The sequence below is a fragment of the Triplophysa rosa genome, linkage group LG9 (genome assembly GCF_024868665.1).
Source record: "Triplophysa rosa linkage group LG9, Trosa_1v2, whole genome shotgun sequence".
Taxonomy (NCBI): Eukaryota; Metazoa; Chordata; class Actinopteri; order Cypriniformes; family Nemacheilidae; genus Triplophysa; species Triplophysa rosa.
In genome coordinates, this window is record NC_079898.1 from 5770854 (window position 1) to 5979279 (window position 208426).

Below are 208426 nucleotides of genomic sequence, written 5' to 3' on the forward strand. Positions count from 1 at the left end.
TCACATTTGGACACATTTGGAAATATAATGCATTGTATTTGTCGTTGACTGCAGTTGCAGGCAGAAATGTAACAGTGAGCAGGACTGAGAACAAAATCTGTCTCACGTCTGAGGAAAAAATGCTTACTGATCCTTTCTCTGTCACTCTTACACACACACTCAAAGAGAGATTATGTGGAGAAACTGAATTAAATAGCTCTCTCCTGTCTGATGGATTACTTTCTGTGTGAACGGAAGCAAATAACCCATATAATATAGTGACAGACACAGCAGGCCAAAATCTCCCTGGCCCTTTATCACACCTGCCAGAATTCAATTGTGATCCTAAAGTGGAACTGAAATAAAATTCAAATGTAACACAATTCAAATGTAAATAAAAAGAAGTATATTTTAAATGTCAAAGTACATTAGTTTTTCATTCGTAGGGTACAGACAGTAGCTGTCTATCTGAGGGCTCTATACTGTACACTTTTTACTGTGTTCTTTAAAGGTGCAGTGAACTAGGACCACAATTTTAACCCGAGCTTTTGTTATATAAGAGGGAATCGTTCAAGCGAACATCCTGTAAGTGTCAGACCTGAAAACGCCCTTGTTACTGAAATAACATCTGTTATTGACATGAGGCTCAGCGAACGGCAGGTCCTGGAATGCACCTATCTATAGGTTGAACACCACCTCCACAGAAGAATATCAACGCCTACTTCTCGAGCCCCGCCCACTGGTTCGCACGTGACAGAACTGAACACAAAGCTGCACGGAACCAGATAGAGCGAGTGTAAGCATCATGCCGTTAAAGATCGCAAAATATTGTGCAGTGCCTGGTTATGGAAGAACACATCTCTTCTTATATGGCTGCTGCTGCTGTTTGTTTAGTATAATGCTGTAATAATATCACATGCATTTGCAGTTATTGAGGTGAGTGCTGAAAATGAAGAAGAATGTGCTAGCTTTGCAGTTGGTTAAACACACTACATTATTGTACAAGCAGATATTATATTTCCATTCACTCAGCGTTTCTTACCTTACGGTGTAGAGTAACCTCAGAACTGAGGATAATTTACAGAGCATCCGTATCCGCATAAACCTGGAGTCTATTACTGTATGACATTCTGTTTCTAACCCCCGCAGACACATCACCACAGCACTTACACACATTAAAGACAGTAATGTACTATCTGTGTAGATCTGTTAAACCAGAAACTGGAATATAAGTATGAAAACATAACTCTTCAGTAGGATTGCATACATGACAAAACACCTGAGATAAAAAAAACATGAGAGAAACAGGTGTGTTGGGATCAAAAAGAAAACATTTATGTGACCTGTGTTGTGAGTGGTTGATGTGACTGTAGAAATATAGTACTGCGCAAAAGTTTTAAAGGGATAGTTCACCCCAAAATGGCAATTCTGTCATCATTTACTCACCCTCTTGTTATTTCAAACCTGTTATGTTCTGCAGAACATAAAAGATGATATTTTTAAGAATGGTAACAGAAAAACATTGGTCCCAATTGACTGGCATTAGTTTTGTGTCTATACAATAGAAGGGAATGGGGACCAATGGTTTCGGTTACCTACATTTTTCAAAATATCGTCTTATAGAAGTTCTACATAATAACACATTTGATTCACTCAATAACATAATAATTAACAGCTTTAGAATAGAAGAAGAATGAGCTTTATTGGCCAAGTATGTTTCCACATATGAGGAATTTGTTATAGTGACAGAAGCTCCACAGTGCAACAGAAAGACAGCATGTCATGGCTCTGCTTCATTTAGTCATGTTTTTCTTGGTCCTGTAGCAGAGCCATGACAAAGCCTTTGGTTATGTGTGGAGAGAAACATATTATTGTCCGTTTGACAATAATATACGTTCTCTCCAGTGTCTCGTCATTGGCCCCGCTCCTCTCGTTTCCTTGTTATCTTTCCCTGAGTGTTTTATTAACCACACCTGCCCTGTGTCATTATCCCTCGTTTGTCTATACCCTTTAAATAGTCCTCATGTTTCATTGTCTTGTGTTCGTGGATTGCGTTTTGTTCTGTGTACTGTGTTTGTGAACCCTGAACCTTGTTTCATGCGTTTTGTCTACCTGTTCCCCGAGTTCTTGCCCTGTTCGTAAGTTTGGTTTATTATTTAGCCTTAGTTTCTGTTTTGCCCCATAGTGGGAAGTTTTTCTTTGTCTTTTTTGAAAAGCTTTTTGGTTATTGTGTTTGTCCCCCATCGAGTGTTTTTTGTTTTCATTATTAAAGTCTTTTGTTAACCCCTTCACTGCCTGCCTGCATTTGGGTTCTTTCCTGCCACAGTCCATACCGTACCGTGACACAGCAACAGGACAGAACAGAGATGATAAAAAAATAATAATATACAATAATATAGAAATAGGCAATGTACAAAACAGCAAAAACACAATATACAATATAGACAATTATTTATGTACAGGTCTGATATGTGCAAATTTGGTGAATAAATAATGTAAAATAGAGTTGTGTGTTCCGCGTTTAATGTCAAGTGTTCATAAGATGGAATGGCTGCAGGTACCCGTCAGCGTCTGAAGATGTCCCTGCTCAGCCTTTCTATCACAGTGAGATTATCCCATGAGGCCGGGTCACTCCTTTCTATTTATAGAGCCAGTCAACTCTTCATGTCCCTGATGACTCTCATTTAGCCAATAATAATAAATATTCTCAGAGATCTACTTGGAAAGCGCTTCTTAAAACGGTTATTTTACTCTTTAGATGTGGTGAAACTTCTCTGATATTTAATATTTAATGATGTAATTCCACGTGGGCTGCACAGAAAAAGAACGTTATGGCATTTACATGTTTAGTTTAAATTGTTTGTGTCAGTGTTCCCATCAAGCTGTATTTTTTTTACATTTATTACAGCATGTTGCTACCGAACATTCATGCATATAAATGTATTAACTGAGAAATTAAATGCAGATGTGACTTTTAAGACATAATAGGGTGAAGTCAATACACAAGTAGATAAAAAATAAATGTTACTTACAGAATACAAATAATAAACTGTGTACAAGTGTAATTTCTCATTCGCTCTCAACATAAAACCCCATGTGGCTTTTAAGAGCTTCAGTCAGAGCACTTATCTGACATCAACTGCTGAAAACCTCCAGGCATCACAGTGGTACACACTAGATTACTGCCACAATAAAATAAAACATTAATGAAGAAAAACGAGTCGAACTGATTCAGTTCACAGAGTGTGTTATTTTAGTGACAGACTAGTCAATTTAAGATCACAGTAGCTATAGGCATATGTATCTGACTGTATATAAGTTATATACACAACTATTCAAAACGTTGTTTTTTTTCAAATTAACTTATCGATCAGTCTGACGTCAGCCCACACCAGAAAGGTGTTTTCTATGGCTTTAATGTTTTTCATGACTTTTTCCCAGCTGGTGTATTATAATAATGATGCTATCTAACATTTGAGAGCAATGATAAAAGGAATATTTTCAGTTTATATCATGGAGCTTTAGAAAGGGTAGAAATGTATAAATAGACACCTAGAAAAAAACCCGAACGCTGCCCTGTCTTCCATTGGTCGCGCAAACAGATAGTCCCGCCCCACAACTCACGCCATTGGTCGTGCCGAACAGCGCCTCAGAGTCACAGTATTTACACTTCCAGGCAAAATCAAATGGACCTAAGACTGGCTTGCTAATCATTCTCTATGCATTTCAAATTGGCATACGACGAAGTAGATTAGAACGAGACGAAATGCCACACTCTACCTTTAAGAAGCTCGTTGATTTGGGAGGGACTGCGTGAAGGTGGTGCTGAGGACAGCTCCCGTCACCTCCGCCGCGCCACAACCGAAGTGAGCCCGGGGTGCGCGCACGGCGACAGCGGGACAGCGACCCGAACCTCAGTGTTTGTTTGGCCATGGCCTCACCCCCCTCATAACTGAGCATTATGGATTAGTGCAGGGAAGGCGACTGTAAATCCCTGCTATTGTGCGCTGGTCTGGATTTAAACGCTGGACAGAGATAAATTGCCAGCGGAGGATAGCAGCCGCTCCGGGACAATGGACACGAACATGCGCAAATTTACGGTGAGAAGATGGTTTTCCATGTACCTGCGCAGGAAGTCGCGGTCCAAAAGCTCGAGTTTATGCAAACTGGAGGTGGGTATCACTTTGTCCGTTACTTTGTGTGTTTAGTAAAGCGAAGTGTGTGAGTGATAGGCTATATCTCGAAACACAGGTGTGTTGCGCGGTAAAAAAAAAAATGCTGCAATCTGCCCGTTACGCATTGGTTGCGGTGTAAAGTTGTGCTGGATGGAGACTACAGTTTTAGTGCCAAACCTGGTCAAATACTGCTGCTGTTTTATTTATAAAGCTTTTCGAAGTGCATTAATGTATGTATTCTAGTCATATACTGCAACAAGTATACATATACATAGAGTGGCATAGGATTTCAATAAAAAGTCCTAGTATAAACAAAGTACAGTACTAGAGAGTTAATACAATTTCTATTGTCTATCTGTTAACAGTGGTTAATGCACAATGAATTAACATGAGCAATTGTATTGGCACTTACTAACATTAACTAAGAATAAATGCTGAGAAATGATATTGCTCATTGTGAGTTTATGTTATGCATGTATGCAACAACTACAATCCTTATTGAAAAGTGTTACCAAAATGTCAGTAGTTGTGATGGATATGGTCTCCATGTACTATATAAAAACACACTATTAAGTAAAGATAAAAAGTAAGAGACACCAGACGCAATAAACATTATGTCCTACTGGTTAGGCTTCATCTGTAGACCTTTCATCATTCAGTCCTGTTGTTTTTGCTGAATCCTCAATTGACTGCAGGCAAAGATAATGCCACCTGACATCCCTGTCTCCCGGTATTAACAGTTAAGGCCTCAAAAGACTCCTGTCAGACGAGTTTCTGTGAAGCACCTGTGTCCTTCTGTCTTGATGTCCGGTGGATGATTAAATATAATTTTCCAAATCTCTGAAATCACCCTTTATTTTAATTCAGTACTTTATTGAATTAGCCTGTGGTGTAAAAGACACTTAAACAGGTACAGTTATTTTATATGGTCTTTATCAATAAAAGCATGACACAATACAAGACACTGTGGCTTGACATTTCATGTCAACTGCCCATGAATTTCTTCATCTGCTGCTGTTGATGTTATTCATATAGTATAGGACAGTTATTATTTTGTGATGCAGTTGGTGATCTTTTATAGCTTTGGAAAGTAAAAGTAAACTGAATGAATGAAAGAAAGAAGCCTTAAAGTTCACCCAAAAATAAAAATTCTGTCATCATTTACTCACCCTCTTGTCATTTCAAACCTGTATGACTTTCTTTCTTCCGCAGAACAGAAAAGAAGATATTTGAAAGAATATTGATAACTGGTCCTTATTCACTTGCGTTGGTTTTTGTACTGTCCATACAATAGAAGTGAATGGGGGGCCAGTGTTGATCGGTTACCAACTTTCTTCAAAATATCTTCTTTTGTGTTCTGCGGAAGAAAGAAAGCCATAAAGGTTTGAAATGACAAGAGGGTGAGTAAATGATGACAGAATTTTCATTTTAGGGTGAAATATCACTTTAAATGTAGTCGGCTGTTTTTTGCGTCATACATCGTAAAATAATGATGCTTCTATCACAGATGGAAATCTAGGCTACATTGTTGATTGGCAAACAGTAAACAGGACTGTATTCTACAAACCCATGACGTTTTTTTCTCTCTTTATCCAATAGGCAGTAAACAATTAACTCTAAGATATCAAAAACCTTTTATTAAATATCTGACTACTCCTGCAAGATGCACAGGTTGTAAAATCCCCTGGGTTTAAAAGATATTTTCCATAGCCTTAATAAATGTGAGTCTTAATACTCATCTTGAAATGTCAGCAATTCTGAGTGGTTGATGAGAATAATCCGACTTTGACACTAGGAGTTAAAGCTCTCTATCTCATTGTTTTCAGGAGGTTCTGCTAACCTTTACAGCAGATCTGCCGCTGCGGTCACCCTGGGAAGCTCAGTTTATAACACAGTTTCCCGCTTTTGACTGGCAAACAGTTATGTCTTTATTTCACTTTTTGTTGGTCAAGTGAGATTGACAGGTTGAATCAGATTTGACTGTAGCAGGTACGTGAATGTAGCTGAATGACTACCCTTTTAACAACAGATCTTTTATTTGTTACCTAGGTATGATCAATTCATTCTTTTATCATGGAAGTATCTTAACATTCCTGTGCAGTTGGCAACAAACAAACATGACAACATGTGTAAAATATACAAATGCTTTATAAGCATCTACTAAATATTTGCAATTAAATGTTTGCAAAATAAATAAAACAGCTATGTTTGAATCATCATCAATTAAAAGCTACTGTTTGGCATATACAGTATGTGACGTACTAGCAGGGATTAGGGGACGTGGTTCTGTCAGAACTATTTAATATGGTACAATAATTCTAAAGTTTGAAATATTATTATATTTCTATGAATTCATAGTTTAGCCCTTTCTTGCATTAATTTATGACCACCTCAGGATGTCTTTGTTGCTCTTAAGTAGTGTTGTTTTTGGCGGCCTGTTTAATTTTAGTTTTAGTCTAGTCTTTGTGTCAAGCTGTCATTTTAGTTTTTATTAGTTTTAGTCACGTTCATACTCTAGTCAAGTTTCAGTCGACTAAAAGTCTGAGCATTTTAGTCTTATTTTAGTCAGAATTATCCATGACTACTTTCGTCTAGTTTTAGTCGACGAAAACTGATGACATTTTATTCTAGTTTTAGTCAATGAAAATTGTATTTTAGTCTCTTTTTAGTAATGCAATTCTATGTAACCCAGTCATAAGTACTATAGTACTATAAGTACTTAGTAGTATAGACGAAACCAAAATTTTATTTTAGCCAAACCCATTTCAAACAAGGTTATCTTATTATATTATTGTTACCTTATAGACTCAAGAATACATCCATTCCAGACACGGAAGACGCTCTGATTTGAATTTACGGCCATCGGTAGGGGTGGGAATGTCTAGGCACGTCACGATGCGATTCGATTACGATTCAGAGGGCTGCGGTGCGATGATAAAACAATTCTCGATGCATCTTTTTCCTATACAAATTTTCTTTTTCTTGCTGTGTGACTATTAAAATCAAAGTATTTGTCATAACCCAGACCGATTTTACTTCCAATATCCTTTATTATTAAAACAAATGGAAGTGATTTGGCAAGTCAACTGGAAGGTTACATTTGCCAGCATTGCAAAGAACCAACAGGAATAGAGTGACTGCCCTCAATGCCCTGTAGTAGCATACAGAATGCAGTAAATGAATGCAGACTTTTTTGCACATAGCACTGGAGCTAGAGAGGTTTAAAGTTATTATAGTTCACTACAGTATTTTTGTCTGAGTGTTCAATTTAACTGGACTTTTATTTTGACGGGTCTTTGGTTAGACTCTTGAGTTTTTGTGTTTGCCGATAGCTTCACTCAAACAGTAAAACGCTCATAAAATAAACTCTCAGAGCAACTCAGGAGATGAATTTCATGTGTTCACATCCTCATACAGTGCAGACACAGACAAATCCTCGACCATCACTCGTGTTGTATGTTAAACTGTGCACATAATTCACTCAGACACGCAGAACAGCCAGATGACATTTAAATAACAGGATTCCGCTCCGCATCTAGGTTAAAGCATCAGACGAAATAACGTTATAACATTTCGTCTCGTCTCGTTTTGGTCAACGAAAATGAAGAGACATTTTAGCATAGTTTTTATTTTGTAAACCACATTTAGTCTCGTTTTTATTCGTCAACAATATTGCATTATGCATTTAATTATAGTCATCGTCACATGACCAGCATTTACGTTGCGTCTCGTCTCGTTTTCGTCACGTGATAAAGGTTCGTTGACGACCATATTTCATCATAATTTTCGTTGACGAAAGCAACACTACTCTTAAGCAATGTAAGACAAGATTTGCTCTATTTTTTAGATATTTCAACCTGACCTAAACTTGCAGGCAAAGAATTCTTGTGTATTATTTACATAAGATACGTTTTGTGCCACGAGACACCTGAGGGGATGCCGAGCATCTGAACTGATGTGTACAGTAATATTTCACCGAATGTATTTATTATACTACACAGGTATATTACAATTGTTTGCTGTTGTTGTATGTTTATTATATTGCTTGAATTGAAATACTTAATGCTGTATGTACTGTATAGCATGTACTATTTAAAGCAACAGTGGATGTTATGTAAGTATAAAATGGTGGTTCTCTCTGCTGAATTTGAAATAACATCACCAAGTCTTTATCTCTGCACTTTTAATTTTCTTTTAATCATTTTAATTCTACTGTATTACATGTGGGTTTGCATCCATTTGATGCATGTTAAGATCATTAGCAATTCGTTATATGACTAATGTAGTCGACGAGTGACTATTATGACTAATCTAGCCAGAGTCAAACTCATATCTAAGTTTATGACCAGTCATTTAATTCCATTATAAGATCTAACAGATCAGTATCTATATGTTAAGCAATGCTGGCCGCCAGGATGTCCGTTTTTCATATACTAAATATTAGTATATTTATGTCAGTGCAACAAAATATTTCTTTAGTAAATCTATTAAAAATGTGCTGGGCGTGAGATTTTTATATTTGCTCTTGCTGACACATCACATTACTTGCTTACTTGCATTAATATATTAAGATGAGGCCAATGCATGCATCAAACACACCAACAAAATGCTGAAATGGACACAAGGTTCCATGTACATGTACGTATGTTTTATAAAATAATCAGTCTTCCCTCTGATTGGGTAAGGCTTCAGCCAGTCCATCAGATTTTATATCACAAGCACATTTTCATTATGATGCTGAGATCAGTGATCTGTATAACTGCTGAAATGTATATTTTATCAATATTGCAATAGTAATATTTTTAATAATATTTTAGAAGGCGGTTCTAAAGCTCTTACCATGATGCTGGAGAAAACAGAATTTTAGTGAAGCACTTCATAGTTTAAATTAATTTAAAAAAGAGAAGATTATCCCTCACCACCATAAATACAAATACTGGAACTATCTGAAGGCTCCATGAATCACGTGACACGCAAAATTTTTGAACTTCCGTTGTCGCGACTCTCAACGGCTCTGGTGCAAACTACCAACGTAGCTTTTAAGACAAACACATGTTTTTCAAATGCATACCTTTTATTAAACAGCAGTAAAGAGAAGGGTAAGGGAAATCTAATAAATGATGGTGTGTTTGCATAATAGTGACGCGGCACAGCTTTCGTTCATTTGAAAGAAATGTTTTGATGAGGTTAAAAAAATGAAAGGTTTAAATTAAAAGTTAAAAGCCTGTTTAATCTGTTGACAATTCGAAAGTTATTTCTTTCTTTAAAAAGTGACACATTCAGATTCCTCACATTTTGAATAACCATGCAATGACGTTTTCATAACGTAAGATATAAGATACTGTATACTAGGGATGTCAAACGATTCATCGTGATTAATCCCATCCAGAATAAATGTTTGTGTTTACATATTATATGTCTGTGTAATGTGTATATCAATTTCGTATTTATAAAACAAAAACATACACACATGTATATTTAGGAAATATTTAAAATGTATTTATTTATTATTTACCAATAATTAAAATTATATATAAAGTTTATACATTTTTATATTTTTCTTAAATATGTGCATGTATGTGTTTATAAATAAAAAAATAATATGTACAGTACATAGACATATATTATGTAAACACAAACTTTTATTTTTGATGCGATTAATCGTTCGACAGACCTAATTTAAACAATACACTAAAGCTTCTTTTCTCATAACATAGTGTTTATTTTATTATACTGTATTAAGTATAATAAGTATAATATCTCTATATTTGAAAGTGAATTTGCACTAAGGAAGTGTTTATATACTTTCTTCATAATATCCTATACAAGTCATTATAATAAAAATGCGGAAGGGCATTTATGTGACTGTTTTGCTTATCTTGAATTTCTTGTGTGTTCAGGTCACCAGGGGCTGTTATGATTGCTAATGAACTTTATGTACTGATGTTGAACAATAATATACTAAGTGTTCTTATGATCACTTATGAGATGGACACGTAGGATTATGTAAGACAGCAGCACATTTATTTCTTCTTGTGTGTGGCGTGACATAAACCGGTTTAGGAGGAGGTGAGCTGTGTCAGCCCCAGCGCTGTGTGCATCATTCCGCTGTGCTCAGCATTTGAGATCACAGGCACATTTCCGCAGCATGGCAACAAGTGCAGTCCAGACCATCCCCTCTGCAGGCTTCCACCCTCAGTGTCTGGCAGAGGCTGAGAGAGAGAGAGAGAGAGAGAGAGAGCGAGAGAGAGAGAGAGTACTTGGATATGTCATAAATCGGAAGAAACAAATCAAACACACATTACACCCTGAATGTATACAAAAACCCATTGCTAAGCTCCACCCCTAGGTTACCGGAATTTGCTAATTATTACACATTTCGTTTTTTGTATTTTTCAGTTGCTTGGTGAGAAAGTCCCTATATCTAGTGAAGAAAATGTAGTGTGGTCAGTGCTGGTTTATTTGGGGGACTCTAGTTTGGGACATTGTTTGTATTTGTCCATTAATGCTAAATTTACAATACTTAGTATTAAATGCTAAACTTAAATTCAACAAATGAAATTTCCTAAATCACAAATAATAAGCTCTCCCTATTCTTCATAAACATTTACTCAGTAGCTTTTAATCGAAGTCACTGAGTGCAGCTGTGACACGTCAGAGGAGAACTGGCCCTCCCGGCTGAGACGTGGTGTTTTTTTTCTCCATTTATTTACCATTGGCGTTTGGGTTCCTCGCCACGGGGCAGTGTTGGCTTGCTCACTGGGAGACTGCTTTTATTAGATATTATTTATTAGAATGATCTTGCTTGCTCTAGAAACACCATGTGCTGTGTTTATACCTTTTCTGTGTTTTTCTGTTTTTCTTATTTTCTCCTGTAAAGCTGCTTTGGAACAATGCACATTGTGAAAAGCGCTATATAAATAAAATTGAATTGAATTATTTTCTAACTACAGGTGCAGAAAATGCTGCTCCATTTATGTATGAAATGCGCATAGCGTTTGGAGGCTATTCATGATTATGAGTTTGAACTCCGCCCCTCTTGAAATTCACTCCCTGGACCCTGTATCCCCCCACGTTCTCCTCTTTTCCAACCCTGAGTGTAGTACACACAATTATAATCATACAGTTAAACCCTTCTGCTGGATCTGTTTACTACTGTTACTCACAATCCCAGCTGGCATCATATCTCAGAATATGCTTAAAAACAGCTTTATGGCAAAAGCATTTGTTTATTTTCCTCTGAGTGATGCATGTGCCATCTGTTGTCTTTGCAGGATGACAGCATCTTAAAGGAGTTTGATATCAGCCATCATGTGAAAGAAGGTTTTGAGAAAGCAGATCCGTCACAGTTTGAGCTGCTGAAGGTGCTGGGTCAGGGCTCTTATGGAAAGGTGAGCGTCAGATACTTCTCTCTTTATTCTTATATTATGCAGAATCATGCAAAGCCAGGAAGAGATGTCAGCTGTAATTTTGGTAATGTAAATGTAGTAAAATGGTTGGGTAATGGGTGTATTGATTTAAAAGGAAAAACGTTCTAATTTTGTGTTCTGTTTTTAACCTGTGTTGAATCCAGTGTGATTATTTTGGGATGGGGAAGGTTTTGAAATTAAGAATTGTTGGAGGTTTTATGTTACGTAATTTTAAATTATTATCATGTATCCCAAAAATGAACAGCATAGTTTTATAATATAACATCTAAGACAACTTTTAAGAAAAATCTAAGATGATATGTATCATTTGTAGAGACAGGAATCCCATAATGCATTGCACATGCTAAGGAAAAATGATGGTGGATGAGATGTGAAAGACTGGCGACTATATAGTCTGAATGTATATAATACTAAAATGTATTGATCGTTTTTTTACCAAAATCACAGTTTTACCCAATGTGTACTAAAGTGTTTTGAAACTAATGTCAGACTCACTGACCCATGTGTCATTCAAATATGTATGACAAAAACAGATGTTAGGATCAAACATTGTTTTGCACACAACAATGTGGACGATGACTTATTGTGTTGAGCTTCAATAAAAATATATATTGATACCGTACTTTTAAGCAGCCACCTGTAACTTGCAGATTTAGCCATCTTTGTTTGAAGCACAAAGTTGTGGCTTACTTTATTTACACAATGTTGCGTAGTAGGACAGAGTTCAAATAACACTTTCTTTGAAGACTCTATCCAGTCCAAATCAAACGACTTTAAAACTGACGGCCAGAAAATTGAAGAACTCAGACAATTGTCTTGAATGGTAATAAACCACGTGCATTCATGGAGCTCTGTTGTGAAACACCAGCGATGCCTTATTGACCTTTCTTGCCTAAATGCAAGATGGTTTTGACCTTCCTTGTTCCTTCCTTGATTTCACAGGTGTTCTTGGTGAGGAAAATCAAAGGTTCAGACACAGGACAACTCTATGCCATGAAGGTGTTAAAAAAAGCAACACTAAAAGGTAAAACTGATGCCACAGCTCTCAAATTATGAACACTCTGTGATCTGAATGATTTGTGTCTTGCATTCGGCCATCTTTCTCTGAAATCCAAACGCTGCAGTAATGGTTTCAGCGCAGCACGTGCTATCCAACCTGTGAGTCATAACTGATCTGCTGAGGAGGGGGGCTGAAGTGTTCTCTGGTTGATTTTCAAGAAGCATCTGAATCATTGAATTGTTTAATTTAGGGAAAGGTCCCGCTCAGACGCCCAGGCAGTTTTACAGAGTGACTGATTTTCATCAGGATGCTCTTCAAATCCACGGCGACAGAGAAAATGATTTAATGTAACAAACAAACAAAGCTCATAGACATGTAGCGGGATGACTTTCCTCATTACACATTGATTTTTGTGATTCATCGCTTTGTTTTTACACAAAACAGAGCAGGATTATAGTTATTAAAGCATATTGATTCATAATGTTCAGTTTTGAGTGGTAATCTGTTACAACCTGTACAACCCACATAACTTGTTCTCTCGGTGTAACCATGGTTACAGAGTCTTCTCCCAAAGTCTTTGCTCTCGCTGGTTAATGTTGTGCAAGTTCTTCGTGTACTTGTGAATGAAAGTAACACATCACTGTCAGGCAAAGTGTGATCTGCATTGCTCCCCCCATAAGAAAGAACTCTTATTATCTAATGTATTTCTCCTATAGACATTAATGAGATTAAATGAAGAGCAAATGGAAAGACTCATATGCGTCTCAAATATTTCTACTGAGAAAAAGAGGACTTACTACTAAAAAAACTAACAATATAATAAAGGATCTTTGTACTATGTTTTGCAGTATAAATGCTTTTGACAATCATCATACTTTGTTGATAAAAGCATCTTTGGTTAATGTAGTGTATCTGTGTTTCCATTTTTTGTCTCATTGTAAGTGCGGGACAGAGTGAGATCCAAGATGGAGAGAGACATTCTCGCTGAAGTGAATCATCCTTTCATTGTCAAACTCCACTATGGTGAGTGGTATTATAGCAAAAACACACACACCAAATTATTACTGAACGCTTCATCTTGCATGGCACAACTCCCAAGACTAAAGTGTGTGTTGTACAAAAGCTACATTTAACGATTAACATTATACAAATTCATACAAAATAGCTACATCAAGGTATCAGTGGTTTACTTACAATTGTCACAGAAAATTAAAGAAACACCTTGTAGTTTTTCGACCTTAAAATAAAGTCTCTAAAAGTATTTCAGTGGTAGAACAACTTTAACTGGACGAATTCTACTGCCGCTGCTACCTGAGCAGCCTCATAGCAGCTACAACCACACTCTGTAAGATTGTGTCTACACTGGACACAACCAGCGCGACACGACAAAAGACATTAGAAACGCATTAGAACCCATTATAATTTTACATTTTGTCCACACTCGATGCGGCACGGCACGACAATTCCATTAGAACAAGCTGTGTGTCGTGTCACGTCCTGTGTAGACATTGTGTAAGTTCTGTGTTCGGGTCGGTACACACAGCCCCGCCCATCCCCTGCCTGCGGAAGAGTTTCCAAACAACGTTTCTGCATTCGTTCCAATCATTTCTGTTCCATCAGCTTAGTCAACAAATTCACGTGTATTGCGCTGACCACGGGAAAGCTTATACAGCGACAGTTTTTACGACACTAGTAACAGACAATTGCACTTATCAACCACATGGGGGAGCCTTGAGCAAATGTTCCATATTGTTACTTTAAATTGTTCCCAATACTAAAATGTATATGTTAAACGCATCCACTTTGGGTTAAGAGATCAGCCAACATAAAGCGTACATTTAACCAAGCAGGTGACAAGATTGGTGAAGTTTGCTTTTGGCAATAGAAAACACAGTTTAAATGTGACCTTTGTTTTTTCCCTGCAGCCTTTCAGACAGAAGGGAAGCTGTACCTTATATTGGACTTTCTCAGAGGGGGAGATCTTTTCACACGTCTCTCCAAAGAGGTCAGTTTCTACTCAAACAGCTCCATTCAACGAAACAATTTTACCAGAGGAAAAGTGTTGTTTAGGTGTGAATGGGTTTCTGGCTTAGTTCAGCCAAAAAGAAAATTCTGTTTATGTCATTCCAAACCCATATGATGTTAGGCAACATTTTCAAACAATAAGAGCTCCACTTAGGATGAGAAGTTTTTGTTTGAGAAATATAACTTTTTGAACTTTTATACCTCTGTCTGAAACTCATGTGGCTTCAGAAGATTGTAGTGAAGTGTACCAGTCTTGTTGACTATTTTCTACACATTGACAATAGCTCTGCCTACATTTCTGCATAACCTGAAATATGTTGCTTCTTTTGGTTGCGACGTCTACTAGAGGCGTCCCGTTGTTCTCCGTCCTGATGCGGGTTCATTCAAGGTTACAAATCGGACGATACTGAACATTATTGAAGTATATTCTGCAATTCAGGCTCATGTGACGTGGCAGATAAAACATCTGGGGCCTCATGTATCAAACTCTCTGTAGATTCCATACTAAAAGTGTACGTACGCACAAAAGCTAGGTTTTGCGTACACATAACAGTTTTCAGATTTATGAAACCATGAGTACACCAAAACCTGCTCAAAAATCTCTTTATAAATCCCAGTCAGAGAAAGATTGTATGTACGTGCATCTCCACCCCTTCCCCTCCTCAAAATCATCACATATGGAGTCCACAACGCCTAGTTTTACTATGCATAACCTCTTATGCATATCATTTATATTCCCATCCACGTGACAACATGTTTAACACCGTCAAAGGTACAAGACATTAAGAAAAATTATAATAGGAATTATAAAGGACATTTGTGGCATACATATATCCCCACTCCCCACCCATCCCCACTCATCTCCTCCAGGCCATCTCTCCATCGGTTGTTCCCGCTCTGACCCACATTATCAACTCGTCTCTCACCACTGGTACATTTCCCACAGTCTTCAAAGAGGCCCGTATAACCCCGCTACTGAAGAAACCCACTCTTAATCCTGCACTGTTAGAGAACTACAGACCGGTATCACTCCTCCCCTTCATTGCTAAAACTCTTGAACGGATGGTATGTAACCAGCTCTCATCCTTTCTCACCCAGAACAACCTCCTGGACAGCAACCAGTCTGGTTTCAAGAGCGGTCATTCCACTGAGACTGCGCTGTTCTCAGTCATTGAAGCCCTGAGACTGGCAAGAGCCGCCTCTAACTCATCTGTACTTATCCTACTGGATCTGTCTGCTGCCTTTGACACTGTTAACCACCACATACTCCTGTTGACCCTCAAGGCTATGGTTGTCTCTGGAGTGGTGCTACAATGGTTCAGGTCTTACCTCACAGGTAAGACATTTAGAGTATCCTGGAGAGGAGAGGTCTCTGAGTCCCAACATCTCGACACAGGGGTGCCTCAGGGCTCAGTGCTTGGTCCGTTGCTATTTTCTGTATACATGACATCCCTAGGCTCTGTCATTCGGAAACATGGCTTTTCCTATCACTGCTATGCGGATGATACACAACTCCACCTGTCATTTCAGCCTGACGATCCGACTGTTTCTGCACGGATTTCAGCATGCCTAGCCAACATCTCGCTCTGGATGAACGACCATAACCTGCAGCTGAACCTTGCTAAAACAGAACTGCTTGTAATCCCGGCTGACACAAAGAGTCATCACAACTTCTCCATTCAAAAGGGCTCATCAACCATTACATCTTCCAGAATGGCAAGAAACCTGGGAGTGGTGATCGACGATCATCTTAACTTCACTGGTCATGTTGCCAGCACCACCTGGTCCTGTAGATTCATCCTCTACAATATCAGGAAAATTAGACCTTTCCTATCCCAGCATGCTACGCAAGTCCTAGTCCAGGCTCTTGTTCTGTCCAGACTGGACTACTGCAATGCGCTACTGACTGGACTTCCAGCTTGCACAACCAAACCTCTACAAATGATCCAGAATGCGGCGGCAAGAGTGGTCTTCAATGAACCGAAGAGAGTGCACGTCACTCCTCTCTTCACTAAGTTACATTGGCTCCCTATAGTCGCCCGAATCAAATTCAAGACTCTGCTCCTGGCCTACAAGACCACCACTGATTTGGCACCCCCTTACCTTCACTCGCTAATGCAGACGTATATACCTGCCAGATCCCTACGCTCTGCAAACGAATGACGTCTTGTGGTGCCATCCCAAAAAGGTAAAAGATCTCTCTCACGTACCTTCTTGGGATCGGTTCCACATTTATGGAATGATCTGCCCGCTGCTACAAGATCAGCAGATTCTGTAGCCTTCTTTAAAAACCGTCTGAAAACACATCTCTTCCGTCAACACCTGACTGATCAGCTCTGACTTCTATCTCTTTCCTACTCTTTCAAAAAAAAAAAACCTTCACTCTGTGTACTGTGATAGGCTATATGAGACCAATTTTCTTTTTGCACTTATGCTTTTTGTTGTCCTTATGTTGTTCCAAATGCTTCCATTGTTTCCCTCATCTGTAAGTCGCTTTGGATAAAAGCGTCTGCTAAATGACGAAATGTAAATGTAGATATATTACATTGCTAAAAAGCATCCAGTACCATTGTTATGTTTTAGAATAAATATATCAAAATATTCATAAAAGCAAAACTACTAGCAAAAATATTTTTGAGTAGCCTCTAAGAAGAATGTTCATCTCATTCGTTTCCACTGACCAAATAGTATCTCAATAAAAAAACGAATCAAATTGAATTTATGCAGTTTTGCTGATAAGGTGAACATCTTTTAGCTATTTTTAGTGGAAACAGATTTATTTATTGCGGTGTAAATACAATTGTCTGACTCGATCGGCGTGTCACTGATTTGGGAATTTGAAAAGGAAACGTGCAACTCTTACCATTTTCTTTAAGTTGTAGCCTATCCTTCAAATACAGTGGTATTTTTCATAATGTTTTAAATAATAATGTCTTTGCAGATGTGGTTGTACAGTAAGCTATTATCATTGGACCTATTCAAACCGGACAATGGACCGTTCCGACCACTGAATCCATGCAGCACTGTCCACCATAATATCGAAGCAGTGCGCATCATTTATCATTGTTCTCACTAAAAATACTTTCTCATTACATGAGAAGATTAATTATTGTACACCTATAGCTGTCATTAAAATATAGCATGTGACAGGAAAAGTGAGCAATAGCATCCACTAAAATATGTTATTTCAATTCATCAAATTTTTGTTTAACTTCTGCTTGATGCTTGATATCATTTCAGCACACAGATAGCATGGCTCTATAGGGAACCTAAATCTGCTTATTAGCCATGCAGTCATCATCATTGGCCAGAAAATCATCGTGGTCATGAGAGTTCATAAACTATATAAAAATATCAACTATTTTTTGACTCTAAATAAGACTGAATAGAGTTTAAAGTCCTATTCCTGGTTAAATGAACTTGATTTTAACTGGTGAATTTATATTGGTTTACTGGTTGTTACCGTACATCAGTCAGTTAGTTACCTTGTCAAATTTTTGTCTGAGCTCACTATCAGATGCAGTTACTGAATGGTGGATTGTAAGCAGTTTACACTCTAATAATTGCTCATCATTCCACCTGCAAAACAGAGCCACAGGCACACGTGGAACTATAATGGATATAATGGATGGTGTAACTGGTCCCTCTCAACACTCACTTTAATTCTCTTTAATGGAGTCTTTGGTTTTCAGGATCACATTACTTTCATATCTGCCAGGGTCAATAAAAGCCCCCTCACAAGATGTGTGTGAGATCCGAGCTGTGAATTGCACTTTTCGCAGCAGTAGAAAATGATCAGTGTCATTGTTAGGAAATAAAATACTGTCTGAATGTTAGTATGCATTAAGGAGAAATATCTTGTTTTACATTGTGTTGGTCATTGAGCAGCACAGTTTGTGTCTGGCTGTTGTGTGGCGCTTTGTAATAGATGCTTCTCTATGTTGTGGATATTTTAGGCTAAGGTTGTTCTTCACTTTAGCTGACAGCAATGTTTTACAAATCACACGAGGCTTAGGTCACATTTCGCTTCAATTTTATTGACTATTAAAGGTACAGTGTGTAATTTTATTGAGAGTCTATTGACAGAAATGCAATATAATATACATTACTGTCTTCAGAGGTGAATAAAGACCTTACTTAACAAAGCGTTATGTTTTCATTACCTTAGAATGAGCTATTTATATCTACATACTGCAGATCCCCTTGCACAGAATTCTCCATGTTGTCTCTACAGTAGCCTTAAACGGACAAACTGCTCTACACTGTAAAAACTTAATTTTACAGAATTTTACTGTTATTTTTTTACAGATTTTTCATGTATTTTTTAAATATGGTCAAAACCATCAAATTAAAGAAAAAGACTGTAAATTTACAAGAAAAACAGGAAAAATCTGTAATTATACAGGAATTTTTTATTATTTTTACGGTATGTTTCTGGTGCCCCAGATGCTGGTAAAATTTCTGTTTTTTTTTACAGATTTCTTTTGCAATTCGCAACCACTTCAAATCTCCACGTTGCTCCTTTAAAGAAAGAGTTCAGACAAAAAATGACATTTCTATCCTCATTTACTTACTATCATGATATTCTAAACACGTATGACTTTGTCTTTGTGTAAAACAAATAGACATCATTTGAATGCAATGCAATGGCAATATCTGTTGCGACCTGCAGGGCCTACAGCTAAATAAAACAGTATGTCAGCAAAACAAAAAACAGCCTGAAATTTGAGAAATTGTACTTCAATTTTATTTGAATTAGCCTAATTTTAAGGCGATATAAACTTACTTCACTATTTTTAAAGGTATGGCATTCTTTTTTAGAAGATTAGATTATTTTTGTAGTATGGAAGAGAGCATTTTGGGGCAAATGCCTAATTATCATGAAAGTAATATTGCTGTGTTATAAATTCATCATAGGCTCTGTTTTCTTTAAGCAAAATATTGTTTAATATGTTTAATTGTTTTCCTTTGATTTGGGGATAAAAATTACTTTGGGTTATATAGAGTATATATATTCTTTCCCGGAATAATTTATTACTGTAGTCAAAACAAACTAGAGGACTTGGTTCTTTTGACATTAAATGGTAGTTAGTCTTACTTAAGTTTGACAATCGAAATAACAAGCTCCTCTGGTGTTGAAGAGTTCTCCAGCAGATACAGTAAGTGAGAGATTTATACAGTATCTATAATGAGCACACAGCCTGATAATATTCCACCAAGAATAACTTTGTTGCCGTGGTGATCAGATGGGAGATGGCTAAGTTTTTTGTAAAGCATAATATTGGCCATTTAAGATGTGATATACTTTACTGTACTGTACTGTACTGATCTGCACTGTGCTCTGCATTTTTCCACTCAGTATAAAGTTTTATGACTTTTATCTACAAGTTCAGTGTTTCAAACCATGAAATGTTGATGGGCGACAGTGAAAATGAATTCTTCGCATTCTTGTGACAAAATAGTTTATAATGCTTATTTTACAAAATGAAGTTTGTGTCTTAGCAATTTACCTTAGCAATCGAATAGCTATACCCTGGTAACCACCCAACATCCGAGCATCTGCCTAGCAACCATATAGCAGTGCTCTTAAAATGACCTAAAACGCCTACCCAGCCAAACAGCAACACCTGGCAGCCGTGTAAAACTCTCTGCTATCTGTACAGCAACACCCCTGTATAGCAACAGCACACCTTAGCAACCACATAGCAACACGCTTGCAACACTTTAGTATAGTGGCTGCAGGTTTTACATTGATGGTCCAACGCCTCACATCAGTAGATCAGTCAGTCGCTACCAATCATTTTGCTTTTAGTTTAGCTCATGTTCACACACAGAATTCCTATGGGGCTCACGTTGAGTTGTTTGTGTAATTTTGTCGCCTATGATTCAGAAACTCAAGGGAGCTCTGCTTTCAGCCCAGTAAGAAGGAGATGAGATATTTGGCCGCTCCCACACTTATCTCAAGCAGACTTTTCCTTCAGACATTGATTAATGTGAATCATTGACCACGCTCATTCGCTCAGCTAAATAACCCATTTTCTCCAGCCGTCCAGACTTTTATTGCTCCTGTTACGTGTAGACGTGTATATATATTTTTATTGTAGCTGGTTTGCAGACAGCCACAACCTGCTTTAAGTCCACATGGAGCTGCAGACAGAGAGAGGGCTTGTCTTCCTAAGCTTGGTTGTTGCTTATTACTCTGTTGTAGAGTTTGTGCTGTAGAGCCTGTTAAATTTGGCCATTCTAAGGGCTGGTTGTAGCCTGTTGTGAACTGGATACCTTATGTATTACAAATGACTTCTTTACCCAGGAAAGCCCTAGGGAGGTGGTTGCCCGCTTGTTTCTTTTTGTAAACCTGTTTTCTCCTGTTTATCTGTAGTCAAGGAGTGTATATATTTGTATTTTATTTGGGTTGTTTCCTTTGCTAGCTTAGCGGACTAACTAGTTAGGTGGGTACTCTATTTTGTTTATTATTTTGGGCCTATATATTTTTTGTTTATTATTCCCCCTCCTGAAGTCCTGTTTGCTTCCTCATTATTGTTTGAATGCTCTCTTATTGCTACTTATTATGAAGATGGCTGAGCAAACTGAAAAATAAACCTTATTTTTAAGAAGTCATAGGTTGGGTCTGTAAACTGAACTTTCTCTTGTATTGTTATTCTAATCTTTTTTATTTATTTAATACTGTTACTCCATCTCTTAGACTGCCATTAACACTCCGAACATAACGCTCCCTTCAGTCTTCATCAGTAACATTGCTCTGTCTTTACTCTGCTTGTGTGAAGATGGATTGCCTTCTTAATTGCTGGTGGACCTGTGCGTCCCATTGTGCATCATACAAGCCACTTTGCATTAGGATAACAAGATTATGTAAATCTAAAGATAAATTGTTGAATTCACTTTTCCTCCCATGGCTCTTTCAATTATTAAATAACTGCTGGACGATTAATTTTTAGCAAGTGCAAATTACAAAATTAATGTCCCGCATCAAGAGTTGACTGGAATACACCCAGAGCAAAGTGATTTTCATGATGTTTAGTTTCAGTAAGGATTCTTGGATGTCTGCCTTCTACAGCTGTGGAAGAACACTACTAAAATATGTTTGCGAAGTTGCTCATCTAGTGGTGTTAGAAGCAAGGACATTCTCATTCTTGCGTGAATTTTACCAGCCAAATTTGGTATAGACTTTGGACTAACTTCCGGTTTGTGTTTGGCTAGTGTCTAATAATATATCAATTTATATTTTATTTAATTTATGTTGATATTAATTTGTATTATTTTACTGTATAATAATTGTATAAACAATTTGTTGAATTTTGTTGTATGTTCATTTTATTAAAGAGTAAATATTTTGTGGTTTTTAAGGTCCTACTTTGGTTTATGGAGTGTTCAACAACAAGTTTACGTACATACACGGTGTAAAAACACTTTCATTTTCTAATATATAGGCAGTTATGACTGACTCTCAAATGATTCGTTCATCTGTCTAATCCCCTCCTTTCTGTCAGCATACTCTGATTTGATTGGTCAGATGGTATAGTCTGCTGTGATTGGTCTACCGCGTGCAGTGTCGCAAATGGAACGTAGGTGGGCATTACACGGAGAGAAGCAAATCTGACCCGGAACTGAAATTAGAACGACAGATGCAAAGCCTTTTTAAAAGGAAAGCCTGCAACCATTAGGCAAAAAAAGCATAACTGCTAATGCTAACCCCCTGGCTTCAACGGCACGCAGGAAAGGAGACCGGATGCTAGTTTATGAATGGATGTCAACGGGTTTTGTTAGCTGTTACGGGTTCTCCAATTGGAAGTATTACAGACCTTATAAGGACATTGTAATAGTTTCTCTTTAAATAAACAATTTGTTGAATGGGTCCTGCAGTTTGGTCGCATTTAAACAAACCGTATGGTACACTGACGTCTAGCATTTGAGCTTGGTATCGCAGTCTAAATTCTAAATATTAGAGAGATAGTTTAGCCAAGTAACGTTTCTTCTCGGTTTCTTTTGATTGTTATCATAAATAATCATACTGGCACTCTATTGTTTGTGAATGAGTACTGGAAGTTAAGTTGGGGTCACAAAAGTGCGCATGCGCTGTAACGTTTGTTTATGTTGTTAAAATGAAACCGTCTATACATTTCTGCATGCGCGATTAGATGTTTTTGATACATTGTCCAGGAAGATAATGAACTAAAAATTGCATATTTTTGTATTTATATGCACATTTAAACTTCTCACAATTTCTGCCTAATTCTAATGTTGATGAATTTGGAGTATTTTAAATGAGCGCCTGTGGTCCGAGCTAAGTTATTACCATATTACACACACAAACCAGCTCCATGTAAAGGTTTTCAACAACACAGAATTTTTCCAGAGAATTAGAATTTGTATAGAAAGTGTGTCACTGAATAAAAAGAGCAAAAATAAAGAATTTCACTGATAATTAGTACATACAGTACATTTGATCAGTTCTTTTGTCCATGTTTATAAGGCCATCAAAACAGTAGACTTCATAATTATTGCATATGTGTGTGGCTTAAGTTGTTCAATAATGTAAAATTTTACTATGAAAGTTCTGTAGGTGAATCATGATTTGCAATTTTCACACATAAATTTGTGACCTAACATATACATGACAGTAATATGTACATGAGAGCATCTCAAAACCAATAGATTGACTAAAAGCTGCAAAAAAAAGATGTTATCACAATTGCCAACTATTCATAATTCCCGTATCCTGTTATTATAATCCAATCCTTCTGAAAAGCATATGAGACAAAGCTGCAGAAGTTTTACCAAGAGATCTAGACTCTTGATTTAATGGTGATTCTCTGTGCAGAACTGTGCTCGAAACATAAATGAATTACCGCTGGGGCTGAAATCTCTCATCTGGCCCGGCAGCTGTTGCTCTTCTGGCTTGTTACACCAATCTGCTCCTCTCAATATGGCACTGCCTGTCCTCTGATGCTCACCACACAGTCTAAATAAATCTGCCAGTGCTTCAAATTAACTGTGAAGAGAGCAGTTTTTGCACTTCCGTACACTGTCCGTAAAAAAACGGTAAAAAGTCTGGCAGCTCTTTCCACACGTTTTCCGTAACATTACAGGAAAAACCTGTTTCACAAAATTACATGAAATCAACTGTAAAAATACAGAGCCAATTTTACAGTCAAAGTTGGTTAAATTACAGTATGGCACTGTTGATAATTGCTCATTAAACTGTTATTGTTAAACTGTTATTTTATGAAGCTTCCCTGTCAATCTACACTGTAATTTACTTAAAAAAAACATTTTAAATGTATAATAAATAAGAAACTACTAATAAAAACCAAATGTCTTTACATTTTACCAGTTATAATACAGATATATATATATTATTAAAATACACCAAAAGTAGCTACATTTAAAACCTACAATACTGTAAATCAAAAGTAATTAGCATTTTGAATCCATAATGAAACTCTCAGGTCACAGGCCTACAATAATTTCCTGTTAAATTCTTAATATGTAAAATAAAAACACAATATTAAAAACAGTAGTATTGACCTGTAAAATACCCTAAATGCATAATGACCTTCAACTGCATTTAATGACAAAGCAGTTGCAATTTTACATATTTTTTACAGAGAAAATCTGTAAATTATTACGTAATTACATTTTTGGAACTGTAAAATACTATAAATTGCTTTAAAAAACATAATATTTCTGTAATATTAAATTATTGTTAATTTTCTTGTAATTTTAATAGTAGTATTTTTTATAACAGAAAAAATCCGTAAAATAACAGGCATTAACTGTTTAATGGAAAAAAGGGAAAATTCTGTAAAAAAATACAGATTTACAATAATACAGATGTAAAATAATACACATACCTGTAAAATTACATTTTTTTCTAACATTGTATTTTGCGTCGGCCATCCCCTCATTTTATTGAATATCTGTCAGCGGTCAGGTCCTGCATTATAAGAATGTATTTGGCTCTTTACAAATACACTTTATGTCATGGCTCTGCTTCCTTAGTCATGTTGTTCTTGGTCCTGTAGCAGAGCCATGACAAAGTCTTTGGTTATGTGTGGAGAGAAACTTATTATTGTCCTTTTGACAATAATATACGTTCTCTCCAGTGTCTTGTCATTGGCCCCGTTCCTCTCGTTTCCTTGTTATCTTTCCCTAAGTGTTTGATTACCCACACCTGCCCTGTGTCTTTATCCCTCGTTTGTGTTTCCCTATATATACCCTCTTGTTTCTTTGTCCTGTGCTCTTGTATTACGTTGTGTATGCGTTGTGTTCGTGCTCATGTTCCTGTGTTACCCTGGTTCCTGTTCTGTGCCTTGTCCTTGTTCTGTGCCTTGTCCTTGTTCTGTGCCTTGTCCTTGTTCTGTGCCTTGTCCTTTATTCGTGAGTTGTGTTTTAGTCTTAGTCACCCTGCTGTGTTGTTTTTTGTAAGACGTTGTGTCGTGCCTTGTTTTGGTTAGTTTGTTTTTGCCCCCCCGTGGGAAGTGTTTTGTTTCAGTTTTTTATCTGTTTCGTTTTCCCCATTGTGGGTGTTTTTGTTTTGTGTTTTTTGTAAAATAAATATTCTGTTAACCCCTTTACTGCCTGCCTGCGTTTGGGTTCTTCTGCCAATCCGTGACACTTTATGATAAGGAGGTAAATAAACCCTTAAAGTAGTAGTTCAACCCCCCATAAATAAATCATTTATTTCATTTATTTATTTGGAGAAATATCTCATTGGTTTTATGTTCATACAATGGAAGACAATGTGGTCCAATGTTGTTTGGTTACCAAATATCTTCTTTTGAGCAGGTTTGGAATTACATTTTTAGGTGAACTCTCCTTTTAAGAATGCTATTATAAAGGACATTAAGTAAATATCTGAGAATATCCTTCAAGCAATACGGCATGATACTTTCATTTCACATCATTCTTTAGGGGTGGTGAAGATTTGGGTTGGGTAAGATATACCTTGAAAAAATTTCACCAATTTCAGCTGACTTAGTCAATTGAACTCAAATTATATTGAACTGACTTAAAAAATTGAGTTGTAAAATATAACTAGATTTTTTTTAAGCCAAAACTGCAAAAAAAACTTAATTTTATTTTTTTACACTCTTTCGTATAAGTCTTTTTTTACAGATTTCCAGTAAAAAAAATTTGGTCAAAAAACGTAAAATTACAGAAAAATACCGCACATTTGCGAGAAAATGGGGAAATCATGTAATTTTACAGGTAAAATGTTATTTTATGGTTTATTTCTGGTGACCAAGCTGCCCGAAAATTTCATTTTTTTACAGGATTTTTTAAGTGTAATTTAAGTTCAAGTGACTAATAAAGGTCATTTGATTTAACTTAAAAATTTAAGGAAGCTTTTTAACTTAAGTTTGATTTCTTTACAGTATAGAGAGGTTAGGTAGACTTTGTCTTTATAGCAGTCATGCAATGGGTAACTTTGGAGATTAACAACAATTACGATGGACAGCATTTGAACGTACAGCCTTGCAAAATGATGACTTCATACACCATTGTTTTGTTATTAAATTAGTATTTTTTATAGTCATGTGATAACCACCACCCTTTACTATGTTTGGTTAAGTAAACTTGTCACAGTAACAATTGTATGTTTCTGACTCTAGGTGATGTTCACTGAGGAGGATGTGAAGTTCTATTTGGCTGAGCTGGCCTTGGCTTTGGATCATCTTCATAGTCTTGGCATCATCTACCGTGATCTCAAACCTGAGAAGTAAGTCTAAACTAAGTCATGCTGAATCTACACTCAGAGTCATTTCCAACCATGTGCTCTTATTTACACTCTAGCCTACATAGACGCCCTAGATAGTTACCTTATGTCACCTTCTGCCTGCACAGCCTCAACAGTGACCTTGTGTTGATAACCTCTGCAGGACGTTGATTGGACGTTCTGTTCAGGAGAGGAGCTTAAATCCTGCGTTTTCAAGCGCCAATACAGTATAATCCACATCTGGATTAGAGTTGAAAGAAACTCTCATGTAATTGCAGTTATAATTCAGAGGTTCAGACTGGGTGATGCAACACCGCCAGAGCTCTTTCTGTTTTCTTGCAGTTAAGACAACATCTGTTTCGTGTCCCTCTGCTGGTTTCAAAGTGCTTGTCAAAAGCTTTTTTCCTTCATGTTAGACTGAAATGTGTACAGGCCTCAATAATGACACCAGGTATATGGCTCAGGGCCAGTGTGAGAGGTCTTGAGGATTGTTCCTTCTTTTTTTAAACACGTCACATAAAAATGTTATCTAGCTGCCTAACCTAGATGAGATTTCAAGAGTCATGTTTTTACCCTGTGCCATCACTTTCCAGCAAACGTGTATAGTGAGTTTGGTTATTTTATGTCTTCAGCTATTTTAAATTAGTCTAGTAGTGTATGCTTGTTAATGTGATATTGATAATATATATATATTTATATTAGTGCTGTCAAATCAATTAATCACGATTAATCGATTCCAAAACTTTGTGTTTGTATAATACAGTATGTGTGTGTCGTGTATATTCATCATTTATATGTCTATATGTAAATACACACATGCATATATTTAAGAAACATGAGAATTAGTAATAAATATGTTATTTTATGTATATTTATACATAATGTAAATTATATTTAAATAGAAATGTATATATTTATATCAAATATTAGACATTAAAGGTGCAGTTTGTAACAATTTTGCAGTAAAATATTCAAAAACCACTAGGCCAGTGTTATATATTTTGTTCAGCTGAGTACTTACAATATCTCAAATATTTCCAACTACTTGTAAATCGTGAGAAAATCGCCATTCTAAACAGTGACACGGGACTGTGCAGTCGCCTGTCAATGGCGTCATATCCGCGTTCCCTTTGTTACCGCCTTTTCTGACGTAGAAACCGCATGACAACAGTGTTGTGGACAAATGCGGAAGTAATGTCTAGCAATCCACTAGCTTGTTTCGAGCAGTCACTTATTTATGGACCACAATTATATGCAACATTTATAAAACTTCATTACTTCACCTCATCCGCTAACATGAGTTCTCGTTCCCGTCTGATTGATGGCCTTCAGCGGTGGAGTTGAAGACAACAGAGCCCATCATTCCACGCTCCTTCACAGCGTCATCAAGCTACGCCATTGTTGTTGTTTTGATCGTGCGCCCTCTAGCTGCGGTTTTTACAAACTGCACCTTTAAATATTCTATATAATTGTGCTGCATATAAAAAAATACAGAATATTGTGAAAATTGGAATTAATGTGCCGAAGACGGCACCAATATGCGTCAATATTACGTCTCACGAGTTGCACAAAAAATTGTCAAAATGGTGACAGAAAGTAACATGTGTAAAGAGACACAGAAATGAGATTTATTTAGTGGTCACTAGGTTCAATTACATGACATCATTTAAATTATAGTGGAACAAAAGCATAAATATTGAGATATATATTGAGTTTCACCAAAAATTGGAAAGATTTTAAATCTTGAAATGTATCACATTTTAGGCCTATATGATGGTATATCATCCATATGCAGAGCATGTAAAAATCATGTTAACCCAGAACTCATGAGATGGCCAAGAGTGGGAAAAATTCCTTGTTGTTGAGCCCTGATGTATGACTACTTCCCTTAATAAAATCCTTCCCGTACTCTCACTTATCGTAATGCTTCTTATATCTGTTCAAACAATAGACCAAAGGCAGACTCATCCATTTACTGAATAAGCTCTTCATAGAGATTCATTGCTGGGAATAATGAAAAGGGCACTGACTGCCTCATTCTGTCATTTTAGATGGCGCACATGGATGTGCTCCATATCTCATACACACTCTCTGTTCTGAGATCTGCCAGACGTGATTGATGACATAGTCAAAGGCAACTCGAAGCACAATACACCATGTACATTCATTAAGAAACAATATTATCAATCTTGTCAGCCCTGTTCACTTATGAAAGCATTGAAGAAGGTATAGCAGTGAAATGACCAAAGGCTTATATAGTACTTCTTTTGAATCTTATTAGTAAGCTCAGAGAGTCAAAGAAGCTTTATTATCATTTCAGTCATATGCAGCTTGCACACAGTGGAACCGTTCCTTTGGGTGCTGCAGATAACACAAGACATACAGTGCATTTTACTATTTTAATAAGCATGTGCTAATGTCCTAAATGTCCGATTTTATATTTACCAATGAAAGTTCCTTCTTATTTGAATATTTTCTCTAGATGCACCAAAAAGATGATTTACAACAAATGAATTGTAATTCTGGAACACTTCGAACTCGTCTTTTTTAGGAACATGTTCTGCATATTCTATGTTTGTACATTATTTTGTATTAGTTGTTTTTGTACATGACATAATTTAGTCTTGCCCACACAGCTGTGCTCATTTTTACCACAGTTTGAGAAGTAGGGCCAAATCTATGCAGACTAAAACATTGTTCTTTGTGGAGCTCTAGCTGTATGTACTTCATTATGCATTGTTATAGGAATTAAATGTAATTACTTGTTTTTCATTTTCTCAGCATTCTCCTTGATGAGGAAGGCCATATAAAAGTCACAGGTGAGCAGAATTTAGTTGATTTCGCCATAGACGATTCAATTCGATTCAGTTTTATTTCAATAGCGTTTTTCAAGTCCTGCATTATTGCAAAACACCTTTACAGAGAATACATTTACAAACACAAAAACACTATAGACGGTTTACACAAATCGTTGAAACTATATAGAAATTTGAAATATATATATAATACATGACAAAAATGTGCAATTTGATATTTAGTAGTCTATGGACCAGATTTACTAACAGTTTGCAGCAACGCAAACGCCTACTGTCGGAATTTACTAAAAACATGCAGTGAAAATTAGCGTTGAAAAGGCGTGAAAAAAGCTGTTTTTGCGACTGACCTTATTGCATATGCATTTGTAGGAGTTTCCTCTTCAGACGCAAACTTTATGGGAGGAAAGTATTTAAATGAATCGCGCATCGTGATTTACCAAGGTTTGCGCTCATTGTGGTATTTGTGGCTTTATTTAAATCGCTAACTTGGTAGATTACGTTGGTCATTATGGGAATGAGATATGCGCCTGTGTCTTTTTTTATGTGCGCCTTGCTAGTAAAATTTCCACTCCCATCTGCGCTTTTTTGAAGTTGCGCTCTCGTTTAGCCCTGTTTAGTAAATCTGGCCCTATGTGTCTGCAGTTGCCATTGGTCGATATGTTGATGTGTGTTGAATCTCTCAGATTTTGGCCTGAGCAAAGAGGCGATAGACAACGACAAGCGAGCGTACTCATTCTGCGGGACCATCGAGTACATGGCCCCAGAGGTGGTCAATAGAAGAGGTCACACTCAAAGCGCTGACTGGTGGTCTTTTGGAGTCCTAATGGTAAGTGCCCTTGCAGACTGGTGAAGATCACAGTCGGTTACGTGAGCGCTGCAGTGTTTCAGCATTATAAGCACATACAGGGGCTCGCCTCAGGTCGCAGGATAATGTGGTTGTAGCTCTATGGGATTCTCGAAATCCGTTTTCATGCAAAATGATGGAGCACATTTCAATCGCATTAGGCTGGGTGGTGTTTTTAATGTCGATGAATAACCGACCTTGCTATGCCGTCCTGCATATAGCTCATATAACTCTGCATAAGTGCAACAGAACACTATGAATATCCACACCTTGTTGACACTAAATGCAAGTGTATTATGTCGCATGGCTGCATTCTGGAATATATGCATTATTTAATTTAGTTCCTATATTACATGGCAAACCTAAACCTGTTAAGTTAAGGTTAATGATCCGTTAATGATTTAAATAACCTTACATACATCATCAGGACACTGTTAATGATCACACTGTCACAGTAGTGTTGTCATTTTGTTCCCTCATGCTTTATCATTCAAACATCAGGCAGTGAAATGCATTTATAAAGTAGAAACACCCCACATCGTTTTAGTTTCAATTACATGCAAGTTGCTAACATCATTACATACGGTAAACACTTACGTAGGTCTTAAAATGATTTATTGACTTGACGTTTCCTCACAAGCTGGAGGAAAACAGTGTGTATCTTCTTGTTGCCAAAGATTTTTCTATTCATTCTACAAGATCAGCGTTTTTATTATGGCTGTGAGCGGTGTCTGGTAATTACTTCTAGATGAGGGTACGTCCTTTGAGAATTCCCATTTCCTCAGAAGCGATATTCTCAATGCTATTGTTGGAGCAAATAACTTTTGAAGAGGTGCTCGCTTATTAGTATGAAGTACTCAGCTCGGAACTACATCTAACTTGAAAGTGTTTGTGATTGATGTGGAACAGTGAAAATAAAAGGACTGCAGTCTTCTTCAGGGTGCCTATGAAACGGTTGTATGTGTTTCTATGACAGAAAAGAAAAAAACATCTGAAATCCTGAAATTTTTTCGTTTGAATAAACGAAAATCATTTGTTGAGAAATGACATAATGTACACGTTTGTGTACAAGATTCTCCTGATTTCACTCCCCCCCCACACACTTTTACATGATTAATAACTGTAAACTGATGATATATTATTATATCGAATTTGCGGGAAATGTCATTTTGATGTCATTTCACTTCACGTAAAATAAGTACTTAAACTTTTTATTTTATGTTTCAACAGAGATGGCAGTATAAAACAAAAGTTAGGCTATAGTTTGATCCTTTTAGAAATATTTCAATGGTTAGTCTTAGAGATGCACCGATACTAAATTTCTCCACCGATACGACAGTCGATTATTCAGAGTGATATCTGCCGATACCGATTATGAAGATTAAATCAATCATTTCTGAATTCATTCATTGTATGGCTATCAATATTTCACATCAAACTGGTGATGTTCTTAACATTTTCTATGTACAGAACACAAATTCATTGCATCTTCCTGTCCTATTTTGATTGACAGGATATATCGGCCCTGATCATCGCTTGTTTTTAAACTATTGGCCGATACGTTTATTGCCCTATTTATCGGTGCATCTCTAGTTATTTTGGTTAGTTTCAAATGGTTACTTTGAAAATGAACACAGAACAAATTTAACATTGATTGCAAAAAAACAGATTACAGACTGTAATACATGAATAGTTACAATAGCGTAAGATATACAGTATAGGATTCAACGGGAATAGATCAGTGTGTGTTAGATCCAGTTTCATGCATTTTCATGAATTTTCAAAATCCACAGCACATTTTAACAGGATCGTAATTAAGAATCCACAGCATTACCCACCTTTCAGATGAATTCACTTCCTGGAAAAGTGTTTCATAACAGTGAGCACATGCAGATTTGGCGTTTCAGCGTGTGTTGTTATTGTCAAGAGGTGCTGAATATACCTCTCATTTTATCCCCCCAAATAAACCTGGTAGACCAAAGCCTGATGATTCTATTTCTGTCCCCAGTTTGAGATGCTTACTGGATCCCTACCATTTCAAGGCAAAGATCGCAAAGAGACCATGGCACTTATTCTCAAGTAAGTATTACTTGCTTTTCTTATATTTGTGTATTTTCTGACAGGCTTGTTTTTTCTCCCAGAATGAACGCTTTTTTAATTCTGAATTTGTCCTCCTAAATGGGACTGTCAAGATGATTTGTGATGTTTTTTGGCTTTGCATTCCGGACTCATTTAGTTAAACAACAGATGTAATGATTTCTTTTGTCTTTCACAGGGCAAAACTTGGCATGCCTCAGTTCTTAAGCCCAGAAGTCCAGAGTTTGTTGCGGGCTCTCTTTAAAAGAAACCCTTCCAATAGATTGGGTAGGTTATGGTACAGTTTAACATGAAACGCTGCTTTTACCCGGAATGAAAAAATGAAAAAATTCTGTCATCATTTATTCAATCTCATGCCATTCAAAACCTGCATCATCTTCTGCAGAACACAAAAAAGAGATGTCAAACGAGGTTGATAACCAAACAACATTGACCCCCATTGACTTTCATTGTGTAGAGACATTTCTCAAAAGATCTTCTTTTGTGTTCCACTGAAGAAATATGCATATACAGGTTTTGAATGACATGAATGATGAGAGACTTTTGGCTTAAAGCTGATGTACCAGTTTAGCCATGCTGGTTTTAAGGTCTCTCAGACATCTAAGACCAGCAAATCACTTCCTGGTATCTTTTTTAAACAAGGAAAGAATGACCTATTTGAAATGCTTAACAAAAGAAATGTTGTTGTCATGTCAGTGATATCTCTTTTAGTGTAACAATGTCTAAAGCAATTCTGCATTGTTCTTCTGACAGCAGTGGTTGGTTATGAATCTCATTTGAGTCAAAGTAGATGATTTCCTGGGCGCAGTCAGGCTTCCAGACGCCGCTACTGAGTGTTTGTCAAAGCTGAGATTGAATTTAGATGGATGAATCATTTTATCCATAATGTATAAGGCACAGATGAATGCCTCCGAGACCTTGTGTTGACTGTGGCTTAATATCCCTCTGTCCCAGATTAACCGTATACATCCACAGCCAGATCCTAACAGATTCACTCATGAGTGCTGTCATGTTTCATGCATGATGTTGTGGTCGGGCAATGGAGCGTAACAGCAGGGTTAAAGTCCTGTTCGTTTCTCAATCCAACGCTTTTAAGTGATTATAAAAGCTCTTGTAGAAAGCGTGTGGACGTGCTTTCAACTTTGTATTAAAACATATTGTGTTTCTGAAAAACTGAATTCCATGTGAAGAGCTTAGTTACCCATAACTCTTGGGATAGAGCAAATTATGTGTGTTTCCCAAAAGCATAGTTAGCCAACTAAATTCCGTCGTTCCAGCATAGTTCAACGATTCAAGTGTTTTCTCGAAACAATTGTTCCAACGATCAATCGCAAGTAGCATCGTAAAGTTGTGTGGTTGGAACTACAGGTCTAGAGCTGTACAGATCTTTATTATGACATGCATCATGCCTTTGAGCAAACTAAGCAAGCAATATGCAGTGCATTCTATATCCACCATTCGAAATATATACACATTTAATTTTACATATTTTAGTTTGCTAAGAAAATAAAAGCGCTGTTTTTTGAAAAGTGCGCATGGCCTTCTTGCTCTAGGACCCTGGGGAATCCCTGGGTGGAGTGCCGTAGGAGGAAACTTATGAATGAATGAAATATTGTGAAATAAAACAACAGATAACAAAAATAGTATAACAAAAGTCACCGTTAAATGCAGTGTATGTTATTTACAGCAAGAATTTGACATTAATTTGATCTGAATGTATTTATTAGTAGACGTCATTACTCCACCACCTGTGTGGCGTCATCAACTAGATTGCTGAACGATTGATCTCTGACAGAGTTACAACGGTTTCGGGAAACAGTCGTAACTACATCGTTAATTTCCACAACGATGCATCGTACTATGGTGGTTAACCAGCTAGTTATGTCGTTGTTCGGGAAACGCAGAGTAGCCACTTTTACAGACAAAGACATCTGAGCAACCTAGCGCCATGAAGTTGAAATATTTTGAGCAGCGTAAGTTATGTCTTTGCCAGTGCTTCAGTGAAAAAATATGTTAAGTATACAGTCTTTTATCTCCATTTTAAACGTTTTCATTTTGTGGCACATCTTGGAGCTAGCTGGTTTTCGTTCATGGTTTAGTTATCAATATGACTTTTGTATGGAAATAAAAAAATACTTACAGGACCAAGATTTCTCAATACTAAGAAGAACGCAAAGAACGTACTTTTGTTCTCGCGGAGACCGGTCTTAAAATATGTCCAACACATTATTTCACTGGATGTTTGTCTTCATGTCGTTGTGTAGGTGCAGGACCTGATGGAGTGGAAGAAATCAAACGACATAATTTCTTTGCAACAATAGACTGGAATGTAAGTTACATTTCTTCTCAATGCTGATGCTAAGGTATGAATATTTTACTTGGCAACAAGACATTTTAAATGACAAAACACATTATTTAATGAATTCAGAGTTGGTTTACAGGAGAACTAAATAATTTTTCCACTTCAAAAATGTTTTTCAATCAATGGATTAAAGGGGTCATGACATGAAAGATCAAATTTCCCTTGATCTTTTGACATGTGCTGTAAGAGGTATTGGTGTCATTTATAACATTCAAGCAAGTTTCATATCTTAAAACACCCTCCAAAAATGAACGCATTTATTTGATCACTCTCCGGAGAAACCCAAAGGAGTGATGGCTGGATAAGTGATGTCACTAAAGAGATTCATTTTCATATGATCTGCCTACTGCAAGATAACAACACCTACTACTTTGACATCATTGCATCGTTGGCTCCTCCAACTGGCGTTCAGTCTGAGGAGCAAGTGGATCAGAAGCAGGACTTGTTTACATTAACCAAAATCTTGTAATACCCGTAAGATTGCGATGTCACACAAACATTGTGCTTTGCTTGGCTGTAGAAAACAATGCTGCGTCCCAATTCGCATACTACCCATCCTAAATAGTATTCGGAAATATAATTAGTATGTCCCAAATCGTAGTATGTTGAAAAGAGTATTCCAAAGATTCCCGAATTGTCTACTTCTTCTGGTAGAAATTCGAAGTGCAGAATGTTGCACACTCTGACGGCTAATATTCAAATCAAATCAAATCCCTTTATTGTCACTCAGCCATATACACAAGTGCAACAGTAGGTGAAAAACTTGGGTGCAGTTCCGACCAACATGGCAGTATGACAGATATGAGACAGAATTGTAGATTACAAGTAACAAAGAATTACAATACTTTACAATAGACGTTTTCCCGTACACATTTACACAGTAAACATTTCTGTACAAGTGTTTAACCATAGTATAACGAATGACACATAATTTGCATATAACTACACAGCAGCAAATGTACACACAATGTGCGTAATGTACAGTGATTGGTACGTATTGTAGTATTACAGTAAGACAGTGTATAAATTACCCACAACTCACCGCGAGTAGGCGGAGTTTAGTGACACTCCCCTGCATTAATTAAGTTAAATAACTGATGCGTCACTAAATTAATAAATATCACTATAGAGTAAACATTACAAATGAAACAATGGATGAATAAATACTTAAATCGAAAGAAGAGCTGTATTTTGATGTGTGTGACAGTTAATGGCAACAATGTTGTCTAGGCAACAACGGCCACTTCCATTTTTTGCTGTTAGTATGTCCCTGTCATGATTCTGCTGCCTTTTGTCATGTTTCTGTTGGTCTAGTGGCGGGATCATGGCAGAACCCCATGTTTCATGTGGAGGGAGAGTTTTGGCCCTGTTGGCCTTCCATACACTCTCTCTCCGGTCCTGTCTCTGTTCCCGCCCTTTCGTTGCCTCATTATTGCTTGTAATGATTTAATGCCCCACACCTGTTCCGTCTTGATTTGTCCCCTTATTTAATGCCCCTGTGTTCTCTGTCTTGTGTTGGATTATTGTCGTTTGTGTGGTGTGCCTTGCCTTGCCTTGCCTTGCCTTGCCTTGCCTTATGTCCTTGTCACCCGCTGTGTCTTGCAATTGTATGTAAGTCTAGTCCAGTTTATTGTAGTCATGTCTTATGTTAAATATAGTGTAGTCTAGTCTGTGTAGTGAGTTCTCGTGTGCCCCATCTGTTTTGTCGTTTTGCCACCTCGTGGGTTTTTTGGTTTCTTTTTCTGTCTTTGTGTTATTAAACGTCATGTTAACCCCTTACCCGCTGTCTGCGCCTGGATGCTCTGTTCCTTGTCATTGTGTCTCACCCTGCTTCGTGACAGTCCCAGTGTGTGCATATTGTTTTTACATCTTTTCCATTACAAAAACAGTACATACTTTAAGTGGATAGTATAAGTAGGTGAATTGGGACGCAGCACAAGTGTCTTTGCACAGGCTTCTAAAGGACCCCCCATGTCAGAGAGAAATGGATTGATCATGAATAACTTAAAGGGATACTTCACCCAAAAATAAAAATTCTGTCATCATTTACTCATATTCAAGTTGTTCCAAATCTGTATAAATTTCTTTGTTTTGATGAACAAGATATTTGGAAGAATGCTTGTAACCAAACAGTTCTTGGACCCCATTGAAAAATTCATTTATAATTTTTTGTTCTGTTCACACTAAAGAAGATATTTTGAAGAATGTAGTAAAGCAAAGTTCTGGGGCACTCTTGACTACCGTTGTCATTTTTCCTACTATGGGAGTCAATGGGGTCCAAGAACTGTTTGGTTTCAAATATTCATCCAAATATCTTTCTCTGTGTTCAACCAAACAAAGAAATGTATACAGATTTGGAACAACTAGAGAGTGAGTAATTCATGACAGAATTTTCATTTTTGGGTGAACCATCCCTTTAATTTTGGGGCAACAAAATGTTTTATATTATAATTACATTTCACAAAATGAAATAAAATAAAGTAAAGTCATGACCCCTTTAAATAATACTTATGATGGAGATTTTATGTACTGTACACTCAGTTGTAATGAAGACTGTAGACAGGCAGTGGTTGTTTTGTTATGTTGAGGTCACACTGTTGTAGTTTTCCAAAGAACTTCAACTTGCACACTGGATGACCTTCAGTAAAATGATATAGATTACATTAGTGCTCCAGATCTGGTGTTGGTTATTTAGCAGGACAAAAGAGAGACATGAACAAATAGGTTTGGCTTAAGATATTAGCATACAGCTTACAACCAATATAGATGGACAAAAACCACAGATTTTTTTGGCATGCATAGTATATACCAAAGAGAAGCCTGCACAAGAATGATAAACACACAGTTAAGTTACACATCTATTATGCATCGTTTGATCCTAATTTTGTTGCATCAGATCAAATGTTTCCTGTTTTTGTCAGTGTTTTTTCTGACCAAAACAAAAGTGATTGCATTGCTCCAGCATGTTTGAATCCCTTCTTTTCATTTCTTTTCAAGTGTTAAAAGGTGTAAATTGTTCTGTCTTATTGGTTAACAGAAGCTGTACAGACGAGAAATCAAGCCTCCATTTAAACCAGCAGTGGGCCGACCAGAGGACACCTTCCATTTTGATCGGGAGTTCACATCTCGCACACCAACAGGTGCCTGGCGTTGCTTTTCAGCCGACTTTCAGGTTGCACACGTAACACTCATACGGTATTTTATTTGACGTCTGGCCGGAATAATCATTGTCACTTTTGAATTGATTGGTTTCATGCGTCACACACAATGAGACTCGATGCGAGAGTGGCTATAGCTGCTCTTACATAACAGTGTGTGTCCAGCAAACACATCGAGAGTGAAAAAACAAATTACAGTGGGCTGTTATTGCCCAACCTATTTACCAGAAGCTCTCAGGCGCAGCCACACAGTGGGCAAAGTCAATTCATCCCGCCATCGATTCTTAGTTCCATTCATAGAGAGCTGCCTTTCTAAATAGACTTGTGTCTCTGTGTCTACAGACTCGCCCGGCGTTCCTCCCAGCGCAAACGCTCACCAGCTCTTCCGTGGCTTCAGCTTTGTGGCCTCTAACCTGGATCAGGAACAGCCTCTGACCGAGACCAAACCAAATTCGGTTAATCCTATTGTACAGGTGAGGAGGACTCTCCAGTGTTCGTTCGTCCATAACACATCCGAAATACTCTCTTCTTATGACTCATGAATGAACTTTCACTCTGTCCTTGTTAGATCCCCATTTTCACAACGAAATCAGTCCCATTATAATAAACAGAAGTTTCTAAATTGAGAAAAACCTTAGCGACCCGTTCCTCCACAACACCCTAGCAACCACAGCAAAACCTGGCAACCACCAACAAAATCTAATATATTTTATGATGCATGCTTGTTTTGTTTTTAATATGAATAATGTAACATTAGTTTAAAAAGATACTCATATATTCTATATTAAGTGGAAATTATTCACACAAAGTATAGCGAACTATTGCAGTCAACCTACCCCAAACTGTTTTCTGGATACTTCACCCAAAAATGAAAGTTCTGTCATCATTTACTCACCTTCGAGTTGTTCCAAATCTGTGTAAATTTCTTTGTTCTGATGAACACAGAGAAAGATATTTGGAAGAATGCTTATAACCAGACAGATTTTGCCCCTCATTGACTCCCATAGTAGGAAAAATACTTTATAATTTTTTTTGTGCTGTTGAACACATTTTTAAGAATTCTGGGCCACTTTTGACTACCATTGTATTTTTTCCTACTATGGGAGTCAATGGGGTCCAAGAACTGTCTGGTTATAAGCATTCTTCCAAATATCTTTGTCTGTGTTCATCAGAACAAAGAAATGTATACAGATTTGGAACAACTTGAAGGTGAGTAAATGATGACAGAATTTTCATTTATGAGTGAAGTATCCCTTTAACCTCAGGCCGGCTGTGCACACACTGTCGATTCAGGCCTGTTCCTCAGGGAATCGCTGCTGAGTCACACGAATAAACACAAAGAAGAAAAAAGGTCTAATTCTGCCAGAGGTTTGGTACCTGAAGAAAGGTTTTATTGGGCTCTGCTGGCAGCAAACAGAATGAGACGTGTTGATCGACGAGCACGCTGGTTCCTGTGTAACTGACTCAAGCAGATATCTGCTCTGCAGCGCTGTTGTTTAGATCATTTTAATCTGATGTGACGTCTACACAGCATACGATATTAATTTACAATGATGGCTCTCATGAACATGCATGAGTGCAGCTATTTGTGGAAGGATCGCTGAACCTGTGCTGTGAAATGCTTTCGGTTTTGGGAGATATTTCAGTCACCTGAGGATGCTGACTGATTTTGGCATTCGTGCCAGGTGTCTGTTTTATATTAGCATTTGTCTCCATGCACTGATGCAGACCACTGAGAACACTGCAAAAATAGGTAACCAAAAAAATGTGGTAACATCTTAATTACCTGCTTTCGCATTTAAGATCATCAAGTAAAAACAATTCTGTTCAGAAAGCACAGGGCAAATCAATTTGATTTTTCGGTATTTCTGTCTCATTTTCTTAGTGAAAACATAAAGGCATCCTTATATCTAAAAAGTTAGATTTACCTAAGCTAAATTATGTGACATTTATGTGACACTAGTCCAGAGGTACTTGCGTTTTCTTTTAAAAATGTTTTATCATTTTTAAATCTTACATAAATCTTGCAACATTTTTGACATATTTATTCAGTGTGCAATTCGAGATATTCACAATTCGAGAATTTTTCAAAAGAAACATATTGGCTTGGAAATTGGCTTTTCTTAGCTACCTAACACAATAAAAACATGATAACATAATAAAAAAACATGAGTCATCTGTTTTTTTCCAAATAAACTCTCTATAAAAAGACAACGACAAGAATAGAAATAACACTGTTTACAAGTGTTAACATAAATGACAGTTTAAAACCCCCACGTAACATTAAAAAATCCACAAATAATTACATTGTAGATAGATGTCATATGGAATAAGTCATAGTAAAATCTTAAAGATATTTGTTTGACATTTCAATTCAGTTATAACTGTTCTGTTGATTGTATTTTGTTCAAACGTTTGTGTGGTCTTAAAAAACTGAAACAGGAAGTTCTTCTGCACCAGCTTTGAACTAGCTTTGTTCCGTACATCTTCCGAAGTGGTCTATTGGGAAATTCTGAGGTTTTATTTGATTCATGTTAAAAACAATACACATCTTCTTGATAAAAGACTAAAAAAACATGATACAAAATATATTTGTAACATGCTAAAAGACAAAAACACGATCTATGTGCAGATATTAAAAGTATTTGATGAGTCCAAACATGATCAATGGCACCAAACACCAAATACTTCTAAACAATAACTGACAAACTAACACAGAAAACACTGGGGTTTATATGCACAAACTAATTGGGTGAAAACAAAAACACATGGGCACCTTTAGGGCAAGATACAGTAAAGAACTACAAAGATCATAGACATGACTACAACAGGAAGTGACATCATAGCAATGCAAGACACAAACCATTCACACACTATTTTAATCATTTTTCTTATGTATTTTCTTAAGTATTACGATTTTTTACATTGGCAAGGATTTTGTATACTGCTAAAGAATAAGGCTGTGCACATTTTACAGTAAAACAAAACTTAAAATGTTTTGTGACATAATGCAGTTGCTCATGCTTTTTTTAACAATGTAAAATTGTCCAAATACTTTTTGGGGCGACTGTAAATGACCAACCGAGTAAATCTGCATGTGTATTCATGTTGTTGTCTTATTTTCAGCAGCTTCATGGCAACAACATTCATTTCACTGATGGTTATGAGTTAAAGGAAGACATCGGTATAGGAGCGTATTCAGTCTGCAAGCGTTGTGTCCACAGAATCACCAGTGTGGAGTACGCTGTTAAAGTGAGTAATCTCAAATAACACTGGTTTCAATCAATCTTTTTTTGTTTGTTTGTTTAACAAAGTGTTATTTAATGAACATCACAGGCAGTGTGTGTTTTATAAGATGAATTGCTGAAGAAGACGACATCACTCAGTGTTAATGTTTGCTGTTTCAGACGCTTCTGTGACTGACTCGCTTCATTTCAGATTATCGACAGAGCTAAAAAGGACCCGTCTGAAGAGATTGAGATTCTGCTGCGATACGGCCAGCACCCAAACATCATTACTCTAAAAGATGTGAGTCACAGCCTGAGAAAAACTTAACAAAGAGCTACATTTAGTTCAGCGAAGCCGCCAAAAACAGCCCTTAAACAAGAATCTAATCTGCACCCATCTTTGATTTATGGATTTGTAAACCATAAGCTTCAGATATGTCCAGATCTACGTACTGTGTTGTTTTAGCATAAAGATGAAAGTATTTCTTAGCTTTCTGATGAATATTTATTACCACGGAATGAATAAATGCATTCTCATTTGTATGTTGCTTTGGATAAACGCATTGGCCAAATAAATAAATAAATGTAAATTATTCAGCAAATAGATTCTTTGACATTTTCGGAGGCCGTTTGTATTCTAAGCAGCGGTCTCGCCATCTTAACCTGCATTATCAGCGATCCAGTGTCACGACTTCTCTCTGTTCTCCTGATGTCTGTGAGTCACGGATACGTGAGTGACCTGCTGTTTGCTGCAGGTGTATGATGACGGGAAGTTTGTGTATCTGGTGATGGAGCTGATGAGAGGAGGAGAGCTGCTGGACCGGATCCTGAGACAGAAGTGCTTCTCAGAACGAGAGGCTTCCGCTGTGCTCTGTACCATCACCAAAACTGTGGAGTATCTGCATTCACAGGGGGTCAGTGTGCACACCAGCTCACACTTGAAATGTTATGAAATGATTTGCTTTAAAACTTTGACACCGAAAACATGCATTTACAATTGAATGTGCACAATTGAATCTACACGAGGGTACATAAACGTTGACAGAAATTGTAAATGGTTATTTGATATTGTCTTGTAATGTAATAAGATCATGGTCATTACACAGCGGATGTTATTGTCTGTGTACTAAGAATAACAATGCAATCATGAAGATTTATTAAAGCAGTCATCATTGTCTTAGCCCCAACCTGAGCCACTACAAATCCTCATTAGGCTTTGATAATAGAGGTACGATTATAATCTCACTCTGTTTGCTTTTGTCCAGGTCGTGCATCGTGACCTAAAGCCCAGTAACATCTTGTATGTCGATGAGACGGGCGACCCAGAATCAATCAGAATCTGTGATTTTGGTTTTGCCAAACAGTTACGGGCAGAAAACGGGCTTCTCATGACGCCCTGCTACACTGCTAACTTTGTGGCACCAGAGGTACCTTATGAGCCATTTGTATTATAATAATCTAAAAACAAATGACATTTTTGTCATTGTAATATAACATGTAGGTCAACAATGTTCTAGAAGAAGGTTCATTGATTCACTGTTTAAAATGCATTGTAGTGTTGTTCATCTCGAAAGGATGATGTTCAAACCTGCATACAGGCCACAACAATAAGGCACAACAATGCGATCTATAAACAGACTGCAAAGCCTCTAGTGGATTATTGCTTTTGTTAAATAGTGGCAACAGCAATACATTAAAAAACATCAACGTACAATAATTAGTTACATCTATTTATGTAATTGTAATACGTTTTTATATGGCGTGATCATTTGCTGTAAACCCTTCACAGTTACCAAGCATCGGCAGCTTGGTGTTTTAATATAGAATGTGTGATAAGTATTTATATTCTCACGTTTACGATAGATCTGTGATTCATGCAGGTCTTGAAGAAACAGGGTTATGACGCTGCCTGTGACATCTGGAGTCTAGGAATCTTACTGTACACCATGCTGGCAGGGTGAGATGATGTGTTTTAACTGGATATATGTTTATATCACACATGAGGATTAATATATCACGACATACACTAACACATGTTTCTCATGATCTAAAAAAACTTTGAAATATAAAATCTTTAAAGTTATGCTTAAGGTCAATTATTTTGGAAGAGATATAAATTGTGTGCACATGTGAATTTCTTTACACACACACACACACACACACACACACACACACACACACACACACACACACACGCACACACAAAAGTTAACAAAATAAAGAAAAGTCAGCCATAAATGTTTTTTGGAGACCATGTCATTTTTTCACTTTTACTTCATTTCATGGTTTTGATACTGCGCTCTTTTAAAATGTAGAAAATAGCAGTAATAATAAACAATGAACTTTTATCTGATAGTTTAGAGTTAATATCCCACTTTCAATAGCAGTGAAAAGCAAGGTTATTATATTTTAGTAAAGCTAAAACTGAAATAAAAATAAATGTAACTTATACAGACATAGAAAACGAACAAATAAAAATGACGAAAGCAAATGACACGATTGCTAAAGTTAAATAAAAAAACAAACAAACAGAAAAGCTAATGTAAAATAATTACAAAATTACAATAAATCTGAAATAAATGAAATAATTGGACCCCAATAAATGAAATAATTGGGGTGAAAAGAAAATTAGCCATACAATAAAAATTTTTGCCATTAACAGAAACATCATAATTTATTGCTCACATAATAAAATGAAAACATGCCCATTATGGATGGTGGATCTAATCCAAGAGTCACATGTGCACACTCTGAAATGTTTTATTATGTTAAACGTCTCAATGTGATACATGATATTTCACCTACAGTAAACTATTACGAGAGTTTTCAATCTAGTGAAAATCAAAGTGGATTTGTTCCACGTGGGCCTATTGGTTCAGTATTTAAACCCTTAATTGTCCTCGTTTTCTACAGAATTATGTGTGGCCTATCTGGCATGAATAGAAACAAAGCAAAACACTATTTAGATCATCTTCCATTGCCCTGATAACTACTAATGTCTAGAGCGGAGCGGAGAGGATTACTGAAAAGGTGTACGACAGCTGGGTCAAGTCCCCTAGAGTAATTGTACAGATGAGAAAAGCTATTGCTCTTCATTTAATGTTCCTGGATATGGATTGAGCTTTAAACCTCTCTTAAATCAGGACATTTGAAAAAAAATCTGTCTCTCTCTTCCAAATACGTGTACTCTAAAAATAACTTGTGAAAATGGAGATGTTACAAATAAAGGCACTCTCTTACTTTCTGTTCTCAGTTGAAAGGGCACATTGACAGATTCTTTCACACATTCAGCACTCGTTCTGTCCCACAGATTCACGCCCTTCGCCAACGGCCCTGACGACACACCGGAGGAGATCTTGGCACGCATTGGCAGTGGGAAATTTGCCTTGTCAGGAGGCAACTGGGACACAGTGTCGGATGCAGCCAAAGTCAGTTTTCTTCTGTCTCTCGGGTGTAATAATGGCTGGGTGGTATAGCTAAAATAATCTTGATGTTATTCACCCTTTTGTCACACTGTGATTGCTCTGAAATTGCTTGAAAGCCTTTTTAGTCAGAGGACCATAACTTTGATTTAAAGAAAGTACTGTGTTATATTCAAATCGTTTAAATACAAAAATCAAACTTCCAAACCGTTCCAAGTAACATTAAAGGGAATTATGTTAACTGCACCTATATAACAGTGTCAGTGAACAGCAATATTCACCTAAATATATTCTTTTGATCAAATATTTAGATAAACAGTACGGTGCCTGCTACGGTGAAATTGACTTCAGCGAACATTTTTGATTCATGATAGTGAATCATTACAGTTTCAAATCAATTTATTGAAATGGAGAATTTAAAGGGTTTAAAACTAGTCCCAGACTAACTGAAATGTTAGAGGCGAAAACAATTTATACTGACATATCTTAAAATATATCAGTGCAATTGTTTTGTCTCAAGATGCACACCAGTAATGTTTTTTGTAAGGTATGTTTTTTAAAACAACATAAATTTATCCTAATTTAACTAAGGCCTGGTCCTGGTTTAAACTAATCCCTGTCCGGTAAACCGCCCCTAAATGAGCTTAATCCAAAACACATTAAAGGGACAGTTCACCCAAAAATGAAAATTCTGTCATCATTTACTCACCCTCAGGTTGTTCCAAACCTGTCTAGCTTTCTTTGTTCTGCTGAACACAAAGGAAGATATTTGGAAGAATGTTAGTAACCAAACAGCTGTCACCCCCCATTTACTGCCATAGTAGGGAAAATAAACACTGTGGGAGTCAATAGGTGGTGAGATCTGTCTGGTTACAGAGATTTACAGACACATGCTGGGTTCACACCAAATGCGAACAATCGCGTTCCACGCTCTTTATTACTCGCTGGAATATTTTCAACCTTCGCGGAAGACGAGATTGACGCACCGCCCGATTCGCGTCATTTGCACCGCCTGCCGCTAGTTGGCGTCTATACGCGTCTTTGCATTGACTTTGTATGTAATTTACTCACGTAAAACGCTTAATTCGCGTTTGGTGTGAACCCAGTGTGAGGGGAAGTAAATGATGACAGAATTTTCATTTTTGGGTGAACTATCCCTTTAAAATGTGTTTAGTTTAGTATCACCAGCAAAAACATTGTTGATATATTGTGATTGTTCATTACAGTAGGCCTATATCGTCCAGTCGTAGTTGCATTATAACACAGATTCATAATAGAAACTTATATGATGCATGTTTAAATCCATCTAAATCTGTTTCATAAGACATTTAGAAACAAGAATGTAATATATTTTTTTGGGCATGTTTAAACAGGATATTGTCACTAAAATGCTCCATGTGGACCCTCACCAGCGGCTGACAGCTCCTCTGGTTCTCAGACATCCGTGGGTTGTGAATGGAGATCAGTTATCTCAGAGTCAGCTGATCAGACAGGACGCTCAGCTGGTGAAGGTATACTGTCATTTATTATTTTTGCCATTTGTTGTCATAAATAAAAGATGAGAGGGCATGTGTCAAATGCGATTTCAAGGACTTAGCTCTGTATACTGTGGTAGGCTATATGAGACCAGTTTTTTATTGCACTTATGCTTTTTGTTGTCCTTATGTTGTTCCAATTGCTTCCACTGTTTCCCTCGTCTGTAAGTCGCTTTGGATAAAAGCGTCTGCTAAATGACTAAATGTAAATGTAAAGGCGTTTTCTCAGATTCTGCATTTACTAACAAAGTCTAACATCACCACCTAATGTCTACCTGTAACATTGCACCTTCCATGGTTGATTTAAAGTGATAAGTTCTGTCATTATTTACTCACCCTCACGCTCTTGTCATTTCAAACCTTTATGACTTTTTGTCTTCTGCAGAACACCAAAGACGATATTTTGAAGAATGTTGTTAACTGGCACCCATTCACTTGCATTGGTTTTGTGTTCACACAATAGAGGGTGAATGGGGGCTGACGCTGTTTGCTTACCAACTTTCTTCAAAATATCTACATGTATTTTGCGAAAGAAAGAAAGTCATACATGTTTAAAATGAAAAGAGGGTGAGTAAATGATGACATCATTTTCATTTGGGTGAACTATGCCCTTTAAAGACAGTGAAGTAAAAATATGGTTCATGACTGAAAATCAATATGGAAGTGTGCTGCTAAAAGTTTACAAATTTACATTAAAGTCTTTCTCTTATGGGGAAATAAATCATAAGTTACTGAAGACTCAAGAGTATCCTTTTTATGCAATAAAATGCTGTCTAGAATAATAATGCCCCCACACCCATTTAAAAATCACCTGCCTCTGACTATCAATACCAAGTAGCAAATGTTCAGCTCACATGATCAAGCAAATACTTCTCACTTTTCTCTCTTCAAATAATTCATTGTATATTGATGCTTTATAATGCACATTGCTTTGACTGATTATATTTTGAAACAACATATGATATCTTCCCTAGGGGGCGATGGCTGCCACATACTCTGCTTTGAATCGATCACCACAGGCCCCAAAACTGGAGCCAGTCCTCTCCTCCGGTCTGGCTCAGAGAAGAGGCATGAAGAGACTTACCTCCACTCGTCTATAGCACCGAGTCCAGACACAGGAGCGGCTGTACCTTTCAGACATTTGAGTCAAAGTGTCCAGGACACCAGAGAACCAGCAGAGCATCTGGAGTGTCAGACCGATCGGCAAAGGATCTGCAGTGTCTGGGCTGATGTCAGGAGATCCAGGTGCACAGCTGTCATGGCTTGTGGCTGTTTCTTGTATTCTAATAAAGTGGTTTTCATTATTAACAGTGGATCAGAGGTAATTGACCCTTCGCAAGCAGTTTGATTGACAGGCGATCTGACCAATCATAACGCTGATATTATGTGCCCCCCCCAGTGACTGACCGCCATTTTGTCCGACAAACAAACCAGTCCGACAAACCTGCCTTAGTAGAGCTTTGGTGATTAATAGGAAAAAATGCTTTTTAATTATTGTAATAGTAAACAGGGAGATATATAGGCTAAACAGCTTTAATGGACGTTCACACTATAACGATAAACGATGACTAATTTATAACTTTTAAAAATCATTCTAAATGAAGGAGTATAGCCGAGTTCACATCACAACTATACGAAGTACGAGACACAATATTGTTGGAATCATTAATTTACGAATTACAGACGGAAGCTTTCGGGAAGTGGTGTTTTAAGGGGAATATAATACTCATTGATATATTACTTTCATATTACTTGTATGAGCAAGCTGGCAAGATATGCTTTACGTGCCTGTGATGTGATGAGCACACCTTCAGCCTTCAGAGAGCCGCATTTGCAGTGACATTTTAAAGGAAAGACGTTTTCAGCAATGAAGTCATAAAGCAACAGCTGTACTGTGTTTGTTGTATTTAACACAAATAAAGATTAAGACACTGATGGACTGTTATTCTTTTCTGTACTGAACTAATAACCCATTGACATCCATTAAAAAAACTAGCATCCGGTCTCCTTTCCTGCGTTCCGCTGAAGCCAGGGCGTTAGCATTAGCTGTTACGCTTTTTTGCCTAATGGTTGCAGGCTTTCCTTTTTAAAAGGGCTTTGGTATAATTATTGTTACAGTTATCTCAAATCCTGAATGTATCCCTCGAATGCATATTGCAGACCTTTCTGTCTGAAATCAGCGTATCATTTTTCCTGAAATTCTATTTCCCCAGGGAGTGCACACATTTACACTAGGAGAGCATGGCATACTGTATACCGAAAGCTTGTCTGACAGCAACAGGAACGAAGGGGGGCGGGGTTTTGCGAAGGGTCAGTTTGAGCCATGTAGACGTTGGGGTTGCACTGACTGGATTACTAGTCGATTAGTTGATAATTCAATAAATATACAAGATGTACTTTGACTATTCGACTTGTAAAAAGGAATACTTGTGAAAACCTTAAACGTCAGCAGCTCAAATCTTTTTTAGATGTTCATGGTGACAGCTCTGCGCCTTTATGCCGGCATCATTAGCATTTTTTGAACATGCATGCCATTTTTCTCTGTGCTAATAAAAGCACAAATAACATCTAGAGCCTTTCTATTGCTTTTTCTTTATTGGTACTGTTTGATTTTTCTTTGGCCATGTAATGGGTACAGGTGATTATTTGAGGAATATTTTTTTGTTTTTTACAAAAACAGGTGTTTCAGGTGTAAAGTTAGTTTTTTATTTCCTGTATTTGGACTGAACTGCTTGATTTATTAATTTATTTTTTATTTCTTTGTTGATATGCCTGTTTATCTGCGTTTCTATTTATTCATATACAGTACGTATTTGTTTATATTAAATATATCTGTTATGTTTATTTAACTAATTGTTGTTTTGAAGTGACCTTTATCCATAAATACAAAAGCTAAAGAAGTGCCACACCTTTGCACTAGACTTGATAAATAAGATGAAGACTTATAAAAACAAATATGTGCATGTATTTTTACTTTCCTGGACATAGAAATAATTTGTACAGTACATAGAATTTAAAAGTTTAGCGAGCATACACATTGGCTGTTTGTGTATAGTCCCTAGATCTGGAAAACACAACTTAATTTAGGAAACTTGAATAATTCTCCTCACATAATAGGCAACTGACCATGAAACATAATAATGGATATTTAGATTAATTATATTTGCATGCCATAGACATTTATAGCAGTCTCTAAAAAAGAGTTTCATGAATGCAGGACAAATGAAAAGAATCTTTATTTTGATAAAGTGGCGCTCAGAAACAGTCCGTTATTTTTGTATGAATATGAATATGAAACCCTGATGACTTTCAGCCAACCAATGTGTTGCTGGTGTGGCTTTTTTGTGGAAATGAATTGAGTTTTTGCTGCTGATTTTTACAGAAATCATACATGTTTTAGAGGAACATGTTTATGTCATAACAATTCATCATGTGTAAAGTTTTGGCAGTCATACCCAACTGCAGTGTTAATGGGATCAATCCTTCGTTTTTGCTATATGTTGGCTTGCATACCAAATGTTTGTAAATAAACAGTACTGGTTAAAAAACGATTTTCATTTGATGTGATTAAATGTGATTAAATCAATATTTTGGGGTAGTTTGAGGGGTTTATTCCACTTACATACATTGTTTTGTAATTTAGATATTATTAATAAAATGTATTATTAATAAAATTATTATTATTTTTGTTGTCATTTATAAAATACATTAAGTTATGAGTGCAGTTAAACTAATGTACTACTAGAATAAGAACAATGACGTGTCAAGTCTCGTGCAAATCACGTGACTTACGGAACTGGCACTTTAAAAACGGCGCCAGCGTTTTGATTTGCGCATGCGCCTCGTGCCTGCATTACACTGGTATGAAGATAAGTTCCGCCTTCTGAGTCAGGATTGGTTAGCAATTCTCTATGCTGTCTTCTATTGGGCAGTTGAAAAGTCGTTTATACAGTCGGTCCAACCGTAGCAGTCAGAGATAAGCTTCAGGGCGTGGCTTGTCGAAATACGGGCGTCAATATAACGCGTTAAGTTGTCAAGCTTCAACTTCGAGGAAGTGTCCGAGAATTTCTGACTTTAATCAACTTTTTACTTGACGTGCGACAATGGACAAATTGCGACGTGTGTTAAGCGGTCGGGAGGAGAATGAGGAAGTGGGTCTTACAGCACAGGTGACGTTATAAATACGAAGTTTGTTTCATTTGCAGTCTTTCCTCCTACAGTAACGCAACGTCAGGCCACATTGAGTTGATGTAGCTCCTGTCATTCACAGTGCTGATATTCTCTTTACTTCCTTTTTAACACTTAAAAACTGCTGTGTCTGTATCATTCTTGCATGTATAATATGGTGTTTGGAGCACCGCAGTAATTTTTTTCAATACCATCACGTTTGAAACTCATAGTTATAATATTGTACAATAATATGTATCCTGCTCATACCAAATGATTACCTTCATTGTATTTTGAGGGTGTTATAAACAATACTATGGTATTAACGTTACCAACCCGGAAAGTGTCCAAAACACATTGTTATTATGATGGCAGCATGTCCAAATAACAGTTCTAATTCATAGAAAGATAAATGGGATATTATTAAGAAATGATAGAGTTATGTTGAATTGTGTTTACAGTGTTTCTTATTGTTGTTATGTGATAATGACATTTGTTAACTGATGATTTTCCATGCTTCCTGAGGGAAAGGATTATGTGAGGTAAGGTCATGACCTGCGGATTTTGTTCCCTTCCTGCAAGTCTGAAATGTATTTTGTACTCTCTCTGTTGCTCTGTCCCTTTAAACGTGTTTAAAGGGGTCATATCATGAAAAAATGGTCTTTGGAGATAAAAGAGTTTATTGTATTTTGAAAACATACTGGAACTTTTTAACGCTCTTTCTGGTCTATAGAGTGTAATTCAGTCTCAAAGTGGAAAAACAACTCGTCTAAAACCTTCACAACTTTGTGACATCAGACAGTTGAATAAATTAATGAAGGGCCGCCTACATTTACACATCAGCGACACCTATTGAATGATCAAAAAAGACTCATCCGGTTTCTGTGAGTTCATGGAGAGCCAGTAGGCCAGACACTATTATTTTAAACACCCGAAGAACTATTGATGAAGTCGGATAAACCGTGTGCTGTTCCTGTTGTGTGTTGCACGTGACCCTCAGCAAAATCATCAGTATCCAAGCATAAAAAATGTATAAAATAATCTGATCAATTCTTCTGATGTTAACAGTTTGAGCAGAACATTTCAATGGGGGTAGTAACTGTAGGATTGTGTTCACAATTTGATGCAGGCTTTGCAAGGAACGCTGTAAAACAAAATCGATTTTTGACTGTGTTTGGCATTTAGATTAAAGTCAACACAAAACCAATGGCTTATATTCGTTAACTGAGGTCCGAGATTGTGTGGAAAATATTTATGGTGACAAGGATCTGTTCTAACATGAGTAGACCCCAGGGAGAGAGCGAAATGATAAAAATGCATGATCTGACCCCTTTAGTCAGATGTCTGTTAGTACCACTTGTAGAGTAATTTTATTCTTGTCGTGTTCTTTCTGTGAATCTGCGCATTTACACATTAAATGGTGTTTTTTTTTTTCTCATGTGCACTTTTCGTGTTCACATAAACTCTCGGTCATTGTTCATGAGGCATTATGAATCACGTGACATCCTGTGATTCTTCTCTGTAGATTCTGGATGGCACGTCGCTCAGTTTCAGCACACGGGTGAAGTGGTTTGTCATTTGTTTTGCAGCAGGGATCCTGTCCTCAATACTTGTGAGTTTCGTTTGTCTCTATCTTGCCTTTTAACAGGAACATTACTGTACATAGTATCACAGTTTTACCTTAACTCTGCCAGCTCTTAATATGATTTTGGCAAAGTTATGCTATTCACATGGTATTCCAAAAACTTTTCCAAATATCATTTAAAGAGGTATACATCAGATATCATACAATATGTTTTTAAAGGACACTTGCTAATGGCAAACTCTTTCTAATTTGTTTGGGAAAATTTCCAAAGTTTTTGCTAAATTTCCAGGCCTCATCACTGCTCCACAAAATGAAGGTGACTGCCACAATCGGTTCTTACATTGGCAGGGCGTCATTTGACTATTGTCACTATGAACTGCAGCTGTATTGAAAAGAGCATACATTAGCGCATTGAAACCACACAGGGACAGTACATTCAAAATAAACCAAAAAATTAGATGCATGATTAGGAATATTGTTGATGTTTTTGCATTCTAAAAAGAAATATAAAGTGGATTTCCACAGGTTGATAGTGTATAAAGTGTTATATCTTCACCTCCTCCCCCTTCTGCCAACTGCTTTCAGTTGGCTTGTACGTCATGATAACACTTTACTGATAACACAGCCATTTACTTTGCAGACTTTTCAAACCAAACATTTCACAAATGGATGTTTGATAGGTTTGACATGATGAACAATGGTTACTCAAACCTGTCAGTTCAAACCTGTATGACTTTCTCTCTTCCGCAGAACACAAGAGAAGATACTTTGAAGAATGTTGTTAACTGGCCCCTTTTCACTTGCATTGGTTTTGTGTCCATACAATATAAGTGAATGGGGGCCAGTGCTGTTCGGTTATCAACTTTCTTCCAAATATCTTCTTTTGTGTTCTGCAGAAAAAAGAAAGCCATAAAGGTTTGAAATAACAAGAGGGTGAGTAAATGATGACAGAATTTTCATTTTTGGGTGAACTGCCACTTTAAGGCCGCTATAGTTCTCAAAGCTGTAGCTTTTAAACACCACCAGGTGGCAGAAGTGTTTTACATGTTGATGTAAAAGAAGTAAAATGTATGAGTTTTGTGTGGTTTTGGGTTTTAAATTTCAAACGTTTAGCTTTACAGAAAGGTTTGAATATTAAGTGATGCTTTATGTCCTCTGAAACAGGGAACTGCACTTCTCTTTTTGCCTAAAGCTGGCATTAAGTTGTTTGCTGTATTCTACACCCTAGGAAACATAGCTGCACTTTCAAGGTAAGTTTAATTACAGCTGGGAACATCTCTTAAATGTTGATTCAGTGTACATAATTATATTTACTGTTTACTCTGCATATATGCAGGGATGTACTGGGGTTTTTTCTGGGTGTATTCAATGACAATCATGTTTTTTTTTACTCATTTGAGGTACAAGTCCTATGATTTTTTTTGCAGATATGTTACAGATTATAAGAGAATGTCAGTTTTGTTAACCAAGTTATTATTGTTAAAGAAAATTGATCAGTTCAGCTCTGATACAGGCCATGATTACATAAGAAGCCACACGGATTTTGTTAAGGAACACGTTAGGGGAATAAGAATATAACCTTATTCAGTGTTCAACTCGGACTGGTCTGCTTTTGAAAATGTTCACTTGGCTTCAATTGAAAGGCATTGTCTTCACGTTGGGATTAGAGGATTGTTCTTGTCCTCTTACGGTGTTGTTGGGTTGCCATGGGGCAGGATGTTCTGTTCCCGAAGACTCAAACAAGTTTGTGTAGTTCTCTGAAATCAAGGCAGAGGAGTTTTAGTTCATACAAAATTTTAAGTGGATGATTGTTTAATCACTCCCTTTTTTATTTACGTTTATATTTTAGCGACGATTTAAAACTTGCATTACTTACATGAAACATATAACACATTAAAGAAACTGGGTCTTCTTGCGTAATCTATGGCCTTGTTACTGGTTCATAATGGACGATAGCCAAACTAGTTCATCAATGTCATGTGAATCCTGATGTTCATCCCTCACCTATAGGATGTCGTCCTGTGGTGCTGGAGTGGCTTTAAATCAACTATTTAAAATATTAAACATATTAAATCGTGCAGCAGCTGTTTTGAAAAACAGTTATTCCTTAGACTTGTTTCTATTGATCATCAGAAATCAAAAGTATAAAGTATTTGCACATCCAGTTAGTATTTGTTGTGCTGAATATAATTTCTGCTGATTTTAAGAAAGAAAATTATTGTGTTTGACAATGATGATTTGCCTAAAAATTGTATTTTATTTGTGCCGTTTGCTAAGGACACCATCACCATTACTGTTGCTTGTACTTTGAGTTATGGGTTTGTTCAAATCATTCTAAATTGAATTAGAGACTTGAATTTAAATGCCTCGAATCCTGTGGCTTTTTCAGGAAAGATACACTGTTATTTCAAGCTGCCAGACATACAATCGCAGCCCTATTAAACAGGAAGAAATAGACTTAAATTAAAGAAAAGACTCAAGCCATATATAGCCGCGGAAAAAATTAACAGACCATTCCAAATGTTCATTTAATCAGCATTTCTAGATGTATTGTGGCCATTCATTCCAATCCAGTGTCTGTTGAATTTCAACAAAATCAAACCTCAGGAGTGACAAAGTTATCACATAAAAATGTGTAAAAATGTACAATTGAAGAGTTTGGTTGCAAAATGAGATAACTCTGTTTTAAAAAATGTTCAAAAATCTTGTTTTTTTTTGTTGTGCATTCCAATTAATATCAATCAAACTGCAGTTGGTTTGTTTTGGTTATCTCGTTTTGGAACCAAACTCTTCAAATATTACTGTTGTATTGCTTAAAAGTTTTCAGTACAATAAATTGAAAAGCATATACTGTTTTCTTTGCAGTATTTGAGGTCTGAAAAAATACAGAGTATTTTTACAATATCATTATTAAATAAAATACAATATTTTTATTTGAAATTTGGGAGTAATATTGTTAGTGGTTCGCAGAATGAAACAAAAACGATAATTTACCTATAAATAGTAAATTGTAAATTTCAGTCTCTGAAATGAATTTCTGTCTCTTAATTTTTTTCTGCGGCTGTACACATACATTATAATATTATATTCATATTATTTTCTTTAATTTTAGGGTGAAATGTAAGATGGACTTTTCTGTATAATTTAATCACAGTGCACCTGAAATTCCAGAAAACATAACAACGGTGTATCTCAGTGGTCTCACGGTCAGCTATTCCACATCATGACGCAGGTACCAGTAAGAGGCCCGGTTAGTAACTAGGGCAGTGAGGTGGAAAAATTGCCCGGAAGAATTTTCCTTGCATTCTCCCAGACTGCACCTCTGCATATCAGAGGCCTGATTCTCACTTTGAAGCCCTTGCGCTCGTGAGAAATCATTAAACTGAGCCATTTGGTTTGATTAGTAACCAAAATCTGTCCTTAATCACAGAGGCTTCCAGACAGATATTAGGAGTTTAAGTCTTCAAAGTTATGTGTGGAGAAGTGTGCTGTCTTAGTTACCTGATTAAAATACACACAACATCAGCTTTAAAAAAACCTACTGGCAGGATATATTAGCATGATGCATCAGGAAACCTTCTCTTAAAGGCCATGACCCAGACTGAAAGAAGGACACAGTTCATGAGGTTTATTGACGGGTATGTGCATCAAATTAGAGACTAGATCTCAACTCTACCAGAAAAACCTTTTTAAATTGTGTGGGTAAATCTTTTGAAAACATCTCATGGTCACATTGTATCTTGCATAAAGAAAATTAACATGATTATATAAGTTGTTGAAGGCGTCAATTTTCTAAAGCTGTACATCAGCTTTGGTCCCTACTTTATATACATTTTATGCATTACAGCAATGAGCATTTGGCTTGGTTGCCATGAAAATAATGTTGTAATGTAACATGATTTGGTGAATTGGTTGGGGAGATGGGTGTTATGTTACTCACACAAATGTGTTAACTAGGTTTGGAGAAATTTACTCTTTTGTGTCAGACTTAATCTGGTTATTACATTTTTTTTCTTTCTTTTAGCATTAAATAATCATATTTTGTTAAAGGGATAGTTCATCCAAAAATGAAAATTCTTTCATTATTTACTCACGCTCATGTAATTTCATACCTGTATAAATTACTTTGTTCAGATGAACACAAAGAAAGATATTTGGAAGAATGTAAGTAATTTTCAGTTCTGGGACATCATTGACTACCATAGTAGGAAGAATTAAATGGTCGTCAAAGGTTCCCGAGAACTCTTTGTTTTCCTAAATTCTTCAAAATATCTCATTATGTGTTCAACAGAACAATAAAACAATATTTTTTTCCTACTATGGTAGTGGATGATGTCCCAGAACTGAAAATTGCTAACAAAGAAATTTATACAGGTGTGAAAGAACCTGAGGGTGAGTAAATGATGATAGATTTTTCATTTTTGGATGAACTATCCCTTTAATAGAAAACGTGAACAAATACTGTTTTCTTCTTTTAAACGTTACATTTTGTTAGTGAATGTCAGAATATGGCCATCCTGTACATCTGAGGGTGACATCATCGCCGGCTGACGCATTAGTGTTTATGTGATCTGGTTAAGGTTGCTTTGGTAATGCAGGGCTTTTGGGTTGATCTCTGTGGGACCTGAGCACCGTTCATCTAATATCAATGAGTCTGCAGTCAGTCTGCGTCATTGTGTCTCTAATTCATCTTATTTTGCTGATGTCTCGCATCATAAATGAATAAAAAAATCCTATATTGATTTAGGAATTATGCTAATCGGGCCTTTGATGTCATCCTGCCTCTCAAATTGAAATCAATGTTTTTTTGTAAGGAGATCAAAGTTTACTCTTATTGAAAACTACTACATCTGGGTTTTAAATAGATAGTCATGGCATTTTTGCAATGATTTTACAGGCAATATAAAAATTAAGCAACATGGTAAATTTCTTTTTTATTTGTCCTCTCTTAATCGGTCATTTCAGTTTCCTAAATACTCTCAGGCATTTTTCCGCGGCCATTGACACTTTTACTTTCCATCTCTGATTTAAATTTCAGCAGTAAAAACAAGGTTAGCATTGGTAAATTTATTTCTGTGAATCACTTAAAAATGAAGTTGAAGTTCTTGTGTGTCAATTTTCATGTATTAATTAGTAAGAAATGTGTGTAAGGGAAATATTAAATAATCGAAATAATTTAATAAGATTCAAAAATCTCAAATACAAAATTATTGGAACATATTAGATAAATAAATATATATATATATATATTAGTAAAATATATAATTCAGTATAATTATTTGGTAACACTTTACAATAAGGTGCTATTAGTTAACATTAGTAAATGCATTAGCTAACAATGAACAATTTAGTTTTTCAGCATTTATTAATCCTTGTTAATGTTAGTTCATGTCAGTACAGTTATTCGTGTTAGTGCATGGTGCAATAACTAATGTTAACTGTGACAGTTTGATTTTAATAATGTATTTGTTAATGCTGAAATTAATATTATTTAATATGAATAAATGCTGTAGAAGTATTGTTCATTGTTAGTTCATGTTAGCTAATGCATTAACTCATTGTTAACAAATAGCACCTTATTGTAAAGGGTTATCAATTATTTTTGCTCTATCGAGTAATATTGTGAATAATAGATACTGTAGTTGTGCGGCTTGTGATTTCACCTTGTTCTTTGTTGCTCTACAGCACGTGTTTCCTGATGGGACCTCTTAAACAGCTGAAGCGTATGTTTGAACCCACCAGACTCATAGCCACCATTGTGATGCTGGTAAGAGAAAGCGTCACATGAGGGCCACTGAAAACAAAACGTTTTTGTATATTATATTATATTATATTATATTATATGTTATGTATGTACACTACCAGTCAAAAGTTTAGGATCATGATCTTAAAAATATTTTAACCTTAAGGTGTGTGTTTCAATGTTTGAAATCACTTTTGTAGACAAAAATATAATTGTGCCAACATATTAATTTATTTAATTAGAAAACCTAATTTTTTTTAAAAAATATTTTTTTGTGAATATCACTTTTGAAATGGATTACTTGGACCAAATAATTAATAAAAAGCCATCATAGATGGAAATTCCTTCAGTACTGTATAAAAAGCTTCCCAGGTTGAGACCTCAAGAAGCTGGATGATCAAATGCAAAGTGTTCGATTCTAGTCAAAGGGTGGCTACTTTAAAGATGCTAAAATATAACATAAGACCTCATTTATTTTGGATGCTTTTAGTCACAACATAATCCCCACAGCTACATTTGTGTTATTTCATGGTTTTGATGGGTTTAATATTGTTCTAAAGAAGGGTTAAAATATGATCTATCATTCGATCGATGTATCAGTGTAATGCAAAAAAATGATTCAGTATTACATTAAATAATAACTTTCTGTGTATGTAATAACTGTTGTTTTGTGTGTTGTTTTCCCTCAGCTGTGTCTTGTGTTGACGTTATGTGCGGCCTTTTGGGTAAGATTCCTAAACCAACGGTTTGATGCTGATGTTTCTGTTGACAATTTGTTGTACGTTATTTTAATTTCATTTTACTTTGTGTCCCTCCAGTGGCAGAAAAAGGGGCTGGCAATCATCTTCTGCATTATGCAGTTTTTGGCCATGACATGGTAGGTGACAGACACACCTGTTAAACATAATATTGAAGCAAACCTTTTAACTATGAGTAACAGTTCTGAATATGCCGGTGGCATTTAAAAACTCCTGTTCTGCTTGCAAATACTATGTAATTATTATTAGAAATTATCCCACCCATATTAAGTACATGTATTTACCAGTATTTATTTAGTCGGGTAAGTACAAATGCAAAAGTACACATGCAAAATAAAGTGCGATGCTTAGCTAACCTTCCTCACGATTGAAGATCCAGCTCTAATGACGTGGTCATTCACGACTGGTGTACATTACAACTCTTATGCAACAACTATTATCACTGCTCATCAGCACAATGACAAACACAAACAAAACCAGTCCTAAACGCTGGATTATATAGATTACAGTGTTGGTTTGCGCCCATGCCGTCTACTATTCGCCAGAAGAACTCACGCCACTGTCTGAGACAAACGTGTCTTCTTAAACAGAATAATGTAAAGCAACATACTGTACATATGTAGTGATATTTAGGGGTTGATAGACATCAACCGAAAATGATTGACAAGGGTGTCAGTAGATTCAATGCTATTCAATGCAGATTTCTATTAAATGCAGATCCCCTCAGCAAACTGGCTGATCAGTTGGCATGGCTGTTATCAGCTTTGTGTACATTTTACAGGAAATCAAACAAATTGCTAATTGCCTTTGCATATTAAATTGGCATAGTAAATTGGCATAATAAACGGGGAAAATATGACACCTTTAACCTTTGAGTCATCCGACTAGCATCTAAATGTCGAAGCACAAGTCATAAAGCCGTAAACATGCTCGTGTAAGGGTAATATTTCATTATACCACTAGTGTTAGGATGAATGTGTGTGTCTGGAAGTTTATGTGTTATGTTAGTTTTGAAGCAGGTGGCCGAGTCCTTTTGGGCCAAAAATAAACCCATCAACCTGAGCAATATGACTAGAGGAGGTATGAGTATTGTGGGTGAAGTGATAAAATATTGAGTCTAAATTTAAAGCTTTCTGTCAAAATTAGCTTTTTAGGATTTTTAAAGCAACAACGAGCCGTTTTTCGACCTTAAAATAACCTCTCTAAAATTAGGACAACTCTTAACTGGGCGAATTTTAGTGCCGCTTCTACCTAAGCAGCCCTCTATTGGCTGAAATCACACTTGTAACTTTGGTTTATGGGTAGGATCCCAAGCCCCGCCCATCACCTGCTTTACGGCATATGTCACGTTTTACTCATAGCCTGGGTGAAGTTAGCCAACTTCTAACAATAAGACGAGACCATCTAGTTCAAGTCTCCAAACCATCACCATGGCAGAGCCTGCAAAAAAACCAAAGAGGGTTTTGTCGGAGGAAGCGAAGAAAAGAAAGAGAGAGAGTGATCGGACAGTAGCCCTATCACGTATCAGTATCGCACGGGCTAACACTCGGTGGCGCGAGCTGAAAGAGGCAACGGGTTGCAAAACTGATGGAGACCTAGCGGTCCTGCTACTGGATTTGTAAGTGTTATATGTACATTTTTCTTACACTCCTGTACTTTTGAGCTCATTTGTTATAAGGATGTGTTCAGGTTGTTCATTGGCGCACCACCGGTTCACATTTTATAACCGTAAGGTAGCTGAGAGATAATATTTTGTTTCCCCGGTGTCGATAGCTAGCATGTTGTTTCTCGTCACGAATTTGTGTAATGCACGTAAACGAAGACTACCAAACCACAATAAACATTTTGTGGTAAAAATGTGCAGATTCCGTAGTTCAGACCAGTTATGCACGTACGCCGGTTAACAAATTCACATGTTTTGAGCTGACAACGGGGAAACTTTGCGACAGTATTTAGGACACACGGATCAGACAATTGCGCTTATCAACCACATGGGGTAACCATACACCAAAACGGCTCGTTGTTGCTTTAAAGTACAGTCTAAAAAAAAGACAATGGGCAGTTTTCCCGTGTCACTAAAGCAGCTAAACAGAAGTGGGCAGTAAAACTAATCTGATCCTCTAAGCGTGTCTTGACCCCTTCACTTGGCTGTGAGCAGAGCACAGGTGTGCACAGCCAGGTGGGCTGAACTCACGGCTCCCCTCTTCTGAAACTGCTTCACCAGACAAAAGAGCAATGTTATGTGTTTGCCGAGTGACTTTTATTAGCTGTGTTTTATTAGTTTATTTGCATTCCACCCATACTGCTTCTTTCTCAGTTACACTAAGAAAAGTTTGTAATAACATTGTTAGCATTATGAAAGTTTATACAGCAGTAAGGACAGATAATTGGACAGGCAGGGAAGTCCCCACAAAGAAAGTATTAGCAGTCAGTTTTTGTTCCCCATGAGGAAAACTGCTTATAAATTAAAATTGGTTTGTGTGATGGTTAGGGTTAGTTTGTAGAGTATAAAATCTGTAGAACATATAAAAACAAACCTGTTTGTGTATGAGGCTCCTTAGAGCGCTGCTAGCTGCCCAGTTTTACTCACTGGGTCAGATTTTATTGGCCATGTAATTGCTGTCAGTTTACTGTCAGGGCGTTCTCTTCCTCCACACACACTGTGTGTCACCACCAGCAGTCTTCTTCTTACCGCCTGATATATCACTCCAGCAAATACATGAAGCATGTATGATGAGAATACTGGGAAATCATCAAAGACCAGTCAAACCCATCAGAGATGACACACATTTCTGGGATGCGTTAGCAGTTCTTTTTGAAGTCATTTGTTTGTATAGCAAATCCCTTCTGTATGTTTTCTTTTAAATCTATCGAAGGTTTTATGTGTTTAAATTGTATGTATATAGTTGTTCTTTTATTGGTTTGTTAAATCAGAGTATGGTAAAGATTTGAATTCTAATAACCGTGAAGGCACATGTCTCTCATTATATTCCCACATGTTGATGAATTTCATTTTAATGAGCTTGCAGTAAAAACACATTTAGTATTACATAAAGCGCATCATTTCATTACTTTAAAAGCAAGCTGTAACTGCCGTCTTTGACGCACTTACGGATTTACTGTGCATTTATTACAACTTCATTTCCTTTCAGGCTTTTGTGTTTTTGAATTTCCTGTAAGCGTTTATTTGGACATTACGTATTAATACAGTGTCTCTGTGTTCTTAGGTATAGCATCTCCTACATTCCATTTGCACGGTAAGAACAAACCTCATCTCGCCTCCATGTGTTTTTTCTTATTTTAAAGGGGTCGTATGGCGCGAATACGTGTTTTTCTGTGTCTTTGGTGTGTTATAAGTTGCCCATGCATGTATTAAGCACGTAAAATTGCAAAAATTAAAGAATGTTTTTTTCGGAACAAAAGATGCATTCTATCTAAAAGCGAATGCTCATCCAGACCTGCCTGAAACTCCTTGTGTAACCACACCCCTACAAATCTATGTCAGTTCTTGGTATGATTTGACTAAGACCGCCCAAATGTATACACAAGTGAGGTGGGCGTACCTGTCAGTACAATTGCTTGGGAACCTGATGTTCCAAATATGGTAAGAGGCGTTACATTTCCATCACGCACTTGCAGTATTCGACCAATCACTACGCACTGGTTAACTGGCCAATCATAGCACACCTCGCTTTTCAGAGCCATGAGCTTTGTAAAAAATCTGCACGTTTCAGAGAGGCGGAGCAAAGAGGAGATACAAACATGCACGGTGTGTGGAAAATACAGCGTTTTTGAACCTTAAATCATGTATACACATTGCATTCCATCTAAAACAAACAATAATATTCGTTTTAGCCGTGTCATATGACCCCTTTAAAAATGCAGTTATGCTTATGATGGCAATTTGTAATGAAACCGTTTAAAATATGATTTAAAATATTCTCCGACGAGCTAACTTCCAACAAATAATACACAACACAACAATACCACTGCTTCGCGGGGCTTATTGCTTTTATAAAACGGTTATTCCATATGCGTAGCAAGGTTTCATAAATAAAGAATATAAAATGATATCTAGGCTATGTAATGCGGTCAGCCGTTATAAATCGGGGTATTTTATAACGGCTTAGAACTCGTATCAGCCAATCAGAGTCAAGGACCAGAACTGACCATTTTATAAAGTTGTTTTATTTAGTTTAGTCTGGCTAGTATGAACAGAATCTATCTACAAATGTAAAACAAACTGTTTGATGAGTCAGCCCAACCGGTTTAGCTCGACTGCCTATTTATATCCCAAACAATCCCAATGCGTCTGAAGTTTGTCTCCAAATGGCAGCGTGTCACCCTCTATCTTGCAGTTGTTGTTGTTTTGGGTGGGATTGGGTTTGTGTATGCAGGGGGAGCTGAATTCCCTGAATGAAAACATGATTTTATTTACTCATGGCCTAACGGCTGTTGGCCTTCACCATATGGCAGTAATCCCCTACTGGAGCGCTCCGCTCTCACAGTGTCAGGCCTGCTTGTTTTCCTGTCGCCTGCCCGGCTTGAGCACCATAAGGTCATTTATCTAATACCTTAACAAAGACATTTAAAGTCATATCTGCTGTGTTTGGGCAGGAATCTCGTCCAAATCTGTTTCTTTGTGTGGAGACTGGGATTGGTGATGGTATTAAATCGTATTACATGATGTGCGATTGAAATATTTTAGCCATTTACTCATTCTTTTGTTGTTCCAATTCTTTGTTTTTATTTTATCTCACGGAGAGGGTTTAAATAATAAGAAGGATTATCCCTAACAATAATAAAAATGTGATTTATGTTCATTATTTTACATTAAATGATACTGTATGTAGGCCTAGGTGCCAAGGACATAGTGACAATGATAAAAGCACTGCGAATACTTTCAGAGTAGTTTCTTAGATTATAGATTATAATCTGTCCTCTGATAGACTGATTTATATTATCCTCATAGAAAAATTCTATTGTGATCATCAATATGAAATCGGTCAAAAAACTATAATCTCAGTTTCATAGCAGGGGGTGGCACTTGAGCTAATTCTGAACGTTGAGCATCACTGGATGTTTGAAGAAAGGGTCCATAAAGCCGGCACCCTCCTCCTTTTCAGGCAAAGGTGCTTGTACATGTTTCTGATAGCATCTGACAGCCGGGAAACCCCATCCCCCATCCAGACGCTCTCTCTCTCCTCAATGATCCTCTTGAAAGAGGAAGACATTTCCTCCTGAATGATTGCCTCTGTTTTCCACCTGCTGCTTTTGTTTGTTCTGTAGACCGAACCCTTGACCCATCTCTCCATTTACCTGTGGATGGTTCATCTTTCCATGAATCCCATTGTGTCATTGTTGATTGTTTTGCCAGAAATACCCACACCCAATCTCAGTAATGCTGTTGTTGAGTATCTTTAAATCCTGCGTTGGGGAATTATTTCACTGTGTTTTTACTGGATTAGCATGAGCAGCCATCACGTCATGAGCTGTTTATCACACACGGCTGTGTTTTGAACATTTAGATGTTTTCTTCATGAGCCGGGTATACTTCTACCATCTAATATTGTCAGGATTTTAATGTGCTTTTTATTTGCCAATGAAGTTTGATAAATGCTGTGCCACTTGACTATAGTTTGCAGTCATCCATTGTTATGTGACTCATAAGTGTCAGAGTGTAAAGACGCTTAAAAATTCAAGATATTTTAATAGTTTCATTGATCCGTATTTTTATTATCAGTTCTTCGCTCAAAAATATTTACTTGCGGTTTAGTGATGATGATGATGATTCCTCTGACTGGAAAAAAGAATAAACACCAAAAACGATGAATTTTAGAGCAAATATATGATATATTAGAAATCATTTGAAGGTAGATCATTTTTTGTCATAACACCCAGCCTCCAGTCTTGTAATTTCTGATGTGTCAAGCAACATAACGTATTTGTTTTAATGGGAATAATGTGCTAATAATAATCTCATTATGTTTGTGCATTTGTATAATGTGTTTTTAGTTTGCCATTTACATTCTGGCTTATTCAGCTTTTTTGCATGAAATCTTGTGTGAAGCCAGGGCATCCGTTGCGCCCATATTTCATCAGAAAGCAGGAGCTGACCATCATTTATTGATGTGCTGTATGTGCAGTGCTCTTAAGGCTTAACTAGTCGGCTGATCGCGTCTGGCGTGTGGCCGCATTTAATGCATAAGGGACGCGTAACGTCTGCAGACATTCGTCAATCTCCCTTTTTTTGTCTCATACTTTTCTACTCTTCCTTTTAACCTTGACTGTTTCACGCCTCCTCCACTTCCTGTGAATTTTGAGCATGACAAAGTCTGCATAGCAACACATTTAGAGAGGGTGACAGAAGCAGAGGAGAGAGGAAAGGGGCGGGGACTGAGGCGGGAGGCACCGTGACCTTGTTCCGCTGTTGCCTTGGAGACCGTGATGGTTACCTCATCGCTTCGATCCATAATAGGGCTGGGCGATATAGCATAAATGACATCCTGATGTTTTTTTGTCTCTGAATGATTTTTTAGCGTGCGTGTCAATGTTTTTGTTTTTGCTGTGGTGATGTTTAATGTAGTGAAATACCGTAAAAATAGAAATTATTAAGACACACTTTCTCACGCTGTTTACTTAATACACGTAAAAAATATTTATATAACAACACATAGTGATGAACTGCAACATGTACAGAATACCTTTACTAGTACATTTTATTACATGAAAAATGCCTCGCAGCAAATTCCTTGAACGTTTTGAATGATTTTTATGAATTGATTTTATGATCAATTCATAAAAATGTATTAATTTTATAAACTATTGAAGCATCCATTTGTTAATGGTCAAATACAAAACAAAACAAAAAGCTTCGTTTGGATTCCGACACTATCATTTGATAATCATAATCACAGTGACATATAAAAAAACTGCATTTCACTTCTACAATCGACCTATTTAATAGCAAAACCGTATAATCAATGAAAACATTGCTATTTGTACAAGTTATTTGTGATATTTGTGAGAAAAAAGTATTTAAAGAGGAAATATAAATTATTGCATAAAAAATAAAGCAATGGAAAAAAAACGTAAAAAGTACATTTACGTATTTGTTTACCAATGAATTTGGGCATTTAAAAATATTTCGTGTTAAATATGAAACTTTGACTTAAAGTGATACTTCACCCAAAAATTCTGTCATCATTTACTCACCTTCGAGTTGTTCCAAATCTGTATAAATGTCTTGTTCTGATGAACACAGAGAAAGATATTTGGAAGAATGCTTATAACCAGTCAGATTTAGCCTCCATTGACTCCCATAGTAGGAAAAAATACTTTATAATTTTTATTTGTTCTGTTTAACACAGAAGACGACATTTTGAAGAATGTAGGTCAGCAAACAGTTCTGGGGCAACTTTTGCCTTCTGTTGTCATTTTTCCTACTATGGTAGTCAATGGGGGAGCAAAATCTGTTTTTGTGCATTCTTCCAAATAACTTTCTCTGTGTTCATCAGAACAAAGAAATGTTTACAGATTTGGAACAACTCGAAGGTAAATGATGACAGAATTTTCCTTTTTGGGTGAAGTTTGGATATTTTGTAAATATTTGATATCTCTCATTTCTAGTCTTTGCCAGAGGAAGGTAAATTACTCTGATAGTGTTTTCACTTCAAAACGAAATAAAATATGCAAAAGCTCCGCCCTGCCACAAAACAGACAAAATCAAAACAAGTCCTGTTATTATCTTAAGTTCAACATTATAAACAGCGTTTACAACATGCTTTCGTTTTATTTAGGATTAAATGTGTATATTATTATTATTCTATACCATCTGTTTCTTTGGAATTTAATATCAGCCATAAATTCTGAAACAACCCCCCCCCTCCCCACTTACTGTATGTCTTTTGTTTAATGTTCACAGAGATGCTGTTATCAAGTGCTTCACCTCCTGCTTGAGCTAAACTATCCAGTATTCCAGTGTATGTCCTGCTTCGAAAGAGTAAATATGTAAAATACTTCATAATTAGCATTATTTTCATCTCAGAATCTGCCGCACCGTTCTTGGTGACCTTAAAACATTTCCTTTTTTTTCTTAACATAATCATTTTAAATAAATGTGTGAATAGTCAGAGTGCATATTTAAAATGTGATATTTCATTTGGAATACGCCTTAAAATTGTTTTACTTCCTGAGGCTTTTGTATTATTTTTATTTTGTTTGTGTGTGTGTGTGTGTGTGTGTGCGTGCGTGCGTGCGTGCGTGCGTGCGTGCGTGCGTGCGTGCGCGCGTTTGTGCGTGCGTGGAGGCTTTCTTTTATGATTTACCTCATCTCAAGCCTGTATGATTCTCTTTTTCTGTTGAACTCAAAAGGATAACATTTAAATAATTTTTGTTTTCTGTACAATGAATGTTATATGGGTTTGGAAAAACAAAGGCAAATAAAGTTTAACATTTTGGGTGAACTTTTCTTTTAAATAATTCTTAATAGATGACATACTGCCATGTAAACTAAATGGAAAAAAGTGTTAATATTAAGTGTGAGGTTTATGAATGAAATCATTTATTATTGATGACTTTGTACAGAAAAAAAATTTTATACCAAAAAAAATGTCATATGAAGAAATGTCACACACCAAATAAATGCAGTACTCATTCTCAGTGTTGTGTGAATTTATTTGCCTGCTTCAAATGGTGTTAATGTGTCATGCTCATCTGGCTGATACGTTCTGAATAATGATGTGTTGGTTGTCTTAGCCCAGGGCAACAGTGACAGCTGTCTCTCGCCACGCTGAATCTCCGGTGATGACATGATGCTATTCCATGTATCTGACTCTGGCTTTCGCTTGTATGCCTAATTTAAGAAACAATGCATTCTTTTTATAAACCCTTATGATCATCTCCCACATGAACAGGTACAGGTTTGTTCTTCACCTCCGAGCATCACGTGATTTTAACGTGACCTAATAACCTAGTGCGGCTGTACTTCCATAGATGCGGTTTCCATGACAACTGTGGGAGTGCTCTGTTTTCTTGATTATCCCTCCTCCACCGCACACTCCTGTTGTGCACAACGCTGATCACATGACCGTAATTACCCTGATGTGATAGTGGCCCCTGAGAGGATATAATGCTTTCCATTTTGAAATAGATTTGACACTTTACTTGGAAAATACAACATAACATGCTTGAGTCGGTAGCTGTGCTTGATGGTGATTAATAGTGACTGGATCAATGATGTTCTCTGTAAATAACATTCGGTTCTAATAGTGATTGTTTTGAAAATGAAATATTATAAGAAATTTTACAGGAGTCGCTCATTATGAATATCCTGTCACTATTAACATAGTATTTTGTGTTTTGTTACAGCTTGTGCAAGAACCAGTGGTACATCCATGACATCATTTCTGGTGTGACATGTAAACGCATTTATTTTAGCCTCAGTAAAGAGAAAGATTATCTATGAATTATTTAATGTCTGCCTTTTTATCACAAAGACATCATGTGGCTTTGGAAGATGAATATTGTGCATGGGCTGTATAGGTTTTTTTATTTATGAAAAAGAAATTCATCTTAAAATTCTCATTGTGCACCACAGAAGAAAAAAATATTTGGGTTTGAAACAACATGAGGGTAAATAATGATTCTGTAATTTATTCTTTTTCTACATTTGTAATGTTTTATAATGTTTCACATGCTTTAAAAAACAATTTTCATGGTAAGACTAGTCAAACATAAGTGAAGACAGACAGATAAACAGGAGTTTTATATTGATTTGAAACAATGTCTATAATTAAATTCAATCGACAATCTATTGTTTGTGAAAATAAGCGTCTGTGTGTGTTGTAGAATAAGCCTATTGATTATCTTTCTTCATCACACTGAGCCGGAAACACTTGACTGTGGCTGGGTGCCGCAGCAGCTGTCACTGTGAAATTACAAACAGTTGGAAAGAAGGATGACAAATCAATAACAATGAGTGCGGCTTTCTTTAACTTTGTCTGTGCTTTGCCAAGGTCACCAAGGAGAAAATATTGACCATCAGCCAAATAGGTAATGAATTATGAAGCTCAATAGCTGCATTCCAGTACACTGTTGTTTCAAGAGAAGAAGGGCTTACATCTTTTTTAAATGCTGCAAACAAATCAATTAAATTATTTAGATCATTGAGACATTTGAAAGTATATCATATCAAGCCAAATGCTATTTTAAACACAAAAAGTATTTGTAAGGTTTTACATTATAAACAATAGATGTTGTTTTTAAAAACTAATTCAAAACGTGAAAAAACTAAACTACTACAAAAGTGGCAAATTTAAATTAAGATTTGTGTTTGAATAATGATATATTTGATTGTCTAATGCAATGTTGTACGTTTTAAGTGTGGTTGTGCAGTGTGCTCTCAGCTGACTGGGAATGTGTGAGCACTGAGCATGGCTTTGTTGTTTTTACCTTTACGATGTAGCCACGCCCCTTGCGTCTAAAACTATATCACGCTTGCGATCGCCCCGCCCCTTATCAGTCTAGCCGTGAGATGCGGAGCGCGATGGATTACTGCGTCTGATACCCAGAGACCTGCCGTCGAATGAACGTTATTCAACGTTTGAATAACCTTCAAAAATGCCTTTTCCGCCGATAAACCTGCACTCGCGGATAGCATCGCCAAGAAAGGAGCTATTCAGGAAAAAGAAGAGCAGAGATAACGTCGCGCCTCCTCAATCCACGGTAAATCCAAGGACGGAAGACAACGAGGAGTCGGAGAAGAATAAACTGGCGTCGCCGTGGCCATTGGGACATGTAAAACAGCACGGACGACACAAGCCGACCCGAGTCCCTGCCGATCCCGAGACGGACAGCAAACATCCATGGCTGAGCGTCCCCAAACCCTTGGCTACCTCATGCGAAAGCGTCCCGCGGTCCAGCTCCGGAGAATCCAGCCATAAATATTCCTCCAGGACGTCTTTCCCAAAAGAAGAAGGCGAGCAAGAGATCCACTTCTCACTCAGCCTAACACCCGAAGCCATCCTGGTCATCCAGAAGCGCAACCTGGAGAAGCAGATGATGGCCAAGCAGCAGAAGTGCTGCGCATCCGCGGACCTCAGACACCGGCGGGTTTTTCCATCCAAGAGAGCGCAGAGCAGCTCCAACAACAAGAGCACCGGACCTGTTGCCAAGCTCGAAGGGGCCAATGATATCAGCACCATTGTGAAGATCTCCCTCCTCAACGATCAGTATAAATACGATGATGTGGAGTACGAGGAGGAGGACGGAGACGTGGACGAGACTGTCATGAGGAAATGTAAAGAGTGGCTGAAAGGTGTGGAAAGCGCCGCTGCTTTTGGGAAAGTTGATAAACTGTCATCGTTGCCTCACCTTAAAAGTTGATCACTTTTTCGCTGTGAAGATTTCAGTCGACGCGTCGGTGTATCCGACGCAAAGTCACCTTTAGAAATAATGACCTCGAACAACGAACGCTTTCGGTATCGAGACGCGTTTTACCGTTTATCAGATGCGTTTAACGGACACATCGACTTTTAAAATAGGCTACCTTCTTAAAAATAATGGTCCCCTGTAGCGGAAAAAGATTGTAAACAGACTATTTAAAGGTAAGAAAGAAATGGATCTTTTAAGGACTTTTGACTGAAAGGTTCGTTGGGGAACCAGCATATTTTGAAGAGTATATAGCACAGACTGAACGCAGGCGTGCACCCTTAATTTTGACTGGATTGTATTCTGCATTGAAGAGTATTGCTGATCACTCTGTAAAGTTTTGCAGTTGACCTTTACACATGGACAGCAATTGTAGTGTTTTGGACTTTGCTATTGTTTTCTTTCTGAATGACATGGGCTGGATGGCAAAGATGTTCGTTTTCAACTGTGGATGGAGAACTGAGAACCAGTGAATGCATGAAGGCCGCATCACTCCTTTGTGCCAGAAAACAATTGCTGTTTTACGAGCCTCTCTGAGAGCCTTTTACTCTTCACATCTAAACTTGATGAAAGTATGTGTGTATTATGGGACTGGAAACCCAGCCGTGTACAGTATTTATTTTAAAACGTGGAGGTGTGTTTATATGCCGTGTGTTGTTTCAAGTCATTTTTAAGAGTTATGATAATAAAATTGAAAATGACTGATCATTCTTTCTTCATCTTTATTTGAACCGAAGACCATGTGAATGATGGGCTAACAACATCAAGTTTTACAATTATCATACGCAAAAAATGTTAAAACAAATATAATACATTTGAAACATTTCCACAGAGTCCTGTTGTCTGTGCCTGCCTGTCGCGCGAGGAGATCTTTTGTCATTCTAACGCGAGTCGCTTATGTAAGTTAAGATAAGATAACAACAGCACAACAGAGCTAGAGACAGCGGTGAAATGAATGGGCTGAGTCACATCAAAAGGACTGAAAGCGGTCGGTTTGTGCTATGGTAACAGACCCTTAAACACAGAGGACAGATCTGTGGTGGTAAAGCTCGTTCCCACAGTGCCAGTGCTATTATACGACTGTGTGAACGTGCCTTTAGCGCCACACAAGCGCACATGTCGCGAGAAAATATGTCTGTGGGAATGTCACATTTTTATTGTCTTTAGATTTAAAAAGCGCATTCGAGTTACGCGTAAAAAATTAGAATCTTTTATTTAATGCCTCATAGATCCGACTATTGCTGTATATCTGGTAAGTCTTTTTTACGTTTAATTCTTGCGGGATGAAATGTGGTCAAGTTTGAAGTTTGAAAAAATACGCTTATTCGCGTGTTGTAACCAAAACATGAATTTGGGTAGCTGATAATGATCCAAATTTGTATGATTCAAACTCCAATAAAACAGTTGAGTGAACTGAAATAAGACGATTTAAAACCAATAGGCTACTATTGAAGAATGCCACTAGTAGTTACAGCGCATGAAATGTTGCTACCTTAAAAACATTGCTGTTGAATTAAAGAAATGTTTAAAGTTATAAGTCACACATTCACATCTGATAGCTCACGTGTATGATAATGGCACTGAAGACTGATGCTCATTCGGTCAGCTCATTTCAACCCATCATGGACTGTTACCTGTCAGCACAGTGTCCTGAAAAGGTAGGCTATGTGTGAACCTGTTAAATCATAACCAAACTGCAACCATTATCATGAGTATAATAACAAAAATACACATCGTTGCCACTTTAAACAAGCCTACAAGTTCTAGCCTTACATTTTCTCTTCACTTGTACCATCAGTGAATTTTTTGTCATGTGAAAACACTCAAATAAAACAAAGAGTATATTATGATAGAATTGTTTTCAGACCCATCTGCACACATTTCTGGATTTGTGGATTGATGCCTGGGTTCAGATGGACTCTTTTAATCGTCTTACATCATCTCTGAACCTTATTAAATCCCATTGTTTTGTGTTCTCATCCGCTGTATTGCCGTATTGGTCCCTATGGTTACAACCAGCAACACAGTCCTCTGGTTAAATTTACAAGTCCTTTTCATGAACAAAAAAAGGTTTCGTTCTTTCCACGATTCGTTTGCACTTTCATTAGCACATTTTGTTTGACTCTTTGTGCCCAGACTGCAATGTCCCTGTGTTTTTATTCTGTCAGTCACCGATTGTTGAGGGGGTCTATAAGAAGTTAATGTGGGAACATTTTTGACAGGAGTCTATTTTGACTATACACTCTTAAAAATAAAGGTGCTTAAAAGGTTCTTCACAGCGATGCCAAAGAAGAACCATTATTGGTTCCACAAAGAACCATTCAGTCATAGGTAAAGAACCATCTCTATCTTACTTTTTTATAATCTTGAAGAACTTTTTGTCACCACAAAGAACCTTTTGTGAAACAGAAAGGTTCTTCAGATGTTAAAGGTTCTTTATGGAGCCATTTAGGCAAAAAAGGTACATCTATGGCATCGTGAAGCACTTTTATTTTTAAGAGTGAAGTCTGGTATTAGAGGGCCAGCACAGAGGTGAATATTTTCACTTTAGGACACCTACACTCTTAAGAATAAAGGTGCTAAAAAGTTTCTTCACAGCCATGCCTTAGAACAGTGGTCACCAACCCTGCTCCTGGAGATCGACCGTCCTGAAGATTTCACCTTTAACCCCAATCAAACACACCCGAATTATCTAATCAAGGTGTTCAGGTTTGGTTGATAATTACAGACAGGTGTGCTGAAGCAGGGCTGGAGCTGCAGTCTGCAGGACGGTCGATCTCCAGGAGCAGGGTTGGTGACCACTGCCTTAGAAGAACCATTTTTAGTTCCACGAATGAACCATTCAGTCAAAAGGTGCTTTAAAGAACCATCTCTTTCTCACTTTTTTATAAAGAACAAAAGAAACCTTTTGCGAAACTTGTTATCAGATGTTAATGTTTCTTCCTGAAACCAAAAGGTTCTTCTGTGACATCGAAGAGCCTTTAAGCACATTTTCTTAAGAGAATGCAGTATTGTGCCACTTTACACAGGAAGAATGTCAGAAAGCACAGTTAGCTTCAAATTTCACCTATTTTGCATAATGCCGACAATGGAAAATGACTCATGACGGGCAGTATGTGTAATACCATCTGTTAAACATTATTCCGTATCCACGGGTAACACCGACTGAATATGGTCTGAGACCTTCTAAACTATGCAACCCATTCAATACATGTGAATAGTTTTGCACCTGTCAACTGTTTGAGAGCATTCCTGAGTCAGCGGTGCACGAGAAGAGTTGTGTAAGAATAAGTGCCCGTCATGATAAGAGGCCATTGTCACATAAGTGACAGGAAGGAATTATCTGTTCTGACCAGTCTTGTATTGAGGTGCTGGGGTATAACAGAAGCGGAGCTGAGACTGACATCAAAACAGTTTTATTATTTCTCTTTATACTTTATAATCAACTTTATAGATTGTGTAAGAAAAATAAAATTCCAAGGTGTTTCAGCTGTAAATTCTGATTGTTTGGGCCTTGTTTGAAACTGTTGCAAAATGCCATTAAATGCACACCGCTACACATTTTATATTTATACACCAAGTTGCTAAATTGCATTCAAAGCCATAACAGTTGTGAAGTCAAGTCAACTTTATTTATATAGCGCTTTTTACAATTTTCATTGTTACAAAGCAGCTGTACTTGAAACTAATTGACTATAAGCAAAACATCACAGAATACAGACACGCACACAGGTTCATACACTACCACATGCATAAACACAACTCCACACACACAGAACCCAATACACACATGCACCGACACACGCGCGCACACACACACGCACGCACGCACGCACGCACGCACGCACGCACACACACACACACACACACACGCACACACACACACACACACACACACACGCACACACAGCATGGTTATCTCAGAGAAGCACATATTTAAGATAAAAGAGAGAAACACAGGTCAAATATTATACGGACTATAAATTCCTATATGTAATAATAAATAAATGAAGCAGAATGTTGCATTTTAAAGTTATATTAATAAACACGAAAACTTTAAATTCTAAAGCTGATGTCAGCAAGCCCCCCCCCCCCGGTCAGGCAAACAATGCAACACAGTATGCAAACGGTGGTGAGGAACCCAAAACTCCAATGGAGAAAGAAAAAACCCAGGCCTAACCAGGGGAACAATAGGCAATGCAAAATTATTTATTACAATTACTGTGTTGAAGATGTTTTTGATCAATTTTATCATGGTTCATTAACGACAGAAAATACTTTGTTGCCATGCAAGGCTATAGGTCTGCCACTGTTTCACTCACTCAAGGTGTCCCACAGGGATCTGTTCTCGGTCCATTACTTTTCATATACAGCCCTTAGGTGACATAATTTGTAAATATGGTCTACATTTTCATCTCTATGCTGATGATTTCCAGATTTATTTAACCACTGCCTCTGAAAAAACAATTTTGCCTGCTACACTTACGGCTCGTATCGCGCTGAAATCAAACGCTAAATTTCCTTAAACTAAACAGTAGCAAAACTGAAATAATGCTGACTGGATCTGCTGCATCACATACAAAAGAGGATTTATAGTTTGACATTGATGGCGCTCTTCTTAAACCTTCAACCTCTGTTCGAAATCTAGGTGTCCAGATTGACTTTGGTTAAAAGTTCTTTTTATCATCTGCGCAATATTGCACGTCTTCGCTCTTCTCTTAATCTGGCTGATACAGAAACCCTAGTGCATGCTTTAATTACATCACGGCTAGATTATTGCAATGCTCTGTTTATCGGTCTGCCAGGGAAACGTATTAAAAGGTTGCAGTATGTCCAGAACTCTGCTGCTGGTGTACCTACCTCGACCAGGCGCAGTGCTCACATTACTCCACTTCTACACAGTGTTCACTGGCTACCTGTTTCCTCACGCATTCAGTTTAAGATTCTCCTGCTGACTTTTAAGGCTTTGAACGGTCTTGCACCTGGCTATATCAAAGACCTGATTCAGCCATACCAACTCGGTCTCTTAGATCATCTGATTTGGGGCTTCTTAGCATCCCCAAGTTTAGACTGGATATTGGAAGGTTATTTAGTGTTAATGCCCCCAGATTATGGAATTCTTTACCTATATTGCTCCGTAACTCTTCTTCTCTATCCATCTTCAAAACACAATTGAAAACATACTTGTTTGAAATGTATTATCAATAATCTTGCATCTTGTCCTGTATATTTGTATGTTTGTTTGAAAATGTATTTCGGCTTGAAAGTGCTCATTGTAAAGTGACCTTGAGCTTGTGGAAAGGCGCTATATAAAAATAAACTTCTTCTTCTTCTTTCTTCATGGTTAAGGGAGATTTTAGACATTTTCAGAAGCTGTGTTATTAAGCAGCATCTTGTATACTATCGCTTTCTTTTTGCTCTTTTAGCTATTGCCACTTCAGGAAAATGTGTGCATTGCCTCTCAAGTTGTGTCTTGTCATTCGAGTGTTTTCTCTTTACAAAAGGCATCTGAATCTCACAGGCATAGAGGACATCACAGATCCAACAGAAAGGGACAGATGGTCATGACTCTAGCTGATGCTGTGGATCCTGATCAAGTACTTAAGAGCAAATGGAAAGCTCTTCTAGATCAGGTACTGTCATCATTTAATACTACCAGTAAATACGACTACATGCCTAGCACTACTAATAGAACAGTCCTATTGGGCCTACAAACTTTGTCGATGCTCACTGAAAAATTGCAATAATACCATTCTATTTGTATTATTTTCAATAATTATATCTCTAAACTTTACAATCACTATGTAAAGCTGCTTTGCAACAACGCAAAATTGTGATTAATGAATTTGAATTGAATTAAATCAATTGCATTTTCTAATCCAGCCCTGTTAACATGTTAAGGTCTGCTGAGAAAATCCTTTATGCATTTAGTCATCCAGCAGCTATGTTGTTATTAAAGTAGAATAAAGTTGCAAAATCGTAAAATAATTTTGTAATATTATAAGAACTCCATAAAAACCATTTGTATATCAGCTATAGTGTCTGTATGGTAATAACAATTCAGTGCCATTTAAAATAGTGGCCATTATGCCATTGATATAAAACCAACATGAATTGCTAAATAAACGCTCAGTTGCGGACACTGTCCATAAAAGCCAAGACTTGCAGACACAAAATGCCATACAGACACAAATACATTAGGAGTATGCACCATTTTTGAGGGCAGTTTATTTTCTGCTCTTTATTGGAATTCAGCCTAATAAATAGCATCAGTATATCATTAACAACAATTAAACATTGCAACTCCTAAATATTTGCAAAAAATATTGTGAATTGTGTTTTCTGTATAACCGACAGTTTCATCGTTTTTTTTACCAGTTTGTGATTGCTTCCAGTCGCAAGTGAAACCTTTGTTTCTTCTCCTCCAGCGCCATCTAGAGACTCACAACAGAATGCACAATTTAACAGACAGTCACAGCAGTATGCCACATAATACTGAACGAAAAAGTCTAAAGACAAGAGCTTAAGATGTATAAAACAAGTGTTTCCAGATCTTCACAAGGACGTGCACATGTATACGCCTTTTGAACTCGTTATTACACTCGCTAAACTGAGACAGAAAATAATAAATAGCTGCAATAGCTATATTTTACCAGCAGATGGCAGCCTTAAGATCTGCTATTATGCACCTTTTAACAAGAATCTTTGATTATTATGTTTCACGTCCACAAAAATAGAATACAACATATTTATATATTTGTATAATTTTACAAAAATATACACAGAAATATTATTAATCAAAGTTGTCATGAAAGAGGTAGTTAGAAAAGAGTTAGTCGACGAAAAGCAATCCTTTGCAACACTTTGATGTCTGAGATGTGCCGTGAGACGTCAAAGCGTCAAAGCCAAGCACACCTAACACATGCATACACATAGGCCTCCACCTCCTGTGTCAGTGACAAACACATCATCCTGCAATTAACATTTCAAATAAACTTGACCGTTTCCTTTCTCTCCATCAGAGCATGACAGGAAGTCTCTGTGTTGAAATATTCATGACCGTTTGACCAACTGCGACTGTATGGAGAATTATGCAACACTGATTGTGTGTTTTCTTACCGTGGGTGTCCACATCACATAGCACAGAGAGAGAGAGAGAGAGAGAGAGAGAGAGAGAGAGAGAGAGAGACTTTTTACTTTATCTGTTGAAAGAAAACCACAAATGAGAGTGGGATAGTTGGACCTAAAATGAAAAATTCGTTCATCGTTCCCTCACATTCATGTCAGTTCTAACCTGTATGACTTTCTTGCGCAGAACACAAAAGAAGATATTTTGAAGAATGTCGGTAGGCCCTAACCAAAAAAACATTGGACCCCATTGACTTCTATTGTATGGACACAAAACCACTGAGTAATTTCTCAAAATGTCTTTTTTGTTTTCCGCACATACAAGTTTGAATAAAAGGAGGGTAAATAAATGATGAGAGGATTTTTATTTTTTGGGTGAACTGTCCCCTTATGGGAGCTTCCGAGATTTGTTGACTTTAAACAAGGCATAAAGAAGAACTTTATATGCTATAAAACGCAACATCTGATGAGCATTTCCTCTTAAATGTAAGCTAATATGTGCAAAACAACAAGGAGCGTATTGTAATTGATGTGTGTCTCTCAGTGATACTTTGAAGTGAGGAAGCATCTCATTGTATTATGTGGGAAGCAGTTGGTGTGGACTTGTGATTGACTTTGATTTTGGCCGTCTGGCTTGAGGACAATGAGAGGTAGTGGGGGGGTGGAGGATGTGGGGGTGGGGTCTCTGTTTTATCAATCTCCTCCTGTAAAAGCAAGACTTCTTCGCCGGGCTATAACTGTGAGCTCTAATGACCAGCACTGGAGGGCTGGACAAAGGAAGGCTGTAAAGGACTTTATGGGCCTGTCAGTAGGAAACCTTTGGTACAAATTGCTGAGCAAATGAAACTACGCTGTTGTTTCCTCAGACCAGGCCAAGAAACTTTGTCCAGACTTCATCACGATGAGCTGGGAGCCACGGACACATGCTGTGGCCTAATTGGTCCCCGTTGCGGTTAATGGCTTCCTGTGGTTGTGTGTTTACTTCTCGTTGGTTTTGTGTACCTGTCCCACTGAAAGAGACCATTCCCATAAGATGTGAAATGGGATCTTTATAATATCTTTATGGTTTTCCTAGAAAGCATTGAGATTGAATGGTATTTTCTTGGGAAAAGATCTCACATGTAACTCATATGTTACTGTAGTTGACCATTGCCCTTGAGTGTTATTCTCAAACTCAACTCATCTATCAATTAAACAAAATGACAAGTAGTCATGACCCTGAGAATCTACTGGATAGTAATAATGCAATAGAAAATGTACAGCTCTGTACAAATGACAGAGCAGTGTTCAATGCATGATGCAAATATCATATACAAATATACATAACATTAAATCAGATTATTAGATTTTTTCACATGTTGTATTTTTTCCTCCATGCTGCTCTTTCCATCACAGAAGAAAGGAACTGCTAAAATATTGACCAGATCAACTCTCACACATGATGACACATTCATGAAATCTCTACCTAAAACACGTCACTACCTGGTGAGACCCTGCTTTGTCGCATTAGGACATGTTCTTCATGTGAGAAAACGGATACGAATACACTATTACTTTGTGGCTCATCTCATGTTTTGGTCTTCGTGAGGTTGTTGCACTGCAGAGACAGCTGACCCGACTGGGGTTTCTCCAGAGTCACCGCGAGCAGGAGGTGTTCAGGGTCTGGCTGGAGCAGCACAGGAGCATATGTCACCTAGAGGAACAACTACAGGCCATGAGTGAGAGCACTATAGAAACATACCAAAAACAGCATTTGACCCTGGACAACAAAACCGGTCTTAAGTTGCACAGGAAGATTTTTAGTAATCACCAAAAATACATGGTATGTGTAAAAATGACAGATTTTTCTTTTATGCAAAAAATCATTAGGATATTAAGTAAAGATCATGTTCCATGAAGATATATTATAAATGTCCTACTGTAAATGCATAAAAACTTTATTTGTGAGTGGATGGCCTGCTACAGTGCATCTGATTAATAACTTCATAGGCGATTTTCTCAATATTTTGCTTTTTTTGCACCCTCAGATTCCAGCTTTGTAAACAGTTGTTGTTCTGCCAGATAGTGTCCTATCCTAACAAACCACATATCAATAGTATCATATATCACATATGATAAACATGTCTGGTTAAATTAATATAGCTCAAAGAACATACAATACATTCACTTGCCAACTGATCTCTTGGGAATTTGTTACTTTATTTTATGAGGTCACTAATTCATGTGGAAAAACCTGTGTGGTTTTTACAATGAAGCAATAATGAAAGCTCACCCCTAAACCTAATGTCACCGGGTGAAAGCAGATTGTACTAAAACATAACTAGAGAGGCTTTTTAACCCTCATATTCTGTTCAATTATAACATTCTTTATGGACCGGGTCAAATCGACCCTTATTGGATTCAATGCAATTTCCTAAAAATCACAAAGAATCAGGTTCACACAATACATTTTTGATAGCAACACTTGACAAACGTTACTAAAAAAAGTATATTTGATTAATGAAAATGTTGTTAACCACTTTTTAAAAAAGTTTTGTTTTGACCAAATTTGGAAAGAAACAGCATTCTGACTTTTTCGTATATACATTTTTTGTTGTTGTTTTTGTTGTTATGTTCAAAACATCATAACAGAACGATTTAAAGGCAGGGTAGCCAATGTTTTAAGAAAATTGACCCGCAACAAGGGTTAAATCAACATTGTGATTTTAGGTTATAATGTATTTACATATACTGTTAATAAAGAAATGTGTACTTTTACTACTATTGGTGATGCACAGAATTTGGCCAATAGATACATATTTTTGCGAAATATTGGTTAATCATAACAGTGTTATCACTGTTTCGTGCCATGAGTCAGTTCCATCCTAAAAATATAGTCCATGAATGATGAATCTGTAGTATATTAGGATTTTCCGTTTTTTCATCTTTTTCATCTTTTTATGCTGGCAGAGCTCAGCGGCACTTATGTGACTCTTGAAGATTTACTGAAACACAACGGCAGAAGAACTTTACCTAAACTTCACATCTCACCTGAAGAAACCACATCACAACAGGATCATGTAAGTTTCTTAATTTATCAACTCAACTTCAGATGAATTTTGGATAAAACTTGTGTGAAAAAAACAAGAATAAGCATTGACTCTTTTAACTTCATACATCATTTAGCTACTTTTACAAAAATGGTTTCATTCAGTTTACATCAAGCCTGTGAAATGCTAAAATGTAAGGATTGGTATGATGGCTTATAATGCCATTGGGGTTGAAGAGGCCTCGTTTCAACTCTTTTCCCTCCCCGTGCGATTTGCCCTGCTGGCCTTACACAAACACACCTTCTGCTGGAAGCCAGTTAAACCACAAGTCTATGGGAAAAGAGAATTGATTGTTCACATAGCCGTGAGATGACCAAACAGGACCCCTCCCCCCTCTCCCCTCCGCTAAATGCAGTGGAGGAGGCTGTCATTCGGTTAGCACATTATGGACAAACATCACCCAGGAGAGAATGTCTAATTCATTTCACACACAAAAGACACTCACCAATTTGGCCTGGGATGTCACATCATGCTGGAGCTCAGGGATGACTTGAGTTGTTTGGATAAGAGCTTTCTCTAAACAACAAAGGTTTCAGCAATGTCGTCTTCACCTCTGTGACTTCTCTTCCTCCAAAGAATCCCCTTGATATTTAATATAATTGTCTCAAATTGAGACTTTGCTGATATTTCCCTTAAGAAAAGACCAGTAATCTCTCTTAAATAAAGTCATCTGAAGTTTCAAAAGAAAACTCAACAATGTCTCCAATTGTACTCAGACGAATTGTGTCAAGATGCCAAAGTCTCTGTGTCATTTCAATCTGAAAGTCAATAAGAACTTGAACATTTCTCATCTGAGATCCACCTTACTATCCACATGAATGTTACAGCTCTATACATTTCTATTTTTCTTTCTACAATATTTAAACTTAGAAAGAATGAGAACTCCCCCTTAATAAAAATAAACAGGAGTATAATGGAAAATATAATGCAATATGTTACATAATACATATCTGTATATTGGACCCAAGTGGCTATATTTTTCAGTATATGAAAAGCAGCAATGATGTATTATTCAATATACTGTAATATTGTACCTGTTATATTGAAAATGTATCATTCTCATTCTCATATCATTCAAACAGTGGCAGAGCTAGAGTTTTATAAATGGGGTGGCCAGGGGGTGGCCAAGGCTACTTCAGGGGGTCCACAGACCATGACAGAAAGTTTGAGTGTAACCCTGACCTGGCATCGAATTATAAATAAATAAATAAATAATAGGATTGCAGATTAGAGGTACAAGTGATAATTTACTTCCCAGAGTTTGTCACAAATGTGACAAATGTACAGTATATGAAACAATTGCACAATGCAATGAGATTAATGTCATTCTAAATGTATGTAGATGAAATACATTATAAAATATAAAGGATGAAAATATTGAAAACAGTTGAATCCTACACAGAAACAAAGCAGCACCAGAGGTGTCTTTAAACTGATGTGGATAGAGCAGCATATAAAACATATACTCATTCCATAGGATTGCAAGATTAAAACAAAATCATTGATGCTGATTATTGCCCTTGATGTTGTCATCTTGATTATTACTTTCAGATATTAGAACAGATGAAAACATTTTACACGTTACAAAACAAGCTGAGAAGCGTTTCTGAATGAATTTATTGCTGTTTTGATTCTCTAAGGAACACAAAAATCAGCTATTCAAACGGAAAATATATAGAAAACAAACACAACATTCAATCACTAAAACACTCAATGGCTTCAGGTTATACAGTAAAGAGTCTGACTACTCTAATGAATCTCTTTCTTACATCGGATCTGTACGCGGTTGTTAAAGTCCCAGTGAAATTGAAAATTACAATGCCTATTTTTCCATGAAATATTAGAGCGTTTATAGTAAATAGTTTATCAATGTGGGTCATTCTCTTTTAAAAATTTGTGTGCCCTCATAATCTTTAGTTAAAATCTGAAAATGCACTTCCGTCCTGTAATGACTATCCATCTTAAATGACGTTTGTTAGACGGCTTGGGCGGAGCATCCGTAAACTCATCCCCTTCAACTGTCAGTCTACTGCCAGTTCCATTTCAAAATGCAACGGCTGTTTTTATACATCCAATCAAATCGCAGAGAAAGACGAAAGCCACGCCCACTATTTGTCTCATTAGAAATTCCATTTAACTTGGAAATGTGTCAAAATACGGAAGAAAAAACGATCGCAAGTGCGTGGAGCACTTCAGCACAGCTCTTCTTCACCAGTGAATAATTCAGTGTAAATGCCCTCTGATTGGCCAGTATATTCATACCATGAACTTGATTGGCTGTAATGCTCAAAGCTGTAGCAGAGCAAAAACGCTGTCATCGACAATCATTAATTTTCACCTAATCTTATTTAGATTGCGACTGTCGTAGTTAGTTTTTTATAATGCAAGGACCGTTTGTCCCCTTTTATCTTGAATTTGGAGGGCAGTTTTGCTCACCTTGTTGTCATTTTTTTCCAAAAACTGTATGTTGGGAACCGATACTATCTATTAACAGAGCCTACAATGAAAATGTTTAGGAATCCTAAACCCAAGGCTAGAGTGAAACTTATTTAAAATGCGATGCTTCCTTCATGTGTATTTCTAAAGTTTGTATGAAGTACACCTGCTTAGAATGACAAAAGAAATAGGGGATCTCTCTTGCGATCCATTTGCTTCTTTTCTATCTTTCGTCAGTCTTTAAAAAGACTCTACAATCCATCCAACAACTTTTTTCCCGTTCTAAACGGAGTAAAGATGGCGGTAAAGGATGCTGTTACAGAACGACTTGCTTGACTTTCGTGTGCGGTGACGTCACGTGCACTGCCCGCCGAACGTCAAAATATAAGCTTTGTTCAACAATGTCAGGACTCTGTCCTTCCTGTTTTCGAGTTCTTTAACTCTATGGACAGGGTCGTGAAAGAACCATGTCCTGCGGGTGTTTTGTGTGGAGACGCGTGGCTTTTGTTTACTTTTTGCCACGTGTCCTCCGGTCTTGTCTCATAGCCCCGCTCTCTTGTTTCCCCGAATCTTTCCTTGATTGTTTTATCCTCGTCACCTGTCCCTCGTCTCTGTAATTATCCTCTGTGAGTTTTTCCCTATTTAATGTTCCCCTCAGTCTCTAGTTTTGGTCGGTTCATTGTTCTATGTTTCCTGCACGATGGTCGTTTGTGAAGTTCTCGTTCTTTCTGCTTTGTCTTGCCCGTTTTGTGAGTTTGGTTTTGTGTATAATTTATAGTTCTCGTTTTTGCCCCGTTGTGGGAAGTTTTGTTTATCTTTTGAAAAGTCTCTTGTTTATGTTTTTGTTACCCCCACCGTGGGTTGTTTGTTTTGTTTTTGTTTAAATAAATCATTTTTTAAGTTAACCCCTTCATCGCCTGCCTGCATTTGGGTTCTGCCTGACCACACCTGTAACAAACAAGAGGTGAAATCAGATGTCAATCAACATAAGTAGCGAATTAAATTTTGGGGTGGCACCCAGGGTGGCCAGTTGGATGTCCACCTTGGAGCCCCCTCTGGCTCCGCCACTGTTTTCAAATGTATTAAATGATTTAATATATTGATAAATAATATATAGGAAAATATGTTTTCATTGTGTAAGGCCCAGTAAATCTCCTGAGCTATAAAAGAGCAAACGTTAAGAGATGAAGAAACATGGCTGACTAGTCTTAACTACATGCTGAGAATAAAGCTTGTCTCTAATATTCATTAAAACAGAGACCAGAAACAGATATATTTGAGTGCTATAAATTATACATTTGAGTCTGTTTCTCTTTATATTTACCCCAGTTTGTTTGGTTTCTATGAGAGATGCTGAGTCACAATATCTATCTTCCGTGTTGAATTTCACACCTATTTATTTTCAGAATGGAGTCAAATATGTCTGAGCAACATTGCTCAGAGTTGCGCCGAGTTGAAAGTAAAAATACCCAGAACAAATTGTTCTAATCATCTTTTTCCAGTTACACACCCAAGTGTGTTTTTTCCAGAATCAAATCTAATGTTTGTTCGGCGTGTAAATCCGCAGCTATGACCGACACGATCTTCATTTCCTGCACCAGTGGATTGTTTCTGAGCTCGAATCTCGTTCTCGCTGTCGGTGTGCCGCGTGAAGGCTTGTTACGGTCCTGTTAGCTGCTACACAGTGATGTGAGTAAATGCTGTCCTGCAGGACACTTTGGAGGGCCAGTTTGCACCCAGCAGACAAAGTGTGTCCTCACCCGGGTGTGCAGTGTTATCGGGTGTGAGCTGGGCTGTCTCGAAAGCTCCTCTTGAGAAGTAGCACATCATTAGGAATATATTAACAACACGATGCTCGCTCCTCGGGTCGCTCGCACGTATCGCCCAGGCCTGGTGAACATCAGGGTTGGAGAACAAAGTCACAATGACTGGAGATTGTGTTCAGTGTCTTTATCATTATTAACATTAATATGATCATTTATTGAAAGCACAATAACATACAAATTTAACCAACATTTCCCTACAGAATTTCAAGTAAACACAGACCCTGCATTCAGATTGCCCGCTGAAATGATCAGCATGAATCTCAATGTTGATCCAGGCTGGTTTTGGGGGTTTGGTCTTGCAAGTGGACCGGGATAGCATTGCAAAACAATGCTGGTGAAGCTGCCCATATTAAAGGGATAGTTCACCCCAAAATAAAAACACCATTCAGAGATATAACAGAGCTCAGAAGAGACAGAATGAAGAGTTCATTTGCAAAAACAGAGAACTCCATTTTTAAATGAATTAAAAGAACATGTTTTTTTACCACGCATTCCAATTAATATTAATCAAACTGCAGTTGGGTTGTTTTGATTAAATATTAATAACTCAAAAAATACAGATAAGTAACAAGTTGTGGCAGTCGTGGCTTAATGGTTAGAGAGTTGGATTCATGACCAGAAGGTTGCCAGTTTGATACTCAGGGCCGGCATGTAAGGACTGAGGTGCCCTTGAGCAAGGCTTACTCCCCAGCCGATGCAGTGATAGCTGCCGACTGCTCCGGGTGTACGTGTGTTCACTACTCTCTGGATGGGTTACTTGCAGAGGTCACATTTCGGGTATGGGTCACCATATCTGACGAACAGGTCACTTTTTTCACTTTCCATAAAACATAATACAAACCATGATTTTTGAAAATCAGTTTTTGCAAATAAACTCTTTGAATATTATTGAATTCTGTTCATACACATGAGGTTGAGTATATAATGAGATTTATATATTTTTATTCTGGGGCGAAACCTGGTGGCGAGACCAGAATGTATGGTCTCAGAATGGTCTCATTTTTTAGCATGGTGTTTTAAAAAAGCAACGCGGAAAAACACTAAACTACCAAAACAGCTAAATAAAATAGAATTAGATAAGACATTAGATAACCCAGTCAGTTCAAATAGTTGTGATCTGTCCCTGGTGTAAATGCAACTTTTTGTTTCCTCTGCATGGGTCTCATGGGGTGAAAAACAACCTTGAGTTAGAGGTGATGTACTGAGATATGAGTTATAACTTGTTTTTTGCATCTCTTGTCCACACAGATGCCAGCGTCACTGAAAGGGAGGGGAGGGGGTGCCAATGCTTGCCAGCTGCATGGCAAACAGACCCGGGGACAGGACGATACTGAGCTCATGTTTCCAGAAGTAAGTGTCAAACCACAGTGTCTCTGATTTTTTTTATATAGATAATTTTCAATTTACACCCCACGCATTTTACTTTTACACCGTGTCTACACCAGACGCGGCGTGACACGAGACGATAAAAGACTATAGGACGCATTAGAACCTATTATAATTGAAAATTTCGTCCACACTGTCGTCGTGTTGCGCCGTTCGCGTCCGGTGTAGACATGGTGTTATAGTTTCACAATAAAGCATTAGCAGATTTAAAGTATTTGTCTTGCTAATAAAGGATACTTTAGATCAGTGTAATCTTGAACCACCAGTACATAGGTTTGTGCTCTGAAAGCCCCATTTTATTTTTGAAGAGTGTCGGGGAGAACTAAAGAGAGCATTCACGAGTTAACGTTGTTGGCTGTTAGTCAGAGTTCAGGCAGCATGAAGGTGAGAGAGCGGGATGAAAAAGAGAAGCAGAGCAGGTGAGATGAGAGAGGAACCTGTTGATCCAGCTCACACCTCCATGTCATAGTGGACGTGTGCAAACAGAGCTGAGGTCTGAAGGACGGGGGGTGGCAGACAGTTGCTGAGGGGTATTACTCAGCCCTGCGGCCCACTGACAGACACAGTCAGATGCACCTGACAGAAGAGACCCACACCATCAGCTCATACACAGACAGCGTGTTCATGCGTGGGAGAATAAAGGTCGTGTGTTTGAAGATGTCCAAATATCTCTCACTCACGTGAGAAAATGTGTCCGTTTTACTCATATCAGCTTTTGAGCTCAATACTTCATTTATTGTACCGTACAAGCAGTAATATTTGACTTTATTTACATTATTTCTATATTGTAAATACCGGGTTATTCCAGTGGACCTTGCTGAATGTAAGTGTAAACGTTAATACTCCTTTGTATGAGCAACCATCTATCAAACAACAACTTATCATAGCACATAGAAACATGTAGCAACCCCCACAACGCCCAGCATCATGATGGAGGTGACTTTCACACCACCCAGTTTCTTCAGGCTATGTAAAAGTCTATCCTATTGGAGAGGTAGAGAGTTAGCAAGGTTAGTTTTTACAATGCTACCTCTGTTTCTCATTCATATTACAATGTGTTTGCATGCAGGTTTTTTTTATTACAGCTGTTGATGTTGTCAGCTCCACATCAGCGGTAAGGTAAGGTGTTTGAGAGAGCACCTATATCAAGAGTTCAGCAGTCTCGCTCATCTCCTGTCACCTCAGGCTGTGAGCCTTCACACGCTGTGTGTCCTGAATGATGCACCGAGTGACACCACAGCTGTGAGAGTCCACACTTCTGACGTTTCCTCCAACCGATACAGACCGGGACAAAGAAACCCCAATGGACCGCAAATGGAGTTGGCAACCTGTTACTTCCGCAATCGAATGTTCCTATAAACGACATATGATAAAATATTGAAACTCTTTTACTCCCCAAAGACATCAGCATACCTGAATGCTTAAAATGATTGACAGGCAGATCTTGCATCCTGTCCATCAGATGAATTTTCATGTATATCAATGATATTATGTTAGGTGTAAGAAATCAGAAATAAATGGTCCAGACTTATAATAGACTCCAGAAATAATATAGAACCAAACAAATCTCATATATATTGTATCTACAGGTCTTTCTCCGGGAGTTCAAAGTGCCTAAATTTTCAGCTCTGCAGTCGACCTCACTGGAAGTGTTAAGCACCAGCATGCCTCTTCTGGTACCATTTCATCATCTCATATTTACATGAATTCATTAATTTAGCAGAACAGAATCAGCAATTAATTATATATAGGCCTAAACACAGCCGTGGAAAACATTTGGAGACCATTTCAAAATGATTTTCATTTTTTTTAATTGACTATTTATAGATATTACATTTCAAATAAAAATGTTGTTTAAAATATACAAATATAGTCGGTTTCATCTTAACAACATAAATGCGTATGCGCACTTTTGTGACCCCCCAACTGAACTTCCGGTACTCATTCACAAACAATAGAGTGCCTGTAGATTATTTCTGATGACAATCAAAAGAAACCGAGAAGAACCGTTACTTGGCTAAACTTGTCTCTCCAATATGTTGAATTTAGACTGCGATACCAAACTCAACCACTAGATGTCAATGTACCATACGGTTTCTTTAAATGCGACCAAACTGCGGGACCCATTCAACAAATTGTTTATTTAATAAAATGAACATACAACATAATTCAACAAATCGTTTATTTAATACAATTATTATACGGTAAAATAAGAATGCAAATTAATATGAAATTAAATTAAATTAAATATAAATAGTTCACTAATACAAATTTCCGGAAGTTAACTGGGGGTCAGACTCGCGCGCGTCCGAGGAAACGGTCTATTGTTTCTATTTACATTTATATGCAGAATATGAAAACGGGAGAAACAGGTGAAAATAACAGAAAAGATGCTCTGTATTTTTCAGACCTCAAATACTGCAAAAAAACAAGTTCAGGTTTACTTTTAAGCGATACAACCGTCATATTTGTACATGTATTTAGGAAAAGTTCTAAAATAACTTGGATTTTTATCATTGTTTTTATGTGTCTTGTCATGCTGTCAGTCTTTCACATTGCTGTTGGATGACTATATGTCACTCCTGAGGTTTGATTTTGTTGTGCAATTCAACAGACACTGGACTGGAATGGCCACAATACATCTGGAAATGCTGATTAAATCAAAACTTGGAATGGTCTCTTAATTTTTTGCAGCTGTATATATATGTAACCGGTCCCACTTGCACCGCTCTGCGCGGGCCTCGAACCGGCGACGGTTCGGATGGGAGACGGGCGCTCTAACGAGGAGGCTAAAGACCGCAGTCTCTAGCTAGAGCGTCTCTGTTGGCCAGGGAGTGAGATTTTACACACTGCACAGCTCTTCACTAGCTGGCCTCCGTTACATATACTTCTCTGTTCTTATCCTATTTTTATAACAGAGAAGCGATGAGCCAACGATAAAGCCAAGAAACATTGAAATTACCCGACACAAACTGAGACTAATGCACAACCTGTCACTCTCTCACATGGCTGAAACACAAAGGTGAGAGCCTTGACTTCTATTCATATACATCCAACATAATCTCATATGTGCAGGGGCGTGTTTATCATTTTGGGGGCCCTAAGCAAAGTCAAGGCCTGATGCCCCCCCACATACATACTACATTTTTTCTTTGAATTGCACAACAGTAATATTGAGTAGACCTATATGGAATTATATTATATATATTTATATATAACCTGGATTTATTTGACTTTGAACTGCATAACAGCACACAAATTGTTTACAGTTTGGTATAAAAATAAACCACCTTTGTTATGGAATCAAATATATGATTTGTGCGCTTCATGGTTGTGTTTATTGTGCCAGGGGTGGCACCACTTTGCCAAAAAAAGTGGGGCAAATTTTGATACTTTAAAATGTTATAAAATTTAAGATTTAAGTAATTATTGAAACTAAATGGCATGAACACAAATCAAGTAGTTCCTGTAAATGAACTGTCTGAGCGTCAAAGTGCGGGTAACCCACCTCCTAGCTGAATTAGAAGTTTTGATTGGTTTTTCAACCGAGTCAGACCTGTCTGTTATTTGGTGCGTCAAAAGCATAAAATGATTTAACCGCTTGTGGCCACTAGGGGGCCCCCCAAGCTGGCGGGGCCCTATGCATTTGCGTGTTGGTTAACACAGTGCATATAAACTTCATGAAATTCTCCGACATTCTTGTTTCTGACATTCTGGATGGCTCACTTAATTGTCTTGAAAATCTAGTCAATCCAAAAAAAATCTTAATGGTCCTAAGAAAAATAGATTTTACGTTATACTTCATTTACTTTTCCTTTATTACAAATGTTGTGGTTGTTTTTTCTTTTTCTTTCTTTTTCTTTTTTTAAATGTGATTTATTATGTTCTTGAAATTTCCCAGATTCATATTTATTATTTTTATGTTTATTATTATTTATCAATTTATTGATCTTTATAACTTAAATTATTGATGGTTTATTAATTTGTTTTTTTCAGAATAATGGCCAAGAATGGCTTCAGTCTGCAGGGCATAGATGGATTCATCCTCAATGAATTGGTTAGTGACACACAACTCAAACTTTTCTTTATGAATAAACTTAGCAAACTACCTTAAGAATGGGGTTCAAGCAGCTTTATGAGTCAACAACATTACGTAACAATAAGTCATATGCATCTATAATATTTGGTCTTACCTTCAACACTCATTTGTTTCGAGCAGATGGAGTATGAATGTCCTCACTTCGTCCAAATTCATAAGTCCAAATGTCCTGCAGAGTCAGACCTCACACGTCGGTCTCTAGCCACGACTGAGAGACCAGAATCCCATACTGAGAATCCCAATATACAGATAAGGTCAGGAATGACTGTGAATATACAGTTTTCATGATTATGTGCTTCATTGTATATGCAAATGGTATTAATAGTATTTGTAGTCTGCCGTTTGCTGAGAAAGGGGCAGAAGACTTATCCTCCAGTTCTGAAGCTGCTCATTCATCAGATACAGACGTCCCGCTGTGCATACAGGAACTCTGTTCTAGTCTTGCTACGGAGGTATGTGTTTTCATACATTCCATACAACAAATAAATTAATAAATTATACTTTAGAATTGAACTTTGATTTCAGGTGCATATCTCTGAAGAGAAGATGTGGACAAATTATGCAGAACTCTGATGTCCTGTATAATGCACTTCAGTTTGACATATTAATTTTACCCCTATAAGGAGACATACAATAGACATTAGAACAATCCACAGCATGTATTCATTTTAGTTCATTTTAATTTCAGCATTTACTAATACATTAGTTTATGCACCACGAATTTACACGAATCATTGTATTAGCACTAACTAACATTAAGAAAAATTAATAAATGCTGAAAACTATTGTTCATTGTTAGTTCTTATTAGTTAATGTATTTTTTATGTTAATGCAAACAGCCTACAACATTATTGTAAAGTTTTGTCTTGTTTATTTCATTTAGTTGCAAGTATGTGCTTAAAGTAGCCTTTTATTTGTCAAATAATTTGTGTAGTCAGAAATACAGTAATGTATGTATGTAAACATACTTTTCAAGTTTTGAAACACTCTTTATTCATATTTTTCCACATTTTAGAATGATAGTAAACTGATCTAAACTGCAAAATAACACAATTGTAATTATGGGAATTATGTTTTGACTAAAAGCATTCAAAATATTTAAACTATATTTGATCATCTTCAGTGTGGTCATCCTTAGCCAAGAATTTAATAAAATGTTCTCTTGGTATTTTATCAGGCATGTTTCTAGAGCTTTTACCCTGAGATGATTTTTAAAGGATATTATTTTGAGCCATCTGTTATAGGCCATTTTAAATAAATGTATTTAAGAAATTTTTGTTTAGTTTTTATGAAAATTTAAAGAAATTAGCCCTTGTTGACACAATTCAAAATTTTTCCTACAAAAGTACTTATTCAGATCAAAAGAGTTTTTAAGATCATGAGAAACATTTCAGTTTAAGGTTTCAAAACTTTTGCAAGGTACATTGGATATGTTATTTTATTTACGTACTTTTCCGACACACTTTTACCATACATTCAGGAAGTCTTATTGTTCATATTAAATCACGAAGTGTTCCTGTAGCGGAAGTTTTGTCGCCAGGATGACGTTTATTTCACGCTATGTCATGAATACTTCTATTGTGCTGAACGCGTCGCGTCTGATGGCGTTTGTCACCTCTGCAGAAAGACTCCCACGGGTTTAAAACTCATAAACATCTTCTGTAACATGCAACACCTTAGACATGCTTTTTACATTAGCACTTCATGAGTTTAAATTTCCTCTTGTAAGAAAGAAAAAAATGTTCCAACAAGTTCCTGAATCGATCTTTAATGTGAGCTACCTAATGAAAAAGTGTAATAAATATGATGTTTCACATTTTTAAATTGTACAATTTAGCTATACAGATTTAGCATGCATCTTAAAACATCTGTATTACTATTTTTAATATTATTATTAAGTGCGCTTTAAATTTAAGTTTGAAATACGTTTTAATTAAACAGAAAATATTTTTAGAATGGGATAAATCATATATTTTCAAACATAGCCTACTTTGCAAACTCATGTGGTCTATATTGTTTTATTATTTCATCTTTAAGAATTATGTTTTTTTATTTTATTATATGTGTAAATATTTATGATGCGTCCTGTCTCGTGTGAGGCGTCCAGAGCTTTCGACCAATGACTGTGCAGACGGCGCATATCAAAGCGCAGATCAGCCAATTGGACGTTTCTTGGGAAAGTATAGGTAGAGGTTGTAAGTGGGGGGTATTTAACTGGACAGATGTGAACACATGCAGTGCTTCAACCTCCGTTGAGTTCATCCACACAATATTACAGGAGCGCACACAGTTTGGATACAATAAAGAGCACTTTTCAGCTGGAGTCACCTGTATAATCGTAATGGCTTCTGGTGAATGCTCAGAGAAAAACATGCAGTACCGTGTGGATCATTTATTGAGTGCCGTGGAAAATGAGCTTCAGGCTGGCAGTGAGAAGGGAGATCCGACAGAAAGAGAACTTAAAGTCAGTTTGGATGAAAATGAACTTTGGCAGAATTTTAAAGAATTGACGAATGAAATGATAGTGACCAAGAATGGCAGGTAGTTTTTCAGTTTATTTCTGGTCAGAAAAAAGTTGATTTGTAACATGCTTATTTATATCAAACTACACTGTAAGCGGTGAAAATGCGCAGTTTATATTTCCATCTGATAGCCTATACGCTTTGTGTTACATATCCTAATCAGAAAACATTTTTTATTTATCATCACATGAATTACATTTAGGTTTTCTCCCCCCCCCAAAAAAACATTTTTTACAGCGTACAGGCTCATTTAGTAAATGTAATCTTAAGATTTATATGCTGAAGTTTTGTGAAAGCGAAAAGTTTTGTGGGGAAAAAGTGTCAAGAATGTTTCATTAGATGATACCTCTTCTCATTCATCATTTACAAATAAATAAGCAAAATATTTGTTTTTCATTCATTTAAAGGACGCATGGAATTTGTTTATGCTCTAAATTTCGCTCTTTGTTTTGCTGTGATCCAGGCGCATGTTTCCAGTACTGAAGGTGAACGTGTCAGGTCTGGATCCAAACGCAATGTACTCATTCCTGCTAGATTTTGTGGCAGCAGACAATCACAGGTGGAAGTACGTGAATGGTGAATGGGTTCCGGGTGGCAAACCCGAGCCACAAGCACCGAGCTGCGTCTACATCCATCCAGACTCGCCAAACTTCGGTGCGCATTGGATGAAAGCTTCAGTCTCGTTTAGCAAAGTGAAACTCACCAATAAACTGAACGGAGGGGGTCAAGTGAGTGCACATCAATGTATATGTCTGTTTAAAGGATAATACTGGCTTCTTATTTGTCATTTTGTGAGTGCGTAAGTGCTTTAACAATTTAGAAAAGACCTTTTAAATTTTGCGAATACTTTCCAAAAATAGCTAATCTAAATATTATAAAAGTTTTATAAATGTGTATATTTTCCATAGATTATGCTGAATTCACTACACAAGTATGAGCCGCGTATCCATATAGTGCGCGTCGGTGGGCCGCAGAGAATGATCACCACACACTCATTCCCTGAGACGCAGTTCATAGCAGTTACTGCCTATCAGAATGAAGAGGTAACGAGCTTTTCTTTTTTACATTTGAAAAAACGAATATAATATTCCTCTGCATGATATCACTGCTTTATTGATGACTCCTTTATTTTTCTTCTTTAGGTTACTGCACTTAAAATTAAATATAATCCATTTGCCAAGGCTTTCCTGGATACCAAAGAAAGGTATGGTCACACTTATAAGAATTATCAGAAATGAAAGTCTTTGTAATAAACCGGCGTTGTGGATAAACAAACTAGGGCTGGGTCAAATATTTGAGTTTTGAATCACAAAATGCAATGTAAAAGAAGTGTAGGCCCAGTTTCACAGACAAGGCTTAAGTAAGACTATGCCTCAGTCAAATTAGGATATTTAATATTTCAAAAAGAAACTGGCTTAGAAAAAAACATTACTGGTGTGCATCTTGAGACAAAGCAATTACACTGACATATTTTAAGTTAAGACAGCTCAAACATTCATTTTAGTCTGTGACAAGCCTTAAGCCTTGTCTGTGAAATCGGGCACATGTCTTTCAGCTAAACACAAGCTAAATCAGCTACATTTAAACGAATTAAATGACATGAAAACAGTTATGAAACACAAAAACATACAGCATTACCACAAACAAAACTACTGTTAACAAATACAACTTTTCATTTTGAATTTAATGTTTTCAAATATAACGTTTTTGTGAAATGTTACCAAATCTTGCCAAACACTTTTACCAAAAATGGGACTTCATTATACAGTTGAATTTTTCTGGCAGTCTAATTTTATTCACTTGTTAACAGCGAACACAAAATATGTTTTATTTAAAAACAATGAACGTTTGTTTTGAAGAACATCATTTATATGACAATTTTGCATAATTGTATCTTTCCTTTTGTTTTTCAGAAGTGATCATAAGGACATAATAGAAGATATCAGTGAAAGTCAACAGTCTGGATACTCTCAATGTAAGTGCAAAATTTACCCAATAATTGAACTCATCAATAATCAATGTTGTACATTAGTTTTTAGTTTTTTTTAATAAATATGGTGATTTACTTCACAGTTTGCTAGTTTGTATTGTGCATAAACTTGTATTTATCAATCAGGTCTTACAGTTATGTGCTGTAGGAGTTTTTTATTGACTCCCCTTTTTCTTGCTTGTCTAGTAAGTAGCTGGTTTTTGCCAACAACAGGGTCTCTGTGCCCTTCTGCAAACCCTCACACACAGTTTGGCAATCCTTTGTCTCTATCCTCATCACATGGCTGTGAACGTTACTCTGCTCTGAGAAGCCATCGGTCCACCCCGTACCCCAGCCCGTATGCCCACCGGACAGCTTCTCCGAGTAAGACACCTCTTACCTGTTTCAAACACTGCTTGGATCCACGATTCTATGTATTCATTTAAATAGCAAATTGACACAAAAATGAAAAGGATCTTCCTTACCATCACACAGTAGCCCTCAAATCTCATGTGTGTTGCAGCCTTATTATAATTTACTGGATCATGAGTTGGTCACAAAGAAAACCTACTGGCAACATTGATTCCAAACAATGATGTTTTCAGTTTAAAATTTGCATTTTTTTGTCTGGTCATAACACAAAAGTTATGACTTTAGAACACTCAAATTGTCAATAATTGCATCATTTGATAACAAATATATTTTCTTTTCCATAAATTAAGTCTTATGTTCTTGAATTTTGGGGTAAACCATCCATTTAATGAGCAGCCCAAACAAGTACTGCCGACTGTAACGTGTCAGACATTCCAGCAGCTTTTGTGTTTGCGCTCAGGCTCATAAATAATGGTGCTTTAGTGGAGGAATGTTCACCTAGCCTACATCTTCAGATTTAGAAAACACAAATATTAAGGTTGTAGATCGATCAAGCCTAAACATGTGATTAAATTCTCATCTATGCTCTGTGGTTTTCTTACAGCAGGTTACTCAGATAACTCCAGCTGTTTGTCCATGTTACCATCTCATGATAACTGGTCCAGTCTGCAGATGTCTTCTCACTCCAGTGTGCTTCCGATGGGCCACAGCTCTCCACCAAACTCAAACTCCAGGTCAGTTTCTTTGTCCACAGCATAGCTCAATGAATTGTACCACACACACACACATACACACACACACACACACACACACACACACATGTCTGGTTTATTATCCCCGTGGGGACAGTCCATAGGCGTAATGTTTTTTATACTGTACAAACTGTATATTTTATCCCCTACCCCTAACCCTACCCCTAAACCTACCCCTAAACCTAAAGATCACAGAAAACTTTTTGCATTTTTAGATTTTTTAAAAATATTGTTCTGTACAATTTATAAGCTTTTTTGCCCATGGGTATGGAAGCCCAATCCTGCTAAAATTAAAAATAAATAAATACAAATATAAATCCTTGAAGAAATGTAAAAAAGCGAAAATGAATAAATAAATACAAATAAAATGAATGAAAAAATTGATATTTAAACATATATTATTTATTTGTTTGTACATTTTTGTATTTCTTTTATGTGTTTATGTTAATATATATGTATTTCCATATTTTTTAAATTTCACATTTATTTATTTTCACATTTATTTATTTCTACATTTATTTATTTCTACATTTCTGTGTCCATATGGTAATGAGGGGGCGTGTCTTGCTTTAGACATGGCAGTCGAGCACAGTGTGCTGCTGTAGGCCACAGACAAACTTTAAGGCCATAGTAACATCTTGTGCTTTGACAAAATGACATGCAAGAGATGAGTGTGACCACATTAAACAATAATATTGTATATTACAGCATTTACTATAGTAAACTGCAGCATACTTTATTATAGCAATATATACTGTAGTGCACTATAGTACTATAGTAGGATTTAAAAGCCCTTAAGGAAATCAACCATGATTTTACTATGGATGCCCATAGTTTTTGGCCATTTTATTTGTTTTAATTGAAAGTTTAATTTCACACTGTAGTATCTGGGAATTTTACTTTACTTTAGTAAATACTATGGTATATAAGCTATAGCAGGGCTAGTCAACCACCTGTTCATCATTTTAAATGAATCCTGAATGATTTTGGCCAGGTGTGTTTGGTTAGGGTTGGAAATAAACTCTGCAGGATGCTGGCCTATCCAGGAACAGTTGACAGAGAGACGGGAAATTACGTGATGAGAGAAAGGGGAAAAGAGAGAGGGCCCAAAGTGCTTCTGAACAATGTGTTGGCAAACAGTTCACTGGACTACCAGCACCACCAACAACATCATGCTTTAAGTGATTTAATATAATGTCTGAGACACGCCTCATTACCATATGGACACAGAAATGTAGAAATAAATCAATGTGAAAATAAATCAATGTGAAAATGTAAAAATGTGGAAATACATATATATTAGCATAAATGCATAAAAGAAATTCCACAATGTACAAAAAATAAATGTTTAAATAAATAAATAATAAACGTTTAAATATCTTTTTTTTCATTCATTTTTGTTATTTTTAGAAAATTAATTTCTGTATTTATTTATTTATAATCGCTATTTCACATTTCTTCATGGATTTATTTTTGTATTTATTTATTTTTCATTTTGGCAGGATTGGGCTTCCATAATGGGGACCTCAATTTTGGTCCCCATGGTGACACGAGTCCCCATGTGTTGGTGTGCATTCAGGTTTAGGTCCCCACCGGGATATAAAAACATGTCCCCCCTCACACACACACACTAATATTAAAACTCCATTGTAACATTGTGATTTTATTAATTGTATTTATATTTAGTCATTAATACATGGTATATGACTTTAATAAACAGTTGTGTCGATATTAATTATTAATTAGAATTAATTAAATCAATAAAAAACAAATGCATACAGATTGTTTTTATAAAAAAATTGTATTGCTCATTGTCAATTCATGTTAGCTAAACAAAGCCTTATTTTTAAGTATTAAAGTCCCTGTGAACCTTGCAGTACTTTTTACTTCCGTATTCTGATGCATTTCTAAGTGAAACCGAATTTCGAATGAGAAAAATAGCGGGCGTGGCTTGTTTTTCACTGCGAATTGATTGGATGTATAAAAACAGACGTTGCATTTTGAAATGGAATTGGCAGCAGACTGACACCTGAAGGGGAGGAGTTAATGGATGCTCCGCCCAAGCCGTCTAATTTACGTCATTTGAGATGGATGTCACTACAGGGCGAAAGTGCATTTTCAGATTTTAACTGCAGATTATGAGGGCACATGAATTTTAAAAAGAAAATGACCCACATTGGTAAGTTATTGAAAATAAACACTGTAGCCTAATATTTCATGAAAAAATAGGAATTGTATTTTTTTATTTCACTGGGACTTTAACGTTTCTTCTTTGGCAGTAATTAGATTAAATAGAGATCCGAAGAAATCTCAACACTGCCTCAAACTGTGTTCACACATAGCATTCTCAGATTTGATACCAAAGCCTGTAATAAAAAGTAATTTAATTTGAACCATTTCTCAATAAATACGAAATAGACTAAACGATTATAAAATATAGCACTTGATAAACCCTCAAGATATCTCTGATCAATACAGTTTTTAAATAGTAAAACACTGAAAGCTTATTGTTGTTCTGTGTTCTTTTCACAGTCAGTACATCAGCCTGTGGTCTGTGGGAAACTCACCGTTGACTCCGGTGTCTCAGGCCGGAGGTATGACGAGCAGTCTGGGCTCTCAGTTCCTCCGCGGCTCTGCCAGTCATTACGGCAGTCTGACTCACCCGGTCACAGCGCCCTCTTCTGGATCTCCTCTGTATGACTCCACTGCTGTGCCTGACGTGCATGAGACCTCTCCGTACGACACTTCTGCCCATGTGCGCATTCCTACAGCCTGGACCCCAGTCACGCCACCCTCCTTATAGAGATCTGACCCTGTGGACTAAATGAAAACTTTATAGATCCTAATATATAACAAAAGCAGGAATCTGTTTTCCAGTGCCAAGTTGATCAAGCTCATATGCATTGCACACAAAATAACTTATTTAGACCTTGACGTGAAACTATGCAATTGTAAAGTGATGGTATTGGATTTTGTGATTGTTCCAAATGTATTTATGAGTAATTCAGACAAAAGTAGGTACAAGACATTTTGGGTTTTCACATATGTAAGTCATTGTTTGTTTGAGTGAATGATGTTATTGTACATAATTGTTATTTATAGCTTGTTTTTATAAGAGTGGTGCATAAGTACAATTGTAGACAATCTTTTGTAAAAAGTTTAAATTCTTTTGTACCCGAGGATTGCATCACATAAAACAATTTTCCTCCTCTGGAACACATAATACTTCACTTGCAGCAATTAAAAAAACATTTTATTGCTGGAATTCAACAGACATCATAACACATCCGTGAAGGGTTAAACTTATATATGACAAAATAAATGTGTTTTTAATCAACTAACTTTGACATGGCCATGTTGTGTCTGTTGTGTTAAATATTTATTTGCATAAATAACTTTTTAATAAAAAGGTTTTAAAATGTCAAATCTAAACCTTCAACCAAAGACAAAGATCAAATTGTTCTTTACATTTAAAGTATACAGTTCAAACTTTATTTTATCTTAATTCAAGCTTAAGTCAAAACTCTTAGTATCTCTTATTCCCAGACATTTCTATGTGATTCAGTTTTCAGTAAGTCAGTGCTGTGTCTCTTCTCTCATGTGAACATTCCTCTCACTTGGGTGAGAAATGACATGCAGCTCCAGAGACACAGAGCTCCATTAGTTTAGTGATGAAATGGACAAAGACATGTGGGATTACCAGAATCTTCCACTGTCAACAGTAGAACATACTGAGGTCTCTAGAAAAAATGACAATGGAATTTTAATTTACACATTTATGAAAGGAGAATGCTGAAATATTGTTCATTATTTTCATTCTCATATAGCTCATCTCTTAAAGGGTCAGTTCACCCAAAAATGAAAGTTCTATCATCATCTACATACCCTCAGATTGTTACAAACCTGTTTACATTTCTTTGTTCTGCTAAACACAAAGGAAGATATTTTCAAGAATGTCAGTAACCAAACAGATCTCATCTTCCTTTGTGTTTAACCGAACAAAGAGATGTATACAGGTTTGGAACAATCTGAGGGTTAGTAATGTAGTATGACAGAATTTTCATTTTTGGGTGAACTGACCCTTTAACATCTGACAAAAACAAACATGGGTTAGTTACAAATAAGAAATGTAATGTTAGTGTTTGTGCTCATATTTTACCCTTAAAATAGCATACATGTTCATCATGATTTGTTTAAATATTATGATATATTTTATATTGTGGGGGGGGGGTAATTTGATTTCATATTTTCCAAAGGTGGCAGACGAGCAAAAAAAAACACTAAAATTGCTAATGTCTCTCTAATGGAGTTACAGCTTTAGCCACTGGAGGGAGCACATTATGTGAAATGTGATGTAATTGTTCTCACATTATTCTCACACAGAAGTAACATAATTTGATTCTTGGGTTTAAATTAAAAACTTGAGAAAATCAGGGATGTCTTTGATTATACCAGAGAACTACTTGGACATAAATGCACTTAAAATGGAAACATCCTTTGTATGGTGTCTGATGCAATAAAAGCTGAAGTAACAGTATTACTACCACTACAGTTGGATTCAACATGAAACATTTCTCTTAAGGACTTATGAAATGAAAATCTGTCATCATTTACTCACCCTCAGATTGTTCCAAATCTGTATAAATTTCTTTGCTCTGATGAAGACAGAGAAAGATATTTGGAAGAATGCTTACAACCAGACAGATCTTGCCCCCCATTGACTCGTTGAATTACGTTATAGATATTTTGAGATAAGATATTTTAAAGAATGTACACTGAAAAAAATTTGGAGTGAAGTTTACTTGAAAAAAGCTAGGAAACAATTTTCACTCAGGAAATGTTAGTACATTTATCAGAACTGTCTAAGTAAAGGCTAAACACATGTCGAATTAGTTTTTAATAGAAATTCCCAAGTATGGGGTCAAGTAAATTTTACTCATCGTTTGTTTGTAAATTTTATTTAAGTAATGCTTCTAAATATACTTAATATTTCTTTACAAGAGTACTAGTTATCTTTTCCTCCATAATCTTTACTTGTTTGTTTTTTGTAAATATTACTTGAAATCATATATGAGGTATTAATATGTGTTAAGTTAAATGTATCTGAACTTCAAAAACGCTGACAGGCATTTCACAAAAATACTTTTATTCAGAGTTTGAATTCAAATATTTAACAGCTTATTTAAAAAACAGAGAAATAAATAAAACAATTCAGATCCATTAAACCACCTTCACATTTCCTCTGGCATCAGAGTCCAATCCGTTAACGTTAAATTAACGTTACCTGTGGAACCGATGAACATGGATGTTAATGCCACAATTAGATTATTTGTCATTTACAATTCAAATGAATTTATTGACCTTAATGCATTGAACATAGGCTAACTTTATAACAAATTTTAAATGTTAGAACAAATTAGTTCAAGATCCACCATTCTATCTGTAATAACAACGCCAGTTCAGAGCTAGCCAAGGCAGAGTTAGCTACGGCTAAGTTAACACTCACATACAGCAGGATACAGCAAGTTTATCAATATCATATTGGTTTGGTTATATACGGAGCTTAAACTTGATTTAAATTGATGAACATGCATTACACGCAAGTTATTTGTCTAAGTTACGTAATGTTAGACATGCGAGACTTGGCACTTATCAAACTGAACACTGTCAACATATTAATAGCTTAACTTAGCAACACGTTAATTCTATTATCCATGTGCATAATAAAAAACAACCGCGTTTGCAAACGTTGTCCAGAAATGTTAGCAATACCGAGACTCAATAACAAGAACTTGAACTCAAACAAACCATCGAAAATAAAGTTTATTAACGTTGCACTATGCTGCAAATGTTACTACATGAATTAAAAATAAAACATGTAATGACTTACCATAGTTTAATACCCTCAGGCGCTGAAAAATGTTCCGTTGGGCAAGCTTTCCTGAGGCTCTGCGCGCCATTTGTAATGTCCGAAGTGCGCATGTGCAGCAGTTATATGGAGTATATCTTACTTGCCTTCATCAGTTTTATACATCGCTTAATTTAATGACAAAACACCAAGTTAATATTACTTGGCATTTTCATTTAAATGTACTTATGTATTAGAGCACAAATAATTACAAAAGAACCTCAAGTAACACATTGAATTAAACGCAACCTTTAAAAGTAGAAAGACAAAATACAACTTGTTTGTAAAACATACACAAGTAATGCTAGCTTTATTTACAAACTCAAAAAATCATTTTTTACAGTGTAGGACAGCAAACAGTTCTGGGGCAATTTTGACTACCATTGTATCTTTTCCTATATGGCAGTCAATGTAGGAAATTTACAGATTTGGAACAACTCAAAGGTGAGTAAATGATGACAGATTTTTATTTTTGTGTGAAGTATCCCTTTAAGCTAAACAGAGAACAGATTTTTTTCTATATATCTATCTTACCTTTTATAAATGTTACTGTTTTTAGGTATTTTTATTTAGCTGTAGCAATGTTTTAATATTATGTTGTTTTTCATCAGGTGATCTCTTTTTGTGTTTTCCTGAAGAGAGAAAAGTCATGATATATAGGGCGAGTAATTCACTGTACACCAGAATTGTATTTTTTGGAGGATTTTCTACTTTTGCAGAACAAAGTTCTAACATTTTTCCATATATCTTTCTTTGTGTTCAACAGAACTGAAAAATCGATGAGTTTGGAACAACTTGGGGGTGAGTAATTCATGACAGAATTTTCATTTTTGGGTGAACTGTCCCTTTAAGAGTAACATAAAGGAACCCAAATACAAGCTAACGTTCTCAAACTCATGATGAAGAGAACCGAATATGCAATAATTAAACAATAAGTTATTAATGACACGAATCATATTTCACACTAAAAGTCTAAGCTATAACAATACGCTGTGTTATGTAAGAAATTTCATAAAGAAGGTTGAATTAGAAAAAAGTGTGAAAACATACAGTGTGTCAGAATCACATGACTACTCTTACCAGTGTGTAAATCGCTCTTGACCTGCTTCAGCTAGACCACACACGCAAGAGAAAAGAAGTTATGATGCTGAACTATGAGAGTAGTCAAGCCGCATGCCAATGTACGTCATAGCGTCGTGTTCTGCTAATACAAGACTGATTAATTCAGCTTTCTGATGTGAATTCAGAGGGGTGGCAAGGCTATTCTGCCCTCAGATTATTACAATGAGACACATTTGTGCCATTTATACATGCGATGTAAATCTGCATTGCATGGGTTGTGTCGTATTTATTGAGTTAGTTTCAGATTTTGGTTTGCAATAGGATTGACTCTCCTGGGCCTAAAAGCTGCCAAAAAATAATTCTATCCCATTTACAAAGCATTGCACGTGGATTCGTAGAAAGCTCAAACTCACTTACATTAGTTATCTTTCACGTTTTAACATAATGCATCAAACGAGGAGACGAAAATGACGTTTCGCCAGCATTGAAAAGGCCCGTGGGCATGTTTTCTGTAATAATCCTATTAGAATCCAAGGAAAAGGCTCTCCTGTCAAAGAGAGAGCATTGACGCAGGCAGCTCTGACGTCAATAGAGCTGCAGTGTTTGGGGGGGGGGGGGTGCAAGAGTGTGCTGCTATATCGTCCTCTCAAAGCAAATGATGCACAGAGTTTAATACAGAAACACGGTTACGGTAGGTATTAATGCGACAGATCCCGCACGGTATAGTCTGAATTTGCTTTATGGCAGATTGTGTCTCACAACTAGATCGGAACATCAGAAATTGTTTGCTGATGTGTCGTGTATTATTTATTCCACCAAATGATGAACTTTTATCCCAAAACATTTGATGTGCGTCAACAGGTGCATGCAGACTGAACTTGAACATTACGTTGAAGAACAGAGTAGAATTCTTAAAGAGTTCATTCTTATAACTAACAATATCTGGAGAAGACCTTATGAGCTAATGTAGGAATGCAAAACGTGAGAACAACACAAAGGGACATGTGTAATGAGACAGTATATACCTTTAAAATCTAAATAAAGATGCAAATTGATAGATTAAACTAGATGCATGAAGGATAACACTAAACAGTGAGTTAATCCATGTTTCTGTGTTGGTAGATTATTTCTACATTTATGCATTTGGCAGATGTTTTTATACAAATCGACCTCCAATTTTTGACCAGTCGAGAATTTCATCTGATCATTTTTGCTGAAATGTACATTTAGACAGTTCTTCAATGAGCACATTAGTTAAAGCTTTTAACTCATTAGTTTAAGCTTTTCTTTGCCTGCATGATCAAACAAGTCTGAAGGCAGGCTAGGCAGGCTAGGCAGCACACGTGGATCAGACAGACAACCGAGACATTTGGACAGCGTCCACGTCCGTGTTGCTTGCGTAAAGCGCGCGATTTTATCATTCGAGTCAATCTAAACTGTAGCCTTGACAGCGTTTGCGGAGGAGGCTGCTGACGTCATTCGCCTCTTGAATGGAACCGGCGATGCTGCTGCTGATGGAGCCTTTATTTACATACAACTCTTAAACTGTTTCGCGCCACCAAAAACACACAGACAGCTTACGATCGAAAAACACGCGAAAACTACACACCAGGTTTAAGTCACCTAAACTCGAGAGCGCTGAAACCATGAATATTTGGTCGCTCCGCGGTTACCTAGCAACCGGACTAAGAAGTTTTGAGGAGATCGCGGTCAACCCTTCATCGCTAATGCATCGCTGGACTGACGGTTTCTATATAAGAGCGAAGGTACTGCGCGGTGCTCGATATTGTTTGATTTGGTGCTTTATAAACGGTACACGGGTGGACAAAGAGGAAGTTTCTGATGGCAGATGGCATTTGGGCTGGCGACTTAAACCGACCTGTTGCGCGTCGTTTAAGCGTCATCACAATTTCGCTGGTTGAGAGTTGGACATACGGACAGTTAAAGTATCTACCCTCGGTTGACCATGTCCGCAAAAATGTTACTGTTTATGTGCATCCCAACAACACGGGCAACCTCGTGGGTGCCCGTGCCTCTGCGAATAGCCGGGCGCATTTTGATTCGCAAACTGTCTTGGACGCGTACTTTTCTGCTTCAGTATAATCCCGGGCACACGTGATGCGCAAATCACTTTCGTGGCAACATCTCTCATTTGTCAGCGTATTTCTAAACTCAAAGCCTACAGTTTTGGGGTTGTGTTGCCGCTTTTGTAAAACACGGACTCTCATCACCACCGGCACATCTGGCACTCGCTAACTTTTGCCCTCCTTGCGTCGATTTCGTGTCGTAGCGAATTGGAAACTGTGGATGCCTGAATGAATGGGGATCGCGCTCCGTAAAGGTTCCGAGTGTCAGCATCCCGCTAGTTTTATGTGCTTGTCCAGACAGCTGAGTGTTTCTCGTCCTCATTCGCATCTCAGTTTTGAGTCAAGAACAAAGATACAAAACAGAAGGCGTCACATTGGACCGCCGATGTCGAAGAAACGCAAAACTCCAGACGACGGTTGCGGTGGCGGGGAGTTTGAGGGCGCAGAGGATTCCCTTCACCAAGGTATGAGCTCATTCCTCTGTACTTACACTGGGATGTTATGGTGGGCTCATTTGACAGAAATGTTGCCCCCATTTGCAGCATTTCAGGACAAAGGGTCGCTTGGTTATCACTATGTTTGTGTTGTCAGAGAGCCCACCACATACAATAATAATCATTTTGAATTAGCCTGTTTGAACACGTTCCCCAATTGATCATAAGACATTTGTGGGATTATCATAAATGGCACTGCTGTACAACAGTTGCAGATACGTAATAATAATAACAAGAAAAAAACACATGTGTAGGACATTATAATCATCAAGTATATCAAATATTATGAAGTTTATACTTAATATTTTAATGCTCAATATGGAGATTTTGATATGGGAGCCGTGGTCTTTCGCACCCCCAACTGCACAAGGATTAAACAAAGATACAACACCACGCACAAATAGGGAGTCGAAAGAGAGAAAGGGGGGATTGAGTTGATTTGTTTAGATTTTGAAATGTGGGCTAAAGTGTTCTGAACACTTCTGAATGCACCACTACATTTCAGCACCACATGCACGAGAAAGAGAAAGTATGAGAGAGGGAATGAGATAAACATGGAGGTGGAGAGCATGAAAGCCAATGAGAAGCTCCTTCTTCACCCACACTGTGAATTGAGTAATACTTTGTCAAGGACGAAATGTCTAGCATAGCTTGAATAAATGATAAACACTGGATTCGTTCATAGCACACTGCATTTATAATGCATCATATCAGCATAGTTTTCCATGCACAATGACCTTTTAAGAATGATGTCACTGAATTGTTTTTAACCAGATGCACAGCAGTTCTTGCAAAATACACCCAAAGCATCTTTAATATTAGCCACTACGTGACAATGAATGAACGCACATGCCAGCGTTAAACGTGGCGCTGTGTTGCCATGTCAAATTCATGTGAAGGTCAGGCTTCTCTCCGGGTGTCTGGGGTAGCACAGTCATGTTGTTTACACACGTTGTGTGACCTAGCAGCAGGTTCATTGGGTGCGTTTTCTGAGCCTGAGCCAGAACGCGAGTTTCCCTTGTCTGGCGTGAACAGGGAAGCGGGCACTTCCTTTAGCCTGTGGTGCGTGGCATCTGCGTTACTGTGCGGGCATAAACACAGCCGTCTGTGTCCTTTGTGGTCTCACAAACAAACCATTACCGAAAGTCCACATTGCTATAAGTGAAAAAAACCTGATATAAATATCTATACGTGTAAAAAATATATACTGTACATTGTAACAAATAAATTATAACTTTTGGAGACAACTGAACAAGATACTTAATACATCAGTACATCTTTTAACTTTCCTGTGCAGGTCGATGGTTACTCACCCTCATGTCATCCAAGACGTCCATGTCTTTATTTCTTCTGTAGAAACTAATCCAAGGTTATTGAGGAAAACGTTTCCGGATCTTCATCCATATAATGGATTTAACAGGGGGCAACCTGATTTAAGGTCATAATTTCCGTTTCTTCGCAGCTTTAAATGGCTAAACGCGAGACCAGCCGATGAATTAGGGTGTTTTCTAGTGAAACGATTAGTCATTTACTAAGAAAAATTCGACTTTTTATACGTATTTACCACAAATACATGGCTTGCACCCAAGCGCGTTGCGTGTTCACGACTTCCCGTAATACATAATCACGTTGGAAAGGCCACGCGTCTGACGTTTATACATCCCGGATAAGCACACGAACGGACCATTTTAATCAACAATCTGGCTCAAAAACATAATATGTTTCGCAAAACATCCACAACAACTGAACGATCTTCCTTCTCACCATTCGTAAGCAATGGGTCGGTACATCCGCTCATGTCGCTTGACCTTTCCAAACGTGATTAACTATTACGGGAAGTCGTGAACGCACAACACGCTTGGGTGCAAGCCGTGTATTTGTGGTTAAAAAGTAGAATTTTTCTTAGAAAATGAGTAATCGTTTCGCTAGAAGACACCCTAATTCATCAGCTGGTGTTGCGTTTAGCCATTTAAAGCTGCGAAGAAACTGATATTTGGACCATAAATCAGGTTGCCCCCCATTAAATCCATTATATGGAGGAAGAATGCGGAGGTGATTTGAAGGTGAACTCTTCCTTTCAGGGATAGTTGTGAAAATTATATAATTTACTTACCCTCATGCCATCTCTATATGTAGGCTATATAATTCCTTTCTTCAGCTGAACACAAACAAATAATTTAATATTAAAATGGTATCATGCTATTTCCATATACGTGGGTCAACGTCCATCAGTAAAGTACTTCAAATGACTCCATTAAGTTAAAGGGATAGTGCACCCAAAAAGGAAAAATCTATCAGAATTTATTCACCCGTTGACATTTTAAACATTTACGACTTTCTTTCTTCCACAGAACACAAAAGAAGATATTTTAAAGAAAGCTAGTAACTGAACAGCGCCAGCACCCATTCACATCAATTGTATGGACACAAAACCAATGCAAGTGAATGGGGGCCGGTTAACAACATTCTTCAAAATATCTTCTTGTGTGTTCTGCGGAAGAAAGAAAGTCATGCAGGTTTGAAATGACAAGAGGGTGAGTAAATGATGACAGAATTTTCATTTTTGGGTGAACTATCAGTTTAATAAATGTATTCTGAAATGAAAAATATGTTACGATGTAATGATATAATGAATTACAATCAGAAATAGCATAAATAATCATATAAATAGACACAATTTATGCAAGTTTAATGTTATTTATTTCATATTTAAATCAGCATAAAATATGTACAAACTGCTGATTGTTTCTTTTGATGTATGCGTTTTTCATCTGGATAGTCCGGCTGTCGTCACATTGTTGTTGAAATGTTCATGCTTTTCATACATATTTATCGTAATTTTTTCTAACAGAAATTTTTTTTATTGTTAGATCTGTAGCGCAGTGAAATAAACTGTGGTTGAAAGATCTGGAACTACTTAATAGGTGTACTGTACGGTTACTGAATAATAATGCACACTATTACACTATTACAGCACTCTATTACCACAGCATCCCTTCAACTCCACCTTTTTATCACCCACTACCAAATAATCAATTCAAGCCCTCCCTCTCAGAATACAAGCCAAACATGTTTGCATTTATCTTCATAAATTGCTCTCTCTCATCCAAGGATTAGAGAATTAGAGAAGGAAAACCCATGAAAGCTTGGCTGGTCAGCGGTCAGCCTCTGCTGGAACATGACATGTATTCTGTTTTTATTACAATACAGTTTTTATTGTGAAAACCGTCAGATATTTTAGTTATGACTGCTGCTGATTTGACACATTATGACAATGTATTGTCAAAAACGAACACAATTAATCTTGCCCACTGTTAAACATCCACAGTCAGCAGATTCAACACAATCTCAGAACAATTCGTAACAGCTTCACGAGTTGGATAATTCATATATATTCGTATGTTCTCATTCGTATGGTTTAGTTTGATTTGCTTTCGTGCCAGTGACTTGCGGTTTGCTTTGTCTACTAATCCTACGTTTTTGTACAAATTCATACGAATTAGCCACGACATAAAATGGTTCCGAATTCCCGTGAGATTTGGCTGGCAGATTACAGGCAAGCCGTGAGTCCAAACCACACTAACTGAGTGCAGCAGCACAAGCCAGTCTTTCACTCAATAGCAGCTAGATATTTCATATCAACAGAAGAGAAAAATAAATATTCTTCAAAATGTCTGCCTTTGTTAGCCACAAAAACTGTATGTATTTTTGTGTATTTGGAACAGCATGGGGGTAAGTAAATGTGGGTGAACTATTCTTAAACGTTTGGATGAACGCTAATTTATTGATGAATGAAATCTTACAGATTGTGATGTAATACATTTACATGGATGTCAGATTTGTTGTTCCTCTGCTTTCTGAATTTGCAGGGTGCAGATGGTGTGAGGGATGAACTTATCGAACGGAATACATAACTCAGACCCCACAGTCAAATTTTACCTAAATGCTATGCAACTGATTTTTCAGTTTTCTGATTAAACATGCTATCAAGAAATAGTTCATCTAGAAATAAAAAAAACCTTTCATTATTTATTCAACCTCATGTCTGCATGTATGCTTTTTTTTGTATAGAACACAAAAGCAGATATTTTGAAGAATCCTCATGCAGCTTCACACGTTTCACCATGTTAAACAGTAGTTATAAAATGTCAAAGGTTTCTTGTGTGTGTCTAATGTGAAATGGAGAACTTTTTGTTTTTTTTTCCTGCAAGGAAATTTTTCTTAAAATGCTACTGACATTTTTTTCAAATGCTGATGATAATAAAGAGAAAATCTTTACCAAAACTTTCTACACTTGGCTAAAGCCTGATACCATTTTAAAAGATCCTTTATTTTGAGTCACTATGAATTATGTTAATGGTATCTTAATGTATAAATCCTTCACATTACGATAATTAAAATGATTGACCATAATCTTCAACAGTTAATTTAAAAAAAAAGAGAGACTAATGAGTATGGCTATTAACTTTAGAAAAGGGAAAAAGAGTTTAGTCATGCTTGTCAGTGCTGATCATTGCAATAGTGACTTTAAACTAGATTTCAAAAAAAGATTTCACTTTATTGACAGACTATTACAACATGCAGAGATTGTCCCCTCACACATCTCATTACAGAACAGGAATGACTGTAAATATGATTTAACCTGCATAATTTCATTTTTCAGTCAAGACTTTCTAACTATTTGCTGCCGCCTTGGAAAATACTTTTAACTTCAACTTATTTTATCTTTTGGAATATAATGTATTGTGTCACAGTATGTGGACGGAACCCATGCGCAAGCAGTGAAAGGGTTAACAGAAAATACTTTAAAATACAATAACAAACACAAAACAAAACCCACGAGGGGGCAAAACCACAAAACAATAAAACTAAACTTGACAAAACAAAACACTGACTAGACTACAAATACAAGATGACTCGGTCACAAGACTAAACTCGACAAAAACAGGAACAAGGTATTAGGCAAAACAAACCACACAAGACAAGAAAACACCAGGGCATTAAATAAGGGATCAAATCAAGAAAGGAACAGGTGAGGGGCATGAAACCATAACAAGATAAGTAACGAGAGGGTGGAGACATAGACGAGACTGGAGAGCTCGTGGCATGCCGAACCCAGCGATGCCTACGGGCTTCCACACAGAACACTTGGTACTGTCATGATCCTGCCCATAGACTAGAAAAACTTGGCAAGACGAGGCAGAACCATGCCCCCTGGCGTCCTCTAAGGGAACACCACTAACAAGACACGACAGACTGGAAATGAGACAAGAAATAACAGAACATTGAAAAAATTAACAAAGGCAAACTGGCAATAACAACAAATGGGTGAGGGTGACACAGTAAAAAGAAAATACATAGGAGGGGAAGGGGGGAAACAACAGTGTTCTGGGGGGGTGGGAGTCCACGAACCCTGGCCAGGGGGGAAAAAAGTCTTTGCCCGGGCGGGTGTAGGGCGAGGACGGTCAGCCTGAGGTGGCCTGCCTGTGGGAACCCTAGGCAGGTCAGAGTCCGGGGGAAAAAGTCCTGGGCTCCCGGGGTAAGGGACAAAGTTCCCTGAGGCCCTGGGGGTCATCCAAGGCTGCCCGGACGCCGACTGGGACGCCGGCTGGATTGCCAGCTGGGATACCGGCTGGACAGGACTGGGTGCCGGCTGAATTACCGGCTGAATCACCGGCTGGAACGCCGGCTGAATCACCGGCTGGATTGCTGGCTGCTGGACTGGATGCCGGCTGAAGTGCCGGATTGGATGCCAGCTGGAGTGCCGGCTCTGTGGCGGCCATTGCTGCTGGCCCTGTGGCAGCCACTCTCCTCCTCTTCTTCCTCCTGGGCCAGCCCGCTGAGTTAGCGGCCGGTTGAGGAACTGTGGCCGGGAGCGTGGGTGGCGCCGTCAAGGAAGCATCCGACGCCGACTCCCACGACTCCCTTCTCCCTCGCTTACTGCGTAGAGTTCCTGGTGGCACAGAGTCGGTGGGCACGGAGGCGGACGACAAGGTGTCCTCCAGCGTGGTGACTGCCACAATACGCCCCTCCAAGGGGGACAATGAGGTAGATGGTGCGTCGTCGGCTGAGACCCTGGATACCACCCGGTCCAAAGCGAACTGTACCACCCCGATGATGCCCAGGGGCCTCAGCCTCCTCATCTTCACCGGCGTGAGGGGCTTCTCCAGGCAGCCGCCGAAGATGGTTGCTAGTTCCGCCTTGTTGAAACCCATCAAACCCGCGGTCACCAGGAACTCCAAGGCAAACGCCTGAACAGTGGTATCCCCTTGACGGAGACCGCAGAGTCTCCGGGTGTGACGGCTCCGCTCACGAGCATGAGCTCCGTCCATGGCGCTCTCTGCAACGTTTTCTGTTTCACTGTCTGCTGGGTTCTCTTTTGGCGGTTTGTTCTGTCACGGTATGTGGACGGAACCCATGCGCAGGCAGTGAAAGGGTTAACAGAAAATACTTTAATATACTATAACAAACGCAAAACAAAACCCACGAGGGGGCAAAACCACAATACAATAAAACTAAGACAAGACCGGAGAGCTCGTGGCATGCCGAACCCAGCGATGCCTACGAGCTTCCACACAGAACATATGGTACTGTCATGATCCTGCCCCAAGACTAGAAAAACTTGGCAAGACGAGGCAGAACCATGACAGTATTGTACAAGTTTATGGTCTTTTTTAGAGCTTGACAGCCATAGTCACTATTTTTATGTATTTATATATTTATTGTTATGTAGCCTACAGTATATTGAAAAGCTTCAAACTTTTCACTTATTCCATGGACAAAAATCACAGCATGACGGTGAGTAACTAACGACAGATTTTTTTACTATTACATAAATACTGTGAAATCACCATTAGTTTTTATTGGCAGTCTTCCAGTGTTTTACTTTTCGGTGAAAACAGTTTTGGACTTGAGGTGAATGCACACATGTGTGTGGCCCCGTTCTGAATGACACACTTAATATAGACTTGTGGTCTCGTGGCCTTCATTTGTGCAAACCCCTGAAGTCCATGAGACGGAGAGCAAGGACAGACTGCAGATTGTAGTTTTCACTTCGCAGACGTCTCATGAGTCATGACGTAACTGTGTTGGCACAGTTAGATTAATTTGTAGTGCAATAGATCTGAAGTCATGGGGTGCTTCTCAATTCTTATTTGTGCATCCTCGTTTCCTTTCCTCGCTTCCTTTCCTTGCGTCTTAGCTCCACCCCTTCAGGATGCGAGGGAAGGAGCAAGGAAAAGACGTGAGGACGGAGGAATTAAAAGAAGTGAAATGGCATATCCTCTCTTGCGTCACTTCAAAGTGTACACATTGCACATTGAAAATATGAAAAATAAAGTTAGATACATACTTTAAGCAGGTGTCATAATCCCCATTACAATAAAATAAGTTAAAAACATGCTTAAAGTGGTCAGAAATGTATATAAGGTATGTATACAAATATATGTTATACATAAATATTAACTATATGAATATTCACTACACTGTCTGAAATAGGTCGACATTTACAATAATATAATGCTTAATTATCACATTTATGCGTGTTTATATATGATCTATGTGACGATGTTCAGGGGGAGGAGAATTTATACGCGCGTCAGGTTTAGTCGATAAAACACACCTGTGTATGATGGCTCATGACTCCTCAGAAAGCCTCATCACTCCTCGATCCTCGCCTCCTCCCGGTGCAATTAGAGAATTGAGACGTCCTTAAAGATGGCTGCTCGATCAGTTTCCGGGTCATGGGATGGAGGACGGAGGAGCGAGGAAACATATTGAGAACCACCCTCATTTGACCATGAAAATACTGACCTATAATAAAGAAATGCATTGCTGGTGCATTGAAACCACAATGCATACACATACTACATCTTATAGGACTGTCACATGTGAGTTGGTTGAGGGAAGCAGCTTCTTAATAATATTAAACATACAAAACAATAGACAATCATAAGAGACATTACATAAAACTATATAGCTGCTGTAACTAGATGACACCAGACAAGAGAACTGGGAGAGATCTTGTATCTGCTGGGGTTGATCACCAGATGGCTGACGGTGTGTGTGATTGCAGGCAGGAGACAGGTGAGGGAGCATGGAGGATCATGGGAAATGGAGTCCTTTAGTGCCAAACAGACTCGTTATTTTATATTTATAGTTTACATTTATCACAATCTATTTGTATATGTGAAGTCTACTGGTCCAGTCTTAAAATGCAAACAAGTTTTTGGTTATTGATGTGTTATGTTCACAGTATTGGCTGTCAGTTATTGACATTCTGTGATGGTGGGGCATACCAATATGGCTGCTGGAACCTCCGGTGTTTCATCAGAAATTCAATCATATAGGCTATAGAGATGAGTAAAGAAAATGTGTTTCAGTGTTGCAATGAGGTCAAACACTGAAAGCTGTCATTATTATATACGATATTATTGTTTAAAATATATATATTTTGTTTCAAATGAATAATAAAAAAATTTTATTGGTGTAATATAAACAAAATCTGCTTGAAAAAGAATGAATCATCGCGAGAATAGCAGCTCTGTCAGGCCATTGTGGGTATTTTAGTGTCAAATATAAGCCGCGTTTACGCATTTGCACCACTAGATGGCGATTAAGATCTGTCTTGGCCGCAGTCCATAGCATGTTCTAATGTTATGCCTAATGTTATGTTTTCATGCCTAGAAAAGACTTAGTCATACAACACTTAGATTCATGTTCATTAGTAAAAAGTGAAAATAATAAAGTGCAAAAATGATGAAGTGAAATAATGAAGCACACATAATGAATGGAAAAGAACAGTTATTAGAGCAACAGCGGGCCTTGTGTAAGGTAAAATAGAAAAGAAAGATAGATTTGATAAAAAAGAAAATAATATGGAAAGAATGTAAAAACAAAGAATTATGTCCAAATTGGAGCAATGTGATAGCTATATATTCTGACCGATAACATAAAATGTTTTATAAAAAAAGTATTTTATTTTTGTCTAGTATGAATGGTGTTTTTTTATCTATTACATTTCATTTTCTATGTTCCTAATTATTCTAATTATGTTCTAATTATTCATTTTATAGAGCATATCAATGCAGATTTTGCATTTACATTTAGCTTATGTTTTTTAAAGCCTCTATATAAGAAAAGGCCTGGGCAAAACACTGGGAGTACGATAGAAATTACAAACTATACCAAAAATAAAACCAAAGTAATACAAAAGCCTGAATTTAGTCTAACTCACGTAATGTATCCTGATTTATGAATTAGGATTAATTTATATAATCAGTTAGATAAGTAAAAAAATATGTCTCATGTGTAATGGCATTAACAGGACATAAAAAAATAACAGGAGATTTATTTTTATAAACAGGACACAGAAAGCTGTACCTCTTCTCCGTTCAGAACATTATGCAAACACAAAATCTCCTGAAGCTGCCGGAGGGACCTTGAGAGGCACATCACTCGTGTGCAGATGTAGGTAGTTGTTGAAATGGATGCTTTTGAGCAATACACACACTGCTGAGAGCTCCAAACTCTTCCTTGAAGGTTTGTTACAAACAGTCAGGCGTTTTTCTTACTCCCAGATCAGGAAAAAACAGAATGACTTATGTTGGTCTTTTTCTTTCAAGCCTCTGATGTATTTTTGTAATAAATGGCTGTAATATCTACATCACACACGAAGCACGTGTGGACACTGTCTTATAACACAGAGCAATTAAGCATGCATTTTAATCTTTTATATAATTAACATTGGCAGTCTTCATCATCATATCTGTAGTATTTAAGCCTTACTTTAGGAAAAAAATATTGTTTTTGTACTGGAACACAGCTAATAATCTCAGTTTCATACAACAGAACATAAACATTTACCGTCGACATCAATTACAATATTGATTTTAAGTCATTTCAAAAATCATGCTGTTATGTTAAACGTATTGCCCATTAATTACAAATGAGTCATCTACAAGAGAAATGTAATCCCACCTCAGAAAGAATGATGTAGACAAACCTTTTCAGCTCAAATAACTCACATTTATTTGAATAGGAAATCAAGCTTCAGATTTTAAAACCTTCTGGCCCCATAAGTGCAATAATTTAACAAAAACGTCAGCATAAAAAACTGAGGAATGACTTAATTATTTAATTAATTTATTGCGTGCCTGTGTGTGCGTCTGCCAAATGTTGTCAATAGAGCTTCAATTGTATGGAACCTTGCACTGTATATAGAAAGAACTGTCAAATTGTTGTGCGGAGATCAAGGCTCAACATTTAGAAAAAAACTGTAAAAATATAAAAGACATGTAAGGAAATGAATAGATAACATATCTATCTATTTTGGCATGACTTTATATTTAATTGTAATGTACAGTATGTGTACTACTGAAGTTTTATTGTCACGCACGCTTAGGAGAACGTGTAAAGAGAGGGAATTGTGCCAAGCCGTAATTGTGCAAGCTTTTATGTTACCGCACAGCAAGTCATTTTAGACGTCCCTTACTGACGTAAGCACGGACCACAGTGTGGAATATATGGAGCCTAAATCCGGCGCTTGCTTTTTTCTTCATTCGTGTTTTTTCTCTCTTCACACGAGCCCAGGAGATGGTGACGCGTGTCACATTCATAATAGTAATCTGCTCTTGAAGTTAATGAGGGCAGTGATTCAGGTTCAGAACGGCCTCTGTGAAATTCCAGGTCATTGGTCTCAGTGGATGTCACATGCGAGGGTGTAAGTGTGTGTGCTAACCTCCATATTGTCCTCAGAGTGTGCCACGGTGACGTGGGAAGGGAATGTTTGGGGAAAACTGTGTCAGGTGCTCTGGGCTGATTGATTAAGGAGAGAAAATGTCTGACGTCCACAAATGCAGACACGTCTGGGCCTCGACTCGAGTGGCTTTATTGGTGTGACTGAATTCACGTTAGTGTCTCCAAGAAATCAGCGTCTAGTTTTTGCCCTCCAGACCGCTGACGCAATATTCCCTGAAAAGCACAGAAGCTCTTTAAAATGGGCGAGGCAAGCACCCCCCTCTTTGTCTGTGACGCTCAGCCAATGTGCCACAAAGCCATATTTTCATTGGCTTCAGCCAAGTTAGTGAGCAAAGATCACTTTGGCCCAGTGCTTTCCAACAGCACAGGAGAGAAACACAGAAGGACAGAGAGCTTAGAGAGAATATGGTTAAGAGTCCAACCTTACACAAAACAATTCAGGTGTCAGATCAGAGCATGTAAAATAAACTCTTTTTTAGCTTATTTAGCTCTTACGTGAATGATTTCTTTATGTGTGAATAGCAGTAGAGCCTTTGAACAAAAGATTTCGGAGATTGGTTTGTACGGCAGTTCATGTGAACTTCAGTACGATCTACAGTTGGTATAATAGCAATGTGTCCAGACTTGCGGATGCTAACCGCTATTGATGACTTTTAATTTGTCTATTAAAGTATAATGCAGTTCTCAACGCTGCTCGTCTCCACTGAAGTTGTCTTTGGCGGCCAGCTCGCATTTTTCACACCTCCTGTAATGCATCTGTGTCGGACAGACACGAGTGCTGTTCTGCTCACGTTAAGTTTTGGTAGTCAGCGCAAAGTAGGAAAAGCATGAATTAATGGGGGAAGCTGGCACATTCTCATTAGTTGTTACTTTATTACAGTGATAAAGAGCTATGTGTTCAGTGCAGAAGTCTTTATTATGTTTATGATGTGCTAAACCAGTGGTTCTCAACCTTTTCATGGTTGCGCCCCCTGTAAACCCGTTTAAAGAAATGGCGCCCCCCCTCCATACTGTACATTGAGGATAGATAAGATAATGTGTGAAATATGTTAGATATAGTTTATATATATATAGATGTATATATAGCAAAAAAGATTGATCTCAAGAGATCAGATTATAAATGTAACAACCCTGGAAATATCTTCCTTTTCTGTGAACTTTGAGTATTGCGACTTGGCAGATGTTGCTTATGCTCAAACAACTATATTACTCACGGACTAATTTTAAAGAAGTGAAATTCCATCAATCATGCTCTGACCTGCTAATTTTGGATGAAACGAAATTACACATTCAACACATTTTCTTCTTTAATCCTTAATACTTAAAATCATTCTATATGTAATATTTTAATGAATAAATCAGCCAATAAATGTACTTTTATGGATAAATCAGTCTATGTTTTAATAATTCATTAAAATGAGAATTGTTAAATAAACAAATGTGAAAAAAATTAACACACTGGTCGAAACAAAACATTTGCTTTTTCGCAGTGTTTGTTTGTGGTGTAAAAGCTTTCATAGGGATCCTTCCGGCGCATCATTGTGTCTCATATTTGCTGTGTTTCCTTTGTGTCCAATGTGAAAGCTTCATGATACTGCTGGTCCAAGCCAAAGTCAAGTTATTTTACATTTCGGAAAATAAATCATTATTTTAATTTCTTTATTCTTGTAAAAAATATAAAAATGAACAGATAAGAATACAGTTTAAGTACCAATTCTATAAGTGGTATCGGAAAGAATAGTAATACTGTTAAAATCTTAAACATACCTATTATATACATACCTAACATATACTATATACTGTATATACCATAAGTATTTTCAAGTTGTATTCATTTCCATCTCCATACAATACCCGGTTTCACAGACAAGGCTCAAGACTAGTTCCAGACTTAAATGAATGTTTGAGCCGTCCTAACTGAAAATACCTTGCCCTAACAATATCAATGCCATTATTTTGGCTTAAAGTCACCATGAAATCAAACAGGAAAATTCTAAGTGTTTTACACAGTGTTGCAGTGATTATTATAAATGATTTATCCGTGCACACTATTTTTTTTTATTCATTGCACTTGTAATCTTTAATCAAAAACATTAAGCTCCTCTCCCCCTCTCAACATCAACTCATCAAAGGGTCGGACTATACTCACTGTCCAATGGCCAGGCATTTTTAGCCCTCCTCTCCAGGCCCAACTTACAACAAACCAATCAAAAAGGGAAAGGCTAAATAAAGCCCCGCCCTACATTTTTTTCAAATTTCAGAAGCCGTTTCACTCGGAAATACATCACAATATGGAAAAGACCTCCAGTAACTGACAAATTACGGATGACGTGAGCTCCACTGCTTTACTCCTATTGGTCACCATTTCGCACTCTTCCGCAACAAGGGGATGGGCGAGGCTGTGTGTACCGACCCAAACACAGAACTTACAGTTAAAACAGCTATGAGGCTGTTCAGGTAGCAGAATTCGTCCAGTTAACAGTTGTTCTACCACAGAAATCATTTTAAAGACTTTAATTTAAGGTCGAAAAACGTCTTGGTTATGGATGTAGCCTCAGTTCCCTTATGGAGGGAACGAAACGTTGTGTCGAACCAACAGATTGGGGTTTGTCTTGAGAACCTATCATCTTCTGAGTATTTTGAAAAGGCCAATAAAAATTGGGGAATTAAATTTGCATGCCGGACTCCTCCCCGGATGTCCGGGTATAAAAGGGGAGCCGGCGTGCTCATTCATTCACCGTTTGGTCTGAGGAGCCTGAGAGCATCCCCCCTACCGCTGGGGTGGGCGGCCAGTGTTGTGGCATAAGGACACAACGTCTCGTTCCCTCCATCAGGGAACTGAGGTTACATCCGTAACCAAGACGTTCCCTTTCTGTCGGTCTCTCGACGTTGTGTCGAACCGACAGATTGGGGTTCCTATAGAAAACGCCACAGCGCTGAGCCGCGTCACATTCTCTAGCGGAGCGACGTTGACTGGCCTGGGCGAGTCAGACGTAAGCGCTAGCGCGAAATTGTAACCGTCCAGTGGAGAGGTAGGGGGTCCCAGAGCTTTTGTGAAAAGATGGGAAGCCCCTGCCACCGGCCGTCACGGGCGGAGGCCTTAATTCTCTAACCAGCGAGAAGCCGCCCAGCACCGTAAGGGCCACTGGGTAAGCATTATTCCCCCTTGGGGGAAAAAACGCTGCAGAGACCACTACCTGCCGTAGGGAGGAATTAGTGGAGACACCACATGGTCTCGCCATCAGGGGAGAACTCATGGGAAATGTGCGAACTAAGGAGTTAACCGCAAGATGGGAGTCCACCTAGGGAGGTCATGGGTTGCCGAGGTGGGAACCATTCATGAGGATACATCAGACGGAACCGCCCACGGAGGGGGGATACCACATCTGGAGCACTAGGTCCAGTTAGAGCTATGTGGTAGATAACTCAACTGTTCCCCGGCCTAAGGGGGCAGGGCTGCTCTGCCCAGCCTGCCCCAAGGAAGGTGCTTAGTGATGGATGGAATGCCTGTTCTTTACCCAGTGGGGAAAGAAGGGAGGCGTAATAGCCGCTGATCCCCCTAGAGGAAGGGGGGAGGGCTTTCGCAGGCTGCTGGTCCTACACGTTGCCCTGCAGGACGCAGGCTGATACCGGTTCCGCGCATAGGTATTAGAACGTCGCAGAGTTGTTGGGCATAGCCCAACCCGCAGCTCTGCAGATGTCTGCCAGAGAGGCGCCCTGAGCCAGTGCCCATGAGGAGTGTGCCTCACTCCCAACGGGCAGGGGCAAATTGAGATCGGTATGCCATAACAACGGCATCCACGATCCAGTGCGCCAGCCTCTGTTTGGAGACAGCCCTCCCTTCTGCTGACCTCCAAAACAGACAAAGAGCTGCTCAGAGCTTCTGAGCTCTGCGTGCAGTCCAAGTAGAGGCACAGTGCGCGTACTGGACACAACACGGATGGGGTTGGGTCTTCCTCCCCGGTGGGGAGCGCCTGCAGGTTCACCACCTGGTCTCTCGGGAGAGTGGTGGGAACTTTGGGCACGTAGCCGGGACGGGGTCTCAGGAACGTGAGAATCCCTGGGCCCGAGTTCTAGGCAATCTGTGGACACAGAGGGTGCTTGCAGGTTCCCTACCCTCTTGGAGGTGAGCGCCATCAGGAGATCCGTCTTTATCGAGAGGTGAAAAAGAGCGGCATCTCCGAGGGGCTCGAAGGGGTCGCAAGAGGGTACGGAGCGCGGATGAGGCGGTCGCCTTCTCGTGCCCCTTAGGAACCTAATGACCAGGTTGTGCTGTCCCAGAGGCTTCCCAGCAACTGGGTCGTGATGAGCGGCTACATACACTCCCAGTGTGGAGGGGGGAGAGGTTACTCCCCAGTCTCTCTTGAGGAAGGGACAGCCCGTTCCCGATCGAGCAACTCCGCGGGTCTTCTCTTCGAGAAGAGCACCAGGACAAGAAGAGGCGCCACTTATGGGCGTATAGCCGCCTAGTGGCCGAGGCCCTAGCCTGAGTGATGTCCCAACCAGACAGGGGGTGGGCCACTCAGGATCTCCTCGTCCCGTCCAGACATGGAGGTTCCAGGGTTCTGCCTGGGATGCGGAAACGTGCCCCTTCCCCCGGGAAAGCAGGTCCTTCGCCAGGGGGATCAGCCAGGAGGCAGTTGTTGTCAAGAGCCTTAGCTCCGAGAACCAAGTCCTGGTTAGGCCAATGGGGCGTAACTAGTACCACTTGATGCTCCTCTTCCCTGGCCTTGCACAAGACTTCCGAGGGGTGCCTCAGTCAGGGAATACCAAAGCGGACAATGGGTGGAGTCCGGGGAGGCAAACAGGTCCACCTGACTCCAGAGGAGGAGGCGCCGGGCGAGTTGTGTTAGCTGCCGTGAGCGAATGCCACCCTGACGATTGATATACACCACAGCAGCTGTGCTGTCCGACCGGACCAGCACGTGCTTGTCCTGCACGAGAGGTTGTAGCCTCCTCAGTGCAAGTAGCACAGCCAACAACTCTAGGCAGTTGGTATGCCAACGCAGGCGGGGGCCTGTCCACCGCCCCGACACTGCGTGCCCTTTGCACACGGCACCCCAACCCTGCAGGGAGGCATCCGTCGTCACCACGACGTGCCTTGACCCCTGCCCTAAGGGGACCCTTGTCCGCAAGAAGGTCATGGGAGACCAGGGGGTTAGGGTGCATCGGCAAAAAGGCGTGATGACCATACACCTGCTGCCGGTGTGCCACGCTCTCCAAGGAACCTGACTCTGTAGCCAGTGTTGGAGCGGTCGCATGTGCATCGACCCGAGGGGGACCACCCCCGTCGAGGATGCCATGTATCCCAGGAGCCTCTGAAATTGTTTCAGGGGGACCGCTGACTGCCTGAAAGCCTCAGGCAGTTCAACACTGACTGGGCACGCTCTGTAGTCAGTCGCGCTGTCATGGGGACAGAGTCGAGTTCCATACCGAGAAAGAGGATGCTCTGCACAGGGGAGAGCTTGCTCTTTTCTCAGTTGACCTGTAGCCTCAACCGATCTAGGTGCCGGAGCACCAGGTCCCTGTGTGTACACAACAGATCTCGTGAGTGTGCCGAGATTAGCCAGTCGTCGAGATAGTTCAGTACCCGCACACCTCTTTCCCTGAGGGGAAGGAGGGAGGCTTCCACGACCTTTGTAAAGACCCGTGGAGACAGGGACAGACCGAAGGGGAGGACCCTGTACTGATATGCCTGCCCCTCGAGCGAGAACCGTAGGAACGGCCGACGTCGAGGTAGGATCGAGACATGAATGTACGTGTCCTTCAGGTCGATTGCCATGAACCAATCCTGACACCTGACGGACGTCAGGGTGCGCTTCTGCGTGATCATCCTGAACGGCCGCTTGTGTAGGTGCCGATTCAGAACTCGCAGATCTAAGATAGGGTGCAGCCCCTCCCCCTTTCTTGGGGACAATGAAGTACGGGCTGTAAAACCCGTGGAACATCTCGGCTGGTGGGATGGGCTCGATTCCTTCGCCAGAAGGGTGGCGACCTCGGCCCGAAGTACGGGAGCATCCTTGCCTCTGACTGAGGTATATATGATGCCCTGAAACTTGAGCGAGCGTGTGGCTAACTGGATCGCGTAGCCGAGACGGATTGTCTTCCCTAGCCAGCCTGACAGTCTGGGAAGCCGGAGCCAGGCTCCCAGAAACTGTGACAGGGGGACTAAAGGTTCGATCTTCTTCATCTTCCCCCTGGGGGGTGGTTCGATGGCTAGCAGTACGGATTCCTTGCTAGGGGAGGTCCCCCGGGGAGGAGATCGGCTCTGCTGTTTTTCCTGCCTGGTGACTGCGCAGCTCAACGCACTGTCTGACTGAGAGTGCTGAGGGCTGGTGTTTATACTCGACTTTGCGCTTCGCCGTGACGCAACATCGAGTTGCCCTCCACCGTTGTGCCGAGGGTGGGAGCGGCTGTGATTTTTTTTGAGAGTAAGTGGGTGCTAGCCCCCCGGAGGGGGCCAGCAGATGGTGAGACGGGGCAGGAACCGTCCCTACCCGGTTCCCCAGCGATGTGGCTGGGGTCGGGCCCAATGGTAGCCTCGATCTCCCTGAGGTCTTCCCATGAGGGCTGCTTCTGCTTTCGCTGCGGCTGCTGACGGGGCGATGGTTTCCTCTTCGCTGTCTCTTCCGAGGGGGGCCGCCTGAGTGGGGGGCGCCAGAGCTGGAGGGCGTCGAAGAGGACCAGGAGCAGACGATGCACGGGACGAAGAGGAGCAGACGAAGAGGAGCAGACGATGCACGGGACTCGACGGCCGAGGCGGCCGAGTCGCGGCACGGGAGGACTGCTTCTTTACTGTCGAGAACTGCGGCTCGACAGTATCACCAACCAGCCCCCCCCTTGCGAGACGGGTGCGTCGAGAAAGCGGACCTTCTCGGCGTTACTCATCTTCGCAAGGTTCGGCCAGAGGAGTTTCTCATGGACCACAAGTGTGGACATCGTCCGACCCAGGGCCCGCGTGGTCACCTTGGTCGCCCGTAGAGCGAGGTCGGTGGTGGCGCGGAGTTCCTGCATAAGCGCTGGGTCGGTCTTACCCCCGTGGAGCTCTCTCAACGCCCTGGCCTGGCAGGAGCCATAGCGTGGAGAGAGGAGGCAGCTTGGTCCGCCGCAATGTAAGCTCTCGACACCAGAGATGCCGAGACCCCACATGCTTTGGACGGGAGTCTAGGTCGAGTCCCCCCAGGTGGCCGCCGCCTACGGGCACGAGTGCACTGCGGCGGCATACTCCACCTGAGGGACATCGACGTATCCTCTAGCTGTCTCAACCTCGAGGGAAGAGAGGGTGACGGAACTTTGTTTGACGTGAAACGTGCCGGAAAGGGGGCGTTCCAGGTCTTACTAAGTTCCTCATGCACTTCCGGTAAACACGGCACTGGGGGCGGGCGCGGCTTGGAGCCGCTCTCAAACCCGAGGCGCCATGTAGCCAGCCCCGAGCGCTGGGAGAGGCAGTGCGGGCACTGCAACCCAACACTCACGGCGGCCCGGGAAAGCATGGCTGACATTTCGACGTCCACTTCTTCCTGGGCTCGACCCCCCGAGGGAGGGAGCCCGAGGAATCGTCGGAGTCGGATGGCAGTACGTCACCCCCCCGATGCTGCAAGAGACATCTCATCATCATGCATCGTGTCCGAATACGTGATTGAGGAATAAGACGGTGGGACCGTCTCCTGGGGAACGGTCAGACGAGCGAGACGAGGTGCGAACGGTCCGTGAGCCAGTGGCTGGCGGATTATCGCTCACAGTAATCCTCATATCACCCTCGCTGCTTGCTGTAGCGGACGGCAGTGCCATAGTCCTGCCGCCACGGAACAGGGAGCAAACGAGGTGGTGGCTGAGTCCCGTGGGAACACAGCCACCCATGACGCAACGTCTGAATCGTCAACCACCCGCAGTGCGGGCAGGACGTATCCACAACGTCTGCCCCAGCATACTGGAAGCAGGCATCGTGTCCGTCCCCCTCCTCGATGAGTGTGTTGCACCCATGAGAACAGCGGGACAAGCCACGCTGGAGAAATTTTCTCTTTTAGAAAAGGAAATTTGCTCGAACACCTCCAGAACTGCCGAGACGCCCAGGGGAGAGTCACTGCAGGAAGGGACCGTCCTCTGCACCACGTCGTAGATTCCAGCAGGAAAATGATCACCAAAGATCGCTGTGTAGCTCATCGATGCATAGGCTCCAAAGAACAAAAGGTGAATGAATGAGCACGCCGGCTCCCCTTTTATACCCGGACATCCGGGGAGGAGTCCGGCATGCAAATTTCGTTCGCCAATTTTCATTGGCCTTTTCAAAATACTTAGAAGATGATAGGTTCTCAAGACAAACCCCAATCTGTCGGTTCGACACAACGTCGAGAGACCAACAGAAAGGGAACTACAAAGTGTTGCTTTGAGAGTTTATTTTCATGAGTATTTCACTGTTTGAGTAAAGCTGTCGTCAAACGCACACTGACACTCAAGTGTCTGTGCGACGACTCGCCAAAATAAAAGTGCCGTTAAAATGAACACATTCTTGTAATAAATTGATAGTAAACACTGTAGTATACATTCATATTTACTATAGTAAGGTTCAAAAACCCTATAGTATCTAGTATGGATCAGAGCCGGCCCTCCCTATAAGCGAACTAAGCGGCTGCTTAGGGCCTCGTCGCCACTAGGGGCCCCCAAGATCACACGAAATTACAGCTTTTTTTGTGATATATTCACGACACACATCCATTTTCTCACGTAGGGCCGTGCCCACTATTTTTTCTGAGGTGTGTGTTAAAATTTGTGAAATTACTGACTAAACGCAACATTGCACTATCAAAATAAGTGAGGCGGCCAATCAAATGAAAGGAGGCGGGAATTACTGATTACAAAGCCAAGCAGTGACCAATCAAATTAAAGAAGACTGAGCTACTGTCACGTCTTTAGCTGTTCAGCAAGACGCTTCAGTTTTCAAGTTGAAAGAGTGCTTTGCAACACACGACAGTGACTAAAACATTAAATATTTGACAACTGTTTAGTGTTTAACGATAGAAATGTTGAACATCTGATAGTATTCGTTGATGCAAACAACAAAATGCTGATTTAGATAAAAAATATGTAATTTACGTGATTCGTGTAATTTATAATTATCTGTTAATTCAGCGTTTTATTTGGGATAAGGTTGAGAATAATTGTGTGCATATTGTAAATTAATTTAATGGTTATCAACCATTAATAAACTAAATAAAAAAATAAAAAGGGGATTAAATCATCGTCAAGGGCTGTGTGGCTTTAACAGTGTGGCAGTAACAGTGTCTTTAAAAATCATTTTAATCTTCATTTTATTTTAACCACAACCTATAAAACACCCCTTGTGTTTTATAGGTTGTGGTTAAAATAAATGAAGATTAAAATTATTTTTAAAATAGAATCTTTGCAAATAGTTAAATGCATTGAACAATAAATTCCACAAGTTTTGTATGTTATGTGCTCGAAATTTAAAGGGACAGTTCACCTAAAATTGAAAGTCATGAAATTATCAAATGTTTTGACAATCACAATACACCTTGCATGGTTTATGTGTTTTTGTTTTTATGACATTCCTACATCCCAAACACAGCTACAACTAATAGAATTGGGTGTGCAAGGTTTAAAGTGTGCGTGCAAATAATCTAACATTGACAATTCTCGATTGTATTGGGGTCACAGTGGGACCCCCAAATAAAATGCTGCTTAGGGCCCCTTAAAGACTTGGGCCGGCCCTGGTACGGATAATAGTTTCCAACTTTCCACCTCTTCTGTGATGTGGGAACAGGACAGGCAGTAACAGTGTCTGATGCTCGATTCGGCCCCAGCATCTCTCGCTGTATTGGTTAGACGGGCTTTTGAGTCGTGTGCTTTCTGCAGTGTGCTTTTCTCTCTTTTTTTGTTTTTGTTTGTGAGGATATTTTATTTAAACCTTGACATTTTTTGTTAAAAAATTGCTAGGAAAAATGATTTGTGTATTTCTTTCGAAAGTCAATGGGCACCAGTGTTGCCCTATAAAACATCTTTTGTGTTCTAGATGAAAATGAAAGTTATACAAGTTTGGAATGACGTGGGGGGGGGGTAAATTATAGAATTTGTATTTTTGGGTGAACTAACTTTACATCTGTTGCTATGTTGTTAGTAAGGTGTGGTAGGCAGGAACCAGGTGTTTTTACATTGTTATGCGGATCCCAGGGTGTTCGGAAGTTGCCAGGGTGTTTTAGATGGTTGCTATGTGGTTGCTTACTGGTCCGCCCTCAAATCCCTATGAAAATGAATTTGTTTTAGCAAGCACCACAAACGTGTTTAATTGTTTTAGGAATAAAACTTTTCATCATCAAAACTGCTTTATTTAGTCTTGTCCTGCATCATGACAGTGGGCCGACAGATAGATGTGTAGTCTCCCCCCGGGCTCTCCTGCAATGGCATCTTCCGTTCGTGTTCTCTTTATGGCAGCGCTCGCGCATCACTGTAACGCTGGCCTGACGTCACTCTAATCTCAATATGCATCAGCTGTACGTCAGCGCCTCTCGCTTTACTAAAGATCAGCTGAGATTAAATAGCTTCAGAATTACATACCTGCTATATTCCTTTCAAAAAACCTGTTTTGGTTTGTTTTGAGTCCTAATCCATGCAAAAGAAATAAGAAATATTAGAAACATTATAAAATTAGAAACAAAAAATAATGATAATATTAAAACCACAAACAGCGATGGCTCGACAGAAGAGTCTGCGTGTGGCATTAAATTTGGATGCATTTGGGGGGTTCTGATGCTGTGTAAATAGAAGCTAAACACTTGCATCTTATCATCATTGTTGAAATAGTTACTAGCTGTGAAGATGAGCTTAAGTTCCCCCGAGCCTCCAGGGACCCATTTTTTTCATAGCCCTGTCTCTGACGTCAATGGCCTGGCTGTCCTGTGGATTGTCACAGCAGACGTTTAGAGAAGAGAGAATGTGTGTGTGTGTGTTTAAAGATTCGAGTGGAAGCCTGTAACCTTCCACAGCGGTTCATAGAAGGGTTCAGAATCATTTGTGGGTTTTAAGCACATGCGCGCGTGTGTGTGCGTGTGTGTGTGTGTGCGTGCGTGTGCGTGCGTGCGTGCGTGCGTGTGTGTGTGTGTAAAAGCTAGGGTGGGTGTGAGAAAATCCTGACAAAGCTACAATCAGACAACACAATAAAAATGTTGCTTTCTGACTAAATTATTGTTAGAGCCGCAATAGTGTCTGTCTCACAGATGTTCCAATGATCTTTATATAAAATACGTGCAAGATCATGTTTGATTTTTGTGAATTAAAACAATTTATTATACCGTGTATGCTGCATACTGCTTTAAAAATAGTTAAATTATTATTGCATTATATCGTATATAATATGTTGTCTTTATATTATATGTGAATAGCATCCAGTTTTTATCTTTGAAATGAATAGTAGCATCTTTTATATTCAGATATTATTAAAAAATGCAATTCATTTTTGGTTTGTCTCACTGGAAATTGAAGGTAAAAAGGAGCACATTGCATTCTGTTTTCTGTTTTGGCAATTGTCATATACAACAAATGTGCACCATATGAAGACTACGACAAGTAGGATGCTATTGTAAACATCAGAATGAGTGTGATTCCAAAGCTTTAACACACGTTTTCAAAAGCATGGACTGACTGTCGTGCCTGGCACGTTGTTTTTCACTAAGTAAGAGGACAAGGACAAGTGTGTGATGTATTTGTAAGATCCAGAGCATCAAAGATAGAGGCGCACCCAGTTTTATTTGATGTGTGACGCATGAGGACTATTTAGTTATGCCTTTTAATGGCTTTGTGTTTCCATTACTTATGTTTCTGTATAATGGGTTTGAATTGTTCAATTTTCAATTCAATTTAAATGCAAAACGCCTGATTATTTTTCATAAAGGTATAGCTAAAACAACATTATGCATGGCAACTGAAATTGATCACATCGAGTGACTAGAGAAGCTTTATGTTACAAAGCATAATACATATCACAAGTCTTTTGGCAGTCTGGGCCTGCAGAACTCGACAAGAGCACACTTCTGCAGAATACTGGAGCAACAGCCGTCATGCACAAAGCTCTACATAATGAGAGTCCCTTGTGTGCTCATGTATTAAATCATTTCATAATGCTTTTAGCTGCCGAAAGAAAGCCGTCCTTTTAGTTGTTTAACACATTTGATCATATTTTAATTTCCCTATAGATTTACCCCCCAAAATGTGCAAAAACGAAATTCAGTCATCTTTGCGTTTGGTCCTTTTTTGAGAATTTTCAAAAAACAAAACATTTATATACAGATTTGACATGGCTTTTACACAGGTAAAGCAAATAAAGGAATGTCATGATCATGTGGTCCAAAAGTCTGAGAACATTATTAAAAATGCTTTTGTTTTAAATATGCTATAGCAAGTAAGTATAGTTAATAAAAAAATAATAGGAAGTAGTATACAGTGCTTATTGCACCTGCACCACATTTATAAGGTAGGAACTGAAGCAAATCTTTGAGTCAAAACACAGACATATCCTGTATTAAAGTGAATGTACCATATGTAGGCAACTGTAAACGATATAAGAATTAGAATTTGAGGGGAAATCTGTGTTAGAAATATTAGTATTAAATATAAGTGGTAAAATATAATACATTTTATTCCAATTATATGCTTGTTTGGGGTTTTATCATGGCTAGTTTTGTGTTATTATCATGTGGCAAAGATCACTGATCTTGTTCTGACTCTAGGGCTGATGTTGGTTATTGGATATTTACCACTACAGTATATTCAGAGTGTCGCTGGAGTTGTCTCTCATTTGTTTTGCTCCATTTTACTTTTCAAGTTTATGTCATGAAGCATGAACATGTTACACCAAAAGTAATGTCTGATTTTGCTATTTGTTTGCATGTGCATGCAGTGACTGAAACAAAGCAACCTTTTGGATGGCTTGCTATAGCATATTTTAATCATGTTCATGATTAAAATCAGACGTACTGTATTTGCAAAACATTGCATTAGTTTTTTTACTGCATAAAGTTCGCACAAATTGCACATTTTAGTTTGGCAAATGAGACCACAAATTTGAGGTCTTCACTTGACTTTTCTTTGTCTTATAAAATAGTAACTATTCCTTGAGATTTTTAAGGTCCTATTTTGGTTAATGTAGTGTCCAACCACAAGTTTACGTACATACAAGGTGTAAAAACTCCATAATTTTGTTATAATAGGCAGTTTTTCTTACTGACTCTCAAATTATTCCTTCGGCGAATCATCTGTCTAATCCCCTCCTTTCCGCCAGTCTTCTCCGATCTGATTGGTCAGATGGTCTAGTCTGCTGTGATTGGTCTACCGTGAACGTATGGGATTACTTTTGTGTCAATAAAAATGAACGCAAACTTAAAAAAACGAACAAAAATATACAATGAGAAAGAAAAAAAACACTTTTATAATGAAAACAATAAACTCAAGAATGTGACATGATTTTCAAACAAACTGCTATTTTTCTTAACAATTGAAAAACTATTGCTATTCAAAACTGTTGCAAATAATAGTTTTGAATTCGCTGCTGTATTTTTCATTTGCACTTTCCGAGTTTTCGTTCGCCTTTCTGGCACAAACTCACGTGTAGGCGGGACGTATGGCCACTTTACGCTGATTGGCTAGTGAGTTTTTGATTGATAGCTCCCTGACAAGGAAGTCGATACTACACAAGGAAGGCAAACTAACACTTAATGTTATGTTTGGATAAAATAAATCTAAAGTAAAGAATATGTGAGTATCAAAATACAGTATATTCTATTTAATTATTCTCTTCATGAGGACTTTATTCCAAGAACCATCTGCTTAGATGAGACACGGTGCAGGTGCATCATACTACACACAAGGCAAGTCTAAACTTGCAGTCAGCATAGGACTGTCTAGACAAGAAGCTGCCTTTTTAAAAGACCCCAGATTTTAGTATGCCTGTTAGTTTTAGTTAATCAATTACATTTATTCAGATATGCACATCTAAATTAAATTAAACAGGACAAAATATTGACTTATCTTGAGAGCATGGGCATGTCAACATTTTTTTCTGATAAAATGCTCATAAGAATGAGAATCCACTACTCCAAAATCATCTGCATTTGACTGGCAGTAATTCACAGTTGTGATGTAAAAAAAAGGCTATTGGCACTTGCATATTTCTCCCCAACGTTCCTATGAACATCTTGCTTCAATAAGGAATATGTCAACAATGTGCTCAAACCATGTCTTGCACATGTTTAACATTTAACAGTATTTGCTTCATTTATCCAAAGGACAGAATCAGATAAAAACAACAGCAAGACGCAAATATAAATCACACTGTACAACCCTTATTTACTGTGGTCACATGTCGCTTTACATCAACAAATCCATCAATGTGTAGTTTTGGATTATTGATATGAACTCCTCATATTCCAAGTGAAAACTTTACGGGGCAGTTTCCTGGACAGGGCTTAAACCTAGTCCCAGACTAATTTAAATGTTAGAAGTGTCTTGATCAAAAACAACCTGCACTGACATATCTTAAATATATATGAGTGTGATTGTTTTATTTCAATATGCACACAGTAATGTTTTTTGTAACGCACGTTTTTTAAAAACAATTTAAATATCATAATTTAACTAAGACAAAGTCCTGGTTTAAAATAATCCCTGTCCTTAATACCGCCCCTACATGTTTGATAAAGTGGCATATGTGAGCATTTAGCTTGGATAATATTTTTTAAATGATTTAAGTCAATGGGGTATATGCACACGGGATGATGACGTCAATAGAACTAAGGGGATTTTTTCACCAAGTGATAACGATGTGTTTAGTAAGAAAACGTGCAAATTTCAGCAAAACGACAAGGTGAGCATTGTTAAGTGCCTCTGTGATCATGCCTCTAAGTGCTTTATTATTTAAGAGTACAGTATACATTTGTAAAATATATTAAAGTGATAGTTCACCCTTAAATGAAACCGAGCAGATCTCGTCCCCCATTGACTCCTGTAGTATTTAAATGGGGGATGCGATCTGCTCGGTTACTGACATTCTTCCAAATATCTTCCTAGTGTTTAGCAGAACAAAGAAATTGATATGGGGTAAATGATGACAGAATTTTCATTTTTGGGTGAACTATCCCTTTAAGGGGACATTTTAGTTCATTTAAGATCTGTCACTAAAAGCCCCATTAAAGCGTGATAAAGTCACAAACAGGACTTGTTTTAATTGTGATCTCTGCATGTATGCGCTGAACGTTGTTACCGGAAATGACTGAGCCACATTCGGTAAAGTTGTGCATGCAGTATATTAACCAATAAAGTGAAATGTTTAAGTGAAATGCGATTTATATTCCTGTACTAAGCTTGTACTATACTGTTTATCACAACCAACTTTGTACTAAAAAACGATGTCCATGTTTGTGGGCCAGTTACCAGAGTTTTAGTTTGACAGAGCGTTTATAACCAAGACACTTTTGAATTTTCTGTTGACTTCCACAGAAAAGTCTTCAGAAATCCCCCATTTCCTTTATTTTTCCAAATTTGATACAAAATTCTTGTCATACACAAATCTGTATTTCCAGAAGCTCTAAGCTTGCAGATGTTAAGAGTAATACCACTTGAACACACAGAGCTTAGGAAAACCCTAAAAACCGCATGACATAAGATCCGCAGTCTGGTCTGTGAATATTCCCTCAGCCTCCAGGCTCTAAACACTGGGTGGTTAGAAATGGTAAAAAGAGGTAGCAGTAAAATGACTCTTTTTATGTCTTATCCACAAAGTCCTGACTGACATTTACATTTTCTTAATGGATCAGCATTCATCAGTGCTGAGCTCCCCACCCACGTCACTGCTTCTCGCCTCTGATGTGGCATCTCACTGTGTTGCAGGGCAGGTTCCTTCATACGGTTAATACCCTATAATTCGCTCTGCCAGGATATACTCGGCTTTTTACAGTGCGGTTGTGCGGTGAAAGAGACAAAGTTGTGATTCTGCACACAAGCTCTGGTTGGAAGACCTATTTTCTGTTAAGTTAGGTTTAAATCAACTGTCCTCTCGTAGCGTCTGTCAGGAACTTGATAAGGACACCCATCTGGATGGAAAGATTTGGTTTGATTTAGACTTATTCAATGCACATTGAAAAACATTATAATGATGTCTGAGGCATGCATGAAGTTTTTTGCCAGTTTTTTTGCCACTATCATACATTTCTGTAGTATGTAGTACTTATTGTGCACAGTATGCATTTTTTGGCTTGCTACATTTGCCACATTGTGCAGTATCCCACAGAGCACATTGCACAAAATACCATATCCCACAATGCAATGCTCCTTAATTGACTTTCATATTTTCATGTATTGAATAAACCACGTATGGAATAGTGTATAATTGGTAAACACTTTTTAATTTAGTAAATTATTTGATCATACCAGATCTCTGCAAAAGGGTTTTAGAAAAGTTTTAAATGCATACTAACCATATTTTTGTCCAAAACTAGAATTGAACAACGATTACTGATTTAAGTATATATAATCAGACAGCATGCAAGTATATTACTGTATTCCACCCTACAGTAAAAGGGAAAATCAGCAGAGTCATTGCATGCTCAATAAGCAGACACAGTATGAGCTTCATGAGAAAATCATTTAGTAATATTCACATACAATACTATACTGATTTTGTGAACATTTGTAATTAATACTGTGACTTTCTAAAAAACGTCTATACCTTGCATGCATAAACCATGTAGCCTACCATGCCCAGTTCCTACCAAATGAAGAAACATTTTGCAAGCCCTTATTTTATCCACCAACTCAGGTCTGAATGCTCGGTCATCAGATGAAGAAATATTTCTAAGTTTTGGAAAGTGCGGAGCCCAACAGACGTCAATGGGACGTCAAAATGATACAGGAAATCCTTTGAATAAACCTCAGGGTAAAAAAGAACTGTGGAAAAGAAACCCAACTCCTGTAATAATTACACAGAACTGAAGTTACAAATGTCTACATGCCATACTGCAACAACAAATGGAAACGTCTCAAAATGATCTATATGAACAATGCTTGTGAAAACAAAGATTCAACTTTTTTCATGAAACCCCATGAAGCTGCACTTATAATTTAGCATGAGTGTAGACCTTTATGTTATTTCTGTAGGTACAGTAGCAATGCTTTTAGCTGAAAATAGCTGCACATTGTAATGCTTAGATTTTATAATGCTGTATATCCATAAGCATAACCCGTGATTGAGTTAAAACATTGTCTGTGGTGCAGCAGACACTGTTTTGGTTGTGTTCATTTCCTAAATTATATCAAATTAAATTATGAATATCACAAAGATCAGACAGATCACCTAAAAAGATCATAGACAATTTGTTATGCTTTCTCTATTGCTTTGATATGTTATGTTTTAGTATTGCAGAATAATAAAAAACAATGTGTAATATAGATGTATATTAATATGAATTTATTTACAAAGAATTTACTTTTTTTCGATGAACCTTACTAAAATTTGGCCGATAAATAATATTATATGTGTATTTTATTTCAAAGTAGATTAGGATTTCATCGTCGTCGTCTCTTCTGCAGCAGTAGTTTTTCATTGGTAAACTGCCAAAATGAAAAACTAAGCGCGCACACACACAGTTACTGACGTGCGTTGACGTCAGAGCGCGTCAGCGCACAGCAGCGCACGGTTGATTTCTTTAGTTCTGCTGTTCCCTTATCAGAGTATGGGCGTTTGCGGGCACTGAAAGTATGACTTTATGCACAATATTAAATATTATGCACTTTTCGGTGTTGTATACGTTGAAATATGTGTCTCACTAATTGTGAGCGAATAAGAGAGAGGAATCCAGGTTGTAGTGTTGTCAGAAAGATCAGGAGCAGCATGTTTCAGTAGCGGAGAATGAATGGCCTCTAATGGCATAAAATACACATCTGTCTTTACGCGCCGCTTTCATATTCATTCCCCAACGTCCTGCCTCGACGCTATAAAAGTATAGGACGTACAACCCTGAGAAATGACGCCCTCGAGCCCCCCCAGAGCAGTGGGAAAACACTGATGTGAGACAAACACGCTCCAGCAGTCCGGAGACGAGCAGCTGCGACAGAGTGCGCGCGGCCGGGAGGAGACGTGCGATCGCCGCCGCTATCAGTGCCACTCTCCGGCTCGACCCGAGTCGAGATCCTTGATATTCTCAGCTTTCTTTTTAACATTACACCGTGGGAGAGAGGACTGGGCGCGTTTACGTTACTGGGCACGGGGCGCGTAAACTACACTGCGTTATCTGGCGACTTGACGCGCTTGGATGTCATCCAGATCGTTTCATTTGTAGCAGCCGGACTACATTATCACATCAAGAGTTATCATTACTCGCTTGCGGTCAGACATGGAAGATGGTCCGCCTTCAACAAGCTGTTTCCGAAGGTTAACGGACTGTTTCCTTGGCTCAAGTAGGTGCACTTATTATTTCATTTGCGTACTGCTAACCAACACGTCTGTAAGTATATCATGTTTTGTGCTGCATACAACTTGGAATGAATTTTATACTTGGTCAACTTTTGGTTTGCTTTTATCCAACATTGGGCTTGGGGAGCAATACGTGATCAGTGACTGCAGTATTGGGTCTTTTGGACATTTTTGTCCGTTTTCAGTTATGTTGTTGTTTGGATAATTGTCCCCCGTCACCTGTTTTGTGTTTCTGCTCAGTTTGTGAGTGCTGGGTTTGGACATACATGTGGGAGAGGGTAATACTTATACTTTGGATAAAGTGTGACACTAAACTTTATTAATGCATTTCGTGATTTCCCCTTAAAAAGCTTAAAGACTAAACGTAAGGTTGTCAAATGGTTTTGTTTCTTTCTTTTTGGGAGTCATTTCATGCAGGAGCAAGACAAGAAATGCTGAGACTAAACAAAGGACCTGTTTGTAAAACAGACATGATAATGAATTGAGTTCTTCATTACCTGTAACAGCCTGAAGCTGTAGTGTAGCAATGTTTGTCCTTTGGGCAAATGCTGTTGTTGTGCGTTTACTAATAGCCATATTAAGTACATGTACATGTTGCAAGTATACATGTTTTCTTTTCAATGATTGTCCACATACAATTGAATACAGTATGTAGGATCTCTAAAGTTGGGTTTACAGCCGTGAAAGTGTTTTATTGATCAAAAGTGTCCGAAATTAAGGAATTAAAGAGGATTTTTGTCTGGACTTTCAGTTTTTTTTGTTTACTGTTGAGGTTGTGTAAAATTTTTTCTTAATTTAAAAGCATTGAGTTTCCCCCTTAATTAGACCTATAGAAAATGTAAAGATATTAAAAATAGAAAACAAAGGAGGATTATAGGGCATATTTTGGGGCCAGTTTTGGGGGCATTTGTGTCATTGTGACATTTTATTTGACATGTTGTTTTAAAAGAATCCCATTAACCTTAACCTTATTTGCGTGTGAAACATAATGCACACATTTTTGCTGCAAAGTGGTTATGTGATGTAATTGTGTGCTAATCTCAGTACTATAGTGTACACACAAGCTGTATTGTCATATGCAATTGTTAAAATATGTCGGAGAAGCTCAGTTGTTTCTTTTCATAGACACAATACTCTCAGTGGAAAGTGTTTTTGCTAGTATATTGAGAACACACTCCACCAACTAATTCACAAAATGTAACTTCTACTAAAACGAGCCTCAAGCAGGAATTCATGTTGTATGTGAAAAAAGAGATTCATGTTTGTTTACCAATGAATGTAAGAATAAACAGTAAAAATATTGATAGGAGCAGTTCTGTTTCATGCTCACTTTGATCTGATGCTACAATAAGCTACAGTATCAGGATGAAATAGTTTAAATGGAGAAACTTGTCTTGCAATAATTTATCAGTAAAGGAATATTTGTGTTTCACCTCAAATACTGTTTCCCACAATGCAAACCAGTAGCTCAAAGTGTGCATGTTGACAGTTCAAATGTCGTGATTGATATTGTTGTTTGGTTCGAGTCTTACCTCATGTTCCTCAAAGATAAGAAGCAAATTAAAAAACAATTTGTCATTTTGAAATCGACATACATAAAACATACATAATGCTAGAATTGTCTTTATGTCATTTTTATAAGTTTGTCATATCATGTGACTTCTTTGGTGGGGACAGACGTATCTTCCAGCATTATGTGTGTGTTTCTGCGTGATGGGTGAGATTTAAAACGCAGGATATTTTTTCTCTACTTTTCTGTCAGAAAAATGAGCTACACACTTTTTGATAAATTAAATGTGTGTTATACAATATGCAAAACCGGATAGTTTTTTATTTGAACTTCAAGATGTGTTACCTAATATTAAATTATAGTGTCTTAAACTGCTGTTGAACACATAATTATTTATTTCAACAACTTCTGCAAGCTAAAGGGAAATCATGTAATATAATATAATATCATATAAATTATGGTTGCTCTTATAACTATGAACGTCCATGATTAAACATTATTCATATTATTCTTTGCATTTAGTATTATTTCTTTCCTTGCTTTTTATCCACAAACCTTAGAAATCAGAAAAGACCTACAACCCAAATCACAGCCGCAACATTCTCACTGAAAACCACTGGACTTTATTGTTTTATGGCTTTTTATTTTACAGAATAGTAACAAAAGGGAGTGTGAGCTCCACATGAGACTCTAACAGCACTAACACAATTCATATAATATTGCTATGGGATCCGAAGAAGAGTCCACATGATTGAGTTGATCATCTATCAATGAGTCAACTCAGCATAATACAACTTCCACATTAATATCAATTAAGTATTGTGGAGTAAGAAGCATTCTGGGGGATTTGTTAGACATTATATTTAATGATTAAACAAATTGCCTGTTCGTGACATTTGAACGTTGTTTCTTACCTTTAAACCGAAAGTAAACTGCTTTTCCTCACGGAAGGTCTGCATTCTGTAAAAATGAGCTAATAAAATATTTAAAATTCACATTTTATGTCCAGTTTTTTTTCTCATGTGGCAAGTAGCTGTGTAATAAGCGGGATAATGTACAAGCAGCCGGCTGTTATCGTGAAATAAGCTCCGCTTTGCGTCGGGTCCTGATCACACTGTTGGGGCTTATTTCTGCGATAACAGCCGCTATTCCTTCCCTGTTTCCCCATCGCGGAAATCACAGGGCTCTAAATATGGACTCAAGTTGTAAACGCAAAAACAACTAAAATAGTGGTGCACCATTGACTTACAACACACACAAACAAGCATCGCGACAAACACACCTCACACAAACAAGCGGCTCTGTCTAAATCACGTGCAAAACTGTATCGCACACGTGCTACACTGGTGAATTTATTCTTCGCACAGACAGGTTTTTTCGTAGCATGTGCGACATATATGTGGCACTGTGCAGGCCTGGTTGTGTATTGAATGGATGTTGCGGCTGTCGTCATTGGAGCATGTCTCAGAGACAGTGTTGAGATGGGCCTTCTTACTGCCGTCTGTGGCGCTGCTGATATCAGCACATCTCTACACTAGCAACAATAAACCATTGATTTCCAATCATTTCAACTGATCAATTTTAAAATGTATTCATATGTGGAAAATATTTTGTGTCATTTTGTTGCTGATTTTAATAGGTCAGTTTGTCAATCGGATGTATAGACCTTGTTGTCGTGCAACGTGCTGCGGTTTGTGATGGTATTAAATGCAATGAACATGGCATGCATGATGTTACATTACTTCTAAGGTATCAGAATTAAAATTCCCTTGAAGATTTGAAGTTTTTTTGTATTTTGTACTTTAAAATATTTTAATATTAAATAGATAAATGCAAAATCTCATAATGGTCCCGAAGACAGGGTTTTATTTTCTTCACACAAACCCTATCTCACCCCCATCTGAAGTCATTTATTTATTTAATTTAAAACAATTATTTATTTTATGTAGGCTTTGTGTGTGACAAGCAGACACTGTTGTAAGTCATTCTCTCAGTGGATGGTGTTGTTTAATAAGAGCCCTGCCCTAGCGTGTTTGTGTGTGTGGGTGATGTGCTCCTTTACAGTGTCCATTTTTGAGGCTATTCTAGGTCAACACTAATGTGATCTGACAGTCTATCTGCATAGTGCTTAACTCAATGAAGAACGCTGCATTGTCATACAGGAAACGCTCATCCAAGACACTTCCTCCCTCAGCTGGATGTCATTTAATCATTTCGGTGAATTCCCCACTCAAACAGCCTTTCACTAAACACCAGTCAACAAAACGTCTTGGTTACGGATGTAACCTCAGTTCCCTGATGGAGGGAACGAGACGTTGTGTCGAGCCGACAGATGGGGTTCGCTCTTGAGAACCTATCAACTTCTGACTAGTTTAGAAAAGGCCAATGAAATTGGCGAATGAAATTTGTATGCCGGACTCCGCCCCCGGATATCCGGGTATAAAAGGGAGACGGCGTGCTGCATTCATTCACCTTTTGGTCTGAGGAGCCTGAGAGCATCCCCCTCGACCGCTGCGGCGGGCGGCCAGCGTTGTGGCAAGAAGGACACAACGTCTCGTTCCCTCCATCTGGGAACTGAGGTTACATCCGTAACCAAGACGTTCCCTTTCTGTCGGTCTCTCGACGTTGTGTCGAGCCGACAGATGGGGTTCCTATGGAAAACGCCACAGCGCTGTGCCGCGTCACAATCTCTAGCGGAGCGACGCTGACTGGCCTGGGCGACTCAGACGTGAGCGCTAGCGCGAAATTGTAACCGTCCAGTGGAGAGGTAGGGGGTCCCAGAGCTTTTTTAGGAAAAGGTGGGAAGCCCCTGCCACCGGCCATCACGGGCGGAGGCCTTGATTCTCTAACAGCGAGAAGCCGCCCGGCACCGTAAGGGCCACTGGGTAAGCATTATTCCCCCTGGGGGAAAACGCTACAGAGACCACTACCTACCACAGGGAGGAATTAGTGGAGACACCACATGGTCTCACCATCAGGGGAGAACTCATGGGAAAACGTGCGGACTGAAGCAGTTAACCACAAACGCAGTACCACATCTGGAGCACTAGGTCCGGTTAGAGCTATGTGGTAGATAACTCAACTGTTCCCCGGTCTAAGGGGGCAGGGCTGCTCTGCCCAGCCTGCCCCCAGGAAGGTGCTTAGTGATGGATGGAATGCCTGTTCTTTACCCAGTGGGGAAAGAAGGGAGGTGTAAATAGCCGCTGATCCCCCTAGAGGAAAGGGGAAGGGCTTTCGCAGGCGTACGCCCTACCGGCTGCCGGTCCTACATGTTGCCCTGCAGGACGCAGGCTGACATTGGTTCCACACGTAGGTATTAGAACCTCGCGAAGGTGTTGGGCGTAGCCCAACCCGCATCTCTGCAGATGTCTGCCAGAGAGGCGCCCTGAGCCAGTGCCCATGAGGAGTGTGCCTCACTCCTAACGGGCAGGGGCGATCTTGAGATCGGTATGCCGTAGCGATGGCATCCACGATCCAGTGCGCCAGCCTCTGTTTGGAGACAGCCCTCCCCTTCTGCTGACCTCCAAAACAGACAAAGAGCTGCTCAGAGCTTCTGAAGCTCTGCGTGCGGTCCAAGTAGAGGCGCAGTGCGCGTACTGGACACAACACGGATGGGGTTGGGTCTTCCTCCCCGGTGGGGAGTGCCTGCAGGTTCACCACCTAGTCTCTAGGGGGAGTGGTGGGAACTTTGGGCACGTAGCCGGGCCTGGGTCTCAGGATAGCGTGAGAATCACCGGGCCCGAGTTCTAGGCAATCTGTGGACACGGAGGGTGCTTGTAGGTGCCCTACCCTCTTGGAGGTGAGCGCCATCAGGAGAGCCGTCTTTATCGTGAGGTGAGAAAGAGCGACAGCTCTTGCAAGAGGGTACGGTCGTAAGAGGGTACAGAGCGCGGATGAGGCGGTAGCCTTCTCGCGCCCCTTAGGAACCTAATGACCAGGTCATGCTGTCCCAGAGGCTTCCCAGCAACTGGGTCGTGATGAGCGGCCGTAGCGGCTACATACACTCCCAGTGTGAAGGGGGGAGAGGTTACTCTCCGGTCTCTCTTGAGGAAGGGACAGCACGTTCCCGATTGAGCAACTCCACGGGTCTTTTCTTCGAGAAGATCACCAGGACGAGAAGAGGCACCACCTATGGGCGTATAGCCACCTAGTGGCCGAGGCCCTAGCCTGAGTGATGTCCCAACCACCGGGGGTGGGCCACTCAGGATCTCCTCGTCCCGTCCAGACATGGAAGTTCCAGGGGTCTGCCTGGGATGCCGTAATGTGCCCCTTCTCCTGGGAAAGCAGGTCCTTCACCAGGGGGATCGGCCAGGGGGGAGTTGTTGTCAAGAGCCTTAGCTCCGAGAACCAAGTCCGGTTGGGCCAATAGGGCGCAACTAGTACCACTTGATGCTCCTCTTCCCTGGCCTTGCACAAGATCTGTGCAATGAGGCTCACTGGGGGAAGGCGTACTTCCGCTTACCCCACGGCCAGCTGTGCGCTAGGGTATCCGTGCCGAGGGGTCCCTCGGTCAGGGAGTACCAAAGCGGGCAATGGGAGGAGTCCGGGGAGGCAAACAGGTCCACCTGCGCCTGGCCGAACTGCTCCCATATGAGCTGGACTGCGCGGGGATGGAGTCGCCACTCTCCGCGAGGCGTCGACTGATGAGAGAGCGCATTGGCTGTCTGGTTCAGGTCGCCTGGGATGTGTGTGGGGAGCTGATCACCTGCTGACTCCAGAGGAGGAGGCGTCGGGCGAGTCATGTTATCTGCCGTGAGTGAATGCCACCCTGACGATTGATATACGCCACGGCAGCTGTGTCCTGACCGGACCAGCACGTACTTGCCCTGCACAAGAGGTTGCAACCTCTTCAGTGCAAGTAGCACTGCCAACAACTCTAGGCAGTTGATATGCCAATGCAGACGGGGGCCCGTCCACCGCCCTGACACTGCGTGCCCGTTGCACACAGCATCCCAACCCTGCAGGGAGGCATCCGTCGTCACCACGACTTGCCTTGACACCTGCCCTAAGGGGACCCTGTCCGCAAGAAGGTCATTGAAGACCAGGGGAAAATGTTTCAGGCAGTTCAACACCGACTGAGCGTGCTCTGAGTCAGTCACGCTGTCAAGGAGACAGAGTATAGTTCCATACCAAGAAAGAGGATGCTCTGCACAGGGGAGAGCTTGCTCTTTTCTCGGTTGACCTGTGGTCCCAACCGATCTAGGTGCCGGAGCACTAGGTCCCTGTGTGTACGCAACAGATCTCGCGAGTGTGCCCAGATGAGCCAGTCGTCGAGATAGTTAGTACCCGCACACCTCTCTCCCCGAGGGGAGTGAGGGCGGCTTCCACGATCTTCGTGAAGACTTGTGGGGACAGGGACAGACCGAAAGGGAGGACTCTGTACTGATATGCTCGCCCTCGAAAACGAGACATAAAAGTAAGTGTCCTTCAGGTCGATTGCCATGAACTAATCTTGACATCTGGTAGACGCCAGGATGCGCTTCTGCGTGAGCATCCTGAACGGCAGCTTGAGTAGGTGCCTGTTCAGGGTACGCAGATCTAGCAACCCCCCCCCCTTTTTTGGGGACAATGAAGTACGGGCTGCAAAACCCGTTGAACATCTCGGCTAGAGCGACGAGCACGCTCGCTTGCCAGAGGGGTGGTGACCCTGGCCCGAAGCACGGGAGCATCCTAGCCTCTGACTGAGGTTGGGAGGATGCCCTGAACTTGAGCGAGCGTCTGACGAGTTAGATCTCGTAGCCGAGATGGATCGTATCCCGTAGCCACCGTGACGGTTTGGGGGCTCTAGTCAGGCTCCCAGTGACCGAGACCGGGGCTAGGGCTACGATCTGCTTCATCGACCTCCCAGGGGGTGGTTCGATGGCTGGCAGTGCGGATTCCTTGCCGTGGGGAAGCCCCCGGGGAGGAGATCAACTCTGCTGACTTACCTGCCTGGCGATAATGCTGCACAACGCACTGTCGACTGAGAGTGCTGATGGCTGCTGATTTTCCTCGACATTGGGTCTCGCCGTGACGCAATGTCGAGTTGCCGAACACCGTCGTGTAGAGGGTGAGAGCGGCTGTGATAAACACCCAGAGAGAGAGGAAACTCTTAAGAGAGTGGGCTGTTGGGACGGGGCAGGAACCATCCCGGATCGACCACCCAGCGATGGAATGGCTGGGGTCGGTCCCGATGGTATTCTCAATCTCCCTGGGGTCTTCCCATGAGGGCCGCTTCTGCTTTCGCCGCGTCTGCTGACGGGGCGAAGGTCTCCTCTTCTATGTCCCTTCCGGGGGGGGGGGGGTGCGCCTGAGTGGGGGGCACCAGAGCCGGAGGGCGTCGAAGAGGACCAGGGCTGCAGGGAAGCAGACGGTGCATGGGACTCGACGGCCGACACTTTACAGTCTTTAAAAAAATATCTTTAAATAAAACATCAACTTTGTAGGGGTGTGACGAGACACTTATCCCACGAGACGAGACAGGAGACTGAGTTCACGATTAACGAGACAAGATGAGATTTTTAGACTTTTTTAAAAGAAATCCTCAATGATGAAATAAATAGGGGGAAAAGACTTTAATCCACCTTAAAAACACAAAATGCAAAAAATGTAGGCATTATAAAATCATCTTGTACTTTATGAAACAAATTAAACTTCTATTTTAACTCATTATATTATGCAGTAATAAACAATATGTAAACACTGCAAAAATGTTTTGTCACAAACTCAACTGACAGGCAGTAATTGCACAAAAATGATGCTTTGTTTTCTTAACAGGCGCAGCTTTTAGTAAAGAGCTGTGGTTGTTTTCTCTATATGCTTTTGCATAGTACGATCATATCACACTGTCAATCCTCTTTCCTCCACTGACTGAACCCTCATAGGCTCATAGACATTTTAGGACTTCCAGTTCCATCGCTCCAAAGTCTATGGGTTTTTTTAATGGGTTTTTGGTAAATGGCCCGAAATAAGATCTGTGGTAAACAAAACCTCTAAATATTTTAACGTTTTATTCTATGTCATAAAACACACCAATTATAACCCGCTTGTGATTTTTTAAAGCCTTATTGTGTCCTAAAAATGGCGGTTGCGAACAAGTTGCTAAAAGCGACTACTTCCTTTGGCAGGGACGTAAGACGTCATCATGCCTATAAATCTCACAAATAATGCAACATGGGAACAAATCTCTTAAAACATAGATGCGGATTCATTCACGGAGTAATTACTTACCAGGGAACACATTTTTCATAAAGTTTGAAAGAGTTGTCGGAGGATTGGTGGTGGTGACGGTGATATCGAGCGACCTTAAGTGTATTCTGTTTATAGCAATGTGTTAGCTTTTTACTTCTGCCGATTGTATTTCGGCTTTAACAGTAACAAATGTTGTGTTAATTTGTAAAGATTTTCTTGATAGACAAAACGTGTAAACATCATAAACGTTGTGTTGAGAGACAGACTGGGTTTGATCTTGAGAACCTATCATCTCCGAGAGGAATTTTAAAACGTCAATGGGCTTGGCGAATGGCACACGCACGCCAGTCCCTGCCCCGTGCATATGGGTATAAAAGGAAGATGGCGGAAGTCATTCGTTCACCCTTTGAACGAGGAACCTGAGAGGTATCTCCCGGTCGCTGCAGTGGGTCGGCGAAGCGTTGTGGCATGAAGACACAACGTCTCGTTCCCTCCATCAGGGAACGGAGGTTACAGTCGTAACCGAGACGTTCCCCTTCAGTCGGTCTCTCGACGTTGTCATCACGACCTCAAGCGGAGCGACACTGACTGGATAGCGAGTCACAAGTGAGCGCTACCGCGAGACGTAATCTTCCAGTGGGATCAGCACTAGTAGCATACGGAGAAGCTTGTACCAACGGCCATCACGGGCGGTGGCGTTCGTCTCTAGTAGCGAGACGCCGTCCGGCGCCGTAAGAACACTGGGGAAACACTGCTCTCCTCTTTGAAGAGTGTGTTACGGAGGCCACATCCTACCACAAGGGGAGGTTACATGTGGAGACACCAACATTGTTTCACCAGTGGGGAGAACAACATGTGAGAATTTGTGTCAGCCCGGATGGGGGGACAGAACCCAGGTGGGGTAACCACCGGAGGGGAGGTCACAGGTTCACCTGCGGGGGAGTCACTACGTATGGGGCAACAGTCCTAGTATAGGGGTTCACCTGAACCGTGTCAGCGGAAACAGTGGGACGATCTGATTCACTATGCCGTGGGAGGCTGGTTCGGTGACTGACAGAGTGGTCACCTCGCACGGGGTGGAACCCCGGGGAAGTCGACAACTCTGTTGAGTTGCCTTTTTGTTGTCGCTGACCGAGGCAATGTGCGGTGGAGGTTGCAGCCGGCAGCTTGGTCCGTCCAAAACACCGTCGAGTCGAGGGTGCTGTGGAGGATGGAAACACAGGGAAAAACTCCTTTTGTGAGAATGTGACCGCCGGGCCCTGATAAGCAGCAGGCAGCGTCCCTCTCCGACCCATGGACGTTGGTATGGCCGGGGTCGGGCCCGATGTTGGTTTCCCCGGGTTCTTCCCGACAGGGCCGCTTAGAGGTCCTCTTAGCGGCCTGCTGACAGGAGGCAGATGCCTTCCTCCGCGGGGGTCTGCGTCTCGGATGGGCCGTCGTTTGGGAGAGCCCTGGAACCGGAGGAGCCGCCGCGGGGGGGCAGAGCTGCTGGGAAGCAGGCGTTGCGGCGTGGCAGGATCTGTTTGATCGCCTCAGTCTGCTTCTGCACCGCGGAGAACTGTTGTGACACGTCCTCCACAGTGTCACCAAACAGCCCGGCTTGCGAGATGGGCACATCCAGAAGGCGGGACTTCTGGGTGTCGCACATCTTGCGCAAGATTGAACCACAGATGCCTCTCTTGGACCACAAGTGTGGACATCAACCGACCCAAGGCACGTGCCGTGGCCTTCGTCGCCTGGAGCGCGAGGTCAGTGGCCGTGCGTAACTCGCTCATGCGAGTTGGGTCGGCCTTCCCATCGTCCAGGTATTTCAGGGCTTTAGCCTGAAAGACCTGAAGGATCGCCATAGCGTAGAGGGCGGAAGCGGCCTGTCCAGCAGCATTGTAGTGTCGAAGAAAGCTTAAAAGCTTTGGACGGAAGTCTAGGTCGACCCCTGCAGGTGGCAGCTGTCTGCGGGCACAGGTGCACCGCGACTGCACTCTCCACCTGGTTGATGTCGACATAGCCTTTGGTCGCACCACCATCCAGGGAAATAAAAGCCACCGAGCCCGCTAGCCTGGAACTTGCCGAGAACGGTGCATTCCAGGACTTAGTGAGCTCCTCATGCACCTCCCGGAAAAATAGCACCGGGGCGGTGTGTGGCTTTTGACCACGCTCTGACCCCAGAAACCACGAATCGTGGCTGCCCAGGCAAGCATGGCTGACATCTCAGCGTCGGCCTCATCTTGAGCTCGACCACCCGGGGGTGGGTGCTCAGAGAGGTCTTCCGCATCTGATGCCAGGAGGTAGCTGTCCGATGCTATGACAGAGAGTTCATCCTCATCTCTCTCACGGTCTACCGCCGCCCATCGGGCACAAGCCAGGTGAGCGTGCTGAGGTATGGGTGATCCGCGAAGCCGAAGCTGCCGGAGTGACATCCATAGGCACCCCCAAATCACCCCCGCTGCTCGCCGAAGCAGTCGACCTCGCTGAAGGGGTCGACCTCGCCAAAGCGGCAGTCGAACTTGATTGGGAAGCAGACGGGGTGACGGCAGCGCTCACAAAGAACGCAGCCAGCCGTGACCGCAACACCTTAATCGCCATGTTCTCGCAGTCAGAACATGCCGGATCGACAAACCCTGCCTCAGCATGCTTGACCCCCAAGCACGTGACGCAGGTGTCATGCCCGTCTGACTCAGGGATGAGTCTGTCACACCCAAGGACACAGCTGCGAGACATGCTCGCAACTGTGAGAAATTTGCTCTTTTAGGTCTGTAGCTCGCTTCCGAGACCCCCAATTGAAGTCCGCTCTCAGGAGGGAGAAGTCCGCTGCTCTGCGTCGTAAATCCAGCAGTATGAAGAGTCTCGAAGAGATAATGCTTGGCAATCATGTGCCACGCAGGTTCCGAAGAACAAAGGATGAATGAATGACCGCCGCCATCTTCCTTTTATACCAGTATGCACGGGGCGGGGACTGGCGTGAGTGTGCCATTCGCCAAGCCCATTGGCGTTTTAAAATTCCTCTCAGAGATGATAGGTTCTCAAGATCAAACCCCGATCTGTCTCTCAACACAACGTCGAGAGACCGACTGAAGGGGAACCTTTGTTAATCACAGAGCTTATTATTTGTGATCTTCCAAAAGTCTATGGGAAAAATGCATAGGCCACGAGCTCTCGTCACACCCCTACAACTTTGACTTGGATGTTTCATCTGCAATTTTTTAGACATTCCTCAAAAAAAGCACAAATGCGACAATTGTTTACATACAAAATCAGTATAGAGTACCACCGCAGGGGTAAATTGCCATGACGGTGGTGAACTGCCACCGGCGGTAGTGCAAGTCACTGTCACAAATATAAGTCCAATAAAAATGTCAGTTGCAATAAGGATTGCTATTTGTAGCCTTTCAGTTGTGGATGGTTTTATTTAAAAGATTTTACATTAACACAGAAATTATTAGCATACGTTTTTGTTGGTGCGTTCGAGCGCGGGCCTGCACGGCAAAACCCTGGTTATTCTGCGGGGTCTGCAATGGATATTGTTGTGAAATGAACAGATACATAAAATCAAAACCGGCTATGACCCGCTTGCTTGGTGTTGGAGCGTGCGCAGGTTTTGCCGTGGTTGCGGAGAGACATCTATTAATTTGCGCTCTGAGCACATTTACATTTACATGTTGTCATTTAGCAGACGCATTGAGGTCAACAATGGAAGCAATTGGCACAACATAAGGACAACAAAAAGCATAAGCGTAGTAAAACTGGTCTCATATAGCCTACCACAGTATACAAAGCTAAGTTTTTTTTTTTTAAAGATCGAAAGAGTAGAAAAGAGATAGACGTCAGAACTAATCGGTCAGGTGCTGATGGAAGAGAACACATCTTCTGAACGTGCATTTAGTGCAGCTGTACACATCTTAATCTGGACAGTGTCAACATGTTAGTTTTCCATCAACGAGTAGGAAAAAGTAACGTTTTTATGGCAATCTGAATAGAAAAGCCAAGGTCGGTTTACACAGTTTGTGTCAAATGGAATTGTTAAGGACTGTAAGGGTTAATATGCCACTGACTGAAGTTGTCAATGCAACAAGAGCTTTTATTTAATATTTTTAAACTTTCTTATATTATTTAAGTTTTCATTATACTGATGTGTATTTAAATGTTTTATATGCTGTATTGTGCCGTTTCACTGATGGATTTGTGCATTAAACACGGACTGATGTTTCATCCTCATTTATTTCAAATATCATATTTCAAAAAGTATTTAAATAAGGTCTATATTTCTCTTTCACTCGGTTGCTACACGCAAATATAATAATATAAATATATTATAATATATTATAAATAATATATATTTCCCAACCACCGCACCAAAAAAACTGCCACCTAGTACAGCCCTAGTGTAGAGCTTGAAATTAATATTTCATAATGTCTTTTAATGAGATTTTGTGCTTCTGTGTCCTTAAAGGCTAAGTTTTAGTTGACTCTATGAACTGACAATGCCAAATAAAAAATTACAGTCGATAAATAAAACAACTGTTTTAAACGCTATTTCTTGGGTCATGGAGTAAATGATTTAATTAAATTTAATAAAAAAGGTAATTTTGTAGTAAATAAAAGCACTGCATGTAGGCTACATAAAGAAAATTATATTTGTGTTTAACTTAGCCGTTTGTGTGGATGACACTTATTCTGTAGGTATATGGGTGCAATGTGAACATGACATACCGTATATGATCTGATCGTTCTAAATGCTGCTGACAACTTAAAGTTGCTGTTTGTCAGATCAATGTAAATTAACCTATGAAATCCTATTCAATTTTCCAATTACTTTAGAAGAAGCAAGAAGCCCCTGTCCTTATAATTGGACTCACTTCTTCTTCACTCACTGCTTAGCATAAATACTAAATATCACATTTTTGTCTCAAACTTGAGTAATTGCATAGACAGACATATGATGGTGTGGTGTTGAGGACCCGCATGAGCACCACTTGCTTTTTTTCCAGAAAATGTTCAAATCTAGTTCTTAATGCTGTGTTTCTTTTTATTTTAACTACATGAGCCATAAACGAGCTAAAGTAATCTCCAGAAACAGCAGAACATGAGTCATTTGTTTTCGTCTTTAGAATGTGTTACTGTATGTCTTGTACACATCAGTTACAGTAAAGCTAAACATATTGACCATTTGACTGTGCGGTGACAGATGTTCAGATGTCTTGTTTTCTCTGTCATGTTCTCTGATGATGGAAAACTTGCTTCACACTATCTGTCAGAGTTTCCTGACCGTAGTCACTTGGTATTTTTTGGCTGTGATTTTGTGATGGGCATGGCTGTACCGCCACCGTGATCTTTGTGCTTGTACCTGGTGGCAGGGGCTCTGGATAAAGGAAGATGAAGTTATAGAGGTCTCTTATCTCTATCTCAGCAAGTCATTTATAGCCGGTAGCCTTTCGTCCTAATGACCACAGCCATGCGAGTGGAAATAATGTAAATTACCTTTCCATGGAAATCGCCACTTTTGTTGAGTGTTACTGTAAATCTACTGTATGTATGTGTTAACATGCTAGAGTATGCCTGTGCACATTCGTCTTATTCAGTATACTTTACCTTCTTATAGTAAACAGAGTAAATTTCCCTGATAGATTTCCCTGTTGTTGTTGTGTGACGGGACAGTATTCCTTGTGACACACAAATGTGTCAACAGGTGGACATTATGCAAGAAATGCGTAAATGCAAAGTGGGACACGTCCTCAACAAGTCAGTTTTGAGTTTAGTTGTTTACAATTGCCAAACAAAGTCACGACTTGTGTTGATATAGAGATTAAGTCAAATCAGTCTGTCTGTATATCTTCCTGTCTGTCTGACCTTGTGTACCTTTGTATATCACCGTCCTGGCCCAACTGAAGCCCTTTCCTTAGATAAAAAACATATGCTCTTCCCTCCTCAGGCAGGGGAGTCCCTGGCGGACTGCTGACGCAGGCGGCCCCCCCACCACACCCTTACCCGCATCACTCACGTCAGGCAAGTGAAAAGTGGTACCTTGGCAGTCTGCCCTTGACACTGTGCCAGGAAGAGAACAGTTCACAATAAACCATCTGACTCTCTCTCGACTTCTCTCTCGGTCCTGTGCTCTGGTGTTTTTTTTTATCACAGGAGGGATTTTAGAGCTATCTGACTCTCTGGTCACCGGCAGCATGAGACTGACCTCTGGCCTCTCATTTTACTGCTGTAACCCAGGGTGACCAGAAAAAAGTCAAGACAGGTTGTAGACGGTCATCATTTAAGAGGGTCTTTATATGTGCCGGTCTGAGTTGAAATCCAGTCTGGTGTTATGATCTTAATGTTTTTGTTTTAAATAACAACTGTTTGTAGGAGATTAATGAAACGTTATTCACACATTCTATACGATCTACACTGTATTTACACTATATTCATGACTAGCAATGAAACTTGTGAATAGCTTGTATTTTTAAAATTAAAATCAATTGAGTAATAATACAAAAGTCATATATAAACTATTCAAGGGTGTAGATAACTTTGTCTTATAGTTCGATTCTCTCAAAATCTTGGTTTCAAGATGTCAAACATACTTTTCTTAAAAACATTAATTTCAAAACTTTTACAACACAAAAAAAGTCCTTAAAAAACGTAGTCATTACCGTAACCATTTAAAACTGTAAATCCCCCAAAAGCAAAGCCATGATGCCTAAGCAAGTTTTTATTAATCATACATAATAAAATATGAATGATGTATATTTTAATCGAAAACTATACATTAGGGTTGGGCGATGTCTACCAATTTGGCATTGGACGATGCCTATAGTGAAACATCGTGATGGACAATAACATCGGGTGGCGGGGCTTATCAGTTTGCTAGATGGCCATCTGCCAAAAACATTAAAAACACTTATATCAGTGCTCTAGACTGCGACCAAAACACATTTTGTGACCAGTTTTCAAGACAGCATGATTTTTTTTCACAAGTACTCGCACATGTGCGACCTGCAAATTTGGAATTTCTTCCGGTTGTTATTTCATGTGTAAAGACGGGTAGATCGTGAGCCCACCAGTGTAGGCTGTGTGTGATTAGTCAACTGCGCAGGTCACGCGGCACTGATGTTTCCCGCTGCCGTTGCGGACGCGCACAGTTCAGATCGTCATTGACAAGTGTAGGGAACTCTTTACCCGTCGAAGCAGAGACCAGGAGACGTTGGGATATCTTTCATACAGAAGTTCTCTTTATTGAGGACTCGCTGTGTGTCGCTGTAGTCATCCAAGTCTAACTCTAGCTCAGCACAGTAGAGTTTTATACCTTTCAAGGGGGCGGGATACATAGAGGAGGAGACGATTTACACAAAGCATGCAAATGCTGTACAGGAATCAGCCCGTTACCGGAATTGTCCCAGCCATGATTAAAGCAGCATAACAGTGTCATTCAAATGCATAGGTGCTAATCCAATCAGCCTGACCGTATTGCCCATACCTTCACATTATCATAGAGACAAAGGCTTAGCTGTGCCTTGAGTTTAGCATTCAGCTTTAATTTGGGACCCTGCCCCATGGTCAGGAAGTGCATAAAGACAAAGGGGTAATGTCGCAGACACCTGGGCTGCCTGACTTGATATTCTTAGAATGTCATCATCTTTACCTCAAGATGTGAAACACAATGTACATAACTTTCTTAGTTTATATACCTTACATTGGAACCTAGATATAACATTTTATAAATTTGTAATCCCACACAAGTTTACACACACACAACGTGAGTGCATTAATACAATGTCAGAACATGTCACCAAATATGTGTATAAGTATAAAGATACGCATGTAAAGTCTACAGAAATCACAAATATTCTATTAAAAAATTAAAGATTTTCAGTTTGTATTTTCAGTGTAGTCACTGTATTTAACAACTGACAGAATAATGTGAAAGTATTTGAATAATGGTGAACCTTCCATTTTAAGGAACGTGATCCTAACAGGTTTTGATTAGAGCTGCATGATATTAAAGAGTACATTCCTCAATATTTTTAAGGGCTTATTTTGGTTTATGGAGTGTCCGACAACAAGTTTATGTACATACATGATGTAAAAATACTATTATTTCGTAATAATAAGCAGTTTTTATTACCTTACTTCTTGACTGACTCTCAAATGATTCGTTCCGCGATTCATCTGTGTAATCTCCGCCTTTCCGCCAGCGTAGTCTGATCTGATTGGTCAGATAGTGTAGTCTGCTGTGATTGGTCAGATGGTCTAGTCTGCTGTGATTGGTCAAATGGTCTAGTCTGCTGTGATTGGTCAAACGCGTTCAGCATGTGTCGCAAATGGACCGCCTATCATTACTGCTGTATTACGGTTTGCAGGTGGTTGGATATTAACAGTGTATAGAGAGAGATGGCGTCGATTTTACCTTACCAGTTTGAGCCCGAGTCTGACGAATCATTCTTTAATCCTTATACAGATGCCAGTAAGAAAAAGGACTGTTTTAGACACTTCTCTTGTAACAGTTAGTTATCACGGCATACAGTGTACGGTGTTCGTATCTTCAGATGTTATTATAACTATAGTACACCACGCAGTTCTTGAAATAAAGACTTTGCGAGTTAATATGGTTGAACACTTACATTAGCTCAACGAGTTTATAGCTAACGTTAGGTAAACAAACAGTAACAACCCCAAAAATAACGGTAACGTTAGCTAAACACAGACATGAGATAACGTCACACAAATTTAATTTTAAGTAAAGACAAAAATAAAGAGTCACACTTACAGGTTGTGATTCGGTGGAGCTTACAGGTCCAAATAAAGTTGGTATTGCAACATCTTTTAAGGAAAGACGTTTATTGTATCCTGCAGTAAAGGCGCCAAGATTGATGAAGCAATCTTCGGTAAAATGACGCGCGCAAAGTAAAACGTTCGGTTTATACTCCTTTGGTGTCGTTTGAAAAATAAATAGTAACCATTTTTTCCTCAGAAGTTCTTCCTTTGGTAGTGAAACTAAGACTGACTTAGTTTCACTACATAGAACACAGCTTCTCTTAGACATGATGCACACGTCACGAACGAGCTAGTACAGTGTTTGGGGAGGAGAGAGTTAAGTTTTCGCAGTCAGTAGGCGGGGATTTTTCTAGTGACGTAGGTACATTGTGGTTAAAGATTCGGACAGGTCATGGCTTGTTCGCGTGATTCAGAGTCGATTACCTTTTTTATAAGCTAATAACTTTGTTATTCGTTCACCTTCGGATTTACAACTTGGCAGATTGCTTACATTCAAACACGGCAAAATTAAACACTTCATGAAATGTATTTTTTATGATCTCGAGGAATGTACTCTTTAAATAAAAATGCGATAACATGTTTGTAAGTTTGTAGAATCAATTTGAACTATACAAATCTGTAAAATCTGAAAATGATATAACCAACATACATGTTTCACTTTGTTTCTGTACATTTTGTGATAGTATAAGTTATTGTTATATGCAATATACACATATTGATATATTCACCCAGCCCCTTATTACATTTTGGTGAATACATTTATTGTATTATCATAAAAGAAGAACATAATCCTGCAGTCAGTCGCTAGCCTGCAGTCTCCAGCAATCTGATATGTTTTAGTTTGTTTTCTGAATTTCTGCTTTTTTAAATGTATATATGTTTTATGCAAGAACACGACTTTCGCATTTTCTGCTAACTGCATTCTGCATGAAATACAAGTGAACAAGGCCAAAGCCTGTGTACAAATTATTACTAGGCCCAGTGAACATATTATCAGTGCCTGTGAACATATACTGTACTAGTTTTTTTAATAAAAAAAACCCTGCTTTTTACTGCTGCCTTTTGCATGCAATGAATAATCTAATTTCATTTATAACGGGAAAATTTCATTTACAAATGAAAACATGACACACAATACTTGTTTTACATTGTCACACATGCAATCTCAAGAAATAATGCTAGGGATTGTTGAGTAAGTAGTCTCTTTACCCAAATCCATAATTTCAAACTTCAGTGATGAGACATGAAAGGAAGATCGGATGTCGCAATGAATAAATGACGTCTGTACCCACCCCCAAATCGCCCCCTTTACTCAAAGCAGAACTTAAAAAAGAGGAAAAAACCTTGAATGACGCAACGAAAATGTCTGGGGGATCAGAGACTGTACAGAACTAATCTAAAAAAGAAAAAGGAGCAGCGTTATAGAATAAGGACAAACGCACAGAGGAAATGAGGCCTGCTCAAGATAGAATATAGTGTAAATCCACAGGCGTTTTAAGCTGGTCATGGGGACTAACACTTCTGCAGTTGTCTTTCTGTGCCTTTTTTTTAACTTCTGAAGTGTGCTTTCAGTTCATGCTTGACCACGTGCGACAAAGACTTGCACGGATGTGGCGGTACATGCGTCTGCTGTAACATGTCCGGGGAGGCCAAGTAGCTGCAGGCCGGAGTAACGTGCGTCCCGAAAAGGTTTCTCGTTGGTCAAAAGTGTTTTTGCTGGCAACTGACAAATCAGAGATTAGTTACATTAATTTGTTTAAACTGGAAGAAGGTCACAGTAAGATGCGATGCAATGCAAACTTGTGGAAACTAAATACATCTACTTGTGAGATTCACTCTTAGTTTCATATTTAAAATCTTTAATATAAAAAATGTCATTTTGCAATAGTAGAAGTGGCTTAGTATGTAGGCCAATAGCGGTTAAGATTATGTGAAACAGACAGCCTTCGCGAACAATCGTAAAGACCTTTTGGCACACCCCTCACTTTTCAGCACACCCATTACTCTGAAACGTGGCTATCCGTATCTTGGCTAACATTGTCAGAGTTTTGTTTTAATGGTTGTAATACAAAACAGTAAAGCGGCCCAGTGCTGTTCTGGTCCTTTCTAATGGAACTACAGTAACTGTTGTATAAACCCATATAAAGAGCACCATATGTCACTGAAACTATAGATTTTCAATATATGTCACATTCTTCCTGTATTACCATATGTAATATAAAACTAAATATTTATATTTCCGCTTATGGGAGCAATCAGTCATTGTGAGGTCATTTGCACTAAAGAAACAAATAATGTGTGTATTTGAGAGGGTGAGACAGTCATCATGAGAATATCCACTGTGTAAACTCCCATCCACCTACACTCCAAACATGGCAACAAGATCCACAACCACACACTCATACGAGATGACTTTGTGTCGATGCTTGCTTGATTCACCAGCATTACACCATATGATGTCATTTTATCTATATCTGTCATTTGCAATCCAAAGGTCGACCATTGACGAAAGCTGGTTTCATTGCATTAGACGTCGGGGTGCAGTCCTTTCATTGGGGGCCAACTTCGTGATTGGAACGACAGGGGTCACACCAGCTGGGAGCCGAGAGGCATTTGTTCTGAGCCCATGAGATCGTAACATTCCCAGAGGTCCGACGTTCAGTCGGGTCACATGCATTCTCATTGCATGTGTAAAGAGCTGCTCTGAGGAATCTTGGGTCGATGCAAATAAACATCAAGTGTCACTATTGAAACTAGATCCCTTTAGAGCGATTTCCCACAAGTCAGATCTAAAGTGCTTAATGAAAAGGAGTGGTTTGCTTTTTTCATCACAGCACTTCATACACGGACTGTATACGCAAACGTCATGGTTATGGTTTATTCTGTATTGAGTATTGAGTTCTGCAGTTAAATCAACTTTAAAGCTGCTTAATACTTTAACCTCTTAATACTTTTCCTCTATATCACCATCTCGGTTTGAAACACAAAATCACAGGTTATGAAAATATAGATGTAGTCATCAGTATGTGGGTTCAAGTCAAAAATGTCAAACTTGACTTTTCCAGTGAAATCGTACTCGACAGTTCAGATTACAATCATTATTAGAAGCTTGCTGTTGTGAATCGTGGAAAGAGTTGTTCATGGTTAGTAACAAAACGTTACAGATTGCAGCTTTAAGAAAACTGCAACAAAGCCATTTATTGGTTGGTTTTTCCAAAAAGTATAAACCTGGGGCCGCTTTCAATTTGTTTGTTTAAGCACCCCGCCCAATCCAACACAACAAGTCTGATATAACAAATAGTGTAAGATTGTAAGAAGAACTGTCTGTTTGCCCAACCAATGGCAGAAGACAGAATTCAAAACTAAATGCGTGTTCAGTGTCACAATAACGGCACTGAACCAAAGTGTACATCAGAACAAAACATTAACACTGTTCTTTTGCTGCCGTGCAAACACCGGTATGTCAAAATGCGAATCTAGTTTCACAGTGCACAAATTAGATTAGAATCTGGCATGTTTTATTTTAAAGAAAGAATTTCGAGATATTCCTCATGTAACGTAAAACACTCTGTCAGTGTTGCATATCACCTCTGTGATTTTGCTAGGTGTGTCCTCAAGGTCACATCGCTGACAACCCTGTGATGTATGAGGTCTTAACTCCAGTCTCATAACATCACCATGTCACTTATCTATAATTTATAGCAGCCTGGAGTTTCGAACGCTCATTACGAACAAACAGTCTTTGTGTTGAGGAACAGTATGGAATCAGTGTCTCCATCAGCACGCTCATCATTTGATCATAGTTGTTTTTGTGTGTGTGAGTGTTTGTTTTTGCCCACCGTGAAAGAACAAAACCCAGACCTTATCTACTGGTTCAGCGATGTGCCACTGATTTTTCAACCCAAATGTAATGTTTTTGTAGTGACGTGAAGCCAGAACTTTCTTTGTTTGAACCTTTCCTTGGGCCAAGCTACGACCACTTCGCCTGTCAGGAAAATGTCACACAAGAGAATGTGTGAAAAGTCCTAGCTGTCCCGCATGACATCTTACTCGTAAATCAATAAATAATGAGAATATTTCTAAAAGACTAAGTGCTCTTTATTCAGCACGTTTAAAAGTCTGCCTTTATATTACTGTACTGCTTTCTTCTGCATGAACACAACGTGGTTGGTGGATATGACTCGCTCATCCTTTGTTGTAATATCATTTTATTCCCCCACAAATTCAACCACCAAATGAAAATTGTAAGTCCAGTTGCTTAAAAGTTAGAACACATTTGTAATAATCCAACAGAAGCTATTTTATATTCCAGCTTGCTAACATAACATTTAATAAACATCATCATTTTGGGGAAACTAAAAAAAGTTTATTGTATCTTCGGGGGGGCACAGGGGTCCACTGATAGCTACTGGCTGTTATGCAGGGAAAGAAAGGGCTGGTGGTGAGTCTTGTGTGCTTTGTGGTTTTGGGCTGTTGCTCTGGTTTGCTGTCGTGATCTCTGTCATCATGTGATGCATGCTGAAGCTTTGATGATGTGGCATGTGTTCAGGCTACTAATATTTGTACAGCTCATTTTCCTCCAAGACAACGAATAATGAATAATATTGTGTAGAAATTCAACAAGGTGGACTTCTTTATATGGTGCCAAAGGCCTGCGGATCTGTGCCCTACTTTTTCTATTGTGCAGCCTTATAACAAAGAAGAAGATCAGGAGAGGGAGTGTTATAAGTACTGATACACAGATCATTTTTGCTGTTTCGTTTGGTAATGCTAGTGATGTAGAAATTACAACTTGAACTCATGGGAATTCGTAACTATTTTAAGAGGTGGCTAAATTGTATGAATTTGTATGTTGGTAATCACGTAAAAACATACGATTACTGGAAAAATGCAATGCTGAAGCCCCGCCCCTTACGTCACTGGCGCAAAAGAAAATCGTACTAAAATGTATGAACGAGATCGTATAGATTCATGTGAATTTAGCCAAAATTAGCCACCTCGTAAAATAGTTATGTTTTTGGTGTGATATTGTGTTGGAAATTACAGACTTTTACATTAAGGAAAGTTAATAAAAATGATAATTTTGTTATTGTTGCGTTTGCTCAGCCTGATATTGTTTCAACTATTACTGATGGTAATTTACAAAACACTCTCTTTTGTATCTGTATCTATTTTTGTATTGGTGCAGCATTTTATGATGACATGAAGAATTTCGGTGCGTTTTGCATTGAAAATCTTCTATTTTTCAATTAACATATGGAGAGAAAACACAAATTCATGGCTCTCAGGCCTTCTTCAGTGTGTGAGGTAAACTAATGCTGAGGTAAACTAAAAACACTATTTATACAGTCAATTGTTTGTAACATCACAGTCAACTTACTAAACAAATCGATGACTAAAATGTAGGTCTTCAATATTCAATTTTATTCAATATTATCGGATAGTTCTGGTTGACAGGTATGATCATTCATTTTATTACATGGATTTTCTGTTACAATGAAAAGCTTAATTTTGCTACTTTTGGTTTTATTTGATCTTTTTTTTATTTTGTTATCCTTGTTATCTTTTAGCAGTATTTTTTTCATATGAATAGAAAGAAATCTTTGCATTTCGTTCTTTTGTTAATCAACCTTGCAAATGCATGAGTGCATCGCTAGTTATAGCATTAATATTTAGGATACAAACAATACAAAATTATTTATTGACATTTTAAAACAAAGACCGAAACAAATTGCGGGCATCTTCTGCATGAAACTGCAATCCTCTATCATCTCTATCGTCTATCTCATCGCATATACGCTGCAGAAAACCTCACGGCAGCTTGCTGAGTCCCATTTCTCTCGTCTCTCCGCTCTCAGCTTTTGCGTGTCTGCGTCCCCTCCACCGTCTGATTTATTAAGCAGCGTTCTCTGGCCATGTGCGTCAGCACTGGCTCAGCGAGTCTCGTGAGGCGCTCCTGAAGAGCTGTGTCTCGTGTCTGGACAGCGTCAGTCTGCGACACCCCTCCTGTCTGTCTCTCTCGCTCTCTCTCTCTCTTTGCGTACAGAGACCTGTACCTCCATGCATTAAACTATCGTATCCTTGTTTCCCCTGGGGTAAACCCAGCTGTATGAGTGTTTATGTGTGGATGTCTCTCTCACATCTGGTTTGGTTTTAGCGTTCAAAGAGCGTAGGCTGTGCCATTCTCGTGTTTGCTCTTTTGTTGTTGTGCACCAAAACAGTCTGTAACCTCTCACTACGCTTTTGTCTGCTTGTGAGAGCTCAGTGTGCTTGCTTGGGTCTCAATATCTTCCTCCAAACATATGTGTGTATGTGTGTGTGTCGTGTGAAACACATGCCTCCCAGCTGTGGTTCCCTTCAGGTTTGCACATTAGGTCAGACTGCATATATTCTCCAAAAAGTCTACGCGTGGCTTGAGTTGAGACCATCTTGGCGTTTACAACAGAAAACAAATGTAAATGTGTTGACTAGATGTGTTTTCTTAGTAAAGTTCCTGGAGGTCCTGTGTCTGAATTTTCTTGCCAAGCAGTCAAACGTACGTGCAATATTTTAGGGGCCAAAATGTTTTACTGTATGTCAACTTTGAATAAATAATCAAATGTACTACAAACTGGGCCTGTTAAACAGAGGCGGCAGTAGATTTGAACTGAACATTTTTCAGATGTTTTATTTGGTTCTGTGTAAATGAAATGCATATTTCCAGCATGTGAAATGTGTTTGTAATTTCGGTGTAGATACATAATGTGCTGTCTGTGCACTGTAAATACAGTTTAACTGTTTTGTTTGGAGAACAAGACGCTGTATTTATTTGTATGAATGAGAAACGAGTGGTCCAAGCGGAAGCAATTTAGGGTCCGAATCTGAACCAAGTCCTGCTATTTTAGTGTAGACAGTAGAATTGGGTCAGGCACTAAAAGAAAAGTGAAATGTGTTTGGCTACATATGCCAGTTAAACAGAGTTAGCAAATCTGCAAAACTGTAGTTGTAGTGATTGGTATATTTTATGTTATAAAATTTGTATATATGTTTTTTGGGGGGGGCCTGTAACTTAAAAAAAATTGTCAATAAGGAATATTTGCATGGCTATTATAAGAATATTACAGATATAATATAACAGAATATTATGTGTAATTTATTCTTTAATATATATTTTTTCAGTTAATTACAGTACACATAGGGTTAGGAGTGGGATATCAAATAATAGGAAATAACTTGATGATGTTTGATAAGCAAAACTAGCTGCATTAATAATTGAAACTTTTTTAATTTAAATGATCAAAAGGACTATTATACGATTATTTAAAATGTTACTTTCAGGGTTTTTCCTGCATAGAGAAATTGGAGGCGGCCGCCTCCGCCAAATGTCGCGCCGCCTCAGGCTCTCGCCAAAACTATGTTGTGAGTCTTCGCAAGAAATGCTGTGTGCATTTAACAGACTGTCATTTGTAACTGCAGTTGCGACATTACGCCACAGTGGAGGCGCTGTTTCATTATCAGCACACTGAGGCGCTAAAAAGAGTTGCAGAACAAGAGTCAGCCTGTGTTTCATGGCTGTTTGTTTTGCATCCAGGTACATTTAATTTCTTGAAATTTTTTAAATTAACATGACGTACATCATTGTAATGTTTTTAGCTGTGCAGTTGGATCGTTGAATCAGCGTATCCTGTACACAGCGAGTTCGCCAGTATGAACGCACATTCTGTTCAGAACGACTCGCACACGAATGACTCATTTGAACCGATTCATTTAAACTATTGAACTTTTCAGTCACTAGCGAATATAAGAGATCCTTGAATCATTTAAAGTGAACCAGAGAATGCAAGATGTGAATGAGCTTTGCTCATTTAGAAAGACTGGTTAATTCAGTTGGCTATTGTGGGCTGAAAAGTTAGTTGAAAATGATAAAAAAAGCTTTATTTGTTAAAAAAACATTTCTGTTTGGTTGAATAAAAGTAATGTTTTATATAACTTAATAATTGTCATTTTTATCTAATTTTATTAGAACTTTTAATATGTGCCTGCGTGTGTGTGTACAAGATCAGGATGGCACCACCTCCGCCTCATTTTGAGCCAGGAAAAACCCTGACTTTGTTATAGTTTATAATTACTCTTATTATGATATTACATACACTGCCACGCCCATTTAATGCCTAAGAGACCTTTACACATGACCGTTTTCAACTCAAAACGGAAAACTTTGTATGCGTTTTGGCTGTTCATTTACACGACAACTGCGTTTTGGGGGACTGAAAATGCAAACTTTTGAAAACACTTCAAAGTTTTTGAAAATGATGGCGTTATCGTTTCCGTGTAAAACTCTGAAGGGGATGTTTTCCAAAAACAATGACGTCATACACGTGTATTACACGTTCAGTCTGTAGGCATGCTCGGTTATTCCCCAAACAATAATGGCAGCCTCCATGCTGCTTGGTTGTGCTGCGTGACATACCCATTATCATTTCTCCAGCAAAAAGTATATTGCACCACTACGACCAGCGTAGACATAGTATTTATATGTGATGCGATCTCTGAAAACCCGTCTTACTTATAAAACCCTATTATAAGTATTAGTATAATAAATGCGGAACAGGTGTGTTTTGAGCTGGGGGGTTTTTTATTGTGAAGGATGCTGCAGTTCGGGTGGAGGCTGGTAGTTCATTCTACCACAGGGTAACCGAATGAGTAAAGGTTTTTGCAAGTGATTTGGTGCCTCGCTGTGATGGAACAACCAGACGTCGCTCAAAGTAAACCACATAACATGAAGGAGTATCAATGCACATGTCCCGCCAGTCCTGTGTAAACTATGGCATGCAAAGTTTTTTATACAACGTTATCGTGAGATGGCGGAGCACACCGTCTGGACTAGCACCGGGAGTTATCCCTGGTCCGCTGGTCATGCGAGCCACCTCCTGAACGCGATCGCAAAACATACAAGGGATGATCAAAAGTTCAGACTCTATGCCCATGATAAACAATGTAAAACTTGCTTCACTACTTACTAGTTGTTGTCCGTAATGTTTGCTAGTGTCCTTGTGTAGTGATGCAGTGCTCTTAGCACTCCTGACAGAACTCTCGTTCTTAAGTGTGCCCAGTGTAACGGAGGCCAGCTAGTGAAGAGCTGTGCAGTGTGTAAACCTCACTCCCCGACCAACAGAGATGCTCTAGCGACAGACGCTAGAGACTGCGGTCTTTAGCCTCCTCGTTAGAGCGCCCGTCTCCCATCCGGACCGTTGCCGGTTCGAGGCCCGCGCAGAACGGTGCAAGTGGGACCGGTTACATTGGTGCCGTGACCCGGATGGGAGTGAGGTTTAGGGGGGTGAGTGTAACGGAGGCCAGCTAGTGAAGAGCTGTGCAGTGTGTAAACCTCACTCCCCGACCAACAGAGACGCTCTAGCGACAGACGCTGGAGACTGCGGTCTTTAGCCTCCTCATTAGAGCGCCCGTCTCCCATCCGGACCGTCGCCGGTTCGAGGCCCGCGCAGAGCGGTGCAAGTGGGACCGGTTACACCAGCTCCATTTTCCTTATTTTCATTTTATTCAAACGGTTTTATACAGTATTTTTATAACACTAGGAAATGCTTTTTTATTATATTTTTATTAGAGTAAGTCTTTTACCACTGCAAAGTGACTTTTACTTGTGATATTTGACTGTTGTCCTTTTATTTTTATCTCCTAACTTTAAAACCGTTTTTCTCCAAATTCTGTTCCTGAAAATAATAGCGCTCTGCCGACTTCAGATACATAACTTAAGGCTACACACAAGGTATGAGCGAAATAAAAACGGCTTTGGAAAGGGCTTGAACCATTTGGTATCAAAACCTGTAATATGTAAATTTTCACCATGTGTTGGGTTTTCCCAGATCGCATCACATATATACAAACTATAAACGCACATACATGCCGACAAAGTGTGTTAAAGCGCTTTTAGCTTAAAAAAGTGTATGCGTACATGCGCAAACACGTAGGGTTTCTTTATAGCGCAACAGCGCCATCCACTGGCCTGGCATGCATAATACAGCATTTTTACTCATTTTCCCAGATCCATGTAAGTGCAGATCGTTTTGATAACGATTCGTGTGTACGTGAAACTTTTCAAAAACGAAAAGTAAAAACTTTTTCATTGTGTAAACATATTCTTAATTGCTTATGGATTTCCTGCAACAGTCAAGAGGACATGCGGAGCAAAAGTAACCCCCTCCTACAGCTTTATTAGATACCAAAGTGTTTTTAAGACATGGTCATGTTTACCCATTCAGCTGACTGCAGGAACCAACTTGCCACAACTCAGCTCCTTCCTTTTTAAAGCCTTCCACCACCGTCATAGTGGTTACACTCAACGAAATGAATAAAATAAAGAAGACAATGTTTTATTCCGTAGTGGTCGGGCTACATCACAAAAAAACATAATCACCACTCCCCAAAAATTAAAACAGGTTTCAACTAGGACTACCCACATAAGGTCGCGTAGTTCATCGTTAGCCAACTGATGCCACTAAGCACATTAGAAATGTCACTGGTTTCAGCAATTGCCCAGTAAATGCATGTTTCAAGCTCTCAAACACTCAATTACCTATTAAGCAAAATCAACTTGACCATCTTTTCCTGTGGTTCCACAAGCACCTCTCTGGTGCTTCCCAATGGGAGTGGTCCCAGCACAGAGCCTTGCAGCACCCCATTGGTTTATTGAAAGTTGTGATGGGGATAGCAGAGGGACACAGAGTCTTTGATCTGACTCAGCATGTTTGTAATTCACCATTGTAAACAGTACGAGTGGAAAATAAAACATCCAAATAATCAGTGCCTGCTGCAGCGATGAAACAAACACAGCTAATGATGAGGACAGGCGTCAGAACCTTAAACGTCACACTTAAATACACAGCGGCCACAGCCACCACAACACAACTGTCTAAAACTTGAGAAAGACTGACCCATGGCTAAATGTAATGGCTAAAGTTTTTTTCTAAACAGGGCTGTTGTGAATGAATGTGAGGGAAGGGAAGGAAACTAATCTTGATCACTGTGTTGCAGGTTTGACGGATGAGAAAGTGAAGGCTTATCTCTCCCTTCACCCGCAGATGCTGGATGAGTTTGTTCTGGAGAGCGTGAGCGCAGAGACGGTAGACAGATGGTTGAAACGGAAAAGCAGCAGCCAGCCTGCAGGTACAGACTCAAGATTGTGTTAGAATGTTCTGGACTAAGAGCTTTGTGTTTTCAATAATTCTGCTGTCTAGAATTCCCGTTATGGCACAAGGTTCATTATTTTAAATGATTTGGATTGGTGCATAATTTAAAATGGGTATTAAAGGAGTAGTTTACTTAAAATATTATGTACGTATTCTAACTTGCTCATGTCATTTCAAACACTTGAATATGGAACACGAAAGCAGAATATTTGATGAATTTTTACACAGCTCATATTCATACAAAGAGGTTTTTTGTGATCGCAGCTGGTATATAAGATACAATTAGATCATTTATCTTCTAAAAAAATGTGTTGCATTGGTGTAAAATAACTTTGTAAAAAAAATCCAATGTCATAGACAAAATTTTAATTTTAATAAAATTGAATTATTTTCCTTTTTTTAGAGTGAGTGTTGCACCTTTTTTCTTAATTGGCTTGTGGTTGCACCTCCTCTTGGTTGAGAACCTCTTTTTAACCTTTCCGTAGGTTTATATTTTGTTCAAACATGCATTTAGTTATGTATGCATGAATATTATAATATTGGTCTTAATTATTTAAATATAATTGATTAAGTCTTATTTAGTAGATTTATAGTAAATATATGCTCTGCCATATAGACTTGTTTACCTCAGACTTGATGAAGATTTTAGAAAGAAACAATGGATATAGAAAACGTACTCTTTCAAGCAACATTTTTATTTGAGTCAATGTGAAATAATCTGCAAAAGAACTAATTATCTGCCATATGAATAAAGGTAAAATGTAAATTATAACCTAAATTAATCTTATTTCCTTTATTTCACCGAAAATATTAATTTCTCAACTGGTTCGTTTTAAACATAATATTTATATACTGGTTGGCCAAAAAGAATGCATTTTGAGGCAGAATAGGCATAAAGCCTATTCTACATTGTTTTCTTGTTCTATAAGCATGTTTTTAATATGGGTAGAATCTGTATGGGATTGTATACAATACAATATATTCATCAGTACCCTAAATTAAATACAAATATTTCTCTAAGTTGTTTTTTTTTAGATTTCCACCATGGGTGGATCTTAAAGTTATGTAAACACACCCTAATGCACCACTGCTTCAACAAAACAATGTTAAGGCATTTCGTAGACACACATGCACAGTTGCACACCAGTTCTGTACGTGTTTGTGTGTATGTAACCCGAGCAGCCAATACAGGCCGAAGGCTACAGGGTTATAGCCTCGGTGAAAGTATGGGAGAGAAAGCCCTCTGGGTCCTTATGGGTCATTAGGACTGTTTAAGCAGGACCGACTTCTCCATGCACAGCATGCTTCATGCCACAGCTCGGTCCACTCGACCCATCGCATCCATCAAGGGCCCACAGGGTTGGCGGCCGGCCCAGCTAGGCTACTGACGTCAGAGCCAACCTCCAGGGGCATGCAGCCGGCCGGGAGGGGGGAATGGAGGAGGGTGAATGTGTCGCATTTTGGGAATGTTTTCTGCATGAGTGCGGCAGAGCGCAGCTCTCTCTCTCTCTTTCTCTCAGGATGGCGGCTGATGGTTAACCTAGCCTCTGCTCTGCAGGCCTGGGTGCCGGGGGTTTTCTCAGGCAGAGTTTCAACATCAATGTCTCTACAAAGCATGCGTGCCAGATCCTGTCTTGGCCTGTGATGCATGTCAAGCAGTGCTTCGAATTAATATGCATGTCAGCCTTCAGATTCTTTGTGTACGTCAATTCCTTTTTTATTCGTGACCATGACCAATTAAAACATACGGATTGCAACAGTAGTTCAATTGAGACATATTCTAGATTTCATACATGTACTCCTGTTAAAGCTTGTTTTTAGGGATTTCCTGATTTGTTTCAAAATACGCTATACATTCTTTTTCAATGTGCCATTAAAGCACATTGAGTTTACACAGCGACATGGAGAAGAGCATCTGTTTGTTCGACCGATAACAGACAGGTGAGTAAACAGATTCAATTTAAATGTAGGCCTAGTAAAATGTGTGCTGAGAGTACTATTCAAATTTCCAGAATATGTAATAAATGATCACACCTGGGTTAGTGGACTCGGATTCCTTTTGCTTTTGGATGTTGCGTTGTAAAGGTTCTGATCAAGATGCAGTTTTATATGTGCAGGTGTAGGGGACAGGCCAGGAGTATTGGCCAGGATTTATGAGAAAACGCATGTTTTGACGCATAGAAATTGGTGAAACAGGCAAATTTATATAGACATTCAAGGTGCTATAATCAATTGCCTAAATCGCTATTCACAAAGTTTACGTTTTTGGCACAGGATTTGTAAACTGTACAAGTTTTTCGTGTTTCAAAGACATCGTATTCTGAACAGTTTTAGTTTGAAAAAGGTTCATTTGCAATTTCGTTTAAACCTTTTTCCACACTAAACTGTTCAGAGGAAATTTGCTGTCTTTGAAAAAGAATACAAATTTGTGTGGTTTGTAAATTATTTTTGTGACGAAATGTTCAACTTTGTGTTCTATGCTTATTCTTGGCTCTTAGGGCAAAATGATAAATGCTTCCTCTTTTGCTTTCCTGGGTCTCTTTAAATTGAAGTACCTGCTAAATGAATAAATATAAACCAAAATGTGTAAAGTTATGCTATACGCTAGGGCATGTAAAAAATATAGATTTTTACAAAATTTACAAATTTATATATACACTCACCTAAAGGATTATTAGGAACACCATACTAATACGGTGTTTGACCCCCTTTCGCCTTCAGAACTGCCTTAATTCTACGTGGCATTGATTCAACAAGGTGCTGAAAGCATTCTTTAGAAATGTTGGCCCATATTGATAGGATAGCATCTTGCAGTTGATGGAGATTTGTGGGATGCACATCCAGGGCACGAAGCTCCCGTTCCACCACATCCCAAAGATGTTCTATCGGGTTGAGATCTGGTGACTGTGGGGGCCATTCTAGTACAGTGAACTCATTGTCATGTTCAAGAAACCAATTTGAAATGATTCGAGCTTTGTNTACACTCACCTAAAGGATTATTAGGAACACCTGTTCAATTTCTCATTAATGCAATTATCTAATCAACCAATCACATGGCAGTTGCTTCAATGCATTTAGGGGTGTGGTCCTGGTCAAGACAATCTCCTGAACTCCAAACTGAATGTCAGAATGGGAAAGAAAGGTGATTTAAGCAATTTTGAGCGTGGCATTTTAAACGATGCCCAATTGGCACTAAGGGGCCTAAAGTGTGCCAAGAAAACATCCCCCACACCATTACACCACCACCACCAGCCTGCACAGTGGTAACAAGGCATGATGGATCCATGTTCTCATTCTGTTTACGCCAAATTCTGACTCTACCATTTGAATGTCTCAACAGAAATCGAGACTCATCAGACCAGGCAACATTTTTCCAGTCTTCAACTGTCCAATTTTGGTGAGCTCGTGCAAATTGTAGCCTCTTTTTCCTATTTGTAGTGGAGATGAGTGGTACCCGGTGGGGTCTTCTGCTGTTGTAGCCCATCTGCCTCAAGGTTGTGCGTGTTGTGGCTTCACAAATGCTTTGCTGCATACCTCGGTTGTAACGAGTGGTTATTTCAGTCAAAGTTGCTCTTCTATCAGCTTGAATCAGTCGGCCCATTCTCCTCTGACCTCTAGCATCAACAAGGCATTTTCGCCCACAGGACTGCCGCATACTGGATGTTTTTCCCTTTTCACACCATTCTTTGTAAACCCTAGAAATGGTTGTGCGTGAAAATCCCAGTAACTGAGCAGATTGTGAAATACTCAGACCGGCCCGTCTGGCACCAACAACCATGCCACGCTCAAAATTGCTTAAATCACCTTTCTTTCCCATTCTGACATTCAGTTTGGAGTTCAGGAGATTGTCTTGACCAGGACCACACCCCTAAATGGCATTGAATAAAGGTCATGACAATTACTGGCAGGTGTAAAGCACTGTGGAGAAACACTTAATATACACTCACCTAAAGGATTATTAGGAACACCTGTTCAATTTCTCATTAATGCAATTATCTAATCAACCAATCACATGGCAGTTGCTTCAATGCATTTAGGGGTGTGGTCCTGGTCAAGACAATCTCCTGAACTCCAAACTGAATGTCAGAATGGGAAAGAAAGGTGATTTAAGCAATTTTGAGCGTGGCATGGTTGTTGGTGCCAGACGGGCCGGTCTGAGTATTTCACAATCTGCTCAGTTACTGGGATTTTCACGCACAACCATTTCTAGGGTTTACAAAGAATGGTGTGAAAAGGGAAAAACATCCAGTATGCGGCAGTCCTGTGGGCGAAAATGCCTTGTTGATGCTAGAGGTCAGAGGAGAATGGGCCGACTGATTCAAGCTGATAGAAGAGCAACTTTGACTGAAATAACCACTCGTTACAACCGAGGTATGCAGCAAAGCATTTGTGAAGCCACAACACGCACAACCTTGAGGCAGATGGGCTACAACAGCAGAAGACCCCACCGGGTACCACTCATCTCCACTACAAATAGGAAAAAGAGGCTACAATTTGCACGAGCTCACCAAAATTGGACAGTTGAAGACTGGAAAAATGTTGCCTGGTCTGATGAGTCTCGATTTCTGTTGAGACATTCAAATGGTAGAGTCAGAATTTGGCGTAAACAGAATGAGAACATGGATCCATCATGCCTTGTTACCACTGTGCAGGCTGGTGGTGGTGGTGTAATGGTGTGGGGGATGTTTTCTTGGCACACTTTAGGCCCCTTAGTGCCAATTGGGCATCGTTTAAATGCCACGGCCTACCTGAGCATTGTTTCTGACCATGTCCATCCCTTTATGACCACCATGTACCCATCCTCTAATGGCTACTTCCAGCAGGATAATGCACCATGTCACAAAGCTCGAATCATTTCAAATTGGTTTCTTGAACATGACAATGAGTTCACTGTACTAGAATGGCCCCCACAGTCACCAGATCTCAACCCGATAGAACATCTTTGGGATGTGGTGGAACGGGAGCTTCGTGCCCTGGATGTGCATCCCACAAATCTCCATCAACTGCAAGATGCTATCCTATCAATATGGGCCAACATTTCTAAAGAATGCTTTCAGCACCTTGTTGAATCAATGCCACGTAGAATTAAGGCAGTTCTGAAGGCGAAAGGGGGTCAAACACCGTATTAGTATGGTGTTCCTAATAATCCTTTAGGTGAGTGTATATATATATATATTAGCTGCATCTCAATTCGAAGGCTGCGTCCTCCGAAAGGCGCATTTGACAGGCACAAATATCATAGAGGTTTATTTTTTCAGAAAGGCAACCGTTACATTTCAAAGTAAAAATACAACAATGATTACATCCTAAGAGAAATAAATGTTAATTTTGTGTTTTTTAACATAACCGTTGGCTAAATGTCAGATGCATAAGGCACACTTTTCTGGAAACACTTCAGCACGTTCAAAGTCCTCATCTGATCAAGTCCTTCACAGAATTTCCGGGAGACGTGCTTGCCGTGTTCTTTAACGGTCTGCCTAGAACACGAAGCCGTCTGATCTAAGAAGTAAGCTGTCGTGTTTACAACGGTTGCTATAAGAATTCATCACGATCGACTAAACGCTTAATTCTTAAAAGTATGCGAGGTTCACGGCATAAACTTATAATCATTGTTGTTTCTGTTAACTTTTGACACGTTCATGAATGTACACCGGTCTGTTACTGCGGGGACATTTCCAAGCCTCGCGGCACCAAACGAAACGTGATTGTTTGCTTCACCTGTTAGTCATATGTCCTCTTGGGCGGGCTTTGGCGAAAGAAAGCGGCGATAAGTTCTACGCAAGACTAGCCAGACAGGATTTAAACATTGCATATGAAAACGTTTGGTTTAAAAAGCGAAAATCTACCAAGCACAATGTTCTCTCATCATTCCAGATTTCTTAAGCACATCTACAGTGTTCGGCATGAAACCGCTGCTCTCTGTAAGTTTTCCTGTCCAAAGCGCATCTTAATATCCAGTATAAACAGGGCCTGAGATGTGCTCAAGGGTTCTGGATTGGTTTTGAGTGTTCACGTATGGAAAGTTCCTTGTCTATTTGGCGCCACTGAAGAATACAGAATACTAAATAATAGCTGCATTTGAAATGAAAATGTCAGGTTAATTCCACTCCTGCCTTACTAAAAGTTCATGAAATCTGTGCTGATATTCAGACAACGAATGAGTATATTCTTGACCCTTTGCATCTGTTACAGTATGAATGTGGTGTGCCTGACTTCTGGGGTTGAGTAGCGATCAAAGGAGGTGTGCTAACATCTGAGGTCTTCCAGGCTCTGATGTTGTGTTACACTGTTAAATCAATAGGCTAAATCACAAGACCTGCTGGTGACATCTAACCGAGCTCTTTCTAATTCTGTCTGCTTCAAGGATATTGAAGGTTTCTTTGAGAATGGCTGCACTCACTGCTGGTATCTCTGTACTTCACAGGTCAACATCTGCTCAATAAGACACTGCTAACCGGACACTTTTGCTCTTTGATTTGAAATATAACCTAGAAATCGTTTCTCTAGAAAGATTGTTGTAGGTCTAGCGTGCCTGTGAATGCCAACAGTCATGTTTTATATCTTGTGACCATTTCTACCCTAAAAGCACACATTCCTCAGTGCTTCAGTCCTTTATCTTCTTGTGGACTTTCGACTGTTTTTCTGAGCTGTTTCTCAATCGCTTCTTTAAGAAGATAAGCTTTCGGCGTATGCACGCAACAGCCCAAGCGATGCTTGATGTTTGAGCAACCTATGTAATAATGGTCCATGCCTTGTATCTAAGAAGTGTGTATGCATCTGTACTTTCGTCTGTGACTAACAAGGACCCCCAAGGTCCCAGTGACGTCAGATTCCTCCACCTCGTTCCCTCCGAGCATCCCCCGGGCCTGTTTTCATCTCACAGGAACACAGTGTTTGAGTAATTGATAAATCCCAAACCTTTCACCGCTCTGCCTCTAGAGAAACGGTACATCTGGATCAGTTTGGTGCTGTGATATTGCATATGTGTAGATGAGCGTGCACCGAGTGATTCATGAACCACTCATTCAGTCTGACTTTAGACGACTGGCCTTGGTGACCCTGTCCATACAGGAGAGCCGTGGATGACGTGCGGATAAATATTTCCGAAATGTGCCATAATTCAATAAGAGTGCCTGACTGTGCCGTTTGTGTCCGGCCGTGCCGTTTGCTTCCCAGACAGGGGACGTCTAGAGGGGATTCTAGACAAAGCGTCTTGTTTCTTTTCTCCTTCTGTTTCCTTCATAAAGATTCATAGAGACATTTGTTTGCCGCATGCAATTTATTTTTATTGATTTTGGCATTTTGTTGTCATTCTTGGTTCAATGTGGGTTGTTGCCACAACACTTATTATCTGTTGCTTATAGTTGGCATAAAACAATGTTCTAGAAATATTCTTGAAATAATGTGCAATTAAATTACTTTTTATTGATGAAACATTCAAGCATCAAAACATCAAAGCAGAAATGTAATACTGTGGATTTTAGTAATTGTGACAGCTGAATTCAGTTGACAAAATAATAGTTTTTTTACGGTTTTGAAAGAAAGTTGTTTGGCTCGTGTTTTACGAGTAAAGTCCACTTAATGTTTGCAATTTTTTAAAATAATGTATGATCATACAGGTATTCCCATGGCATTTGTTAAGCCTTAGACTCGCATTGAAAACATATTACTGCAAATTAAAGTCATAATGTAAATTTTCTTTAATGTAAAAAGTTGTTACCTTCAGTATCTGGAGTTGATATTGACTCTACAGAGAGCCTGACAGAAATTCATCTGCATTGATTACCAAACATTTCCATCTGGGAATACCAGAAATTGTGTGACGTGAACATAGGTGACATGTGGCTCGAAGTGGAACATGGCCCTCCCTTAACCCGCCCAGAAGACCTTGGGTAGACATTTTTATACTATGTTTCAAACTTTATGAGCTGTCTATATAGGCAGCATTTCAAGACATGATAGGTACATGATGATTGAGGCATAAATCCCTTCTTTTGGTCAGTTTAAAGCATGCTTAACATAATTGTTTTGTGGAAATGTCTCATGAAGATTGTAGAGAAAGCAGAAATCTATTCTGATACATTGATTTGCTGCCTTTGTACAGAACTCCAAACCAGTTACTTATGAGGTGACGTTTCATTTAGAATGCTGCCTTAGAAGGGACCTCCTATGTAGGGAGCAGACATTAAGGCATCTGCAGAGCTCCACGTCACCTGCCCTCGGCACAAGAGACATTGGGATTGTGCTGAAAGTGCACAGTGTCAAATTTACAAGGTGATATGAATGGATGCTTAGGCTCGGTGCCTGCTGATCTCGAGAGGGAACGAAAAAGATCACAGCTTTACATTTACACCGTGGGATGCTGAAAGCTTTACAGCGGGATGAGACTGCTTTGCCGGTCTTGTTGCATGTCTGTAAATCACAAAACATAATAAGATCAGGTTGTTGATTTGGGTCACTTTCAAATGTGGATCTAAATCTGTTACGTACGAACTACATCTGAACTCTGATCTGCTTCCCCTATGAATTCAGGAATGTTCAGCATTGTAATGTGAAATAAAAGCTCCAGTAAAATTATTGCACGGGAATAACACTGTGTGAATTATGTGTCACGGTTGGTAAATAATATTATATACATTGATTTAGTTGTTTACTTCAGACTTAAATTGGCGTGACAAATATGTTGTTTATACCTATGGTGTTTATAATATGTTGTTTATACCTATGGTGTTTATAATATGTTGTTTTATATGAATATAATATAATTACATTATTATATACATTATTATATATTATTCTATAATTTTATATATATTATCTATAATTTTGCCGTCACACCATAGGACACATGTACACATTTATTTGTGACCCTGGATGACAAAACCAGTCTTATGGGTCAATTTTTCGAAATTGAGATTTTTTCCATCAAAGCTAAATAAATAAACTTTCTATTGATATATGGTTTGTTAGGATAGGACAATATCTGGCGGAGATACAACAAGTTTAAAACTCTGGAATCTGAGGGTGCAAAAAAATCTAAATATAGATAAAATTGCCTTTGAAGTTGTTAATCTGAAGCACAGTAGCAGGCTACACGTCACTTTACCAATTACAGTTACTTTTCATTGTAGTCACACAGACTTGACTTTATGAGCTGTATAAGAAGTATATTGCACATACTTGGAGATTCTTAAGAGGTTTGAAGTCTCCAAACATTAGCTCTTGAGAATCGCCCTTCAGTGTAATCTGCTTTACTGACTCCTCACTTGGTGGGCGATCGGGTCACTTATCATTGTCCGTTGTGAGTCATGCTTACCCCTGAGAGGTTTATTCACCTGTTTCTATCTCTGTTTCTGACTCAGCGGCTTTCTAAATGGAGCCTTCCAGTAGGAGGAGTTGGCAAACCATCTCCAGGTTTTTGACCTCAGGTGCTCTCTCAGTAGAGCAGGTGGATTTCTCACATGTTCTCCCGTATCTTCCCTATTCATACCGTAGAGTTTGGATGTGATCACAGCTGTGTGTGTATATGTGGCGTGAAGGACTGGGGTTTATCAGGTAAATTAAGGCCATGCACGGCATGCGTTTGTAGATGGCCAGAGCCTTTGCATGCCATTTTGTTTCCTGCAGCTTGTTATGTTTTATTCTAAGGACTCAGGTTGTGGTTTATACAGATGTTCATGAATGGGAAGTAGACAGTGCGAGAGTAACAGTGGAGTTAGATACACAGAAGAAAGAAAGAAAAGTTTTCTAATCAACAGTCCATCAAACACTCCGATTTTAGCAACACACTTACATAAATATGTAGGCCTTCACGTCATTTTAATATTATTATCATTATTGATTTATCTCATTCTCCCGCGACCAAAGTCCGTTTACGGAAGTCGTGCCGCTCAGCGGCCATGTTTGCAACGCCTCTGGGCAGTTAATAGCAAGTCCAATGTCCTATCTACTTTAATGGGGGAAGGCAGATATTTTTTAAAAATTACACAATTAAACAGCATATGTACTATCAATAATTAAACCTGACATAAACTGTACCATAACTTGGGTTTGCTAAGCTTAAATTGCGCTAAAAATCACTTTTTTCAAGATCGCTTCATCTACTGTGCATGTGCACAGCCTGGCAAGCGCCTCACTAGAGCCCCGCCCCAGAGAATCTTCAGTCAATACTGATTGACGATTGGCTCGTATCACTGGAGGGCGGAGTTCCTTCGCTAGAGCGGCCATATTGAGTGTTTTATTCCCCCCCATTAATTGTTATGGCAGTGGCGCATCTTGTTAATATTAATTAACCCACCCGCAATTAATCAGAATGTTATTTTTTGTTACTTGAACCACCTGCCCGCGGAAATAACTGCGATCCGGCATCACTAGACAACACAAGTCACTCTTTAGCCATCAGATAAATTCTAGCTATTTGCACTAATCTTTTGTCCAATGACTTTCAGTGAATGATATCTGATAGTAGATTTTACTAGATACTTTATCTTAAAGCACTTTGAACACAAAAGCGGTTTCTTTACTTTCTTTGCTTGAATCAAAGTACCACGAGAGTGATTGGAAAAGGTTACTTTTGAAACACTCTCCCGACACGTTAATGTCATACGCCGATTGGTCTGCGTGTGCAGCCTCTTAATAAGTCAAACGCACTTAATAACAGACAGGTCTGACTCGGTTGAAAAAACAAACAAAACTTATAATTCAGCTAGTGGGTGGGTTACCCGCGCTTTGACGCTCATCCAAATGCACTATGATCGTCCGCTCATTTTTGCTAGCATTTACAGGAACAACATTAATGTTTTGTCCTTAAATGAACACAAAATGTCTTGTTTTTAACACAACTGTTTTTAGAGTGTATAGCGTTAAAAGCAAACTGCATAGTATGTTTTATAGACAAATGACAGGTGTACATTTACATCTTCTCTCAGAAAAAAGATGATTCAACTGATTTCCCTGGAAACAGTCAGGTATGCATGTAGAATCACTTTAAATCTAGCAACTTCTACATTTTTAAAGGTATCGTAAATATGCCTTAAAATATTTTCAGCAATTTAAAGGGATACTTCACCCAATAATGAAAACTCACCCTCTCACCCTCAGATTGATCCAAACCTGTATACATTTCTAGAGATTCTAAAGATTTCTAAAGATATTTGGAAGAATGTCAGATCTCGTTCCCATTGACTACCATAGTATTTATTTTCCCTACTATGGCAGTAAAGGGAAATGAGATATGAAGTATCCTTTAATGGAATGAAAGATCACCAAAGTCTAGAACAGGGTTCTTTACTGTTTAATAAAATTGATTTTAATAAAAAATATATATATTTGTGTTCTGGTTGCATATGCTGTGCCACAAGCTGTTTAGCTCAAATTATTATGATAGCTCAAATTTTATTACATATTTATTTATTACTTTTGGAACAGTGGTGCCACCACTGCCTGGTGAAGTTATTGTAGGCAAGAATAAAATGACATTTTAAAAAGTATTTAAGTATTTTAAAATACAAATTAGTCTCTCAAAGTATTTAATTACAAATTACATTTGACTTTTTTTGTTAAGGAAAATACAAATGACTAAATACTCAAAAGTAATTAAATACGTATTTCAAGTACATGTAATTAAAATAGTGCCCATCTCTGCTAAGGGGTCTTTGCCCCGAAAACGTTGAAGACCCCTGGTGTAAGATATATGTAGATCAAAATTAATTAAAGTGAAATAGTAAGAAATAGACAAACGTGTTAAACAGAAATAATAAATACAGTGTTTACCAACATTTACAAAAATAGCTAAATATAAATTTAAGTAACAGGATAAAAAAGTCATACAAATCATATAATTATAGCTGTAAATGTTTGAAGCAAGTTTAAAGGGATAGCTCGCCCAAAAATAAAAAATCTGTCATCATATACTCACCTTTGAGTTGTTCCAAATCTGTATAAATTTCTTTGTTCTGATGAACACAGAGAAAGATATTTGGAAGAATGCTTATAACCAAACAGTTCTTGGACCCCATTGACTACCATAGTTCTGTTGAACACAAAAGAAGATATTTTGAAGAATGTAGGACCGCAAACAGTTCTCGGGCACTTTTGATTACCATTGTCATTTTTCCTACTATGGTAGTCAATGGGGTCCAAGAACGGTTTGGTTACAAGCATACAAGTAATTCATGACAGAATTTTCATTTTTGGGTGAACTATCACTTTAAGTGTCTCAAATAGTACTGACTTACCTTTTTAATTGAATGGGACATATTTGAAGCAGCTGTAAAATAGCAATATTAGTTATTTAAGTTGTGCACATATCATAAACAAATAAATAGAATAATTAAAAAGAGCTTAACTAGCTAAATAAAGTCAATTTTTATAAAGTTTCATTAAAACCGTATACCGTTCATTGATCGTTTTTCTTTTGTGTTTAAACAGATGGTTCCCCGGCTAAAGAAGTCAGCAGGGTAAGTGAAGCATCACTTGTGTGTTTGTGTGTTCACCCTTCCAGGCACGGTGAGAAAATCTAGAGAAAGCCACATTTATATTGTTACTGCTAAACACCAGCAGAAATAAGAAATAGAAAAGCTGCCAAACCTTGTGCCATTCTCGGCTGTGTGTAACACCTGATACGGAGTATATCCTTCCAAAGAATCCCTTCGTTAACATCATCAGCTAAAGTTTATTTCAAAGAAGATGCCAGGGTTTTTTAAATGAACAAATGAATGCTAAAAATGCCTGATATGACCTGTTTAATAAAAGCGTGTAGCAAAAGTGTGAACGGGCTTGCCAACAGACGGAGTCTCCCAAAGTGAGGACAGTGATCATAGAATGCGTCATTAAAACATTTCTTCTAATAATCTCTCAACAACACACACACAGTCTGTAAATATGAGAACGCCTTCCTGATGACACGTGACTTGCAATTAGGGGTGTAACGATACTTCGTACTATGATATTTCGCGATGCAAAAATGTATCGATGCGCATCGAAGAGAGATGGGGATATTTTACGATATGATGTTTAATTGTATTCGTTGAGCGGTCAAGACGCTACCTACTCTGCGCCAGCGCGTCACGTGTGCTCACGTGTGTATAATTTTATAAAATAATATCTTTTCTGTCTCAGTCTATGATAAGAAGCAACGCAACCACAAAAGTAAGTTATTTCATCATTTGAATGGTTTTATTGAAAAGTAACATCATTTGAATGGTTTTATGAGAATAAAAGTGATAGGTTTGATCAAAGAAATGAGGGATTAAAAATTTGTGAAAATAAAGGTGCCAGTAAAAAATAATAATTTAAATGTGTCCCAAAACTATTGTTCTAATGAACATCCGCAAACAGCATTACAAAGATGTGTGGTTAAAACTACAGCTCTATAGTTGTGGTTAAAAGCATAGTATATTATAACATGTAGACTTAGATCATTCTCTGGAGCAAAATAAACAAGCAACACACAGTGCATTGTATTCATCATTCTAAATATATGCAAATTCTATGTCTTCTAAGTTTTCTATTTCAGCTGCTGCTCTGGTAATATCAGTGGTATGACCAATTTCAGGAGCTGACTTAATCACAATTTACAATCAGAATATGAGCAAAGCTCGCAAACTAGGGTTGCACGGTGTACCGGTGCTACGGTAGCATCGCGATGCTAAAGCTTCAAAATTCCCGCGATACCTCTCTATTTTTGAAACGGTAGTATCGTAGTACCGTAGTTAATGTTGCATATGCGCATTGATATTTATTTGAACACTTACATCTGCCTTTTTGCGGTGTTTATCTCCAAAATGAATGTGTGTTTTGAATGTCTTGGACGAGTTAATGATTCAAATTGGCGATTTGAACGAGTTGGTTAAATGATTCACTAACTCAGTGGAAAATTGACGCCACCTACTAGCCGTTTTAGTTCTGCATTTAAAGTAAGCCTAATATTTCCCTTTATAAAGACTGCTGTATCAATTAAATTTGTCCAACATTTGAATTAGTTCCCACGTGAAAAATGATCTAGTGTACTTTAGTATTTACTACAGTAAACTACTAAAACTCATAGATACTAGTGTTTTTGAGTCTTATCAGAGTAAATATTTAATGAATATTACAGTATTTATAGTATTTACAAATTAGTAAATGTAAATGTATTTGCTACAATGTATCCAATTACTACAGTTAATACAACAACATATTCTAGTGCAAAGTATAATACAGTTTACTATAGTAAATACAAAATGTTTAATCTAAATCTGTGTTTTTTGTATATGGCATTTGAATTATATGGCACAGTATCGTGACACTACTTGGTATCGAGATACTTCAGCTGGTATAGTATCGTAAGACATGTTTATGGTACCGTGACAACCCTATCGCAAACATTAACTAGGCACTGAAACGTTAGCGATGCTAATTCAAAGCGCCAGTGATTGAAGTCAAAGCACGGTTTAAGCGCCCCGCCCCCCAGCTGAACTGGAAGTTTTGATTGGTTTTGCCCCAAAATAAGATCTGTCAGTTATTGTCTGAAGTGCAGGACTCCACGGATACAGTAGTTTGAAAAGTGCATGTCAAACGCAAACTCGCCCTGTTTCTCCGTTGTACTTTTTACTTTTAGTGAAAAATAAATGTAGCAAAGTTGAATACTTCGTTTTTATTCTATTCAAGTAAGTGTAAAAGTACCACAATTTAATTATACTTAAAAAAGTATAAAAAATTGAAATATTTAGTCAAGTACTGTTAACGAAAGTATTTGAAATGAGTTACTTTCCACCACTGGGTACTGTAGATTAAAAGATTGAATGACATGCTAAAAATCGAACCAAGTATGTGATTTGCATGATTGAAGAAATGTAATGCAGTTTATGTCTTTTTGAAAGATATTTCTCATTCATTAAAGGCGGGGTGTTTAAATTTAAATTAGTTAAACCAGATAGATTTTAGTAGACTAAATATAATGTAGATTTTGTCGACTAAAACTAAAATGATGGGGATGACTAAAATATGACTAAAACTAAATTGCATTTTAGTCAAAAGACTATGACTAAACCTAAATCAAGATTTGCTGTCAATATTGATACTCAGTGACAAACTTGCAGTACAGCAGGTTCAGTTAAACCTTAAAATGTTAAAAGTATTTACTAAGTTGTATGTGCAACAAAAAAAGTTACTGAAATTGTTAATATTTTGAAAATAAATGTTATTTGAATTTCAGTTTCATTTTAAAATTTTGTTCAAAATATCGAGATCGTGTATCTTATCGTGAACCCAGCATCGAGATATGTACTGAATCGTGAGCTGAGTGTATCGTTACACCCCTACTTGCAATACAAAGAGCCCGTGACAGATTTATATGAGAAGAGCAATGACCTGTTCATGAGATCATTGGTGCTTTAATGGCCTAATATCACAGAAGTTCTTGGGCCTGTCGATTTTGGGACAGAGATGAAGAAGTTGGAAAGAGACAGGGTTTGAGAGCACCGAGGAAACGAGGACTTTTTTGGTCAGCGGGAACGTCACCCGCCTTTAGTACGTCACAGTTCGTCTACATAAACAGGATGCGTAGGGAGCTGTTCCCGCGGGGGAGCACCTCACACACCCCTCATCCACCAGCCCACTATGACCTTTCACACAGGGACAGAAATAGACATCCATGCTTGGGCCTGCAGTTCAGCTTGCCCTAATTAGTGTCCATCGCTATTTAAAACATTCACGGTTGAGTTAAAACGTATTTCTCTAGATTCATTTCATTGTGGGAAAGGTTGTGGATTTGTATACATTTACACACATAAAGATACTAAGAAACAACTTCTTAGCAAATGTTGTTATTAGACATAAAGCAAAGAAGAGTTTGTGTCTGGTGTCTTGCTGTATTATATTATATTGTGATGTTATATTAAACTGATGTGCAGTCACAGGTGTATGGAAGCATATTGGTAGCAAATTTCAAATTGAAATTCAATTCGCAAAATGGCAATGCAGTAAAATGACATATATAAATTTAAAACAACATATCTGCAACATTACATTTGTCAGTTCCTACACAACTTTTAATATGTAATGCATATTTTAACGCTGTTTAAATTTTGCAACTTAAAGGGCATTGAAATATCTATTTAAATTATATATTAAAACTGATGTACGAACTGACAAATTTAAATTATATTATTGAATTTTCATTTTGCACCTAATGTTGAACATATGTTGTTTTAAATGTATATTTAAATACATAAATGCATTGTCATTTAACATACTGCATTGCCATTTAGCGTATTGAATTTCAAATTGAAATTTGCTTCCAGTATGCTTCCATACAGGTGTTTATAGCCAGCTTATCCAATCAGAGTTTTAGTTGAATAATCTTTCGTTTTTGGGTTTCTGTCCGTTACAAATATTAAGGGTTTGAATGGGCTTCGTTGGAGACTGTGAGAAAGCACATGTGACTGTATTATATAGATAATATAGTATACGGTGTGTGTGCATGTATGCGTGTCTCTTGTGTCCAGCAGTATCAGGACACGAATATGCAGAGCGTCGTATATGAGCTGAACAGCTACATGGAGCAGCGACTGGACACTGGAGGAGACAACAAACTACTGCTCTATGAGTTGTGCAACATCATCAAAACAGGTCAGACATCACTCACACCCACAGAGCCTAAATTACCCAGCATGCAATGCACATCAGTGAACAAAACATGAAATATGTGCGTGTTAAACTCGACAGATGACCAGTAGTCTCAGTTCTATTTGACACATTGCATTTGGTTGTTTCAGCGTCTTTAAAGGAGCAGTTCACCTTCAAAATGAAAATTCTGTCTTGTCATTTCAAACCTTTGTGACTTCCTTTTTTTGCAGAACACAAAAGAGACGTTTTGAAAAATGTTGGTAACAGAACAGCACAGCCCCCATTCACTTATATTGTAACCAATGCAAGTGAATGGGGGCTGTTAACAACATTCTTCAAAATATCTTCTTTTGTGTTCTGCGGAAGAAAGAAACTCATACAAGTTTGAAATGACAAGAGGGTGGTGAGTACATGATGACAGAATTTTCATTTTGAAGGTGAACTAAGTTCACCTTTAAGTTTGTTAAGTCTGCTCACACAAGCTAAATCACATCTGCAGTTTGTCTCCATGAAGCCCTCTGTCAGTATCTCTGATGTTTGCACAGATCAGCAGACAGAATTAAAGTTGTAAGTATAATCCAGGTTAAAAGGTCCAAGCGTGTTCCCCGTCACTCCTGTATACACGCACGAGCCGGCCGAGCGGCGCACAGCCTGTCACCACCCACCCACGCTTCATCTGTACATTCTGCAGGACTCTGGCAAGCCCGGCCATTCAGTCCTGTCCTCTGAACCTCACACAAACATTTACAATAAACACTGCACACTGTCATACAAACACCCCAGTGGACTTTTGCTGGATTGTGAGAAAAGACCTGGGCTGAAGGAGTCCTTAATGTTTTACAGCAGTGGTTTAACACTACATAAATACGGTTAAATACATAATATACTTTATGATCACTATGTTCCAACTCATAAACCCATTGCCAGTATGTTGTTGGGTAAATACTGTGAAATAAAGTGTAACCATTGTTGTTGTAGTGTTGTCTAGTGTTTGTACTATTATCTAAACTAATACTGATGTAAATTGTTGAATTAATGCATTAAAGTTTAATCCTTTGGGATGCTTGAGATTGTCTTCAAAGGAAAGTGCTATATCTGCTAAAACCATTAGACATGTGTATTATCAGTTAGTTTGTCATGTTTTTCCAATAGATTCCATTAACAGATGTGGACACTGGGTCCATTTTTGTCCAGTTCAATGGATGCTATGGGACTGTTCATGTCAAACATGATCTAAAGTGTTTTTTCTGTTTGTCTTCACAGCCACTAAAGGTGATGGATTTGCACTTTATTTCCTTGGAGAATGCAACAATGTAAGTATTTTGTATACATACACTACCGGTCAAAAGTTTGGGATCACTCTATCATTCTTTATTTATATTTTTTCCACATTTTAGAATAATAGTAAACTCATCGAAACCATGGAATAATACAGCTGGAACTGTGCGGTACTATGTTGTGACTAAAAAAAGCACTCAAAATAAATGAACTCTTGTCACCCTTTGACTAGAATTTGCAAAACCGTTCTCTTGGTATTTTATAAACCAGCTTCTTCATGTCTCAACCTGGGACGCTTTGTATTTGAAGGAATTTCCATCTATGCTAGACTCCTATTGGCTGCTTTTTATTCATTATTTAGTCCAATTAATCCATTAAGAAAAAAAGAAATGTAGTTTTCTAGAAAGAAATGAATATGTTGGCACAATTATATTTTTGTCCACACAAGTAATTTCGAGCATTTTTGTCAAGTGATCCCAACCTTTTGACCGGTAGTGTATATTCTGAGTGTGTTTGTGATCCCACCTTTAAGACTTTCAGTAATGTCTTTAAAACTGTGAAATAATACAAATGGAAATTTGGGATTTTTGTGGGCACCCAAAATTGTTAAACGAATCAAATGTTATATTTTTGTTTCTTTAAAGTACATACCCTCAAAGCCACAGAACAAATAAAAATAAAACCCAAATATATTGCATGTTATATATATGAATGTGCAGAACTATCGAAACCTTATTCTATAAAAAAGTTACAACGCATCCAATCAGGACAATTTTTCTTAAATCTCATGCTGTTTTTGTTGTTTCTATCTTCGGCAGAGTTTATGTTTGTTCACTCCGACGGGGGCAAAAGAGGGGCTTCCTGGGCTCATCCCCTCTGGTCCCATCACGTTTGGGACCACCATCGCTGCTCACGTTGCAAAGACACGCAAGACACTACTTGTAGAGGACATCATGGGGGTGAGCCACATGCAGAGTTCACTGCAGTCTAACATCCTCCTCACATTTCATCTCTAATGAAAATTGCATTCACTAGAAGGTATTCTAAAGTATACACAAGATAAAAAACGACGGGTTTAAAATTGTTAAAAACAGGCTAAACTCTTTCTTGACTTTTGACTTGAAAACCTGTAGTTATTGAGTCATTCCCCTCGAGGCAACTTCCCCATGTGACAACTAGCCCCGGTGCCCCTGTATCTATTTTTGTTCAAAACTAGAGTTCATCTATGACCCCTAATGTGTTTACGAAATATTATGTGTGTGTGTGTATGCGGTTCCTGTAGGATGAGAGGTTTCCTCACGGCACAGGGCAGGACTCAGGGATCCATGTTCATTCTGTTTTGTGTCTACCCATCCTCACCGCCATCGGAGACCTCATCGCCATCCTGGAGCTGCACCGCCACCGGGGCAGAGAGCCCTTCAACCTCAGTCACCAGGAGGTACTCGGGGAGGGCCAGAGCGCTGGGATTTGTTAGCCATGTGCCTCTGCTCTTATTAGTTCCTTTAGTCCAGCTGTAGTTTATCCTCAAGACTATTAAAGGAATGTTCTCAGTTATTTTCAACTTAATGTCAATGATCAGCCTTCACATATGTTTCCAAACAGTGTAAGCATGTGTTTTGGTGTCTGATGCGTTTGGCTGTCCGACATTCACAACATAAATCACGTTGGTCTTTATGTTGCAAAACTTTTAGAAAGTCTTGTGACGATAAGTCAAATGCCAGTCAGACACAAATGGGAATCATTTTTATGTTAACATTAGTATTAATAAATATTACTAGTAATTAATTTGATTATTTGATCATCTTTATTGTAAATAAGTACTATTTATAAAATGTAAAATACACAGCAAAAGCTGTTTATTACTCGTGGGAAAATGTTGTTATTTTCGCGTGAGTGACACTAACAACATCACGCGACGGGGTGTGTCTTCATGCTCGCCAAACAGTAGGTGTCAACGAACTCTTCGCGTGAATTTCTCGCTTGAGTTGAAATTTTTAACTTGCGGGGATGACACGATTTACGCGCGTTTGTGGCAATAATGACCCGATTCGCGTCATTTGAGTGTTTACTGGCGCAAAACGCTTAATTCGCGCTTGGTGTGAACACAGCATTAGGGGTCATCACAAGGAATACAATTTTTATCAACTGGTCGTTTCAATCTGATCTTGACAGTTTACGCGGCACTTTTTAGTTTTGGTTAAATCTATTGCACCTTTTATAACAAAGCTTTTTTACAAATAATGGCATAAGCACATTTCTCATTTGTCTGTGCAAACTTTTGGGATGGGATAAATCAATGAAAAATCGACACACATGCTGTCATTTAATGAAAAAAGAATCCAGAATAGTCCTATATGTACCAAAGTACTGAATCCTATCTTTTCAAGCAAGGTTTGATCCATAAGGTTATTTGGTAACACTTTACAATAAGGTGCTATCTGTTAACAATGAGTTAATGCATTAGCTAACATGAGCTAACAATGAACAATACTTCTACAGCATTTATAATATTTATTCATATTAATTTCAGCATTAACTAATACATTATTAAAATCAAACGTTGACACTGTTAACATTAGTTAATGCACCATGAACTAACATGAATAACTGTATTTACATGAACTAACAATAACAAGGATTAATAAATGCTGAAACTAAACTAAACTGAACTAAATTGTTAGCTAATGTTCACTAATGCGTTTGCTAATGTTAACTAATAGCACCTTATTGTAAAGTGTTACCGGTTATTTAGATAACATGATATTGTTTGTATAATTCATTCATAGGTGTAATACTGAAGGGACACTTACGGCATCTTTGGCTAAACGTACCCTGTGTTTCAGGTTGCAACGGCAAATTTGGCGTGGGTGTCTGTAGCCATACATCAGGTTCAGGTGAGCACATTTGAGAAAAACAATGCACTGTTAAACCTTGCAGGTTGTGGTCCTCTTGTATAAGCTGTTTTATTTGGTTGTGCATACGTGTGTTTTGGTTCCTGTAATCCACTGTGTGCATGGATCACAGGGCTGTCGGTGGCCCAGTGTAAGCAACCAGACCACACGTTCAACACACCTGTGTCTCACGAGATGCAATTAATGACAGTGGAGGCTTGTTTGTATGTGAACACTTGCCGGCTGTGAGTGACACACACTGGGGTTTGATGTCCCCGTGCGTCACAGGGTCCTCTGGGAGAAACTCCCTCCGCGGGACCAGAACCAGAGCTTGTGGACCATCAGAACGTATTGTCAGAGTATAGATGACATGGAAGAACTGTATATGATTTTAAAGTAAATCTGCAGGATCAGCATTTCAAATCAGCTCAATATTTAAAGTGGAAATGAACCATCCAGTCAAGTTAACATTATTTAAATTGTAGTTTATAGAAGTTTACCAACCTAGACATATTGATTCAAATATGTCTAGGTTGGTAAACTTCTATAAAAGACACACCCCATTTCAATTTTTATTAATTTCTCGTTTTCTAACTGTAAATATTTCCCCTGATAATCCCGTGGCTTTACAGTTTCCATGTTTCACGGTCTCAACTGTTATCTTTCCCTATTATGTCCTCCACTGTCCTGTATTTAACAGTGTCTCTCCCATTGTGTCTGATGAACTCGGGGAAGCCAACCAACCCGGTGACATCACCGTCAGCGGTACTGCAAGATGGCGGCACCCTTGCTACAAAGCCTATACAAAGGCATCCTTTTTTCTTTTAAAGGGTCCCACTAATCTTGTTTACTATATCATTTTTGATTGAAGTGGAAACCTATTTAATAAATAATGTATATAATTATACTATAATATAAATAAACATATTCCTGCCCTTTTAATCAAAGGTAGATGCTGACTAGGTCTGTCAGTCTCTTGTATGTTCACTGACAGCTCATGAGAACTCACAAACATGTTTTATGACGCTTATAACACTCCACTGTTTGAAATCAGCCACTTAACATGCAAAACAAAACACAGTTCCTCTGTCAAAGGCAATGAATGAGTCAAGACACGTTCCTTTTCGACGTTAACAAGGGATTGTTCGGTTAATGTGTTCGGATGTGAATGTGTTTGACATCACTCAAAACTTTACAGAAGTAAAGTGTGGTTGTAGAATGCGATTGCCTTTCTCGTGAATAACCAAACTCATTGTGTACAACATTGGATCAACAGAAGTGACAATCATTTATTGTTTTTAGCTGCATTGTGAAAGTGGACTGTCAAACTCAAACGTTCTGTTCCTCTTCTCAGGTCTGCAGAGGTCTTGCCAAACAGACTGAACTCAATGATTTTCTTCTAGATGTGTCAAAGTGAGTGAGTTTATGTCTAATTTACACTACCTTACAGTACATAATGTTGAGGGTCACTTGATCAGAGCATGTTAGCCAAAGCGTTGCGGGAGCGGAGCATTAATATTTCTCGCAGAGCAGAGAGCGCCTTTCTGAAAGTTCGGCCAGCACACTCAACGTCGCTCACTCAAGCCTGAAGCCTGCAAATTGAGATGCAGCTACTTTGTTCAAGTTCAAGTTTCTAAAAGTATATTCTAAAATGTAAAGATTGAGGTTTGACGTTTTAATAGGCCGCGTTTCCCCGTGTTTTGGTCTAGTTTTTCTTTACAAAGTGTTTTTTTATTTATTAACGCCTGTAATAATAAATGTTTTCGTTGTTGTTGTTTTTTATGTTGTATTTCACAACAGTGGCAGCTATATGGTCACGGAAATAAAGGAACGTAAATTAAATATATTTGATCAGTTATAAAACAATTATACAGTTGCTTTAGGCACTCTTTAAACAAAAAAGTGACAAAAAAATATAGGCTGTAATGTCACAGAATGTCGGACTGAAACATAACTGCTATTTATCAGCCTACTACTTTAATTGTGACATTTATTCAAGAAGTTTATTATAAACTGAAAACAGGTTTATCGGTGATTGTAACATGAGCGGAGCATTTGCTTGGTCCGTGAGCAACTGAGCGAAGCGCACGGTCATAGAGCGTAATATTGTCACACCGCTCCGCTTCGCTCACATGCTCTGCACTTGATTTGAAATGTTTCTGATAACAATTTTTTTATCTGAAGGTATGCTTAAATGTTTATACTTATTTTGGTAGAGACAAAATATAACTGTGCCGACAACAGGTTATAAGAGAAATCATAATTCCTATAGTTATTACATTTGTAGATTGATGAGTTTACTCTTTTTCTAAATGAGTAAGTGACTTTTAACTTTTGAACGGTAGTGTATACTGTATATGACCATAGTCTTCTATAAATTCTTGAAATTTCTATTGTAAATCTTTGTTTAAACATTTTTATAAAAAGCTAATAATATATAGTGCAATGGCAATAAACTGTCCTTAATAAATTAAACACTGTTTAGATGACGTTAAAAATGAATGCCGGTCTGTGTGGGTTTGTCCTGTTTAAAACATCCGTAACACATTTGGATTTGCATTACTTGGTGAAATTTGGTCAAATATAGAAGCTCAAAAATGAACAAAAATCCCTCTAAAGCGAATCACTCATTTATATAAATATGAATGCATTATTTATTTTTTGAATTGACTGTGCATGTCTGAGTTATGTTTAGATGCAGTCTCAGATATACAGAATATGTGCATAAAGTCATGCTTTAAAGATCATCCATACATATCGCAAAACCGGTCGGCAGCGGTGGTACGAAAAAAGTGTGAGATTAATTAGGATTAAATATTTGAAAAACATTTTTAAGAAAATATTTGTAACAGCAGTGAAAATATTAATTAAATAATGAATGACAGATGTTTTTTTCATTTCTTACAGAACGTACTTTGACAACATAGTGGCAATAGATTCTCTACTTGAACATATCATGGTGAGTATGTTTTCCTTCTCTCAGCAGCGTCACATGCTCGCTCATGAGGACAAACATGCTGTTCTTCTGTCGCTCATCTGTGTCACCATCAACGCCGAAGAAATCTGTGCTATGAAAGGCCGTCTCTTATTTGTTCGCCATGTTCTGTGATAACCCCCGCTAGATGCTGCTCGACCCAGCAGCCTTGGGCTTGTTGTTCAATGTTCTCTCGCTCACTTGGGCACATGTTTGGATTCTCGAGGTCTCACACGCACACAAACGCAAATATTCATACACTCCGTGTATCAGATAACTGGTCCCCCCATGTCCGTGTCACCTCTTTCCTGTTGAGCAAAGCCGCACAGGAAGTGATGTAAGCAGGTCAGGGAGACGACAGACTGAATGTCTGATTTTGATTAGTGATTAGTGCAGTGCAGTACTTCCAAAACTGGAGGTAATATTTAGGTAGTCACGTAGCTACAAGTCTGAAGAGATTTTGTATTTGCAAACATTACCTGAAACAAACGTTTTGAAAATGTCAAAGTTGTGAAAGAAAAAAAGAAGGCCCTCAGTTTCTAGTCTCACATGTATGGTGGATGCATTAAAAAGCTGTATATGCTGCAACCCATTCATTTTATTTCATTTTTGTGTATGTAATGAGATAATATTTTCCTGAGAAAATAATATAGGAAACATTAATGTTATTGTTCTTAAATAAGCATTTCAGCATAAACCATTAGGTCCAAATCATAAAACATAAAACACTCATTTAGTGAAGTGACTAGTTATGTCACCAGTTTTTTTTTCTTTCAAAATTTCAATTATTTGCACAGTAAACGATTTAAAAAAATGTAAGACCTGTTGAGAAAGCTGTCATTAGATTACTACACAAAGTGGAACAATGTTTTTCTATTACCCAAATCCTCGAAATGCCGAAATATTGTCCTAATAATCGGATTGGTGGATACCCAAATAGCAAAGATAATTGATTTAATATTGAATCAACGTTGAGAATAACCAATTTAACGTCGATTCAACATGCAACCAAATACCTTTGATATCTGGGTGGGTCTGTTTATAAATGTGCCACTTGTATAGTGTTGTTCATCGAATAAAGTGTTGTCTCGTGTTGTGAAGAAATGCTATCTTGTGTTTCAGATATATGCAAAAAACCTGGTTAATGCGGACAGATGTGCGCTCTTCCAGGTGGATCATAATAACAAAGAGCTGTATTCTGACCTGTTTGATATCGGCGAGGAGAACGAAGGGAAACCTGTCTTTAGGAAAACCAAAGAAATTAGGTGAGCACACAGTTGAATCGAACATCGCTTTATCGGACCCGTTTACCACTTCAAACCATTTATAAAAAGCCAAACTTTACCCTTGAAACACACAGGTCATATTATAACCTAGAGATACAAGCCAGTAGAAATCTCATTTTGCTTGAAGCCTATTTGCATGTAAAATACATTTGTGTGTCTTGAGCGTATTCAGGGTACAGTATATGTTTTGTCGGCATGTGTGTTCTCTGAGAATCAAACCCATGACATTACAGTTACAGGAACCATTGACAAAGATCGAGGTTTAATAATAAAAATTTTTAGAAATGTTTTCATGAGATTGACAACCCCGGAGCACATCAATAACCTTAAACCGCCATCCGCAGGTTTTCTATAGAGAAAGGAATAGCAGGTCAGGTGGCAAGAACGGGAGAAGTTTTGAATATTCCAGATGCCTATGCAGACCCGCGTTTCAACAGGTATTAAAGATTTTCATATTCAATCTATATCACCCAAGATTTATTAGATTTATTTTATTTAGGGAAAGTGTTCTGCTCAACTAACACCACCACAATAATATATTTGTGTTTTTACTAGGGCTGTCAACGTTAACACATGCAATTATTTTTTCAGATTAATGCGTTAAAAATATTTAACGGCATTAACGCAACATTCATTTTTTCTGTCATCGTTGTCTAGCGCAGTGGTTCTCAAACTGGGGGCCGTGGCCTCCTGGGGGGCCCCAAGATGGTTCCAGGGGTCCACAGATTTTGTGGCATTTTAGAAATATAGATATTTATCATACATTTTATGCAATCAAACATCAGAAAAACAACACCACCAACCAAAACAATTGATGTTTTAGCATTGTTTAACTGAATATTTTCTTGGTTTAATTAAAATTTTAAGTTTAAGATTATAAGTCTTTATTTGGGGGGCCGCAAAGCAATGCACTCTACACAAAGGGGACCTTACAACAAAAAAGTTTGAGAACCACTGGTCTAGCGTAACATTATAGAATCACGCTCTTAGTCATATAAAGGCCTTTAAAGGGGCGATGAATTAAGACCTCAATTTTAACCCGAGCTTTTGTTGTATAAGAGGGAATCGTATTCAAGCGAACATCCTGTAAGTGTGAGAACTGAAAACGCCCTTGTTACTGAAATTACAACTGTTATTGACACCAGGCCCAGCGAACGCCAGGTCCTGGAATGCATCTATCTATGACGTCATTGATAGGTTGAACACCGCCTCCACAGAAGAATATCAACGACTACTTCTCTAGACCCGACCACTGGTTCGCGATGACTTTAGCCACACGTAGTAAACACTCCCGCATTTGTGATGATTGACAAACTGGTAACCATAGCGACATATTTTTCGGTTAAAGATTCGTTTTGTCCGTCAGTTTAAACTAAACCGCTGATATGCACTGTGTTGTTTATGCTCGGAAGGCTCCATCACACAGCGCTCTTTTGCTGTGTTGCCATGTTTGTTATTAATAAGCGCTTTTAAGCTTGTTGTTTGGTCTTAGATGAAAAAGCCTCGGCACTTAGGTTTTAATAAATGGTCTGTTGCCGATTTTAAGAATTTTTGGTCTTATAAAATATATAAACAATTTGCATTTTAAGGTTTGTTTCTGTCTTGTCTTTATTTGCTTATTTTATCTGTGAAGATCTGGTAACCCTGTCACTTTAGCGAAGGGCTCTCGAGAGCGGCTAGCCCCGTGTCACATGTGCAAAAGTGAGGACTTCTTTCACTGTTATTTTTATTTAGATCGACCAAGCAACAAACATGCAACATTGTGCAGCGCCTGGTTGTGGAAGAACACAGTCGCTTCCTTCGGATTCTGATATTAGGAATGTGTGTTTTTTTAAGTACGTTCCTGCTCACGTGGGTGAAACATTGAGCATTTGTTCGCGTCATTTCACTGTGGATTCCTTTGCGAACAAGGCGCTGGATTTGCAGAGAGACTAAAATTAAAAAGCAGTGCTGTGCAGTCAATATTGGATCCGACAGGAATGGCGCAGCAATCTTATGTGAGTAAAACATATTTGTACTATGCGTCACTATTGCTTTGTTAGAGATCGCTTGATATGTTCTGATAATGTGTAACCTAACGTTACATGTCAAATTCACAGAAGGCTCCAACTAAGTTTACTATGCAAACTGCTATCCAATCATAGCAGTGGGCGTTTACCTCCAAGTCTTCAATACGGCACGCCCATTAAAACAGAGCGTTTGTCGAGACGGCCTCAAAACTTGGGTAGAGAATAGCCTATTACTTATTGATTTTGATGTTTTCAAATGTAAAATCCACGCGAACGCCATAAGTAGACCTTATATAACAGTATAAAATAATAAAAACGGCCAGTTCAGGACACCTTTAAACTATTTAGGTGCGATTTGAAAAGGTTGTATTGACACGTCCAGTATAGATTGACAGCTTCTGGCTGTGGAACACGGCTCAACGCAACACGTCAGCGGTCCTGTCTGGTGTACACACGGACTAAAGGCTGCGTCACAATCTGTCAGACAGCGCACCAGTATTAACTTCTCTTTCGTGCTTGAATGAACAAAAACACACAAGATTATGCCAGAAAGCACATTTTGTCTAGTATTTTCGCAAGCACAGTCTTCAACGAGTTAAATAAAGTCTTAAATGAAAGCAAAGAGTAGTGAAAATAGGAAGCGCATTAGACCTGCTTAGACGTGCTGCTGTGACCCCTGTCACTAATGTTAATCAAAGAACAAAAGAAAAGAAGAAATCAATGTGAATCATCTTTAATGAGGATTCTTCTGTATTTCATGTATTTATCAGTAAAGACTGTAAAGTGTTTGAGAACTTTATTTATTTTTTGTATATTTCCTACCTGTTAAGACAGGAACACTTATTATAATGGGTTTGATTAGTAGAAAAAAATATATATACTGTATATATTTAATAAAGACATCAGTTGCAAAGCCAACAATATTAGAATGTTTGCTTTCATTCGTAAAATGGTGCTGTTAAAGAAATGTGTTGTTTTTACATAGATAAAATGTGAAATTATTAAAGTGTAAAAGTATATTTAAAAACATAAAAGCTGTGTGATTAGTTAGTTAATTTTTTTAAATGCTTAAAAAAATTGCACTAAAATAAACATGTTAAACAAATAAATAGTGTATGTTTAATTTCACTATATGTGTGCGATTAATCGCAGTTAATTGCTTGAAAAGGGAACGATTAATCACGATTAAAATTTTGTATCTATTGACAGCCCTAGTTTTTACATCATTTTTAAACTTTCATTGCTTGAACTAACAGGCAGTACAATTTCGTGCTGGACGGTCCATCTGTCCAGGGTGTACCCTGCCTGCAGCCGGGGATTCTGGGATAGACTCCAGCCCTCCCACGACACTGCAGAGGATAAGATGAAAGCTGATGGATAGAAATGACCGTTTTGTTTGGTGTTGCTAGTAGCACTGACAATAAATAGCATGATTGAAGTAGTGTATACACAGTTTTGTACTGCACCACATGATCAACCTGCTTTGCACTATAACAACGAATGAATCTCATTGTGTGTTTAAGTCAATCATATACAAGCACTATGTGTGTTTGTGTGTTTGTCTGTTGTCTGTTCCGCTTTTCCACAGAGAAGTAGATCTCTACACTGGCTACACGACACGAAACATCCTGTGCATGCCTATAGTGAGCCACGGGAGTGTGATCGGTGTCGTACAGATGGTGAATAAGCTGGGAGGAAGTGCCTTCACGAAAACCGATGAGAACAACTTTAAGATGTTTGCTGTCTTCTGTGCTTTGGCCTTACACTGTGCAAATGTAAGTGTGCTCATACTGTAGGCAATAACAGATCAGTCGATGCTTGGAGAACTAAGTAATATTTATGAATAAATCTGATCAAATGTATAATGTTCCCCAACTTTAACTTCAGTGCATCTTTATTCCCCTGAATTAGAGAGAATATGAATGATTAAATTATTCAATTAAACCAAAACTTCACAGATGATTTGAGTCTCAGCAGCTCATTTTCATTTGATCATTTTAAGACCACAAGTGCTTTGCTGATTGATATATAAAGATAATAAACACCTCACTCATTTTGCAAGTGACTTTTTATGTATTTGTGTGATTTTTTTGTTGTTGATTTTTTTAAGATCATTTTCACAGTTTCATAAATGAATATATGGACATATGATATATAAAATTAAAGAACAGTCTCTGCTTTAAAATTATAATAATATATACGTATACTGTATATTCATTATAAAAATATAAAAATAATCATATAAACAGCTATAGAAAAAATTAAGAGACCACTCCGATTTTTAGTGTAATCAATATTTCTTGATGTATTGTGGGATGTATTGTGGTCATTTCAAGTCATCCAACAACGATGTGAAAGACTGACAGCATGATAAGACGAAAACTGTGATAAAAATCCAGGTTATCACATAAAAAAATAAATGTTGAACTTATTTAGAAATATGACTGTTGTATTGCTTAAAAGTGAATATAAACTTGTTTTCTTTGCAGTATTTGAGGTCAAAGCATCTTTTCTGTTATTTTCACCTGTTTCTCCAGTTTTCATTTTCTGCAAATAAATGCAAAGAGAAAATTTGGGAGAAGTATTGTTAGTAGTTTACAGAATAATTTCCCCCAAACACATACCTATAAATAGCTGATTCATGGATAAAATGTATGTCAATTTCTCTCGTTTTTTCTTTTTACTAACAATATTATGTTGCCTCCATTTATACATACATTTACATAACCCAAATGACTCAGATAGCTGTTATACATGGATTTTTTACCGAGGTGACATGATATTTTGCTTAAATATTTTGCATTTGCGTGTTGTGGTGTGTGTGTGTTTATAGATGTATCACCGGATAAGACATTCAGAGTGTATTTACCGGGTGACAATGGAAAAGCTTTCTTACCACAGTATCTGCACGTCAGAGGAGTGGAAGACTCTCACACAGCTCTCACTCCCTTCACCTGTATATAAAGAGATTGAACTGTGAGTTTATCCTCTCATACATCAACACTTACTCTCATCATACTTACTAGTAGAAGCTCAAATAAAACCACTGATGGTGGTATTGTTTCATAAGGGTTTGTATTATGTAATGTTTTCTATTGCATGTTTGTTATCTTATTGCAGATCTGATCAGGATGTATACAGCACTTCTAAATAAGTGCGAAACAGTGCAGATTTGAATTGCAAACAAACGTTGTCATGTTTTGTTCTCAGGTTTCACTTCGACATCGCACCTTTTGAGGAGCTTTGGCCTGCGATCTTTGTGTACATGGTTCACAATTCATGCGGGAAAAGCAGGTAAAAGTGTGTTACAACAAGAAATTGTGTGATATAAGTAATAATAATGATGCAAAAAAATGCACTTAAAGTCCCAGTGAAATTAAAAATGACAATTCTTATTTTTTCACGAAATATTGCAGCGTTTCTAGTAAATAGCTTATCAACGTGGGTAATTTTCTTTTTAAAATTCATGTGCCTTCATAATCTGCAGTTAAAATCTGAAGATGCACTTCCGCCCTGTAGTGACTATCCATCTTAAATGATGTAAATTGGACAGCTTGGGTGGAGCATCCGTTAACTCCTCCCCTTCAACTGTCAGTCTGCTGCCAGCTTCATTTCAAAAATGCAACAGCAGTTTTTATACCTCCAATCAAATCGCAGTGGAAAACGCAAGCCACGCCCACTCATTTTCTCCTTTGAAATTCCTTTTCACTCAGAAATGTCAGAATACGGAAGTAAAAACGATCGCAATTTGCGGTTCACGGGGACGTTAACCCAACTTAACTAGTTGTGTTGGCCTTCATTTTCAGTAATTCATATCAAACATGTTTTTCTCTTGAAAATACAAGTTCACTAACTTTTATCAAATCAAAAATCTTGCTCATGATGAAGTCAAATCACAACTGAGAAACAGGCGTGACGTTTTACAAAATAAATATTAAAATGGCTGCCGCTTGAGTTCATACAATACAATCATTCAGTAATGATTCATTTATCTCTTGAATCTTTTCTGTGTGAAAGCTTTGAGCTGGAGAAACTGTGCCGCTTCACTATGTCAGTGCGGAAGAATTACAGACGAGTGCCATATCACAACTGGAAACACGCGTTGACGGTAGCACACTGTATGTATGCCATCCTTCAGAAGACCTCGGGGATCTTCACTGAACTTGAGGTCAGCGGCTCTTCCTGAAGATCTGGTGCTCTTTGCCAGCAGCGTTACCTCATTCTTCTGTTTGTCTGTGTCTGTCAGAGGAAAGGTTTGCTGATCGCCTGCTTATGTCACGACCTGGACCACCGCGGCTACAGTAACAGTTATCTGCAGAAGTTTGATCATCCACTGGCTGCCCTGTACTCCACCTCCACTATGGAGCAGCATCATTTCTCCCAGACTGTGTCCATCCTGCAGGTAAAGCTTACATACACTGTACAAGTGCTGAGAGGTTTGAATAACGCCTTTGAAACAAGGTTTGAAACATGCAGAAACCTTAACATTGTCTCTTAACGTGAGTTGATCTCCAGTGGCCGGTTGGACGAGCCCTCGGCTTTGCTGCAGGTGTCCAGCACTGCCCGATGCCCCATAAGTAGAGCTTTTGCTTTTTTATTGATCTCTTTTTTCCCATAGCTGGAAGGGCACAATATTTTCTCCAACCTGACTTCCAGTGAGTATGAGCAGGTTCTGGAGATCATCAGGAAGGCCATCATCGCTACGGACCTGGCGCTGTACTTCGGCAATCGCAAGCAACTGTCCGAGCTGCTGGCCACAGGGGCTCTAGACCTGAACAACCGAGCCCACAGGTCCAAAGACCTTCTCTTCCGTCTTCTCACTTTCCCGATCGCGCATGACTCATGCAGAACTTCCTAAGTTCTTTTTTCTTCACAGGGACCGTGTGATTGGTCTGATGATGACCGCGTGTGATCTTTGCTCCGTTACCAAACTATGGTCCGTCACACGCCTCACGGCCAATGACATCTATGCTGAGTTTTGGGCTGAGGTAAGCGGAAAAACATTAAGCTGGATCCTTTTAAATGAACTGATGTTTGACAGAGAGACAGTGAACGTGTGTGTTTGTGGCAGGGGGATGAGATGAAGAAGATTGGAATACAGCCCATCCCTATGATGGACAGAGATAAAAAAGATGAGGTTCCCCAGGGACAGGTAAATGAGACTCTCTGTCATGACCCCGACCTCTTTCTTTCATCACATCTGAACCCAAAAACCAGTTATCACCATACAAGTATGAATAGAATCTGCTTTTATTAAATATCTTGTTGAAGATGTCAGTAAAACCCATTAAAAGTGATGTTGATATTGAATTCAGTTTATCTATCTCACAAAAAAAGTTCTCAGAAAAGTTTTCAGAATACATGATTGAGTGCAATATTCCTCTTGAGTTTTGCTTCATCCACAAAAGTTGAAAAATGGCATATCTTGTAGTATCATTTTGCTGTGAATAGACAGCAAGCTTTGCATTAAAAACACACCTAAACATGTTGCCTATGTAGGGTGCTCACTAGGTTTTGGAAGAGGTGTTGTGTGATTGTCGAGTAAGTTATGTTTGTGCTGATGTTTTCAGGTGGGGTTTTACAATGCTGTGGCTGTTCCCTGTTACATGACCCTATCAGATCTGTTTCCTCCCTCCAATCCTCTGCTAACATCCTGCAGGTCAGTCACATACTCGCCATACTCAAGAAAACCAGTGTTTGACTGCATCAGTGTTTTGGTATATCATGTCATTTCTAGTGATCGACCGATATGTGTTTTTAATGGCGGATGCTGATAATAAGAAAGAACTGTGGCCGATTGGCCCATAAGAGTTAGATATAACACAAATGCAATTGAATGAGTAAACTAGAGACATACAGAAAATTGGTGAAACTAAGTGAACCATTATTGTGCCTAGTTAGTAACAGACTTGAACACATGAAAAGGTCCTCACGTGACATTACATTAATTGTGGGCAGCTAAACATGGCTTACTATAAAATATATTAATTTATTAAAAAATTCCAAATATTGGCCAATATATATATCAGTCATGGCAATATATCGGCCTGATGTCTCTCGATAAAAATTCAGTTTTTTTAAGATAAAAAATGAATGCTTATCTTTTTGTGTCATTTTTCACCCCCTGTAATTTAGCTCCGAATCTCAGGGGAAAGTGTTGACACCCCTCAACAGATTAGTGGAAAACCATTTTCATGCATGCCGTTTAATATTTTGCCTTTCATTGCGTCTTTCTTGAGAATAAAATCAAACATTTTGGCTGGGCAAGTTTCCCAAATTTGATACAGAATGACCCATAATGTCAAATAACAATAAGTACTAATGAATCCAGCACAGCAAAATGACCAGTGTTGAAAAAGTAACTCTCACAGTGTATATACTGTATATATAATCCACACTTTGAGAGTGGATTATATATACACTGTGAGTGTTAATTTGACTTTTTTGAACACTGGCGATTTTACTGTGAGTTTAATACAAAACAAACAATGATACCAATAATTCAATTTGTTTGATAAAAATAATCTCTGTAAAATGTAATCTCCTCAAAACTGTGTGATTTAGTATACCTTAACAATCAATGTCACACTCTATCATTATACACTCTAAAAAAAAAGCCGTTAAAATAGGGCACAATATACTGTATTAATATGAAGGAATTTTCCGTGTTCATTTTTACAGTTGTTTTACCTGTATTTTACATTTTGCACTGCATTCATTTGCATTTTAGCATTAATGGAAACGTCCGTAAAATAAAGGAAAATGTACTGGTAATTCTGTTTTTTTACGGGATTTATTTTACAGTGTAGTTCTTCTATGACACACCTGCTTTGCATGTAAATACATTTCAAATAAAACCTTGAGACAACCTTCATGTACGGAATAGACCAGAATGTCAGTCTTTCTCCCATGATGACCTCATTTTCTGGCATGGATGTTTCAATAGAAGGTCCAAAAAACTTTTGTCTGGTTTGTAGCAACAGAATTGATGCGTTATTTTACGGTAAGTTTAATACTGTAAGTCTAGATACATTACTGTGGAGGATATTACATGCAAAGCTATTGTTCCCCACGTTCAGAACAGGACTAAATTGCACTGCTTTGTCCACATCGCAAGCTTTTATTATGTAACCTTTGTGCCTATTCTGATAAGGAGAAGGTTCCATGTGTTTGAAGTCCCTCAATGCTCCTAAACCGGTGGAGAGCTCTCTGGCCTTTGTGACCTTGGTCTATTGGGAATGCAAACGCAGATGATGGCACAGTTTGAAAAGCAGTGCGTCAGCACCCGTTTTTTAACCCTGGAATGTTTGGGCAGCGTGCCCAGACGTACAGGAGCCCTGGTCATTGTGAGATCAGTGAGGGACCCATAAGGGGGACCCATCAGGTCCTCTAATTGAAAGGGACCGTCATTTTCACCCTCTCGTATTAGCTTGTGCGTTACATAAATGGGACAAAAGGGCAGACCTAAAAAAAATCCAGGACAAATTGAGTACGACCACCTTCGTGCGTACACCTGATGTAAACCAGAGCTGTGATTGTGTTTTCAGGGAAAATCTGTCCCAGTGGGAACGAATTGTGCGAAAAGAGGACGTCTCTGCGTGGGCTTCCACTGAAGAAGCTGAACTGAGCGAGACCTCAGACAGTGGACCGGTCAAAGTGGACAACTGAATCTGTGTGTGTGTGTGCGCCCCACAGCAGCACCTACAGCCTGCCAGACACATTGAACTTCCTGTGGACAGTCCCACTTCCTGTAGAGACGGGAGGAAGTGAAGAGGGCAGGCGAGGACGGATATATTGTGAAAGATAAACAAACACATAATGTTACCTCAGTGGGTGACGGAGGTGAGCGCTCTGAAGACATCAGGGCTGGCTGGGACTCAAATTCACCCTGCGCGGAAAGCAGAACGGGGACGTCGGTACTTTTGCTTAGGAGGTCTCTTTTGCATCTTTCGATTTAAGTGATTCTTTTTCATTTTGATGAGTTTCTTTGGTCTTGCATTTGAAGAAGCCTTAAAATATGAACCGGTCGGGCGACTCTAGTTTCAAACGGTACCTTTGACCCTGCTGTGCTGAAAAAGCTGAGTGCTTGTATTTTGGGCAGAAAGACAGAAGGAACGTGGAGTCAAACGTAAGGAGCACGAGGCACGGGAACTCCGTCGCTCTCGTGATCTGATGGATGGATGTTTTATGTGATACTTTGAGCAAAAATGTTTTGCAGTACTTGAATGAGGAAATACAGCCTATTCTGTGTGGAGTCGAAAACAAGAAACCCCCTGCAGCACATCTGTCCAAAGCAAAGAGCTTTTGTGATGGCACGAGTGACGTCATCCTGAACCTCGCTGGAGTCACACGCGAGTCACGGCCCATCGGCAGCATCTTCTAACCAGATATGAGAGTCAGCTTACCTTGTTTTCTTTAACTCGTATGTGACCTTAAAGGGACAGTTGACCCAAAAATGAAAATTCTGTCATCATTTAATCACCCTCTTGTCAATTCAAACCTGTATGACTTTCTTCTGCAGAACACAAAAGAAGATATTTTGAAGAATTAACGTCGGTCCCCATTCACTTCTATTGAATGGACACAAAACCAATGCAAGTCAATGAGGACCAATGGTTTTCTGTTAACAACATGCTTCAAAATATCTTTGTGTTCTGCGGAAGAAAGAAAGTCATACAGGTTTAAAATTACTCGAAGGTGAATAAATGATGACAGAATTTTCATTTTGGGGTGAACTATCCCTTTAAACGGTTCATATCATGAGCAATAAAAAAAATCCTTCATCTTCTGAGATAAGCGTTTGATGTACGTAGTTCGAAAACGTAGTTGTAAGTTTAAATCCTGCAAACGTCCTACTAAAAAGAGCGTTTATTGAAATTAAGATGTAAAAACGACACCGCAACTATCTCAACTTTGACGTCAAATGAACGGATTTGAATACATGCAAGCGTGACAACATTTACATGTCGACGATATCCGTTTAGTGTTCAGAAAAGTTGAAAAGAGGCTGTTTGCATAGATATCATCAGATCACAACTGCCTGTTTAATTCCCAATGTCAGCGAAAGGGCGGAAAATACATTTACTGTAAAAATAACTGTAAATTCAAAAAATAACATTATTAGTGGACCCTAGAGGAAGATGTAATTAAAAATGGTTTAATAAGACCCCTTAAAATGACTGTAAATGAAATGCATAGCAAAACTTGAATAATTATAAACAATACCACACCAGATAATACCAGCCATTATTTTAGCATGTGTGCATATTTCTAATACAATTAAATGACTAACCATGTAAAAAAAATAGTTGCACACAACCAGATCAAATGTGATTTCATCATAAGAGGAAATTACGAAACAATTTGTTATTACATTTTGTACTACAAATCAACTTTAAACGGTTACCAACTCCCACTGTCTTGACTGTAAATTCATAAATAATAATAATAATAAAGAAGAAGCGATAATTGACAGAACAGGTGTTAAGAGGATAACTATTAATACATATCACATGAGATGTGTATAAACATTAGTAAAAATACACTGCCTGTCTGAATGACTTCAGTTATGTAGCAAATAATCAACACTTTTGTTAAGCCGCATATAAACTACACTACTAACCAAGCAGCCTTAGCATCATTTTTTTTAATGCAAGTATGTGAACATCCTGCGTGTCTCTGTAGTTTTAAATACTGTCACATATTGAAGAAAGCATCCAAAATAGAAATAAAATCTTGGGCACTTATTGTGAGCCTCTTCCAAAGCTTTAAATAAATTCACTTTCCCGCGTTCGCTTCTGTATGAAGGTTGTTTAAACAGCAGGGACGAATAAGATGAAGCTTAATGTCTTCGGCTGCTTGTGCCATTCAAGAAATTCTCCAATGTATTCCTCTGGCTGTTCTGTAAATTAAGCAATGTGGGCGGGGCTTAGCAAAGGGTCAATTCAAAATGTATCGGACGCTGACGATTGCACACCTTGGACAGTATGATGTATTCCATCTAGATCATACCATGCGTGTGGCTACAGATCAGAGATTTCAGGATGTTGATATCTGCTCAAAGACAAATTTTAAGTTGCAGTTACAAGCTTTCTGATATAATTCCTTTGTTTTAATAACCTGCTATTTTTGTTTGGACCTGCTGGAGGTCCCTGCAGTCCTTGTGGACAATGACCGAGCTCTGACTGATGATGGCCTTTCTGTATATATACTGCAGGACTGATGAGAGAATGTAATCAATACTGTCACAAACTGCTTCAAGATGCCTGCTAGTTTTTTTAAGTGTACCAAAGGTGTACACCGTGAGATATGGGAGTCTTATTAATGACTTCCAATGGTTGCGTGGGCATGCCACATGCTCTGTGTGTGGAGATATTTGTAAGCTACATTCTAATGGTGCTATCTTAGGCAGTCATGCACTTTCTGACTGTGTGTGTGCGTGCGTGTTCGCTCTGGACTAATGCTATCAACTTCACCCACAGAGTCAGTGTCCGGCATCATCCACAACCAGTCGTCTTTCCCCTCATATGCACTATGTTTAGAGACTATTATTAATATTATTGCTCCTGTTATATTGTTATTGCAACAGTTATTGATTATTACCATTGTTATTTTGTTAGAGTTCCATTTTAAATTAACTTATATTTTTTATACAAAAAGTTTAGCATTTTTGTTTTGTACAGAACAAATTGTACATTGTGGAATAAAGCGAATGGTGATTTAGAGCCACTGCATACTGTTGCCCGAGATAAATGTCTCAACTCTAAATGTATGAGCAGTAATTACTTTTATTAAATATTTCTGACAAATCTAAGATGTGTGATGTTACGCATGTTTTACATGATAATGTTTCTATGGTTATGGATATTTGATGTGGAATGTAAGTCTATAAACACGTTAAACACAAGATTCACAGGTTGGCTACTGTGAAATCATAGCTACCCCACATCTCAACTTCTCATTATTATACCTACTGTTGGGAATCATGGTAAGTTGCAGACATTTTGAACACTGTTTTGTTATGTACTTGCTCTTTTTTACCAAAAAAGGTTAATAATTGCAACCTTTATTTATTTTATATGTTTATTTTAATTATACTTTATTTATTCTGAGTGTGCCAAAATATGTTTCGTGTGCAGTTTCTGTATATTCGAGAAAGAGACAGAACTACGGATCCATACGCATAACTTCACGCAAATTCCTGTTGAATCCTGTGTGTCTGTCGCCCTCTATTGGCCAGTAGCTGATCTTTATGATACACTCTATTAAGTCTATTAAAAGATAGTGTTAATAAAAGCACATATTAATGCCTTACTCTGCATTACCTTATTCTACATCCCGTAATCCTACCCAATACCTAAACCTAAAACTATTTTATAAGCAGTAATTAGGAGTTTATTGAAGCAAAAGTCATGGTTAATAGTTAATGAGAATTGGTCCCTATTCTGAAGTGTGACCTTATATGTTTATTTACCAAAATACTTTCAAACGTACAACTTTAAAAGAGCAAAATACTTGTAAAGGTATGTCATTCCAAACCTGTATGACTTTCTTTACAAAACAAGATATTTTGAAGAAGGTTTTTACGTTAACAATATTGGACCTCATTGACCTGCATTGTATGGATTCACAATTCCAGACTGAATCCACTGGGAGCCCTTCTTAACCAGTGACCCTCCAGAATCACCCTGCATACACAACCACGTTAACAAGATGTTTATTTTCTATTAGTGTTTTGGATGAAAGTGACACAGATGTCTGATATTGTACTTGAAAACTGCTCCTCACTGATTTATCTCTGCAGCACATGTTGTCTGTGTTGAAACAGGAATTTTGGCAAACGCTGTTGTTAACAATCGGTACAAGCACCTCCTGCAGAATGTTGGCAAGTTGGTTAGCATGTAAATAAGTGAAAAATACTTGATAATATCATTTTCTTCTAAAAATTGCCGTGATGCTTTGAGGTGAACTTTAGAAACCCGAACGTGTTTTATACAGTAAGTGTTTACCCATCTTTCACCACAGATATGATTTCCATAGCAGATTTTTCTAAGACTTAACTTGCCAAGGCAAAGACCCTTCAGTCACATATCCCCCTCCAACAATTTTGGAAATGAAAGGGAGCTTGGGCCCAAACTGATGAAATAAGGGCGGTTTCCTGTTGAAACGCCTTACAAACTAGTAAAATGGTAGTTTACCATTTCAAAGATCTGTACCTGAGAAAATCTGTCTAAGCAATCTCTGTAAAATTATTTATTTACTATAGTATTAACTATTTTGGGTCACTTATTCTTCATTAAGATTTTTTCCACATTTAAGAATAACTGTAAACTCAAAACTAAATCACACAAATTTATAATCTACAGTGTAGTCTGCAGTATAATGTAAGTTTTACTGAAAATCCAAAATAAATCAATTGATATTTTACCACTTTCAGTGTGGTAACCCTTTGAATTTGAAAAATGTTTAGTCACCCTTTGAATTTGCACAGACATGGTCACTTTTTGACTACAATTTGCAAAAATGTGGTCATGCTTTGCTTAACAAAACCCGTGAGGTCGTACCCAAGATGCTTTTTAAACAGTATTAAAGGAATATTTATTCTGGACTCTTGTTGGCTACTTTTTACATTAGTTCCAAGTCGCGCATGCAACATTCTTAATTTGAATTAAAAGTATTACGTTGATACTTCTACTTGAGTCTAGAAAAGCTTCGATTCCCATGGAACACATAAAACGTACAGCTTGAATGCAATGTCCAGTCCCTTTGGATAAAAGTGTCTGCCAAATGCCTAAATGTAAATGTAATTTTTCTGCATTCACTTTAGGCTTTAAAAAATCTACAAAAAACATCATGAACACAATGAAGAGACCTTTTGTATGTACTATAAAGAGCTCATGATGCTGTAGTTAACATTGACACTGGTGTTTGACATAACATTATAAGTATAAAAGAGCAAAGGAGTTCAGTTTCTATTTAAATTAACCTTCTTCACATGAAACCACGTGTAGTGGTTACAGTTCAGAAGCGATCAGCTGTGGCAACCAAATTTACTGTAAAGCAAAACTAAGACTGTAGTGTATAATGTTGTGATTTCTATAATGAAAAACACAGTGAGGACCTTTACAGGTAAATACAGTATGGCTTCATAAAGACCAATCTCTTTTACATTTCACACTTGCTCAAACTATACCCTGAGTTCAACCCGGCGTAAACGGTACATTTCTAGCTTTTATTAAAATGAACTATGACGTAGTAACCACTTTTTTGGTTTTATTGTAGTAATACCACGGTAACCACAAATTAACTATGGGTTTGCTATAACCGTAGTTTAACCTTGATATTTGTATTAAAACTGTGGTTACACAAATGATAATCAATACACCAAAAAAAATGATTGGGTTTGATCACTACCCTGCGTTGAATTGTGGTCTTAGATCAGCCTTAAGTGTACATTCAGTGTGAAGCAGACTTGCTACCTCTGTCCAAATAAACTTCCCTCATCCAATTGACGTAGTTTTATGCACTTCAAGATGACAGGATTCTTTTGAGAAAAGTGTCATTTGAGATTATATCTAAAAGTAGAGTTAAGCATTGACAACAATGACAAAGTGATGATAGATTAAAGTGAGCAGAGTTTATTGAGTAATTGTTATAGAAAACCGATTTGGAGGATGCTATTAGACATTGTCTCATGATGTTAGTAGATCATTGGAGACCTATATATACTTGTAAAGACAATAAAACACCCAACATAAGATTTAACAACATGGAAAGCAATAATGATAATAAACGATAAAATGCATGAATATGTTGTACAGTATAATTAATAAATGTGTACAAATGAGTAAAGGTTTGTAAATGAATATATGGGTAATACAACAAAATAAATAAAATGTATGAAAAATGTAATAATGTATAATAATGAAAAAAACACATTTATTTCTCCTGCGTGCGTGCGTGCGTGCGTGCGTGCGTGCGTGCGTGCGTGCGTGCGTGTGTGTGTGTGTGTGTGTGTGTGTGTGATATTTATTTTGTTTAGACTGCATGCTTGTAACTATACTACAGCACAAACATTTTCACACAACCTAAAGCTGAGATGGGAAATAAAATGTCAGTCAGAAAAATATTAGTTCTGATCTAAATGAGAATGCTTGTTTATACACTAAAGCGTTCTGAATCGATAAACCTACTGACTTTTATTATTCTATCCTCTTCTAATTTAATTACAAAAATAGAAAATGTTTTAATATTAAAAGAAAATGAAAATATTAATATTAAATATTAAAGTCATTTTGAGTTAATTAAAAAACTAAACGATCCTATAATTCATTCAACTAAACAAATATTACATGTGTGGGAATGATGATGGAATAATAATGTCTTTAATAATAAATAAAGGGGCAAATAAGAGGAATGATGGAAATTGAGAGGGACAGAGAAAGCAAGAAGTGATTGAATGTGTTTCTGTTGAAGCCAGAAACAGAGATGAAATCGATAAATCCAGGCTCGTGACCAGTTGTGTAAGATCTGATCCAGGAGTGATATTTAGACACTCTTGTGTACACGCCAGGACACAACGGTTCCCCACAGCCTTCACCAAAACTCACAATTCCAGACTGGATCCACTGGGAGCCCTTCTTACTAACCAGTGGTCCTCCGGAGTCACCCTGCATACACAAACATATAACACTCACACTTTCACAACAAAAACTGTAGAAAAGTATTTTAAAGTTATTAAAGGTGTTTCTCTATTAGTATTTTAGATAAAAAATGTCTGACATTGTACCTGACAAGCGTCTGCTTCTGTCCGCAGTAACTCTCCAGCACATATCATGTTGTCTGTGATCACTTTATAACAGGATGCATGGCAAACACTGTCGTTGACAATGGGTGCTGGCACCTGCTGCAACTGTACAAGTTCGTCGGCTGTAACATGTAGATCAGTGGAAAACATTAGTTGAGCTGAGATTTAGAAACTTTTTATAAGTGTATATTAAGATTTCTCTCACATTTATCGACGAGTGTTCCCCATCCTGTGACCCAACTCTTAGTACCTGCTGCGATTGAGCTGTTGGCACCAGCCAGACAGACGGGTCTGATGTAATCCGTGAAATTCACAGTAGAGGAGAGCTGCACTAGAGCGATGTTGTTGTCTTTTGTAAAACTGTTATAACTAGGATGTATGTACACTTGACTCACTTTTCTGTTTATCTCATTTGGGTTTTGTCCTGTTTGGTTTTGACGTCCCAAGTATGCCACCATGTAATCTATAAGAGCGCTGTAAAGGGAGAAATGTTTTAACTCCTCTGCGAGCGTATACTTTCACGTCTTTGGCTTTTTTAAGCTTTAAACATCGTACCCTTGGAGGCAGTGAGCTGAAGTCAAAACCCATCTTTTACTGATGAGACTTCCACCGCAGTAATGGTTGGTGTTGGAGGATTTTCGAAGGCTAACTTGCCAAGGCCAAGACCCTGCAGTCGCATGTCCCCGTCCAGAAAGTTTTGTGTTGAGGGAGGCTTTGCCGCACACTGAAGTGATGAGAGAAAGTGAAAATTGAAATGCCTCACAAACCCAGCAAAACATTCTGTGTAGAATATACTGTAAGTTTTATGGTGTTTACAAGAGTTATGACTTACCATCTGACTGACAGAGAGAGCCTGTGAAAACACCAAAAGGACATTATCAATATAGCAGATTACAGTTAAAGTATAATGAATTTATATATATATTTAATATATATATATACAGTTTGGTTCCAAAACGAGATCATTTTTTTCAAAAATCATGTTTTTTTATTGCGCATTCCAATTAATATCAATCAAACTGCAGTTGATTTGTTTTGATTTAAGCCAAAATAACTCTTTAAAAATACAGCTAACTAATACAATAAAAACATGATTTTTGAACATTTTTAAAAACGTTATCTCTTTTTGAAAATAAACTCTTTATAGGCCCTATTTATATATATGTTGGCCTATATATTGTACATCATATTATGTTCCACCATAGTGAAGTTAAAGATTCTGATTATGTTTAGACAATGCTAAAGATCTCAACTGTAAAAGAGCCAACATGTTCTATATTATTGTCAAATGTCCATTACATTGGTAACCAAACATCACTGACACCTGTTGACCTCAATTGTATGGCTATAAAACCATTGAGAACATTTTTAGAAAAATATTCATTTGTTTAACCGAAAAAAGAGTCATATACAGGTTTTAAATGTTATGAGGATGAATAAATGATGGCAGAATGTATATTTTAGGGTGAACTTAAAAATAACTGGTCTGCATCAGTTTTCTTGATGAAAGGCTACAGTATACAATACATCTTGAATGTTCGTAATTCATTGTACTGCAGATCAAAAAACATTTACACATAAGCTGATAAGAAAACCATGAATAAAAACAGTCAAGTATTCAGTCAAGTGTGTTACAACAGAGGAATTCAGCTGATGTGTCTGGAACAAAACATTTTAAGATCTCACCGGTTATATTAATGAGAATGGCTCCTGCAACACACAAACACACAGCGGTGTTAAACCTCATCTTCTGGCCTGCTCTGTTTGCTGGGTTCTTCAATTTGCTTGTTATGTAAATACCTCGAGGGTGTGCTCCTAAAAAAAGAACGTCTTTTTGATATTTTTGTAACAAGTGTGTAAAGCAATGCAATGTGGCTCAAAAACATGCAAAATGGTATGCATATTGTCATTTTAAATATATATATGTATCTGTTTCATTTAAATGTAATTATTACCTTACAAAACAAAAAAATACTTTCAACTAAAGCCAAACCTAAACAGACCTAATGTAATGTCTTGTTTTAAATCGATTAGCTACAACATTTCTCTGAACTGTATATGTCAAGCTTATTTACAGTTAACCAACTAACAGGTTTTTACTGAAGCATTTTTTAATGATTTTTACTCAAATTTAAAAGCACAAATCATTGTTAATTAGAGATGATTAATTACAGATCTTAAAAAGTTCATCAAAACAAACAAAACCTCTATGAACACAGCGATTTATACATTTAAGATCACTTTTATGCATGTTTTTCTAAAAACCGTTGTTAAAGGGGGTTAAAGGTTTTTTAATTGGACTGTATGCTGTTTTATGATTTGAATAGGAAAAAACATTTCCCGTCTATTTATCATACAGACCGTTTGACCAGTAATTAGGGCTGTCATCATATCAGATTTTCACAAGAATTTCTGATTAACAGTATTATCAAGATGTCTATTGACAAGTTTTTTAATAAACTAATAATGCTAGTCACATTCATCTTTAATATTTCTGTGTGTATGTTTTTAAAAAATTTGGCCACTGAATAAGTGCTGAATTATTTTTGATATCGTATATGTAGAATAATTTAATATTGATAATCATGGACTGTAAAAACGCTGAAATAACTTATTTTAATAAACAAATATAGCTTAAATGACACATAAAAAGTGAATTGCCAAGGTAGCCTTCAAGTGTTAAGGCAGCAAATAATATTTTACAGTTTGAATTTGAACATCACCCTTATTATCAATGCAGATTGTGACACCCCTACTATGTAATAATAATGAAGATTTACTAAGAGGCAATGATCTTTTGATTTACATCCTGATTTCGCTTTATGAACTGTCCCTACTATAGTAACAGATGCATTAACTCACCTGTGCTATGTTGACTCCTGCTGATCTGTCTCGCTCGATGCTCACAACTACTGAACTGATGCAGACCCACTCCTGGTCCATACTAACCTTATGTAACAATGTAAAAAAAAAATGAAGCATATGCATTTCTGCCCCTATAGCCCTTGCATTTCCATTTTTCTTTCCATATGGAAAATATATGGGGCGTTGTTCAGAGGCAACCTTTGCATTAGCACAAACACATTGTGCTATACACAAATTTGAATACACCCAAATTACAGTACTTCACGACTTCAAAAAGTCTAGATGCTTCTGTATTTTTCCTCTAGCCAATGGTAGCCTATATTAACCGTAGTTTGTATCGTAACCAAAAATTGACCATGGTCTCATTATACTAACCATGATTTTTGTTGTAAAACTATGGTAATACAAATGGTAACCATATCTGGCACAACAAAATGTTACTTCTAAATAATTACAATAATAAAACCAGTATAGTTAAGTTTCTATCTAAAGATAATCAGATGTGAACACATACACAACTTGTACACTACCAATACATTTCTGCTTTTTAAAACATTTGATTTATGAGTCCACATGAAAAAATACTTTGTTATACTTCAGTAAATACTAATGATACTACACTGTCAGAAAATACTGTGTAGAAGCTGTCACTGGGATGATACATTAAAGTATCCTATAGGCCTACTGCAGTTTATCATAGCTAATACTAAAACTGTCGTGATTCTGCCTCGTCGTGTCATGTCTTTCTTGATCTTGTAGCAGAATCACGGCAGGATCCCTTGATATGTGTGGAGAGCGTCATTTTGACCCTGTCGGCCTTCGATACTCTCTCCGGTCCTTGTCTGTGTTCCCGCCCTTTTGTATCTCTCGTTATTGGTTGTTTATTAGTTCATGCCCCACACCTGTTCCCCTTTGATTTGTCCCTCTATTTAATGCCCCTGTGTTCTCTGTCTGGTGTCGGATCATTGTACGGTTATTTTGCACTGTGTCGTGTGGGTGAGTTCTGGTCATGTTAGTTAGTCTAGTTTATTGTGTCCCTATGTGATGTGTTATTAGTTTAGTCTTGTCAGTTCAGTTAGTCTTGTTCTTGTTCCTCTGTTTTGTTGTTTACCCCCACGTGGGTTTTTGTTTTGTATTTTGTCTTTGTTATTAAATGTCATGTTAACCCCTTAACCGCTGTCTGCATTTGGGTCCACTCTCCTTGTCTCTGTGTCTCACCTCACCCAAGAATCA

The 208426-nt window shown here is 38.6% G+C and overlaps 6 protein-coding genes across 14 annotated transcripts; 5 read left to right on the forward strand and 1 right to left on the reverse strand.

Annotated features, from left to right (window-relative positions):
- Window positions 1-3633: 3633 nt before the first annotated feature.
- Window positions 3634-49424, forward strand: rps6ka2 (ribosomal protein S6 kinase, polypeptide 2). Of its 2 annotated transcripts, none has more exons than XM_057342449.1 (21): window positions 3634-4151; window positions 11429-11545; window positions 12527-12608; window positions 13527-13607; window positions 14510-14589; window positions 26243-26349; window positions 29128-29165; window positions 29846-29988; window positions 32015-32085; window positions 32282-32370; window positions 34368-34432; window positions 37503-37605; window positions 37966-38096; window positions 40750-40875; window positions 41062-41151; window positions 41606-41764; window positions 42116-42277; window positions 42731-42807; window positions 44161-44278; window positions 45646-45783; window positions 46782-49424. In XM_057342449.1, exons 1-21 carry the CDS (start codon window positions 4053-4055, stop codon window positions 46905-46907), a joined length of 2202 nt encoding a protein of 733 aa, XP_057198432.1. In that variant the 5' UTR covers window positions 3634-4052; the 3' UTR covers window positions 46908-49424. The 2 variants fall into 2 exon arrangements, with proteins under 2 accessions (XP_057198432.1, XP_057198433.1); XM_057342450.1 differs by having other exon boundaries at window positions 40753-40875.
- A 375-nt stretch (window positions 49425-49799) lies between these two features.
- sft2d1 (SFT2 domain containing 1) lies at window positions 49800-66730 on the forward strand. Its single transcript, XM_057342692.1, has 8 exons — window positions 49800-49976; window positions 51500-51586; window positions 52724-52809; window positions 57245-57326; window positions 57992-58027; window positions 58121-58179; window positions 61288-61317; window positions 65985-66730. Exons 1-8 carry the CDS (start codon window positions 49911-49913, stop codon window positions 66022-66024), a joined length of 486 nt encoding a protein of 161 aa, XP_057198675.1. The 5' UTR covers window positions 49800-49910; the 3' UTR covers window positions 66025-66730.
- A 1619-nt stretch (window positions 66731-68349) lies between these two features.
- On the forward strand, window positions 68350-70191 carry prr18 (proline rich 18). The gene has a single exon (XM_057342215.1). It carries the CDS (start codon window positions 68681-68683, stop codon window positions 69443-69445), a length of 765 nt encoding a protein of 254 aa, XP_057198198.1. The 5' UTR covers window positions 68350-68680; the 3' UTR covers window positions 69446-70191.
- Window positions 70192-70588: 397 nt separating this feature from the next.
- On the forward strand, window positions 70589-98318 carry LOC130559251 (T-box transcription factor T-like). 4 transcript variants are annotated; one of them, XM_057342210.1, is made up of 13 exons: window positions 70589-70742; window positions 71050-71148; window positions 74995-75123; window positions 78014-78103; window positions 78207-78336; window positions 79568-79677; window positions 85218-85319; window positions 86945-87031; window positions 88274-88377; window positions 89352-89412; window positions 89575-89708; window positions 89780-89906; window positions 92440-92668. In XM_057342210.1, exons 2-13 carry the CDS (start codon window positions 71059-71061, stop codon window positions 92554-92556), a joined length of 1281 nt encoding a protein of 426 aa, XP_057198193.1. In that variant the 5' UTR covers window positions 70589-70742; window positions 71050-71058; the 3' UTR covers window positions 92557-92668. The 4 variants fall into 4 exon arrangements, with proteins under 4 accessions (XP_057198193.1, XP_057198196.1, XP_057198197.1 ...); XM_057342213.1 differs by lacking the exon at window positions 92440-92668 and adding an exon at window positions 89980-90384; XM_057342214.1 differs by lacking the exon at window positions 71050-71148.
- Window positions 98319-103534: 5216 nt separating this feature from the next.
- pde10a (phosphodiesterase 10A) lies at window positions 103535-200794 on the forward strand. Of its 5 annotated transcripts, none has more exons than XM_057341435.1 (22): window positions 103535-104590; window positions 162322-162453; window positions 174906-174934; window positions 178964-179087; window positions 180348-180397; window positions 181181-181321; window positions 181645-181800; window positions 183206-183256; window positions 184608-184666; window positions 186161-186212; window positions 187350-187492; window positions 187858-187950; window positions 191111-191297; window positions 192356-192498; window positions 192733-192816; window positions 193540-193690; window positions 193769-193924; window positions 194141-194313; window positions 194399-194510; window positions 194594-194674; window positions 195093-195181; window positions 197070-200794. In XM_057341435.1, exons 1-22 carry the CDS (start codon window positions 104359-104361, stop codon window positions 197188-197190), a joined length of 2559 nt encoding a protein of 852 aa, XP_057197418.1. In that variant the 5' UTR covers window positions 103535-104358; the 3' UTR covers window positions 197191-200794. The 5 variants fall into 5 exon arrangements, with proteins under 5 accessions (XP_057197418.1, XP_057197419.1, XP_057197420.1 ...); XM_057341436.1 differs by having other exon boundaries at window positions 103538-104590; window positions 178967-179087; window positions 197070-200793; XM_057341437.1 differs by lacking the exon at window positions 103535-104590 and adding an exon at window positions 133111-133837 and having other exon boundaries at window positions 178967-179087; window positions 197070-200792.
- Window positions 200795-203885: 3091 nt separating this feature from the next.
- On the reverse strand, window positions 203886-207257 carry LOC130559185 (tryptase beta-2-like). Its single transcript, XM_057342112.1, has 7 exons — window positions 207191-207257; window positions 206015-206038; window positions 205161-205181; window positions 204884-205052; window positions 204534-204802; window positions 204311-204450; window positions 203886-204191 (listed from the first exon to the last, which is right to left on the reverse strand). Exons 5-7 carry the CDS (start codon window positions 204784-204786, stop codon window positions 203907-203909), a joined length of 678 nt encoding a protein of 225 aa, XP_057198095.1. The 5' UTR covers window positions 204787-204802; window positions 204884-205052; window positions 205161-205181; window positions 206015-206038; window positions 207191-207257; the 3' UTR covers window positions 203886-203906.
- Window positions 207258-208426: the final 1169 nt, after the last annotated feature.

Coding starts and splice junctions, on each gene's coding strand:
- rps6ka2 (XM_057342449.1), top strand. CDS start 4,053: ATGGACACGAACATGCGCAAATTTACGGTGAGAAGATGGTTTTCCATG. Junction 37,606..37,965: donor CACATCTCGCACACCAACAG/GTGCCTGGCGTT, acceptor CTGTGTCTACAG/ACTCGCCCGGCGTTCCTCCC. Junction 45,784..46,781: donor AGGACGCTCAGCTGGTGAAG/GTATACTGTCAT, acceptor TATCTTCCCTAG/GGGGCGATGGCTGCCACATA.
- sft2d1 (XM_057342692.1), top strand. CDS start 49,911: ATGGACAAATTGCGACGTGTGTTAAGCGGTCGGGAGGAGAATGAGGAA. Junction 57,327..57,991: donor TAGCCACCATTGTGATGCTG/GTAAGAGAAAGC, acceptor GTTTTCCCTCAG/CTGTGTCTTGTGTTGACGTT. Junction 58,028..58,120: donor CGTTATGTGCGGCCTTTTGG/GTAAGATTCCTA, acceptor GTGTCCCTCCAG/TGGCAGAAAAAGGGGCTGGC.
- prr18 (XM_057342215.1), top strand. CDS start 68,681: ATGCCTTTTCCGCCGATAAACCTGCACTCGCGGATAGCATCGCCAAGA.
- LOC130559251 (XM_057342210.1), top strand. CDS start 71,059: ATGATAATGGCACTGAAGACTGATGCTCATTCGGTCAGCTCATTTCAA. Junction 78,337..79,567: donor GGAACAACTACAGGCCATGA/GTGAGAGCACTA, acceptor TTATGCTGGCAG/AGCTCAGCGGCACTTATGTG. Junction 85,320..86,944: donor CTGAGCTCATGTTTCCAGAA/GTAAGTGTCAAA, acceptor TTGTATCTACAG/GTCTTTCTCCGGGAGTTCAA.
- pde10a (XM_057341435.1), top strand. CDS start 104,359: ATGGGGATCGCGCTCCGTAAAGGTTCCGAGTGTCAGCATCCCGCTAGT. Junction 192,499..192,732: donor GTATATAAAGAGATTGAACT/GTGAGTTTATCC, acceptor TTTTGTTCTCAG/GTTTCACTTCGACATCGCAC. Junction 194,511..194,593: donor ATGCTGAGTTTTGGGCTGAG/GTAAGCGGAAAA, acceptor TGTTTGTGGCAG/GGGGATGAGATGAAGAAGAT.
- LOC130559185 (XM_057342112.1), bottom strand. CDS start 204,786: ATGGTGGCATACTTGGGACGTCAAAACCAAACAGGACAAAACCCAAAT. Junction 204,451..204,533: donor GGGAACACTCGTCGATAAAT/GTGAGAGAAATC, acceptor TACATGTTACAG/CCGACGAACTTGTACAGTTG. Junction 204,192..204,310: donor CAGAAGCAGACGCTTGTCAG/GTACAATGTCAG, acceptor TTGTGTATGCAG/GGTGACTCCGGAGGACCACT.